This window comes from Panthera pardus, unplaced genomic scaffold (genome assembly GCF_024362965.1).
Source record: "Panthera pardus isolate Hobbes unplaced genomic scaffold, ASM2436296v1 HiC_scaffold_2, whole genome shotgun sequence".
Classification (NCBI taxonomy): Eukaryota; Metazoa; Chordata; class Mammalia; order Carnivora; family Felidae; genus Panthera; species Panthera pardus.
Window position 1 is genome coordinate 78198665 of NW_026526765.1, and position 288358 is coordinate 78487022.

The 288358-nt window shown below is 35.2% G+C and overlaps 1 non-coding gene across 1 annotated transcript; it reads left to right on the plus strand.

Annotated features, from left to right (window-relative positions):
* Positions 1 to 80664: 80664 nt before the first annotated feature.
* TRNAA-UGC (transfer RNA alanine (anticodon UGC)) lies at positions 80665 to 80736 on the plus strand. Its single transcript has one exon. It is a non-coding gene; the product is annotated as a tRNA-Ala (tRNA).
* Positions 80737 to 288358: the final 207622 nt, after the last annotated feature.

Sequence of the window (288358 nt, forward strand, 5' to 3'; positions counted from 1 at the left end):
ACAGCTCAGAGCCTGGAGCCTGCTTCAGATTCTGTGTCTCCCTCTCTCTGCCCCTCCCCTGCTTTCACTCTATCTCTCAAAAATAAACATCAAAAAAAATTTAATGATAATAAAAAAATTAAAAAAAACCTGTCTATATAAAAGTCATACATGTACATCTTTTTCTTAAAACTGGACATAGGGGCGCCTGGGTGGCGCAGTTGGTTAAGCGTCCGACTTCAGCCAGGTTACGATCTCGCGGTCCGTGAGTTCGAGCCCCGCGTCAGGCTCTGGGCTGATGGCTCGGAGCCTGGAGCCTGTTTCCGATTCTGTGTCTCCCTCTCTCTCTGCCCCTCCCCCGTTCATGCTCTGTCTCTCTCTGTCCCAAAAAAAATAAATAAAAAATGTTAAAAAAAAAAAAAAAAAAAAACTGGACATAAACTGGTTTTAAGCTACACATAATAAGAGAAGTGTAAGTAGGTGGGAGAAAAGAACATGTGTATCAAATGGAAAGTGTGGCTGCCAAGAAGAAAAGAGGTAATATAAAGTTAAGTCAGAGTGTCAGTGGGGAAAGGATAGCATTTTCAATAAATGGTGCTGGGATAGTTAGATATCTATAAAGAAAACAAATTGTATTTTGACTCCTGCTTGTGCAAGGTATAAAAATCAATTCCAGATAAACTAAAGATCTAAATGTATGACAGTCAAAACAACAAAGCTTTTGGAAGTAAATTAAGGTAAATGACCTTGAGCTAGGCAAGGTTTTCTTAAATGAGGCACAAAATACTAACCATAAAATAAATAAATTGGAATATATTATAATTATGAACTTTCATTCATCAAAAGATGACATTAATAGGTAACCAACAGTGTGAGAAAAGATATTTGCCATACATGTATCTGAGAAAGGATTCATTACCAGAATATATTTTTAAAACATAAGAATTGGCAAAAAAAAAAAAAAGTGGGACTCAACCAAAAAATAATATGCAACTTGTCAATAAAAATGTAAAAAATGAGCAACTTAGTCATCAGAGAGAAATATGCAGTAAAACCACAATTTGATATAACTAAATAATCTTCAGAATTGCTAAAATAAGAAAAGAAAAATGCACCACTGATGAGATATGGAGCAACAGAAATTTTATAAACTACCTTTGGGTCTGAAAATTGCTATAGTCACTTTAGAAAAGTGTTAAGTGTCTGTTAAAACTAAACACATACAGGGCCTCCTGGGTGGCTCAGTTGGTTAAGTGTCCAACTTTGGCTCAGGTCATGATCTCGCAGTCCTTGAGTTCGAGCCCCGTGTCGGGCTCTGTGCTGACAGCTCAGAGCCGGGAGCCTGCTTCAGATTCAGTGTCTCCCTCTCTCTGTTCCTTCCCTGCTTGCACTCTATCTCTGTCTCAAAATTAAATATTGAAAAAAAAACTTAAACATGATGCAGGATTGTTACAGGTACACATTTGACAAAAATATAAACAAGTATTGATCAAAAGACATGCACATGAAGGATAATGAATATTTCTATAGATACTACATTACGTGTGGCTCTCACAAGCTTTATATTGAGAGAAAGAAGTCAGACTTAAATAAAAAAGTTTGTACTATATGATTCTATATATAAAGTACCAAGACAAGTAAGGCTAACCTACACTGTAAGAGATGTGGGTACCAGTTACTATTACAGGGGTAGGGTGGTAATAGAAATAACAAAAAGGTAGCAAGGGAAGGAGGAGATCCAGGCTGCTGGTATTTTTCTGTTTCTTGATCTGGGTACTGTTTTGTTTTTTTTTTTTTTAATTTTTTTAACGTTTATTTATTTTTGAGACAGAGAGAGACAGAGCATAAATGGGGGAGGGACAGAGAGAGAGGAAGACACAGAATCTGAAACAGGCTCCAGGCTCTGAGCAGTCAGCACAGAGCCTGACGCGGGGCTTGAACTCACAGACCGTGAGATCATGACCTGAGCCGAAGTCGGACGCTTAACCGACTGAGCCACCCAGGCGCCCCTATCTGGGTACTGTTTAAATGAAGGTGCTCAGTTTGTGAAATTTTGTAGTTATTTAAAAATTCGAGCTAGAGTGTTTTAGTGTACCATCATGCTTACGTGTGCTGGAATTAAGTCATCACAAATAGTACTAAGGCTCGGTAACAGTGTATATGGAGAGAGTTTCAACATAAGTTCTTGGTTGTATTGATTTGAGGAAATATTCACCTTTTCTTACATTGCTGTTCAGCTATAAAAATATTCTGAATCCCAAGATCCTCAGATGAGTTTTCTGAAATCAGAGTATAAAATTCCAAACCACAAAATCAGAACTGAATTCATGAGGATTAGGTATGGGGGTTAAAAGACTCTTTCTATGCATACTTACATTATCTACAACAAAACAACAGATTCTCAAGAATCTTAATATTGAGGAGGATAAGTATCTTGAAAGACTATTAATGAAAATTAATTGGATTTGTTTTATTTTAATAAACAAAATATTTATACAAGGTTTTATAATTCATTTGTGACCTTAAGCATTTTAGCATACTTTTTTCATAAACCTTAATATTCTTCAGATGCAAATTACCTTACTGTGAAGGTTTTCAGGAATATAACTAAAATTTTATGGAGAGGAAATAGTGTGGACTTTCTTAGAGTCATGTCAGATTATTCAGTAAACAGTGATCAGTGGCTTTGTATAAGAATTATAAATAATAATAATCAACAGGATTATTAAGGAACTGGATTTTGGAAAAAAACACAGATATAATGGTATATATTTGACAAAAAGAAAGTGGAAGCATGAATTTTGCAAACATTTTTTGAAAGTCCACAATGAGTTACACACTATTCCTGCATTTGGAATAAGTCAGAGACTAAAACAAAGATTACTTGACCAAATGAAGCTTTCATTATTTAAACATGGTATATGGGTTAGGTTTGTAAATTCTTTTGCTGATCTCTCTGGTGTCAAATCCTACTTCTACTGCCTAATAGCCCTGTAACTCTGGGAAAATGACTTCATCTTTCTTTATCCAAGTTTAGTTATCCGGAAAGTAGGGATAGTAATAGTATCTACTTCACAGGTTGTGGGGAGGTTCAGAGAATTTACTCTCTGTGAAATATTTAGCATGTATGTGCCAGTTAGTGCACATCCTATGTATTTGCAATAATTATTGCTTCTTAGGTAGTTTTCACAACTGATAATTATCTTAAAACAGCTGCTTATAACATTTTGGAATCTGTCTCCTTTGGGATGAACTTCTTTACAGTGATATCAGAAAATAATATCTTAAGAAAATTGAATACATAAATTCAAGAATGTAAGGTTTCTTTCCCTGATGACTACTGTATATTCACGAATTCCTATATCAGGAGCTTTACAAATATATAAAATGAGTGGTCAAATGAACCCTTAGCATTGTTACTGTCATTTGGATGATTCCACTAGCTTATCAATGGAATCATAAGCAAAACTAACACAACTTTTACTTACTATTAATTACCTAACATTTCTATTAATGCTAGAGGTCCAGTTAGTTCCAAGGAAAGTTTAGTCTCACTTTTTTCTCCTTTTATGTTCATCATGAGAAACATTTATACTAGTAAAAACAACATGGACTTTCATTTGTTAAAAAAAATAAAACTCTATAATTCATTGCATCCTCCTGTACCTGTTCTTCTGGACAGCTCCCTTTATGAAAACAAATAGCTTATTTCAATTTTTTTAATATATAATTTTGTTATTTTAATATATAATTAGTTAACATATAATAATTATATATATTTAATATATAATTAGTACTTCAGTAAGTTTCTGAAATTTTAAAAATCTATCTTTATATACCTGTTAATATTCAAGTTGCCTCAACTCTTTTTAAGTAAGTTTTTATAATTTATATACATAGTGAAATCATATAGTAATAATCAAATAGACTAAAGAATATATATTTTAGAGTGATCCCAGATTAGAATGCTGGATGTCATTTAAAATGTTATTGGGCAGCAGTTCCTGGGTGGCTCAATCGGTTGAGCATGAGTTTGAGCCACACGTCAGGCTCTGTGCTGACAGCTCAGGGCCTGGAGCCTGCTTCAAATTCTGTCTCCCTCTCTCTCTGCTCCTCCCCTGCTCATGCTCTGTCTTTCTCTCAAAAATAAATAAAGATTAAAAATTTTTTTTTAATGTTATTGGGCAAATTGCCTAATTTCTCCGAATGTCAATTTTGTATCTGTAATATGGTCATGAAATCTTTCTTGTAAATTATATGTGAAAGGAAAATATGAGCCTATATTATGAAATATTTATTAATGAGATGCCAGATCCTTTGCTAGATTCTGCATTTTAAAAAAAAGGCTTGTTTCCAGATCCCAAGAAATTGAACATCCAAAGGATAATACATATACACAGTTACCTAGCATAAATCTAGTACATAAAAAGCGTTCCCTATACTAGCCTCCTTCTTTTCTCTTATTCTCTAGTCACAAGAATTAAGGCCTACAAGTTGAGATTCTTGCCAACAGGAAAACATCAGTCATCTGTTTCTTCAAATCACCAGAAATGGCACCTGCCTGAGATCAGAACAGGCTAGACCAGGGAAAACTAAGAACTGAGATAAACTTTCCATGTAGGGCAGCAAATCCATTATAGTATAGATCTTTATCCGACAAAAATCTGTCAGCTAATTCAAGGAACCAAACCAAACCAAGAGTAAAATAAAATAAAATAAAATAAAATAAAATAAAATAAAATAAAAATAATATCCAGGAGGTCTAATGTTATTCCAACTACAAGAAATGTTCAGAGATTGCACTCTAGTCTCCATGAAGTACATTAACTAAGTCTATAAACAAAAGAAAATCTTACTTTACAATCCCAGGAAAACACAAAAAACAAGATGAGAACCCATATGTGACATATTAAGACAGGGGTCCTAGTTTCTAGAACTGGGATAAAAGTCAAAGGTTGGCCACTGCAAAAAAGGAAGGCAGAATTCCTAACCCTTGAACATTTAATTATTACCTGTAAAAAGTCTTATTTTTATAGGGTTCACCGTGTTACCCAGTGATGTATATCTCAGCTTTGCCTAAGAAAAAGCTTCTATTCTCAGGAAAATAAACTTCACTAACTTCCAGGTTCATCAAAACTTCTTAGTGAATTGCCTATATGCTCATCTCATGATAAGTGGGCAACAAACTGGCTAAAAGTCTTCAGAAATGAAGTGGGTTTTCAAGAATTACAGAATATACAACTTGTAATCAAGGGACTTGCCAGAGTCCTATGGCAGCCTAGGCTAGGAGCAGCACATTACCCGGGAATTATGGAGAATTAGATCCACCCTTCAAAGATAGGTTATCCTGGGCATTTGCCTGATTTCTTTGTCCTTGATAGCATGGGTCCTGCTCAGAACACAGCAGCTAGAAAGTCTATGAGTCAAAAGACCTGGAGGTTTATGCCAAGAGATCTAGGGAGGAAAGTCGGTCGGTATTACAACTGAAAGTATAGTATCTCAACTTGTTCAGATGCCTTGGCTATAATATTCAGAGAATACGCACCCCCCCACACACACACCACATTTGACAATGGCATTATTTTTTAGGAAGATGATTGAGACATGTATTTGTCTAGGCCTTTCTTATTTTTACTTTCTGGTGTCCCTTTGGTAAAGAAGAAAAAAAGATGACATTCTTTCCATCTCAATAAGAGACATTCCAATTAGGGATATAGCCTCCCTTAAAATCATATTTATAAGCCTTTGCTTTGGAAGGACTGAGATTTCAAAAAAAGAGAGATGATGGAGATGCCACTTCTTGGTGATGAGGGTGGTGGCTTTGGAAAATATGTTCATTGATACAAGGAGTAGGTGAGTTTATAGTGTTACAGGAGTGGCAAAAGCTGGGAGAGTTTTCCACATCGTATTCCTGAGATGTCAGGACTTTGGTGGGAGTTTCTGTAGAAAATTGGGTACTAAGTTCCTGTGGCATCCAAGCAATGAAACTACTGGTAGGGCAACGTCCTTTGAAGGAAGCATGGGGACAAGACAAGTTCTTTTTAATGGAAGTTAGCCATAAAACTTATGCCCTCTGCCATGGGTGTACTCTGATTTTTCTGACTCAATGAGCCAGACTCATTGGGCAGCCAATCTTAACATGTTTCGTGGCTCCAGGATCCTGTTTCCTTCAGCCACCTATTGTAGCCCTCAGAGGCAATGAGTGCTCTGACAACAACAATGAATACTTTGACAACAATGCTTTGATTATGTCCTTAAATTGTGGAGTTTAGTACTTCTGAAGAGATTACATGTGTGAGGTTGAGGTTATTTGTACAAAATGGATACAAGGTTTGGGATCTGCTGAATTTTCAGGTTTACATAAAAATTTCTCTTGAAGGTAGATTTTACAGATTAAAATATATGAAACATTTTCTATACAAAACTAAAGTCAGTAAAACTATGTTTCTTTTTTTAATGTTTATTTATTTATCTGAGAGAGAGAGAGAGAGAGTGTGTGTGTGTGTGTGTGTGGGTGTGTGTGTGTGTGTGTGTGTGTGTGTGTGAGCAGGTGAGGGGCAGAGAGAGAGACGATCCCAAGCAGCCTCACACTGTCAGTACAGAGCATGATGTGAAGCTCTGTACTGTGAAATCATGACCAGAGCCAAAATCAAGAGTCAGATGCTCAACCAAATAAGCCACCCAGGTGCCCCCAACTATGTTTCTGTTTAACAATGAAAATTCAGTTCTCTATTTATTTATACTGTATATATTTCTAATTTGAATATTTTAATGAATTAAACATTGTAAGATTTGTTTTTGTATAAAAGGCAATAAAATACTATCAATAGAAAAGTCATAGACACCTAAGTACTACATAAAAATATGCAGACAGCAGATCAGTAAAACTCTAATTCTGCCTCACCCCATTAGCATAAATATATATATTTACTTTAGCACTTTTATTGTGGTTAGTTGCAGACACTTGGCAACCACAATATCAGCTGATATGAAGTTCAGGAAATGGACTTCTCTCCTTGTCTCCATGTTACAATTTTTCAGAAGCAAATCATTCTATAGAACCTGAGAAAATCTAATTAAAATAATTTTCCTGCTATTGCTGTCAAAGGAGCCCAGGGCACTAATAGCATAAAGGTTATTCACACAATTGCTCTCCTTCAAGTTTTTCAAATGTATTTTAATCGAAATCTGTTTTATTTTGTAGGATGACTACCAGACTTACAGTAAAAGGAATGCAGAAGGTAATATTTTTATAATAAAGAACATGAACTATATTAAAATTATACTAGGTTGAATTTTTACCAAAGCTACAAATCTCTAGCATTAATATTTCCTATAAATTAAATAAAATTTGGCCTTTTATGGGCTGCTTTTATAGCCCTATGACCTGCACTTTGCATGATGTCTCTTCCCATTAAGTGATAAACTCATGGATGCCTAGAGCCACCTCTTTTTTTATGGCTGCATTTCCAATACCTGATTGCTGACCTTAAAAACAAGGTGATATTAAATAAATATTAGATGGATGAATAAATGAAGGAATAAGTAAATGAATGAATATGTGGAATTAGAGGACACGCAACTTTGTTTAATCTACCTTAATTTTGAGACAGAAAGAAAGAGAGAGAGAGAGAGAGAGAGAGAGAGAGAGTGTGTGTGTGTGTGTGTGTGTGTGTGCATGAGCTGGGGGAGGAGCAAAGAGAGAGGAGAGAGAATCCCAAGCAAGTTTCCATGCCATCAGTGCAGAGGCTGATGTATGGCTCAATCGCATGAACCATGAGATCATGACCTGAGCCAAAATCAAGAGTTGGATGCTTAACCAACTGAGCCACCCAGGTGCCCCCCAGTTGTCCATTTTACAATCAGGGTATTTTAGAGAAGCCATGGAATGACTATCATACCATAGTACCTAAGGAGACACAATGATCAATAAAAATATTCCCAATAATAATTTTAAATGCAGAAAATGTAATTTTAGTAGAAAGATTAATTTGTGAAGGCTCAAAATTTTGTCTAAGGTTGTTGCCACTTGCTTGTCATACCACAGTGTGACAGTTGTCTAGGAAGACCACTCCATCCTTCAAGTTTAGGGTGTGAAGGACAAGTCTGGTCCAATTGCCAAGTAACAAGTCAATTAAACCTTTAATGACTGAGATCTGTACGAAAGATAAGTCTATTTTGCAAATTAATCAACAAATGGTAATGGACACGTAAGCTCTCCAAGATAAAAGCTCAGCCCTTGGAACAAAAGCTATCCTCTCTCACATAAACAGAGAGTAAACATGTTAATTCAAGTTCTGTATCTCCCCCATACCATTTGAATTATATAAGTCAATAACAGGGTCCAAATAATCAGTCAACAAGAAGGGCTGATGCTAATAAAAAATGTATATACTTTCTCTGAGGTAATCACCTTTCCATTTTTTTTTTTAATTAATGGGATCAGAAAAAAAGATAGTGATGCATTTATCTACCTATCTGCCTATCATACCATCATACTGCCTATCATACTAAGGTTATCCAAGTCTAAAGATACTTGATGGTATATTACTGGAGAATGCGGTGAAGAGGAAAGGAAGGTTTTATGTATTTCCCAGGAGTCATAAGCCACTGGATTTTCTATCCTCCTGAAGGAGAGCCCAAATATCTCAACAATGGTTTCCAGACAAGACCTCTATTGAAAATGTTTTTAAACCACTTATTATGTAACTTGGAGAAGAATTTTAATATTTAATTATAATAAATTTTCAAATTATTTTTATTGATTAGAACAAGGAGGTTGTCCAGTAAATGGAATTGTATGAGATGAAAAAGTTTTATATAAAACTTGTGTACATATGAAATTTCAGTGTGCCTCTTGGAATTCTTCAAATGGGCAACCTAATTGTTGCTTTATTTATTTTGAAGGAACCGAGTTTTTCCATATGTTGTGTACTATTAATTTATTAAAACCTGCTGTGCATGGATTAAACACAAGCAAGAGGGAATAAGTTGGCTTCTGGAATATACCTGTAACTTCAGTGGGGTCGGAAGGCACATCTTTGTTCTGACCAATATTTAACATTGAATGAATTAATTAAAATACCTTACTTTTAAAATACTTATTTTAAACATTTATTATATGCAATAGTTGGACTTAGGAAGAGTCAGTGATGTGGAATTATGCCTTCTGCTTTTACTGTTTCCAGTCAATTAAATGGTATTAGTTCCCCATATGTTGCCAAAAGGTGATTTAAGTGAAAACATAACTGAACTATAGCAGTGCTCGATATACCAATTAAAATGGTATCTGCTGTTTTGGTAAAAAACTAGAGTAGGATTTTAATTCTTCAGAAGCAAGAGAAAGGGTCCAGATGGAGTGGGAAGTTCCTAGCTACTTCAAAGTCATTTTAGGGACATGGGTATAAGGCTACCCAAACAGCTATAGATTGCTGCATACTGTTCTGGTCCAGTTCACTATCTGTTTCTGGGTTTGTTCTTTTTTGTTTTTATCATCACTTCCCCAAGTTTGTTAAATTTTCATTGTGTATATTTTTATTCTGCACTATTGGAGGGATTTTTACTGAAATACAATGTGCCTATAGAGAAGTTCACAAATCCTAAATCACAGCTTCATACATTTTTAGCAAGTCAGCATGTCCCAGTTACCACCTCACAGAACAGTCACTCATTCATTCAATAGCTATTTGAGTGTCATCTAGGTACCTGGCACTGTGCTGAGTGCTAAAGATAAAACTGACACGATAAATAAGACACCACAGTCTCTGGCTTTGTGTATTTTAAAGAGATGTACCAAAACAAACAAATTATTAATGATCTTAATAAATAAGAAATAGTCAGGGTACCATGATACAGATTAACAGGCAAAACTTAAGTACTTGCGGTCAGAGAAGACCAAATCTGCCCATGAAGGAGGATAGGATGGAAAGAGCAGGCACAGATGTTCTTCTCAATTCCTACCACTCCCCCCACTCTGACATCATTCTCTGCCAAACACACTGGCTCTTTGCTACTTTCTTAATCACAAACAACCCAAGCAAGCTTGTGCTGCATTTGCTTATGCCTCTGTTGAGAATACTCCATTCCCAGACACCTGCATTATTCAGCTCATTCATTTCCTTATGGTTTTTAATAAGTACTGCCTACATAATAATACTAGGATATTTTATCCTGATTTATTCTCTAAATTCCTATTGGTGAATTTTAGATTTTTGTGTTTTCTGTACAGTACTCTACTAAGACGGCTCCATTATTCCACAGCTATAAACATGGTCATGACTCAGTACAGTTCACTATTTCATGGCAAAAAGGCTATAAGGGGTGGAATATTATATTTAAACTCTAAAAATTTTGAATTTGTTTAATTTCTCAGAGATTCAAGTTCAAAATGTTTACATATTTTTAGTTCACAGAACATTTTTGTATAAGTCCTAATACCCATTAGGAAAAGTCTCAAATGTGTTCTCTCATTTTACACTAAATTGTACATTCTTAACTAAAATGAAAAAGTGTTGGAGAGATTCAATAAAAATCACTACTAATTAATGGTACATGCAGTCACTTTGGTGAATTACAGCATATATATTAAATGATTTCACCTTATTCTGAAATAGGGCCTTCATTATGCAACATATTGTCATTAGTGTGGGCTTGATTCTGGCTAACAATTCAGCTATATTTGGTGTTTGAAGAAAACATGCTGGAATTGGCTATTAATAGGAAAAGAGAATAAAAAGGGTGCCTCTCCATCTTTTATTGAATTCCTACCATGGGCCAAAAATTACACTAGGCAGTTTAAATATGCTACCCATTTAATCATGAAAAGAATAAACTCTCCTGTGTCTCCTCTCAATATTTCACTTCTGATCACCACATGTGTGGGTGATCTCTAACACCAGCTAGAGAATTGTAATTCAATTTAATTCGGACGCTATTTACCTGAGTACTCATTTCCATAAAACTGCTCCCGGCCGCCTCTACTTCAGATGCCAACCATCAGTGAAGGTTGTCACCAGTACTTCTGAATGACCAACTCTGAATCAGAGACTCCCTGTGAACCTTTCTTAGGTTTCGATAATTTGGGAGAGCAGCTCCCCAAACTCAGGAAAACAGTTGACTTTCTACATTACTGGGTTATTATGTATAAAATGACACAACTCAGGAATAGCTACGCAGGAGAGAGGCACAAGGCAAGGTATGTGGGAAGGGGAGTGGAGCTTCCACGCCGTCTCCAAGTGTGCCAGCCTCTCAGCACCTCTACCTGTTCGCCAACCCAGGTCTCCAAAGCTAGGAATTTTTATGGAAGCTTCATTAAATAGGCATGATTGATTAAAAACTGGCCATTTGGTGACTAAATTCAACCTCCAGCCCCTCTTCCCAGCATGGAGGTCTGGGGGTGGGGACAAAGTCCCAACCCTCTAATCAAAAGTCCTAAATCACAGCTTGATGCATTTTTAGCAAGTCAACATGTCCCAGTTAGCATCTCACAGGACTCATTCATTCAACAGTCATCTGAGTGCAGACTAGCTACCTGCATTGTGCTGAGAGCTCTAGATAACACTAGGTGGTAAATAAGACAACACAGTCTCTGACCTAGTGGCATTTGTATTCTAATTAAAGAGGCAGACCAAAATGAGTAAATGAATTATTACTGACACTAATCAACAAGCAGCAGTCAGGGTATTGTGGTAAAGATTAATGGGCAAGACTTAATTTAAATATTTGCGGTCAGAGAAGATAAAACCTGCCTAAAAAGGAATCTGACTGAAGTTTAGGCAAGGAGGGAATCCTTGTGAATTACTTTTTTCCTCCCATTATATTTCGTAAAATAAGGAAGTTCACTTGGAATCAGAATATCTGAAATGTGGGTTGGGTTTTCCTATTTACTAACTAAAATGATTAAGTTCATGTCACTAACTTCTATAAGCTTTACTTTCTTGATCTGCAAAACAGGTATGATAATATGCCAAAGGACTGAAATAATTTAATTATGTGAAAATGCTTAAAAGTGCTATAAAGTGCTGTAAAATGTAAAATGTTGCTCTCTGATAAATTCAACCTATTATACTAATGATTACTTAATGTCTCACCATTTCCAGAGAATATATGCATATGATAGGAGGTTTCAATGCCTTAACACAAAATACAGACAGACATTGGTCATTTTAGACCCTCTGAGACAGAATAAGATAGGAACAGTGTTTCATATACGGAGTGACTTTTTGACATTTCTGAAAGAGAAATGTACTTGTGATTTTCAAAACAACACAGAAGAAATGGTGAGATGAAATTCTAAAAAGTCTTAAAATCAAATTATTAAAGCAATGGTTTTTGAAAAACAATTAAAATAATAGTTTAAAGGAAATCTGCCATCGTAAAAACAAGTCCTGTACATTCACATTCATTGAAAATTATCTTCATTTCCATTTCCTTTTCCTTTCTTTTAAAGCAAGAACAAAATGAGTAAGGCTTGTTTTAATGTCATTTTAAATGATAGGATAATTTTAATTAATTAATTAATTAATTAATTTTGAGAGAGAGCAAGTGAGTGTAAGGGAGGGGCAGAGAGAGAGGCAGACAGAGAATCTCAACCAGGATCTGCGCTGTCAGCGCGGAGCCCGATGCAGGGCTCCAACTCATTACCTTGAGATCATGATGAGAACAGAAACCAAGAGTTGGACACTTAACTGACTGAGCCATTCAGGTGCTCCAATAGGATATTTATTTAACTGTAAAGTAATTAAAATCCAGCAATGTGTATATTATACATGTATGCATTTATGTATGAATCTATTCATAAGTTCAATAGTACAAAGTCCAGATCATATCTCTTTCTACTCTTTCCATAATTAACTCTGGTCTACCCAGAGTGGCTTTACTGCAAATTGGCCATGACTAGTATAGTCCTACTTCCTGGTCTTTGCATTGGTTGTTCCTTCTTTTTAGAATGGTCTTCCCTCATATACCCATGTGGCACCCTTCCTCACCTCTACCAAGTTTTTATTCAAGCATTTTTAAGGGAGATTCACAAGGGTCAGCCCACTTAAATTGCCACTCACTACCACCATATTCTCAGTCTCCCTAACACTGCTAATTTTCCCCCATCACACTTAATGCTTTCAAGTATTTTATGCAAGTTACTTTTTACTTTTAAACATTTATTTTATTTTGAGAGAGAATGAGAGAGAGAGAGAGAACGTGAATGGGGGACAGGGTCAGAGGAAGAGAGAAAAAAAGTCTGAAGCAGGCTCCATACTCAGCTAGGAGCCTGACGCAGGGCCCAATCCCATGACCTGTCTGATCATGACCTGAGCTGAAGTTAAGAGTCGGATGCTCAACCAACTGCACCACCTAGGTGGCCCATATACAACTTACTTTTTAACTTTTCTCCAACTAGAATGTAAATTCTATTACAAAAGTAATGTTTTGTATCTTTTGTTCATCAATTTATCTTCAGAAACTGCTTTGCCTGCAATGTTCTAAGTGCTCAATAAATATTTTTGAATGAATGAATGAATCATGGAGACTTGTGTATGTTATGATTTAAGATGATACTTCATGTTCATGGGGTGCCAGGGTGGCTAAGTCAGTTAAGCATACAACTTTGCCTCAGGTCATGTTCTCACAGTTTGTGAGGTTGAGCCCCGCATCTGGCTCTCTGCTGTCAGTGTGAGGCCCACTTTGGATCCTCTGTCTCCCCGCTCTCTCTGCCCCTCCCTCACTTGCATATATGTGCTCTCTCTCTCTCAAAAAAAAAAAAAAAAAGAATTGATGATACTTCATGTTCTTATTCTCTTATAGTTAACACTTCAACTACTGAAGACAGATTCTTTTTCTTGACTACAAAGTATCTGTTGGGTTATAATAAAAGTCTATGAGATATGAAATGTTTGCAGTTAGCAAAGGCACAAATGAATTCAATTATAGTTAACCTGGAGTCCTGATAGCCTTCTCCCTCTGACTGCTTTAGATTGCTATTATATATCAATAATTATGTAAAATATTCTACACACTATATGGATATTATTCCCTAATTAATTTCCAAATCCACTACTACCTACTTTTGCATCATTTAAGGAAAAATTAAAGTTTTTAAAGTGTTTATAAGGTATTATTTCCTATGACAAATCATACATAATAATGATACACTAATGGAAGAATGAAAGGCAGGAGTCATCTCTTTGAACACGAGGCAAAAATACTATTAGCTAAAATGGAGAATAACTGCATTAAATGATTTTTTAAAATAGTCTGATTATCTTAAAGGCCAAAGCAAAAACTCTGGTCAGTAAAGATAGTTTTTGCCAACCAGAAATACCTCCTATACTACTGTAGAGCTAGATAAAAAGTATTCATTAGAGTTGATGTAGTTTATTAAGGCAATTCTGTTGTCATCCATTTTTTTACTTGATACATAATTATTCTTTATTATAGAATTATGTTTCATATCACAGAAAATTTTAGAAATATATTTACTTTTACCTTTGTTTGGGAATAAGCTTTATCTTTTTTATCAACAGAGCAATCACTCCTGAGTAGATCTGAAACATTTATTGATGGTTGGTGTAAGTTATACATCTCTGTTAATGAAGGCAATTAATCTATTACCACAGATGGGTTCACACTATCTATCCTACACAGACAGCACCTTCTTCTTTCTTGCCACATTTAAATCTTCATGACCTCATTTTTCATCCAGGATGATAATTTGTTAGCTACTGACTGCTTTAAGAACCAATCTACCATCCACCCTCTCTATTAGGATTTATGCATAAGTCCCCTTGATGCGCAGAGGACTGGCATATGAACTGAAGACCTGTAGGGGCCACCCATCAAACGGGTGACAGCCTTGAATCTGTATCAACATTTAAGAGGAGCTGAATTAACAACCCAGTTCTTTACCCTTCTGAACATCATCAGGCTGAGGGAAAATCATTTTCCTTGCTTTGTTCATTGAACTTTCTAATTAAAGAAAGCTCTCTAATCCTTTTCCTCAAACTGACGGAGCTCGACTTTTCCAAGGAAAATTGCCCACTGATTTCTCAGGAGATGGCAACTTTATACATTCTCTTCTCTGCTTGGTTTTATCTGTCTCTGGCAATTGCAATTCTGATTTATCAGTTCCTATGCCCCAGCTATTAACTAACTGAGCCCAACCCTCAGTGAAGTATATGGGGCTAAGTGAAGTCACGGTTATTTCTTGAATGAAAAATAAAATGTGTTGAAATACACTGAATATGTCTGCTCCATGTGTACAACTTGCCAAAATCATTCCTAGTTAATACTTAAATATATGTGAGGTTTGCTGTTTCATTATCAAACCTAAAAATTCTGACTATTTCAATGAATGCTACCAATTAATAAGTGTTGAAAATAATTAAAATGAAAGTGTTCTTAAGAAAAATGTTGAGGTTTAATTTTAAAAATGAATGAAGATTTATTTATTCAAGTACATAGAACACATGTGTTCTTGATTACACAGGATAGAATTGAAATAGAGATTCACACTTAAGAGCATGGGCTCTCAACAGAGTATTTGGAATCAAATTCTGGCTTTGTGACTCACTAGTTATATGATAAGGAAAAAGTTAATTAATCATCCTGTGCCTTGTTTTTCTCAAATGTCAGATGGATGTGGTGGAAGACAACCGAAAACCATTCATGTTCAGAGGCAGACAAATTCCCTGGAAACCACATGATGGTCCACCCTACGCCATAGCATTAACACCCAGCACTTGTAGGGGCCATATGTTTAGGTGAATAGAAAAGAATGTTTAGTACATGTACTGTGTGAGGGTAGATAATAAAACTGAGTTGTAAATGAGAGGCTGTGAGTTTATGTTTAAATGCACAAATAGGCAGTAAGAGCCCACCAATTATTTGCATCCAGAAATGAGAGAAAGATATTTGACTGAATATATAGTGAAATTTAAAAAAATATATATTGTCACACCATAAAGCCTATTACCCAAATTACTAAGAGAATAAAGATGCCTACCTATCATCACTAAAGGCAAAGATAGATGGACCAGGTTTGTAAAAATTGAGTGTAAGTTTTGTTCTTAAGAAGCAAGATGCATCATTGATATTAAGTGCCATATCAGCTAACCACAAAATCAGCCAGAATCCTAACAGTTGACCCAGACAGGCCACACACTGAAAAAGTGGCTTCCCAGAATATGGATTATATTTCCTTTCTTTTATTTTCTACTGTCTGAGGCACTGTTAGTGCCGTGGGTGTGGCAACCCAGCTGTCTTATTTCTAAGGCTTATTTCTCCTAGTTTTTCTGTAATAACTTCTCTTCCAGCTATCTGAAAAGGAATGGGAGCTAATGCAGGTATAGCTTGTATAATGGATTTTGTTCCTAATGCAACGGGATTAATACTTGTACTTGACTCTAGCCGACATCATGTGAGTTTAAATGGGATCCTATGCACAACATGTTTAGCACAGTTAAGTAATAAACACAAGTTACCCATCATCATCGTCATTATCATCATGGTCATCGTTACTATGTTCCAGACACAGTTCATACACCAGGGGACACAGAATGAACAGGGTCAGTTTGAGCACTGCCCTCAGAGAGTTTACACTTTATTGGAGAGGACAAGATACAAATACGTTAAAGATAAATATACCCCCAAAACTCGGAAAGTGCTAAAAGCTGTAAAGAAAATGAACATGACCGTGAGCTACAGCAGAGCTGGAGATCACTAACTTAGAGAGAAGGTTTGGAAAGACTTCTGAGGCAGTGCTACTGAAGTAAAGCCTGGAGAGCAGATGTTAAAGAGCAAGCCAGACATTCAAAGAACTAGAGAAGGGCAACTCTGCAAATTTGAAACCACAAAGGGAAAATAATTGAGGCTGGGAAGAGCATGGCTTGAATGAAGATAAATAATCCTAGCATATACAGAGCACAGCAAATGAAGAAGCAGAAGGTCTAACAAGAGGGTGCACAATGAGGCAGAGTGAAGACAATATAAATTATCAGTAAGGAAAAGAATTAGCATGTCATCTTGGTACAAATGGAAAGCCACTGAACAGTTTTAAATAAAGATACATTATGCTTTGATTTATTTCTAAAATGATCAAGGCCACTCTGCCTGCTGGACCTCAAGGAGTCAAAGAGAAAACAATGGAGACCACTTGGAGGGCTGGCACCTGGATCACCTGCAATTTTGAAAATGAGTTACTGTTTGATAATGAAAGAGACAGTGCTGGAGCTGTGAGAATATGGGAGGCAGAAAGACCTATTAAGAGTTAGCTTCAGTAATCTAGGTAAGAGGTAAGAGCAACCTAAGCAAAAGCGATAAGGAGAAACGGGTGAGTTTGGGGGCTCTTAAAGTGGAGGAACAAGGGACATTTTACCATTAACTAGAACTCAGAGTTGAAAAAGCAAGGGTCAATGATTATCTTCAAGTTCTGGCTTAGGCAACCAACTAAAATTTCAAGGCCATCCATTGATAACTTGTACCACATAAACAATATGAGAAGCCGGTTTTATTAAAAGATTGTGTGTGTGTGTGTATGTAATATATTGAATAATCAAAGATATGTCCAGTAACAGTTGGATAAATGGAGCTAAACCTGCAGAAACATTTTGAGATTAAAAATATATATATATGGTGTGTGTATGTTTGTGCGTGTGTGTATGTGTGTGTGTGTGTGTACACACATATATATCCCACTACCCAATCAGAAAAGGTCCTGGTCATAAAATTGGAACAGGGTCCCAGAGACTCCCCACTGCATAAGAAAATAACCATCTAGAAAATACATAGTGAGAGTTCCATGAGGGTCCTTGAGATAGGGCAAGGTAGCAAACACAGTCATGGAGGTGGACAATGGGGTTAGGAGAGACACTTAGGGACTATTTAGCAACTAATACAAGACAATTTCAGTAATTTCCTAACTTGTTCATTCTTACTGGTGCACATCACCTGAACGTTATTCGTTAATTATGTTACAAATGTCAGCATAAAAATGGCAATCTAAGCCATAGATGTGGTTAAGATCTACCAGCATCAAACAAGAAATTGCATTTATGCTTAGCAACAATCTTCCATGGTATATGAACAATCTCTGTACCTTTTATCCTTCATTAGTAGCTGATGAGCAGAGATCATAGAAAGGCCCAGACCAACATGAAATAACCAGAATGAACAGCTTCTCTATACTAGAGCTTCAAAAGACACAATACAAGTGACAGAGATAAACTGATGTTGTGGGACTTTAATTTATCTTCATTACAGCAGCTATAATGTCCAAACCATCTCAGAAACAAACATTAATGCACACAGATAGAAAAAAAAAAAAAAAAAAAAAAAACGTCCTAAGAAAATTTTGGTCTATGTAACCAAAGAACCAGGAAACAGGCAGCCTGGAATGAAACTTGTAGATAATAACTGCTCTACTCTAGCCAAATACCACAGAGAAAAGTGTGAAGCTCCACCTCCATTTCCACCAGCAAAGATTGAGTGGAGAAGCTGAACTTCCACCCCTTCCCAGCTCTAACTAGGCACTCCAAGAACCTGGCTGGTGTGGCATAGGACAAGACCAGGAGGGAGTTTTTTTTCCCCTGCTAAGTTTCCTGCTTCCTCTACTCAGACCCACCCTGGTCAGGAGAAACCACAGGTTGAATCTAGATTTTCAACCTCACCCAGAGCCATACCACCCTTCACAGAAGTGGTCCCAGAGCACACCTAGCAGGACTTCCCACACCCCTCAGCAGTAATGAAGCCACGCCCTCACACACACAGCCACAAGGTCAGCACTGCCCCTCCCAGCCAGGACTGTATCAGCAGGCCTGGCAGGTATCCTGCTCTGTCACCCCTAGCCAGAATTAAGGAAAAGCTGTTCCCCCACCCTGTCAGAATCTGGACTTTTATCCCTACCTGGTAATACCAAAGCAACACCTTCTTTCCCACCAGAGTGGTGTCAGAGGAGGCCTGCTCCACACAATTTGAATAAGATTCGAAGTCTTATCATATGATTCCCCAAATGTTCCAGGTTTCAGCTGAAAATCACTCATCACACCAAGAACCATGAAAATCTCAAGTTAAATGAGAAATGACAATCGACAAATGCCTATAATGAGTTGACATGAATATTAAAATTATTTGACAAACACTTTAAATCAACCATCAAAAAAGTTAAAATGCTTCAATGAGCAACTGCAAATAGATTTTATTAAAACGAATGAATAAAAAGTACAACACTCAGTAAAAACTAGAAGATATAAAGAAGAACTAAATGGAATTTTTAGAATTGTAAAATTTAAACTTCAAATTAAAAATCTCAGCGCATGGACTTGAAAGCAAAATGGAGAACCAAGGGGGGAAAATCAGTAAACTTGAATAATAGTACAACAGAAACAGCCAATATGAACCATGAAGAAAAAGCAAACAAAAAATTAAGAGACTCAAAAAAGATTATACATTCATAGATATAAAAATGAGGGCGTAGCACAGAGATATTTTTGCAGTGACAGTATAATTTTGTATTTCAACTACACCTATGAATATAAATATGAATCTGTAATTATTCCAAAATGAAAGTTTTACAAAGAGAGAAAGATGTTTGCTAGCTCTTTTTAAAGGAAAAATTAAAGTGATTATCAATATATTTGGATTTGTTTCTAAAACTGTATTTTCATCTCTCCCTGGTCCTTTTGTTTCCCTCCCTCTTATCTTTCTTTTAGTTTTACTAAGTGTTATTTTTCCTTTATTTCTAAATTATAATATTTAAACTTATTCTAATAGTTATATTTTCTATTTTAGTATGGCTGTTGAACTGAACAAAGTAGTAAACTTATTAAGTTAGTATTAAATTAATAGAATTTCCCCCAAATATTAAAGGTTCTCTGAATAATTTCTTCCTGATGAATAGACTACTTTGTCCAATGGTTTAATTCTAGCTCTTTTAATTTCACAAATTAGATATTAATTTTTCCCACTCAATGTTGGTTTATACTACTTATTTATCAAAACTGTGGGGCACCTGGGTGGCTTATTCAGTCGAGTGCTGACTTAATTTTGGCTCAGATCATGATCTCATGGTTTGCAAAATCAAGCCTCAAATTGGGCTCCAAGCTGGGTGTGGAGCCTGCTTAAAACTCTCTCTCCTCACTGATTGTGTGGAACCTGCTTGGGATTTCTCTCTCTCTCTCTCTCTCTCTCTCTCTCTCTGCCCCTGCCATGCTCGCTTGGTCCTCCCTCCCTCCCTCCCTCTCGCTCTCTCTCAAAATAAAGATACTTAAAAAAAAAAATCACCTCACTCTTTCTTCCCTTAGAGGCATTCTATTTGATGTAATATTTTTTCTAGGTATACTGTTCTTTAGAATTTCTTTTAGTCTGTGTCTGTTGATAGTAAATTCTAAGTTTTTGTTTTCCTAAAGATATTTTTATTTCTCCTTCACAAATGAAAACATTCACTCTAAGTATTGAATTCTAGGCTGACACTTACATTATCTCAGCACATAGAAGAAATTCTTCCACTATCTTCTGTATCTTTTTACTGTTGTTGAATATAAATTAGTTATCAATTACTGTTCTTTCATAACTGATCTGTTTTTCTTCTTTGGCAGCTTTAAAAATACTTATCTGTTTATTTGGTATTCTACAGTTTAACTATGATATGTCTAGGTGGAGATTTATTTTTATGTATCTTATTTAGATTTCCCTGGGTTTCCAGAATAGCAGGGTTATTGTTGACCAAAAATTTTGGAAAATTCTAAGCAATTTTATTTTCTAATATTTTTTTTCCATCCGCTTCCTTCTACTCAACACTAAGATCAAAGAAGCCAAGTTTTCTCTCTTTTTTCATTCATTCCTCAGGGCCAAAATACATCTGATACCTTCCATGGTTCACTTGATTAGGAGTCATGGAAAATCATTATAGTTACGTGAGTTGGTAATATGCTTAGATATTTTTCTATATTTTAACTAATTTTTTTTAACGTTTATTTATTTTTGAGACAGAGAGAGACAGAGCATGAATGGGGGGAGGGTCAGAGAGAGAGGGAGACACAGAGTCAGAAGCAGGTTCCAGGCTCTGAGCTGTCAGCACAGAGCCCGACACGGGGCTCGAAGTCACGGACCACGAGATCACGACCTGAGCCAAAGTCGTATGCTTAACCGACTGAGCCACCCAGGTGCCCCTTAACTAATATTTTTTAATTCAGCCAAATATATTGAATTGTCATACTGCCAGAAATAAAATCTATTTTATGTTATTTTTCCATCTATTTTATGCAGTAAATTAAATACTATAACTAAGACACTGAACAAGCCCTAGTATAGTACTCATAGATAGCATGACAGTCTTCCACACATGGAAGATGGTATGTACTTAGTTTTTCAAAGTAAAATAAAAAAAAAAATGCTGAGCTGGAAAATATTGAAGGAAAATTATTTTCCTAAATTCCAGATAATTTCATCAAATAATTTGATTCAACAGTTAATTCAACTCTGACTTGAAGTATTTTTACTTAACTTTTTATCTATTTTATATAAAGGGAAATGTTGTAAATATTTTATTTGTCCCTCTTCATCCCTAGTTATAATTGTTCTTTAAAGCTTACATGAAGCTAATGATTCTATTAGCTATAAAGTAAAAGAGGGAATGGGATTTCACAAAGGCATGAATACTAGGTGGCAGGATCATGGGGTCACCTTCAAGTCTGCCACAATGAGAATTATACATTATTTAATATTATTTATATCTCTGAAATAAATAGAGGCTATGCCCTTATGTAAAAAATGCCTACCATTTTGAAACACAAGTCTCAGTTAAATCCATACAGGTCAAGCCAAAGCTGTGATTCCCAGAATAATACCATCTACCATATAGGAACTAATGATAAAATGATTGAATCCATCTGAATTCTCCTCTTTTTATTCCAAAGCTATGGCCTGATTAAAAGTTAGTTATGGGTAAGAATCATGAACAATTCTGTAATGGTTTATTTTTAATATAATAATAAATGTAAAAACTAAAATTCATTGGCAAATCAGTTTTTTATACTGTTAAACAGCTGGTATTAAAATATTTCTGCCTAATACTGTATTTAATCAAATCAAAACAATATTAATATGATAAAAAGGTGTTAAGAGAAGCTTTTCAGATGACTAAGTCATGACCATTATTGGGCTTAGACCTATTATAAAATATAATCTATTATAAGCTGCATTCTGACATAGCAGGGTACTATAATGAAAAAAAAATGTGTTTTACAATCAGTAATGTACAGTATTAGAAAACTCTTCCTACAGAAATGATTTTAATATATGATATTGATTTCACTGAAAAGAATAAATTATTTTGAAATGCTCTCTTTCTTTAGCTAGTAATATAGCTTTCTTTATCAAAAATGGTTACATCTAGGGGTGCCTGGGTGGCTCAGCCAGTTGGGTGTCTGACTTGAGCTCAGGTCACAATCTCATGACTTGTGTGTTTGAGCCCCAAGTTGGGCTCTGTGCCAATGGCTCAGAGCCTGAAGCCTGCTTTGGATTCTGTGTCTCCCTCTCTCTCTGCCCCTCTCCTGCTCACACTCTATCTCTCTCTCTCAAAAATAAATAAACATTAAAAAAATTTAATTAAAAAAATGGTTACATCTACTAGAATTTCACAAATATTACTAATACATTTATGTAAAGTATTAACACCTAATTTTTAAAATCTAATTTTACCCCTCATGGTCTGAAAAGTACACTGTGAGAAGAGAGATACTCTCTGAAAGAAGAGTTAATCTATGAAGTCAATCTATAACATTACACATTGTAATTCATCATGCCTAAACATGGGGTCCTTATTCTAGTAAAGTGATGAAGTGATACAATTAGTTCATAAACCAAAACCAAAGAAAAAAAGAAGTAAACAAAAGTAAAAATATCTTGAATAAGTAGTGGCAACAACAACAACATCCTCCAACATTTATGAAGTATTTCCTGCCAAACCAGGAGTAAGGTCGCCTATAAATAAAACATGTCAATTCTGGAAGGGACTTTATAGTCTTCTGTAATGCAATGATTGGAGAATTGGCTACTCTTAAGGAAACTATTTCTAGCATCATGAGTTCAAAGTACTCTCTATTAATTTGAGCAATGTGTGCTTTTAAGTGATTAATGCCCCAGGGCCTTATAAGTGGTATTCCTGTACACAACAAAGGTGTGCAATAACTCACCAGGACTTTCTTACTTTAAGTACATTGAAAAAGGAACAACAAGTGGAGTTAAGGAACACTATAGTGAGAAAATGTCCAATATATTAATGAAAACAAAGTGTCTTCTGACAACCTATTTAACTGAATAAAACCAAAATTTTTCACTCATGTAAAATGGGTGTTTAAAGATTATAATTAACTTATTAGACCAAATCACAAAATAAGAAGCACAAAAATTAGAAAATTTCTTTGAACGATTAACTAATTACTGATTTGACTTGGACTAATAGGCTGTACAAGTAACCATTCATTTTCTAATGGATATAAAACATAGAGATATGGTCAAGCCTACAAGTTATTTCATGTCATTTGTCTCTTTAAATGTCATAGTCACATTTTACTTAATTTTCCCTCCACATATTTTTATATTTGAAAAAATTTTTTAATGTTTATTTATTTATTTTGAGAGAGACAGTGTAAGCAGGGTAGGAGCAAAGAAAGAGGGAGACAGAGAATCCCAAGCAGCTCCATGCTCAGCATGGAGCCCAACGCGGGGCTCGATCTTACGACCATGAAATCATGACCTGAGCCAATATCAAGAGTTGGATGTTTAACCAACTGAGTCACCTAGGCTTCCCTAATAAAAATGTTAAACTTCAACAGGAAACTACACTCTCAGAAACATTACTTAACAATTCTCCCTTGATCCACACCCTCAACATGGGCTTGACTATGGGCTTTGTAAGACTTCTTAATTTTTGCCCATTATGAAACCTGAGATTATAATATTCAGTTACAGAAAACAATTATGTACAGAAAACAAGTCAAAACCACTAGTATATTTGAAACTATTGTTTATATTAGTAATGATTCAAAGATGGAATGGTTGATTAAAAGGTTTTATATGTTGTCAGACTCTCCCATACCCTTTACTGGAAAAAAGAAAGAAAGAAAGAAAGAAAGAAAGAAAGAAAGAAAGAAAGAAAGAAAGAAAGAAAGAAAGAAAGAAAGAAAGAAAGAAAGAAAGAAAAGTATGACTTAATGTGTCAAAATTAAAAAAAAATAGTATAAATAAAACATTCAATTAAGTTCAGGCTAATTAGCACAAGTGACAGAAAATAGATTGCCCAAATATGACGTGACATAGGACTGTACTGAAACAAGATTAATTAGAAATGACTTCAAATGAGTTAGCTCCGCATAAAAGGAAAACAGGACAAGCAAATATAGAAAAGAAGAACATGGAACATTAGTCTCATACTCCTCCAGTTCTTTTCCAACTTTCCTTACAGTTGTGCATTGTCAGTCTTTTTCACTGGTTCTTTTCCTATATCTATACTCGAAATGTGAATCTTCTTTGCAATTCTGTTTGTAGCACTATTATTTTCTTTCACAATCCACTGTACATTTGACCTTGGCCATTTTACTCTTGCCCATTGTTTCCTGTATATATTTACCTCAGGAATAACTTTCAATTGCGATTTATCTTCTCCCCCACTGCTATCAGCTAAATATAAACCCTCCTCATCACATGCATGGACTATGACTTCCTGACTCCAGGCTTTCTTTCCCTCACCTATCACCAGATCTGCTATTAAAGTCATTTTGCCACAATGTGAATGTTAAGACATCATCATCCTGCTTCAAACCAATTAGTGGTTTGCCATTAATTATGGGACAAAGCCTAACTTCCTTAGTAAGGCATAAACACCCTTTATAAACTGGTAACTTCCTGCATCTCCCACCACAGGTCTGATCATTTTTTCTTCCAAGTTTCCTAATCCAACCCTACTGAATGACTTTTAGTTGCCCACACTTATGTTGCCTCTGTGGGAATGTAGTGCAGGGGCAATATGCAGTGGTAGAAATGTTCTCCTTTTTTGTCTACCTGGCCAACTCCATTTTCTGAAACTTTGTTCACATGGTACCTCCTCTACAAAGTCTTCCACTTCTTCCTACAATTACAGAACGTAACAATTAATTAGTTCTTCTTTTTATTAGTTCTACAACTATACATCTCTCACTCTTATCATATATTAAACACTTAACTATAACTTTCTGTTTATACATGTGTTTTTCCTGTTATTATAGACTATTAAGAAATAAGACTACATATTTCATCTTTTTATCTTCAACCCATAGCAGAGTGCTTAAAACAGAATAATGCATAATGGCTAGTTTATATATGGAATAGAGGAACTGATGTATGCATTTCCAAAAATGGATTTGAAATGAACAGCAATTTTCCAATGTGAGAATCATTCTTGAGAACAGGTTCAGAGCCTATTTATTCCTTTAAATTCTGAAGCCTTGGGAAAAAATTACAAAGTCTGATGGAAAACATATATTAGTAGCTGAACCCTTTATTTTAAAAGAATGTCAAGTTTTCAGGGAGCATAAAAATACCCCTAAGAAAGACAAACCTCCTGTACTCTGGAATGTAGCAAGTTAGTTTCTTCCCACTAATCAGCATCAATACAGTAAAGGATATGTCAGCACTTTTGTAATGAGGCAGCTGTTCGTAAATAGCTACAACATGATTATATTAGCTTACATTGGAAAAATGTTCAAAACATCTATACTGTTAGAATCAGCTATTATTAACTTACAACACAGCATTAAATTAAGCATATGTGTGCACATTTAACACCTTCACACACAGTTTGGATATATATACCTGTGTTAATTTTTGCTTTTCTAGATATGAGATGTGGTTATATTAAAGCAGTCTTGCTGCAAATAAGGACTCTTAGATTTTTGCCACCCATAGGCTTGTGTGGTTAAACAGTGACAAAATAATAAGTATATTGACAGGAGAATAAGTGACTCCCAACCTCTCCCCGAACACACACCCAGATGAAGGCTTAGAGAATGGTCTGTATTTGGAATCGTTGCCATATTCCATAGTCTGACCCTCAGCTTTTATGGTCTGACGTTTCAAGTTGCTATCTACATCCATTTCTAGTAAGCTGTCAGGTACTGGATCAGGCTTATCAAGATCACCAGAGAACAGTGCATACCCAAGAATGTAAATTAACTACTGGCTCTATCTTTCTAGGGGTTTGAGTTCTCGTTTCTCCTCAAGACACAACCTTCCTGAGCCATGTACCTGGAAATCCTAAATTTACTTGGTAAAATCCTTTCCCACCCATATATCAAAGAGAAGGTTCCCAAACAAAACAAAACTCTTGAGCCATATTCTCCTAGCTCTAAAAATTAAACTGCATTCTATCTCTGGCCCTTTACTTCAAACTTCTACTCTCTTTTCATCCATTCATCTTTTCACCTCCATCCTGAATCCTCCCTCTCTGCCTGGCTCCTCCAACACAGTCATCCTGTGTCCTTCAAACACCAGGAGAGCTTCACACACAGTAGTTTGCCTGAAATTAACCCTCACCACCCCCTCTTCCCCACACCTGTGCCTGACATTAAATACTCTTCTGCTAGCAACTGTGAATCTGCTTTCCTTGTCTGGGAGTGGCTAACAGGATACAAAGTCTAAGTTAAGGGATGAGAATGGTATAAATACTTTCTGCCGCAAATATAATATAAATCTTTAATTATTAATATAAATTTGTCCTTGAGAGCCAATGTCTTTTTTCCTTCAAATGTTGTTAAATTTCCAATTCTAAGCCCTTTTGCTTGTTTATTTGAGATTCCACAGACTGTCTCCCTCTCTCAATAAGGCTTTTACTCTGCTAGGCTACAATACACTTTGGGGTTTTTCAGTGAGCAGAAACAACTGCTTCTGAGTCCTAGTTCCCCAAGGTTTAGATTCTAATCTCCTTATTTACATAGAGCATTTCCTATGTTTTTTCAACCTCACATTTAAAGTCATTTTTTTCCCATCACAGGGATTAATCTCATCCATGCTGCGTTCTTAGTTCCTGATAAATGTCTCCCTGTAAGACAAAGGGAAGACTGGGATGCTGGGCCCAGTCTGGGAGAGTGTTCCAGACAATTTGGCACAACCTGAATGTCTGTGAGCAGCCATTAATATAGAATAGAAGTGAAGGAGGCATCTGGTGAAAAAAGTGAAGTAATAAATCCAGCACATTGTCTAACAATAGAATCATTTCAAAGATTTAAGAAAAGAAGGTGAAAGCAGTTATGATTTGTTTTGGCTTAAATGATATCAAAGTTGATTTTCCAGCAGTTCATATTATCTGGCCAGAGAAATGTTTTGAAATATTGAACTCCCCTTCTAAAAAAGAGCTGATAATCCCCTGCAACATGCCAAAGTCTTATTAGGAGGTAAATACTTTTATTTTTTATTACTGTGTACTTCTCTGCATTCCATGAAGGGAAAGATGGAGACAAATACAACCAAGCCATAATTCAGAGCCAGATTACAGTAAGAAACATTATTCCATAAAGAATTATGTCCTGAACTATCATCATCTTTTACTTTGGGACCCAAAGTAGAGAGCTAATAAAGAAGGAATAAAACCAGATAATACCATTTCTGCTTTTTTTTTATTGCTGCAATTGAATAATTGAAGGTATTTTTTGTTTGTTTTTAAGAACACATTAATAAAGAATACTGAATTTACTCAAATATGTATGTGGATTAGGAATTACTGCAACAGACAATCTACAAATGAGAGCCAGAATTTATCCCCAAAACTTTCTGCAAATAGGCCTAGCATATTCTGGCTTAACCATTTACTAACTTTCATAAATACACTTACTCTGTTGTATTACTGGTGTTCAAACCATGCTACTTTCCTCATCTCCTAAATTTTCTCATTTTCTGGATAACTGAGTTAACTTATTCACTTTGTTTTGGTGGTTTCCATAACATAGAATGAGTGTATAAACAATATAAATATATTTTATAATGTGTTTATAACATATTTATATATGTTACACATAGCATGTTTTATGTTACATATGTTACAATATAAACATAAATGATATAAATATACATGCTGTCTGGCTTACACAAATTAAATTTTTATACTCACTTTTTGATTGCCATTGTGTTAGGTATCAGTTTTGAATGACATATACAAATCAACAGCGGTAAGTTTTTTAAATGATTAATTTTTCTATTATGTGGTTTGTTTTTCACATATAGGTACACAAAACATCTATAATATACATTTTAATATTCATAAAATAGATTCATAATTTAATCTTTTTAAGGTAAATCATAAAAAATGAGCATGAATTCTCCACTTAAAATCTTAGTCCAAAGAAATTGACTTAAGCACATTTTGTGGAAATTTGTAATATTTGAAAATATGTCTTGTATTCCTATGACTGTAGACCTTGTATTTTATTTGCACAAACACAAATAAAATATGCTCATCTTTGAAAAAAAATAAGTAAAATTCTTCCCAAATGAATATTATTGGAGCATGTTATAACACAACTCCCAGACAAGATGTATAATAGATAACATATGTAATACAAAAAGCAAAAGGTAAAGGCAGACTAAAAATAAACGAACAATAATAGCTGAACTTCAAGGACAAATACAAAACAAAAAACAAAACAAAAACAAAAGCAAAAAAAAAAAAAAAAAAAACCAAAGCACAAACAGGACAAGAAAAAGGCAGAATACCAAATAAAAAAATTAGGCAAAAGAGTTCAACAGATAATTCTAAGAGAGGATATTTAAGTGCACAACAGGTAAATAGAAATATGCACAGTTTCACTAGTTATCAGGGAAATACAAATTAAAACTTCCATGCAAGACCGCTACACATCCACCAGAATGGATCAATGAAAAGATGAAAAAATACTGAGAGTTATTGAGAATATGAATCAACCTATGCCCTGCTATTGGGTTCTAAGTGGGTATCCACTTTGGAAAATGGTTTAGCAAAATCTACTAAGTGTAGATATATGTGTGCACATAGTGGCCTCGATCACCCATTCTAGATTATAGTCAAGAAAAATGTGTACTTATGTTCATCAAAAGGTACCCACCAGAATACATGTTATAAATATGTTCATAGTGTGGTAGGGTCCTCTCCCTTAGAAAAAAACAAACAAAAACAAACAAACCAACCAACCTTAAGGCACACCTGGCTATACGCGTACAAGTACATGACATCCCTCATGACTTTGTAACATGAGACCACTTTATCAGACCGCATGTTTGTGTGTTACCATATATGGGAGACAAAGAAATAGAAAATGTATAAAAATCTATTCCACATGGCATTTGAGACTCAGTTCTTCAGGTAGGAACCAAACTGAGCTGTGCTGGCAGGAATAAAGTTGTTTCCTGGAAAGAAAAGCCTCCTGGGGCGCCTGGGTGGCTTGGTCGGTTAAGCGTCCGACTTCGGCTCAGGTCATGATCTCATGGTCCGTGAGTTCGAGCCCCGCGTCGGGCTCTGTGCTGACAGCTCAGAGCCTGAAGCCTGTTTCAGATTCTGTGTCTCCCTCTCTCTGACCCTCCCCTGTTCATGCTCTGTCTCTCTGTCTCAAAAATAAATAAAAACGTTAAAAAAAAAATTAAAAAAAAAAAAAGAAAAGCCTCCGTGTCATGACTTTCTGTGTGAGAATCGTGCTACAATAGTACCCCAAAACTGAATACAATAGAATGGAGAGCCTGTGTTATATTCACCCAATGATATAGTATATAGAGTTAAGAATGAACAATCTACAACTGCATGAAACAATATGTATGAACTCTAACAAACATAATGTTATATGACAACATATAGAGAAAGTACATTATGTTATTTGTACAAAAACAGGCAAAACTAAGTTATGTTATTCTTGAGTTTATCCTTGGCCAGACTTGGTGAGGCGAGAGCAATAGATCTGGAAGAGGATACAAGACAGGCATCTGGGAGGCTGGTCTTGATAAGGTATTTGGTCTGAATGTTTGGTTACATGATGGTGCTGAGTGTGTGAAAACTCATCAATTATTCACTTAGGATCAGTGACTTTTATAATAAGCATTAATTAACAAGATTTAAAACTGTGCATTAGTTTGCTAGGGCTTCTATAACAAAGTAATGCAAACTGGGTGGCTTAAACTTATTTTCTCACAATTTTGGAGCTAAAGGTCCATGATCATGGTATTAGGAAGGGTTGATTTGTTTTTTGTTTTTGTTTTTGTTTTTGTTTTTTCCCCTGATGCCCCTCTCTATGGCTTGTACGTAGCCATCTTCTTCTCCCTGTGTCCTCATATGGTCTTTCCTCTATGTTGGTCGGGATCCAAGTCTTTTTTTTTTCCCCTCAAGTCTTTTCTTATAAGAACATAAGTCAAAGTACTCTGGGCCTACTGTCATGACCTTATTTGACCTCCATCACGTCTTTAGAGAACCTATCTCTAAATATAGGCACATTTGAGGTACTGGGGGTTAACACTTAAAACTTGAATTTTGGGGTGGCGTCATCTAGCCCACAACCATATATAATAAGAAAAATTTAAGCAAGGAAATAAAAAAGATGAGAGAAATGTTTTAAATGCATTAGACAATAGAAATTATGTCTTTTTTAAAAAATATATAATTTATTGTCAAATTGGCTAACATACAGTGTGTAAAGTATGTTCTTGGTTTCAGGGGCAGATTCCACAAAAGGCTGCTAGAACTGATACATGAATTCAGCAAAGAAAGTATGTTTTAATGATTAAAAACAAAAGCTGATTCTTTTAGAAAACTTCACAACTAAAAGGAAACTTCTAGAAAAACTGGTAAAAGGAAACAGAGAAAATAAGAAAGATACAGAAGAGGAAAAGGGCACATAAATACAGATAGAATAGATTTTAAAAATAATATCAATTTGTTAATTTAGATGAGTAGACAGGTTTTTTTTGGAAAAAAACATAGGGAATATGTATTTCAATGGTAAAATATGTAGAATAAAACTAGTGTTACATGGGTATTCATTATATAATAATAATAGTAATATTATTATTAATTTATTATGATTAGTAATATTATTATTAATATTAGTAATATTATTATTAATTATTAATAATATTAATATTATTAATATAAGTAATATTATTACTTTTCTGCACGTTTAAGACTTCTTTAACTTTTAGAAAACCTCAGGTACTTCAAATTACAGCAATGTTTGCTATGGAAACAAAATTCCCAAGAATGGGTTGGTATTCCCACGTGCAGGACATCAATAGGTGAAAAGGAAAAAGAATCCTATGCTTTTTGTTTTCCATTGTAGTGAAGCAAAACATGACTCCACTAAAGTGATGGGAGCTTCAAGTCTCAGGCTAAAGTTGAAAAACAAAGGAAAGTTTAGGCTTTTTTTGCATCTTGGCTTTCTTCCAGTTAACAAATTTTTGCTTCCTCAGCGGGGCAGTGTTTATAAAGACTCAAGATTTGCTTCAAGAGATTCTCTAGGGTCCTTTAATTCTTAACTGGTAACATAGTTTCTTTTGGTATTTTGTTTATTTAAGCATATATTTATCAATTACTACACTTTAAGTCTGTTTAACTAGGCTCTACTTTTTCTTTTAAGTGAGCCCTAATTTTATGCTTTTATTTATTTATTATCTCTACATTTACTTAACACAGCTTTACTGAACCTTTGCCATGTGTCGTGCACAGTGCTGGATGCTGTGTAACGAGTAAGCTAAATTCACCTGCTGCTGATCCTTAAGTAACTGAATGATTCTCACACTTTAGCACTGGAATCTCCTGGAGTCATTTTAGAACATGAATTGCTGGCCTACATCTTCTCAGTTTCTTATGTGGTAGATCTGTGGTCCTGAAATTTGTATTTCTAACAAGTGGCCAGATGACTTATACTGTTTTTAAATTTAAATCTTGTTTTACAAAGGTTAGTTTTAATAGTTCTTTTCTTTTTTAAAATATTCTATTATTTAAATAAATTCTTTTCCTCCTCCTTAAACCCAGTGTTTATTTTGTTTTTAAATTTCTTCCATCATGTCATCTCCCATTTTAAAACATATTGTTTCTCTTTTTGTTGCTTTCATGTCCTTGAAATGATCTCTTCAATGTCATCCTAGTATTCTTTATGTTAATTTCTGTTTCTCTGTTTTTAAACTTGCCAAAAACTTAAAGCCTTTTTCCCATACATTTTTGTTAAGGTTTTTTTTTAACATTTACTTATTTATTTTGTGAGAGAGAGAGCGCATGTGCACAAGTGGGAAATGGGCAGAGAGGGAGAGAATCCCAAGTAGGCTTTGTGCTGTCACCACAGAGCCCAAGGTAGGACTGGATCTCACAAACCATGAGATCATGACCTGTGCTGCAATCAAGAACCGGATGCTCCACTGATGCTCCACTGACTGAGCCACCCAGGAGCCCCTTTCCCACACATTTTTAACTACCTGCTTTTATAAAAATATACAAGTGAGAGAGAGAGGTGTCACTCAAACTTTTAAGAGAGAAATATGGAGGCCTTCTCTGGACTGCCTACCCACCCCTCTCCACAATTACCCTTCCAGACCTCTTTGGCTTCCCATTACAGTTTCCACATTCCCATTATTGATGGCTCTCCAAAGAACAACAGGCTCAAAGAATCAGTCACAATTTGTAACATAAACCTTACCATGCCAAAGAACATTTTGATTTACTGAACCAATATTGCTTTCTATGTCATCCTGTTTTGACATCCTATGAAGCGGATGTCCTAATATCCGTTATCTTTAAATAAGGCAATCAAAGAACTAGAAACAAATACACAAATTACATGACAAGGATCAAAATATGCTGCTCGTGGAAGCTTAGATCCAGAGATTAGCATAATATCCTGATTTAACTCTCATGAGAAATACTTTGATGTAGAACTTCACTGAAGAAGATACCTAACAGAAGCCTGCTTCTCACCAACAAAAATACAACAGCACTTAAGTTAGCTAAATAAACAATAATTTAATATTTTATTAGATTATCACTTTGGTTTCTGACCTGTAAACTAAGCAGTGCTCACTTTTGGAGAAGCACACGATGCTGCCAGTAAGTTTGTGCCCACCATTGCAATACTCCTCTGGCCTGTGCCAACCACGGTGGCCATTCCTAGTGGATGTCAAGTAAACAGACCCACGTAGTGTTTACAAAGCACTTTAGGTAAATTGGTGTGCAATCACTTTAAATGAACATTCTAAGGTCTGTACTGTAAATAGTCCAACTCAAAGCAATTGTAACTATTTTTATGCTGGCTATTTCTTTTTATAGTTGGTTAATTAAAACCTTCTGCTGACGATGGCTTTGAACTACTCATGAAAATCCTTTTCTGGGCTCAAAACAGAAAGGAACATCTGAGCAAAAGCCCGGAATTACTCATTCTTCAAGGGCAATCTATACTTGCTTTTTATAAACCATTCTGCCATGTGTTTCTTTCTTTTTTTTTATTTGTCAATCCTATCAGTTAAGAATTTTGTTCTTTGTTTTTACAAACTGATTTGATTAAATTTTATAATATAATCCAATTTAATAAAACGGTAATGTACAAAATTTTAGTCTCAATTTTTTTTCTTCACTCATGACCTATTTTGGAAAATAACAAACAAAAAAATAAAAAAACCAAAAACCCATACAACAGCAACAAAAACAGACAAAAAAAACCCTTAGTTTAAATTTCCCTGTCCCTCCTTTCCTCTTTCTATTCTTCTCTACCTTCTTTCCTTTCTTCTGGAGTAAAGTCTGCAAGACTGTTACACAAACAAACAAACAAATAAATAAATAAATATTAAACATAAATTTCATTACAAAATTTATCAACTCAATAATTTTGTGTCTACTCTTGCTCTATGCACTTAGTAAAAAGCTTTTTCCCCTCTAATTGTGGAGAAAAACCCACACCACCTACATTTACTTTCTCAATATTTTAAAATGTTCAGTGATGTTAACTGTATCCACATTGTTTTATGAGATAACCAGAATTTTCTGTTCTTGCCAATCTGAAACTCTATATCCATTAATCAACAACACCCCATTTCTTCTTTCCCCAGCCCCTTGAAACAACTATTCCACTCTGTTTCTATGAATTTGGCTACTTTAGATACCTTAAAAAAGTGGAATCATACAGTGTTTGTCTTTTTGTAACTGGCTTATTTCACTTAGGATAATGTCTTCAAGGTTCATCTATGTTGTAGCAAGTGACAGGATCTTCTTTTTAAAGCCTTATGAATAATATTCCACTCAACGAATACACTACATTTTTTATCTATTCATCTGCAAGTGGACACTTAGGTTGCCTCCAATTTTTAGCTATTGTGACTAATACTACAGTAGTTACAGGTGTGCCTATAGGTGTGCAAGTACCTCTTCAAGATCCTGGTTCCAATTCTTTGAGATGAAATTGGTAAATCATGTAATAATTCTGTTTTTAATTGTTTGAGGAACTATCCAACTGCTTTTCATAGAGGCTACACCATTTTACATTCTCATCAATAGTGCATCCAGTTTTTCCACATCTTCACCAACACTTGTTAATTTCTGTTATTTTGATGACAGTCATTTTAATGGATGTGAGATGATTTCTGATTGTGGTTCTGATTTACATTTCTCTAGGGAATACTAATGTTGAGCATCCTCCCATATGTGTGTTGCTCATTTGTGTATCTCCTTTAGAGAAATGTCTGTTGAAGTCCTTTGTCTATTTTTTAATGGGGTTGTTCTGTTGTTGTTTTTGTTGAGTTGTAGAAGTTGTTTATATATTTTGGAAATTAACACTCTAACAGATATATAACTTGCAAATATTTTCTCCATGCCATATGGTGCATTGTCACTTGGTTGTTTCTTTTAATATACAGAAGTTTTACATAACCTCATTTGTCTTTTTGACTTTTGTTGCCTGTGCTCTTGGTGTCATATTCAAGAAATCATTGTCAAATCCAGTATCAGGAAGATTTTCCCATGTTTTCTTCTGAATGTTACATAGTTTTATGCCATACATATAGGTCCTTTAATCCATTTTGAGTTAATTTTTGTGTATTCTGTAAGAGTCCAATTTCATTCTTTTCAATGTGGAAATCCAGTTTTCCCAATACCATTTATTGAAGAAATGTTCTTTCCCCATTTTGTGATCTTGGGACCCTTTATAGGTATCATTTGACAATATGCACAAATGTTTATTTATGGACTCCCTATTCTATTCCCCTGGATTTTATGTCTATCTTTATGTCAGTACCACACTGTTTTAATTATTATAAATTTACAATGTGTTTTGAAACAAGGAAGCATAAGGCCTCCTTTTTTTTTTTCCTTTTTCCAGGTTGTTTTGGCTATTCAAGGCCTCAAGTCTTAATTCCTGCAAGTCTGTAGATGCTCCTGTGCTTACTTGGGTCCAAGGAGAAAAGACATCTAATCTTCTCTGATATCATCAACGGTTTATTCTAAGTCTACAACAGATGATAGAGAGTTCGTCACTACATGTAATGTCTAAAGCACAGTGTTTGGTATAAATTAGATAACTGCATCAGATACTATGGATGATTAAACTCTAGCCTCTTGGGTAGCAGTTCTCTAGGTTAAGATGGTTGCCTGGAAAAGGCTCCTGGAAGACCATTAAAGAGATTTGGAGTCAAAATTCCTTCATTTGTCTAGCTCTTTCTACATTGTAGCAAACTTTCCCAAAAGTGACAGTCTTGGGATAAGATCCAGTGCCTCACAAGATGGTTAATGAGGAGGAGCTGTGGACTGCAGTAGATAAGGCCGCCCTGTGCTTAAATTACACTGTTCTTGTGAGACAAGGCTGTGCTTGAGTGGCAGTGGCAGGTACACTATTTCTGATAGAAAACAAAGATGCTCTTTCAAGGAGTAGAAAGGCTGTGTCAAGACCTATTTCACTATTGACTGCCTCTTAGTCTTCAACCCAGTCTTTTCTCTTTCCTTCCATCCTGATTCAGGGCTAGGGATAGCCTCTTGGTCCCTTTTTATTTTTAATTGTAACTACATTTCAAAATTTTATTGCCTTTCTCTAACAGTGACCTTGATTAGAGCCTCCATAACCACTGTGATAGAATATTTAACTGTAGATCTCACCAGGAAACTATCAGGGATTGGAAGAGTAAATGGGTCATTAGTCCCGCACTCACAGAAGAGCTCTGAATCCCTAGATCTTTAATTCTCTCTTTCCAGAACTCAAGAGCAACTATTACCCTTAGTAACAACTATATAGTAAAACTTGTAAACAAATTTATTTTTAAAATATATACCCATTAGGTTCTATCTAATAAATATTCAAGCTTATTTTGAATGATATTAAATATTTGTTGGCATTTAATGCCATGGCATTAAAACTACATTTTTAAATCAGAATCTTCACCATATCAGAAGGGCACATGGGTCTCCCTTAATCTGAGTTTTTCTCACTAGCACCTTCAAAAACAGAAATACATTTCTTCATGCTAATTTATTCTACTTTGAATATAAAAGTAATAATTACATTGGGACTACAGTAACCAAATGAAATGTATCACTGATAAATAAATAATGTGCATGTGCACAGAATTTTTGTCTGCCTTTGAAACTAATTATCTTATTTATTTATTTCTCATAGCAAACTGGCTTAATTTTACTACAAACAGGAAGTCACCGTAACCATGACGTCAGTAACTATATAACTCATTAACTCAATAACTATAGCACAAAAATTCAAATTTGTAATAAGTATGATTGTCAAGTTTTATTAAATTATTTCTTGATAGCAGAAGAATAGGCCCCTACAAATAATCTACTCATCATAAGTAAATGTAAGAATGAACCATTATCGCCATCAAGTGGGTTTATCATGTTTGTGACTAGGCAAGACTGCTCTTAGAAAATCTTCAGGGAGTCAGCAGCTATACCCATATCATTTCTCATTTACCAGAATGTGTATGGCAGGTTTCACATGACAATTCACATGACACATTATAAATGTGTTTAGCCAAATGTTACTAAGCTTTCATCAAAGTGAAGGTCTATGCTCAAAGAGTAGCTTTTCAGCTGCTCACATATGGCATGAATTCATAGTCTCCACCAAATCCAAAATGGACCTTGAAGGAGACACAAGAGTAAATGTCAAAGATCTTTGGATTCATGCCACGCTTGGTTGCCCTCCTTGACCTTTGAAGATTGAAATCAGTCTGAATTCTAAGGGGAAATTTTTTTTTACAAGATTATCCTTTTCAACTTGGCTTACGTTGAGAAGGGGATTATTACTTCCTTGAAGACAAAAACTTGCCAGCTGCCAGCACTGGTTTTTTACAACCCCTGAGTAAAAAGTCAAAAAAGTTGCTAGAGAATTCAGGGGAAGGGATGCTATTTCCTGCTTAGCTTCTGAGAACAAAGGTATCCAGCCACACAGGGTAATGACAGATGTAATAAGAAAGGACAAAAGCTCTTTGTATATTTAAACAGATAATTTAAAATGTTTCAGAAAAAGGGAGAGTAGACAACGCTGTATTGACCCCTAAATTGTCCAGTCAATTAGACAACTCTTTCAGAGAGGCATCTTAGAGGACATGGGGAATACAACATCATGTCCCACGAAGTTTAATATATTCATATAATTTAAATATCATAACAACCACTAAAAATAGGTTTTTTAACTATACTCATTTTGGAGGTATCCAAACTAAGGCTTAAGGGGTGGGGTCAGGTGGAAGGCCCATCTGCTGTTCTATCAGGAATAAGCAGCTAGACCCACATTTGAACCCTGCTCTATATAGGTCTAAAAACATTCTCTTCTGACTCTACCAGAGATTCTAATTTGATACTCTAAGGGCCAGAAATGGTCCACAGACTGTTTTGTTTGGCCTGCATAATGATTTGGAACACTTTAAAATTATATGCTGAACGTAAAAAGAAAGAAAGAGAAAGAGAGAAAGAGAGAGAGAGAGAGAGAGGGAGAGACAGAGAGAGAAAGAGAGAAAGAAAGAAAGGAAAGAGAAAGAAAGAAAGAAAGAAAGAAAGAAAGAAAGAAAGAAAGAAAGAAAGAAAGAAAGAAAGAAAAAGGAAACTTTACATAAAAACTGAAAAAACTGGCATTTCTCCTTGTGAACAACTGACTGAAACTCAACAGTGGCTGTATTCCTTAGATGGGGCATGGCTTTACCACAGGTACCCCAATTCCTTTTACATCGCTGTCACTGGTGTTTAGACGTTTATGTTGCAGTGTTTTTTTACTTATTGTCATGGACTGAATTGTGTCCCTTCCCAAATTCCTATACTGAATCCTAATCTCCAAAGTAACTGTATTTGTAGACAGGGCCTTTAATAAGGTAATTACAGTTAAATGAGATCAGAGAGTGAGGCTCTAATCTGGTAAGACTAATGTCCTTATAAAAAGAGTAAACACCAGAGACATCTCTCTCTGCACTGTACAGAGAGGCCAGGTAAATACTAGCAAGAAGAAGTCTGCTGCAACTCAGAAAGAAAGATGTCACCAGAAACCACCTCTGTTTATACCTTGATCTTAAACCTCCAGCCCCCTCGACTGTAAGAAAATAAATGTTTGTTGCTTAAGCGACATCTTCTGTGGTATGTTGTTAAGACAGGGTGATCAAACTATTCACTCATACTCAACTATCTTCATTTATTTTATTTCTGTTACATGTCTGGTCCCTTTACCTGTGTTTGTTATATGACGGGTTTTTACCCTGCCATAGAGAAAATACCCTGAGTTATACTAATTTTAATATTCTCACTTGAAGCTGATATTCGTCATAGTATTCTAAAATTTTGGAGGGTCAACGTACAGATTTATTTGAAAATGATAATGTGTAAGATTTTGATGTGAAATATCCTGGGTAAGGACATCTTAAGCAATATGTTTAAAGACTTATTCCCAGAGGAGAAAAATTTTGACAAAATTTTTGACATATTTATGGAAAAGTGTCCTCAAGATATTTAGGAGAATGCTCATTATAGTGATTAAGCAGAAATAGTGGCTTAAACGTTTCTACAAATTATGAATTATTTACAAGGGGCATGTACCATTTTTACATGATTCATATGTTATTATATATGTATACACACATATATGTAGAAAGAATGGAGAGAATGGAAAATAGATCAAATATAGTTCCAGCTAGAATTTAATATTCACAAGACCACAAACTATTTATGACCTTTTTACCTCTGTAGCTCTAGGGCCTTCACAATGTATGTGCTCAACAAATACTTATGAAGAAAGTAAGTGGATATTCCACACCCGGCATAGCTCAAAGGAAGTAGACTAAATCCAAGAGATCTGGTTTCATTCCCAATTCCTTCAATAACTGCAATGTTACATAACTCCCTAAACTTAGCCAAGATTTATTTTTATTTTAAGTTAGTTAAATGAAAGGATTAAATTCCCATTTTGCCTATGGACACGAACACTCTTAATTAAGATCCCAGGACAGAAATTAATTTAAACACTTGTAAATGGGGTTATTCTAGTAAATAAGAAGCTTGTACTTCAAACCGTGGGTAGCAGTCCTCTGAGCCAAGAAAGTGATGTATTCTGTCACCTATCCTTTCAATACATGTAATGGCAACAGGATGAAAAGGAATTAATGTAATATGGGTTTGTATATAGGAAACATTTGTTCCAATCCATGAAAAATAATTTTTACTATGTGATAATTTAAGAAATCTTTTAGAAGTTTCACCCTTTGCTAAATGTCAAAGGAAAACTTACAAATAAATGAAGGTATTGTTACTAGGCTCTGATTTTGAAAAACATTTTAAGGGAATGATTAAGGGTCATTTTTTAATACTAGGTGAAAAGCGATGAATAACTACTGCAGTGCCTTCTACGTAATCTTAAAGAGTTAGCACAGTTGTAGAAGCATCCAATTTACTCTCTGAAAGCAGTTGTATAGTAGAGCAATTAAATTTGTTTAAATAGTTTACCAACACATTTTTGATAATATTATACCAAATTAATCACAGTAATGTATGTTTGCAGTAAGTTAATGTATTTGCCATGATTTCAAATTTTTTTGTAATTGCATAGAAATTACCCACCTTCCTTTATTCATACCCGACCCTTTTTTTTCCACATGCTGTCTTTCAACAGAAATAGTTTTTTTAAACAGTAATTATATTGAATAATTAATAACAGTAGTAACCATGTTTAGGAAGAGAAAATAAAATGAAAAGCCCATTCATTTCACTAACCTCTTGACATTAGAAGAATTCCATCATATCTGAAAGAAATGTTTGACAAGAGATGGGACTTCCAAAATTTAGAGGTCATAAGAAAATTCTGGGAATATTTTTTAAGAATAAAAAACACAGGAATCTCCAAACATGTAAATCTATACAAAACATTAAAATTACACTTCATGAATTTACACTACATCTGGCATATGGGCTCTAATGTTTCTGAAAATTAGTAACACCATATATTTCGATCATAATTATATGACAGTAGATTATTTTTAGCCTCCTCTCTACCAATGAACACCATACTCAGCCCACTTCCAAATTTTACTGAATAGCCAGAAGAGTGATATAACTCATAGCTAGACACTGAAAGAAGATGTGTTTGTGTGGGTTTATTTTTATGTGTAAATCTACAAACTAGTGGGTACTTGCTTGTATTATTACATTGCACTGAAAAGATGGAGTTTTGTTTTCATTGTTTGAACTGTCCATCAGTCTTCTTCTAGTATGAAACTCCACTTATTGTCATTAAAAGTCATACAATAAATATTCAACACATTTTTATTCATCACTTACTATGTGCCAGATTATTTTTGCTGCATGCTCAAGATTAATAAATAAAAAAGACATGACCTCGGCCCTGTGAAACTTGCCCTCTAGTGGGAAAGACAACAATGAGGTGTTATCAGTATGATGAGTATTAAAAGATAAATGAGCAAGAGAGTAGTGGGGTGCTATGGGAAAGTACAGTAAGTCAGTTTAACTTACTTTAGAGAGTCAGAGAGGACCTTAAGGAAGAATATGTTTAAGATGAGACTTGAACAATTAGTAACATTGAGGCGTGCCTGGGTGGCTCAGTCAGTTAAGCATCCAACTTAAGCTCAGGTCATGATCCCACTCACAGTTTGTGGATTCGAGCCCTGTGTCAGCTCTGTGCTGACAGCTCAGAGCCTTGAGCCTGCTTCAGATTTTGTGTCTCCCTTTCTCTCTGCCCCTCTCCCACTCATGCTCTGTCTTTCTGTGTCTCTCAAAAATGAATAAACATTTAAAAAACCCTTAAGTATTAGTAACATTGAACCAGACAAGGATGGGGGAGGAGCATTTTGGACAGAATGGAAAGCCCAGCTCCTCAAGAAGCCCTGGAGGGTAGAGATCCTTGAGCAAAAGGTGACAAAGAAAAATGAGGGGAGAGATAAGAGGAACTTTGCAGTGTGTAAAAGATAAGAGCAGCCCTTCCCAAAAGTAATCTATGATCTATTTATGAGAATGTATCACACATGCAAAGCATAAAAAACACATGTGTAAGTCAAGATGATAAGGAGTAAAATTAATAGAATTGCACACTATAGACTGTATAGAGTCTGACACAAATACTTAGAGGATTTTGGAAATATCTTCTATTTCAAAACCTTTGCAATAATAAAATTATCTGTAATAACTGGATTTATCTCCCTCATTTTAACTTCTATAGAAATAGAAAGTATGTTAGGTAAAAGGCTTTTGAAGGGTTTGAAAAACTAAGAGAAAATACAAGCTTGTGACAAAAAAACTAAAATAAAACATATACTATGAACAAGTGTAAATAGGAGTTAGCATCAAAAATAAAAGACTGAAGAGTTACTTGAGATTTCAATTTTTCAAATAATTATTTAAAAATCAGGATTCAAAGAACTATTTATGTTTACTGAAGACAGTTGAGGAAAGAGCCATTTTAGGTCATAAGTAGTTTCTTGAGAATGGATCATCTTATATTAATCTACAAATTTTTCGTTCTTAGAGGCTTAAGTCAAATTAATGTAATATTTTATTCATGCAACTTCCTGCGTGTAGAGTGTTAATGTATCTTCTTATTTTCCTGTCTGAGGTCCTCAACCCTAAGTTAACTGTAAGTCAAATACGTACACACACACACACACACACACACACACACACACACACACACATTACCCTCTTAATCATGTCAAATTGCATTGTAGTAAGATTCTACACCACAATGTGAGATTATTCTATGCTACTGTGATTTCTGAAGGGGGAGTAATTGGATAGTCTGAAATGTTTGAACAATTCAGTCTCTTTCTTCATCAGAGAGAAAACACGTAAGCCAAGTGGTCAGGTGGGAGTTTATCAGAAGACCAGTTTCTGGTGGATAGCTCACTTTAGTTCAATAATAATCAGACCTTTTCTTTTACATATTTCTACTGAACTACAGATGATAGAAGTTTGGATTTTTTCCCAGAAATGACTTTGAGAGCAAAAGCAGAAGAAGCAACCATGGTTTTGTTCTGCTTAAGCTTGACCCCATCTCAGCTTTTGTAAATACTGAAAGGATGAGCCAAATCAGAAAATTCTGTGCTATTTAAAGTTTGGCCAATGATTCACAAATGCCTGATGAGGGCTTTTTCTTACCAAACCTGGCCACTGTCCAGAACCCACAGGAAAATGTTGAGAGGCTGTGATTCCTTTCTGTGCCTAGCAACCAAAGTCAAAAAGGTGAGGAGAGCTTCAGAAATGTTTTGATGTGTTAAGAACCAAGCAACCTCTCAGGTGTACTGCATCTACAAAGATGATTTTCCCCTTGTTAGGTCCAAGTCTTCCCATCTTTTGGCTGTAGCAATAGCACTAAACAGATTTGAAAAAAAAAAAAAAAATAGAACATCTATTTGTTTACAAGTACTCCCAAATACTGCATAACCATTGACACTAAGGTTAGAAATAGTAACAGTGGACTGTACAGACCCTTTCTCTTGGCATTATTTCAATGCAGTCTTCTATATCTCATCAGTGAGTGCTGATCATTGCTTTAATATTGCAAAAGGGAGGTCTCAAAACACTTTCCATAATGGGAATCACACTAAAAGAGCAACCTTTCTACATACTAAGTACTTTTTCCCTGGAAAAGGAGGCTGAAACATGGTTTTGCAATGCAACATTCCAATAGATGGAAAGTACTCTGATAAGCCAGCTAAATTGATTTTAGGATGGGCATTTACTGGGGGAAAAAAAGGTTTAATTTGGTCTGATTTTAAAAGATTCCAAGTTTTTGTTTTCCATAGGAAACAAGGGAGGACTTAGATGCATAATCAAAATTTTATTGCGTAAATCTTATGAAGCAAATGCTATTGGTTCCCTGCTCATCTCTTCAGCCGCCTCCAAATGTCACACAGAGCCAATATCTTGTTATCTGGATTCAATAACATTATTTCTCACAAAATAGGCCACACATGCCAAAAAGTTATGCACTCAAACAACCCTCACAGAGTGAGGGAGGTAATCTTGAATATAAATTAATCATCCCTAATTGAGATAATTTTGAGATGTCTTCCACACATCTGTCAGAGGCTTCAGAGAAGATTGACGATGAGCTGCCCACTCAATAACACACTTTTCATTAGCTTTCCTGACACTCTTAACAATGCTTTCTGAGAGCTCCTTCCAGTAAGTGACTCACAACCAGACTGTTTCACTAGGGTCTGACTTTGGAGGAAACCAAACCAATACACCACCAGGATTGTTAAATATAGGCCATAATCTCATGGTATTTCCAAGTTAATATTCTGGAACAGTATTACTAACATTAAGAAATCTGTAGGAATTTTTTCTTTTTTAAATCTTAATTGCTCAGACAAAAACTTACCTAAGATACACTCTGTTGTCTTCATTGGGTTTGGCTAACTGAGGACAAGATTTACCTTAAAGCAAAACATTGTGTCCAAGGACAACAAACAGTCCATCACCTCCTGTTGTGAGGCCTAAATCTTGTTTTGTTTTCCTTTTTGTTCTAGTTGTTTCTCCAATTACACCTATGCAGACTGACATACAAGTACAGAAAAGAAATGTCAGGAATGAGTCTGAAAAGATAGGAAAAGTCCAATGATAACTGAAAATATGAGTATAAGATCACTAACAGTGAAGATGTGAGGTAGGTATTACAGAAAGAGTCTGTAAGCAACCTTCACCTATGTGAGATAATAGAAGTTCATTATAAGGAGTATTAGTTCAAATACAACAGAAACGGTAGGTGAAAAGAAAAAAGGCAACCTGAGAGTCATCAACACAAATGTCTTTAAATTTTGAGTCCATGTGATAAAAGTTTGTTTGGCCTTCAGGATTCAGTTCTGTAATTACACTATGTAACTTTAAAGTTTTACATTAGAAAGATTTTGCTAAGGTTTAAATTTTGAGTATAGGTCAGCAGTTAAAGGATACAGAAATGAGACCACATTCTAAAGGGATAGTTTATATTTTTGAAGCGGCTAGGAAAATTATTTCACATGATGTGAGACAACAGAGTTCTAAAAACTTGTTCTCATGACCTGCGTTGCCAACTACATTTACATATGTACATATGGACGTGTGTATGTATGTATGTTTGTATGTATGTATTTGCATTTCTAGAAAACTGGTTGTCAGAGAAGGAATAGGAAATGTAATCATGAAATGCAAAATCTGAAACATTTTAAAAACATATTTGTTTTTAACATATTTATTTAAAACCTAAGTGAAACATATTTCATAATTCCCCAAATAAATATCCAATGTTGCAAAATTCTACTTTCCTGATATAAGACACTGAACACACCCTCATCACTTTAATTAAGTTGCAAGGTACCTGCTAATACCATACGTGCCATAACATGCCCAGGAAGAAAATACTGAAAAGACTATCAGTGGTTTCTTTAATTTTTAACCATCTGTGCTGCCAAATAATGTAAAAATTCAGATCTGTTCACAACAGAGAAAGTTGCTTCATTTCAGGAAAAGCTGCTTATTAAGGGATATTCTTGCTTTTCAGTTCCTCCCATTGGAAATTCTTAAAAACCCTATCAATAAAAATACTGAAAGTTAAGAGTTATAGGGAATAGTGGAATGCAATACTTATTTCATATTTCCTCACATATCCAACATCCAATTACACAGTTGAGGATTGTGTCATTTCATAAAATGAGTTACAGTGGTTCACAGGGTATGTAAATCATCTGTGTGCAGCTGATTGGAAGAGTCGCCCGACACTGTGCATTCTCACAGGTACTTGTGCTTGTTATAGCTTCCCTACCCATTTCCACAAGCTGTCTTACAAAATCATTACGGTGGTTAAGGTTACAGCATGCAGACTTCCAATTTTCCCACATACCAGATTTCTGGGATTTCAGTGATCCTCCCCTCCCTGTGTAAAATCCTTCCTCAGTATCTTGCACACTGCCAGAAGTTCAAGAAATTGAAAAACCTGTCTTACTTCATTCAAGTCTGGAATAAGCTAAATTGCGTCAGTCCCAGAATAGGTCTAAATTTACAACGATGGAAGCCAGGTAACTCTGCTGATCTATCATTCTGATCTGGCATATATGATTATCTCATCTCCCAGATACAATTGCATTTGTTCATCATCTTCACCAGATAATGTTACAACTTTCTGACACGCCTCTTGCTGTGCTTCTTCCCTCTGTCACCATGGTACCAACTCTTCCTCATCCTCTAGTGTTCAGCATAAGTAATTCTTCCTACAAGTGTCTTAAATGATTAGATATTTAATCCAATTGCACCAAGGTGCAATGCTGATCTCAACTTAGGGTCCTCTATTCCTTCCCTGCCTTAATATCCAGACCCATTGTCCTTCTGACTCTAAATTTAAAATATATCTAAAACATACTCACCCATTCTTCTATCTCCATCCCCCAAGCTACCATCATTTCTCACCAGGACTATGTCCAATGTTCTCCATTTTCTCTTTTTGTGGTTCTACAGTCCACTCTCCACATAACAAACAATGAGTTTTAAATATATATGAATAATATTAGAAGATTTTGCTAAGTATCACCCCACAATGGCTCCCTCCTGAACTTAGGAAAAACAAAAACAAAAACAAGTCCCCTGCTGTAATCTACCATACTGTACATGAATGATCTCTCCCCTACCTTATAATTTCAAATGTCTCACATTTACTTTATTTTAATCATATGTTTCTATTTTAATCACCATATCACTATTTTCTAAGCATCCTAAAGTTGTTTTTCCAGTGATTACTTTGTCTAAATATTCCTCCAACTGAAATGTTATTTCCACAAATCTTTGGTTGTTTTCCTTATGTTATTCAGGTCTTAGTTTGAATGTTACCTCTCCAGAAAGGTATCGGATTTCACCATCAAATTCAGCCACTCAGTATTGCTCAATCACCTGACATACACTATTTACACTATTTTATAATGGCTGATACTATAAAAAATTATTTATTAAATAATTATCCATAGTGATGCTGCTGACAGTGTGAACAACCTTCAGGTCTACTCTTAGCACGTGGAGTAGTTTTGACCCATAAGAGCTTTCTGTAAATACTTGTTGAATGAATAAAGAGATGATTTGATGAATAAGTGGCATTTATTATAATACCATACATATATACACACAACTATATATGATATACATATATATAAAATAACTAACCATAATAGGTACTCAACAAATACACTGTGAATGAAAATATCTGCTTCAGTCTATTTAGTTTATTGCAAGGATTATAGTACATCTATTTCCCTTTCACCTATAGCAGATAATTAAATATGTCTCTTTTGAATGCCCATATATGAGGTGGAAATAAATGTCAAGAGGAGATGCCTTGCTGAGAATTTATGCTGACCAAGAATATGTCACTAGTAAAGGCATGCCTGTAAAAATATAAAAGTTTTGGGGTGCCAGGGTGGCTCAGTTGGTCAAGCCTCCACCTCAGTTTCAACTCAGATTATGATCTCACAGTTTCATGAGTTCGAGCCCTGCATCAGGCTCTGTGTTCAGGGTGCAAAGCCTACTTGGAATTCTCTCTCTCTCTCTCTCTCTCTCTCTCTCTCTCTCTCCCCTTCCCCGATTCACGCTGTCACTGTCTCTCTCAAATAAATATACTTAAAAAATCTTTTTAATATAAAAGTTTTGGGGCGCCTGGGTGGCTCGGTCGGTTAAGCGTCTGACTTCGGCTCAGGTCATGATCTCACGGTCCGTGAGTTCGAGCCCCGCGTCGGGCTCTGTGCTGACAGCTCAGAGCCTGGAGCCTGTTTCAGATTCTGTGTCTCCCTCTCTCTCTGCTCCTCCCCTGTTCATGCTCTGTCTCTCTCTGTCTCAAAAATAAATAAACGTAAAAAAAAAAAAAAAAGTTTTTACACAAATATTAAGCTAAAGGATATTGGCCTATGAATAAGAATTTAGAAGTATTCTCTATATTTAGGAATATTATTGAAATGAACAACTTTAAAGAAGGATTTAAATATGCAGTGGAATGGTTACCACTGAAAAGTAACTTGGCAAGATGGAAGACAGAGCCAAGGAAAAAAATCAGTAAAGATGCAATTTGGAGAACTAAAGGTTTACAGTATAATATGACTTCTATTTTAAAAACTTACAAGTAAATTATAGTAAATGCTAAGGTAAGCATAATTCTAGAAAATTATAGTAAATATAAAAGAAGCTGAGGGAAACAAAATGTCTGAGGTTCGCCTTTTAAATTTCCAAGAGTGGCTCCTTCTGGTAAAAGAAGTAAGGTTGGACAATGGTCAAGAAATAGGGTTTGGAGCATTTTACTGTTCCACATAAAAAATATATTCATACTACTTGTGAAATTGTAAAAATAAAATATTAAGAGGGATATGTGCACCGAGGCCTACAGATCTGGGAAGGGAATGTTTGTAAAATTGGTCAACAGGAACTGATGATGCAGTAACTATTATTTCTTTTTGTCAGTACAGGTGAGATTTCTAGATTATGACCCCTGCTTTTAATAAAAAAAAAGCCAAAGTCAATGCACCATATTAAGACTGGCCACACATTACTGGAGAAACTGAAAAAACAAACAAACAATTCTTCAGAAACCATTCTGAAACTCTTTCAATAGATCCACCTCTCTAATCCATTTACAAGATACTTCTAGTTTGTTTCATGTCTAATGAGACCCTGCCACTCTGAAGATTTAATAGCAGATTTAGATCATGGGGTAGTTGTGAGTAGATATTATTTTTGGCCACTATCCGTGCTCTGCAGAAAGTTTATGATACAGGGTTAGGGCAATTCCATCATTTGCTAAGTCAGACTGTTCTCATAGGTACATGGTCCATGGGAATGAACCCACTGTTTCTACTCCATTACCAAGCAAGTCAGTCCAAGAAACAAAAATCGGGGCTAGCAGTAGATAAGGATACCCAATTAAAGACTTCTTTACAAAGCCAGATTATAGAAAAAGGCTCAAAATGCTACTAGTTTAGTAGATCCAACTTCAAGTAGGTAGCAGCAGATATAAACGCCTCCTGAAGGAAAGCATCTTCAGTTTATGTACCCAGAATTCTCACAAATTAAGAAGAAAAAGCAAAGTAAATCAAAAACAAAATCAATATTCTTATATTACAGAAAAGATTAAAAATATAGACAAGCAAAAGATACATGAAATTTAACTGTTAAGCCCACTATTCAGAAATAATCCATACCTCCATTGGGAGTTACTTCCTTTACTATTTATTTTTCTATGATTATTTACATGTATATTTTTTTACTTCCAAATGTGGAAACATAATATGCTTACTAAGCTTTAATCCCCTTTTTATGTAATAAGTCATTAAGATATATTTTCTACACAATTATTTTAAGCTTAATCTTTTCAACAATGAGATGTTTCCAACCGTTATAGAACACAAAGCTTAAGTGTTTGATGAATTTTGACAATTACCCATGTCATGTGAAAGTAAGAAAAATAATATTTCCATCACTCCAGAAATTTACTTCATGACTTTCTCCGTTCAATCCCAACTTATCACAGGTAACCACTTTCTGATTTCTACTACTAGGTTAATTTTGCTCATAGTTGGACTTCAAATAAGTTAGATTATGCAATGTTTATTCTTTTGCCCAACATAGTACTTTTTAAGATTCATACATGTTTCTAGAGTGTTTTAGTTCATTCCTCTTTAATTTTGAAATTTCATGAATTGCTTGTACAAATATTCCTATACAAGTCATTTTGTGGACTTAAATTTTTATAACATTTTTCCATTATCTAGGAGTGGAATTCTGGGGCATAGGACAGATGAACAATTAACTTTCTACAAAACAAACAGTTTTTCAAATTGCTAGTGCCATTTTATATTCTCATTAGCCATGTATGAAAATGTTCACTTGCTCCAAAATATTGCCAATTAGTATGGCCAAGGAATGGAATCTGTGATATTTTCATTATTTTTTACTTATTCACTCTCCTGGATATAAAACTGTATATCATTATAGTTCTAATTTCTATTATCCTCATGACTAAGAATTTTCAGCACATATAACCCATTTATTGACTATTTTTATATTTTCTTCTGTGAGGTGTCCAATTTTTCTTCATCCACTTTGTAATGATCCAGTTGTCTTTTTATTTTAACTTGAACACCACTTTTTATTTTGACTTGAACATATATTTCCCTTGTGAAATATATGTATTGCAAAAACATTCCCTAGCCTGGCACTTGCCTATTTATTTTTTTTAAAGTTTTCTTTAATGGGAAGAATTTTAAGTTTAGATGAAATCCAATTTATCTATTCTTTATGGTTAGTGTATGTTTGTCCTCTCTATAAGATCTGTACTACAAGTTGCAAGAAGATTCTTCCATGCTATCTTCTAGAAGTGTTATTGTTCTAGCTTTTATGTTGAGGTCTAAAATTATCTTTAATTTTTGTTGACACTTTGTACTTATTTTGTTGCTGTTGTTGTTTTTATTTTTATGAATATGTAGTTGTTGTGACATGATTTATTAAAAAATTTTCCCACTGAATTTACTGGCATCTTTGTAAAATATTGTTTTATAATATTATATCTGTCAAGATTCTTTATTATATTTTATTGATGTATTAATCGATTTTAATATCAATTCCACATTGTTCTCATTATCCTAGATGTAGATCCCAAAGTTAGATTTGGGGTTGCTATGATAGAATTCCATTGACTGGGTGGCTAAAACAACCTTATTTATTACTCCCAGTTTTAGAGGCTCAAGGATTGATCAGGTCAAGGTGCCAGGACGGCCAAGTTCTTGGTAAAGTGTCTCTTCCTGGTTTACAGAGAGCAGCCTTTGCATTATGTCCTCACATGACAGAGAGATCTCACACCTTTTCCTCTTTTTATAAAGACATTTATATCATCATTAGGACTTGACTTAATAACCTCCCAAGGGTCCCACCTCCAAGTACCATCACACTAGGGAGTTCAGTTTCGTCATAAGAATTGGGGGTGAGGGGAGACACAAATACTCTACATAGTATTCAAATTTGTTTTGGCTCCAATCTTTTGAATTTGCATGCAAATTTCAGAATGGGCTTATCAATTTCTTCTAAAACTTTATTATTAATTATTTTCTTAGACTGATTAATTCATAGTTTTGACAAATCTATAGGTTAATTTAGTAAGAAGTGACCTCAAGAAAATACTGAGTTTTTCAATCAATTAAAATTGTTTATTTTTGTACTTATTTAGATCTTTAATTTCTTTCTGCATTGTTTTGTCATTTTCAATATAGATGTCTTGCACAATTTTCATTACATATATTATTATTCGATATATTGATATTCTGACGCTATCATAAAGGTATTTTTCTAGTTCAATGACCAATACCCCATTGCTAGTACAGAAAAATATAATTTATTTCTGCATAATGACATCCTATTCTACAACCTTGCTCAAGTCGCTTACTAATTCTAGCAGCAGTTTCTAGATACAGCAATTCCATTTACAGATAAGCAGTTTTACTTCTTCCTTCACAATCATTTGTATTTTATTCTTGTCTGTCTGGAGTTAATATCTCTTCCAGTAGTAGATGTTGAAAAGAAGTGATGAAATTGGATATTATCTTTTCATTAATCTTTAGGGGAAATAGTTCAAACTTTTAATGTAAAGTAAGATGCTATTTGTAGATTTTTGGTAGGTATCCTTTATCAGATTGAGAAAACTATTCTGTTTGCTGAGAGCTTTTGTAATGAATGGGTGTTGAATTTTGACAAATGAGTTTTCTACATCTATTGAGATAATTACAAGATTTGTAGGTTTTATTTTGTTGACACACTATACTGATTGCTTTTTAAAGTGTTAAAACAACCATGTATTCCTAGCATAAAAAGCATTCCTTACTTTGTAGGATATATTATTTTTTCATATTCCTTTTAGAATTTAATACATAAATGTTTTTGATAAGTATTTTGATGTTCATGTTTAAGAGAGTTGTTTTTCTATATTTTCAAAGTACTCTGTATAAGATTGGTTTTTATTTCTTTGCTAAATGATCAATAGAATTCCTTGTTAAATTGATGTGTGTGTGTGTGTGTGTGTGTGTGTGTGTGTGTGTGTGTGTGTATGTGTGTGTGGGTAAGAGACAACAAATATTCTTGCTACGAGGACTCAGGTAAGATGACTTCTTTTGGAGAAGTAGAAGACAATTGATGCCTCTGAGGAAGGTATAGGGAAACTACTTGTGTCCTAGACACAGGCAACAATGCTATCCGTGGGGTAAATGCAAAAACTCTCTGCCCTGGTGGAGGGTCAGAAAAGCTCCTGCACTGATTGTAAGTAGAAGTTTGCCATTGCTACCCCAGGACAAGAGTTAGTAAACTCTTTCCCATGCAAGACATAAGAAAGCAAGGCAGATTTCTGAGAAAACCTCTTCTAGATGTCCAAGAGCACAAGGTTTGTCAAATTTAGGTGGACAAAGACAACAGAGATCTGCCCCTGACTTTGTTATAAGCCTAGGAGAAAGAAACTAGCAGAAGTAATCTACCATTGAGGGAGCAAAAAGAGCAGAGAAAAGATTCTCTGTAGAACACATAAGGCAGAATAACAGAAAGCTTAGGGAAGAGGAAGAACACTGGAGAAAACCTTCTAGCTGTTCCAGTCCTATATATTAAACCAAAAGTATCCAGAGCCCTCTCATAGAGGAATATAAAGAATATGTTATCAAGCAGGCAATACCAGCAATAACAAAATCCAAATTCAGTTCAACTCCTAAATAGATTGAATCAGTCACCTACACTCAGGCCTGAGAGAGAAAGAAATAAAACAATTCCTTGAGGAAAGTAGCATTTATTCTATTCTCACCGTTATCCTACCCATGATAGCTGTAATTCAATCAAAACTTACAAGATACATTAAAGAAAAAAAAAACACACACACACAAGGGGAAACAACCCATTTTTAAGAATAAAGCAATAAATGGAACCAGACTCAGAAAAGGCCCAGATATTTTTAGCTATTAAATAGGAAATGAAAATGAACTATAGTATCTGAAAGATTCGAGTGGCAAAATTTAACATATGTTAACAGGGAATTTTAGTAGAAAGATATAATCTATAAGAAAGAATCAAATGGGAATGTTAGAAATAAAAAATAAAATATCATTGATACATTATGAGTTCGATGGACTCAATAGTCAGTAGAAATCCAAACTCAAGCATAAAGAGGAAAATGATTAAAAAGGAAAATAGAAGAAAAGCATACGGGAGCTGTGGAATTAATGAAATCGCCTAAATCATATATAATTAAAGTTCTAGAATGACAACAGGGAGAAAGCGGGGGAAGCAGAACAAATATTTGAAGAAGTAATAGCTAAAATTTTTCCAAAAATAAAGACAGACAATAAAATATGGATACCAATAGCACACAGAAAACCTAGCAGTATCAGTAACAATAGTAACAAAAGCACACATCATGATCAACAAAAATTTTAAACTAAAAAAGTAAAGAGAAAAACTTGTAGGCATCCAGAAAAAAAATAAAAATAAATAAGAACAAATGTAATTACAGTACACATCTTCAGAGAAACAATTCATAATTCTAGGCGGAAAAAATAAACCCAGAATTCTATGCCCAGTGAAATATATTTCAAACACAAAGCAAAATCACCACCACTTCAGAAAAAACAAAAGCTGAGAATTTATTGCTAGGAGACTTGCTCTATAAGAAAGACTCTAGGAAGTACTGTGATAGATATTTGTCATTAAATGGAAATTGTGGTAGAGAAAGGACACAGAGAACACAGAAATTGCATATATATATATATATATATATATATATATATATATATACATATATACACATCATTTTTGTCTTATTTCACATCATTTTATAAGATAACTTATTATCTAAGGAAAATATACTAACAACAAATGTTGAGATTTATGAGTTGTATTAAAATAAATGTATTTTTTAAATAGAACAAATGATGGAAAGGAAGATTTGAGAGCACACTGTTTTAAGTTTCATATACTTTATATGAGTAGTATAACTTGAAAGGAGACTATGAGAACTTAAAGATATATTTTACAAAATCTAGACTTATAATAAATAAAGGGAAATTAAGTTAAGTGACCAATATTAAAAAATGAAATAAATGAGTGATGGACATTGAGGAGAGCACTTGTTGGGACGAGCACTGGGTGTTGTATGTAAGCGATGAACCACGGGAATCTACCCCCAAAACCAAGAGCACATTGTACACACTGTATGTTAGCCAATTTGACAATAAATTATATTTTTAAAAATGAAATAAAAAATACTTAATCCAAATGAAGGCAAATATATATATAAAGGAAAGAAGGAAAAAGACTATATGGGACATGGAGAACCTATCTAATAAGATAAGAGTATTTAAATCACATCACTTCAATAATTCATTAAATACAAATTATCCAAATACTCCAATTTAAAGAGTAGATGGTCAAATTCTAAAAAAAAAAAAAAAAAAAAAAAAAAAAAAAAAAAAAAAAGTATGTCATGTGTATAAGACATCTCTAAATGAGAAGCTTTTAAATATAATTATACAGGTATGTTACATATAAGTAATTGGGGGAAAATATACCATGCAACATTAATCAAAGAAAGCTGGCGTGACTATAATACCAGAAAAAAATATATTGCCAAATAAGAAACATTGCCAAGAGTACAGGGAAACATCAAATAAATTTAAAGTAGTCAGTTCATCAAGAAAACATAATCATAAATATGTATCACCTACTAACAGCACTTTAAATTACACAAAACAAATATTGTTAAACTAAAAGAAAAAAAAAAACTACAAATATTCTTAGAGATATCTCACTTCTCCTTCAGTAATCGACATAAGAAAAGAGAAAGCAGCAAGGATTTAGAAGCCATGAACTTTCAACCAACTCAACCAATTTGAAATTTATAGTACATTCTGCTCAATGACAGCAGAACCCGTAGCAGAACCTGTCCATTGTTTTTCAAGCATACATTGTAGACTGACCAGACAAACCACATTCAGGGATATAAAGCAAACATCAACAAAAAATGAAAATCATACAAAGTCTACTTTCACTGTTAAAAAGCATATTAGATATAAACTTTGAAAGTATCTGAAATATTTAGATTTTAGCACCTTTCACAATGAGGATAGATAGACAAATTAAGTACATTGATTCTTAAAGATACATGTAAAATTCATCAATGAAAATGTTTCAAATTTTTTCTTTAACTCTAGCTTTAGAAAATAATACTGAGATCTCACAAGTGTTACTATAATCAATCCTATATTTGAGCTTAAAGTAGCCACCGTAATTATCTAATTCAGATAGCCCTATTTTCTAAGAAAACAAATAAATACAATTCTCCTTTTTTAGCTCTAATTCTTCTTTCTCAATTCTTTAAAAAATATAGGCAAGGGGTGAGAGTCTAATCATATAGTTTTCTCCTAAATGAAATAGTTCTTTCATTGGCAGCTGCTTGTTTGGTTCTGAAGTTTATGAATTCTCTTTGGACATATGTATTCTGGAAATGGATTCTGCCTTAAGCAATATGATTCATCAGGAGGTAGGAAAACTTCAAAATGAATGTTCCTTTCATCTCTGCTCATTTTTACTTGGATTTTAGTTCTTTTTCATCAATGATAATTAGAAAGTGATATCACATTCTACATCTGCACCATTTGATTGTTATATGTTGGAAGTTGTATATTATATGAAGCCTTAGTAAACTAAATTTTATGTGTTTATAAAATTTTGGAAATTGATGTTTAAATATAAAAGACCCAAATGCACTTTATTTCTTATGTCTGTTGATGCTGGTGGTAATTAACTTTGAATAATCATCACACATGAAATGCAGCCTTAAAAATACACCACACATGACTTGAATAAAGATTAAACAAATAAAAATAGCTTTAATATTTTTTTCTTTAATATTGAACAGAATCTAGGCATGGAATACAGGATTTATATATTTAAAACAGTAAAATTTTAAAGATTGCTTATTTCTAAATGATGTTCCAAAAATTCATCTATCTAGGGTTTGATTTAAGAAACCTCTTTCAACTATGTTAATCAAGAAAAGACTTTCTTTGCATTACTTCACATTCTTAGATGAATTATGTGATGTTAATTCCAGGGCAAGGCTGGAGGGTAAGAGAAGAGGATAGTCTGTCACTTTGAACAAATCTATTTTAAGCTGTTCCATTAATTCTTAGTTACCTCCACATAATACAGCTATTCAGTATCACTCAAAAGGGCTTTCTCATTCCATCTTTATTTCTGACTCTGACAATTATTTTCAACCATTAAATATACTAAAAACAAAACAAACCAAACAAAAAAAAAACACTAATAAAGGAAGAAACATAGATTTGGTAGTTAAGAGGAACTTAGTATCTAGTTCAGTTCCCACATATGATGCAGAAATCGAAGGCCATAAATAGCTCTTAACTTCTAAGTTAGTGCTTCAGATAAGACAGGATCCCATACTACCTGATTCCCAGTTTAACGTCCATTGTATTACATCCAAATGAGGGATCTGGCTCTTAAAACCTGCTCATGCAGGGATTTTACTTATTTGCACCTCATTTCCTTGGTAGTCCAAATGTGTGCTCCTAAGACAAATGTTGGGTTACTGCTATAGTCTGAATGTTTGCATTCCCCCAACATTTGTGTGCTAAAATCCTAATACCTAAGCTAATGGTATTAGGATATGGTACTTTTGGGAGCTAATCAGATAATGAGGAAAGAGTTCTTGTGATTGAGATGAATGTCCTCACAAAAGACGCTGCACAGACTCCTGAGCCCATTCCACCAAGAAGTTGTCAGTCTACGACCCAGGGGAGGGCCTTGGTCAGCTTCTGACCACAATGGCACCCTGACTGACAACTTCCAACCTCCAGAACTTTGAGAAATAAATTCCTGTTGTTTATAAGCGGCCCAGCCTGTGGTATTTTTTTACACCAGCCCAAAAGGACTAAGACAGAAGCTTTAACAAGAGGTGGCAAAGAAAACTCTTAAGAAAAAAATATGAGAGAGAAGGTGTAACTGAAAGAATTGTGCTTTTAATTGATGCCCAGGTATGGCAGAATCCTGCCTTTCTCTTATTTCCTGAGCAATTTTTAGGATTTATAACTGTGAGAAGAATAAACAGACTGTAAATTAAAACTTATTTAAGAAGCTGCCATTCTGACGGGGTAATACACCTGAGATCTAGAGAATTAACAAAGTTTATTGATTTAATGTAGTTTCTGAAATCAGTATAATCTTTTTGACCAAAATACTAAAAAAATCACCTGTTTCTGTGACATTAAGAAACATAATTGTCACCTCAGGTTGGGAAGATTTTTGTGAGATTTGAAATACCCAATATTGTTATTCACAATGTTGGTTTCTAGCAAGAACACATAGTTTCTTGATCTTACCTAAGTAAGAAGGCCTGTAAGATGCCCCCCCCATTTTAATAATATACAGCAACATCAAATATTTAACATGTACCGGTAGCCCAAGTAAAGACTTCACAAAAGGATCCTACTTAATCCTCACGACAACTCTATGATATGGCAGCATTATATAGAGAAAGAAACCAGTGTGTGTAGAAGTTAGTAACTATTACTGGGTAAGGACAGAACGTGAACCCAGGGATTTTGATTAAAGGGTCTGTGTGTTTAATTACCTCATTACCTTGCTCTGTGTATAAGGAAACCAAGTATGAAGCAATAAATGACTTGCTTCTGCTCATGTAGCAAATTAAAGATGACAGAAAATTGAAATGTAATCACAAACACTATCATTCTACCAGTCAAACAACACTGAAATCGAGGTATTGGCCAAAAGTAAGCTCCCCTCAGAAGCTCCAGGGGTGAAGAGTTTTCTTTCAGGTTTCCTCACATTATTTTCACACCTTATCTCCTTTGTCTATAGAATGGAGGTCTCCATTTTCTTGCTGGCTGTCATCTGGGGACTCTTAGCCCTTAGGGGCTTACCAATGTCTTATACTACCTAATGCTCTTCATATCCAGCAAAAAGCCCATGTTTTCAGTTACACAGAAGCAAGAAAATGAATTCTGTCAGTAACATGAATCAGCTTCAAAGGCATTCATTCCTTAGCGGATACTCTAGATAAGAACGCAGCCCAAGTTAAAAATTGATTGCACCTTTGTGAGTCCATGAGTAGACTACCCAGGTAAACTATCTCCCCATCCTTGCTGAGCTGACCCTTTGGCAGAGACTGCTGTGGGTAGGGCCATAGGGGGGTCATCAAAGGGCAAAACCTTGGCCCCCATGCCATGTAAATAGGAAATAGGAAAAGAAGCCAGCAGGCAGACCCAGAAGATCTAAGAGTGAGAGGTAGATGGATGATTAAGGTCTAGAATCTTGACCCACAGAAACTACGAGATAATAAAGATTTGTTGTTTTAAACTGCTAGGTTTGTGCTAAACTGTTATACAAAAATAGAAAATACAGATTTTGGTACAAGTGGGTGACAATGTCATAACTGACTAAAATGTGGGAATGTTTTGGAATCAGAAAGAGGGAAGAAACTGAAAAAAAATTTGATCAGCATAAAAGAACCAAAATAAATTTGATCAGACTATTAGTAGAAATATGGGTTTTGAAGATGCTGCCAGTTAGGGCTCAGAAAGAAGGGAGGAACATCGTATCAGAACATTAGGGAAGGATGATCCTAGCTATGAAGTAGGACAAAACTTAGTGAAATTGGCTCCGTCAGTTATATGTAAAGTATCTTACAAAACTTGGAAACAGATCTTTCTCCAGTGAAGCCTCTGATCAGACTACAGTCCCAGCCAACACCTACCCTGCAGCAGCTTGTACCCTAAAGCAGAGAAAATAGCTAAACCCTGCCCAGACTTCTTCCCTACAGAAACTGTGAGATAACATATATATGTTGTTTAAGTTACTAAGTTTGTATAATTTGGTATACAGTGTAGACACCTGACATGGTCATATAATAAAATTCAGCCATACCTTGGGAGTATGGATATTGAAAATTTTATGCCTTTGTGCTATAATCACAGTAATTATTAATGAGAACTATTTACAATGTCATGACTTGATTTATAAGGTAAAAATAAATTTGAAACATAGAAGGAAAGGTACTTTCAAACCTTGAAGAATTTAGTAAATAAACAAACAAAATAAACAAAATAAACTAGCTGACTATTGTGTTTCAAATTTTACATGCATTAAAAAAGTCTCTAGGAGCATATGGGTTGCTCAGTCGATTAAGTGTCTGACTCGTTATCTCAGCTCAGGTCTTAATCTCAGGGTTGTGAGTTTAACCCCTGCATTGGGCTTCACACTGAGTGTGGAGCCTACTTAAAAGGGAAAAAAGAAGTCTTTAAAAAACTTACCTAATATTCCCACAAAATGATTTGATAAAAAGGAGAGGTTCAGTGAACTCAAAACCATACTTGGTTTAATAGTAGAACAGGAGCTTCACCCATTTTGTGACTCCTGGTTCAACCAATATTTGACTATATTACACTAGTCTTTCATCATAATTATCCCTTGTCTAGTCATCTATTTACTTATTCGTTTTCTCAATAAATTTAATGTTAATTATGTGACTTTTAAATAATCTTCTAGATCTTGTGGGAAGTCTAATGACAATCAAACGTATAAGATCAACAACAATACACATAAGTGAATAGTACAAAATAGGATGTGAAGTGTTTCATAGGAGAGATACCATATAAGAACGAATTGCAATCTAAAGAAGACAAAGAAAGTTTACTTTCGAAAACAATAGTATTGAGAAAGGGCTTTAAGTATGATATACCATTGGGTTCCTGGATGGCTCAGTCAGTTAAGTATCTGACTCTTGATTTCAGCTCAGGTCATGATCTCACAGTTTATGATTTCGAGCCCTACATCTGGTTCTGCAGTGTCAGCACAGAGCCTGCTTGGATTCTCTCTCTCTCCCTCTCTCTCTGCCCCTTCCCCACTTGCTCTCTCTCTCTCTCTAAATAAATAAATAAACTTTATATATAGTATATATAAACTTTATATATATATACATATAAAGAAGAGAATGATATAGCATTCTGCCAGATTTTAAAGGACCAACAAAATTAGAATTGATGACATCAGGGTAAATGTTGGGATAAAAATATTCCTCTCTCAGGAGGGGAATTTTATATAAGATGGTCTGTTCTGCATCAAGTAGACTTAACACAGTTTTCTCGAACTTTGATAACACCTGAATTATCCATATACTTTTTAAAATACATTTTTCCTGGGAGGAGTGTTTACATATGTGCATGTGTGTATTTGTGTTGACAGTGTTGTGTTTGATTTTCCTCAAAATACCTGTGCAATGTGCCAATATCCCAAGCCATTCAAGAGCAATGAGCACACCAACTGTATTTTTTGAAGTTTCAGGGATGATTCTGATGAACATCATTGGTTAAGGGTGAAAGCATTACTTCATAAGGATGAGTGAAAAATTCCCTTGAACCTCCACTTGAGGACAGTGCCTCTCAATCCTTAATATACATGCAAATTCCAAGAACTATTGCTCAAATGCAGATTATATTTTAGCATGCTTGGAATGGGATCTGAGATTCTGCATTTCTGGAGCCAGACTCAATACCTCCGAAGCAGTCTTAATTTTAATGGTCTTCCTTAACATCACAACAGCAAAATTCCACTAATGAGATTCACCTACTCTTCTTTTTTAAGTTTATTTATTTATTCTGAGAGACAGAGAGAAAAATGGGGTAGGGGCAGAGAGAGGGAGAGACAGAATCCCAAGCAGGCTCTGTGCTAACAGCGCAGAGTTCAATGTGGGACTTAAACTCATGAACCACAAGATCATGACCTGAGCTGAAATCAAGAGTCAGATGCTTAACCGACTGAGCCACCCAGGTGTCCCAAGATTCACCTATTCTTTTGTTATTATTATTATTTTAAATATTTATTTTTGAGAATGAAAGAGATGTACAGAGCGAGGGAAGGACAGAGAGAGAGGGAGACACAGAACCTGAAGCAGGGTCCAGGGTCTGAGCTGTCAGCACAGAGCCCGATGCAGGGCTCAAACTAGAGATTCACCTACTCTCGATACTTCTCACCATAAAGGAAATTTGCCACCTCTCAACAAACCCTACTGCACATTAGGGTTCATTTGAATACAACTATCCTTGAGCAAAGTGTGGCACTAGAAGAGTTCTTGGTGTTTTCCTGTGATATTCCAGCACTTTTCAAAATAATATGTGCTGTTGATGTGACCCACATATTTAGTTTTATTACTATTACAGTTACACTTATATGAAAGTTTTCAATTATGTATATAACTCAGAGGAAAAAGTGAATTTCTATTAAAACAAACAATAGTGCTGGACTATGATACTGACAAAAAAAAATCATCTCACTAACCCCATCTGTATGAAACACCACTCTGATTTTTTTTAAAAAAAGGGTAGTAGAGAGTAGAAATTAACAACATTAGTTTTAAGGCCAGACAGGTATGCATTTTACTTCCTACTTGAAATTAACCACACAACCTTGTGGTAGTTGCTTATCCCTAAGAGCCTAGGTTTCCAGAACTGTAAACAATATGGATACAGATATTCCTAACCAACAAGATTGTGCTGAGTAATAATCAAGCTAAAATTGTCAGTATATAACAAGATCTACAGGACCGTTATTACTGTTCTTAAAGTGGAAGAAACCTAAAAGTTGTTCCAACTCCCCTTCCCTGGTTTAATAGTCATGTATAAACAAGGAAGGGCATTTGGAGTTACTTGCTAGAGAGGTATGGAAATGAAAACTCCAGAACCCTCTCCATACAAACTATGGAACCATTCATAACCTTTCCAAGCAGCAGAATCCCATCTTTTATTTCCTATTTCACTTAATATATCCTTGTAAAGTATTGCCATTTTATTTCAACCTAAACACTAAAAGCTAAGTTTCCTTTCTGAAATTGTAGCTAAAGGAAAATAAAAGTTAAATTCTCTTTTTTCCAAACTTTTCATCCGAATAGCCCTGTCTTATAGTTTCTATGTAAATAATATTCTTGCCACTATAAAACAATCCAAATCATAGGATAATTGTTACTTTAAGTAATGTATTGCTCTGGCAGTGTAATAGTTGTAAAGAGTGAAGAATGCATTAGAAAGCCATTGACTTTAATTGTATCCTTGGGAATGCTTTGTGTTGTGCTTGCAGCTGGTTTTTTGCGTGGAAAAAAAAAAGTCAAGGTCTCAGACGTAATTTTCAGTTGCTGCTGAAATTATGGAGTGATACTATGGCTAATCTTCAAATACTAAGTAATATTTAAAAATGAACAGGCTTTGAAATGTATTTTTCTAAAACACTGAGGATTGTACCCTGCAACAATGGTACAATGTTTAATTGTTTTTTGTTTTTGTTTTTCTTCCATCCCTCCCAATCCGAACCCTCCACATCACTTAGGGAGGATATCAGATGCTATTTCTGGGTAGGAGTCATTGATATGTTGACTTTTCTAAATAATTTTAAAATCAGAAATATAAAGAGACTATAAACAAACTGTTAAACTTAAGAGATGTTTATAAAAAATTTGTGTTGGGGGGGAGAAGATGTTACCCCAAAACATACTTCTTTGGCATAACAATTATTTCAGTCTGATTATTTTTAAGAAATAGCACACACAGGAAGTCTGAAAATTAAGTAAAACTTACTGTTTTTGTAAAACATTGACAAAAGAATCTCCATTTGTAAGGGTGTCTCCTCTGTACCAGGAAAAGAGAATGACTCTCCATTCCTAGAAATTCTTCTCAATGGAGAAGTAATGGACTTAAATCTGTGTAACAGTCTTAGCCTTGTTTACTGTGCTTTATCTGATAACATCCCATAACTGTCTCCTCACTCCCCAACATCTCCTTTTATCTTTAGCTGGAGATGGGATTTAATGTGGTAGCTAGGGTCACTGGGAGTTACACAGTTTTCCAAGGCATCTCCCATATAAACAGAAGGCACACGTGTTATCCAACTTTTGCTTGTTTTTCTCCTGTTCATCTGTCTTTTATTATAGGGAGGTCTCAACCAAGAGACAGTTACCTTACTTAAAGGTAAGTTACCTTACTTAAAAGGTAAAAGGAACATTTTTTCCTCTCCTAACAGGGTATAAATAGGTCAATACAGCCTAAAAAGAAATGTCTACAGATTTCCTTTGGTAATATGGCATTAAGGTGGCATCTTTCTCCTAAAAACCTGAGGCATTCTTTAATAACCAACTAATGTTCAGCATGCTACTTTGAGGAAAAGAGAAGAGATGGTTACAGCTAAGAGGAAAGGAAGGGAGGTTCTGAGCACTTAAATACTGTCCCAGGGGAGAGTAAACCAAAGAAAAAACTAGATGAAAGCAGATCAAAACCGAACATTCAGTCCACTAGAGTCTAAACCTTTGACCTGTGTACACTGTGCTTCAAATTGTATTCATGGGGGAAATAAGCCTTATGGACATCAGTTTTAAGTGTAGCAGAAAAATAATAATATCCTGAGTCATTTATTCAATTCCTTAGAGAAAGCAGGAAGAGCTTTTCTAATCAATCTGTTCATAAAACGGAAAAAGCAGTAATGAACAATTCTATTTGATGGATATCTAGTCAGTCATGTTTTCCTTTTGTCAGGTACTGTGCAAGGCATTTTACCAGGAATATATTAATGTCCCTATACTAGTGGAGTTTTGCAATGGACGACTGGCATGGCCTTGACCAAGATGGCCTTCCTGTTCCCCTCAGCTTCACTAAACATTGGACTGTTTTTGTTTTTTGTTTTTTTTCCCCCTGACTACAAGCCTCTGACCATTCTTTCCTTAGAGCATTTACTTTAGAAAGCTTGTAACTGCAATTTTTTTCTATCCCTTTGAAATGTAGATAAATCATCTCCCAGCCTCTCACCAGTTTTACAACCAAGAAATACCTTTTTCAAAGATCAGGGAGCCATCCCTTTGAAATACAATAATCTAATAAGATAGAGACCCTGTCTCCCAGTCTCCATGAGAGGATAGGTGCCTTAGATAATCAATAACTAGCAAATACAGAGAGCTTAACCACATTGACCAATGATGCCCCTAACCTCCTCTAGTACTTTCCATTGACTCATCCCAACTAATGGAATCTCTCCCACCTTTTGTCTGAGTGGAGCTGAGTTCAATCTTCCCAAAGCTATAGTCTTGAATAAATTCTTTCTTGCCGGTTTAACTCTGCCTAACACATTCTTTTCTTTAACAGCCTATGGGTTCAAAAGAAATTGGACAATAAAGAGATTTCCATATTTGTGAAAGATTGAGAAGTTAACAATTGTGAGAATGTGCATGAAATGATCAGTAAGGAATTAGTCTCAAGTTACAAACTGCATGTGAATCTCTACTTGATGGAATGTATAGTTACAGCCCTCAATTTCTATCCCCTGCATCACTTTAGGCTTGCAGGGTTTGTAAATAAAGTTGAATGTTACCCATTTCCTCTGGGTAATTGTGGAACAGATGGTGAAGAAGAGTCCAGAACAAAACTAATGTTCAGAGAATGCTAGTAAAGAATAAAGAACAATAGATTGTAAAGAGAAAGAAATGAAATTAGGTAAGGAAACAGCAACCAAATATACTTTAACTAGAGTGTAAAGTTCATTTTGGAGAAAATCTAGAGATAAAGGTGACTAATTACAGATATCTGTTACTGAAAAAGCTTAAACACATTGTCTTGCTTAAAGGGTTCTTTGGAATAAAGTAATTTTTAATAATAATTTCGAAGACTGAAATTTATATTCAGACAGTCCAAACAATTTGTGTTTTAAACTTGAGTTTTAGAGCAACTCTTTCTGCTTTCTTAACATTAAAAAATAATCGATCACCAAATAACTGAATCATTTTAAAATATTTTCACAGTACATTGCACACATTAAAATATTTTATAGGGTTATGTCATGCAATACTTTAAATATTTGAATCTTACTGTTATTGTTATTGTTATTCTTATTCAACTTATTGTTATTGTTTATCTCTTCATAAAGTTTTCCATAAATTTCTTTTTTTTAAGTTTTATTAAGTTAATTTGAGAGAAGGAGAGCTCATGCATGCATGTGTGCAGGGGAGGGACAGAAAAAGAGAGGGAGAGAGAGAATCCTAAACCGACTGCATGCTCAGCATGGAGCCTGACATGGGACTCGATCCCATGACTGTGAGATTATGACTTGAGCCAAAATCAAGAGTCGGTTGCTTAACCAACTGAGCCATCCAAGCACCCCAAGACTTCCATAAATTTAACACCTACAAAAAAACAGCATATGTTTTTATTTACCCCATGATTTCTTCTACAGCTATGATATTAAGCACTGTGCTCATTAATCAGCTCCACATTAATAAATTTAAGGACATTTTTTCAGGACATAATATTCTCTCATTTCTTTGCATTTAGAAAATCATGAACAATCATGAGTTTCGTTCTAACACTTTCTCCTTGTGCCTCTGAAAGTACATACATAATTAGCATTAATTTTCTTTCTAGGCTTTTTTCCTTTGGAAACCTCATCACTTTAATATTCATCTCTGCAACCTATTAAAGCAAGTGTGAGTTACATCTCTAACATTCCTAAGGTAAGTGTCTAGATAGGCTTATGATTGTTTGGTAGAGACCCAATGGCTGCTAATAGGAACATGTCAGAGTAAATTCCTGGGACATAGGAGTATGAACATGTTGACTAGCATGCCATTTATTTATTCAACAAGCATTCTATAAAAAGCTACAGTGTCCCAGACATTGTATTAGATCATGAATATGTACTAATAGATAAGACATGGGACTCACATTCTAATAAGAAGAAAGCAAGCAAAGCAAAGGAGTGAACTAATATTGTAGCAAACTTACCATTTGTCAAAAATTCTGCATGCTGTGAGATTTATAATCTCTTCCTATCATATGAAACAAAATGCAAAGAAATCAAAGAACCTGCAGATTGTCTCATCTCTCAACACACTGCAGAATCAGGATAAGAATGTAAGTGTAACCATCATGAAGTCCAAATTCTTTCTACATTCCCTTGTGCAAAATAAATTAATCAGAATGCTATAAGAAGAAGCAAAAAAATGAGGCCAGCAAAATAATGGAACAGGAGGTCTCAGCCCTCATCCCTTGCAAAAGCATTGAGTCAGCAGTCATTCCTGACAAAAGTGCAATTGTGGGAGCTTTGGGATCCAGCTAAGAGGATGAAATATCCTGGTGGAGCCCAAGACCAAGAACTGTGGTTTTAAGACAGCAGGCCTGCTTCCTGGTAGCAGGCAAGCTGAACACAGACCTGACTACAGCTGTGATATGGAAGCAGCCCTCTGACTCAGCTCGAACCCCACTCACTCATGTCCCAGAGACAGTCTTTTCCACTCAGGTACCGAGCTGGAGCCACACCATCCAACAAAATGAACAAAATGAAAAAGCAAATTACTGAATGGAAGAAAATGTTTGCAGTGCATACATCTCATATAGATTAATATCCGAAGTACATAAGAAACTCCTACAACTCAATAACTAAAGAATAACCCAATTGAAAATGGGCAAAGGACCTGAACAGGTATTTCTCCAGATAAGAAATACAAATGGCTAGTAGGTAGGTGAAAAGCTGCTTAGCATCACTATTCGTTAAGGGGTATGCACTCAAAACCACAATAAGATATCATCTTACACCTGTCAAGATAGGTATTAACAGAAAACAAAAGATAATAAATGCTGGTGAGGATGTAGAAAAAAAGAGAACCCTTTTATGTTATTGATGGGAACATAAGTTATTATAGTTATTATGAAAATGAGTATGAAACTAACTCAAAAAGTTAAAAATAATCCTACCATATGATCCAGCAATCCCACTTTCTGGGTATAAATCCAAAGAAATTGAAATTTGGATCTCAGAATGCACTTTTTTTAAACACTGACTTTAAAAAAAAAAGAAAGCCAAGTACTGCATGATCTCATATATGGAATCTAAGTCCAACTCATAGAAGCAAAGAGGAGAATGGTGGTTACCAGGGGCTGGGGGCAGGGGTAATGAGTAGGTGATAGTCAAAGGGTACAAAGTTCAGTTAGACAAAGTGAGTAAGTTCTGGACATCTATTGTGAAACTAAGTGTCTATGGTTAATAATAATGAATTGTATACTTTATTTATACTTAATGAATTTATACTGTATTTATTAAACAGATCTTATGCTAGGTTCTCTAATCACAAAGGAAAAAAAAAGCAAGGGGAGTGGGATAACATCTTGGGAGGTTATGGATAATTTTACAGAATTGATAGTGGTAATGATTTCACAGATGTAGACCAATATATTCCAAACACATCATGTTGTATACATCATGTAGTGACAGCTTTTTGTATATGTATCAATAAAGTGATTCTTATTTTATTTTTTACTTTTTCTATTTTTAGAGAGAGACAGCACAAGCAGGGGAAAGGGGCAGAGGAAGAGAGAGAGACTCTTAAAAAGGCTCCAAGATCAGCGCAGAGCCCAGTTGGGGGCTCGATGTCACAACCCTTGGGATCATGAGTTGAGCTGAAATCAAGAATCGATGCTCAACTGGCTGAGCCACCAAGGCACACCAATAAAGAGGTTTTTAAAAAAACATATAGGAATCAATCACTAGAGAATGTTTGCCAAAAGCAAAACAACAACAACAACAACAAAATACATACAACCCCACAGAAAGCGAAGAAGAATGAAATAAGTGTGTGTGTATATCATAGCAAGCCATTCTCTTACCTAACTGGATTTCTTCATATATTTTCTCTGTGCTTCAAAGTGATTAAGTCATCTAAGGAGGTGTTTTAAAACATAAGTGAACACTAACTGACCTGCAGGTTGAAGATAAATGATGTGGGGGAAAGAGGCAGTTTAGGTATTTTGATCAGACTCCATAATTTGAAGATGGATACATTTTTAAAAGTCAGTTTGGGATAAATGTGTACACTACATCTTCCTTTTTTCTGTACTAGTTTTCTACTAGTACTTGAATAAAAACAATGTTATTTTACCTTGACACTTTATGAATAAAAAAATTTTCAGTGGTAAGACTATAATCCTAGTTTTCATAAATGTGACAAATTTTAGGGGGGGAATCAGAATGGCAGCACTCCAATGTTACAGCTCTGCTGTTATATTTCAGTTCCTCCTCATTTTCCGAAAGTAATAAGAAAAATTGTGAGAGTACTTCCTTTTTTTCTAAGCAGTTTACAATAATATTATTTAGCATGGATAACACTATCATTTATTTAGCATCAATATTAATGATTTGGAATGGGAGTAAAATTACAGTAATGAAATTCATAGCTGGTACTAAGTCTTTAGCTGTTAGAACTGCCAAAGAGAGATAAATATATAAAATGACTTGGATTGCTTAAAACTCTGGTTTATAAATTGCAATGGGAGTTTTAACAGGCACTTCGACTTTGGGGAACAAGCACTAGATATTTCTAGAGAGGAATGAAACTTTGAATTGGAGAATAACATTTATAAACCAATATCCCAACTAAAGGAAGATTAGCTCATTTCCCTTGAATCATATATATATATATATATTTTTTTTTTCTTTTACACTGTAAATGAAAACTCTGATTTACCCTTTTAAATGTAAGTTACTCATAGGCCAGAGTCCTGTTCATGAAACTTCACCACCAAAACTAGCCCAGTCCCTTAAATGTATGAACTTTTAAAAATCATTCCTAATGAGTTGAAGTTTAACGATCTCTCTTACAAAGCAGTAATCTACCCTCTGCTGTATCTGATTCTACCATCAATAATGGCAGTGACACTGGTACCTAGGGGCTATCCTCATGAGGTTGTTAAATCAAGCTACGTAAGAGCCATGGCTGCATATATATATGGGATGCTCTTCACCTCAGTTTCAACCAGAGTAACCAGAGTAACATAAATTACCTTCCTGAGCTATTGAATCAAAATGTTGATCAGAGGTATTAACGCAAATAAACTACATCTTGGGTAATATGTGGTAGCAGAGAACATCAAAAACAAAGAAAGTTCCTTTAAAATATTTGAAGAAGACTTACTTTAAAGTTTTTATTTATTTATTTATTTATTTATTTATTTATTTATTTATTTTTAAGTAATCATAAATAAACTACATCTTGGGTAATATGTGGTAGCAGAAAACATCAAAACAAAGAAAGGTCCTTTAAAATAGTTGAAGAAGACTTATTTTAAAATTTTTATTTATTTATTTTTATTTTTAAGTAATCCCTACACTCAATGTGGGGCTTGAACTTATGACTTACAACCATCAAGGGTCACATACTCTACTGACTGAGCCAGCCAGAGGCCCCAAGGAAGATTTTTTTTAAACCCTCAAATTTATGGTGGAAACTATTTTTGGAGGTCAGCACTTAACTTAGAGAAGCTAACACTAAAAATCAAAAGGTATATATCATCATCACAACTCCACCATAATAGCAGTCACCATCCACTAAGATTGGCACTTACTAGCTATTCCAATCAGTACTTTGTATATGTTACATTATGTAATCTTACTTCCATGTATCATTTAAAGCAACTATGACTCAGAAGGGGTGAATAGGCTAAAGTAGAATAATCAGCAAGTTAACAGAGTCCACACACCGTCAATGCCAAGGGCACCTTGCCTCCAAACTTGGGGGATCTTTTATCCGGTATAATACCTACCTATAAAAGGTTAGAATTTAAACAAATGTAGAGAAAATGATATTGAGACCAAACCAGAGAAAAGAAAATTCTGAAGGATTAGTTGGACATAAATTTTTACCCCTGCATACTGAGGAATTTAAAATTTATATCAGAATTCCACCAAAATATTTATAGCACATTGTATATTATTGGCATATGTAAACTTTATTAAAATGTCTATAAAATTTTTGTTCATTCACTTTTTTTGTTTCAATGTGTTTTCTTTCTTAATCCATGGGTAAAAGAAGACTTCCAATGCTTTTAAGTTCTAGCAAGAGATATATGATCAGTATCTTCACAAGACCCTCTAAGTACTATACAGACCAGCTCTCATTCTCGACCTGTGACTTATCAAGGTATATGCGTTGTTGAGTAGTCTACATAATGCCAAAGTAGCTAAGATGGTGTTTGAGCAATGGTAACACTCTAAATAACATATAGTCATTCATACTATAGAGAGTTGTATGAGGAATTACAAGGATTTAGAACAGATAGAAATTAAATTTTTCTTCTGAAAACAAAATCTTGAACGCTCTTATGGGTATAAAGAAAATATTCAAAGTAGAAAATGTGTTTTAAGATCTCTTACATTCTGAAAAAAACAGTTGTTTAACTGACAATTCTCTGGCCACCAGAGGTGGACAAAGATAAGGAAATTGAAATACAACAGAGTGGGAATGGAGGGTAGTTTTGTAGCTAGGGAAGACATAGTGCCTCATAGGGAAATGGAGGAGAAAATTAGCTCCTTTGCTACCTCTGAAAGAAGAGGGAAGTATATGAGGAAGAAAACAAAATATTTCTATAAACAGTGTTCAAAATTTAAACGAAATTCCCCTCTGGTATTATCTACCTGCTGCAAGAACGTTTAATTTCCACATAGCTGGACACCTTTGTCCAATATCAAGAGGAACTAGTTGTTTCTGAAGTTTCTATTTGTTGCACAACACATTCTTGTCACAAGTGGCCCTGATAACTCTTTTGCAAAGACTGTTTTGAATCTTTAAAATGATACAATAGGACTAATAGCCAATTTCATTTCAAAATTGTAAAAAGGTCAAAATAAAGCACGGTATTATAGGAGACTAATGTCTCCCACAGAATGTATAAAGCACAAAATCTGAAAGTCTCCCGTGTTTGACATAAATTCCGATAAAAAGGTAAAATGATGCAATAGAATATACCATCCAATGGTAATGGTAAGAAATAGGGATAACAGTTCTAGTTTCAGTGAGTCTTTTATTGCAGGCAAATACTGTAATAAATCAAACTGCTGACAGGGGCTAATAAAAAAAAAATCAAATTATCAGAAAGCATAGTAACAAGTGCTCTTAATCTTCCAGAGCTGCCATTACAAAATACCATAGACATGGTGGCTTAAATAACAGACATTTATTTTCTCAGTTCTGGAGGCACGAAAGCCCAAGATCAAGCCCTTGCAGTTGGTTTTCTGGGATAGCTCTCTACCTGGCTTGTGGAGCACTGACTTCTTGCTGTGTCCTCACATGGCCTTTCCCGGGTGCATGCACATGGAGGGAGCAAGTTCTCATCTCTCCCCCTCTTCTAGGGGCCCTAATCCCATCACAGAGTCCCCACCTTCATGACCTCAGATAAACCTAATTATCTCCCAAAGGCTTCACCTCTAAATGCCATCATATTAAATATCAAAACCTCAAAATATGAATTTGGGGGGGGGTGGCACAAACATCCAGTCCCTAACAGAAAATAACTTATTAATATACAATTGTGTATTTCTGGGATCCACTGCAGAATAAATAAATTAAAATTGCTGCTGCTAGAGTCTGGGACCATGGAATTTTAATCAGTTCTCCTCTATTTTTCTTATGCATATTTAGAGGAGAGAAATAAAAAACTATCAAGTGGTATGGAAGGAACTTTATTATTTATGTATAAACTACTGGCATTAAATTAAAAAAAAATAAAGTGTCATTATACTAATTGCTGACCTCTTTCCCAGAGAGTTTGAAAGTCTGGTTATTATACTCTGTTCTAAGAATACCTACTAAATCAGAGAAGCAGTCAAAATTAAGAACTTAATTGGGTATACAGTGTGCTTTTTATTTTCAGAGAAATTTATTTCAACAGTCTCTAGCTGCAACAAGACCACATAGACATAGGGAACCATTTATAAACTACACAAACAATGGAAGTCCTACACTGAATGAACTAAATGAAATATACAATGCTCTATGTAACATAATTTGGGGTGAGTACTTTCCATTATTATAAGAGAGATGATATCACAATGAAAGGAAATCTCGTTATCTTGACTGATCAGGATGATTGTATGTTTTTACTAATTTGAATAGTCTGCAAAACTTAAGTGAAAACAATTGAACTTCAGAAACTATTTAAATTGCCTAGATAATGTTTTAGGAGGGCATGCCAAAATAAACTGTGCTTTTAAAAGGATGAAAATGTTGACAGTTTAAATGAGACACACCAAAGAAGGCAAGTTCTATGCAAGCAAAAGAGATTGGGAGAGGTGAGGATAGAAAAGGGAAAATCATTTGCTCTTACTGGTGAAAGGCTTTAGGAATGAGAATATTGCAGACTTGGTGTTCAATGCAATGGAAAATTGATGAAGGGCTTCGGGTAGGCAAAGATGGGTCAGTGTGACAGATGAAGAAGTCAGCTCTGACAGTAATAGCCAGACAGATGAAAAGTACTCAATCCTGGAAATGGGAAATCAAGTGAAAATGAGGTACTAGCAGCCAAGCTGAAGATAATCAAGTCTATTTTATAGTGAGAAAAAAATATAAAGAGGAAAGGACAAGAGTGGGCTGCAAACTAGAAAGCATTTGTAATGTTTCCTTGGAGAACTGACAAAAAGAAAGTGATCAAAAGATATTTCTTGAATGAACTAATTAATGATTTATTGAGTGATGACGTTTTTTAATTCAACGAACATGTATGTAGTACACACTATGCATCAAGTGAGTTTGTTGTTGGGGAAAACAGAAAAATGGTGTCAAAGCTTCCCTATTTGCCACATTAGAGAGATGATGATATTGCCAACTGTGAATAGAAATGTACATTTAATCTTCAAGCACTGAAATGTAGTTTTACTTTGACTTAATCCTAATGTCATCAACTGCTTGGAAAATATTTATTGTTGACTGCTAAAAAGAAGGCATTTTCAAGTGCAATTTCAAACCTTTCAGGCTTGCTAGCAAATTGAATGTTAAAGTCAATAGAATTTGCATTTATGAAGATTCATATGCATAGAAGTGAATTTTTCAGAATGTTTCCATCTATCTCAACCCCTGGAAAATGAGAAAAAATGAGACATTAAACTGACTCTTGCAGCTTACCTCCTCTGTCATTTATGACACCTGATTCTGTATCTTGCAAAATTAGAGTATAATGTCAGAAAGCATTTGGTTGATGGTTGAAGAAAATATTAAATGATGCTGTTATTCACATACAAATGTCAGCACCGAATAATACAGCAATGCTTTGCTTCTAGATTTTGTGTATTCACTACCCAACAGCTTTATGAACCAGGAAAAAAGAAGAAATGAAAGATTTGTTGCACTGAGTTTCAGGCATTGTTTAAGGCCTGTTTGCAGTAAGGATGTCTCCTCCCTCAAAATAGCATCAAGTATTTTCAGATCACAAATGAGTTATTCAAGAGAAAGTGAATCCCTTGGAAAATATTTGACTTATCTGCGTAAAAACAGCTATTTTAGTCCATAGGATTAGAAAAAAAAAATCACTCTCTCCAACACTGCATCTCCCACTTTCCTAGCTGAAATGACAGTCTCTTATAATGGTACCCCATATTAGATCCTGTCACAACTAACAGGTAACAGCTTTCGTGACAATGTGTAAATCCACATAATCCTGACCTAGGTCTGGGGCAACAGATGAGAATTTTTTTCAAACAACATTGCATCAATTCTATGATGCACTTTTTTTTTAGGCTCTGAAGTCTATGAAAGCTGAACTGGAAGGATTTTTACTTACTTGGTCATTCACAAAATACAGTTTGCCTTAGGTGTGATGAAATATACTAAGCCTAATTATAATAACCAGCAGTAAATCTCCAACATATCTTGGAATCTGTGACCCAAAGAAGAATTTAAAATAGAGTATGACAAAGGTAAGAACATTCCTACAAGACCCGCGAAGTTATCATTTAGGATGTGTTAGACTTATAATCAGTGGCACAATCTCTACTCAGTGAGCTTGTTGCTTGACCAGTAGCTTGCATAAAGTGTCTACTTTCACATTCACTCGGATGCAAACGTTAATTCCCAAGAGATGAGTATAGCTGCTCAAGCAATTAAACAGTTTAATTTAATGTTTGGAGGAAAAAAAATAAATGCCTGACAGCGTAAAGGTAGCAATTTTAACTACCATTTCTAGAGCCACTGCAAATCACTTGTGTGACCATTCTATCTTAATTATATAGCAGAGTGAAAATGGTCCCACTGCCCAAGACAGAATTCATGCTGTAAAACCTGCCAGAGGTGGAGATGAAATACTGACGTGAAAACAGCCTTAATGGATAAAACACAGGCTTGGGAATCCAGAAATGATTTCTGCTTTAATCTCTCCATCATTTCCTCACATGGTGAACACTCCCTTGGTTGTAAAATGGAAATGATTATGTTTTCAGTCTCTGTGAGATAATATGCAAATAAAAAAAAAAATCAAAATGTGTACCAGTTTTTGCTCCATGGAAAGAAAAGAGTATTTCAATACAAATAAAAGGAGAGGAAAAAGTATGATAAATAGATCAGAATTACTACTAATTAGGGTGAATAGAAATTTGATTGAATTCTTAAGCTGTAAGTTGTATCAAATGAATTTACGTTAAGCAAGAAATATTTGTGACTTTCAAGGCTTAATTTCCTACCAGTTTGGGGGAGGATTGTGGTTTTCATTATGTTTCTACTGAAAAATCCTGATTTTGCCACCAAGTGTATTTGGTGAGCTGATCACAGACCCATAGAGCAGGTGGCCACCAGATGCAGCACACCTCTAGGAAATAGAATCAGTGCTTGGCAAATTTGTTTAGGCAGGTGGTCTATGAATCCACGTGGTCTTCTAAGCAAGTTTCACTGTATTTTCAATCTCAGAAGATAGAGGCAGAAAAACCACAGGGAAAATATTCAATACAGCTGTATTTCAGGGGACAGAAAGTAGGATTCTTATTTTAAAAAAAAGAACTTACAAATTTACAACGAGAGATAGCTTAGCTATGTGTGAGGCTCATTGGAACAGGGATACAGAGACTTGGGTGTGGGTTCTGGCTCTATGGTCGCAGCCCCATCACACGCTCCCAAAGCATCTGTTCTCTATTGCCTCAGAATTGGAGAGAACTCCAGTAATTACTTAGTTCAACTTTCTCATTTTCAAGATGGAGAAACAGATTCAGAGGGAATGAGAGCCTTGCTACAGTTCCATAGCCTGACAGACACATAAAAAGGCAAAAATTCAGTCTAGAATTCTGCCACTAAACCACACTACCCCTCCTCACCTGAATAAGAAATTAACAAGCAGAATTACTAGGGACCACTAGGTGATCTCTAGCATCTCCTCCAACTCTAACATCGCCCATTTCACATTAAAACATAGTGAAGTCTTGAGAAGTTTTAAGCATTTACATAGGAAACAATTTTAAGCTAGCTAAACCAACAGACTTAAAGTGGAAAGCTGAATGCAAGCCAAAAATAGGAGAGAAAGGACCATGTGTTCTACCATCTCAAATCTCACTGTCAATCTTTAGCATTTCTTCTCAGGCATTTACATTCGAGATGACATTTTTCTTTATTTACTATCTCCACTTGCAAAAGATATTCGGTTTCAAACTTCCGGGAAACTGCAATAAAATCACATTAAGCTAAAGTAATAAAATGCCATTATTAGAGTGACAAGAATCTGCACTACCTGAAGTTATAATGCCTGCTCCCCTACCAACAGGGATGTTGTGAGGATTAATGAGATATTTAGAAAGCATTTTATGCATACGGAGAAAAGAGCCTCATAAATGCAAAAGAGAAATAACAGTAGTTTATCTCCCCCATCAACGGAAGAAAGCCTGTCTAAACAGATGGACCTGGAATGGTATCTTGAAATTGAGAAAACATTACCTGTGTTAAAGAAGCCTTCGGAGAAAAGGCTTCTTGAGAAAAAAATTACCTTTGAAACTAGAGAGGTTTTATTCTTTAATCATCTCTCTGGGGTGACCAACCGTCCTGGCTTGCCTGAGACTGAGGTGTTTGTGGGCGGCAGGAATTGCAGGGCATTAACTGGGACAGTTCCAGGGCCACCAAGGCACTTGCTCACCTTGTCAGTAGTTTTCTTTCAAATAGTTTTCATCTTTCCTAAGGCACTGACAACCTCAGTCTCTAACACTGCAAGTCAAATTTTGAATTACTTGATCAACCAGGACGAGGACATGTTTCAGGGAAATGTTCAGACAAAGAACTGAATGCAGAGAAATGAGCTTGATCCTCATTCACCCAGGTCACGGTAGCTTTGAAGACATTCATGGGGACAAGGGAAATGGTAGTGACACTTCAGTGCAAACCCCATCACCTATTTTAACTGCTAATACTTCAACCTGCTAGCCCCTTGTGTTCTATGTAGTAAGTCATGGCACAACCTCCCATGACATTGCTTTTGCACTTTGTGGCTGAGCCTCTGCTCCTCAAGGTCTGACAATGGAGGGGAATTTCCAAAGGTTTGCAACTCTTGAAGGTTTGTCATGGGTTGCCTGATCACAAAGGAGCTCCATTGTTTGAAAATATGCCCAGATAGAGCATTGTTCAAAATGCATCTTATTTGTTGAGCACTCCTCTCAATACTTTTTTGAAATGCCAAGGTGCTTTTTCTTCTATCATGGACCTCTCCTTAAACTCTTCCTTTCAATTTTCTCCTTTTCTTTTTCTTTCTAGAAAGGTTTCTATAAAACTTTAATGTGCAAACACTTAACAAAAATCTATGGCATGTAAGAAGGAAAGGAAGTATTTTGTTTCAAACCTTATTTAAAAATACTGAATTTACTGGCCATCACAAAGTGTATAATTCTGGGGATATTAGGGACAAGATTAGGGAGGATAAAGTACGGACTTTGCAAAAGTCAAAGTCAGACATCTTCAAATTATTGTTGCAGCCTCTGTTACCAATTTCTTTTTCTTTATTTCTTGTTTTCAGTATACCAGAATGTCAAAAAATGAAATTATCCCAGGCATTTTTACCCTCTGGCAGATGCTGCAACCATGATGAGAATAAACAATATAAACAATATGTATCTATCCTTTACACTGTAGCCAACATTCTTCTTACTATGACACTGTAAAGAAAATACACTTTCTTTTGTCTCTTTTATGCATCTTTACTTGTCGGATCAATTTGATAAATCACACATTATCAGACAAAGAAGGGGAAATGAACTTCAAAGCTATATTCCACAGTGACATTGTTCTGTACCAGTTGATCATAAACTGAGGAAAAAAACAAAGGCATTCACCCAGCTACCTGCTCTTCATTTTAGAGTACTAATTGTATAAATGGAGTCGTAGTTGCTACGGCTGCTTTCCTGCCTCTAGCCTCTCATGGATTAATGCCTATTTGCCTACACTGCTATTTTTAATTCTATAGTATAGCTTGAAAAACAAACACCATCTAAAATCATCAAATCAGGTCACATGTGAAAGGTATTCTCATATATATCCTGCACCTCTTCCCAAATTTACGTTGGATTTCTCAACCCCCTGTGCATAGGTAACTTTGTAGTCTTTCTGATTATACAATGATATGGAAACTGGCCATTATATGGAACCAGAGATTAAAATCATAGCTGGATACCTATAAACAGGAGCCCTCCTTGAAAACTGATGGAGTACTCCCATATTTTAATAATGAAAGTCACAGAAAAGCATGCAAGATACTTATTTTCAAACTGTGAATAAACATAAAAATACATTTCTGTAGTATAAGAATTTCTTAAGTAAATAATAACAATGCTTCCATTTGGACATCAAAGGCATCAAAGGCATCAAAGGCAATGTAAGTTTAGCTGTTATTGTTTGTAATTCTGTGTCCAGAAAAGTTTGATACTAATAACAAATACTTTTGAGTACCTACTGTTTTCAGGAGACAAAGGGATAAGGAAGATATGAGATAAGGGATAAGGAGACAAAGGGATAAGGAAGATAGCTGACAGCCTAAAGGAAACACAAAGGGGGAATATGAGCCACTAGAAGAGTCCTAATTCCTGCCAAAATAGAGTGGGTAAGGGAAATGGGACAAAGGTAGTATGGAGGGTTGAAAAGAGAACGGATTTCATCTGGGGAGAATGAAGAAAATCTTCCTGCAAGGAATATCATTTGACATGGAATTTGAAAGATGAGTAGAATTTTGTACACAGTATAGGGGCCGTTTCTTCCCCCTTTTCTTTATTATGAACACTAACAAGAAAAATGACATTTTACTATCCATCCTGAATGGTAACCATGATGAAGTAATGAACACGTCCTCTTGAATATTTTTATCTATCCAACATATGTTCATTAATTAGGTGACGTTGCTGGGTCAGATTCCCTGGGGTAAGATTCTGGTTCCTTCACTTATTAGACTTGCCGCCCTGGGCATGTTACTTCTGTGTTTTGGTTCTCAGTTCCTGCAGCTATAAAATGAGTACAACTTCAGTTTCTACTTCACAGGGTTACTATGAATATTATGTGAAATAAAACAAATAAAAACTTAGGGAAAGCTTGGCACATAATAACTAATTTGTATAGGTCAGTTATTCTGAACTGTAGCAGAAATAGCAAAAAGAACCAAAAACACAGAAGTGGGGAACTTAAATGTGTTTCAACATGTGGGTGAGTTTGAATACAGGATAGAAAAATCCTAAGAGAACTACTGAGGCTCACCAACCTGGACATATGGTGTGAGTCATACTGTGAAGGACCACACATGCCAGAGTGGGGAGTCCATTTTCAAGATTTGGAAGGGGCAAACCAGGAAGGTAAATTGTTTCATGGAATCAAGTGGGAAAGCCATGTGATAATTATAGGAGCCCAGCTTAAAAATCATGAGAACCCAGTTACAAGAGACCAGTCAGGCTCCAGTGGAGACTTGCATTTATATCACTTTGCAACTGACTACAAAGGGGGCCGAGGAGATGGAGGGTTCAAGGAGAAATTCAAATTTCATTAAGTCATATAGCTGAGAATCAAGGGGCCTAAGTGGTGACCAGAAAGCCGAAGACAGGAGATACCAGAGTTGGTAAGGGAAGGGGAGAAGAATCAGAGTTCCAAAACCACAATTCTCCTTCTACAATATGCCTGAGGCCTATTTATATATGCAAAATGTTCAAGGAAAGAGAACTTGATGTAACTTAATGGAGTCATCTGTACACAGTGATTGAAAAAAATATTGCCAAGCATAAAGAAAATATAGAATTAAAAATTCCATTTTAAAAAGCATAACAGACAATGCAATATATTTATGATAGTTTAACTTAACTTGATTATAGAAAGCTGTACAAATGCAACTAACCTTAATAAGCTCTTATAGACTTGGATTTCAATCACTGTCCTCATTCTTATCAATGTCAGAGAATTTCAAGAGAATCAGTTTAATGAGCATGCACACATGGCTCTCAATTCCTCGTAGAGAAGAACCTATAGAAACTAAATATTTCAGTTCATTTCAAATAGTGTACTTCAGATTTTCCTCCCTTGGTTGCTGGGGATTTGCTACTGAGGTTTTAATTCTCACAGCTAATGTGATGTTCTTTATACACTGATTTTCCTCTGTTCTTCTTTCCCTCTACCGTAGGCCTTTCACAATAGGTATGTCAATCAAGCTACACAAACAATTCTAATTTAAGAAGCAAATGTATCACGTTAAGGATAACAGAGAAGTCACAGAATTGAATAAATACCCAGTGAACAGGCCCAGGAAATAAGTGGGAACAAAGAAGAGTGGTGACTAGGCAGCAGCAAACACTCCAGTGCTTACCAAAGGAAGAGTCAGACTAGGATCCTGCCCCAGCATTACTGTTGTGGGAACTCTCCTCTGCTGCGAAACTCTTCCATGGCTCTGCATCAATCCACCAGGATCCAGGTCCTCAACAAGAATGGATACAAGGTCACAGGAGGGGCACCTGTCCAACCATACTTCCTAGCATCAAAAAAGAGGTTGGACTCCTATTTTGCCATCTGTTTCTCCTGGGCTAATCTCCATGTTAAAATGTTGGTTCTGAACCTTTCTTCAATGTCTAAGTAAGCATCCACTTCTTTCCTAGCTAAAAAAACAGCTTAGAGATTTGTGACTGACAGTACAGAGGAAGTTAGACACATACTGTGTACATATTAGTCTCTAAACTACAGGAAGGTAAGTTTGCTTTGCCTGTCTTAGTAGATATTTTATACAGGATATTATTTGTGTGTCTGTGTGTGTGTGTGTGTGTGTGTGTGTGTAGACAAAAATGTGTATACAGATATAAGTATTGATATATGACTTGGTCAACTACTTAGTCCAGTCATTTCAAGCAGAAAAGCTTAGCATGACAAAATTAAACATCAAAATCTTAGTTTTAGTATTTATAATGTAAGATGAATTAGGCATGGACAAAAGTAAGCAAAGTAATTCTTTTGATTAAGCAAGGAGGAATCACTCAAGTATTACCTAGCCCCAAATTAATTCTATTTTACAGTCAAGGTGCTTTACATAAATTCCCACCACTGCTGAAAAGATGGGGATGGCATTCACTCTTAGGCACATGCAGCAGGCATATTTCATAAAATGGACAACAGGGAAGAATCTCAACCCACTAGGTCATAGCTCTGCAAAGATCTTCAGAGTATTTATAAGAAAGGTATTAGTAGAGCCAAAGAAATTACGATACTTTCCAGTTATACAGAGTACTTATTTACACGACTATCTAAGGAGTTAAGGAAAATAATAATAAAGATATGATGGTCTAAAATGGGAAAACACTAGTGTAAACAGAATTAAGCTGATTTCTTCAGAGTATGACATTCTATAGCCTTTAACATGGTAAAGTGAATTATAGATATCCTAAGGTAAGATAAAATAGCTTATAGTTTCCAAACCTAACAGAGGGATCCTGATGTTCTATTGAACAAAGTTGCAAAGTGTTGGTCTATACTTTGAAGTAAAAAGTTTGGGAAATTGCACATGTTCAGAACTGTATGCAATTAGCATGTCAACTTTCATAAAAGAAATTTCATATTTCAGAATAAGCCCTCTCAGGATTAAATGAAGACATAATACAAGAAACACTGCAGGACCAAATGATAAAAGAAGAGTCTTCATACTATCCATACAGAATAAGGACATACACTAATATGAAGTTCTCTAGTAAATAAGAATTAAAAGACAAAAAACATACCAGGCAAAAATCTGTACATATGGCTTGATCTCAGTGTGTCTGTATGAATAAATATTTTCCTGTATTGTAAACAAAAAGTGGATGCATCTGTAATAGTGTATGTTTAGACATTTTTTTTTTAATTACATGGGGATGTAGCTCAACGGTAGAGCACATGCTTTGCATGTATGAGGTCCCAGATTCGATCCCTGGCATCTCCACTTTATAGAAGCTCCAATTCACTAGAGCACTGGGCAAATCAGTCAGTTAGGCATCTGATTCTTGATCTCAGCTCAAGACATGATTTCAAGGTTTGTGAGTTTAGTCCCACATCGTGCTCTGTGCTGACAGCATGGAGCCTGGTTAGGATTCTCTCTCTCCCCTTCCCTGACTTATGTGTACACTCTTGCTCTCTATCTCTATCTCAAAATAAATAAATAAACTAAAAAAATAAAACATAGTAAATAGAGATAGCTATTGCCTCACTTGATCACAACTAAGTGTATCAACAAAAATTAAAATGGCCATGAATTTCTGTATGAGAGATAAGGGCCACCAATCATGGGAGGATTTTAGATCAACCCTTTTGTATTTAGATAAAGCACATGTTAGGAATGTCTGGGTGGCTCAGTCGGTTGTGCATCCAACTTCGGCCCAGGTCATGACCTCATGGTTCGTGGGTTCGAGCCCCGCATCAGGCTCTGTGCTGACAGCTCAGAGCCTAGAGCCTGCTTTGTATTCTGTGTCTCCCTCTCTCTCTCTCTGCCCCTTCCCTACTCATACTCTGTCTCTCTCTGCCTCTCAAAAATAAACACCAAAAAAAAAAATTTAATCACATGTTACAGTAGTAACTAAAATGGAAAGAAAAACAATGACCCAAGTGAATTTTGAATAATCAAAATGAAAATCCAAAGGTTTTGGGCAAAAATTTTCATATTTTAACAAGAAGGATTTTTTTACACAATGTAAATATTGCTAATGCAACCTAAATTTATGAAATATGAAAATGGTGTTTTTCTCTTTCATTTTAATGTGAAACAAAAATGTCTTGATATGTGTTTGAACATATTTTATCTTTTACTGTGACAATAATTCCTCAACAACAAGAGTATGTTTGAATTCTTTTGTAGCATACAGAATATATTTTGACCAAGAAAGTTCAATTGATAGACATCTAAAGATTAAAAAATTAATTCACCATTAAAAATAAAGCCACCTTCTGGGGCACCTGGGTGACTCAGTCAGCTAAGCCTCCGACTTTGGCTCAGGTCATGATCTCATGGTTCCTGGGTTCAGGCCCTATGTCAGGCTCTGTGCTGACAGCTAGGATCCTCGAGCCTGCTTTGGATTCTGTATCTCCCCCTCTCTCTGCCCCTCCCCCACTCAAGCTCTGTCTCTCAAAAATAAATAAGTGTTAAAAAAATTTTTTTAAGGAAAATAAGGTCATCTTATTTTATATACATTTTTTTTACATAGTTCTTCAGCCATGATAATAAAAGGAAAAACCAGTACAGCAATGAAGAAAACAAATTTCAAATAGCAGCAATGTAAAAGGATTTGATAGAGAAAGTTAAGTCTCAGTAATATAAATAATTTGGCCATAATTGGATTAAGTAAATGGGAAAAATATGGTATATATAATTCTCTTAACAGTATTTATTTTAAAAGTTTAACCAATGACTGAACCCAAAGGACTTTTATCTGTGAAAAGACATGATTGCAAATACAGCCATTTATATAACCACAGAGGATGAAAGATATGAAAAGGAAATTAAATTTTCAATAAAGCAATTGCCAACCACTTTGCCATTTAAAATACAATGAACTAGCAGATGCACAATATATTTTTTATTTCATATTTGACCTTCAAGAGTCATACTATTTGTTGATAAGACACTACATATGAAACTAAACAACACTGGTAACAATTGCTATAAATCAAATTTTATGAATAAGCAATGTGGTCAGTCCTATTGGTTTTCTTGACCACATTATTATTATTTTTACTTGTATGTTACAATATATTACATTTTAAACAGATAATAAAAATATTAGTAATATACACATAGAAATCTGAGTTATAAAATCAACATATTTAGAAAGAAAATAACATTGAAATTCTAATTTTATTAGAATGCCTTGTTGTCTTGTCTCTCAATATTAGGAATCTGAGTATTATTCCAAGTTGAAGGAAATTACCACTACTTTAACAGAACATCTTTCATCATTAACTCTGTACAATATTTTATGGTAAAGCATTTTCTTAATTATTTAACGAGCACAGCTAGGTATCATTTTCTATGGGCCAGTGGTTTGATATTTGCCTCTTATTTGATATTTGTAACAACCTTCTAAGAAAGATATTTTATTCCTAATTTATACATGAAAAAAAAAAAAACTAGACACAAAAAGTTTATAAAAGTCACACAGCTAACAGGTGGCAATCCCAGAAACTGACCTGGGTAATCAAGTTCAAGACTAAATTTTTAAGTCTTATGCTTTGTTGCCTTTCAATTCTCCGAGTAAGTTCATAATCCATTCATGATTTTAGGGTTTGGAACTAAATATAATCTTATTTCTAAAGACAATTCACCTGTACAAAAGGTACCATCACTTTTAAATTAGGAGAAGTATATGTTAAATCTTAAAATGCATATCACAGTCAACATTTTAAGTCTTAACATATACAGAGTCTGTTTATTATGATGAAATATGTATGTGAATTAGAAATATGAACTCATGTTAACAGATTCCTAGTTCAGAGGGGGTAGAAAGACTCAACCATATATAAATATTGAGTGACCTTAATCAAGTTGTATATTACCATAAAACTCATTTCCTTATCTGTAAATGGATATTTTAAAATTATAAGCTATACAGATAAGATTATGCTACTGAGACAATAAGTATATGGTTGAATCATTTTTTGTTTTCAAATCATCTATATATCAGCTAATATCAATACCAAAGAGATTCTTCAGTTTTGAATCGTCCAAATCCAGTATCATTAACCTGGTGACTATAAAAACAGGTACTTTCATTTCATCAGCTTTTATTTTCCTTGAAACAATGATTGGCATCTAGAAGGAATACTTTTAAAAGACAGTACTTGTAAGTAAAAGACATTTCCTCTCCATCATTTCCATAACGTTCTTGTCCTGCCTTGTCCTCCAGAGGGTAATTGCAGAAGCATAGGCTGGCCTAAGAGAGTTAGGGCCAATCCATGGAGGAATAAGATCAAGCCCGAGAGATGAGAAAAGGTAGTGACTGACTGTTCATATCATACCTAAGGAGGATGGAGAATACCAGTTTTAAAGCAAAAAACAAAACCTTGGGGGAAGCCAAATCAAGTAGACAGAAGCCTAACAGAGCAGATAAAAAACAAGAAAGCTTGAAGACATTTTGTAGAAATGTGAAATACAGGAAGATTAGGTTAAATCTAACAATTTATCTTCACAGTGTTCCCTTTGAACATGTCTGCTAAATTCAAAGACTTTAAAAGAGAGCTGCTGACAAATCCACAATGGATCCTCTTAACTTTCATGGTAGAAGTAGAGTTCTTTAAGGCTTTCCTTGTGTCCATTTGCCTTTTTCTGAGACATGCTTAGGAACATGGAGGTGGGATAGTGTTACGTAGTGGGCACTGATGTTTCCAGGCTCTATTGGCCCATACTTTCAGATACTGTGAAATGCTGTAACTGGATTGGCAGCTTGTCAAATCAAAACAGACTTGAACGCTTGGCCTGGTTCTTTTCCCTAAGTAGTCCAAACAGGTTAGAAGTTGTAGGCACAGATTAAAGTCCTGCAAGTTATATTCAGGATAGACTAGTAGCACACATGGCTAATGATGTACACAGGTTTAAAGAAGAAGGAAAAAGAGGCAGAGAGACTAGGAAGAAAGCAGAGGAGTATTGTATGTTAGACTGTAATATGATATTTATATGGAAATTTATAAACCAGAAAATAACATTTTGGTGGACATAAGAGAACATAAATATGTATTTTATGGTAGTGTATATATTTCTAAGATATGAGTAATCTAAGATTTATGTCTTAAAAAGCATTTCTGGAACCATTAGAGTCCTAAGAACAATAGTTTTCTCTTTGCTGGAAATACGTGCCTTTAAATTTCCTGCCATTTGGGTCTTCTACCTCTACCTGTGCTTACGTCAAAATTGTCATCATTGCAACTCATGCAATCAAAGTCAGACATTCTACATGCCTATCCAAATATGTACCTTAAATTTCTTAATTTTATTCATTAAGGCACTTATTAAAGTTTTTAGGTGCTTACTTTAATGGGTATGATGATTGACACTGGGGATTCATCTTTCCATTCATATTTCCATTGTTATAATTCATTACCTCATCATTTTTCAACTAAATCTTAGTGGTAACAGCTGTGTTCTGCCTGATTCTTACCATGCCCTTTTCAATCGTGTCTCTTTATTATTCCTAGAATGAGTTTTATAATACACAAACCTGATTATGTCAAGTCCCTGACATAACTCAAACTTTTTAACATGACATAGAAAACCTATCATGATATATTCTCTGCTTACCTTTGCAGTCTCATCTCTTGCTACTCTTCAATTACATCCAACCTTCATTTCCTCATCTAATTGCATCCCAGAACATTTCTTAACATTGAACTAAATTTCACCCTGCATTGTCTCTTCCATATATTCCCATCCATCACACTTTATATTTTCAGACTCATTTCAAGTGACCCCTCCTCTGGGAAGGTACTCAAAGCTGTCTATAACCAATCACTCCCAGAAAGGCTGGTAGAGAAACTCTTTGAATAAGTCTTCATAAACACTAATACACACCTTTACCCTAAATTTTGTCACATAGTATAATTACTATCTGTTTATTACCTGTCTCCACCCACACATTAAGCTAAAAACTTTTGGTGGCAAGGTATGTATCTCAGTTATGTTTACCATATACAGTAAATCTTTCAAAAAACTTAATGGAGGAATACATAGAAGAGTATCTCATCTGGATAAATATAAAACATCTGAAAAAGTTGACAGGTTGAAAATTATATCTGACAAGGTAGAAAGAGAAAATAAGAAAGATCTCAAAAGTTCTCATCACAAAAAAGAAATGGTAATTATGTGAAGTAATAGAGGTGTTAGCTGACACTTCAGGAGTGATCATATTGCAATATATAAATATATCAAATCAACACTTTGTACACTTTAAACTCATACAATGTTATATGTCAATTATATCTCAATTTCAAAACAAAATACTAAATAAATTAAGCTACCTTTCTTGGCATAACATGAATATAAAGACAAGGTCCAATTGGGGGAGAAATATTACAAGAACCTTTTGTGAAAGACCACTTGGTGTCTTATAGTATATGACAGCAAAATGGCTAATATGGGCAAAGTCTGCATGTGAAAGTGAAAACATAGTTAGGAAATTCTCTGAAACAAAGTCTTGACTGGTAGTCATGACTAATCACACCTAATAAAGCATGACAAATGTGTCTAAAGAAATAGATGAGGCTGCACAAAACGCTCTGTGGAAATGTTATGTATAAAAAGAGATAACCTCAAAAAATAAGAGAAAAATAAGAGCATTGTGATATGCATAATTTTCTGTAAAACTCCTCAGCATAGACAGTGGATATGAGTGTTTGTGTGTGTCTGTTTCCAGAGCTTCAATACATATTCATGGGACATTTAGTAAACATAACTGGAAATATATACTCTAAAGGTATATATCACTTTAAAGATTAACAAGTGCTTTGACTAACTTTATGAGAATTTTTATTGATTAGCATAATGTATATTAGTAATGGGGTTTTATTGGTAAAATTAGTTTTTCAAGATTTATTGAGAAAAAGATTTGTTCTAGAAAAAAGAAATGGTGTAAAACTTCACTAGAGGTTTTCTTCACTAGATGATGTATAAAACAAAATCTGATAAGTATATACACATATATGTTTACATTGACATTAAAAGGTTTAATATGCATACATGCAGATATAGACATAGATATATATGGAAACACACACACACACACACACACTGTATTTAGATTTCATTAGTTTTTGCCTAATGTACTTTTTCTGTTCCAGGGTTCCACCCAAGATACCATATGACATTTAGTTGTCATGCATCCTTAAGCTTTTTTGTGCCATGACAATTTCCTACCTTTTTTTATCTGGTTTTGATGATTTTGACAGCTTTGATTCCTGGCTAAGTATTTTGTGGATGCCTTTCAGTTATGTTTGGATGATGTTTTCTCATGATTAGAGAGAAGTTATGGGTTTCAGGATAGAAGACCACATATATGAAATACCATTTTCAACACATATCAAGGACCTATGCTATCAGTATATTAATCACTAATGATGTTAATCTTGATCACCTGGCTAAATTAGTGTTTTCTAGATTTTCCACCATAAAGTTAATTTTTCCCCTTTCTATACTATACTGTTTGGAAGAAAGTCACTAAATATACTCACAAATAAGGAGTTGAAAGTTATGCGCCATCATCTTTGGAAAAGGAATACATCTACATAAATTATTTGGAATTTTTATGTATGAGAAAGATGTTTCTTCTTTCTCATCTGTTTACTTAATATAATCAGTTATTTATATCACTATGGACTCATGCATATTTATTATATAATTTGAATTATAATCTATTACTACCTTTTGTTGTTGTTACTCAAATTGTTCAAGTTTTAGCCATTGGGAGTTCTTCCTGTTGGCTCTCCTCCATCTCTTTAATATACCACATTGCTTTATTTGTTGAGTAGTTCCTTACTTTCTAACTGTAAAAGATGCTCCAAGCTTATTTTTTTTCTTTTTTTTGGGGGGGGGGGGAGTTGGATTAGCTTTTATTGTTGTTTGTTGGTTTAAAAAATTTTTTAATGTTTATTTATTTATTTATTTTTTATCTCCAAGCTTATTTTATGTATTTCCTGCCCAAGTCTTAGAACCAGCCATTATATCTACAGAGCATTGTTTTCTTTCATTGGAGAATGACACCAGAAACATAGATATAATCAAGTAGTCTCACTGCCACTGGAGGATCATTGCTTTTAGACCCCCTAAGTGGACAGAGCTAGGAAATATGTGTATAAATACCACCCTGTGGAATATGGACATGCATGTAATTTATATATCTACCAAGCAGTATTAATGTTAAGTTAAACATTCATTCATATTAGTATCTTCAATGCTAATTCAGCACCATATAAGTCATTTTACCCTCCTGCCTCGCTTATTTGAAACCTCCCTGACAGTGTGAGAAACATAGTTAACACCATTTACCATCCATTTAATTAATCCTCGTATTTTAAATACACCTATATCCTTACACTAATTCAGAGGGTCATTGTCCGAGTCTGTAAAGACAAATCCTGCTACTGAAATTATGTTAAATTTGTCTTAGGTCTATAGGCCAGATGCTATTTGAGTCCTAAAAGGATTGATCATCGGAAGTCATCCAGGTCACATAAGTCATTTAATTTTGTCTATTTGCTAGTTAACAGCAGAATGTGTGTCAGAGTTTAATCTGGGTTGAAGGGATGACAACAATAGCCTCTTCTATTTCTAACTATTGAAAGTTAGTCATATCTACCCCCAAAAGAATTTACTAACTGTGCCTGTCTAAACTGCCCATGTCAGTTTTCAATACAATGTATATTCAAGAAGAAACTTAAAAGTCAGCCTAGATTTTTAAGCATATCACTAGTATCAAGGATGATTTCTGAATAAATTAGAATTGTGATTAATAATTATGGCAATACAAAGAAAAATTTTAGTTTAATTAAGGCAAAAGAGGAGGACAGTACAGAACTACACTTCCTGACCTGATACTGCACAAGAGTGGATTTGTGCATGTATTCTTTTCCTTCCAGAGCACAGCCCATTTATGACTACCGCAATAATAATGGATGACACCGTTGTATTTTTCCTCTTGCTATATTGCTTTTACCTTTTCTTTCAGAGAGGATAACCTTTAGACATGAATGGACATGAAAGAGGAAACCAAAGATCAAGATGTTGAACAGGGGCTCCTGGGTGGCTCAGTTGGTTAAGCATCTGACTTCAGCTTAAGTCATGATCTCACAGCTTGTGAGTTTGAGCCCCACATAGGGCTCTGGGCTGACAGCTCAGACTCTGGAGTCTGCTTGGGATTCTGTATGTGTCTCTCTCTCTGCCCCTCCCTTGCTCATGCTCTGTCTATCTGTCTCTCTCTCTCTCTGTCTCAAAAATAAATAAACATTAAAAAAATATGTCGAATAACATAAGGAGTCTACCAATGCTTTGCCAATGAGATCAAGCCTCTTGGTCTAAATTAACTACATTCTGGAATACCAAATCTAACTTCAAAAAAGATTCCTCAAATATCAAAAGCCATCTTGGTGCAGCAGTGAAAATGTGCTTTACAAATGTTCAATAAAGAGTAAGTGTGTTGCGCTTTGTATGTATCCAAACAAAAGGTAGGGGTGTGGAGAAGTTGTAAAATTAAATATTTTATGTCAACATAAAGGAAAACTCTCTAATAATGTTGGATACCCAACAATGGAAGGAAATGTCTGAGAAGGTAATGAACTACTTATTCTTAGAAATGTTCAAAATGCTTACTAGAGATTATTGTGAAAGAGTTTCCATCAGATTAGGATAGATGGCCTCTCAACAGACTTATAGTTTTGAGTCACTGTGATAACTCTTTATGACATCTCATGAGTGTAGACAGTATAGAACTATGTTTTTTTAATTTCAGTGCCAATTATGTTCTCATTTGTACTTTTCATTTTAACTCTTCTGGCTATAGCACTGAACTAATTGAAAAATTCTTTATATAGTTATAAAAATGGCTCACAGTAGGTGTTAATTCATCTTGTTTGAAGTTAAATAGCTTTCTTAGAAAAGTTTTTTTCTTAGTGATTTTTTTAACTTCATTTATTTTGAGAGAGACAGAGAGCATGCATATGCACACTAGAAGAGGAGGGGCAGAAAGAGAGACAGAGAATCCCAAGCAGGCTCTGAGCTGTTAGGTCAGAGCCCAATGTGGGACTCGATCCCATTAACCTCGAGCTCATGACCTGAGACCAGATTAAGAGTTGGATACTTAAACCAACTGAGCCACCCAGGAACCCCAATTGAAGTTTGTTTTTTTTCTTAAGTTTATTTATTTTGAAAGAGGGAGAGAGAGAGAGAGAGAGAGGTAGGGGCAGAGAGGGAAGGAGAGAGAGAATCCCAAGGAAGCTCTGCACTGTCAGAGCAGAGTCCAATGTGGTGCTTGAACTCATCAACTGTGAGATCATGACCTGAGCCAAAACCAAGAGTTGGACTCGTAACCAACTGAGCCATCCAGGAACCCCCAAGTGAGGTTTTAATTCAGAGCTCAAGACATGAGTCAATGCTGATAAATTTTAACTTAAATGCAACAAATTTGAATTTTAATAAATAAATATTTTTTAAAATGTGAGAGACAAGGGATACAACAGATCTATAGCTACATATGGATCAGTTCTCTCTGAAAAAATATATAAAAACTAGATGAAGTACTTCCCCACAATGAAGGATAAAAGAACCTCATCTAGATGGGTGGAAGAGGTAGAGACAGGATCTTAGCACAAAATGCCATACCAAGTGTGGCAACATACAATAGGGAGGAATCGTACCAGTGTAGCACTTCTGGAGGAGTGAGGGGGTAATGGTCCACATCAAACACCCCAATCCTTGAGATCTACACCAGAGAGATGAGCTCCTCAAAACATCTGTCTTAGAAAACCAATGGGACTAACTTCTGAGAGACCTAGAGTGCTATAGGAAACTAAGACTCTCCTTTTACAAGACTCATATATATCTCAATCACCCTGGGATACAGTCCAAAAGCACCAATTTGAAAAACACCCATACTATATGTGAAAGGGTCTCATTTGCTGTTGTGGGGGCATGTGCTTGAGGGTCAGGGGAAAGTTTGGGATCTCTCTGGAGATGGAAGGCTAGCAGATGCCTTCTGTGCACTCTCCATCTATCCTGTTACTGCTAGTAGCCCTTCTGGGATGCTGTACCTTCCCACTGCCCCACTGGGTTGGGAGGAATGAGTGGTCACCGCATTATCTCACTGCTCTGCTGAGGCTGGAGAGTTCAGGCAGTCATACTACTCCTCCACTCTGGCTGGGGCAGGTAAGCACAGCCATGGCATCCCCTTGCTCCCAACCTGGGCCAATACATGTGCACAGATGCATGTGCACTCTTGCCAGCAGTATCCAGGTGGCCGGTGGGTGCATTCAGTCAAAGCATTTTTCCTCTGCCTTTCTGGAGCCATCGACTGTCTGCCTGTTCCACTACACTCTCCAGATTACCTGATAAAGCTGGCAGAGACATGCAAACCACACAGGGGATGTCCCTTGTTCACCTGGCCCTGGCGGGCAAGGAGGCTGGCATTCCTGAGTTCTAAGTCACTGTGAAAATTAGAATCACAGTTCTTGGCAGGCTAACATTCCTAGGGCACTACACAGATAAAAGACTGAAACATAACCCCAATCTTCCTGGGAAAATGTTTATTTATTAAACCTGCAGCTTCAGCCTGAAGGGCAGGATCCAGGTTTCCTCACATTTTGAGAATATGGAGTGGCTTGCAGAGAACATAAGCAGGGTGACATTATCCTTGTGCACCTCACTACAATTCAACAAGACCTCTCAGGAAAGAGTCAATACATTTAACTGGAACCTGCAGTTTGATCTGAGGGAACCTCCAGATCAAATGGTGTGGAGGTCAATAGAGAGTATGATTATGGCACCACAGGGCTGTATATATTTGCATACTTTAAAAGCTGCTGTGTTAAACGAGATCCCTTCCCTTGGGCAACTGACAGGTCTTGGCACACCTTCAACAACAGGGTCTTATCAACAATAAATCACACTGTTTAGACAACTACAAAGGTTAAAGAGACAACAAAGAACTATGGCAAGGTTGAGCAAGAAGTTTTATCACCTACAGAAGGACATTCCATCAAGACTGAATGAGGTAGCTATTTCACTTATTACACAGAAAAAAAACAACAACACAGAAAGCCAAACATAATGAGGACACAAAGAAATGTTCGGAACAAGAGAACAAGATGAAATCTCAGAAAAAGACCTTGTAGGTATGGAGATAAGTAATCTACCTGATAAAGAATTCAAAGTAATGGTCATAAAGGTACTCACCAAACTCATGAGTATGGTGAACACAGTGAGAACTTGAAAAAAGAGAGTATATAAGACAGTATCAAAGAAGTCACAGAATAACCGAACTGAAAAATACACTACAAGAGTTCCATATCAGATGAAACAGATCAGCAATTTGGAAGACAAAGCACTAGAAGTCACCCAGACAGAGTAGGAAAAAGAAATATAAACTTTAAAAAGTGAAGACCTAAGGGAAAACATCAAAGAGACTAACATTCACATTATGGGCATCCCAGAAAGAGAGGAGAGAAAGATGCAGAAAACTTATTTGAGGAAACAATGGCTAAAAAGTTGCTTAATCTGGGATAGGAAACAGAAATCCAGGTATAGGAAAGTCCAGAGAGTTCTAAACAAATTGAACTAAAACATATCTATGCCAAGACACATTATAAGTAAAATGTCAAAATTTTAAAAAAAGGAGATAATTTTAAAAGCAGCAACTCATTGCATACAAGGAAAACCCATTAGATTACTAGCAAATATTTGAGCAGAAACTTTGCAGCCCAGAGAAGGTTGTGGTATGACAGATTCACACATCTCAATAGAACAAACTTCTAACCAAGAGTACTCTTTACCCAGGAAGGTTGTCATTCAGAATTGAAGGGGAAATAAAAAGTTTTCCAGAAAAGTTAAAGCTAAAAGAGTTCATCACCACGAACCCAATTTTACAAGAAAAGTTCAAGGGAATTCTTTGAGCTAAAAAAGGAACAACATTAATTAACAAGAAAATATACAAAAGTAAAAATCTCACTGGATAGGTAAATACATAATACAGATAGTAGATAAATCACTTATAAAACTAGCACGAAGGTAAAAAAAAAAAAAGACATAAGTAGTTAAATTAGCTAAAACTACAATAATTATGAGATACATAAAATAAAATGAGGCAAAATGTGACATCATAAACTTAAGAGAAGTAAACATTTAGAGTTTAGAAATGTATTTAAGTGATCAACCTAGAAAAGACTGTTATACATGTATGATGTTATATATGAACACTTCACATGTAACCACAAAGCCAAAACTTATACACAAAACAAGTACACAAAAGAAAGTGAGAAATGAATCTAAATATAACACTAAAGAAAGACATCATATCACAAGGGAAAAGAGAAAGAGAAGAATGAAAAAACAGAGAACAAAAACAGCAAGAAAACAATCAACAAAATAACAATAAGTACATTCTTATGAATAATTAAATGTCAATGTATTACACTCTCCAATCAAAAGACATATAGTGGCTGAATGGATAATAAAACAAGACTTATCTATGTACTGCCTGCAAGAGAGTGACTTTTTCTTTTTTTCTTTTTTAGCCTAAGTAGTAATGGTTTGGGTACCTGAAAAGTCTAAGTCCAGCCCTCACACATAGATTAGTCAGGGTTCCAGCTCTAATTATCCATTTCTCTATGAATCCCTCTGCTTTGGCCCTATGGCTAGCTTCATTATCAGAATGACTCTCTTCGTTGTCAGTAGGAACCCAGGCTACATGCTTCTTCATTTACATTCAAAGCCAAAAAAAAAAAAAAAAAGAAAAAGAAAAAAAAAGAAAAAAAGTTACTTCCCACAGCCATTGGGGAAAAAAAAACCCACACATTAGAACTTCATCTAATTGGGCTTCCTCCTGTCAATCAGGTATATTGGAGATGGTTGGTTGCCTCCCTGACATCCACTCCCCATTCACCTTTCCTGACAGAACTTTAAGGTAGACATGCACACCATCTCTATTCAACCATATGCTTTTTTAAATATAATTTATTGACAAATTGGCTAATATACAGTGTATGTATACAGTGTGCTCTTGGTTTGGGGAGTAGATTCCTGTGATTCATCACATACAACACCCAGTGCTCATCCCAACAAGTGTTTTCTTCAATGCCCATCATGCATTTTCCCTTCTTCCCCGTGCCCCCCCCCCGCGAAACCCTCAGTTTGTTCTCTGTATTTAAGAGTCCCTTATGATTTGCCTCCCTTCCTCTCTGTTACTTTTCCCCCTTTCATTCCCCCATGGCCTTCTGTTAAGTTTCTCAAGTTCCACATATGAGTGAAAGACATATGATACCTGGCTTTCTCTGAGTGACTTATTTCACTTAGCATAATACCCTCCAGCTCCATCCACATTGTTTCAAATGGCTGGATTTCATTCTCTCTCATTGCCGAGTAGTATTCCATTGTATATATAAACCACATCTTCTTTATCCATTCGTCAGTTTATGGACATTTAGGCTCTTTCCATAATTTGGCTACTGTTGAAAGCACTGCTATAAACATTGAGGTACATGTGCCCCTATGCATCAGCACTCTTGTATCCTTTGGGTAAATTCCTAGAAGTGATATTCCTGGGTTATAGGGTAGTTCTATCTTTTTTTTTTTTTTTTTTTTTTTGAGTAACCTCCACACTGTTTTCCAGAACGGCTGCACCAGCTTGCATTCCCATCAACAGTGCAAGAGAGTTCCCATTTCTCCACATCCTTGCCAACATCTGTTGTTGCCTGAGTTGTTAATTTTAGCCACTCTGACTGGTGTGAGGTGGTATCTCAATGTGGTTATAATTTATAGTTCCCTGAGGAGTGACATTGAGCATCTTTTCATGTGTCTGTTGGCCATCTGGATGTCTTCTTTGGAAAAATGTCAATTCATGTCTTCTGCCCATTTCTTCACTGGATTATTTGTTTTTCAGGTGTTGAGTTTGGTAAGTTCTTTATAGATTTCGGATACTAACCCTTTATCCGACACGTCATTTGCAAATTCTTTTCCCATTCTGTCGGTTGCCTTTTAGTTTTGTTGATTGTTTCCTTTGCAGTGCAGAAGCTTTTTACCTTGATGAGATCCCAATAGTTCATTTTTGCTTTTATCTCCCTTGCCTTTGGAGACATGTCAGGCAAGAAATTGCTGCAGCCGAGGTCAAAGAAGTTGTTGCCTGTTTTGTCCTCTAGAGCTTCGGTGGTTTCCTGTCTAATATTTAGGTCTTCCATTCATTTTGAGTTTATTTTTGTGTATGGTGTAACCAGGTGGTCTAATTTCATTTTTCTGCATTTTGCTGTCCAGTTCTCCCAGCACCGTTTACTAAAGGGACTCTTTTTTCCATTGGATACTCTTTCCTGCTTTGTCAAAGATTAGCTGGCCATACATTTGTGGGTCCACTTCTGGGTTCTTCATTGTATTCCATTGGTCTATGTCTCGGTTTTTGTGCCAATACCATATTGTCTTGATGATTACAGCTTTGTAGTAGAGGCTAAAGTCTGAGATTGTGATGCTTCCCACTTTGGTTTTCTTTTTCAACAATGCTTTGGCTATTCAGAGTCTTTTGTGGTTCCATACAAATTTTAGGATTGTTCTAGCTCTGAGGAAAATGTTAGTGCAATTTTGATGGGGATTGCGTTGAATGTGTAGATTGCTTTGGGTAGTATTGACATTTTAACATCCTTTATTCTTGGATTTAAGAATACACAGAGACTGAAAGGGATGGGAAAATATTCTCAATATTCTATGAAAATGGGAGGAAAAAAGAAAGTTGGAGTAGCAATAATTATCTCAGACAAAATAGACTTTAAAAATAAGATTGTAACAAAAGACAAAGAAGGGCATTGCATACTGATAAAGAGACCAATCCAGCAAGAATATTCAACATTTATAAATATATATGCACCCAATATACAAGTACCAAAATATATAAAGAAAATATTAACATACCTAAAGGGGGATATTAACAGCACTACAATAATAGCAGGGATTTTAAAACACTACTTATATCAATGGATAGATCATCCAGACAGAAATTCAATAAGGAAACAATGGCTTTAAATAACATATTGGACCAGATGGACTTAACAGATATATTCAGAACATTACATCCAAAAGCAGGAGAATACATATTCTTTTCAAGGACACATGCAACATTCTCCAGAACGGTTCACATGTTAAGCCACAAAATAAGTCTCAATAAATTCAAGAAGGTTGAAATCATATCAACCATCATTTCTGTCCACAACAGTATGAAACTAGGAATCAATTACAAGACAACTGAAAGAAAAACATAAATATTTGGAGATTCAACATGTTATTCAACAACCACTGGATCTTCAAAGAAATTAGAGGAAACATTTGAAACAAAAGAAAAGAAAATGCCTAGAGACAAATGAAAGCAAACAAACAAAAAAAAAAGAAATACTAAGATCAGGATGTAGTAAAAATAGTGCTAAGAGCAATGTTCACAGTAATACAAGCCTACCTCAAGAAAAAAATAAATCTCACATAAAGAATCTGATTTTACACCTAAAGTAACTAGAGAAAGAACATACAAAGCCCAAAGTTAGAAGGAAGGAAATAATAAAGATCAGAATAGAAATAAATGAGACTAAAAACAAAACAGAAAAGAACAATGAAAATAAGAGCTGATTCTTCAAAAATGATAAACAAAATTGACAAAACTGTAGCTACACTAAACAAGAACAGAAAGGACTCAAATAAATAAAATCAGAAATTAAAAGGTTACAACCCACATTAGAGAAATACAAAGGTCCTTAAGACACTACTATGAATAATTATATTTCAACATGTTGAACAATCTACAAGATATGGATAAATTCCTACAAATGTATAATCTTCCAAGATTGAATAAGGAAGAAACAGAAAACCCGAAAAAAACAAAAACAAAAACAAAAAAAACTGATTGCTAGTAAGAAGACTGAGTCAGCAATCAAAACTTTTCATCAAACAAAAGTCCAGGGCCAGACAGCTTCACTGCCCTTAAAGAGCCTACAGCTGAGCCAGGAAAATAGATGTTAAACAATTACTTAACTATTCACTTTACAATTGAAAGAAAGAATACTTAACTATTCACTTCATAATAATATCCAGGATAATTTTGTGATTATATAGAGGAAACCTTTGGTCTAAAATCCGGAAATGATCACTGAGTCAAGTCTTAAAGCATAAAAAGAAATTGGTTATGCAAGAAGTGAACAGAAGATGGTTTCAAGAAGATGATAACATATATGAAAAGACCCTGAAATAGGAAGGATCATGTGTATTCAAGATACCTAAAATGGTTCATGCTCCTGGGGTGTACCAATAGGAGGGCAGGTGGAAAGGAATGTGTGATCACTGCAGGAATAAGCAGAGACGAGAGGAATCAGAGCTATATGAATATATCCTTCCATCCAAAGTTCATCCAATAAATACAATTACTCTTCCAAAATTACTGCAATGATTACATTTGGATAAAACACATGATTGTGATTTGTTTTTTTGGTCACATTTATAATCCATCTACATTACAGATGGCATAATACGCATCTTTTGAAATCTTAATAAGAGGTTTTGAAGTACTTTGAAAATGAGCTACAATAAATAAAAATATATATATATATATATATATGTATGTATACACATGTATATATACACACATATATATACATATATATATATACATGTATTTATACACGTACACACACACACACACACATACATATAGTCAGTGAATGTAAATAAATCTTTCTGGTATATTCATATCGTTTCTCAGTCCAATAAGTGATTTACAAACAAATGCAATAATCTATTCTTCTCCTAAAACAAAACCAAAAAGCTAAAAATGAGTATATATCCACCCCCAATGCAGTTTGAATGAATACTATTCAAATATCAATCATGTGATCCAGTTTGAAAGAGGGAAACAATGCATTGCATAGAATGAGACAAATAAATTTACTTCTCTATGTGATTATTTTTTCAACATCATAGAAATGTTCCAATATTAAAGTATTTTTTTCTAATACAGGTATTAGAAATGAATTTTACATTGTTTGTTTTAGAATGAAATAACCAGCTGAGGCCAGAAACAGAACAATTTTCATTCTATAATACGTTCATTTTTTCCAATTTAAAAATTATTCAATTTCATAGTCCTCTGTTCCCCCTGCTATTTACCTGTTGGGAATTAAATTGTTTATTTCTGCCACTGTAAAAGATTAAGTGGGGAAAAAAAAGCAAACACCTACAAATCCATGACATTTTTTGTTTGTTTGTTTTGATTCTCAAGCAAAGTATTGATTAAAGAGACCTGGAAAGAATAATGATAAATAAAAGAACTAATTTCCACTTGGAAGGATCCAGAGGTCATCTAATACAAATTTCCTCCTCTTATAAATAAGAAAACTGTGACCCACGGAGGTTAAATGATTTACCCAGGGTTCTCTAACTAGTTATGGAAGTTGATTGATTTCTGGTTTCCAGCTCTTCCCAATACACCCTGTTCATAATTTCACTTTGCCATGTTGTTGTTTTTCCATATGTTAAAGAAGTGGCTGCATATTGCTTTTCAAACTGCAATAATGTTAGAAATAAAATTCATCTAGGACTCTTGTTTATAAGGCATCAACTTCAAAAGATTCAATTAATGTTGCAAAGTAATGAGAATAGAAAAAAAAAAAAGCCAGCAGAGCAATAGACCAAGATGCAAAAGTAAAGGGCCATACTCCTGCTGTCATTTAATCTTTATGTACCCCTTCAAATGGATAACCTTGGTGTTAAAAGTAAAGGAATCAATTTTGTTACATTTTATGCCCAACAGTGACAGTAAATTTGTGAAGTGCTTACCAGAAACAGAGGGCTTGGTTGGCTGTCCAGCAACAAAGTAAATAAACATATTGTAACTTAACTGTTTTTTAGAGAGACCTCATTTTATTATTCACTCATTAAATCTCTCCACTAATTGGAAGAAAATAATACAAGGCATGGTAGAGAGTGACAACAGAAGAAGTAAGCTCCAAATGTTCTAAATTTACTTTCTAGTAATTTATGAGGATGCACTAATTTTTTTCCCTAATTCAAACAGACCTACAAGGAGATAGATTAAATACTGATGAGATAAAGGAAAACTATTCCAGAATCACTGATTTAAAAAAATGTCTTTGTATCCAGCACTCAGTAATTATGGAAACTTTTGCAGCTATGACTCCTCTTACTTCAAGGAGAAAAGTTTGCTACAATAAAGGGAACTTTGAATAGTTTGATAAAATTTATGAATTATATCTATTACAATCACTAATACCGGTAGGCAATTTTCAAGAGAATTTGCTTCAAAATGAGTGGAAGGAGAAAAAAGAAAAGATTCATTACAGTTTTCCTTGTGAACCATTTCTACTCTTTATACAGGCACATATCCCATCATACAAAACATAGTAAGAAGACAGATAGTTTATTTCTGGTCTTGAGCAACTCCCTGGCTCTTGTTCTTGTAAGTAAGCAAATAAGAGGCTTCTGTCTCATCCTTTCTATTGCCCATAAGCAGATTTTGTATAATCCTTGACTCTGAACTTCTTGCTTGGCCTTTGAATCGATGGCATGACCACTGACTTCTACATAGATGTTATTTCCTGACTCCTTACTGTACCCTGATTTGGAGTGCTACCTGGCTTCTGTGTCCGTTTTGGATTTGTATAGTTTCCTTACCTGATCCCTAGGCAATATTTTATTTTTTCTTCACCTATTCTGGTTTTGTCTTTTGCTTCTGCCTCTGACATCTATCTCCATTCACACCCTCTCCATGTGCAGAAGTTCCCTTGATATGTTGTATTATAGAATTTGATATAAAAGACAAAATTTAAACTTTTGGTTGGTCACAGTTCTTTTTAAATACTCAAAATCTGTACTTGTGTTGCTACTTAAATGTAATCAACTCTTCATGAGTCAAGACAAACCAAAAGTATGTCAATGCCCATGTGAAAAGCTACAATAATGTAGAGCCAATTAAAATGGATTTTAAATTCCAATAGTTCTGGAGATCATACTACATGTGTATATTCCAGATGTAGATATAAAAAGGAGAGACAATAATAAGAATTTATTTTATTATTATTGTTACTAGCATCATCTTTTGAGTACTCCATGAATCTAGCTAGGATGGTACCTGATTTCTTTTCACCAGAGCTAAAAAACATTATTCAATGAGTATTTTGTGGAGCATTCACTAACTGCAGATGAGGAAACCAACACATACATAATTTAATTATCTTACTCAAGATCACACACTAAATAGGTGAAGGAGCTCAATGAGAAACTGGGTGTCAGAAAACAAAGAAAACATTTTGTCAGAAAACAAAATGAAATAAAAGGCATCCAAATTGGCAAAGAAGAAGTCAAATTTTCACTTTTTGCAGATGACACGATACTCTACGTGGAAAACCCAAAAGACTCCACCACAAAACTGCTAGAACTGATACATGAATTCAACAAAGTTGCAGGGTACAAATTCAATGTACAGAGATCGGTTGCATTTCTACACACCAATAATGAGGCAACAGAAAGAGATATCAAGGAATTGATCCCAATTACAACTGCACCAAGAACCATAAAATACCTAGAAATAAACCTACCCAAAGAGGTAAAAGATCTGTATGCTGAAAAATATAGAAAACTTATGAAAGAAATTGAAGAAGATGCAAAGAAATGGAAAAACATTCCACGCTCGTAGATTGGAAGAACAAATGTTGTTAAAATGTCAATACTACCCAAAGCAATCTACGGATTCAACTGCAATCCAAATCAAAATTGCACTGACATTCTTCTCTGAGCTAGAACAAACAATCCATTTTATGTTTTTGTTTTTGTTTTTTTTTTTTTGGAACCACAAAAGACCTCGAATAGCCAAGTAATGTTGAAAAAGAAAACAAAAGCGGAAGGAATCTCAATCCCAGACTTTAGCCTCTACCACAAAGCTTTATCATCAAGACAATATGGTATTGGCACAAAAACAGACACACAGACAATGGAATAGTATAAAGAACCCAGAATTGGATCCACAAATGTATGGCCAACTAATCTTTGACAAAGCAGGAAAGGGTATCCAATGGAAAAAAGAGTCTCTTTAGTAAATGGTGCTAGGAGAACTGGACAGCAGCATGCAGAAGAATAAAACTGGAACACTTTCTTACATCATACACAAAAAATAAACTCAAAATGTATGAAAGACCTAAATGTGAGACAGGAAACCACCAAAGCCCTAGAGGAGAAAACTGGCAACAACCTCTTTGACCTCTTTGCTGCACCAACTTCTTACTCAACAAGTCTCTGAGGCAAGGGAAATAAAAGCAAAAATGAACTATCAGGACCTCATCAAGATAAAAATCTTCTGCACAGCAAAGGAAACAATCAACAAAACTAAAAGGCAACCGAGGGAATGGGAAAAGATATTTGTTAATGACATATCAGATAAAGGGTTAGTATTCAAAATCTAGAAAGAACTTACCAAACTCAACATTACCAAACTCAACACACCTGAAAAACAAATAATCCAGTAAATAAATGGGCAGAAGACATGAATAGACACTTTTCCAAAGAAGACATCCAGATGGTCACATCTGGCCACAGACACATAAAAAGATGCTCAACATCTCTCATCATCAGAGAAACATAAATCAAAACCACATTGAGATACCACCTCACACCAGTCAGAGTGGCTAAAATTAACAACTCAGGCAACAACAGATGTTGGCAAGGATGTGGAGAAATGGGAACCCTTTTACACTGCTGGTGGGAATGAAAACTGGTGCAGCCATTCTGGAAAACAGTATGGAGGTTCCTCAAAAAATTAAAAATAGAATTACCCTATGGCCCAGCAACAGCACTGCTAGGAATTTATCCAAAGGATAAAAGAGTGTTGATTCATAGGGACACATGTACTTCAACGTTTATAGCAGTGCTATCAACAATAGCCCAATTATGGATAGAGTCCAAATGTCCATCAACTGATGAATGGATGAAGAAGATGTGGTTTATATATATAATAGAATACTACTCAGCAATGAGAAAGAATGAAATCTTTCTATTTGCAGCAATGTGGATGGAACTGGAGGGTATTCTGCTAAGTGAAATAAGTCAGAGAAAGCCAGGTATCTTATGTTTTCACTCATATGTGGAATTTGAGAAACTTAACAGGAGACCATGGGGGAATGGAAGGGGAAAAAATAGTTTCAAACAGAAAGGGAGGCAAACTGTAAGAGACTCTTAATTACAGAGAACAAACTGAGGGTTGATGAGGGATGGAGGGAGGGGAAAATGGGTGATGAGCTTTGAGGAGGAAACTTGTTGGGATGAGCACTGGGTGTTGTATGTAAGCAATGAATCATGGGAATCTACTCCTGAAGCCAAGACAGCCCTGTATATGCTGTATGTTAGCTAACTTGACAATAAATTAAGCTTAAAAAAATAATAAAAAACAAAACATTAAAAAATATATTTTAAAAAAAGAAAAGAAACTGGGTTTTTAGGGCCACCTGGGTGGCTCAGTTGGTTAAGCATCTGACTCTTGGTTTCAGCTCAGGTCATGATCTCATGGGTTTAGTGAGTTAGAGCCCTGTATCGGGCTGCATGCTGACAGTGCAGAGCCTGCTTGGGATTCATTCTCTCTCTCTCTCTCTCTCTCTCTCTCTCTCTCTCTCTCTCTATCTCTCTCTCTCTGCCCCTCTCCCACTCATGCTGCTCTTCCCCTACTTTCCATGTCTCTCAAAATAAATAAACAAGCTTTAAAAAAAAGAAATTGGATTTTTATGATTTCAAAGCTGATGCTGTCAGCAATTTGCTAATTTTTTTCCTAAGAAGCATAGCCTTTGCTCCCCTGAAACTCTGTTAAAAAGAAAACAAATTCAGTGGATGACTCCAACTAAAAGCTTTAAAAAAAAAGTCTTTTTCTTTTTTTTTTTTTTTAACTTTAAAAGAGGTAGATCCAAAGGGAAGAAAAAGCAGTTATTCTCACACATTGCTGGTGTGGGTGTAAGTTGGCACAAACACAATGGGAAAGTATTTGGCAGTTTTTACTAAAGCTGAACATATTAGTATCCTATCACCAGCAATTCTACCGCAGAGTGTGGGTATATATTCAAATGAAGTAAGTGCATATGTCAACTAAAGGACATGCCTATGAATGTTCAATCAGATTTACTTATAATAGCCTAAAACTCAAAACAACCCAAAACTCCATAAAGAATAAAAAAAAATTAAATAGATTGTGATATATCCATACACTGAAGTACTGTGTAACAATGGAAAAAGAAACAACTATGTATATCAAAGACATAAAGTTGAGCTGAAAAACCCTGACACAAAATAGTATATTACATGGTTCCATCAAGTTCAAAAACAGGGAAAACTCAACTCTGGTGACTGTGTTGGGGCAAGTTATTTCCTTTAAGGGGGTTGTATTGACTGGAGAAGGTAGAGGGCTCCTCTACAGACATAAAAATATTCTACATTGACTTGGGTGTTGGGTTGCACTCGTATGTATTCGGGAACATTCACTGTACAATTAAAATGTGTGCATTTGTAACCTATGCTCCAATTTTATTTTATTCTTATTTTTTAATGTTTATTTATTTATTTTGAGAGAGAGGCAGAGAGAGAGAGAGAGAGAGAGAGAGAGACAGAAGACAGAGACAGAGACAGAGAGAGAGAACAGGGGAGGGGCAGAGACAGAGGGAGGCAGACAATCCCAAGCCGGTTCCTCACTGTCAACGCAGAGCCGGACATGGGGCTCAAACTCACAACCATGACATCTGACCTGAGCCGAAATCCACAGTTGGATGCTTAACCAACTGAGCCACCCAGGCACTCTATATGCTTAAATTTTAAAAAAGAAATGTTCTAGGATAAGATAAAAATGAATTCTCATCTATAAAAATGTTATAACAATCCCAGAAAATACACAATTTGAAACATTGTGTTTGCTTCTTTCCTTACAAGGTATGCTTATAAGTATGGTTTCCTTCCAAAATACAGGGTTCTTAAGAAGAACTAGTCAATAATTAGTACTGAGAAAATTGTACCACCTTTAGAGAGGAGAGGAAATACTAAATCATTTTCTCAAGGTATACTAAAAAATAAATTCAACATGGTTTTAAAATTTAAACCTAGTCAAGACACTGAAAAAGTCCTGGAACAAATATAGCAGATTGGTTTTTTTTATTATTCAGTTGAATTAAGTCCATGTGTAAAACTCTATTTGAAACCATGAAGGAAAATATTGAACTATTTTCTATTTTAAAATTTATCATCATTAAAAGTTCAAAAGCAGAATTAGAAAAGTGAACCATACCCTAGAAAAGATTTTTCAGTCTTTGACAGCAAATGGTTACTTATTATCTTTAGTACATAAAGAAAACTTTCTAAGCCTAACTCTGTCTGTCTATCTATCTATCTATCTATCTATCTATCTATCCACCTACCCACCTTCCTATTTACTTATTTCAAAGAAAAGTAGCAGAGTAAAATCAAGAGAATATAGATAATGTAAACAATAAGTAAAACACATTTGTGACCAAATGAAAAATATTCAACTTCATAAGTCAAATGGTATAAGTAAGAACTACAATTTAAAAATACTTAATGAGGGGCGTCTGTGTGGCTCAGTCGGTTGAGCAGCCGACTTCGGCTCAGGTCATGATCTCGCAGTCCGTGAGTTCGAGCCCCATGTCGGGCTCTGTACTGGCAGCTCAGAGCCTGGAGCCTGTTTCGGATTCCATGTCTCCCTCTCTCTGACCCTCCCCCGTTCATGCTCTGTCTCTCTCTGTCTCAAAAATAAATAAACGTTAAAAAAATTTTTTTAAATACTTAATCAGGGCACCTGGGTGGCTTCACCGGTTAATGTCCGACTTTGGTTCATGTCATGATTAAACCACTCACGAGTTCAAGCTTGCATTGGGTTCACTGCTTTCAGCATACAGCCCACTTCAGATCCTCTGTCCCCTCTCTCTGTCCCTTCCCTGCTGTTTCTCTCTCTCTGTTTCTCTCTCTCTCTCTCTCTCTCAAAATAAATAAACTTTAAAAATACTTTATCAAATTGATGAAAAGTAAAAATATAATAAAGGAATAAGAAATACAGTGAAACAAACTCAATTATGCATGCTTATTACATGTAAATTGTATGAAACTTTGTTTTTAAATTTTTTCTTTATTTGGGTAAAATTAACATGTTCAAACTTTCTTGAGTGGAATCTAGCTATACACAAGAGCTTTTAAATGCTTGTGGGAGTGCCTGGGTGGCTCAGTCAGTTAAGCGTCTGACTTCGGCTCAGGTCATTATCTCACAGTTTGTGGGTTCAAGCCCCATGATATTGCGGTGTGGAGCCTGCTGTTTGGGATTTCTCCCTCCCCTCTGCCACTGGCACCCACATGTGTTCTCTCTTTCTCTCTCTCAAAGTAAATAAATAAAAACTTTAAATGCTTTTGTTCTCTGAGACACCTGGGTAGCTCAGTCAGTTAAGCGTCTGACTCTTGGGGTTATCGCTGCATGTCCAATATTTACATGACTATGACACCATTTGCATATTACAGAAGCCAATGACCACTTTTTCTATGTATAGGAGAAATAATTTTGAAATGTGATGGTAGAGTGCACATGGGAATAAGTGTTTAAAATACGGAAACAACTGACAATTAAGACGGTAGCTTCAAAATGAGATTTAGTAGAATAAAAAAAGGAGAGAGAAAAAGAAAAGGAAATACCCTTCATATGTTTATGGAAAAAAATGAATAAAAGACAAATCATGCTGAACAATATTTACTTATTTGTTGGAAAATTAGAGGAAAAACCCATAAAACTGAAAACTGTGTCAGTTTCAGACATGTTGTAGAAAGAGCAGTTTGGATTTAAGTGAAAACTAATACTCTCATTTGTAGACCCTGATTTGAAATAATGAAGACAAGTCCATGATAACGTTGCTAACATAGATGATAAACAAAGAGTGTAGGAGCTGGGATTTTGGTTGAAAAATCCTTAAGATTTTCTTCGCCACTGGTGGTATATGTTATTGGGAAAAATGGTCTCTAATGCACCAAGATCGATAACATTACTTGGAATAATTACGTATTATATATGATACTTTATGGATTTGTCCAAGATAGCATAAATAGATGAAAACCATGTCACATATTTGACCAACAACCTCTCTCAATCTCGGGATGGGAACACAACATGCTGTGAGAGCAACTTGATTTCACTCAGCCAAGATACAATGTATCAGAAGAGTTCAGGGAAACAACAAAAGTTTTCAGATAAAGGGCAAAGAGGGGCCTCACACCAATTAAAATTAAGTTTTGAGTACATCTACATATATTTGATAAGAACTTTTGTCTGCTATTAATAATACTAGCAAGTCCTTTAAACAAATTAGGGGTGCCTGCATGGCTCCATTAGTTAAACATTCAACTCTTGATTTCAGCTCAGGTCATAATCTCAAGGTTGTGGGAATGAGTTCCATACTGAGCATACAGCCTGCTTAAGATTCTCTCTCTACTTTCACTCATGCGTGGAATTCGAGAAACTTAACAAATGAACATAAGGGAAGGGAAGGAAAAATAAGATAAAAACAGGGAAGCAAACCATAAGAGACTCTTACATACAGAGAACAAACCTAGGGTTGATGTGGCAGGGGTGGTGGGTTAAATGGGTGATGGGCATTAAGAAAGGCATTCTTGGGGATAAGCACTGGGTATCATATGTAAGAGATGAATCACTGGGCTCTACTCCTGAAGACAAGACTACACTGTATGTTAACTAACTTGAGAGAAAAAAAAAAAAGATTCTCTTTTTCTCTGCTCCTCCCCTCTCCTGCTCATGCTCTCTAAAAAAATGACTAAACAAATTAAGTTTGGCTGTTTCACCTTTTTAAATACTTTTTAAAATTTTTTATATTTTGGGCGCACCTGGGTGGCTCAGTCGGTTAAGTGGCCAACTTCAGCTCAGGTCATGATCTCACCGTTCGTGACTTTGAGCCCCACGTCAGCTTCTGTGCTCACAGCTCAGAATCTGCTTTGGATTCTGTGTGTGTGTGTCTCCCTCTCTGGCCACCCCCACCCCCCGCTGTCTCTAAAAAATAAACATTAATTTTTTTTAATTTTTATATTTTTTTGTATTAAAGGAAATTACATGTGAAATTTGCATAAAGGTAATAGTCTAATAAAATACAATACAGAAATGTTTCCTTGAAGAAAATGTTTACATACAAATATTATGAATTACTTGATACAAAGTCTATTTTCTAGTCTCTGTGGACCAATATATAAATATGACTAAACAGAAGGATGAACAAATTGGGAAACATGCTTTATTTTTTTTAATTTTTTTTTTACATTTATTTATTTTTGAGAGACAGAGACAGAGCACAAGTGGAGAGGGGCAGAGAGAATAGGAGACAGAATCCGAAGCAGGCTCCAGGCTCTGAGCTGTCAGCAGAGAGCCAGATGTGGGGCTCGAACTCACAAACCGTGAGATCATGACCTGAGCCGAAGCTGGACACTCAACCAACTGAGCCACCCAGGCACCCCGAAACATGCTTTATTTTTAAGTTTTTGTTTTTATAAACATTCCAGCATGAAAATACTGGAAAGAAGAAACCTTGTATGGCTCTACATATTTGCTGTAAAAGATTACAGATACTATTATAAAAATAATGATTTATATGATGTTAAAATATGTCAGGCTATTTTCTAATGATAATTTATTATATGGTAACCCATTATATATTTCAACATGATATATAAAAATGTATAGTTTTTTTTTCCCAGTTTAGGTATTGCTTTAAAAATTTATTTATAATTCCATTTGTTACTACCTTGGCAAAGATGATTATCTTCAAATTTTAATTCACATAACACTACTATGAACTATAAAGATTCCAGAGAAGCTACTCAGTTTGGAATACCAATTGTGCGAAAAATATTCATGACTAGTGACTTTGAAATGAAGGAAATAAATTTTGATAATTTAGTAATTTGTAAATGATATGTTTCATCCAACTATCTCCAACATATCAAAGAATACCAGACATGGGCAATATTAATTAGATTGAGTCATCTTTGATCTTGATATTTTTCCATCATTCAGTAATATAAAAATAATACTTTATAAAAGTTTTTATTTATGAAGGTATGTTTGTATAGGTAAACAAAACATGTTTTATACCTTATAAATATTTAGACATACTGTATGTGACTCCCAGTGGTATACCAATACTCTTGGTTGCACAGATGTTAGACAATAGGCAAGTAAGAGTTAACTCAGTAGAGGGGGTGATATATGGAGAAGGGAGAGGATTTAAGAAATTAAAAACAGCATGGGGGCGCCCGGGTGGCTCAGTCGGTTGAGCCTCTGACTTTGGCTCAGGTCATGATCTCACAGCTTGTGAGTTCGAGCCCTGTGTCGGGCTCTGTGCTGACAGCTCAGAGCCTGGAGCCTGCTTCGGAGTCTGTGTCTCCCTCTCTCTCTGCCCCTAACCCATTCACATTCTGTCTCTGTCTCTCTAAAAAATAAATAAACATTAAAAAAAAAAATCTTATAAAGGGGCTCCTGGGTTGTTCAGTCAGTTAAACATCTGACTTCAGCTCAGGTCACCATCTCATGGCTTGTGAGTTCCAGCCCCACGTTGGGCTCTGTGCTGACAGCTTGGAGCCTGGAGCCTGCTTCAGATTCCGTGTCTCCCTCTCTCTCTGCCCCTAATCCATTCGCATTCTGTCTCTGTCTCTCTAAAAAATAAATAAACATTAAAAAAAAAAAAAAGATGGCCACAATTGAAAACAAAAACAAAAACAGAAACAAAAACCAGCATGTATTATGGCCTGGAATTATTTCATTTTTTTAAAAAAAAATTGTTCCCATTAAAATAACTGAAAATATTTCAATATACTACAACATTAGCTATGTGATAAAATGCAGGGGTGGATTTAACAGTAGATGAATAAACACTTTATGTTGTATCCATACAATAAAATGCTACACAGGCACTAAAAATCAAATTTTTGAAGGCTGTTAAACTTAAAAGCATTTGCCTATGAATTTAAATACATAGTAAGATATAAAGTAAGATTTCCATCGTGATCTGGGTTATATCCCTGTTTTTGCTTTCTTTTTCATTCTGATGACTCTCTCAGGCCTCTGCCTCTTTTGTGATACTATCATTTTTATACATATAAAAAATAAGTAATAGTCTAAAATACAGGTGATTTAAAAATATTATTCTTTTATTCTTAGAGGCTTAAAATACCAACTCCTTCCACATATGTCAGTCGTAATGGGAATGTATAAAGTGTTCTATTAACTGAATTGTAATTTTGTATCAGTGAGGGATAATCTGTTATACATTTTATAACTCTCATTGTCTAGCTCAGTATTTAATACAATCATGCTTCAAATAATGTTATTTTAAGCATGAGTCCAATACTTATCCAGCATAAGAACTGAATGTCCTTATTAGAATGAAATTCAAACAAGCCCAATGAGTTAATGACAACAAAGGACAAATGGACTTCCTTGAAAACTGCAGTTACCTTGGCTATGAAAATGACAAATGACAAATGATATTGTGAAAGGAACTTCAGGTTAAATTTTTGTTGTTCAATTCTACTGATCAATGTGGGAAGAACACCATCAGTATTTACCGTGTTAGAGCAGATGGGAGGGTCAGTATGTATCTTAATATACATGCCTAATGACTCGCTATTTTCCTCACTGACGTATAGAAAAACAGGAAACATGGGGGATATGTATGAATAATTTGACAATCAGAAAGAATCACTTTCACTAGTCCCCAAATGATGATATAGGTGAAGGGGCTTAGTAAAGCAGAAGTTAATCATGATTATCATGCCCAGAGACATTGCAGACTTCTGTGTTCCCTGCTTAAAGAATGTTAACAGGAAATTGGATCTATATAGTATTTCCCAAGTAATTAGACAGAAGGGGCTCTTTGAATTAAGGTTTAGAGAGTTATATGGTTCCAGCCTTCCTTTGTTTTCTACTTTCTCTGCCTATATTGCCCTTGGCAATATTTCAACAAGGAAATCATAAACTTCTTCTGAAATTAGAAGTCTGTGGTGATTAGATGTAGCACTTAGATGGGCAGACAGTGCTGCTGCAGAAAAATATTTTAACAATTGTTAATTATTTGCTGCTACATAACTAACTGCCCCATATTTGTTGACCTAAAACAACCATTTCTTGGCCTGCAATTCTATGTGATGGACATTTGGTTCCGGGCTGGTAGATCAAACATGGTTTCCCATGTTTATAAACTCAGGTTGGACTTTTGACTGAGGTGCTTCTGCTCACTTCTGTGTAACTTTTCCTGAAGAATAGGCTAGTCTTCTTAATATGGAGGCAGTGCTTCAAGAGGGTAAACCCAATGTCCAAGCACTCACCAAGCCTCTGGTTCAATCATGCTTTTGATAGTCCTTTGGCCAAAACAAGTCACAATGGCAAGCACATAATTAATGTTCAAGGAGACTGCATCAGGGTGTAAGTACCATTATGGAACCAGTAGAAGACTCTACAGTGGGGTTTTCAGCAGCATGCTCAAATAGCCTCAAAGAAACATCATAAATGTTTTGGAGCTAGATAAAGGTGATGCCTGCACAAGACTGTGAATATACTGAATAGCAGTATATTTGCACAGCCTAAATCGTTTATTTTGTTATGTGAATTTCACCTCATTAAAACATTAAAAGAAAGAAATATCCTAAGATGTTCCTTCAATTGAGAGAACATATACCACATGTAATATACATATAAGAGCAAATAAATGTATGTATATATATATATGTATGTATATGTATATATATATGTATGTATATGTATATATATATATATATCAGAGATACTTATTCTTCATCAACAAATTATATGGTTATTTAACTATATATTAAAATGAACTATCTGTAGACCTAAAAGAAACTCTTATCTTTTCATGTCAGTTAGAGAAGACAAAGAGCAAATGATTTCACTCATATGTGAAATTTAAGAAACAAATGAGCAAAGGGAAACTAAAAAAAGGAGGCAAATCAAGGAATAGAATGTTTATTTTTTATTTTAGAGAGAGAGAGAGCTCATGAATGGGAGAAAGGGGTAGAAAGAGATAGAGAGAGCGAGAGTGAGAGCAAGAGAGAGAGAGAGAGGAAGAATGAATACTAAGCATACTCCATGCTCAGCACATAGCCTAACATGGGCCTCGATCTCACAACCTTGGAATCATGACCTGAGCCAAAATCAAGAGTCAGACCCTCAACTGACTGAACCACCCAGGCACCCCATGAAAGAAATTCTTAACCATAGAGAACTGATGGTTACCAGAAAGGAGGTGGTGGGGAAATGGGTAAAATAGGTGATAGAGATTAAAGAGTGCACTTACTGTAATGAGACCAGGAGATGTATCAAGTGTTGAATCACTGTATTATACACCTGAAACCAATATCACACTGTATGTTAACTAACTGGAATTAAAAAAAAAAAAAAAAAAAGGAATTCTTATCAGTGAAAATTATGTATTTTAACAGAAAAAGAACAAATCACATTAGATGGGCTTCTTTTATAAGAAGCTTATAGCTTCTTATAGATTGTTAAACTTTACCTCTTTCAAATTTATTGTTTAATTGAAAAATTCTTCAGAAGAGACAAAATTTTATGTCTCTTAACAGAAGAAACACAATACTCATTTATTTTGCTTCAAATAAATATCCCTACTTTACCATTTTCAAGGAAAAAGACCTCTAACATTCTCTCAAAGATGAGTTCCAAGCAAAAAGACAATCCAATTAAAAAATGGGCAGAAGACATGAAAATGCATTTTTCCAAAAACATACATACAGATAACCCACAAGTACATGAAAAGATGCTCAACGTCATTAATCATTTGGGAAATGCAAATCAAAGCCACTATGAGCTATGACCTCACACCTGTTTGAATGACTATTATCAAAAAGACAAATAATAAGTGTTGGTAAAAATAGAGACTAGGAAACCCTCATGTACTGTTGGGGGGAAGATAAATCGGGGTCGCCACTATGGAAAATAGTATGGAGGTGCCTCCAAAAATTAAAGAATGTAATTACTGTATGATCCAACAATCCAACCTCTGGTGATCTATCCAAAGAAAACAAAAAGACCAATCCAGAAAACTATCTGCACCCCTATGTTCAACAGTATTTGCAATAGTCAAGATATGGAAAGCAGAGTGTAAATGGGTGAATGGATAAAGAAGTCATGGTGTATATATATGTCCACAATGGAAAATTATCAGCCATAATAAAGAGTGGAAGCTTGCCATTTACAAAATGGATGGGCTATGTTGAGAATATTATGCTAAGTCAAATAGGGAAAGAAAAATGCCATATGATTTCAATGATATATGGAATCTAAAACAACAAAACACATGAACAACAAAACAAAACTTATAGATACAGAGAAAAGAGTGGTAGTTGCTGGGAGAAGTGAAGTTGGGGTCTGGCCAAAACTGGTGAGGGGGGTTGGAAGTACAGACTTCCGTTGTGAAATGTGAAGGTCATGGGGATGTTGTACAGCACAAAAGGACTGTACTCAGTGGTATTATAGAGCATATTTGAAGGTTGCCGGGAGAGTTGAGCTTCACAGTTCTCATCACAAGAAAAAAAAAATCTTTTCTTAAATTTTTTATGGTGACCACAGTCACTAGACTACCTGTGGTGATCATTTCATAGTATAAACAAGTGTTGAATCATTACGTTGTATACCTGAAATTAATACAATGTTGCATGTCAATATTATCTCAATATAGGAAAGAAACAAAAATTAAATCAATTCTTTGGTTCAAATGCCTGTCATTCTTGTTTTCTGTTCTATACATGTTGTGACATGTTTATAATACAATGAATGACTTTTTAATACAAAGAGACTGTTTCATTGTTTCATTAAATTAGAACCATTTTCCAATTTAAAGGGATAGTAATATTTTTAATATATTTTTTCTCCTTTAAAAGGCTATATTATTCTGCTTTCAGTTATTTCAAGTTAGGGTGAACTAGAATCTACTCACTTACATGATTGTTCTTCAAGCCTGAAACTTTTCTCCTACTTTCTTGAGGCTTTAGGTGTGCCTTTAGGACTACTTAGAACTCTGGAGGAATTGTTTTACCCTATTATCATAAATCAAGAGAATTTAATTCAAATAGAATACCAAATACAGCTAGTATTCGTGATCAGTTTATTTTCTAATAATCTATTCATCTAATAGAATATGTTAAAATACTCTTTGAAAGATACTTTTTCATCAATATGAATAACTTAACTAATTTTCCTATGTCTAAATTATTAGTGAAAATTGAATTTAAATATAACCACATGCATTCTCTAAAAATTCATGTAATTCCAAAGTCCTAATTACAGTTCCCCATTATTTGAGGCTGAGGCCTGACACAATAATAGAATGTTAAAAATTAAATGTAGCCTCAACTCAGATAGAGATGATTTTAATAAATCTTATTTCTATTTTATAGCTTAGCTAGAAGGAGTAATTTAAATAGATGTATAAATCAATGTTGATGTATATCTGCATTTATTTACATAAAATATGTCTATGGCATATTATTGAGTGAAAAAGCAGGTGCATGCATTCACTGAAAATACATGACATGAACTAGGTTTTTTGGTCAGGATCCAGTTAGGAAATCAGAAACCAATCTATGTAAAGCAGTGAGGGGTCCAAAGTAACAATTTATTATAAAGGTGATAGATGGGCTGAAAGAACTCAAGGAAGATGATGGTGTTGCCCAGAAATCAGGACTTCCCACTACCCAGACCAAATCCCCAAGTTCACTTTGATGCTTCTAGATGTATGTACTAAGCAGTAGCTTCTATGCTCCCATTACTGAAACTACTGATGCTGCTGCCTGGGTCACAAAGCCACTTATAGGTGATTCTGATGCTGGAGCCAGAGGCAGAATGGCTATCCCTCTCACCAGGTGTCTTACCTCTGTCCAGAGACAACTATTGGCAGAACCTATATAAAATCCAACTGCAAAAGAGGCTTAAAATGTAATTTTCAGGTTTCCAATTCTTTGCAATAGTTAACACAAAAGCATGGGAACAGGGGTGAGTACTAACAAACATTACCACCAATGGGGAGAAAAGGTTTTGAACCATGCCCTTATGGAAAGCTTAATCTTCTGAGGAAAGACAATTTATCTGAGAAAAACAAATAGTATTTTATCTGTTACAGCTGCTATGAAGGAGAGGTACCCAGTCTTTTAAGACTAGAAGGTATTAGAAATTTATCTAGAAAGGGAGGATAGAACGGTTTCTCTGAAAAAAAAAAAAAAAAAAAAAAAAAAAAAACTGACAATTTAGCTGCTATCTAAAGGTGTCACTTATGTTAACTTCAAGAAAAATTAAGGGGGAAATATCCCAGATAAAGGAATTTCCATACTATTGACATACAAGGTACCATTAGAAACCACTGTGAATAGATCAGAGGGCCAAAGGAGAGGGGAAAATGAGTGGAAATTGATAAGCAGATAGGTTTTAAAATAATACATAGAATAAAAATCCATTTATGTAAAATAGCATACCAGTATCTATATTGATTTATATACATAGAGATACACTTTCTGAGCTATTTGGTGTTTTTTTTGTTGTTGTTATTAATGAATATACATATGTTTTTATAACAATACTATTGAAGCACAAACAAAATCACTGAATGGATATTTCTAGAAAATCTGCAGTCAAAAAAAGATGACCTAATGTAAGCACTGCCATATATATGTGAAAAATCAGTGAGTTTATTTTGAATGACTATTTAGAAAGCTGTATCTTTCCAGACAGGACTAAATTCTTAAGTTCCTTTATTTCGTGGCTCAAATGCTGTTTAATGAGAGGTTTATTATCCAGAGACATAAGTTATATACTGTTGATAAATAATATATACAACTAAAATTCAAATATGAAACTACAGTCAGAGTAGACTCCTGAATTCCTAGACACTCATATCTGGAAAGTCATTCCTGTATAATCAATCTATGCTCCAAAAGTATAAAAGATATTATATCATGGGAAGCATCTTGAAGGGAATAAAAATTATTTACGGCAGCGCTGACCAAAAAAGTATTGCAAAGTTTCCACAGTTTCCTTAAGAAAAATTTGGTCAAAGAATAAAACTTTGTTTTTCTTTAAGATTTTTCTTTAAAATACTAACATAATAATGAGCATTTTAAATCTGTAAGAAGGAGAGGTAATACATAGCATTTCTAAACTCTGTTTGCCAATAGGTCCTGTTTTAAATTATCATCCTGCATTGCTGATATTCTATAAAACATATTGAAAATATTATTGGAGAGATGGAAGTTTAAAAATATTCCATGAATATTCATGTCATCCCTATATATGTACATGTATGTGAACTCTAAGAAATCTATAAACTTCAAAGTTTACACAAAGAGGAAACAACTTTAACCCGATTTGAATGACTTAGCCATTTAATTCATTCTTTTAGTCAATCAGTTTGCAACTATTTTTTGAGAGCTAACTCATCCCAAGCCCTATTCTGCATCGCAGAGACCTGATTTGTGTAACTCATCCTCAATTAAGAGAATCAAACTTTTAATTCAGTGATAAGGCTTGATAAGGCCTTATCATGATAAGTCATGACAAGGCTTGATATTTTATCTAAAAATATATACTTTTATCTCATTATAAAACTGGTACAAATCTATTATAGAAAAGTGTATCCAATACTGGAAAGTAGAAACAAGGGAAGAGTCACCCATAATTTTACCACACAAAAATGATCATCTTAATTTTTTCATTTATGTATGTATGTGTCTATTTATGTATAAAATATTTGTGATATTATATGCATATTTTTATACCTTTTTTCAATAAGAAACAGAATAATACAAGAGTACAGGATCTGCGATCAAAGTTTCTGGGATCAAAGTTCAAATTCCAACTCTCATGTTCTAATGATGTAAGCTCAAGCAGTTTACCTAACACCTTTCTCTCTTGGTGTTATCCACTATAAAACAGGAATGATAACAGTACTTGCTGTGTTTTGTTAATATGAGAATTAGAAAGTTACATAAATGTTTGGAATAGTGTTTTAAATATAATGAGCTTTCAATATACACTAGCTACTAATTAAATACTAAAATATACTCTTTCTACCACAATATTAACTTTTTGTGAATGTTTTAAGTTTTTTACTTATATTTTAATTCCAATGTAGTTACCTTACAGTGTTATAGTAGTTTCATGTGTACAATATAGGGATTCAACAATTCCATACATTTCTCAGGGCTCATTGTGTTAAGTGGACTCTTAAGCCCTTCACCTTTTTCACCCATTGCCCCTCACCACATATTACATTAAATTGATATTATATTAGTGGATAATTAGACTTCTTCCATGCTTTCCTTATTATTAAGAGCACTAGAATAAAAATCTTTCTGTATAAAGAATTTACTTTCTTTTTAATTACTCTTAAAGATACACTATCAGAACAGGAGCTATGGTTCAAAGTGGATGAAGACCTTTAAAGATTTTTTTAGGAAAGCAAAATGGCCTCCATTAAGGTTGTACCAACTTATGTTTCTTCAAAACTACATAAGCAGATTCTTTTCACAATGCTGAGTATTTTGATCTTCAAACAAAGAGTTACTTGGGTTACCTTGTGGAACAACAATTCTTTGTCAGGCATTAGGGCAGAGAGTGGTTAGAAAAGCAAACCAAATCCGTGGCATACTGGAGGCTCATCATCTTTTCTTTATTGATTTCTATCAACTCTTCATACTGCATTGTAGCATCTTGAGCCCTGTTTGAGCTATGTTGAATAGTTGCTGAGTGACAGATCACATAAAACTTTTTTTTATGATGTTTACTATGTATTTACCAATGTGTCCTTTTTTCTTTTGACTTAAAAAATTCTTCGAGTACTATTTAAACCCCTAAATTCAAAATTCATTATTTTATAACATTTACTTGATTCTTATCTGAATTTAAATTGTGGAAGACCTGAAGTTTAGAGAGAAAGTATATAAAGGTTATTAAAATTATCCATACATGTTATCCAGAAGTAACTGCAACTAGAAATTTGTGCATATATATATATATATATATGTATTTTACACACACATATATATATATACACACACACATAGTGTATACATATCAATATTAAAAATAAAGATAGTATAATTTAATGAGTGGTTCATGTCAATTAAAACATTAAAAGGAATATTGCTAAAAGTTGCCAAATACTGAAAAGACAGTTTTGTTCATGAGAATTTACTCCCAAAATTCTGGGTCTATTGTTGTCTTAGGTACTTAAAATCTTGCAAACTGTATTTATTATTATTTTGGATAGAAGATAAACACTTTCTGCTTATGGGATTTACCACCAAACACTAAATGAGCATGTTAATGTATGAAACAAATATTGAGTTGTCAGAGATAGAACAAATATACAGTTGTTATTTGTTTGTATGCTTATCAAGGACTGAAGTTTAGTGACTTTTAATTTTCTTTAATTCTACCTCATATTTGAGAAGTTGACTTTTTCCCCATTTGAATTGAGAAAGATTTTTTTACTAGTTAGAACAAAATATTAAACTTTATCTTAACTATTTATAAACATTTGAGATTCTAATACAACTGGAAAAGTTTTTAGATGATCTGCTGCATTAATATATTCATCAACAAAGCAAAATCAGAACATTTGTTGAAATGATGATTTTTCTGAAGACTGGTTCTCTTTTTTCTTTCACTCTTTCATGATGGTTTATTTTAAATATTTTTTTTTTTTTTTGCTTCCCGGACATACATATGTGAACAAACATCTCCACTGGAAAAAAAATAATGTATATCCATTTCAGCCAAAATTACAGTAGAATTTACCTCAGTAAAAAGCAGGTTTTCCACACACATTTGTTCTTGTTTGGTTCACTCATTTTCAAAAGAAGAAAATGGTAAAGGATAAGAATATTAGGGAATAAAATTGGATGTAATAATCTGTACAAGTAGCCTTTTTAAGTAGGTAAAATTTTATGAACACTGGAATGAGGTTTCTATAAATATTCATTCATATACATTTATTACAAATACATTTATATGACAAAACATTTTTATATATCCAAGAATCAATAGCTTAACAGCACATAATTTATAAGAAAAATTTACTATCATTGTCATTGTTATTCTACTAAGTACATGATCTTTTTTTTTTTTTTAATTTTTTTTAACGTTTATTTATTTTTGAGACAGAGAGAGACAGAGCATGAGCGAGGGAGGGTCAGAGAGAGAGGGAGACACAGAATCGGAAGCAGGGTCCAGGCTCTGAGCTGTCAGCACAGAGCCCGACTCGGGGCTCGAACTCAGGGACCGTGAGATCATGACCTGAGCCGAAGTCCGTCGCTTAACCGACCAAGCCACCCAGGCGACCCCATGATCTTTTTATACAACATGAAATTTTGTATATTCAACTTTGAATATTTTCACAAATCCTTTTCTTAGAAAGTTGATAGTTCTGTTATCACAAATAGAAATAAACTGAGGTTGGTGATACAATCACCTTTGTTCCGTATGCTGAATATTTAAGTCAGCACTCCGTAGAAGTTGTGATTTTTTTTAAGAAATATTTTAAGGAAATGTATGAAGGCTCTATGTGCCTAGGAAAATCTCAAGGAATATTAAAAATGAAATTTTATCTTCCTTTGTCTTTTTGTATCTTCTGGTAAAACTTCATTAAAATGTATCCAAATTTCAAAAGTAGATTTTATATTTGTATTCCAGACCATACATATTCTTCCTTTTCTGAAAGCTTCTCAAAACGAAGCTGAAATGTGCTAAATGGATTCTGACATATCCTCCTTTATAGATATATAAATTGACAGAAACTGTTAGAAAGATTGGGTTGTAGAATAAATTAATTTTGACAGTGAAAGGATAAAAAAAATGCACTCAAGAAATATAGTGATCGTGACACAAGATCTGAATGAGAACTACAACAAAATGTTTTCTTTTTAACTGGAAAAGAAAAAGAGATGTCTAAAATAACCTTATCAAAGTTCCCACAAAGGCTAAAAAGAAAAAACACATACCTGAGAATAATGTAGATGATTTTTTTTTTTTGTAAGTTTATTCTGAGAGAGAGAGAGAGAGAGAGAGAAACAGGGGAGGGGCAGAGAGAGGAAGAGAGAATCCCAAGCAGGCTCCATGCCATCAGCACAGAGCCCAATGCGGGGCTCCAACTCACTGTGAGATCATTACCTGAAGTGAAAACAATAGTCAGATGTTTAACTGCCTGAGCCACCCAGGCGCCCCATAGATGAATCTTAATTCATAGATACATAGATAGCTCTGCATACAAAATTAAAAGCCTAAAAATATGATATAGGTGGGAAGAGTATTCTTTTTAGAATCCATTACCAGTGCTTTCATTATATTTTTAAAGTTCAGAGACTTTTAGTTCAAGGCAGTCTTTAAACATAAGTGTAGTTCCCCTACCTCCCCAAATCCCATTTGGCATTGGGGGATCCCCAGCTTAAGCTATCTATCACTGCATCCAGAGAGCAAACCTACCTTGACATATACTTTCCATTGAACCAGAGACCATGATCAGCTCTTCTGTTCACAAGAGATGCTATTGTGGAAACTAACTGGCAAATCGCTAAGAACACCGTAGCCACCCACACTCCTCAGTCTAACTCTTACTTAAAAACATGAGTAAGAATTATCAAATATTTGGAGTAAAGATCTAACAACATAAAAGGGACTAAGATGGATTAAAACGAAACATAATGCAAATGATAAAAGAATTTTAAAATTCAAATCTGTATTCTCAGCAAGGCTATCTGCAAAAAGGAATAATTATATAACTAAATGAGGGCTATCGGATATTTTAAGATTGATTCCTAAAGGGAAAAAATCCAATAAAATGGCACAAGTGGAGAGGAAATTAATGTTCTGGAAGTTAAAGTACTAACACCAAGTGTTGAACAAATGAGACCTAATAATTACATGTTTTACCTACTTTTTTTTTTTTTTCTCAGAGTAATTTGAAAATGTGTAATTAATTATCTTTTCTCAAAATGAAGCTTAGGCACACATAGTTTTCCAGATTTAACTAAGCTCACCCAGTTAACTAAAATTTATTTATATTTTATTTTTACCATTTTAATAAAGAACAACCATAGAATTTAAAGCCATAGAATTTAAAAAGATTTTTTTCTTGGCCTTCCCCTAAGGCATGAATAAAATTTTCTGTAGTCTCTTTCACTCTCTCTATCTTATCTGAATGACCTACTAGAATTAGATTATATCAGGTCAAGGGTTGTATGGATTGATCTCCAATGGTAGGGTCAGTTTCTGGATTCACAAATATCTCCATGACTTTATTCTCATCTCTCTCCAGCCTATTATACCAGCAGACTCACACTGAGCAGGGATACTGTAACCTCCCTCTAGGGGATTACTGTGACACAAACATTTATCCCCCATGAAATCTGGGGTAATCTTTTAGGTTGTATAAAAAGTTAACTAAATTTTAAAATGAAGCAGTGAAACTTGATTAAGTTACTCTCTTTACTACTTCACTATTATGCCTTTTCTGAAAACAACAAGGATAGGTTCCAAAAAAATCTAAAATCTACACATCGGAAATTCCAGAAAGAATAGAATTAAATAATCAAAAATAAAATAAAATTTGTCATTTCTAAAAAAAAAAAAAAAAATCACAAACTTCCTCATGGAATGAGCCCTTCAAGAACCAACCAGGACTTTTTTTTTTTTTTTTTTTTTAATAGACACACCTAAATCTTTTAGATGAAAGTTCAAAATTTGAAGAAAGTGAGAGAATTTTAAATTCTACAGAGAAGTGAAAAACGTATCCTATATTACAGATAAAAATGTCTGGAAACACCAGAGACTGGTGGCGCTCGAATAAATTTAGCAGGGTTTACTATTCTGAAGATGACTGAGAAGCTGAAGAACTGACAAGAACTTTTGAAAATCTCATAGAGCTGGGAGACCTAAAATAGTCTGAAGGTTATCAGGGAAGAGGGGACCAGAGCAGGTGTTTATTTGTTTTTTTTTCTTTGAAATACAAGAGATCCTGAAAGGCCAAACTCTAAGAATAACAATGAATCAGATGCAGTACAGGTGTGGGGTGCCTGAGTGGCTCAGTAGGTTGAGTGGTTGAACATCACTCTTGATCTTGGTTCCCGGTCATGATCTCATGGTTCATGAGATTGAGCCCTGTGTGGGGCTTTATCACTGACAGTGTGGGCTTCCTCGGATTCTCTCTCTCCCTCTCTCCCTACCCCTGCCCTGCTTACTCTTGCACTCTTTCTCTCAAAATAAATAAATAAACATTAAAAAAAAAAAGAAAAAGAAAAAGAAACAATGCAGCTGTTACAAGGACTGAATGCTGCCATGGGTTCAATCCCTGATTGAATTAAAATTCATCTATCCCTAGCCTCACTACCTGACTAAAGCAAATGTAAATTATTTCCAATGAATAACATCATCCTGAGTCTCAAATTAATTCTTACAATTTTTCCATCTATAATGTCTATTATTCAGTAAAAGAAATGAGCAGTTATGAAAAAGGACAAGAATTACTCAAGCAGCAACACAAAAAAGATCAAACAGATTCACAGGTAAGCTGTACATTAGAGTTATCACACAGAGGCTTTAAACTTGCTATAATTAGGGAGACAAACCATAAGAGACTTAAATACAGAGAGCAAGCTGAGGGTTGCTGGTGGGGTGTTGGGTGGGGGGGGTGGGCTAAATGGGTGATGGGCATTAAGGAAGGCACTCTTTGGGATGAGCACTGGATGTCATATGTAAGTGATGAATCACTAAATTCTACTCTCGAAACCATTATTACACTATATGTTAACTAACTTGGATTTAAGTAAAAAAATAAAATAAAATAAACAATTAAAGACCAAGCCTCATTCATTTTTGTTAACACCAACACTTGTTACGGATTTGATAGACAGTATATAGTTAACAAATGCTTGTTGTCTAAATAAAAAATAAATAAATGCTAAAATTAATATATTCAGGAACACAAATAAGATGCAGAATTTAGACAGTCAACAAAAACTATATTTTTAAATTCTAAAAATCAAGTGGAAATGAAAATGTAATTAAGAACCTAGTACATGTGTGCTTAAGAGCAGATCAGATACAGCTAAATAGTTAATTATTAATCTTGAAAATTATTAATCTTGAATTATTAATTTTGAAAATAGTTCAGGAAAAAAAAATCCAGACTGAAGTTCCAAGATTCACAGTACTGGCATCCCAGAATGAGAAAAAAAGACAGAACGAGGCAATGGAATATTTAAAGAGACGAGAGCAGAGAATTTTCCAAAACTGAGGAAAGAAATCAAGCCACAGATCTAAGAAATTCCAGGTGACTGTACCTCCCTAGCAAGATGACATGTGAGTATATGTCATGTGATACTACTGAGAGCACAGCTCTCTCCCTCCCGCATTAATGAAGCATTCCTACATGAAGCCTTAGCTGGATAAATGTGTTGCAGACTTCTCACCTGGGCCAGTTCATCTCATTAATCTCAGAGGCAGACGTATAGTGCATTCTATGATGCTGGCAAACAGTAACCTCTACACAAAATACCTTTTAAAATTCCCAAAGAAACGAAAACTAAAACAATATCTCATATTTCACACCCAGCCTCCCCAGGCCAACTTGGCCTGATCGAAATACTTTCTTGAACTCAGTATTGGATAATGGGAACAGAGGTCTGTTTCTTTGACAATTCAGGATTCATCAGACCTTATCTTAACAGTTGCCTACAAGTGAATGAGAATCAGGCTGATTCATAGCTCTCATTTTTCCCATACATCTCTTTGTATCTGGACTTACATATCTCCTTTCTATGTTAACAACTGGTAAATGCTCATAAGTTAAATCCTTTTTCTGAAAAGTTCAACTTTAATCCTGTATTCTGTTTTCTATTCATGCTTTTTAAATTCTCCAATTTAGGGGGCGCCTGGGTGGCGCAGTCGGTTAAGCGTCCGACTTCAGCCAGGTCACGATCTCGCGGTCCGTGAGTTCGAGCCCCGCGTCAGGCTCTGGGCTGATGGCTCGGAGCCTGGTGCCTGTTTCCGATTCTGTGTCTCCCTCTCTCTCTGCCCCTCCCCCGTTCATGCTCTGTCTCTCTCTGTCCCAAAAATAAATAAAAAAAATAAAAATAAAAATAAAAAATAAATTCTCCAATTTAAAATATCTACTCCTCTTCTCTTTTTAATATCCCTTACACAGTTTTCTCTATCCTTTTCAAATTTCCTCTGTTAAGTTGTTTTTGCTGTATCACTTGCATATAATAGACAGATGCTTTTTCCATGCTTGTGAACCTTGTTATTTTCAGTGAGAATTTAATGCATTTGCATGTATAGTTTGGACTATTACCGATTATAACTAAATATAAACTAGATTTTATTGTTTCCATGATTGCTTTTGTTTGGTTGTTTACTTTTCTGTTGAGGTCACTTTCAAGGTTACTAAGCATTTTCTTTTTACTGTACATATTTTTTGGAAGAGTAAACTCTATCCTGACCTTAATTTGACTACTTTTGTTATAGACAGAACCACTTGGTTTTCTAATTTATCTGGAACCTATATAAAAATCTCTCTCAAAGCTATAGTCACAAGGTTCATTTTGTAGGTTTAGACAGATTTCCTGTTGAGCTTAGGCAAGGACTGTGAATTTGGTGTGAAATTTGTATTTTCCTTTATTTTAAGGAACGTGCCAGAGTGCACTCTGCCTAACAAGTACCCACCTTATTTTTATGTGGATGCCCTAGGGTTCTGCTTCGTTTCCCAATCAAGGGTGAGCTGTTGAGGCTTCATTTCAAATAGAAATAATCTATCCAAGGGACTTACTTTATAATTTTTTATCTTTCCTACAGCCAAAGGAAGGAGAAACAATAAGCAAAACTTACAGGTTTTGACCAATATTGTTATTATTCAAAATAAATAGAGAATATCATTTGAGATTGCCTCTTACCACCAATGTTTTTTTTTTTTTTTAAAGTTCTATCCCTGTTTATTTTTCTTTTTACATTTTGTTTTGAATGAGCATTATCTAGATTATCTTATGGATTCCTAGTAGTCAGATAAATATAAAATGGCAAATTCTTCCATTTTCCCCCCAAGTATCTGGTGATTAATGATTTATCTACAGTGGTAATAAAGGGCTTTTAATCTAGAGTTATAGTCTGTATCTTTTCTCCTCTCCCAATTAACTCCAAGTTCTCTCATTAATTTCTCCTTCAATCCCTCTAGTTACAACCTGTCTCTTTTGATAGTATTAACTTACTTGATCTTTAATCTCTTCTGAAGTAGCCTGTTCTTCTTCAGTTCATATTATCTCTTTTAACATGTACCTCTTTATCCTTCCTGCGGTCAAGTGCTTTTTTCTAGAAACCTGTCTATAGCTTTTCATAGACTTGGTATTCTTCTCTAAGAGGCTGGGAGTAAGCTGCAGAGAATTTAAAACTGTGATCAGAATCCCTTGTAGATAAATCCAGTCACATGTATAAAAAGAAATGAAGAGCTGACTTAGCTACATGAAGTGTCATCAAGGTGATGAGGGTGATGATAAATAGCAGACACGGTGGTGGCTCCACTGGCAGGATAGCTTAGATAAAAATAAGGCAGTAGCAACAGTGGTGGTGTTTTGATGATAGCTATACTGATAACTATGTTAAGAATACCAGCAAAAGTAAGTGGTAAGTTGCAATAATGAGGGCAGTTATAGTGCTATTTTGAGAGACAGTGATGGTGGTGATGGCAGAGGTGGTAGTCGTAGGGTGAGTGATGGATCTCGTCTCCTGAAAAATGTTTCCCTACCTCTCAGTCTACACCTATCCTGCCTGAGGCCCTTTCCCTAGTTATGCTATCACTAATGTCTGGGAGTAAGGAGACTCACCAGCCTTGTTCTACAAGGGATAAAAGGTTACTATCTAACCTCATTGTTACAGCTAAAGAAAGAAAGATGCACCCCCTAGATTTTATAGAGAAGCTGGAAGGCATTAGTCTATAACAAGAATTACATATGTAAATTTATAAAGTAATAAATCCATTTTCTTAGCTACAGTATCGGGATGTTAATAATACTTCCTCATCTAATTGTGAGGTTAAGGTGAGACAATACCATCTGTCAAACACATAATAGCTTTCTAATGGCTTTTGAAAACATTTTTTTTTCCTTTCTTTTCTGTTTCCTTAAAACTTATAGTCCAACCTGGCATGCAAACTGTTACTTCAGTTTGAAAAGCAGGCTCCCATATGAAAAAAAAAACAAAAAAACAAAAAAACAAAAACAGTTCCAGGTTTTAATGAAATTGGTTCACGAATTAATTTTCAAAACACACGATTCTTGAGAGGGAATTGGCAGGATCTAGTTTAAACAACTGGGTAGGAGATTTGTCCCAAATGTCAGGAATAAGTTTCCAAGACATGTCCCCTCAAAACCCTTATGTTATGGTTTATTTTATAAGAGCTCAAGTAGAAGAAAAAAAAAAGTGTATTGTATTTTGTTTGGGCCATGATAGGGAGCACAGAGCTTATGACAACAGACAACACAGATATAGGTAAGAATGCTCAGGTTAGAAGCCACAGCATCACAAAAACACAGAACATTTTCCTTTAATGAGTGCCTAGGATTACACATTTTGCAGAGAGTACTAAAGGAGAGACATCTTCAAAAACAATCCACAATAAACAATGTACTGAAGGCAAACTTTTACCAGTTGCAAATCCAAAAGCTATGATATTTCTTCTTCCAGAAAAAGACAAGTTTGGCCTCCACTTCCCTTCAATTCACCACCTTGAGGCTAGAGCCATCTTTTCAAAAGAAACATCTGATTATTCCATCTCTCTGCTTTTGAATCTTTTGATGGATACTCAATATTCTTAGAATAAAGGCAAGGTTCTTTGTCATGGTCCCAAGGTCCAGCATGGTTTTGTTCTAACGTATCAACAACCTCACTCTCACTTCACATCATGCTCTGCCTTGCTGATCCCACTTCAACTGCTTCGTCTTTGTTCACTGCCACACAGACAATTTATCCCCACAGCCTGGAATATTCACATCTTCCTAAGAATCTTTGTTCACACTAGAGTGCAATGGACCTTCACCTCAGGGAAGCCTCCCCCAAAATTCCTTACCTAAAGCCAAGTCATACTCTTTGTGACTCTCATGACTCTTTTCCATGTTATTTACTATAGTAATTCCCATTTGTTTAAAATATGATTTGAATAATATCTTTTGTTTCCAAATTAAATTTCAAACTCTGTGAGGGCAGGGATTGTGGCTGTTTTTTTCTTTTCACTCAGGTTCCTGATACCTTCCATACTAAGACACACAGTAAGTATGCATCTTCTATTCCAAATGACCTTCCCTATCATATTAGGTGGGGTGAAACCACGAGTCACATAGGAACTCATTAAAGCCCAAGGAAAGAGGAATTAAAACCTTCATTGTAAGGGGTAAATTTCCTCACCATTTTTTTGTTAAAAAAGAAATAAAGTACATGTATATTCATAATATAACATCTAGAATTGATAACCAAATATATTTATAATTATACTAAGAAAGATATTAGTATTTATATTTATTTATATTATATTATTATATATTTATTTATATATTTATATTATTTATTTTTATTTATATTAATTTTTATAGATTTATATTATTATATTTAAATTCTTTTTTCTGACATACAAGTTCTGTGAGTCTAAAAGAAATTTCATTGCTATATCCAACATATCTATGTGTTTCCATAAAAAATGTCTACCCATGACAGATCTGGCACTCTTTAAATTTTTTTTTAATATTTATTTTTGAGAGAGACAGAGCATGAGAGGGGGAGAGGCAGAGAGAGAGGGGGACATAGAATATGAAGCAGGTTCCAGGCTTTGAGCTGTCAGCCCACAGCCCGACTTGGGGCTCAAACCCATGAACTGTGAGATCATGACCTAAGCTGAAGTCGGACGCTTAACCAACTGAGCTACCCAGGCAACCCCAGATCTGGTATTCATAACAAAATATTACCATCAAGTTTTGGTTTCCCAAAAAAGATGAAAATGAGATAAATAATACTCCTTGCAGAATATTACTTCTCAAGCAGGAATTCTTTACAGATGGGCATAGTTTCTATGTTTGATTGACGACATGGCTTTTTTACATACAATATTATGACACAATTAATGTTGCTTATCTACACTCACAGTGTTTTTTTAGAACAGACTATGAATCCCATTCTCACTAACTCCTTGTCCTACCCATCTTACTCAATGTTATGGCTGAAGTTCTAAACATCAGACAAGAGACCACACATAGATGACTTCAAGGGTCATTGCTAGGGGAAGTGGAGATCCATGAACATGTCAAATCCAGGCAGAATATACATAAATAACAAGTAGTATATAGTTCCAATACTTATGTATCCCTCACTCATGCTAGAAGCTAGGGGTTAAGTGCATAAAGCCCTCAAAAATGGCACAAGTCATCAGTCTGGTAAATTTATGTTTCTAATTGCCACTATTAATGTAAACCCACCCACACATTCATATTTTATTCATTCCTCTCTACTATGTTCAAATCACTAAGAACTTATTTCTTCCTTGTATCTGAGAGACCTGCACTAATTTTCTGCAATGGAACCTGGATTATGTTATAAGGAAGGTTCAGAGCTCATCAGAGTTCAGGATCAAACCCACCACCTGGTCTACTATGTAGGGTTTTTGCCTGGAGGAATCAATGGTAATGGCAATCTAACTGCTAATTCAAGAATGCTCCTGAATATATTACTCTAATGGTTAAAATGATGAAGACCTAGACTTATGGGAGATGTAAAAACAGGTCCTTATCAGCTCCATCTTCAACCAAAGGTAAATGCACAGGTCCCTGCTAAAACCACCATACATAGGCTCCAATACATCAAGGTATCTGGCGAGTCTCTGCCTCCTATATCCCATTCTTAACCAGTTTTATGTTGATTATGCCTCCATTATCCATCCTCTTATCCTGAGATATACTGCAGGGCTCACAACATTCAGACAGATACTTCATTGTCACTATGCACTGTGCTTTCAATCTGAATTTAACCTCCAACATGGGCTTCTGGATTATTCTAGGCTCCCTGTCTTAAAACTCACCTGCCAGTCTCACAGCTCACATGACTTGCCTACTTGCCTTACTGAGTCCAGAGTCTTTAGCTTCACTTCTTTGGAAGGAGGTTTGGCAAAAAATACAATGGATGGATTTATAATTCTCTTGGGCCAACAAATGTTAGTGGAGAGAAAAACCAGTACGTCTCATAGGAGTTTATTTATCTCGACCAAAGAATGCCAAATTTAAGACTTCTGTTGTATAGCTGCTTTATTGCAGTTTCCTGTGCCAGCACTCCAGCTGATAGGAGGCAAGTCATGTCTAGACCAGTCAAGCTTGAGTGTATTAGCCTCAACAGCAGCTTATATGTAGCTACCTTCTCCCTCTAACTTCTTCCCAACATCCACCAGGTTGACATATAAAAAGATGTTTACCTTATTATTTACAAAAACAGGAAAGCATCTAAAAGCTAAAATAAACTGCACTAGAAAATGTGAAAAAGGAGAATGGTTAGGTCACAGTTTTTTTTTTCTTTTTTTTAATGTGTACTCAAAAGAAAGATTTGCTCTCCAAAATCAATTTCTGCCCACTCTGATTCTTGTGTGAGTGTTTTGAAAAAAGCTTTGAAGAAGCCTTAAGAGGTAGGAATCAATATTGAGATTACACTAACTGGCCTATAAACAATTCTTGCCTTTGCAGCCAAAATCTCAGGATAAAAGCCACAGAAAGAGGTCATATTTAACTTATTTTTATATGAGAAGCAATAGACAGAGTTGGGACACATGAAATCTGCTTTTTTTCTGCTAGATATTTGATTTCTAAATCCTCACTTATCATATATTGAGGAAAAAGCTGACAAGAGTTTTAGATTGTATCTGGAAAACTATAAAGTTTATACCTTGGAGATTTCCTTATTTAACACATATAAATAACTGTTGATAGCTAAATTTAGATATTTGGGTAAAAAAATCTCCCCATGACAGGCCACCTGTTTTAATATCCTTCCCATAAACATGTGAGGCAAGATGTCATAATGACTCTATAAACTGGGCACTAGCAACCCAGACAGCTAGTTAGTTAGTCCCAAAATGACTTAGAAGAGCCTTCAGCAAAGTTATATGTGAGCCTCTGCATCATAGACAACTACTCACCCTTTTCTAAGGCCTGGCCTTCCTCTCTATCAGCAGCCACCTCCTTTGGGTATCCAGACCTTCGTTAATTTTCCAATGGTAAGAACATTTAAAAACTAGAGGGACTGATGGGCTGTTTGTTTGAGAACAGACTAATTCATGGAATCACAGAAGAGGTGAAACACAAGGCCACAGGAACCAGGAACCAGAGCAAATACGGCGGCAGATATTTATAGACTGTCCCTTTAGATTGCTGCCTGTGAATGGCCAACTGGAACTACAAGCCAGCCCTCATCCTTTGAGGAGGGTGAGAGAGCAGTAGGTAATAGACTGAAAAACCACACTGGAGTAGGGCTCCTGGGTGGCTCAGTCGGTTAAGCATCCAACTCTTGGTTTCAGCTCAGGTCATGATCTCATGGTTTCATGAGTTTGAGCCCTGCATTGGGCTCTGTGGTGACAGCACAGAAACTGCTTGGGATTCTCTCTCTCCCTCTCTCTCTGCTTCTCCCCTGTTCACACCTTCTCTGTCTCTCTCAAAAATAAGTAAACTTTTAGAAAGAAAGAAAGAAAGAAAGAAAGAAAGAAAGAAAGAAAGAAAGAAAGAAAGAAAGAAAGAAAGAAAAGAAAGAAAGAAAGAAAAAGACCGACCACATTGGAGTACCAAAGAAAGAAGAGCTCCCAATGGAAGAGATGCTGGTAAGGCAAACAGAAACAATGTCAACACAGTGCTCCAGAATCCAAGGAGTGTTTTAAAAAGAGAAAACTGAACCAACATTTATCCCACTTGTGCTCAATTTTATACCTATAACTTCATTAGGTAAAAGTAAACTCCCTCCTCAAAAGCCGATTTCCAAGTAAGTCAAAATACCACTACCACCTGTAGCACTGTCATTTAAAAATGTTAATGCTAGGATTCTAGCAACATTATAGTATCACTTTTAAAAGCATAAGAAACTCCACAATATGCATTCAAATAACATGTTTTTTAATGAGATGAAGTGCATCCATTTTATTTCAAAAGATGAGTCATGTGAGAATGATTCAAGATAGCATCTATCACATGCAGACCCTATCAGGCATATAAAAAGGCATAAAAAGTCTTACTCTGGGCATTCTAGCAGATTTAGGTGAAGTGAAATAAAATTTCTAGGTTCCCCAACAAAGGCTTATTTACACTGAATTTCACCATAGTGGGCCCAGTCTCCTTCTAGAACAGCACCTGGTAATTTTAATAGGCTTTCCCTGATCACTCTGATCTCTCCTGTTTTTAAGCATCAAAAGCTTAAGCTATTATAATTTCAATTTATTTTTGTTAATTATTATTAATTTCATAAGATAGAGTAAAATGATAAGGTAGTATGAAAAGATAAAATTTAGCATAAAATGATATACCTGGACTATAAGAAACAAAAGATTAATGTTTTTATCATCTATTCAGGACATTAAATTTGAGGGAAAAAGTACTGATGGCCTTAAAGTTCTATTTCCCTATTCTTCTTAAATTGTACTTTCTTGGGGTGCCTAGGTGGCTCAGTTGGTTAAGTGTCCTACTTTTGATTTCATCTCAGATCATGATCTCATGGTTTGTGGGTTCAAGTCCCATATCAGGCTCTGTGCTGACAGCTCAGAACCTGGAGCCTGCTTCAGATTCTGTGTGTGTGTCTCTCTCTGCTCCTCCCCTGATGCTCTGTCTCACTCACTCTCAAAAATAAATAAACATTTAAAAAAAAATTTAAGTGTACTTTCTTTAGTTTCTTAATTTTTATTCACTCTTACAAAGTGAATTGAACACCCAATCAATGCTCAATCTTGATGAATAAGAAATGAGCTATATGGTGAGTGAAACTTTTTCATTGTTGTTGATCACTCCCAGAATTTAAAAAATTTTAAATAGAATTCTTTTTAGCCAGTTGCAAATGCCTGTGTTTCTTCAGTCACTGAACTGCAAAGAGATAAATCCGAAGAAAGTGGTATCCTACTTTTTTGCACCAAGCGTCACCTTTCAGTAGCCCCAACTCAAAACCAAATTTTCCCAAGAAATCTGAGCAACACTTCTCTTTAGAAGAAAAGGAAAATCTGGGGGCACCTGGGTGGCTCACGATTGAGCATCCTCCTCTTGATTTTGGTTCAGGTCATGATCCCAGGGTTGTGGGATTGAGCCCATGTCCGGCTCCAAGTTAGCATGCTTGAGATTTGTTTTCTTCCTTTCTTTCTTTCTCTCTCTCTCTCTCTCTCTCTCTCTCTCTCTCTCTCTCTCTCTCTGCTTCTGCTCCCCTCCTCTACTTGCTCTCTGTCTCTAGAATAATTTAAAAAAAAACTTTTAAATAAATAAAGAATAAAAGACAAATCTAATATTTATAACTAGAAAAAAAAGCAAACTTGTTTTGTTTTCAGTTAGCTAGACATAGAAAAAATCCTTGTTTCTTCTTAGATGCCTGACAGGTTGAAAACTAGTTCAGTAAAACAGACATATAAGAAAGAGCAAATGTCATTACTTTCTCATATCTTGACAAAACAATGGGATTTTCTCCACCAAAAATATGGCTTAAGTATGCTGAGCAAGGTGATTTTGTTGACAATGCTACCAGTTATCCTATTCAAAACATGCCTTACTTGCCTGAGTACTTTAACATAGTTTAAAATCTATGCACTTTTTGTTGTTGTTGTTGTTGTTGTTGTTGTTGTTGTTGTTACACAAAGGTTTTCTTTGCTTTCATGCACATCTGCCAGCAGTCTTTCTAACATATTTAAGAAACCCATAGCCATAATTCCAAAGACATTCTAGAAGCATATTTTCCATCTGCTTATTCTATCCAATATCAAAAAAGAGATACTAATGAAATATAAACTAATCACTTTAAGCAGCTCCTTTGTAAAACATAATAATCTTTCCAATAATCATATTAATTTCTACCCTAAAATCTGTATGTGTTAATTTTTAATAAATTTTTAAAGGAATACCTTCATGATAATGCTTTTTACTGGCATACCTAGTTTATCAAGCAACTTTTTTGCTAACCTGCTAAACAGTTGCAAAGAGTTTATTAATATTACCCCTTATCCTTGATCTGGTTTTTTTATTTCCATTCTATGAAACTATTATGTTCCAAGAAATACTAGAGTTTGAGCAATAATTCCGGTTAGAAGAAGTGAGGAAAAACAGGAAGATAAATTTTGTGGTCACGGCCTATATTTACACATCATTACAACATATTACAAGAAAATGTCAAAATGTTTATCGTTCTAGGGGCACCTGAGTGGCTCAGTCAGTTAAGCGTCACACTTTGGCTCAGGTCATGATCTCACCTTCTGTGAGTTCAAGGCCCCGCATCGGGCTCTGTGCTGACAGCTCAGCTCAGAGCCTGGAGCCTGCTTCAGATTCTGTGTCTCCCTCTCTCTGCTCCTCCCCTGCTTGTACTCTGTCTCTCTCTCTCAAAAAATAAACATTAAAAAAAAGTTTAAAAAATGTTCATCATTCTAGACAGCAATAAGGAACAAAACTTTTCTCAATAGCAAACTTACAGCAGGATTTCTACTGCCTTTAGGCCATACTGAAATAAAAAAAAATTATTCTTTAGCAATAACTCATAAATTGCCTAATAAGCCTGTTAATTTAATCATTATTAGCTGATTCAGCAAAGAAATCTTTATTGAGGGCATGTGATGTATCAACACTAGAATGAAACATCCTCAACATTACTGTCTTACCTGGGAGAAAGACAAATTATGACAATATGCATGATAAATAAAATAAGTGAAAAATCAATGAGGCACAAAATTAGGCCACAGAATGGAGAAATTACCTCTACCAACAACAAAGAAGTCTTCACAGAAGAGGAAATCACTCATCTCTTAATAATTAGGGTTTACAGGGCAGAAAAATAATAAACAATAAGTGCACTCAATGCAGAGAAAATACTATGTGCCATAACACATAACAGGAGATCACTATCACCTCCATGTAAGGTGAGTTGGGTGAAACTGCAGGAGATAATGGTGAAGAAGGTAAGGCTGTATCAAGAAGATCTTCACAACACAAAATTAATTCATTAATTTAATAGACCTGTTTTAGAGATAGGAGGACTTAAAGGAATTTCATAAGAGGAATGATGATATATCATAGCGAAATTTTAGCTTGGATATGATCACAGCACCAGCCCCCTCCCCATTCATACAGAACTTACGCATGACTCACCGTCCTCCTCTCCATCATTACTCTTTGGGAGCTTAAGCATCAGAATGACTCAAATAACGCCCTAAACTTTTGGACCTTTGAACTTGTCATCTCCAAAATTTTGCAACCTCAGCCACACAAGCCCAAAAACTACATTACCGATAACTGGGCTGCCTCTGATTTCTTAATTTCTCATTCCCTAAATAGCGCCACCAAGCACCCTGCTTTCCTCATCTAGTAGTATTTCTTCAGTCAATACTTTGACCACAAAACTCCAAATCTATGGACTTTCATAAGTTTTCACCATGTCACCATGTTCTTACCTTCACTTGTTTTCATGGCTAGTTTAAATTCCATGCTATGATGGCGAATATGATATGCCAATGACTGGGGCAGGAGGTGCTCCTATATTTGGATTACCATTATTTCTGGTTATGTCTGTGAGAATGTTTCCAGATGAGATTACTATTAGCATCAATAGATTACAAAAGCATATGACCCTCTCCAATATAAGTGAGCATCATTTAGTCCATTTAGGGTCTGAATACTGAAAAACAAAAAAAGTGGTAAAAGGAAGAATTTAGTCTCTTAGCCTGACTGCTGAGCTGGAACAATGGTCTTTTTCTGACAGGTGATCTTGGCTGTCAGGCCTTTTGACTCAGACTAGAACTGCATTATTCATTTTTCTGGTTGTTTAGCTCACATTCAGCCTCCATAATCATGTGAGCCAATCCTCCATACATACATCTCTCTCTCTCTCTCTATGTATGTATATTTATATATATATATATGTGTATATATATATATATATATATATATACATATATACATATATATATGTATGTATATGTATGTATATATATGTATATATATATACATACATATACATATATATATATATATGTATATATATATCTGTAGGAGGAGATAATGTATGTGTATGTGTATGTGTGTGTATATGCATAAAATTTCCTATGTTCTGTTTCTCTGCAGAACCTGACTAATCTAATGCATAAGGTTAATCATTATATCATTCTCTTTAAAACATCCCCCACTCTCCAATATTCCATCCATGCACAAACTAAACTTATGAGAGCCCAATTTTCTTACCTTTCCAAGTATGATTCTCAGCAGTTCAATGTTCTTTTATAAAATACAAATATACATTCATTATTTGCCTTTTAAACACAACTATCTATTTAGCTTATCATAAGCCAGACACTGTCCTAGACCTGAGAGATAGAGAAATAAGCAAGACCAAAGTCATGTTCTGTTGGCTTTTTCATTCCAACAAATGAAATCGATTTGATTTCGCAGATGAAAAGTAAATACATAAAGCAATTTTAGTTAGTAATAAACATATAAAAATTCAAAGCAAGATAAGTAGTTAGAGAATACGAGGTGAAGCAAGTTGATTTTGGTCATCAAGGGAGGTCTCTCTGAAGAGGAGAAATTAGAGCTAAGAATTAAATAAAGTAGGAACAGGGGATTCTGGGAAGATGGTGGCGTAGGAGGACACTGTGCTCATGCGCCACCTGCTGATCACTTAGATTCCACCTACACCTGCCTGAATAACCCAGAAAACCGCCAGAGGACTAGAAGAACGGAGTCTCCGGAGACAAGCGCAGACGAGAGGCCCATGGAAGAGGGTAGGAAGGGCGGAGAGGCAGTGCGCGCTCCACGGACTGGCTGGAGGGAGCCCGGCGGAGGGGCGGCCCGCCGGCCAAGCAGACCCCCCGAGTTTGGCTTGCAAAAGCGGAGGGGCCGGACGGAGTGTGTTCCGACAGCAAGAGGGACTTGACATCTGGAAGGTTATAAGCTAACAGCTCTGCTCGGAGAACAGGAGGGCTGGAGGACAACAGGAAGGAGACTTGTTGAGCCCTGGACCACAGAACTCAGCTTGGCAGGAAACAAAGGCGCTCGCCAGTGTCATCTCCCTCGCCCATCCCCCAGCCAAAATCCCAAAGGGAACCGGTTCCTGCCAGGGAATTTGCTTGCACCACGCAAACACCCAAAGCTGTGCTTCTGCGGATCCATCCCTCCGGTGGGTCTGACTCCCTCCTGGTGCTGCAGGGTCCCTCTCGAAGTGGATCTCCGAAGGAAAAGCGAGCTGAGCCTGCTCTCCTGCCCCTGTGCACCTTGCCCATCCACCCCAGCTAATACGCCAGATCCCCAGCACCACAAGCCTGGCAGTGTGCAAGTAGCCCAGACAGGCCATCCCCCCCACAGTGAATCCCGCTCCTAGCAGAGGGGAAGAGAAGGCACACACCAGTCTGACTATGGCCCCAGCGGTGGGCTGGGGGCAGACATCAGGGCTGACTGTGGCCCCTCCCACCAACGCAAGTTATTCAAGACAGCACAGGGGAAGTGCCCCAAAGTCCCGCACCACTCCAGGGACTATCCAAAATGACAAAATCAAAGAATTCTCCTCAGAAAAAGGTCCAGGAAATAACAACAGCAAACGAACTGATCAAAAATGATTTAAACAATATAACAGAAAGTGAATTTAGAATAATAGTCATAAAATTAATCGCTCGGCTTGAAAACAATATAAAGGACAGCAGAGAATCTCTTGCTACAGAGATCAAGGGACTAAGGAACAGCCAGGAGGAGCTAAAAAATGCTATCAACGAGCTGCAAAATAAAATGCTCGGATTGAAGAGGCAGAGGAGAGAATAGGTGAACTAGAAGATAAAATTACGGAAAAAGAAGCTGAGAAAAAGAGAGATAAAAAAATCCAGGAGTATGAGGGGAAAATTAGAGAACTAAGTGACACACTAAAGAGAAATAATCTACGCCTAATTGGTATTCCAGAGGAGGAAGAGAGAGGGAAAGGTGCTGAAGGTGTACTTGAAGAAATAATAGCTGAGAACTTCCCGGATCTGGGGAAGGAAAAAGGCATTGAAATCCAAGAGGCACAGAGAATTCCCTTCAGACATAACTTGAATCGATCTTCTGGCACGACATATCATAGTGAAACTGGCAAAATACAAGGATAAAGAGAAAATTCTGAAAGCAGCTAGAGATAAACGTGCTCTAACATATAAAGGGAGACCTATAAGACTCGTGACCGATCTCTCTACTGAAACTTGGCAGGCCAGAAAGGAATGGCAGGAGATCTTCAATGTGATGAACAGAAAAAATATGCGGCTGAGAATCCTTTATCCAGCAAATCTGTCATTTAGAATAGAAGGAGAGATAAAGGTCTTCCCAAACAAACAAAAACTGAAGGACTTTGTCACCACTAAACCAGCCCTACAAGAGATCCTATGGGGGATCCTGTGAGACAAAGTACCAGAGACATCGCTACAAGCATGAAACCTACGGACATCACAATGACTCTAAACCCATATCTTTCTATAATAACACTGAATGTAAATGGACTAAATGCGCCACCCAAAAGACATAGGATATCAGAATGGATAAAAAAAAAAAAACAAAACATCTATTTGCTGTCTACAAGAGACTCATTTTATTTTATTTTTTTATTATTTTTTTTAATGTTTATTTATTTTTGAGACAGAGAGAGACATAGCATGAATGGCGGAGGGGCAGAGAGAGAGGGAGACACAGAATTCGAAGCAGGCTCCAGGCTCTCAGCTGTCAGCCCAGAGCCTGACGCGGGGCTCGAACTAACGGACCGCGAGATCGTGACCTGAGCCGAAGTCGGACGCTCAACCGACTGAGCCACCCAGGCGCCCCAAGAGACTCATTTTAGACCTGAGGACACCTTCAGATTGAGAGTGAGGGGATGGAGAACTATTTATCATGCCACTGGAAGTCAAAAGAAAGCTGGAGTAGCCATACTTATATCAGACAAACTAGACTTTCAATTAAAGGCTGTAACAAGAGATGAAGAAGGGCATTATATAATAATCACAGGGTCTATCCATCAGAAAGAGCTAACAATCATAAATGTCTATGTGCCGAATACAGGAGCCCCCAAATATATAAAACAATTACTCACAAACATAAACAACCTTATTGATAAGAATGTGGTAATTGCAGGGGACTGTAACACTCCACTCACAGAAATGGATAGATCATCTAGACACATGGTCAATAAAGAAACAAGGGCCCTGAATGATACATTGGATCAGATGGACTTGACAGATATATTTAGAACTCTGCATCCCAAAGCTACAGAATATACTTTCTTCTCGAGTGCACATGGAACATTCTCCAAGATAGATTACATACTGGGTCACAAAACAGCCCTTCATAAGTATACAAGAATTGAAATCATACCATGCATACTTTCAGACCACAATGCTATGAAGCTTGAAATCAACCACAGGAAAAAGTCTGGAAAACCTCCAAAAGCATGGAGGTTAAAGAAGACCCTACTAAAGAATGAGTGGGTCAACCAGGCAATTAGAGAAGAAATTAAAAAATATATGAAAACAAATGAAAATGAAAATACAACAATCCAAATGCTTTGGGATGCAGCGAAGGCAGTCCTGAGAGGAAAATACATTGCAATCCAGGCCTATCTCAAGAAACAAGAAAAATCCCAAATACAAAATCTAACAGCACACCTAAAGGAAATAGAAGCACAGCAGCAAAGACAGCCGAAATCCAGCAGAAGAGAAATAATACAGATCAGAGTAGAAATAAACAATATAGAATCTAAAAAAACTGTAGAGCAGATCAACGAAACCAAGAGTTGGTTTTTTGAAAAAATAAACAAAATTGATAAACCTCTAGCCAGGCTTCTCAAAAAGAAAAGGGAGATGACCCAAATAGATAAAATCATGAATGAAAATGAAATTATTACAACCAATCCCTCAGAAATACAAGCAATTATCAGGGAATACTATGAAAAACTATATGCCAACAAACTGGACAACCTGGAAGCAATGGACGAATTCCTAAACACCCACATGCTTCCAAAACTCAATCAGGAGGAATAGAAAGCTTGAACAGACCCATAACCAGCGAAGAAATTGAATCAGTCATCAAAAATCTCCCAACAAATAAGAGTCCAGGACCAGATGGCTTCCCAGGGGAGTTCTACCAGACGTTTCAAGCAGAGATAATACCTATCCTTCTCAAGCTATTCCAAGAAATAGAAAGGGAAGGAAAACTTCCAGACTCATTCTATGAAGCCAGTATTACTTTGATTCCTAAACTAGACAGAGACCCAGTAAAAAAAGAGAACTACAGGCCAATATCCCTGATGAATATGGATGCAAAAATTCTCAATAAGATACTAGCAAATCGAATTCAATGGCATATAAAAAGAATCATTCACCATGATCAAGTGGGATTCATTCCTGGGATGCAGGGCTGGTTCAACATTCGCAAATCAATCAACGTGATACATTACATTAATAAAAGAAAAGATAAGAACCATATGATCCTGTCAATCGATGCAGAAAAGGCCTTTGACAAAATTCAGCAACATTTCTTAATAAAAACCTTCGAGAAAGTCGGGACAGAAGGAACATACTTAAAGATCATAAAAGCCATTTATGAAAAGCCCACAGCTAACATCATCCTCAATGGGGAAAAACTGAGAGCTTTTTCCCTGAGATCAGGAACACGACAGGGATGCCCACTCTCACTGCTGTTGTTTAACATAGTGTTGAAAGTGCTAGCATCAGCAATCAGACAACAAAAGGAAATCAAAGGCATCAAAATTGGCAAAGATGAAGTCAAGCTTTCGCTTTTTGCAGATGACATGATATTATACGTGGAAAATCCGACAGACTCCACCAGAAGTCTGCTAGAACTGATACCTGAATTCAGCAAAGTTGCAGGATACAAAATCAATGTGCAGAAATCAGTTGCATTCTTATACACTAACAATGAAGCAACAGAAAGACAAATGAAGAAACTTATCCCATTCACAATTGCACCAAGAAGCATAAAATACCTAGGAATAAATCTAACCAAAGATGTAAAAGATCTGTATGCTGAAAACTATAGAAAGCTTATGCAGGTAATTGAAGAAGATATAAAGAAATGGAAAGACATTCCCTGCTCATGGATTGGAAGAATAAATATTGTCAAAATGTCAATACTACCCAAAGCTATCTACACATTCAATGCAATCCCAATCAAAATTGCACCAGCATTCTTCTCGAAACTAGAACAAGCCATCCTAAAATTCATATGGAACCACAAAAGTCCCCGAATAGCCAAAGTAATTTTGAAGAAGAAGACCAAAGCAGGAGGCATCACAATCCCAGACTTTAGCCTCTACTACAAAGCTGTCATCATCAAGACAGCATGGTATTGGCATAAAAACAGACACATAGACCAATGGAATAGAATAGAAACCCCAGAACTAGACCCACAAACGTATGGCCAACTCATCTTTGACAAAGCAGGAAAGAACATCCAATGGAAAAAAGACAGTCTCTTTAACAAATGGTGCTGGGAGAACTGGACAGCAACATGCAGAAGGTTTAAACTAGAACACTTTCTCACACCATTCACAAAAATAAACTCAAAATGGATAAAGGACCTGAATGTGAGCCAGGAAACCATCAAAACCCTAGAGGAGAAAGTAGGAAAAGACCTCTCTGACCTCAGCCGTAGCAATTTCTTACTTGACACATCCCCAAGGCAAGGGAATTAAAAGCAAAAATGAACTACTGGGACCTTATGAAGATAAAAAGCTTCTTCACAGCAAAGGAAACAACCAACAAAACTAAAAGACAACAGACGGAATGGGAAAAGATATTTGCAAATGACATATTGGACAAAGGGCTAGTATCAAAATCTATAAAGAGCTCACCAAACTCCACACCTGAAAAACAAATAACCCAGTGAAGAAATGGGCAGAAAACATGAATAGACACTTCTCTAAAGAAGACATCCGGATGGCCCACAGGCACATGAAAAGATGTTCAACGTCGCTCCTTATCAGGGAAATACAAATCAAAACCACACTCAGATATCACCTGACGCCAGTCAGAGTGGCCAAAACGAACAAATCAGGAGACTATAGATGCTGGAGAGGATGTGGAGGAATGGGATCCCTCTCGCACTGTTAGTGGGAATGAAAATTGGTACAACCACTCTGGAAAACAGTGTGGAGGTTCCTCAAAAAATTAAAAATAGACCTACCCTATGACCCAGCAATAGCACTGCTAGGAATTTACCCAAGGGATACAGGAGTACTGATGCATAGGGGCACTTGTACCCCAATGTTTATAGCAGCACTCTCAACAATAGCCAAATTATGGAAAGAGCCTAAATGTCCATCAACTGATGAATGGATAAAAAAATTGTGGTTTATATACAAAATGGAGTACTACTTGGCAATGAGAAAGAATGAAATATGGCCCTTTGTAGCAACATGGATGGAACTGGAGAGTGTTATGCTAAGTGAAATAAGCCATACAGAGAAGGACAGATATCATATGGTTTCACTCCTATGTGGATCCTGAGAAACTTAACAGAAACCCATGGGGGAGGGGAAGGAAAAAAAAAAAGAGGTTAGAGTGGAAGAGAGCCAAAGCATAAGAGACTCAAAAACTGATAACAAACTGAGGGTTGATGGGGGTGGGAGGGAGGGGAGGGTGGGTGATGGGTATTGAAGAGGGCACCTTTTGAGATGAGCACTGGGTGTTGTATGGAAACCAATTTGACAATAAACTTCATATATTGGAAAAATAAAAATAAATAAATAAATAAATAAATAAATAAATAAATAAATAAAGTACAGAACAAACACTATGAAGAGCAGAGTTAGCCCTGAAATATGTCCTGCCTTACTCTGTGTGTAAGACATGGTTCTCCAATGGCCTAAACCAGTGAAGGTCCCTGTGACTTCTCTGATCCAGTTTTCTTTTGCTTTCTTCTTGGATTACTCTGGTGTAGCCACACAAGCCTACTTGACCAGCACTGGATGGGCATGCTGCCATGTTGGAGACTGCATAGTAGCTGTTTCCTACATTTAGAACACCTTTCCCCAGACATTTGTGTGGCTAACTCCCTCAAAGAAGCCTACTTAAAACAATCCCTTGCACATAATAAGTGCTATATGAGCATTAGGTATGGCTAGTTTAATAGGGAAGTTTAGCCTTGACTTTTTAAGGAGCTCCCAACCCTCTTCTTGGCAATGGAGGCAAGAAGAAAAGTATCCTTTTGACCACATACTTCTGCATTAAAAACTAAAATAAACAAGTGTTTTACTAACAAAACACATCTGTGGTATGCTTTTAATCTGAAGAGCATAATTTTGAAACCTCTTGTCTAAGGGCTTTGCCTTTGGGAAACCATGATCATTCATACAATTTCTGCTTTGTACCACACCATATCGCTCCTGTAAGGCAAGTGAACATAGTGTCTATTTGCTGTTTGAAGGGGAGTTATGGGAAAGGAGAAACTACAGGAATAAAACAGTGAAAAAGTAGAAATAGTTTACTATCTCAAAATACTATTCTGCCATCATAGACTTTATAAATTCTTTCATGTACCAAAGGATTATCCCAGAAGTTCTTTGAAACTTTGGTGTATCAGTAATAGACAGGTAAAAGGTTTGTGGATTCATCAGGAATTTTAACTTTGTGCTCCACACTGTTATTTAATAATGGTGCAGTTACAATGGTGCTTCTTAAATTTAATGTACAATGACTCACCTGGAGATCTTGTTAAAAAGCTGATATTGATTAAGTACTTTGGGGGTGGTGCCCAGTGTTCTGCATTTCTAACACATCCTCAGGATGCTAATGTTGGTCCTGGGAACTTAATACAAGCTTAGTTTGGATATGTCTTCCTTTTTTTTTTTTAAGTTTATTTATTTTGAGAGGGAGAGAGAGAGCATGAGCATGGGAGGGGCAGAGAGAGAGGGAAACAGAGAATCCCAAGCAGGTTCCACACTGTCAGCACAGAGCCCAATGCAGGACTCAAACTCACAAACTGTGAGATCATGACCTGAGCCAAAATCAAGAGTTGGACGCTTAACCGACTGAGCCACCCAGGTGCCCCATTATTTTTTAAGTTTGTTTATTTATTTTCAGAGAGAGAGGGAGAGAAAGGGAGAGAATCCCAAGCAGGCTCCAAACTGTCAGCACAGAGCCCAATGTGGGGCTTAAACTCACAAACCATGAGATTATGACTCGAGCGGACACCAAGAGTGAGATGCTTAACTGAGTGACCCAGACACTCCTTGATATGTCTTTCTTAATGGAATATATACGTAATTGCTCTATATAACATACCTTGATGTATGCAAGCCAAAACTTATTTCAAAGAATTAGAAAATTAAAAGTTGAATAATTTGCACCGGGTTTACTCAGAATCAGCAGTACAACACATCTATAATTTTAGATAGTCCTCAATATTGCACACTACATGATTCAATCCAAAGTTTTCAACACACAGAACTGGAATTTGGGTTGTATACTTTTTATTTGTTTTACCTTTTTTTTTACTTTTTAAAGAAAATGTTTAGTTGAATATTTTTAAGAAAAGGGGTTTTAATCTTTTCTTATGTAAAAGTACATTAGTGAGAGAAAATACGTCCTCTCTCTCACATACACATACAACAATGGATACAATTAACATAGTCTTGTTAACAAACAAGACTTATTGAATTACAGCCTTAGTAAAATTTTAACTAGACGGCATAACCTGGTGTTAGAAAGAAACAAACATAGGAAAGGACTTACCACTTTACACAGCAACTATTATTGCTGAACCTATCACCTCAGTGTGGAATACAGGATAACATTTTTTTTTTCATTAAAAACAAGGATTATATAAATTCCATTGTGGAAACTCTAAGTTAAAGAAAGCAAATAGTTTCTTTTGTGAAGTATATGATCAAATACAGAAACCATGCCCTCTGCCAACATGCCTTTTACTGCCATGGCCAAAGAGAAAGTGCATTCACTAAATATTTTCTTGGAATACAGCTCCCACCCAGGGTGACAAGTATTATAATTTTTATTTACATAAAAAAAGAAATAATTGTAGCAGTTTGTGTCTATCTTACTGCAATTCCTCATAAGCAGAAGAAATAAACAGCTTCATACCAGCTAAAAATTAGACCTGGTTAAAAGTTTGAGAGAAGTTGATTTCTTTGCTGTTTACTTAAATCTTGCTAAAAATAGAAATATTGTAAATTATACATTTATAAAGTTATACCTGTCCAACAGATTTCTTCTGGCCATTTCAAAATTTCTCACCATTCTCCAAGCTCCATGCAGTTTTAGGATTAGTAGAATTTGACATTTTTTTTGTAAGGAATGTCTGGGATACCCCAATTCTTTGTCCACCTGTTTTATTCCTCTTAGTATTCTAGACTCAAGTTAAGAACCATCCTTCCAGTTAAGTTTTCTGTATTGCTTGTTTATACTTCAGCTGATATTTTCTTCTTCCTGTGGTCACATTGGCATTTTATATGTATTTCATACAGCACCTGTATCACTGTATTAAAATAGCTTGTTTACACCTTGTCTCTAGTAACCACCCAGCTTCGCTAAGGCATTCACTGAGACAGCCCAGATATCTCTCATACCTACAAAACTACCAGACTACAATACAGACCTACCAAGGTGGTTGATGGTTTGGGTAAAGGACTAGATGAATGAACAATACATTTCCTCCTCAATGTATGGACTTTAAAAGCACTTAAAATATGACCACATCTAAGTTAAAAATATCATCTATATTATACCATATAATCCTCATCACATTTTTAAGAAAAATGAGTAATTATTAACTCCACCCACGTAATATGGAAACTGAGACTCAAAAGGTTAATTAAAGTGTCCAAAGTCACATAAATAGTAAACTATGACACTAAAATTTGAAATCAGACCTCTTGGATTGTATACACTATGATAGTAAGGGGTGGAAAATTTAAATAGGATATTTGCAGAGGGAAAATTCTGACTCACACTGAGATGTATCAGACAACTCTGAGCCTGTGAGATTCCTAAAAACCACTATCTACAAGAATGCTTCAGACCCTGTCACTTATCCTATATATTTTAACTCTGAGCTGACCTTGGAACTTTGTTTTCACATGGATTAGCATTTCTAACTTTGGCCACACTGTATTACTTCATACTCTAAAAACAAGGTTGCAGTTTTTTTCTGTAGGTTCTAGAAAATTCACAAACCACCAATTTGCCTCCACTTTTGAATTCATAATACACAATGAGGCCAAGGAGGAGCAAGAAATGGAGGAAAAATATAATAACAATATAATTTCACTGCATTTCATGCTTTCTTGTTATACTTTTATGTTAGAAATGTCTTTGTAACTTGGTGAAATTCAGCTAGCAGGTGATCAGCACATTCACTTAATAAAAAGAGACTGAATAAAATTAGTTATTAAAAAAAGTACCACAAACAAACTACATATTACTATTCATACCATTTCATTACATAACATGCCAACAAAGAAAATTGAATAAAAGGAGAAAATATACCATGGACTTGCTATTTTTATTTGTTTTGTATGGGTTATAGCCTATTAGAAGTTTTGAATAACTAACAATAATCCTATTTATACAAACTGGATTTTCAGTCAACAAAAAATGATAGAACACAATTCAGCTTAACATGACTTTAAGCAAGACTGAAGTGTATGAAAAGAGTACAGAAATCAGTTATGTATGGCTTCAGGTTCCACACTATTAACGAAAGAGCTATTGATTATCCAGAATAAAGGACACAACAGCCAGTCAATAGCACTTTCGGTTACTTTTCCAGAAGTGGCAATGGGTTTTATTAAGCCTTTCAAACTCATCCATATGGTTCTTTAATAAAAATATAAGCAACAATGACAATTCCATGTCTTTTTCACATGTACCATGACTGCTTCTTCTCTTCTCTCTAGAGAAGATGGGTCACTAGTTTCATCTTATACCACAACTTACAGGAAGACAAACATTTACAAACCAAGTTTAAAAATATGGTTCTGCTTCCCCTTAGCCATGATTCATAAAACTGATCAAATTTCTTATGATTAACAGCACATATTACAGAGCTCTATATATCATGGGCCCAGAAAGAACCCAGAAGAGACAAAATGTATCATATCTAACTTTGAAAAATATGACCACAGTAAAATTGAGTGAATGGACACAAACTCCATGATTAGGCAAAATCAACCAGGAAGAGCTCAGTGGCTAGACTTGCACACAGTATAGGTGTACCTCCTTGAATCCACCCATTGACTTCATTGTTTCTTGTGCCTCTGCTCTGTATTTGCAAAAGTCAGTGAGGATCAAGCACATACTCTCAGCATTGAGCTTTTCTGTGAGCTTGGTCATGATCTTTGTCTTATTAATGAAGTATTCTAAACAATTGAAAATGAATGTTTGGAATTGTTCAGGTAATTAGAAAAATGTCTTCATTCCAAAAACAAGTGCAGGAAGAAAGAGGAGCCTTCAAACTCATGTTTTCTGGAAACTCCACATTTTTAAATAGAATTTTACACAGAAAATAAAAAACACAATAACCTGGCATATTTACAGTATTTTGTAAGAATTTAATGGTGGTGGGCTTTAGTAAGGACTCCCATTCAGGCTTTATTACTTTAATAAAACAACTTTAGTACATTTACTATTCTACAGCAGTACTTTATTATGAGTTACCGAAAGTAAACTGCCCTTGTCAAAATAAATAAAGTACATCTCAGGATTCCACATTCCTGATTTTATAATGTTGCCTTTTAATGTTCATTGCTACTCATTTGCACAATTTAGTTATCTCTTGGGAATTTTCAAGTCATTAGTATGAATTAGTACAGTATTAAGTATAAAATGACAGATACTTCTAAGAATTTTAAAAGAAATGCACTCAGAAGCACAGATTAATGGAAGTAATGTATCTCCTACATTTACAGCTCCCACAATGAAAGCAGATGGACCACAAATACACTTTTTCTAAGTAGTCATTTTTAGTGGCAAAACTGCCAACACAGCAATATTCTAAGTCCATTTCTCCAACACAAACTCACAGAAAAACTCAACATGGTATAGCATAGAGAATCCTGAAGAGACATTGGATAGAAGTCTTGGTCGTGCCCTGACATTGTCTAAATGACTCCATGCATGATGTGGTTCCTTCATCTGTTCCCAAATGGTGCCTTCCACAATGTGCATACTCAGGAGTCCAGAATATCTGGCAATGTCTAGGGAGTTGATAAAGTACTTTGTAGTTTACATAGCTCTTTCCTATATGTATTATTTTATTTTTGCAGAATGGCATCATCCCATGCAACAAGAAGGGGAAACTACAGCACTTCCAAGAAGTTTATTAGCCATGTTTCTAGCAAGTGCCAGAATCAGTACCAGAACCTACATATTCTAAGTCCTCATGGATCTGAGGAGGAAGCAACCTTAGCCCATTATGCCGCAGAGATTTCATGTATTAAAAAGACTGGGGTCAGAGTTGACCAAGGTTCCTTAAGACTTTACTAATGCACACCCCTTCTGAAGTAATACATCCTCCACACCAATCCAATAAATTTCTTGCCTAATCTTTAAGTACACTGGTTGTTTTTTTATGAGAAACAACTGAGCTAGTTTGTTTGTTGTTGTTGTTGTTGTTGTTGTTGTTGTTGTTGTTTATCTGTTTTAATGCTCTTGCTAACTCTTAGAAAGCATCACTGATAAGGTCTCTTTGGAGAGGCTATAATCCCCAAATTAAATCCATGGTAAATACTAAAATAAATACTAAGTTTTTAATATAAAACTTATATAAAAATACTAAGTTTTTAATATAGTCATTATTTACCTTAGCTTAAACTAAAGAACTTGGAATTATGTAACAGCCAAGAAGTTGTTGAAGCTATATTTATGTGGCATCCAGTACATGATGAGTGCTGTAAGCCTAAAATAAGAGAGTAGATATAAAATGGGAAGTTTTAAATTAAATTTGACTACAAACATTAAATATGAAAGTAATTACTATCTTATTTTTGTTATTATTCTTTAACCAGAGTATCTATACTGTTCCCTCCTTTAGGATTCCTTACTCCATTATCAACCCATGCTCCACTTTTTTGCCTAAGAACTGCTCATATGGCTTAAGCCCCAGCTAATATATCAGCCATCCAGTGTGGCTTTCCTGGACAATTAAAACAAATTTTGTTAACTCCTCTTCTGTGATAACCCACTTTAATCATATTTCTGTTTCAAAATTTCCTAGTTTTATTATAATTACTTTGCATGTTTGTCCCAGCCTTCACTCTGAGTTTCTTATGTCAAGAACCTGTTTAGTGGTCATTATGTATTTGTCTAGGTATATAGGTATGTATTGACTTTTTGACTGATTTATGGGTAGGGTATACCTAGCACCTGCAACAGAGCCTCTGTAAGAGTCTGGAATGAAGGAATACATGAGGGGAGATGATAGAAAATATTTGAAATCTGATGACTACAAAAGTCAGTAAGTCCATGCAATGAAACTGAGCACTTTATAGTCCATATAGAACTTGCTATAGTGGCAGGTGTAAAAACAGAATTTTAAAGAGGACAATAGGCAAAAGCATTTGTATCTTTCCATGGCAATATAAAATGAATAGAGATAAATTAATGATTATCATAGTCCATCAAAAGGTACTGCTTTTCCCCTTCAAATTATCTCTTATCTCCTCTTGACATAGTCGAATGAATTCACTAATTAATACTAATGAACAGAAATCCTTAGGTAAATCATTCACTTCCCTTTGAAAGGAGGCTAAATTAACATTAAGATGGGTCAAAGTCAGGCCCAGAATCTTCAAAAGTGACTGTTTAATTGAGTGGATTTAACTTATCTTCCCATGATAATTGATAGCAAAAGCATTCATTTAATTGGAAATCCCCATGAAATAAAGCAAGACATACTGAAACTCTGTTCCATATTTTTTTTTCAGGAATCACTTATCTTTTAAGAAAAATGAAGTTACTGATATATTTAGCAATTAATTTTCAGCTGTCATATAATTTAAATCTTTGACAAGAAAAATTGGATAACTTTGATGTTTGACTTCTAAAATTAACAAACGATGCTGGATTTATGCTAGAGTTAAACTGCTCACTGTAAATATACAGACTATTTACCCTGAATAATTAGTAACACAGAAGGTTACAAGATGAGATTCCAAAACAGCATCTTTAGATTTTAAGGTCATTATCCCAATGTAGAGCTGAAAAATGTTTGTAAGTATCTCATCAGGTCAGAAGGTCAATAAACTCTACTAAAAAGGTATAGAGAGAATGAAAAAAATTCCTAAGAGACATGATAAAATAAGAAACACAAATTTACCTTTGATTTTGACTCTTTATTTAAAAGGAAAGAACATGAAAACTGGAGGATAAAATCTACTCTGAGAGTATTATGGGGCTCATATTACAGAACAGTGATGGCTGACATGGGTATTCGGACAGGCTGCAGCCACAGGACATGAAGGGATAGAGGAGGCAGCATTGCTGGAAGTGAGCATAGGAAGGCCTGATAAGCAAAAGAACAAGTGATTTGTATATACTCAAAGATAGACTTCTGGACTCATTTTCTTCTTTCACTTACTAGTTCAAGTTATATGACTCACAAAACCTGTTTTCTTAACTGAAGAATATGAATATCAACCAAACTTAAAGAATTTATTTTTACTGGTCAGGGATTCCCGGAACAAGAGAAACCACTTCATGTGTTCTAAGCATGAAAGATTTGATACAAAGAATGAGAGAACTACCCACAAATTCGAAGAGTTGGGGAGTGAAGGTCAGAGAAGCCACCCTGATTATCTCAGCCTGGAGCACTGATATGCATTAGCTGCTCCAACTCCTGCAAATATATGGAAGCTCCCATTGACTTTTTCTTTCTGCAGCAGTGAGAGGGTGGTCCCCAGGAACTGGCCAGGAAGCCCATATCAATCAGTGTCTCATCTGCACAGCATCTGTCTGACACTGCTTTCTGAGAATAATGGCCTCGCCTTCCTTCTGCTTTCCTAGTGAAATAAAAATGGCATAGGCCAACCAGGAACATACAGGGAGAGGGATTCTAAAAATGGAGGCTTTGGCTTTTCTGTATGTCATAGGAAATTTTAGAAAGAAATGGTGATGATTTGGAGCACCTGCGTGGCTCAGTGGGTTAAGCGTCAGACTTTGGCTCGGGTCATGATCTTGTGGTTTGTGAGCTGGAGCCCTGTGTTGGGCTCTGTGCTGACACTCAGAGCCTGGAGCCTGCTTCAAATTCTGCTTCCCCCTCTCTCTGCCCCACCCTGCTCATGCTCTGTGTCTTTCTGTCTCTCGATAATAAATAAACGTTAAAAAAAAATTTTTAAAAGTGGTGATGGTTCAACTACTCAACATAGATGGAAATAAGATTAAATTAATTTATGTATAATAAGAGTACAATAAGTAGTGGTACCATCATCATCATCATCATCATCATCTTTATAGGCCAGAAAAAAACTATTGGACAACACTGACTGTCAAAGAGAGACTATGTCTTAGTATTGGGCTCCAGGCACCAAGAGTCTTTTCCAAAAAACAGAGTTTGGTGGTCTTTCAAGGAAAAAAAAAATTAATGAGGAGGTTTTTCTCCATACTTTTTATTATTTCTCAAAATGTTTTTTGGTGGACCCATATAACTTAGACAAGGAGAAGTTAACATTATTTTAGGGAGAAAAAGGAAAGTGGAGAATGAAGGGAGGGAAGGAGGAAGAGAGTAAAGTGTGAAAGAAACTTGGATTTTAGCTGTTATGTTCCTGGGACTCAGTTCAAGCCCAAAGCTTTTCCTCCTTGTTTTAGGTTACTCATAACTGATGTGGAAAAGCACCCATTGGGAACATGACAATGAGAAGGAAAGTTTTAGCAGCTAGGAAACAGAATCAAGCACAAGGAAATAAATAATCTAATTGGTAAAAGTAATCACGGACAATTCAGCAAATTCAGCAGTTTGACACTACACATGTCTAAAGTGCAGCCAATTATAATACAGAGAAAATATAATGTATTTACACAGCAATATAAAAGCTCATCATGAAAAAAAAAAAACCTGAAATATTATTGAGCCTCTCTGTTATACACAACTCTGCTGAAGAAGTTACGACAATGAGAGCCAGGGGCAGGAGATGGAGCCAGTGATAGATAACAGTACAAATAAGCTCATGTCACGTGCCTCCTGACTGGCACAGGCAAAAGTCAAGACCAGGATGCAGTATCTGAAATCAGGACTCAAGAGTGGTTCTCTCTGAGACAAAGTCAAATAAAGTAAGAGAGTAAGTACAAGCTTCTTTGAAAGAGAGCTAGAAACAAGGGGAAACAAAAAGAAAGTGACTGGAAATGTTCCTAGAGTTCCATGAGCCATAAAGCTGTACATACATACACTCTGTGGAGTTAGTCACTGGGAGGGTGGTCATCAATCAGTATGGTCACACTGGAAGACTCCCTCAGGGCAAGTTAAGAGGAAAAATAAAGACCTAAATAGTGCCATATATCAAGCCCATGAATCTGGGAACAGGATGGGAAAAGATGCATTTATGGTACGAATTAATCCAAACGATCAAGAGGGCAAATGTTTTCCACATGAACGCTATGTGTCATAAAGTACCCTGTGACCATGCATAAAATAGTGGCACATTTTGCCAGAAAGGTCATCTTGTTTACTCTTACTCCAGCCTTTTTCCTTTATCTGTTTAAAATATATCCATATAGGTTTGCAGCATGCCAATATATTCAAGACTATATTCAATACAAAGACATTTTGTTCACTTCTGTTCTCAGGCCCTTTGAGGAACATTAAAGTGCTTTTTTCCTAACACATCCTGATACATTCTCACAATGGACTAAACTGGCATTAAGAACGTCAATGTGTTGTAACATCTAAGAGATTAGAAAAAACTTCTGAACATTCATTGAACAATGATTCAAGAGGTACCTTTAATGTTCTAGTTCCACTCTTGGTTACTGGCTATGCAGTGGATTTAAGCTACTCTCCTAAACAAACAATGCCAACTTCCCATTGCTTTCAGAGTATAAATACCACACTGTGGCTTTCAAATTCTTCTACACCATGTCCCCAATTTATCTTTCAGACACATATTCAAATATAAACCTCAAATAGCACATTCTTCATGAACATTTTCATATTTCTCCTAAACTGAATGTGGTCCTTCCTTACATAAAATATCTTTCCTTCTCTTTTATATAACATCATGTCTTGTTTCCAGTTAAATGCCTTTTTGTAAGAAGCTCACATCAAACCTTAGTGGATAACAACAGTAACTTATTATTTTTCCTGTTTCTGAACCATGTCTAGGAGATTCCTTTGCTGAATTTGCCTGTTCTCATTTATATAACTGTGCTCACGTGGAAGGTGAGCTCAGCAGGAAGGTCCCAAATGGCCTCACTTATGTCTGGTAGTTTGTACTGCTACCAAAAGGTAAACCATTTTTTTTCCTTCAAGACATCCCTCCATCTTTCTGCAGGCTAGACTGACTTAGTAATATTATGGCCTCAGAGCAGCATTCCAAGGTGACAAAAAGGACACTGCAAGATATCTTGAGGCCTAGGCTCTGGAGATCACACATTTTTATCACATTTTATCAGCCACATTTTTTTAGAAACAGCAAGTCACAAAGCCACCTGTGATTCAATGAATGGTAAAAGAGACTATTTCTTGGTTGGAGAAACTAAAAAGGACTTATAGCCTGACTAAATCTATCACAATCCATCCTCTGGTTGTATAATTACTTATAATCCTCCCCCATATAAAATACTTTAATTTGTTCTCAAGACCCCTATAAGTATTACCTGTAGCTTACTGACCTCAAAGTCCATTCCTGAATTATCTGCATTTTTCCCCGAGATCTGTAAGCTAAGATGAAGGCTATGTACCACTACTGCCTCCCCCAAACATCCATCCATTCATCTAGCAAACATTGGTAAAATGGAGACAGAATAACCTCAATAAAAATACTGCGAACACATAACCTCAATGTGAATGGGAACACATGGAATTTACTGATGCAGCATAATTCTGAAATCCAGCCTGTCACTTACTGCTATTTGCTGTAACTCTGAAAATTAGGGAATATTATTTGATCATGGCCCCTATGAATTCCCTAAGACTGGTTCTTTAATCCACTTTTCTCCAAAGTTCTTGGTGCCTTCTCTGCATTCCTGGTTCTTCTAAGATGCTTTTCTTTTCTACAGCCTATGTAATTAAGTAGTTATTATGGCCTGCTTGCTGCTTTCCAAAGACCTCTTTTCTTTTTTAAATGACTTAACTCCTAAAGGGTAAATCCAAGTTGGTAGTCTTCTTACCAATTCAACACCAATGTTCTTGAATAGCAATCCTAGAATCTTCTATTTTTAAAAAAATTGGCTTTCAAATAAAACAGTTTCTTCTGTAGTTCATCTATAATTTCCCATACCAAATCCTAAATAGCTATGAAAATATAATTGGCACCTTCAGGATCTGTCTAGAGATCCCCTTAGTCAAAACTCAAAAGGTATTTAGTACAACAGCTATCTTTTGAATTATAAGTGATAGTTTTGACAACTGTTCAGCCACTTGTGACATAGATCATTCTTTCTCCAGCTTCCAACTGTTCCTTTATTTCCTTTCTAGCCTCTCCTGGGAGTCTCCTTGCCTCTATCCATCACCTAGTCCCAAATATTAAACCTATTTAGGGTTCTGTTGCAGCCTTACTTATATCCAGCTCATGTCTGGCAGTTTGTGCTTTCCATCCACTGGGGCACCTTGGTTCTTTGTCTTGTGGCATCTCATCCTCTAATAGGTAATGCCAGCTTCCTTACATGATAACCTCAGGGCAGCATTCTAAGAGCAGAAAGGTGGAACCCACGCAATATCACTTCCATGTCATTCTATTTATCACAGAAAATCACAGGGCAAATGTCCATTCAAAAATTGAAGAAATCTAAATTTTGTTGAGGATTTTTGCACCTATGTTCATTAGAGATATTGGCCTATAGCTTTCTCTATTATGTAGTGTCTTTATCCGGTTTTTGTTGTCAGGATAATGCTGGCCTCACAGAATGAATTTTAAATCTTTCCCTTCTTTTCTATTATTTGGAAAGGTTTGAGAAGAATAGGTATTAACTCATCTTTAGGTGCTTGATAGAATTCACCTGTAAGGCCATCTGGTCTGGACTCTTGTTTGTTGGGAGTTTTTTGATTACTGATTTAATTTCATTGCTAGCAATCAATCTGTTTGAATTTTACATTTCTTCTTGATTCAGTTATGAAAGGTTTGATGTTTCTAGGAATTTGTCTATTTCTTCTAGGATGTCTAATTTGTTTGCTTATACTTTTTCATAATACTCTCTTATAATCCTTTGTATTTCTATGGTTTGGTTATTATTTTTTCTCCATCTTTTATTTTGAAACATCTTTTTGTTTTGTTTTGTTTTGTTTTGTTTTGTTTTGTTTTGTTTTGTTAGTCTGGCTAAAGTTTTATCAATTAGCAAAACAAATCCAACACTACATTTAAAAAATCATTCACCATGACCAAATGGGATTAATTCCTATTGTGCAAGAGTAGTTCAACACTCACAGATTAATCACTGTGATTCATCACATTAATAAGACAAAGGAAAAAAAAACATATGATCATCTCAATAGATGCAGAAAAAGCATTTGACAATGTACAACATTAATTCAAGATAAAAACCCTCAAGTAAGTAGGTTTAGAGAGAACATACTTCAACATAATAAAGGCTACATATGAAAAACCCACAACTAGCATCATATTCAGTGGTGAAAAACAGATCTTTCCCCCTAAAGTCAGGAACAAGACAAGGATGTTTACTCTCACTACTTTTATTTGACATAGTACTGGAAGTCCTAGCCACAGTATTCAGACAAAATAAAGAAAAGGTATCTAAATTGTTAAGAAAGAAGACTTTCATTATTTTCAGAAAACATGATACTATATATATAGAAAATCCTAAACACTACACATGCACACACACACACACAACTACTAGCACTGATAAATGAACTGAATACAATTGCAAGATATAAAGTCAAATACAGAAATATGCTGCATTTCTGTACACTAATAATGAAGCAGCAGAAAGAGAAATTAAGAAAACTATCCCATTTACAATTGTACTAAAAAGAATAAAATACCTAGAAGTATTTAACCAAGGAAGTGAAAGATCTGTACTTTGCAAACTATACAACAGTGATGAAAGTTCAAGATGACAGAAACAAATGGAAAGATACTCCATGTTCATGGATTGGAGAACCTATATTGTTAAAGTGTTCATACTTCTAAATGCAATCTAAAGATTTAATACAATCCCTTCAAAATACCAAAAGCATTTTACACAGAAATATAACACACAATCCTAAAGTTTGTATGGAACCACAAAAGACCTCAAATAGCCAAAACAATCTTGAAAAAGAAGAACAAAGTGGGAGGTATTACAATCACAGATTACAAGATATACTACAAAGCTGGAGTCATCAAAACAGTATGGTACTGGCAAAAAAAAAAAAAAAAAGACACATATATTAAGAGAACAGAATAGAGTCCAGAAATAAACCCACATTTTTATGGCCAATTAATCTATGACAAAGGAGACAAGAAGATGCAATGGGGGAAAGACAGTCTCCTCAAGACATGGTGCTGGGAAAACTGAACAGTTACATGCAAAAGAATGAAACTGGACCACTTTCTGAAGACACCACATGCAAAAATAAACTCAAAATGGATTACAGACCTAAATGTTAGATCTGAAACCATAAAATTCCTAGAAGAAAATATAGGTAGTAATTTCTTTTATATCCACCCTACAAACATTTTTCTGGATGTGTCTCCTTTGGTGAGGGAAACAAAAGCAAAATTAAATTATTGGGAATACACCAAAATAAAAGCTTTTGAATAGCAAAAAAAAAAAAAAAAAAGGCAACTTACTGAATGGTAGAAGATATTTGTACATGATATATTCAATAGAGGTTTGATATCCAAAATATATAAAGAACTTATACAACTCAACACCCAAAAAACACATAGCCTATTAAAAAGTTGGCAGAGGGCCTGAAGAGACATTTTATCAAAGAAGACATACAGATGGCCAGGAGATACATGAAAAGATACTCAACATCACTAATTGTCAGGGAAATGCAAATTAGAACCATACCAAGCTATCGCTTTACACTTATCATATGGCTAAAATCAAAAACACAAGAAACAACAAGTGTTGGCGAAGATGTGGAGAAAATGGAACCCTCGTGCTCTGCAAACTGGTGCAGCTCCTGTGCAAAACAATATGAAGATACCTCAAAAAATTAAAAATAGAATTACTATGTAATTCAGCAATTCCACTACCGGGTATTTGCCCAAAGAAAACAAAAACACTAATTTGAAAAATATATGCACCCTTATGTTTATTGCAGCACTATTTAAAATAGTCAAGATATGGAAACAATCCAAGTATCCATCAACAGATGGGTGGAAGAAGATGTGGTATGTATGTATACACACACACACACACACACACACACACACACACACAATAAGATATTACTCAGCCATATAAAAAAAAAAGGACATCTTACTCTTTGCAACAGGTATGGACCTAAAGGGTATAACACTAAGTGAAACAAGTCAGTCAGAAAAAGACAAATACCATATGATTTAACTCATGTGTGGAATTTAAGAAACAAAACAAAGAAACAAAGAAAGAAAACAGGCAAAGAAAAAAGCAGACTCTTAAATACAAACTGGTGGCTGCCAGAGGGGAGATAGGTTAGGAGATGGATGAAATTGATAAAGGGGATTAAGTGTACATTTCTCTTAATGAGCACTGAGAAGTGTATAGAATTGTTAAATCAGTATATTGGACACCTGAAACTAATGTAACACCATATGTTAATTATACCAAAAAAAAAAAAATTTGAAGAAATCCACCCCAATACAAAGAATGCAAAACCACATTTCTACCACACATGTGGTAGATAATTACACTCTTTCTTACTAGTCCTATAGCTCAGGGACTCTATTGCCACAATGTCTTCCACATTGTTTCACACATTATTTGTTACACATTTTGTACTTATTACATATTTATTCTACAAAAGGTAAGGCTAACCATAGTATTATCTCTAAATTAAAGGATAATAAATACATGTCTATGCAAATGTTTAAGAGAGCACCATATTCTTAAAAATTAGAGATGCATCTATAGGCGATTAAGCACTTATTGAAAATTAAAAGCCATTCTAATAAGCTCAGTCTGCTTTCTGCTAATAGAAATGTGGATTATGTGTCTTTGAGAAAAAACATACAGGTAAATATCTTTAAAGCAATCTATGATTTAGACTTTTTTATCTTTTCTATTTTGAATTTTGTACACTAAATGGAATTTCACTACATGGAAGCCTATATTAAAAATCACCTTCAGACAGGGTACATAATTCAAATTCAGAATAAACTTTCAAAAATGTGAGAAACTGACTTATAACTAATGACATAAACATTTTCTCAATCATACTGTTCTTTTCTAAGCATTCCTTAAAAAGAAATTTCATGATGAGAATAAATAATTTAACACACTTTTTCCTGTGGCTGTAATTACTTATTCCAAAAAACAAAAAATACTTAGGTACTGTTTTACTTCCACTTAAGCATATTTAAAAATACAGCTAAATATTCATCTGGTTTTATCCAAGTAAACTTTGATACAAAAGGGGGGAAATATATTTCAAAGTCAGTTTTTAAACCATTTTTCTTAAATAATAACTATGTGGCACTGAGGAAATAACTTAATCTCTTTGGATCTCTAGTTCTTCACCTAAGATCTAAAATAGGAATTTCTTTCAGGTCTGAAGCACTTCGTTTTCTATATGCCTCTTTGCTGTCTAACACACTAATGCAAAATTGAAGGACTCATTAAGTTGTTATTCACTATCCATCAGTTTCATTAACAAGAGCTTTACTACTTAGAAGGGAGAATATGGTAGTAGATGATTAATGAGCCAGATCTTCAGTCCAAATATACGTTCTCACATTGCTTAGCATACTGATTAACCAGCTAAGAAAAAAAATCATAGGTTGAGACCGTCTAATTTCCTTATGGTGGCAATTTTATTTTTCAGTTAATGAAGTTAACACCTAGGAGACTGGAAGAGAAAAATGGACAAAATGCATAAGTGTCTACAAAATGAGGACAAATGCCAAATCAAAATACAAGAAAACAAGCAATGTTAGAATAAAATATTAAAGCTAACTTGCAAATGATATTTTTTTAAGTTCAAGTCTCGGGTTAACTTTTTTCCTACAGTATTCACACAAACTACTGACCTTTGATCATGGCATTCCTTTTTCTGTTTTTCTTTTCACTTCTAACAAGAGGTTAAGATGGCAAGAAGCCTACTGATTATGTCATTTATAATTATACTTTCCATACTGAAAGGGACCAAGGCTTCTTAGACAACTGATTTTAGCTGGATCTGGTAATATGTAAGAGATATCTGAGATGCCCTGTTTTGACAAAAAACAAATTGCTATGTCAAAAGCACACAGAAGTTAACTTGAAAACAGGCTTTCACTCTCCAGAAGTGGAACTGTTTCAGCATCAAAATAATAATGTGAGAATAATGTCATATAAATGAAATTTCATTAAGTTCATAACGGTATTTTAAAACTTACAGGTTATCTTTAGAGATTACTAGAGTACCCATTCATTGTTCTGAAAATTGGTAAAGGGAATAAATAAGCATTTATCCTGCTTCTAATTCATGAAGTATGCTTAGGGCAGGCAAACAGTACAAGGTAGGACAATGCTATACCAATGCTTATGCCAATGCTATTGCAATCAATAAAACAGAAATAGTATATAAAGATCTAAGTGCAGGAATTTTGAGATCCCTTAAGCAAAATTTTCTTACAATCAAGAATTTTCTTAAATTGCGCTTGAGTGCTGGTGTGTTCTTCCCTCTGCTCCTTCCACGGTATAAGAGCTCAGACCTCAGCTCTGAGCTCCTGTAACTTCTCTCCTCCTTCCTTCATGTGGGCACAGAAACCATATAACTTCATTGTTCCTCCAGGAGAAACACAAAGAGCTTCACTTTGGAGCATCCTTACACAGGGGTATTTTTCCCACTCTGTAAAGGCAATCTTGAATTTGATCCCAAATATCATTTGTACTAGTTTTTCAACCCAAAACAAATTTGTATGTTTTAGCTTAATAAATCTTCTTAAATTTTCAAAGCATTTCCACATGAATTATCTCATTTGATCATGTATGTTATTCTGAACAGTATTACTTAATTGAAATGTTACCAGGAAGAGGTTTTTCCAGTGGACATTGTGCATATAGGGTGGAAAGACACTTTACTGGAAAGAGGGAAGAAAAAAAGGAATAGATTTGAATGGGGATATAAATATAACAGCTTGATGGAAGTGAAAGAAAAATTTGAGGAGGTTCAACAAAAAAATGAGAGAAAAGATGTGTTTGTTTCTATGTGTGTGTGTGCGTGTGTGTGTGTGTGTGTGTGTGTGTGTGTGTGTGTGTGTAAAAAGAAAAAAATGAAGATCAAGGAAGAGGGCATAGGATGGAAAAAAAAACTGATAGATTCAACAGGTTCTGAAGTGTGTTAATCAAGCTATATTGCTTATACCTAATTGTGCTGTCCATTTGATCTATGGCTATTAAAATAAGTTACAATCCATAATTTATTATCTCTGTCCTTTGAGAGACTAATTGGCTTTTTTACAATTAAACACTATTCAGAACTCTTCAGCTGTTCTTATCAAACCTTCAACTGACTATAAATGTATGACCAAAGCAGTCCCTTGGGAGAGATGATTCAATTGCTAAATCGTCATCAGAAGAAAACACTTTCAGAGCGTTTTTCTCAAAGTGTGAGCTAACTTTCTAGGATCAGTCACCTAGTATCCTTACTAAATCAGATTCTTGGGTGCTGCCAGGACACACCAGATCAAAAATTTCTGAAGGTGGGACCCAGGAAATTGCATTTTTAACAAGAATCTTAGGTGTTTCTTATATACACTAAAGTGTCTTCTGCTAGGAGAAATAGAGACAAGAGGAATATCAGGTTAATCATCTCAAGTACGTTTTCCAGCTATTGGATCAGTATCTTTCAGAAGAAAAAAGAATGAAACAAGTTCAAGAAACAAGAAATAAGTTATCTGGTAGTCCTCCTCAACTGTAGGGCAAGGGCAAGGCAACATCATTCTGCACAGAATCACACCGTTTTAACTTCCTTCTGTAACTGGCTAAAGTAAAATACCGGTATCTTGAAATTTCAAAGAAAACTAAACAATAAAATTGAAAAGTAGACAACTTGGCTGTAATTATGTGGCATTTGTTTCTTTCCCAGGTATTCATTCTTTATCATATTTAATTTCTGTCACCCAAAATGGGAGAATGGGAAGATTAAAATAAGAGTATGGGTTTATTGAAAAGTCTTAGAGAAATGTTGCATTAGAACCACAAAGACCAGGGAAGCAGGCAATCTTATGTAAATAAAAGCCCTGTTGCAACTCATTTTCAAGGCAGATGTATGGCAGGATCCTGCAGGAGCTTACATCTGTTACATATGTGCCAGCCTTCCTCTGTAGGAACTCTGAGCTGTGTAATCAAGCACATTCTCACTCACTAGGGGAGGCTAAAATCCATATGGCTCACTTACTGCTTATTCTTGGACTGAATCCTGATGGGAACCATGTGACAGACCAAATAGGTATAGATTTTAGGGATGATAGTTGAATAAGATCTGACTATTTGGAAACCATTTTTGTCACACTATCAAGTATCTTTGGACAAATATACCAGAAAATACCTTTCTTGTGGAGTTCAATTTGTTGGACAAAGTCCAGGATGATTTCTGTTTCACCATGTCTTGAAAAGTCTCAGAGGTTCCATGTAAGACCCAAATAATGTAGTATTCAAGAGATATAAATGGATCTAGAAATTCTGAATGCTACTGAAGTTACCCAATTCCTCATCAGGTCTAGAATCCCACTGAACTATAAATGAGAAATGAGCAAAATGTCCTCTACAAGGTCATTATAGGCTTATTCATCCATTTACCCTGATAGTAAATAAGACTGTTCTATTTGTTCTATTATCTCTCATGTGGTTGTGAGAATTATTTAAGATAACATATATGAAAATTGTGTAAAGGGATGAAGTATAATAGAGGATTGGATCATGTTGATGACATTCCAGGATAGTTGCCTCAAGATAATGTGTCTATGTTAAAATTCCAGATAACAACATTAATTAAAAAAAAATAAATTTTTGCACATATGTTTGGTAAATATCACTTATAAATGTGATTATGCACAAGAATCTTGTTATTGTTCATTTAATATCTGCTTATCATTTCCTCTTATCCTTCACAAATCTCATTTACATGCAGGGTATCCTCAGCCTTCACTGATATCCTACTGACTCCTGTAATTTACTGTCTCTTATTACTCACGTAAGGTGGCCAAATACAGCAAAATGGAGTCTGTTAAGTTGTGCATGTGCAAATTTTTGCTGTGCTAACTACTGTGCAAACAATATATGGACAGCATAAATATTCCTCTCATTTTCTGCTTTTATTCTTCAATGTCTTTAGATATGGGAACTTCTTCTTTTTTTGCATCAAGTATAAATTCAAGAGGTACCTAACAAGATGAGTTGAAAAATGTTTGACAGCTCATATAAGATTTTCTCATGTAGATTCTATTCAGAGAACTGTGCTAGGAATTTAAGAATGTAATAACTAGCATTTATTTTTATTATATATAATAATATATACTACATATGTTTGTATATATAAATGTTTACATATATAAATGTTTATATATATATATATACATATATATATGAATTTTATTATTTCTTAAACCCCATGAAGTAGGCAACTATAATTATTTTCATATTACATATACCTAAACTGCAGAACACAGAGGTTAAGTAACCAACAGACAGTAAATGGCCAATCCAGGTTTGAGCCAACTTTCTGATTCCATAGATGACTGAGTTCAAGAGCTCCAAGAAGCAGACACCAAACAGGGTTAAAAATACAAAGAGTTTACTTGGGGAAATACCTATGGAGAAACAGAGAAAAACCCAGGAAAGGCCAGGAGAGCTGTCAGACCACTACGCAAGTCTCTATAGAAGTGAAAGAGGGAAAAAATGGATTGGGCAGAAGGGACTTAGATGCAGGGAGTCTAAGGTTTGGCAAGGCTGTTGGAGTCTGAAGGTCAGTTACCATCAGAGGATCACTCTGTCTCCCAAGACTGAAGCTCCCATCATCTCCCTGCTGTGCTCAGGTATTGAAGAGAAACAGCCAGTACGAAGTGTGCCTCACTGCAAGCACAGCTACAGGTTTGAAAACACATATGGGACCTATGGTCAGTTATGCTCCTTATGCTCTCTATACCTATAGGTCTGCATAGCACATTCTCAGGACCAAGAACACAGTCTTAAACTCTACACTATCCTGTCCACTAGTCTCAAGCAGAAGGGGGTGGGGCAGGGGGAAAGTTGAAGAAAAATCAGGAAAAGCAGTTCTGTGGCTACGTTTTAAGAGAGAAGTGAGTTTAATAAAACGGAAAGTGTGCAGTAGTAAACCCAATAGAACACAGATTCTTATAAATCCTTGCATTCTTCCAAGTGAGAATTGAGCTAAAAGATTTATATTTAGAAAGTCATATAATTTGTGGACTAAAGGTTATATAGAGTTGCTTGGATTGTTCTCATATCTGAAATATGGTCTCCCAAGGGTTTGACACACCCAAGGAACTCATCCTGGGAGCCTGACCGTTAGGCACTCAGAACTGCGCTGGGGATGCCCACAGTTTTTTATTCCTAGTAAGTGTTTTGGCACATACCTGGAGACTCCAAAGGCTTTGGGAAGGGTAAAAAGGGCCTAAAAATTCCTGAAGGGAATGGAAAACCAATGTTGAGCTATCTTCACCCCATCAGGTGTATTATCTGTACCAGATGGCCTTTTAAGGCTTTAAAAACCAGTAAGAGCTGTTCCTCTGACAGAGATACATGTGAAATGCAAATTTTAGATTGAGGATAATCTAAATATAGTGAATCTAAATATAGTAAATTATTTCTTTGTATATATATACAATAATACCCTTTAAATGAATCTATTAACATTTTCTTGCCAACTCTTTTTACCACGTAACACCCAAAGCAACTGAATTCTTATATTAACCAGCTTAACTTAGATAAGAAAATTCACAAGTTACACAAGAAAGGTCCATGTAGTTACATATTTCAGAAATCATCATTTTCTTCTACACGGCTCACTATAACAATTTATTAGATGTTCCTACCCCAGCCTCAATGCCACTACAATCTCTCCCACACACTGTTGTCAGATGAATCTTCTAGAGCTGCAGCATATAATGAAAACTACAGACACGTGTTTGAATTCCAAGCTTTTCTGATCATTTGTGTGACTCAGAAAGTCACAAAAATCTCTCTGACACTCTATTTCCTAATCTATAAAAAATAAACAAGATGGGTTTTTAGTTTCAAATTTGCATTTCATTGTCTACTACTGGACACTGTTAATTGTTTCTCCTTTTCTAGAGGACATGATGATAAGCTTTACCAGTAGAGGGTGCTGGAGAGACACCGGAGGTGGTAGGGGTTTCCCTGCCTGGTTAGGGTGAGCCTCTCTCCCAGGTTCCTGAAGCACATAGAATTTGGGGGTACCCAGCTCCTATATCACATGGCAGCCAATAGCACCTGTGGGCAAGCAATATGCAGCACTTTTCTACGAGCAACTTCCTTGGCATGCACTTAAGTAGCTATGCAAAAGGTATGACCATCTATGGTCACAGGTATGACCTGTGATGACCATAGATGGTCATACCTGTGAATAGCTTTCCCTCTTGGCTTCTCAGGGCACTGTGAGGCTCAGAACTTTTCCAGAGACAGCTTCATGACCATCCCAGAGAATGATTCTCAATGAGCCTTTTTTGAAAAACCTCAGCCACTTTTACCATACAGTGAGCCATGGCTGCAACCTTTCCAAAAAAGTTTGCATCTCAGTCCCATAGGAGGAAATTATCCAGATTTGCTTCATTGTTGGGTGCTGGGTATCGTCCTTACCTAGGAGTAGAGGCTTCTGCCTATATTTGTTATGGCAAATTCTTTAGCTTTCTTTCCCCCTTATTAGTCAATCCAATATTATATTAATTCTTTGTATTTTACTTTCCATGTTTAAATTACTGTGTGATTTCTGTCTCCTAATTGGAAGCTAATACAGCAGTAATACCTATTGCCATAGGATTGTTAATTGAAATGAAGGATATAAATTGCAAAGCACAGTAATATGCTAATGGAAAAAGTACTTAGTAAGTTGTAACTGCTAATATTATTATTGGAATTTAACACTGACAATGATAATTCCTAATCAGCCAAATTGGAGAACTCACCATTTTGCAAACACACTGGTTTCTTATCTCTATGTCTTTGCTTATGCTAATACCTCTGGTTAGACTGTCTTTGAACTAGTTTGTCAAGATTCAGAACCTCTGGAAAAATACCAGAATTCTCACCTAGGGTTATTCAGCCCTAGCCCAAGGGAAACTTGATTTGAAAGCAAATGCTCTTGATAGTGGTAAATTCATTTCAATCTAATAAACATTTGCTATATGCCAAACACTATGCTATTCACAGCAGATACCAAAGAAAAATAAGGTAGCTTTCTGCCCTCAAGTCAGTTACACCCCGTTGAATATACAGAATTGATGACAAAGAACTATAATGTGATTCTAATGGGGTTACAAGTTTATTTACACTGCACTTAAATGTGTTCCCAAAATTTATCTTCTTTTATCTATTACTGATTTTACTTTCTAAGTAGTTGATCACCATTAATATTAAACATACCCAACATAGTAAAAATGTTTATAACAATTTGTTTTAATTTTCAGTTTCTTGACAATCTAAGTCGTACTCCATTCTCCATTCACCCTCCTCCAAGAAGACATCTTTCATTGTTAAAGAAGGCATCTAGGTTTGACTTTACAGCATTAGCAGAAATGAAATATTCTTGCCTTAAGCTGGCTCTTGTGTCTGTGTTGGTTAGCATTTCTGTGGCATTGGTGCATGTGTTTCCATCTTTGGGCAGTATAAGGGCTCCTGCTGCTCAACTTTTGCCTCGCATAACTTGTGGTTTTTGTCCCTATCAACTCCTTAGTGAGACCTTATGTCTGACTAAACCCCACTGTGGTACTCACACTGGTACGGGAGACATCTTCTGATTCTCTTTCCTGTTAATCACCACAGACCCCTAGACTTAGTCTAACCAACACCCTGTGCTGTGGGGTCATCTTGGATCTGATCCACTGCATGCCCATAGACTCCCAATTACTTTCACTATTCCTGGGACCAGGAGGCAACTCTGGTAAAATATAACCAAAGAGAGCCAAGATTACTTCCCGACTGTTAAATAGGTCCTTTCTACCTAACTAACTCTGTTCTCTGCAGAACTGCCCTGGATCAATTCTAGACCACAGCATATCACCCACCGGTTGTCTATGCTAGAGTCCGAACAGGAAGAGGAGACACAATGTCCCCACCTTCAACTTCTCCCTCTGACAACTGCAAGGATTTCATTTCAGTGGGACTCACACATCTCGACCAGATGTCTCCTGTACCTCTGAGGGAGGTGTACCTCTGTTGTCCCCATAATTCTCTGGAGCCAGGAGAAGGAGATTTTCCTTTTACTTCTTTTCTGAAAGAGATTTCATCTACATGATATTTTTTTTTTCTCAGCTCATTCCACTCAGAAAAGCCTTATGGTAGGCATAGAATCTGAGTTACTACTGAAGACATAAAAATGTTTTACCTATTACATCATTTTCATTTTTCAACATGGTTTAATTAGGAAATTCCCTTCACAGTGTTTCCTAAAGTATAAAGATTCTTAGTGTTTCCTAAAGTATAAAGATTCTTGGTGTTTCTTGTTCTCTTTAGAGGAGGAGGTCTCCTAAGTTGCATCCAAAATCCTCTCCTGCCTCATTGGCTCAACCATATTCCAGCATCTGGCTCACTCATGAAACTGTCCTGATTTTGTGTGTGTGTGTGTGTGTGTGTGTGTGTGTGTGTGTGTGTGTGTGTGAAAAATATTTAACCTGACTTTTTGAGCTTGAAACTGATTTAGCAACCTATGTTCCCCTCTTCATGTTCTGCTAGCAGTAGCATCTTCATTTTTCTGCTTGGATGCTGGACTACATGTACAGACAGAATAATTTGGACACAATCTAAAAGAAATGTGTTTCCACTAGTTAAAAATGCGTATCAAAGATACACACAAAAAAGTACTTAATGACTCCAACGCAATCCCCAGAATTCTATCCACACTGCAGAAGGACCTTGAAAGGACTTTAAAAGATCAAGAGGAGGTATTGAGTTAACTTGACAGAGAAGATATCCTTAACTCAGAGGTCATTTCTTACTTACCTCTGTATTCTTCCAAGCACCTCACATAGCTCATCTCATATTGTAGCAATACCAACTATTTGTTGAACTGAACTTATTGGAATTGGTATGTCACACTCCATCTTCTACTGAATAAGTAAAAATTAGAGTCACTCACTTTTCCCCTGATAAAATAAAAGCATATTCCTTGACAAAATCTTCTCATGAAATCTCAGGCAGAACCTGAGATGTGTTTTGGAAAGCTGGGCTTATTTTTATTTCTACTAAAAATGAATCCACTTGAATCTAAAAGCTAAGTGGCTGCACTATGTTTGGTTTCTACGCACCACTTCATCAACATTTTCATGATCTATTGCTTTTGTTTGCTTTCCGGTGAAGGGAGTCTGGGATATTTCTCTGATTGAAAAAAGAGGAGAGAAGTCATTGGTGCATAGACGGTTCCAAAACTTCTTTCCCTGACTGATTCTGTAGTCACAACAAGCGTATCGCTGCAGGTGGTTTGAGTCTGAAATTCAGCTTGAGGGAGAGTCAATCAATGATTCACTTTAAGGAAAAATGGCTAGCTTTAGGCAAAAAATTAAAATTCAGGACAATAAATGAAAGTGTATGCCATGTTCAGAAATTGTATTAGTGACTCAACAAAGAGCTGAGAAATTCAACATTGTTTTAGTCTTGCCCTTATTTGTTTTAAAGTGTCCTGCATTTTTTTTATAATGTCATCTAAGCTTTCTTTGTCTAAAGCAGGGCTTTAAACTTAGAAGAAAAATGAAATACCCTTGAAAAGCAGTTTAGTCAAAACTCTATCACAATGATCAGAACAGACCGTCTACACAGGAACCCAATAGGCAGGATTTCACTGTATCAGTTACACACCACAGAAATGGACTGAGCTGATTACATATATGCTAGAAATGGTCTTTGGAATAATTTAATTAATGTATTCACGTATAGTTTTGAAATACATAAAAAGAAGTCAGTAGAATCACATTTACTTTAGCATAGATTGCAATAATGTCTCAGAATAGATGGAGAGACATGCACTTGAAAGCAGCATAAAGAAGTAGTAGAATTAATAAATGGATAAGCACATGCTTTTTGCAGCATTAAGAAGTAGAATTACTTTTATATTACAAATTATATAAATTAGGCATCAGAAAAACAATATACATTAGTAGAAAAAGTATTGGCTCTTCATTTGAACTAACTTGAGTACATTAGTGCTGAAATTGGCAAAAATCCAAATTAGATTTTTTTCTGATGAGTCTGAAGACAAAGGGGTACCCATGCACTGCTGGAAAGAATGCAAAATGGTGCAACCATTATGGAAGGGAATTTGGCAATGTTCAGCAAAATCAAAATGCTCTATAGAATCTTCGATATAGCAATGCCTTCTCCTAGAAAATTATCCTAAAGATATCACAGAAAAAAATTGGAAAGATATATGCAACCATCTGTCATTTAGATGTTACAATTTATAATAACAAAAGAATGAAAATTACCCTTCATAGAAACTTGAATATATGATTTCATATCCATACAATGAAATATACAGATTTGTAAAAGTAATAATTGCTAACTAGTGTGTTTTGCCATGGAGTAATCCCTGGTATATATTTCAAAGTGAGTTAGCAATGTAGGGAAAATTTGTATAGTAGGCTACCTTTCATCTAAAACAAGAATTGTCACTTTCCCAAAGAAAACATCCAGATGACTAACAGACACATGAAAAGATGCTCAATATCACTCATGATCAGGGAAATACGTATCAAAACCACAATGAGTTACCACCTCACACCTGTCAGAATGGCTAACATTAACAACTCAGGTAATAATAGTGTTGGTGAGGATACAGAGAAAGAGGAAATCTTTTGCACCGCTGGTGGAAGTGCAAACTGGTGCAGCCACTATGGAAAACAGTATGAAGAGTTTTCAAAAAATTAAAAAGAGAACTATCCTACGACCCAGCAGTTGCACTACTAGATATTTATCCAAAGGATACAGAAGTGTTGACTTGAAGGGGCACATACACCCTAATGTTTATAGCAGCACTATTGACAACAGCCAAAGTATAGAAAGAGCCCAAATGTCCATCAACTGATGAATAAAGAAAATGTGATATATATACACAATGGAATATTACTTGGCAACCAAAAAAATGAAGTCTTGCCATCTGCAACAACATAGATGGAACTAGAGTGTATTATGCTAAGCAAAGTAAGTCAGTCACGGAAAGACAAGTATCATATGATTTCACTCATATGTGGAGTTTAACAAACAAAATAGATGAACAGAGGGGAAGGGAAACAAAAGAAAAAGGTAAAAACAGAGAGGGAGACAAACCATAAGAGACTCTTAAAGAGTTTGTTATCAAACAAACTGAGGGTTGCTGGTGGGATGTTGGGTGGAGGGATGGGCAAAATGGGCATTAAGGAGGGCACATGTTGGGATGAGCACTGGGCGTTATATGTAATTAATGAATCACTAATTCTATTCCTGAAATCATTATTACTATATGTTAACTAACTTGGATTTCAATTTCAAAAAAATAAATAAAATACAATAAAAAATAAAGTATTAAAAATAAAAATAGTAAATAAACATTAAAAAATAAAGCTAGTTTAGTTATAATTATATCAGTACTGCTATTTATTTACTTATTTATTTTAAAGTTATTTATTTATTTTGAGAAAGAGCACAAGCAGAGAGAGGGGGAGAGAGAGAATCCCAAACTGACAGTGCAGTGCCTGATGCGGGACTTGAACCCATAAACTCTGAGATCATGACACGAGACAAAACCAAGAGTCGGATGCTCAACCAGCTTAGCCACCCAGGTGCCCCAATACTGCCATATTTTTTAAATGGAGGACAGGAGTGCCTGGGTAGTTCAGAGAGTTGAGTGAGTGACTCTTGGTTTCACCTCAGGTCATGATCTCACAGTTTGAAGGTTTGAACCCTGCATTGGGCTTAGACTATGTCAGCGCAGAGTCTGATTGAAATTCTCTCTCCCTCTCTCTCTGTCCCTACCCTACTTGTGCTTTATCTCTCACTAGCTCTTTCTCTGAAAATAAATAAATAAATAAATAAATAAACAAACAAACAAAATGGAAGACTAACTCATCAATATTTTTAAATCCTTAAGAATGCATTTTTAAAAACATGATTGATACCTTATATAAGATGCCATATAATTAATGTATTATTTTATAAAACTGGATAAACGAAAAATATCAAGCCTTAATTTGTTTTTTTATGCACTGTAACTAAAAGTAACAAAATAATTAATGAAACAAATTTTCTCCTCATAAAGGTATTGCAGCTAATAAACAAAAAGATTAGAATTAGAATATCATAATTTTGCAATCTTTGATGAAATAATAATTAATGGCTGCAAAAATAAAAAAAGAGAAAAAGAAAATCACACAATGAGTCCTTCTTGATGTAAGTATTCAATATCATCTGTGAAGGGACCTTCAAAAATATAAAACCTCTACCTAATCAAGCCTGTAAATTGAGCAGCCATTTTATAAAACATGAAGGGACAGCATAACATCTTAAACAACACAACAGGGATGCAAAAAGATTGTAAGAAATTCTACCAAACAATGCTGTTATTCCAATAACTGAACTCCAAAAAAATGAGTCAATAAAGAGGTGGAAGGAAGCTTTAGGTTAATACAGAACAGTTGCATGAACCAATTGCAATGCATAGTCCTTATTTCAATCATAATTCAAAGAAAGTTAAAAAAAAGAGACACAAATTTGAGATTCTTATATTTAATAATATTAAGAACCTACCAGTATTTAAGTGTGATGATGGTATTATTGGTAATTTCTTTAATATTTTTCAACTTTTAGATATAAGTAATCTAAATATTTCCTTCAAAATAAAACAGGAGAGGGATGCTAAAGGGAGAGAGAGATGAAATAAGATTGGTCAAGAGTTAATAATTGCTTAAATTTGGGTACAATGGGCACCTAAGAGTTCATTATACTATTATTTCTAGTTTTGTATATATTTGAAAATTTTAATAGAATAAAAATTAAATTTGGTGTAGATTATTAACTCTCTAATTGAGCGACTTATCTACCATCCCTTAATAGCACCTGCAAAAGGAGATACTGTTTTCAGAGGGTGGTTATTTGGTGGGCAATCAGTTAATGTTAATGTTGTGCCTCCCTCATTATACATTAACCAAAGTCCACTCAATACAGATCTTTGTCATCTGACATCAAACTTAATATAACTCTACATGTTTAGGTAAAATGTCAACACTACTTATTACATCAATAGAAAAACAGAAGCATAGAAGCTTAACCCCATGTTATGATCACTTATGACAAGATGAATATTGAGCCTCAAGAATTGAAGTATTAGTTTATGAAATTTTTGAAAATTGCAAATTTACTTTAAAATTACTCAAACATTATTTTTTAAATTATGCTTAGTTAACATATAATGTAATATTGGCTTCAGGAGTAGAATTTAGTGATTCCTTACTTATAACATCCAGTGCTCATCACAAGTGCTCTCCTAATACCCATCCCCCATCTAGCCCATTCACCCAACCACCTACCCTACAGCAACTCTTAGTTTGTTCACTGTAGTTAAGAGTCTCTTATGATGTGCCTCCCTCTCTTTTTTTTTTCCCTTTCCCTGTGTGTATCTGTTGTGTTTCTTAAATTCCACCTATGAGTGAAATCGAGTGGTATTTGTCTTTCTCTGATGGACTTATTTCGCTTAGCATAATACACTCTAGCTTCAATCAAAATTACTCAGACTTTAGAGTTGCTTTCGACTCTATGTGAAACATAACAAATGACTTGAATCAAGAAAAGAAATAAGCACCATGAGTAACAACAGATTTACTTGTTATATTTAAGCTACATTATTTCACAAAGTATATTTATATCTCCGAGAATTACCTGAGAGTTATTACAAATACAAAATCCGTGTGTGAGGCACAAACATTTGTTGTAAGCTTTATTCCTGTAGAAGAGAAGGTATTGAATGCATCTCAAATACAGCATGCATTTTAAAGCTAACTCATTATACCAACTCTAGAGAAGTATAACTCTGGAGCCTGTTAAGAACTGTCAGAAAATTTTTATGGACACGGAGACAACAGCAAGGCAGATTGTGGTTCACCTTGTGACATTTTCACAACAGCTCATCATAATTATAGATATAAAAGGTGCTTGGTCAGTCAATTCCATAAATTATTGGCAGAAATGCCAAGGAATGTCCTCCTGTCCCTCCCTCAAGTGACCTGAAGCAGCATGCTATTCTATATTTTCCATCTATCATTTTGATAGACCATCACAGTTTTGTTTTAAACTAAAATCTCTATAATTTCCTGTGACCTCAAGCCACACACACGTGTGCAGCACACACACACACACAAACACTATTCCACCCTTTAAGAACAAAAAGAATGACTTCTCCAAGATTATTTTCTTTTTTTTAATTTTTTTTAACGTTTTATTTATTTTTGAGACAGGGAGAGACAGAGCATGAATGGGGGAGGGTCAGAGAGAGGGAGACACAGAATCTGAAACAGGCTCCAGGCTCTCAGATGTCAGCACAGAGCCTGACGCCGGGCTCGAACTCACAGACTACGAGATGACCTGAGCCGAAGTCGGCTGCTTAACCAACTGAGCCACCCAGGCGCCCCTCCAAGATTATTTTCTTTAAAGATAATAAAAATAATAATAGCTAAAAAAAAAATGGTAGTGCTGAAACCACTTGAGAAATGGACCATGTGGGAGTAATGGCATTTTTGGGTTTGCTATTTTTAGGAGAATCTGACTTTTTAATAATTCTATACTGTTCACATAGGTTTTCACTGTAGCAACAAGCTGCTGTTGAGTTTCCTACTTTAAGAGAGAAATGGGATAGGCTATGTTTAAGAGCATGTGCAGCCCTCTGGAAGGATCAGAACTAAGAGGTAGACAGATCTGTGCTGGACCAAAAGGTTCTGGGTAGGGTAAGGCAAGAGACAAATTAAAAGCAGGGTGTGCCCAACTATGCCCAAAATTAGTTGGTTCTCATTTCCAGACAAGCAAAAAGCAACATCTTGTTGAAGACTATCTGAGGCTAGAGCAAAAAGTAGGTAAATATAATGGGTGTAGAGGCATCTATAAGTGACATACCTAGTGACCTTTTTGCCTAATAAAGGCCGGGAATGAGAAAGGAATGTTACAATTATGCTGAAGGCAAGCCGTCATAGATTTTTTTTTTTTAGTTTTTCTCTTTCCCAATCTCAAATTGAAAATGTAGTTTTTACTATAAAGGAAAGAAGGGAGGAAGGAAAAAAGACCAAAATTTGTTTTAAAAAAAAGAAAGAAAGAATAAATAAATATCGGCAAAGGAGAAATATGAAATATGAAAACAAAGGCAAAAGAGAAATATAATTTTACATAGACCTTATAAAATTTATAGATACTGTGCTTACACTATTAACAGATTCTGTGATATATGTTTAATATACATTATATATTTAATCTTTAATTGTAAAATACATTATATCTTTAATCTCAGTGCATTTATGATATTGTCATATTTTTGGATGAAATTATTTAGGCTTAGAGAAGTTAAATTATTTACCTAAGATCATTCAACAAGTTCATAATGATTCTAGAATTTAAAACAAAGCTGTCTGATCCTAAAGGTAACCTCTTTATCACTCTTCTTTACAGAATTCAATGAAGATAGCCATCCATATGTGATGTTTAAGATATTTAATAGGATGGCAAAAGTTTATGTAACAAATACTAAGCATAAAAATACCAAATCAACTGTGAAATTACATATAAAAAGGTGATAAATTTGGAGGTTGCTGGGTGGCTCAGTCAGTTGAGCGGTTGAGCATCTGACTTCAGTTCAGGTCATGAACTCATGGTTCTTGGTTTCAAGCCCCATATTTGGCTCATTGCTGTCAACAGGGAGTCTGCCAGGGATCCTCTCTCCCTGTCTCTCATTGTCCCTCCCCCACTCTCTCTCTCAAAAGTAAATGAAACATTAAAAAAAGGTAACAAATTTGTTAAAATGTTAATAGTTGTTACTGTATATGGTGATTTTAAGGCTGTTTTATTTTCTTGTTTATGTTTTTTCTAATTCTTAAATATTTACTACAGTGACTTATCTTACTTTTATAATCATGAGAAAAATGTGTAGTAATTTGTCCATGCCTCTAAATTATATTTACTGAGGGGCACCTGGGTGGCTCAGTCGGTTGAGCATCTGACTTTGGCTCAGGTCATGATCTCGCAGTTGACGAGTTCTAGCCCTGATTCTGGCTCTGTGCTGACAGCTCAGAGCCTGGAGCCTGCTTCGGATTCTGTGTCTCCCCCTCTCTCTGCCCCTCCCCTGCTCATGCTCTGTCTCTCTCTCTCTCAAAAAAAAAGTAAAAATTATAAATAAATAAATAAATAAATAATATATACTGAGATCAGTTTCAATTGATGCAATGCTACCACTTCTCAATTTTATTTTCTTATTTAATTTATTCATTAAAGTTCACTACTTATTTTATCCAAAGTCCAGCCAGTTTCTCTTTTCTAAAGGCTTTTGATTTAAATATTATAAAAATAAATTCACAAATTTATATGGTCCCTAAATCTCTTATTCTTTTCCCAAATTCAGCATACCTAAAACCAAAATCAACATTTTTAAACCAATGTTACCAGCTATGTTAATTTCTCTATCATTATTCATTTTCCTAATGCTTTAGGCAAAAGCACTGGGACAGCTTAAAGGAAAAATTTTATCCCTTAACATTCCACCAGTCTAATTCTAATGGAAGCTTCCTTTGAATTAACTGCCACGTGTATCCCTTTCTTTTTATTCAAGATGGCACCACTCTGTTTCATGTCCTTGCCAGGATGGTGTCTCATATGCATTAGACACATTTAATATATAGCTCTCAAAAATTATATTAAAGCATGCACTGCCTTTGCCACATCATTCCCACGGTCATAAATGGTCAAATACTTTCAAGTGTCTATCAATTCTTTATCCAGGTATTTAAGTTTCACCTCCTGCCCCAACATATTCCAACCAACTTTTTTGGTCTCAAATGCCACTACTTGGTTCCCTCATTGGAACCAATCTCCACTTTCCCATTCTCCATGTATTTTAACCTCTCTGGTCTGTGAAGTCCTATCTGCTCCTGGCAGCCCAAATCGAGCCTGAGCTTCTGTAAGGTCTCATTAAGCATGAAACCTTAGGCAATATAAACAATAATGTGTCTTCCATAGAAGTCTAGGCAACCAAGGAGGGTAATGTTAACACTGTCAAGATTCAGGAAGAGGATCTTGTTACCCTTTTTAACAGATGGAGACACTGAAGCACATTAAATGACTCAGGGAAGCTACATACAAAGCCAGGGTATACTTAGTAATAAAGAAATATATTGAAAAGTACTAACATGGTGTAAGTGGCCTTTTTGTAACTGAGAATCAGATCCATCTTATGAACTATTTCAAGACAACTACTTCAAATAAATATGCTTTTCTCAGTAAGGAAAAGTGTTGAAACTCAAATGTTTCATCAAGGATGAATGAAAACAAAGTATTATTCCAAACTCCTTTCTCCACATGTTTAAAGAGACCATAAAAGACAATGAATATTCTGTTTCAGAAACGCTTACCTCTAACACCTGCTCATATCCAACTCAATGCAAACAATATAAGAGAGCTGTAATATATTGGGGACAAATAATTCATATGGTGGCTTTGGGAAACATAGCTTGCGTCAGAGGTAAACAGAAAACTAAATACAGAAGTTTCTTGTCTCTTTGTCTCTCTGTTGTCATGATCTTAGAAGGTCAAAATAGATATATTTTTATTTTCAATCTTATTGATAAAATTAAAAAGTTGAACCTTTAATTCATCTTTCATCTTCTATGGGAAAACGCTCACTTTTTTGTTTCCAGTCAAGTTCTTTGTTATTCTTTGCCTCAGAGAGTCCAGCAATGAATTTCCATTTATATGGCTGATGGGTGTTGGTTAAGGCTCTAGGAACACTCAAATCATCAGATACCTTTTAGAAAGTAATAGATTTTGAGACACTTTAGTAAATTACATTTTAAAAGTATAGCACTATGCCATATATTTCCTGCTTTTGGTTTAATAACCTCATGTGTTTTGTAGTTCTATTTTCTATTAGAAAAATGAATGTAGACATTTAACAAGTCAAGAATATGAGTTCAATATAGAATTATGAAAGCTCATGAAACTTAAAATTATATGCTTTTTATCTCAGCAAGTTTCCATTTTACTTCCAAAGAAATATTTAACACTTTTTAAAATGTACAATTTTTCAGACTATGAAATCCTGAAACAATTAAAGAAGTTATATTGCTTTAACCGCAGCTATCAAACCAAATGGACATACTTCCAGAAGAAAAGAAAATTATAGAAAGACCATTCTATCAGTAACACTCTTTTTTTTTCATATTCTTAATATGAAAAAACACAAAGTACACATTACATAAAATCAAAAGATATTTATGGTACAAAAAAATTGGGCATATTTTTAATTTGTTTTTGAGCAATGACCTTAACTGTAAATGAAATCTAAAACATGGAAACTATACTCTCATACCTCTAGTCTTCATAAAATCCTTCCATAAGTTTGTTCAACCTTACCTCATTCATTAAGAATAACTAAAATCAATTATTCTGTTATTTAATCAAATAATTTTAAATGGTCACATGTAAGTCTCATGAAATAGTATACGACAGGTTATAATAACCTTTAGTTTCTCTCCCACCACAAACATACCTTCTCAGAAATTTCACTATCTGTAGGAGTAGAGAGAACAAGCATCTGGGAAACCTGAGGTCTCATTACATTAAATTCCTGGATGGCCCTAATCAACAGAATATTTGAAGCTCACAGTGTAGAAAGAGTAGCCACAGAGAACAGAAGCATCTGGGAGCCAGGTAGCATGCAATGACAGCAGATGTGCAGGGGGAAAGCTTTGGCAGAGAAAAGTGTATCCCCTGTGGCCTTGCAACATGAATGCTTAAATTATTAGGCACACCTCCTATTTGAGGCTGTGATCATTTGCCCTAGGGGCCTCTTCTTCCTTGTTTTCCTCATTCGATTCCTTTTCTGTCACTTTTCATGTTGGAATGTTTATAGGTGTTTCTTGTGAAAGGTATTTGAAAAGTGTAAGAATTATGTGTAGAATGCTTTCGGCTCTTCAGGGGAAAAGTGCCATAAAATCTAATACATAAATAATAAATCAACTCAACAGATGTTGACTTTTTCTTGTCAGACAGCGACTTTAAACTCCTGATTCAGAATCTCTGACAGAATAAATAAACTAAAAGTAAAATTCAATTTGTCTACCTTACCCAGGGACAAAAGATAAAAAACTTAGATTAAACAGAATTATCTATATTCTATCAAACAAGATGGGACAAGAATCATCATTCATATCTTCAAAGCAGATCTTATAATAAAAAGTAACATGCAGAACAGGATTTTTTTTCAAGTTGAATATCCTGTGCATTAAATGTAAATTAAAAAAAACAAAAACATATGTGCTAAGGTTCTGAAAATAACATCTTTTTTTTTTCTTAAACATGGAGAGCACTAAAACAGTCTATTTATTTTTAATTTTTGAGAGAAGAAAAGCAAGCATGAGCAGGGGAGGTGCAAAGAGAGAAAGGGGGACAGAGGATCTGAAGCAGGCTCCACAGTGACAGCAGAAAGCCCAATGCGGGGCTTGAGCTCATGAACAGGGAGATCATGACCTGAGCCAAAGTTGGATGCTTAACTAATTGAGCCACCCAGGTGCCCCAACATATCTTTTTTTTTTTTAAAGAAACAAACACTGAAAATAGTCAAAAAATACTAAAATATAAGCACTAATTGAGAATCACCTTTCAATTTATTTTCTAAAAAAGCACTATTTCCTGGCATTGCCAGCATAACATTAGCCAAAAAGGAGACACAATCTTTATACCAGGAAACAGAATATACTCCTCTAAAATTTAAGTTCACTATCTATAGTTGTTCAAAATTTATCTTCATTGCCTATGTTTCTACTTTTAGCATTATAGTGCAGATACTTCTCATTTAAACTTACATATCCCTGAAAATTCCACAACTTAAGCTATTACAGATTTTAAATATTGTAGCTGGGGAAAACTTTGACTCTGCTACTCAAAGTGCAATGCAAGGACAAGCAGCATAGTCATTATGCTGAACCTGTTAAAAATGACAAAATCACCCCAGATCTACTGATTCAGAACTTGAATTTTAACCAAAATCCCTGAACAATTTGTATGTTATTATAGTACTAATAGTACTAAAAGTACTAATTTGGCTACTTCCTAGTATGTAATTAGCTTTCTATCTACATGAATAACTTTTTGGTGATTCCTTTTAATTGTTTGTAAGCTTTATCTAATCCACCCAATATACTCTCTTAAAAGAATTACATGACTCCACTGATTGAATGAGAGAGAAGAATTGATTCTACAGGTTAATTTTCCTGGTAGAAAGAAAAAGAATATGCATTGAATGGAAAAAATTCTTAGAAAAACCTTGAAATAGATGTTTTGTCTTTTGTGATCTGACCCCACCTTCACAATGGCCACAACTTTCATGCAAATGTCAATTTCCTTTTCAACCACATTCTCCTCCTTTTATTAATTCTTTTAGATTGTTTTTCCTTTTCTTTGAGAGGAATAGTTTAGCCAAAATTCTATCTACCCTCAAAGTCTTTTTAAGATGCCTAATATTTCAAACAAGATTTTATTTGTAGTTTTTTGGAGTTTGTTTTTGTTATACATAAAAATTCCACACACTGAAAAATTCACAACAAATGTGAAGTGCTTAAAAATAATAAAAACCATAAGCAGAAGCAAGAGCCTAGAAATAAAACTATGCATAAACTGCTAAATAATATATAACAAGACAACCAAGAATATTCAATAGAAAAAATACATTTTTTCATATAAATAGTGCTGGGAATATTGCATATTCACATGTAAAAGAATCAAACTAGGCCTATCTTCTGTCACTCACAAAAATTAACTTTAAATGGGTTCAAGACTTATATATGAATCCAGAAACCTTTAAACTCCTAGAGGAAAGTATAGGAAACAAGCTCCTTGACATTACTTTTGGCAATGACTTTTGGATATGACACCTAAAGTGCAAGTAACAAAATAAAAAATAAATGAGGAGGACTACATCAGACTGAAATGCTTCTGCCTAGCAAAAGAAACAATCAACAAAATGACAAGACAACCTTCAAAGTGGGAAAATATATTTGCAAACCATGTCTCTGATAAGGGCTCATATCAAAAATGTATTTTAAAAAGCCATAGAACTCAATAGCCAACAAATAAATACTCCAATTTAAAAATGAGGCAACAACCTGAATAGACATTCTTCCAAAGAAGATACACCAATGACCAGTAGGGGCATGAAGAAATACTCAATATCACTAATAATTAGGGAAATTCAAGTTAAAACCTAATGAGATATTACCTCACACCTATTAGAATGGTTATTCAAGAAAAAAAGTGTTCACAAGAATATGGAGAAAAGGGAATCCTCATTCACTGTTGGTGGGATTATAAACTGGCACAGCCATTATAGAAAACAGTGTGAAGTTTTCTCAAAAAATTAAAAATAAAACTGCCATAAGATACAATAATTTCACTTTTGGAATTGCATCCAAAGGAAATGAAAACACTATGCCAAAGACATCTGTACTCCCCTGTTCATAGCAGCATATAATATTATGACATGGAAAGAACCTTAAATGTCCATAGATAGATGAATGGATAAAGAAACTGCTGTATTTGTACACAATGGAGTATTATGTATCCATAAAGAAGGAGATCCTGTCATTTGCGACAACATGGACAGACCTTGAGGGCATTACGCTAAGTGAAATAAGTCAGACAGAGAACACAAATATTGTATGACCTCACTTATTATATATGGCACCCCCAAAAAACAAGCAAAACAAACAAATGAACAAAAATTCATAGAAAAATAAATCAGATTTGTAGTCATAAGATATGGGGATTTGGGAGTGAGAAAACTGGATGAAGATGATCAAGATGTACAAATTCAGAGAAAAATAAAACATAAGGACACCTATCACCCATTTTACAATAACAAATTCTTCTGACTAGGAAACCACATTTTTTAATTTATCATTTTGTTGATTTTGTTTTTAATTTTACAAAGATAACTCTAAAGAACTAAATGATATTGGGGCGCCTAGGTGGTTCAGTTGGTTAGGCGTCTGACTTTGGCTCAGGTCATGACCTCACTTTTTTGAGTTTGAGCCCCACGTTGGGCTCTGTGCTGACAGCTCAGAGCCTGGAGCCTGCTTCAGATTCTGTGTCTCCCTCTTTCTCTGCCCCTCCCCTGCTGTCACTCTGTCTCTGTGTCTCTCTCTGTCTCTCTCTCAAAAATAAGTAAAGATTAAAAAAAAATTTTTAAAGACTCTAAACAACAGTTAGTCTTGTACAGTGTTATATAAGGGTAGTCATTCCACATTACTTGAGTTTTTTATTCAACATGTTCTTGAAAGTCATTTCTCTATTTACATGAACTGTAATAGACTGATTTTCATGACCATAAAATATTCTAATCTTTTCTCCGTTGTCTTTGGGCTACTTCCAGCCTTTTGTTACCATTAATAACATTATCATGAACATCCTTATACATTGTGACCTGGTGCACATGCAGTACTTCTAGGACATAAGCCTAAGAGGGAAATTACATCACATTGCTAGATAATTGTTCTTTAAATTGGTTATTCAGATTTCTATCCATCTAAAAACTACACCAGGGTAATCAGAGAAGAAGAAGCCTCTTACCACTCAGGTAAGGAAGGAAAGAGACAGAAGTTAGAAAATATTAAAAAGGCTCATTGAGACAAGTAACATTTATCTAAATAGATAACATTTGTTGAAAAGAAAGCATTGCAATTGTCCAGAAAAATATTTAGTATCCATAAAAGTGGTCACATTTTAGATGTAAAAAGTAGCTATGTCCAGAGTAGGATAACATTAACTGTCTCTTTATAGTTTAAATATTCAACTTTTACACTGTATAACATGAATTACAGTGGGTGATGAAATAGTAGCTTTCATCACACACTCAAACCTATATATTCATTATGCTATAGACATGCCTTCTCAATGATTCAAAGAAACCCTTGAAGGAGATAGACAGGGAGGAGAGGCCTTCTGGATGGGCATATGTTAATGTTATACTATCTTTTACATGTAATTTAAAGTATATGGTTTAAATTGTGTAGCACTTCACAAATGTATTTGGAAATGTGTACCTTAAAAAGCATGCACAAATAGCACTTAACATCCTGAAGGAGAACATCCAGAAGGAGAACAAGTATATTCCCATTAAGATATTTTAATACTAAATTAAGTTGGAATTTTGGAGGTACATAAAGCCTCAAAACTCTGGATGTTGTCCTTTATGGGACCTGGACTTTTTCCTGCATTATAAGCATCACAAAGAGGACCGTTCACAGAATGAGAAACTGCTATAGCATAAAATGGATTGTAAAGTAGGCATTTTTTATTCTATCATCTCCCTTTTACTTATGCATGAAACTAGATAATTCCTGGTTTAGGCCAGGAAAATAGGATTCAGGAGACACAAAAATCCTGTCCAGATGAGGTTAGAGACTGTGAATACACTGAGAAAGGAATTTATTGATGGTGGGAAGATTTTTTCCTTGTTGATGTTAGCCTGTTGTAGGTCAAACAGTTATAGACCAGGGAATGGAATAGACATGTCAATGGTAATGGTTAATGGTCTGCATATGAGGTATATTTAGCTAGATTACTTCAAGTATTACCTTTCCAAGTATTTATATTGTGTGATTTAACAAACACCAACTTTGTGAATATAATTCTTTTTTTACGTTTATTTATTTTGAGAGAGAGAGAGAGAGGGAGAGAGAGAGAGAGAGAGAGAGAGAGAGAGAGAACACAAGTAAGGGAAAGGCAGAGAGAGAGAGGAAGAGAAAGAATCCCAAACAGGTTTCGTGCTGTCAGCACAAAGTCCAACATGAGGCTCCATCTCCTGAACAGTGAGATCATGACCTGAGCTGAAACCAAGAGTCAGACACTCAACTGGCTGAGCCACTCAGTTACCCCAATATAAAATATTTCTTATAAATTTAATATACTAAACTTATAAATACCATGAATTTAAAGTTTTCTTAGATGTTTTAATACTGGAAACAGTTTATTAAGATTTTGCCTCAAAAATCAAAGCCTAAATGGATGATTCACATCATTACCAGGATCTTCAGAAATCTAACTACAATTCTTTTTGACTAGATTCAATCTCATTTTATAATATATTCTTAAGCACACAGAATTCCTTTGAATTAAATTTTTTAATGTTTATTTTATTCTTGAAAGAGAGAGAGAGAGAGAGAGAGAGAGAGAGAGAGAGAGAGAGAGAGAGAGAAGCACGAGCGGGAGAGGGGCAAAGAAAGGGAGACACAGAATTCAAAGCAGGCTTCAGGCTCCAAGCTGTCAGCACAGAGCCAGATGTGGGGCTCGAACTCACAAACCATGAGATCATGACCTGAGCCAAAGTTGGGCATCCAACCGACTGAGCCAACCAGGCACCTCATGCCCACATAATTCTAAGGTACTTAATATTTTATCCAAGCGAATTTTTGACACTTCACTTGGTATTGTCTGCCTCCAGGTCACACATGTCTGTTTTAACTGATATTTCCCATGATTGAAAAAATACCATTTATGCTAACAATTATAGTTTATTTTTTCACTGATGCAATAAAATGAATAGACAGGATGATTAAATGGCTTAACTTTATAATACTTAATGATTCATGGGTTTTTAGATTTAATTTGTTCCAATGGACCATAGTTATTTCTCCCCTTTTGATGCTCTAATTCTCACAACTTTGGCCTAAGAGAGCCCCATTAACATTGGCTTCTATGACCCTTGGACATGATTCCACTAATATTTAAAAGCCTCCTTGCTTTCAGACACAACATGATTTTCCAGTCTCATTTATACCTTCCTGCTTCTAACCTCTCCAAGGAACTCAGGTTCATGTTAGTGGAAAAGTACCATTAACAATGAGAATCTGAGCACTAAGGTGAAATATTTCGATGGACAAAGCCAGAAAAGACTTGTCTTTTTTTCTTAGAAAAACATGCATCCATACTGATACTTCCAATTAAATTTTAGTAGTACATAGTCCCCATTTAACTTGTTAATCCTGTATTGTATTTGTACTTCCTTTCCTTTAATACTAAAAACTTATTATTTTTATTGAATTTGCTTTGACAATCCAAGAAAATAGACCCAAAATTAAACAGCATTAAAGCAAACAATGAAGTAACACAGTTCAGCCGTTTTTATACAGTTTCCTTTGTTATTAGGAATGTTGCTCCTAATGATATTTTATCCTATTACTTTGTTCTAGAGTTGCTCCTCATCTTTCATTCTGTCTGGTTATTTAAGTACTATTTGATGATGGGGCACCTAGTTGGCTCAGTTGGTTAAGTTTCTGACTCTTGGATTCTGCTCAGGTCATGATCTCAAGGTATTTGAGCTCAAGCCCCACACTGGGCTCAGGGCTGACGGGCGTGGAACCTGCTTGGGATTCTCGCTCCCTCTCTCTGCCCATCCCCTATTCTCTCTCTTTCAAAATAAATAAATAAACTTAAAAAAAAAATAAGTACTATTTGATGATCAATTTGGTTCCATTTTTTTTCAGTTCACTTCTAATTTCAAAGTGGTGCCATTCTTCTAAAGGAAGGAGATTTCCATTTACTAGTCTTTTCTTGGAAGTAGAATATCTCCTAGAGAAAAGAATCTTCTTCATTACTATGGTTAATAGTCAGCAACTCAGTCTCCACATTTTGTTTAATGGTTAATTTCAGTACCATCACCTGGTCTAATGACCTCCTACATATTTATAGGTACAAGATTAATATGTATGGTATCTACCTGGATAAGCCATCTCTAACTCCCATGGCTTAATTTTCAGTATTATTAAAATACATATATTTCCACACAGTTAACTTTTAACTCTACTGAATGCCATTGTATCTTAAAGCTTCTCAATTTATCTGGCTTCTTTTTCTGAGGTTCAAGTTCTTCATTTTATAATGAGTATTTTTTTTTAACTAACATAATATATTATGTAGTTTTAAAATAAGATTTACCTTATATAAATGCAAATATTCTTTCAATAATAGCCATAGACTTTGATATTACTTCAGAGTAATAAGAATGTATGAATCCTATTTGATTGCCAGTAATTACAGGGCTTTGTGAAGTATTCTTTTGACTCATGATTAGAATGAGGCTTTACTTCATATATATTATCAATACACCATACTTGCTAACAAACTGATAGCAAAACTCCCGATTTTAAGACAACTTTCCTTGCGTACAGACATCTATTACCTTATACTATATAAATTAAAATTCCCAAATGCCAATTAGGGAGGTTAGGAAATACAAAAATGTTTATCAAATAAATTATAATTATTTAACAAGAAGAAATAAAATTGTCAAGAATTATATTTTAAACATTGTCCAGAAAATTCAGGTGGAAAAATTATAATTCATATATCTTCAAGATTATATGAACCAATCCTATACAATTTATGGATATAATATTCTAGTTTTTTAATCACAGCACATTTAAATTGCATTATGTTTCAATTTCATCCCATTTTTTAGAGAAAATAAATTATTTCATCTACAAAACAGATATTAACTCTCAAGTTAAAATAGAACTACTTACAGGTATACATATTTAAATGTAAGCATTTTTTCAGTGTCTTTATTTAAAATATAGTTAATTCCCATTTTCTATTCTAGATTCTAGAATTTGTTCTAGACTTGAATACAGTACCCACATGTTCTCGGTTACTACTTAAAAGGCTAAGAGACCTTAATGATAAAACCTTGATGGTCAACAACTTGTCTAGACATTTAGATAAATACTTTGCAGTATCTTCAGAGAAAAGAAATCAGAAAGCCTGTGGACCTTTGGGACAAGAACCAAAAAGGTCCAGGTATACTAATATGGGTTGTTGATGTATAATCTTGCATTTTTTAATGATTATTTTTTAAATATATACAGTTATTACATTTCCCACAATGTAGCAGATGAAATAAATAAAATTCAACCTCTCTTATGTAAGTAGAATTTTGAATTTTCTTTTATTATTTTTTTGTAAATATCATTGTCGTACAAATTTTTGAATACATATGGAATAGATTGAATTTTCCTAGGCTTTCCCTTAGATATATGTCATAATTATAGCATTTAAAGAAATAATCTAGTTTTGGTGGTCATATTTTGACATCTTCTAGAGGTAAACTAGAAGCATCCTTCCTTTGAAACAAACTAGAAAAATCATTCCTTTGAAGCAAGGATTTAATTGCAAATAGTTTCTTTGTGAGGTCATTCCAGCAAATAGCAGTAAGAGAATGGAAAAGAGAGACAAGGACAAGAAGGACCTCAGTAAAGTATGTTATCAAACCTAACAACTGTGGGCCATTAGAACTCAACACTACTGGAGAACCCTAGGAGAGAGTGAAGAACACTCCTCAGAAATACCTAAATAGGGAGCAAGGAAACTGGAGTATTAATCTCTCAAAATCCTGTTGGCAATTGGCTGATGGCATCAATGACAACCATATTGAAAAAATGCTATCGTTGATTGACACATAGATCCCACCTGGGAGCTCAAACAAGGGTTAGTCATATAAAGGATACAGAAGTAAGTAAGCACAGTCACTAAATACAATAGTAATTAATAACTTTTATCTAAAACCAGTACAAAGTATAAACCTAGGGCTCTATAAAAATGGCTATTCTTATATTCACATGGTTGTAGATCATTTGCTGATTAAGTGAAGGTCTCATTAGACCATGTAGAAGCTTAGCTATACCCCTCCAAATCAGTTTACACACACAGGGATAGAATAGTTCTGCACACAGTCTGGTCTGGATTCATATCTCATGAATGCTTGAGTTATCCTATCCGTAGGACACGTAAACATGATAAAGGTTAAATTGAGTTCTCACTATCACACATAGGCTTCCCAGGATAACACATCCTGGTCCAGGGGAAAGCCCTTTATCCCTCTATTCTCTTACTCCTATTTCAAAAATAGGCATGGTCCTTAGAGATCCAACAGTCATTTTGTTGTCATGAAGGCAAAAGATAGAAGAATTGGGTTATCAATGTCATCATTGCTCCTGTGAACATTCTAACCCTAAAATGCTTAAGTTTTTGTAATGACAAAATATAATGCCACTCTTAATTGAATGTCCTGGTACTTAAAATCAAACAAAATCTTAGCTCATTCACCTCAAATCTTGCTGAAGCATCCTCTTTTCTATGAAGCTTACTTGGATCCTAATATTTTTCTTCTTTAACAGGGTGAACATCTCTTCACTCATAAATATCTCATGTTATTTCAATATATTTTATTTACTAATTTGTCAAGTGTACTGTAATTTTCTTATTTTTAAATAACTAGAGTATAAGTTCTTCATGTGCAAGAAATATAATGGCATTCATATGCTTGAACCTACACTGAACTTAACTCAACCTGTTCTAACACCTGTTCAAGAAATCATTATTACAGAACATTGTATCAGTTAGGATGTGTTCAGCTTCAAGTAACAGGAAACTCTGATACCAAGTAGTTTAAACACTAAAGGATTTTATAATAACAAAAACCAAGAATTCCATATGTAGGCCAAGTCCTTTGGACTCATCTTGTTTTCAATCCCCTTGGTTCTTATCTCTGTGTGTTAGTATCATTCTCATGCTGGTAGGATATGGCTACAGCAGTTCTAGTCCTCATATCCAGATGAAACCTTCCATCAGGCTTTCTCATATCCCATTGGGAAGAATTCCATCACATGCTCATAGTTAAGCTCAATCATTGGCAAGGAAAATAGAAGTATCATGATTTGGCTTACAATAATCAAGACCCATAACCTGGGGCTTGAGTTATGACCAGTATCTCCTGAAGCATACGTATTCAGAGGAAAATGTACACACAGATAAAGTTAAGGTTATGTTAGGAGAAATATAAATGTCCATAAGACAAAAAACATTGTTACTTAAAACCTGCAAATAAAACCACACAGAGTGATTTTGTTGGCATTTGATAGTGTTGAAAATGTATTTTACAGAGCCCTTAAATTCCAGTAGACTTTCATTTTTATTTTATAAAACAGTATTATCATAGCATTATAAAGCTTACCTATACCAAATATTATAAAATTTGAACAGAAAATTTTAATTAGGCAAAAAGTCATCAAGTCGAATTCCAATTTAAAATATCATGTCATAAAGCTCTTCTTCTCTTATTATTTTATCAGTAATAAACAGATTTAAAAATCAGTATTTATACTATTGAATAATGTATTACAAACTAAAGAAGAAAATGTTTATTAAGGATGTTAATAATTATTAGGAAATATTTGTCATTCATCTATAAAAGGAAAAAGTCAATTATTAAAAATTCACAGTGTTTACTATTACTAAAATTCATGTTGCAATGTCATCTTTCCCTCACAGTGAATGGTAATATATTGAGGCACACTTTTTTTTTTACCTCCCCCCCCCCCTTTTTATATTTATTTTGCTTCAAGTTATATTAGAGGATCCAAGGACTTATTAAATATTACAATGCATAAGGGTGATAACAGTAGGAAGTCACTACAAATATTAGTGAAGAGCCTATATAAACAATACATAGCTGGAAAGATAATTTTTGCCCTAATATTTAGAACATGAGATCTCAAAGTAAGGGAATAAGTTTTTATTTGGTGGACACTAATATAAAAAATTACTCTGATTGTGTAACTGTGACATGATAAAGAACAGTCATTTAAATCTAAGACACTTACTGGGGTGCCAGGGTGGCCTAATCAGTTAAGGAGCCAACTCCTGATTTCAGCTCAGGCCATGATCTCACAGCCTGATCTCATGAACTCACTCATGTGAGTTTGAGCCCCACATAGTGCTTTGTGCTGACAGTGTGGAGCCTGCTTGGCATTCTCTGTCTCCCTCTCTCTCTGCCCCGCCCCTATTCACTCTCTATTTCTGTCTTTCAAAAATAAATAAATAAACATTAAAAAAATAAAGAACACTTATTTAAATATATGTCCTTGTTTTATAAGCCTACATTTCAAAAAGGTACAATTATACCAAAATTTGTGGGTTACAGCAAAACCCAGGATAAGAGAGAAGTTCATAGAAATAAGTGCATCAATAAACAAGGAAAATATCAAATAACCACCTTTATATCCCCCCCCCAAAAAAAAAACTCGAAAAAGAACTACAAATGAAGCCCCATGTTAGAAAGAAGGGAAAATGAAAAAGATTGGAGCAGAAATAAGTGACATAGAGACTGAAAAGACAATAGAGAAGATTAAAAAAACTAAGAGCTGGTTCTTTGAAAAGATAAAATTGACAAGCCTTTAGCTAAACTCACCAAGAAAAAAGAGAGGACTCAAATATAATCAGATATTAAAGTGGAAACATTATAACTGATAACACAGAAGTACGAAGAATTGTAAGAGACTACTTTGAACAATTATATGTCAACAAGTTGGAGAACCTTAAGGAAATGAATAAATTTCTAGAAACATACAACCTACCAAGACTGAATCATGGTACTATAGAAAAACTAGGTGTGCTCAGTTGATTAAACAGCTGATTTCTGCTCAGGTCATGATCTCACAGTTTGTGAGTTAAAACACCACCTCAGGCTCTGTGCTGACAGCTCAGAGCACCTTTCCAATAGTGCTATGACTCTGTGTCTCCCTCTCTCTCTGTACCCCCTCCCCTTGCACACATTCTCTCTCTCTCTCAAAAATAAATAAACATTTTAAAAAATAAAAAAAAGAAAATCTAAATGGACAAAAAAAGAAAAAAATAATAAAATCTAAGTGGACCAATTACTAAGAAGATTGAAACAGAAATCAAAAACCTCCAAACAAATAAAAGTCCAGGACCAGAGGGCTTCACTGGGAAATTCTACCAAACTTTCAAAGAATACCAATTCTTCTCAAACTCTTCCAAAAAAATACAGAGGAGGAAAATCTTCCAAACTAATTTTATAGGCCAGTATTACCCTGATACAAAACCAGACAGGGATACCACAAGAAAATCACAGGCCAATATTTCTGATGAACATAGATGCCAAATTTCTCAATAAGATATTAGTAAACTGAATTCAACAATACATTCCGTTCCATGATCAAGTGGGATTTATCCCAGAACGGCTCAACATCCAGGAAACATGCTATGTGTTACACCACATTAACAAAATAAAGAATAAAAATCATAAATGATCATTTCAATAAATGCAGGAAAAGCATTTAACGAAATTCAACATCCATTAATGATAAAAACTCTCAACACATTGGAGATCAAGGGGACATACCTCAATATAACAAAGAACAGATATGACTAACCAATAGCTAACATCGTACTCAATAATGAAAACCTGAAAACCTTTCCTCTAAGATCAGGAACAAGACAAAGCACCTAAACTTGCCACTTTTATTCAACATACTAAAGTCCTTGCTAGAGCAATTAGACAAGAAAAAGAAGTAAAAGGCATTCAAATTGGAAAAGAAGAAATAAAACTGTCACTATTTGCAGATGGCATGGCACTGTATATTGAAAACCCTAAAAATTCCATCAAAAAATTGTCAGAACTAATAAATTCAGTAAAGTTGCAGGATACAAAATCAATACACAGAAATTTGTTGTGTTTTTATACACTAACAAACTATCAGAAACAGAAATAAAAAAAAAACAATCTTATGTACAATTATATCAAACATAATAAAATACCTCCAAATAAACTTAAACAAAGGCATTTACTCTGAAAACTATAAGACATTAATGAAGGAAATTGAAGACACAAACAAATGGAGACATATTTCAAGCTCATGGATTGGAAGAATTAATATTGTTAAAACACCCATACCATACTACTCAAAGCAATCTACAGATTTAATGCAGTCCCTATCAAAATACCAGTAATTTTTTTTTCTTTTAGCAAGTGCTTTTGGGTTCCAACTTTAATCTTTCTTTTTTTATGAGAAAAGAGAGGACGTAAGTGAGCAAGGGGCAGAGAGAGAGAGAAACCGGGGTCACCCCAAGCCAGGAGTCGAGCTTACACAAGTGGGGCTCGAACTCAACTGATGTGGGATTTGAATTCACAAACCATGAGATCATGACCTAAGCCAAAGTCAGATGCATAATGACTGAGCCACCCAGGCACCCCCAACTTTAGTTTCTATTCATACCTTCTTTGCCTTTGCCCACTTTTGGATTTTCTGCCTTGTAAAAGTTGACTCAATCATGTTTTATTTACAATATACTGTCTTTCCTTAAAAAACAATTTTTTGAAAAAATTTTAATGTTTATTTATTTTTGACAGAGAGAGAGACAGAGCATGAGTGGGGAGGGGCAGAAAGAGAGGGAGACACAGAATCCGAAGCAGGCTCCAGGCTCCCAACTGTCAGCACAGAGCCCAACGTGGGGCTTGAATTCACAGACTGCAAGATCATGACCTGAGCCGAAGTCAGATGCTCAACTGACTGAGCCACTCAGGTACCCCAAAAAATAAATTTTAAAAGGCAAAAAATATTATTTTTTCCATTTCATTACAGTATAAGACGTTGCCTTTGTAATGAAAATTAACTAGAAAATTAAGTTAGAAAATTCAGAACACAAGAGAGAATCATTTATCTATGTACCATGATCACCCATTTTGTCATTTGGCAACTTCACCTTTCCAATACAATTATCTGTATTTTCATCTAAGCAAAGAAACCAGGCTGACATGATTATTCACAATACCTAGGGGGAAAGATTCGATTTACTTTCAGTCTCTAGAAACCTAATTGACAAATACTGTCCTTCATGTACAAATCCCAAGATGAAAGAAGCTATTATGTAGTTATGTTTATTCATTCAGTAATTTAATAAATGCAAGGCAGTATACTCAGTACCACTGAAATAAAGATTAAAACAAAATCACAGCCCTCAAAGAATTCTAAGCCAAGTGGAAGAGACAGACAAGTGGATAGAGCATACAAAGCTGTATTGTACATTTGATAACTGTGGTGTAAAAAAATTCAGCCCAAAAAGAAATAGCCAATGAAGTGGAGAGTAGGCAGGGAATTAGGGGAAGCTGCACAGAGTAAGTGATGCTTAAGCTGATTCTTGAAGGATGAATAGTAGAGGGCTGAGAGGAGAAATAAAGAAAGGAGTTCCAAGCCAATGAGTTTTTGTTGTTGTTGTTGTTATTAAAAGTAGTCTAGCGGGGGCACCTGGGTGGCTCCATCAGTTTAAGCATCTGACTCTTGATCTCTGCTCAGGTCATGATCCCAAGGTTCATAGGTTCAAGCCCCGCATCAGCTCTGTGCTGACAGCATGGAGCCCACTTGGGATTTTCTGCCTTCCTCCCTCTCTCTGCCCCTCCACTGCTTGTGCAAGCACATGTACATGCATGGTGACTGTCTTAAAAATAAATAAATAAACATTAAAAAAAGTAGTCTAGTAAAGATAAAATCCAGTGTAAGTATGACAGAATGGCAAAAGAGGAGTCTGATATGTAGGCCATATTATGAAAGTTATTAAATATTAAGTCAAAGAGGTTTGTAGGAGATACAGCATCACTGCAGGATTCAAACAAGCTAAGGATTTCGGATTTTGATAGAACTCTCTGGCAGCTCTGTGGAAGGAGAATTTCAAAGGAACAAGATTGGAGGCAGGGACAGGAATTATGATTTATTACAACAGTGTTAGGTATCAGTGTTTAATCCAAAGAAAATTGAAAAAACAGAGAGAATGGCATAGATGTGGAGAAGAGAAGGTGAAATAGAATTTGGGTACAATTTGGATTTGAGCCCTCAAAAGTACACAGAGGAACATTTTGGTTTCTGAGGTTGATTTCAATTTACTGAAAAATTATAGAACAAAGAGATGCATGTTTTTGTGGGGTTTTTTTTGGTTGTTCTTATTATTTTTGTTCTGAGAGTGAGAGAAGAGGAAAATGTTAAGTTCAGTGATGTCCAGTAGTCACTCAGAAATGTGTATATTTGGTGATGATTTTCAAAATATTGAATAGTCAGTTCAACAAGCAGCATCTGGGTGTCTCAGTCAGTTAAGCACCTGACTCTTGATTTTGTCTCAGGTCATCATCTCAAAGTTCATGAGATGGAGACCCAAGTCGTCCTCTGCACTGACACTACAGAACTTGCTTGGGATTCTCTCTCTCCTTTTGCTACACCCCTCCCCCACTTTTGTCAACAATAAATAAATAAATAAATAAATAAATATTTTTAAAAAATAGCTCAACAAGCTCATCAATGAAGGCCACCTGGCACACAGAGTCCTAGAGCTAGTGCAGAGTCAGGTGTCAGGTCTTTACTTACTAAGCTGTGGGAAGATTCTGGCAGGACACTGTGGGGGACGAAGTTGGAGGTAAGGCTCACACAGTGACTATTAACTAACTAGTATGGAAATACTTTATAATTTTAGCAATTTTATGTCCATAGGGTATATACTACCTAAACATTATCCCTAATTGAAGTGAGGAAATAGATGACACAATTTAAAACTCTGTAGTTCTTGTCACTGTTTAATGTAGAGAGGCAGAATATGTCTTTGGTGGAGAATGTTCTTTTGAATGAGAACATTTTCATGGGTATTTTATTTAAACAAAGGTAAGTCTCAGGCTCAGGGCCTATTCTGTAAAGTAAAAGTTGAGGAAAAGACAACTAAAATGCTTTGAATAATAAAGCAAAAGACATTCTCATATATTAGGGAGAAGACATTTTGTCCCAAACAGGTATTTTGATTGTAGAAGATTTTTAACCTTTTCTAAGGATCTCTCAAGCAAGAACTTAAAAAAGATAAGTGGGTCCCAGCAACATGGTAGCTGATCAGTCCTGAACAGAGGAACAGCCAGTAGGGTGGCATCGATGAAAATCAGGATAAATGTCAGGTATAGAGTGAAGGGCTTCAACACAGCTATGAAATACAGAAAGGCAGTGATTTGATGGCCAGAATTAACAAAACACAAGTTTAAAACAGTAAATAATGAGCACCAATTTAAGTTCCCTCTGAGGATTTTTAGAACAAATGGGAAAGTATGGGCTTCCTGAAATCAGACAGAATAAATGTGCAGCCTAGACTTAAATGGATATAAAATAGGATGAAAGGAAACCTGGTAAATTCAGGAAAACTTGAGCAACATACAGATATAGTATTTAAGAAAGCTGAGGGATTTATAGGTTTAATATCCTTTAGCTAAGAGTTTATTTCATTATTTCGGATGGTTCAATGACTGGAAGTTTGTAAAATTAAGTAAACTTAGGACAAAATTCTGTAAGATGGTAACATTTATATAACAAATGGAGCAATCAGCACCTTTAAAGAAAACGAGGTATGAAATGTAGAAGACTGAACTGTTGAATAAACTAAAGAAAGATTTTTAAAGTGTATGTGGTCAAGGTAAGTAAGACAAAACTGAAAAGAATCAATGGTATTGGTAATAAGAAAGCCATTCATACTCTATGTGGGAGGACTCTCAGTAAAGTAGGGCTGACATAAGCCTATTTGTAATGATTTGGGAGAAGAAAACGTGGAAAGGAAAATACAAAGCAAATTTAGACCACATTCTATACAAATAAACGTATCAAGAATGATGTAACTCAAGAGCGAAAGCAATGACTGGGTTAAGAAAAGTTATTTCTTTTAGATGGGACTAAATATCTAAGAGGAGGAATGGGGATAAAGAGAGAGGTGGGGAACAGAGAGTGACAGAAGGTCTCAGAAGAGATAGGGAGTTATAGTAATTCAAACACTAAGGAGATCGCATGAACCAGAAAAAAGTAACCCTCTTCCTTTTCTGCAATCCTCATCGCTGTCTCCTGTTTTAGAGCTAGAAAACTCAGAGTACTAAAATAAATGATAGCTTAGTGAGAGATACAAGAGTATACCTCATCTTCACAGAGTTGTATAATAAGAACTGAACTCTTGCACAATTTGAAAAACAGCTTTCAGTATTAAGGCAATACATCATATGGAACAAATATTACTCTGGGATGCTGTTCAGATAGTGATCTTGTACTAAAATTAGTAAGTCATTCCGCATACAATACCATCATCAGAATGATTATAGAAGGTAATTTCATTTGAAAAAGGGAAACTACTGAAGTCTCCCATAAAGCAAAACAGTTTATTTTAAAAGAAGAGGTCTCATTGATCTCCATAAGGATGGGGCTTTTTTAAAGCTTAGCAATTATATGGTTCTCACAGAAAAAAAAAATAGGCAAATGGATGAACTATGTACATGTGGGTTTGTAAATGAGTGAATCACATCATTGTGAACCAGCTCATCACAGGAGTTTAAGAGTAGATTCTGAAACTGGACTGGCTACTATTGAACGCCTTTTCTTGACCAGTTATCTTAACCTAGTCTAAGTCCCTTCATCTGGAGAAATAGGGGGAATAATAGTAATAGTAATAAAGTAGTAAAGTAATAAATAAAGTAAAAAAGTAATAAAGTAATAAAGTAAAAAAAAAAGTAATAAAAATAGAATAGTAATAATAATAGAAGAAGAGAAGTGGAGGAGAGGAGGTGGAGAAGGAGGAAGAGGAAAAGGAGAGAAGGAAGGAGGAGGAGAAAGACAAGAACAAAAAGAACAAGAGAAAAAGGAGGAAGAGGGATAGCATTACTCATTTAAAAATAATAAGAGGTTTCATGTACACACACAGGTATATGTTTATGAAAATGCATTTGTGGTGGCTAAAAATTTATTTCTCCCAAGACATGGTGAGTTTCCTCACTTGAGTATGGAATAATCAGCTAGAAGACAAAATTACCAAACTGGATGTTTGCTAGAAATCACTGAAAGTAGGATGTTGAGATTTTTATAATCTTCAAGTTAAAGATAGAAAAATATGCAACAATATTTATTCGACCCAAGGCAAGTATTAAGTAAATAAATCCAAAGCCTCTAGACCACTTACTTGATCAAGATCAGTTTAACTTGGAAAATAAACTTAGATTTATTGTTTGTGTGTGTGTGTAATGTCTATGTGTGTGTTATGACAAATAATACAGAAAGGAATTTAAAAAGTAGGTGTCTGTTATTAAAGTCAGTCCCTGACAGTTTGTAATGCACCTGGTTGGGGTCATTGGAGGTAAACAATCACTGGAAATATGGAAATCCAGTTATGAATCTCCACGGAGCTCTAGCAGACCCACAGATGGATCCAGAGTAGAGATGCATATTCCAAGTAGCTGACATTTTGATAATATTTTTTTTTCAAAGTAACATCAAAAAAGGGAGACCTTTACTAGCCCTGTCTTGGAATGTCAGTGTGGTGCTTCAGGGATTCACTGAATTCCTTTATCCTGTTCAACTTTTAACCTTCATTGATCTAAAATTCTTGTACTAAAACAAACAAAAAAAAAGTTCCCTTTATCTCATCAATTCCTCAAGGAGAAAAAGAGACATGCAGTCATAAATTATTGATTCTCTGCCTTTTTAAAAATGGAAAAAGTGGCACTTTGTACAATATCTGCAACCTGATTATTTATTAATCTTTTCTCCACACAATATCTCAGAATTATCATACTACAATAAGAGTTTGAATTCATACTCAAAAAACTATGGGTATATAGGGACAGTAGAGAAGAGCTGACCTACCTGAGGAAATAATTCACTTTTTTAACATATGTCAAAGCTATAGTTTAATGACAGCTTTTAAGTGTAAGGTGACCCAAAAGTTCTTAATTATCTTTAATATAAATGGGCAACTGAGTTGAAATATGGTCTTATAAATAAATCAATTGGTTTGAACCAAGGACCAATGAACTGCAATTTTCATCTTAAGATGGGGCATTTAATGTCTTTTCATGTTTATAAAATAAATCCCTAACCCTACAGAACACCTGAGGTTCTGAATAAATGTATGCAATCACATCTATCCAATCTATGTCTATATCTAAAAACAGTTTAAAGAATGTACTTTCCAAATAAAAACTTTCTCTAACCTATTTTTTCATGTTTGTTCTCATTAAAATGGGTAAGCATGTTTTCTCTAGCAAAAGACAAATAACCTAGAAAAAAATCACAAATCACATATCAGATAAGTTTCCAGCATCCACAATATACAAAAACAAACAAAAATCTCTTAAAAGTCAACAAAAAGACAAATAACCCAATTAAAGAACAGCAAAAGGCTTGAACATTTACCCAAAATGATACACATACAGCCAGTAAAATATGAAAAGATGCTCAGTAACATTAGTAATTAAGGAAATGAAAATATAAACCACAATGAAATATCACCTCACACCCACTAGGATGGATATAAAAAATGAAAAATAGCAGGGTTCCAGGTCAAAATTATGAGATATGAAGTCTCTGAACTCATCTCCTCCATGGAACACATAAAATTACACCTATTAATAGAACAATCCCTCCTCAAAAAGAACTGAGGGTGGATTGAACAACAATTGAACAACCAAAGGTAGACAGATTGGTGTGGCACCTGAGTGGCTCAGTCAGTTGCACAGCTGACTCTTGATTGTGGCTTGGGTCATGATACCAGGGTCCTGGGATGGAGCTATGTGTTGGGCTTTGCGCTGAGTGTAGAGTCTGTTTAAAATTCTCTTTCCCCCTCTGCCACTCTTCACTACTCATGTTCTCTATCAGAGACAGAGAGAGAGAGAGAGAGAGAGAGAGAGAGAGAGAGAGAGAGAGATGGGGAGAGACAGCAAGAGAGACGGAGATATGGTAACAAAGGGAATCCCAACTCCCAATGCTGTCAACAGCAGTGGGGAGGGATAGTACTGACGGAGTGGGAACAGATCTCTCTGTCCTTGGGCACAAAATACAAGCCACAGTTTAAAAGAGCAACTAGCATTTAAAAGAGATAACACTAGAACTCTGCCAACTAACAATCTAATTAAAAAATGGGCAGAGAACCTGAATAGATATTTCTCCAAAGATGACATCCAGATGGTCAACAGACACATGAAACAATGCTCAACATCACTCATCATCAGGGAAATACAAGTCAAAACCACAATGAGATATAACTTCACACCTGTTAGAATGGCTAAAATCAAGAAGAAAAGAAACAAGTGTTGGCAAGGATATGGAGAAAAAGGAACCCTCTTGCACAGATGGTGGGAATGTAAATTGTTACAGCTACTGTGGAAAACAGTATAGGGGTTCCCCAAAAATTAAAAATAGAAATACCACATGATCCAATAATTTCACTATTGTGTGTTTACCCAGGAAAAACAATAGTAATTTGAAAAATATATGCACCCTACATCTATTGCAACATTATTTACAATAGCCAAAACACAGAAGCAACTTAAGTGTCCATCAATAGACAAATGGATAAGAAAAAGTGGTTTGTGTATGTGTATGTATGTATGTATATACATACATAATGGAAAGTTACCCAGCCATAAAAAAAAAAAATATGAGGTCATGCCATTTGAGACAACATTTGTGGACCTAGAAAGTATTATTCTAAGTGAAAGAAGTCAGACTAGAAAGGATAAATACCTTATGATTCAACTCATAAATGTAATCTAAAAAAAAATGAATAAAGAGAAAGAATCAGAATAATAAATACAGAAAAATTGAGGGGAAGGGAGTGGGGACTGGGTAAAATGGGTGAAGGGGAGAGAAAGATAAGACCTTTAGTTATGGAATTAACCATGGGAATAAAAAGCCTAAGGAAAACAGTCAATGATATTTTAATAGCAAAGTAATGGGACAGATGGTAGCTATACTTGGGGTGAGCATAACATAATGTATAAAGTTTTCCAATCACTAAGTTGTACACCTGGAACTAATGTAACATTGCGTGTCAACTATACTCAAATAAAAATGAAAAATAGTATATGTTGGTGAGTATGTGGGGAAATTTGAACTCTCATACATTGCTACTTAAAATATGAAATGGTTCAGTGGCTGTGCATGAGAATTGCATTAGGCAGTTCCTTTAAAAGATTAAACATAGAATATGTGACATCACAATTCCATTTCTAGGTATATGTCCCAAAGAATTAAAAACGGATATTCAAACAAATGCATATATATATATATATATATATTCATAGAAGCACTAGTCACAATACCAAAAGGTGGAAACAACCCAACTATTCATCAACGGATGAATGCGTAAACAAAAATCAGACACTAAAGGTTACATACTTTATGGTTACACACACACACACATACACATTTTAAAGCTAGATAGAAGTGTTTCCAGATATGTTTTGAAAGTAGATAAAGGTGGTCACACAACACTGTGAAGGTAGTAAACACTTCTGAAGGATTCACTCTAAAATAGCTAAATTTTAAGTTATGTGAATTCACTTCAATTAAAAAAATGTTAATGGGATGCCTGGGTGGCTCAGTAGGTTAAGCCTCTGACTTCGGCTCAGGTCATGATCTCACGGTCCGTGAGTTCGAGCCCCGCGTCAGGCTCTGTGCTGACATCTCAGAGCCTGGAGCCTGCTTCAGATTCTGTGTCTCCCTCTCTCTCTGACCCTCCCCCGTTCATGCTCTGTCTCTCTCTGTCTCAAAAATAAATAAAACATTAAAAAAATTAAATAAATAAATAAAAATAAATAAAAAAATAAAAAAAAAACCTCCATCTTCCTTTTTTTTTTTCAACATTTAACTGCATCTTCAACCTCTCCTCCCATTTTTAAGTCTTATTGAGATATACTTACATATCATAAAATTCACCCACTTGAAAGATGCAATATAATGGTTTTTAGTATATTTTGCAGAGTTCAGCAACCATCAGCACAATCTGATTTTAGAATATTTTCCTAGCCCATTAGCAATCACTTCCCATTTTCTCCTTTCTGTATTCATTCCTCTGGCCAAGGTAAGCAGTAATTTACTTTTTGTGTCTATTAATTTGCCTACCCTGAACATTTCATATAAATGAAATCATATAATATATGGCTTTTTGTTTCTGGCTTCTTTCCCTTAATATCATGCTTTCAAGATTCATCCACACTTAGTAAGTATCGATACTTCATTCACTTTATAGCTGAATGACATTCCACTGTATGAATACCTTATTTTGTTTATTCATCTATTGATAGACATTTGAGTGCTTTCCACTTTTTTGGCTACTATTAGTAATGCTGCTATAAACATTTGTGTACAAATTTCTACATGGATCTGATTTTATTTCTCTTGAGGATATATCTAGGGATGGAAGTGCTGAATCATAATACAACTCTATATTTAATAATTTGAGGAACTGTCAAACTGTTTTCTACAATAGCTACACACCATTCTACATTTCTCAGCTTAATATAATTCACCTTCTCTCTCTGTAACCTAAGTTTTGCATCTAAAATCTATCAGTGGAAGACTTTCTTTACCCTTCCTTTTTATGGCGGGGGCCAGATGCTAGGGTACAGGACCATGGGACTGGAGGAAAGTGATGGTACAGAAAAGTAAAATAGTGATTAGGCTATAAAAACATAAAGGCACACATCTTGGCTAAGTGAATTTATAGACAGAAAACTAAACTTTTTACATGCAAATATGAGTAGATTATTATGTACATTCAGGTACAACAATTGGTAATTTAAAAGCCTTGGAAGTTATATATTAGGAAATGACTATTATATTATAATGGTTAGAGAAAACCTTCTTGGGACTGGAAGATTAACTACTGAAATGATAGAAGGCAGAAGGTTTGGCAGAAAGGTAAGTGGAAGAACCATGAACATTTGGATCAAAGTATTTAAAATAAAATGTTGGTACAAATTTTCAGGAAATTTGGAAAGTCATTGTATAGTGCAAAGAAGGCAGGTAATCAAGAAGGACTGAAGCCTGTGAGTGAAAAGATTTTAAACCAAGACAGGTGGAAGATGCTGGCTCTGAAGTTTGGCGGCTGACATGCTTGGTTAAGAGAATGATTGATAAAAGTCCACATGTTGCTAAAAAGTTGATTGGAAAATGTTTACAGAAGAATAAAAAATAGATACTTGTGAAAACTGGTCTTTGGTTCTCTTTTGTGTCCATCCTTTATACAGATTGATGAGCAAAGAAAAGAAAATCAATTTAGATGATTAAAAAAAAAAACAACTCTGTCCTTCCAGCCATCCAGACTGGACTGCTGTCTCCAAATACACTTGGTGATAGGAATTACCTGGCAGCAACAAGAAATATCTTTCACTAAACAGAAGGTTTTTCAAAGACCATTCAGTCAAGTAAATGGCTACCTCATTAACCAAACTGGGAAAGATTCCAAATGTTTACAAAATAACTGTATTCAACAGCTACAGGCACATTCTATACTTTTTTCATGGGCTTTCTCTCTTTTTTAGCTGCATTAAAGCAGCCTACCATTTTCTTAGGTAGCATGCTAGCACACTTTTGTTTTTTATTTTAAACAAAGCATGACTGACAATAATAAAGAAAATTATACATCAATTTCCCCTCACCAAAAACAAATTAAAAAAAAACATATTCAGATACTCCGTGCTTGAGATTGGAGTATGAATTCCAAGCCAATCATTTAAATGAGTTCACCTCATCCTTTGTTTAGTTATGTATGCACGCTGAACTAGTCAGATTGCAGAAAATGTATAATTACCATGTCTATTCTAGTTCTAAAAATCCCTTTAAATCCTTTCTGCAAATATAATTATTTCAAAAGCAACATTCTGTTTTTAGTCTAAGGTCGTCTACCTTTAAAAAAATACATTACCTACACCTTGATTAGAAAAACAATTGAGTTACTTGGTATTTTTTGCAGCAATTTAGAGTATTAAAACAAGACTAGCCTTAAGAAAAAGGGTTTGCCTGGACCCCTCATCTCCACTTAAAACCGACCTTCTATTTTCTGTACACATCTACCCTATGTTCATAGTGACCTCCAATTTCCCCTTATGTTTTGAAGTTAATAGATCAGAATACAATCCATGACCTTAGGCTTCAGATCCTTCAATTCACCCCACCTTCAAAATGCACCTATTGTCAGCTTTCATTCTACAGATCTTTGTTCTATGAAAGGCACCTTAGTTAACATATTTATTTATGATTTGCTGTTTAGCTTGTCACCACTCCAAAAAAAAAAGTGTATTTAAGTCAGAATAGTGACTTTCTATTGAGGGTGTCTTAGATCAAAGAAAATAATCCTGACTGTGGGCATATCAAGCATTATGGCAGACCACTCTAGAGATATTCTGAGAAAAACTTAGGTAACTGCCTATTCCAATTTTGTATCAGACTGATTGCCTCAGTCTAGAAAATAAATACACATGGTAGCAAATCCTAACAGCAAACCCAAAGAGGCTAAGTCACAGGAGCCGTTCATCACAGTGTTAGGTAATTCTTGAGATTTAGGATGATTGATGTGTTTAATTTAAACTGGCCTGGGTATACAGGATGTGTCCCTGAAATGGTAATAGGGTGAGTGGGTGACATGGAGGAGGAGACTTTAATGAAAAGCATTTTTGTTTTAAAACTTTCTTGCACATATGTCTTTCAACAATAACAACACAAAAAATGTTTTAATTGCTTCCATATTATACATTTCTATCCTGTTCTCTGAGCTTCTTCTAAAATGCCAATGAGGTAAAACCTGTCTTAAGTCTCAATGCGTAAGACATTCTTTTTTTTTTTTTTTTAAGTAAAAAAGCCTTTCATACAAAACTCATTTCAGTTTGTTAGGATAGGGGAATCCAAAGCCACATGGATCAGTTAAAGTCCTAATCATGATATGTTAAAATACATTAGTTGGAGTAATGGTATTCATACTGGTGGGCTCAATTTTAGTCTTTTATTTAAGGAAAAATACAGAGCAGTTACTGAATTGGAGATACGTGGTACAAAAACAAAGCTTACTGTAATGTAGGACTGTTTGGTTTTCACTATTGATAAAAAAAAAACTTTATTATATTTGTAATTTAGTATTCTCTCTATTGCATAGTAGAATATGACTGTTGTAGAAGTACTAAACTCTAGTATTAAAATTTGTGCATATGCAAAATATAGGTAGTTTTGGTAAAGGGAATACCAAAGGGAATGGTCTGATTCATATGATCATTTTCATGTACTGAGTATTTAACCTCTTCTGTGGGACAAACACTATGCTAGGTTCTGTAAATGACAGTGAGCTCCTTTGAACTTTACAATTTAGATAAGCAAATAAGTATTACTAACAAAAAAGTATCATGAATCAAAATATAATTATGATGTCTATTTAGTGCCAGAAGGGAAAATTACAAGGTGCGTTGAGAGCATATGAGATCCTAATGCTAGTCTGGGAAATCAGGAAAGATCTCCCTGAGGAAGCGTTATCTGAGCAAGTTCTGAAAGTTGGCAGGCAGCTACATGATGGGTTAAAAATTGGAAGAAGAGCACTATAGGAAGAGGATCCAAATGGGCAAAATGTGATATATTCAAGACAATGAAAGATAGTGATGATGCCTGGAGAATAATGGACTATAAGGAGAATGTGGAACATGAAGATTAAAGTGTAGGCAGAAAGCAAATCAAAGAGAACCTATTACACCTCACCAGAGATGTTGTTTTCCATCCTAACATCAGTGAAAAAAATGATTAAAACGTTTTCATCGGGACCTAGCATGGACACGTATTCACATTAACATCCTCCTGGCTTGGTCACAGATAATGAATGGAAACTTATCCAGAGTCAAAGTGGCAAATTAGTTTAAAAGCTATTGTATTAACTCAAAGGAAAGGATGGTATCTTCAGCTTTAATGGCGATGGCCAACTGGGAGAATATGAAAAGACTTAAGAAATATTCAAGAGATAGGGGTGCCTGGGTGGCTCAGTCGGTTGGGCGTCCGACTTCAACTCAGGTCAAGATCTCACAGTTCATGAGTTTGAGCCCCTGTCAGGCTCTGTGCTGACACAGCTTAGAGCCTGGAGCCTGCTTCGGATTCTGTGTATCCCTCTCTCTCTCTGCCCATTCCCCACTCACACTCTGTCTCTCTCTGTCCCAAAAACAAATAAATGTTAAAAAGAAATTTTTAAAAAGAAACATTCAAGAGATAATGTAGACAGAATTAAGTGAAGGGTAAATGAAAAAGGTGCAAGTTTCAGAGAAAAATGTAGGTTTTTGTCTTGTACAACTGGATGAAAGTTGTGTCATTTGCTGAAATAAAAAAAAATATCTGGGGGAAATATGGTTTTGTAAGACAGTGAGCTCAATTTTGGTCATATTTATATTAAATTTCCTTTGAGACATCCAAGAGGAAATGTATTTTAATATATAAAGTTTAGAAAGTAAATCTGGGCAAGAGATACAAACTGAGATCATTGGCATATACATGGCAAAACATGAATATGGAGAGAAGTTCTAGGATGGAATATTTAGGAACTAAATATTGAGAAGCTATATGAAAAGATAAGCTAGCAGGAAAGATTGATTGTGAGATTTTACAGAATACTGTTAGGACTCCTAAAGAACTTTCTGGATGTAGTAAAAGCTGCAAATATACACAATCAGTGAAGATGAAACAAAAATGTGTTGTACTATTAAGATAGGATGGAAAATTTAAGATAATTGATCTTTGTTCAACTCCATAAGCATACATATGAAAACTGGTAAACCAAAAACAAATGGAAATTAAGCTTTCCTTCTTACAGTGAATTTGAGAAGTGAATCCATAAAGATTGAAAATTTCTCTGTTAGTTGTGACTTTCAGAGTGTCCAAAGTCAGTATTGTAAGATTGAAACAAATACACCAAAGATGTTGCTTGGGCTTAAAGAAACCAACAAAAATAGGGCATTCCATGATGTTCTGTGTCAGTTGAAAATGTATGTGTTTCCATCTTTTTTCCATTTGCTTAATCTTCTATATTTTTAGAACTAATTCTTCTCCAAGATTTCTGGCAGGAGTGTGAATCTTGTACACATTCATGCAAAGTCATCAAGCGAGCTAAATTTTCTCTTGGGGATAACCATTCTGGAGTCCACTGTCCTCCACCTTTAAAATGCACTGGATGATTTTTATACTGTATCAACAGGGTAACAGTTATACTGTAACTGTTTTTGCAGAAATTATATTTATCAGTATCCTGGCAATTTTGGCTGTTTTCTGAGTCCCATGTTTTCTCATTTCTTTTTGTTCCAGTTTTATTGAGTTATAACTGACATAGAATATTGTTTATGTGTAGAATATAATGACTTGATATATGTATATATTGCAAAATTATCACCATAGTAAGTTTATTTAACACCTATCACATCACATAGTTAGAATTTTTTTTCTCCCTGTTCTGTTTGGGCATCACCAGCTCTCAGTCACCCTTTTTCTTTAAATAATCTACTTCCCCAGAGATAAAATCTGCCCAGGAGCTACAAAACTGATTGGTATAGCATTGGGAACAGTGCAAGAAGGCAAAAGTGCTTCTCTCTGTTTTGAATGAGGAATTAATTCCTATATTCCATATGGCACCCCTGACCTCCATTATGCTTGTTGCTCAAGAGTCAGAGTCCCTCTGGCTCAGTCTTCCCAGAGTAGCCTTCCTTTCTTCTTTTGGATTGAGGAAAAGCAGTTACCAGACTACAAGTGGTGGCAGAAAAAACTGATGAGTCTTCTTATACAAAATTTTTACCAGTTCTGTCTTCAAAACACCCTATACTTTTGCTTTCATTGTTATTTGGTGCTTCTAATTTCTGAGTCTAATGTGTATTCTGAAATATAAACTATCTCCAGCTGCCTTAATTTTGTTACTTTGGTTGACATTTTTAATCTTCTTTCCAGTGTCCAAAATGTTATTGACATTTTATTGCTCCTCTAGATTAATCTTCTCTTTTATTACTTTTTTAATGAACAGCACTTACTTTTAACCACCATTGCTTTAAGCACTTCACAAATATTAAATTATTTTGTATCTGAAACATTCCTATGGGATAGACATCATAATTTTCCCCATTTTACAGATGAGGAAACTGATGCTAAGAAAAGATTAAGTAAATTGCCCAAGGTCACAATTGCTGCCGAGGGTCATAAAGGCAGCAAATGCAAACTCAGGATTAAAACCCAAGTCAGTTGCCTCTGAAATCTATGTTCTTAACCATTGCTCTAACAGACTCCTAATGTAGATGATTTGGTAATTCTAGGATTCCTAATAAGCATCTTGTTTCCATATTTCTAAATACCAAAAGAGGGCAAACTATTCCTGTAAGTTACTTTTAACTTTGTAAGTTTTGTTTATTTATTCTTTTAGTGTCCATTCTATCATGTTTGATCAGAAATCTTGCTAGTTCTTCAAATAAGATAAGAATATTCTAAATATAGGCTCTATTCATATTTAAAATCTTGTGGTGTTGAGGCACCTAGGTGGCTCAGTCAGTTAAGCATCCAACTCCTGGTTTCCGTTCAGGTCATGATCTCAAGGTTTGTGACTTCAAGACCCACATCAGGCTCTGTGCTGACTGCGTAGAGCCTGCTTGGGATTCTCTCTCTCTCTCTCTCTCTCTCTCTCTCTCTCTCTCTCTCTCTGCTCCTTCCCCACTTATGCTGTCTCTGTCTCTTAAAATAAATAATTAAACTTTAAAAAACTTATAAAATCTTGTGGTGCTGCATACAGGTAATACTCAACATGTCAAATTGCATCAGAAGTAATGAAAAATATTGACTTCAAACTAATTCTTTCATTTCACCCTAGGAATTTCTTTCAAACTCCACATTAACCCAAAGCATTAATTCCCTATTAAATGAGGTACTACATTACCATACCTAAAATAGAAAAGGGATATAAAAATACTGTATTAGCCAGACTCATCTGTTTTCAGATTTTACAGGTGCTAAAATAATAAAAGGTGACCAGGACTGAAAAAAAAATACTGAAAACACGTCAAAAGTTGAAATTTGGGGTGTTCTAGTTCTAGGGGCAAAGTCATGGTGGTTGAGGGAGCAGACCTGGCTGGTGAAAGTCCACTAAAGCTCAGAGAAAGGTAAAGTATTCCTGGGCACCTTCTCCTTTGTCACCAGTCAATACTTGAGGGATCTGTTTCCCCATAGTGAGGCCCAGGCAAGCACTTCGCTCAGAGCCTCAAAAGGTAGGGACTTTGATGAACAAATGATATCCTCAGGCCAAGGTCACCTGGAAAAGGATCACAGAAGATATGTCTATTCTTATAACTGATCTTGGTATGAAACATGACCCAAATATATTTGGCACCTTGCAAAATGAACGGTTTTGAAAAAGAAGTCTTGCCAATGATCGTAACATAAATTATATAATCCAATGCCTTATTTGACACCAAAATGTAAAGATATTTTATTGGTCATCATGCAAAAAGATGAAACTTACAAAGTTCCAAAAATAATCATTAGGGATTTTGTTTGAAATTGCATTAAAATAACTGGAAGAACAAATAGATTTGAAAACTACAAGATGCATGACTTGGTCACTGCATATTCTTTTTCTGAAAAACTATTTCTTCAACCAAAGCATAAAGTACAATGGAATGACTTAAGCAGTCTAAGAGGAAGTGAATTTGGACAGATAGTGAAAAAATGGATTTATTGAAGGGAAATGATCCTTTTTCATTTGGCAAATAGAAGAGCCAAAATCATTTAGGTTAGTAAACAGCCATAAATCTCAATTTTTTTAGATTATTTTCAGGTTTTTTTGTCTGAAGAACTTGAGTATTATTTCCAAGAACCAGATAGGAGGTATCTTGATTTAAGTTGAAATAAAATAATATTTATAAAATTTGATGTTCCTAGAAATGTGAGTTTCCTTCATGAGAAACTTTTCATTAATGCCTGTAATTTAGACTATAAAATTTTTAATGTTTGTTTTATTTATTTTGAGAGAGAGAACATGTGTGGGAAAGGAGCAGAGAGAAGGAGAGGAAGAATCCCAAGCAGACTCTGCACCATCACCACAGAGCCTGATGTAGGGCTCAAACTCATGAACCCTGAAATCTTAACCTGAGCCAAAGTCAAGATTCAAACGTTGAACTGAATACGCCACCAGAGTGCCCCCAGATTAAAAACATTTTTTTAAGCTAATACAGCAAACTCCCACTAAAACTAAGCTCCCAGCTTCATAGTATTTTGCAATATTGGCATAAACTTTTTAGAATTATAACATTATAAACAGAAATTAAGTAAACTACATAATACTCCCTAATATGCTTTCTCTCTTTTTTTATCTCCCTATCACTTCCCCCTCCAAGAATTAACCATTAATATAACTCAGTACTTATTATTCCCATGCATAATTTATATTTTATCTACATTTGTGTTGCATATTTTCAAACTTTATAGAAAATATATCCTATATATTCTTCCATGTATTATTATTCACCAAAATAAGTATTGTTCAAATTGATACATTAACTCTACTTTAATCTTTTTCATTATTGTCCGGTTTCATTGGTTGAATGTAACAAAATCTATTTATGCATGCACAAATTTAGACATTTAGATCATTTTAATTTATTCACTATTATAATTAATGCTATAATGAACATTCTTATGTATGCCTCCTTGTGTACAAGAATTTAAAATTCTCCATGGTAGGGTTTCTCAAACTTATTATTATTAACATTTTGTGCTGGAAAATTCTTTGTTGTTGGAGTTGGGAGTGAGGGAACTGCCCTGAGCATCATAGAATGTTTCAAAGCATTCATGATCTCTACCCACTAGTATTCCCAATATTATGATGAACAAAAATGTCTCCAGACATTGCCAAATGTCCTCTGGGGGGAAAAAATGGTTCTGGTGAAAACCACTACTCTAAAATACACACATTTAAGCCTAATTGCTGTTTTGTAGACTATACATATATGTATTTTACTAAATATTGCCAAATTGCTCTACAAAATAGTTGTAGAAATTTCCTTTGCAAGCACATGTTCCATTTCTAGATTTCACTGTAAAATATTTCTAACGTTCAAAATAATAGGTATAATACAGATGTAAGACATCAGTAACAATAATAAATGAACACCATGTATTCTCAAACTGGTTTAAGAAATACAGCATTGTGGGGCACCTGGGTGGCTTAGTCAGTTAAGCATCCAACTCTCGGTTTTGGCTCAAGCCATTATCTCATAGTTTCTACAGTTTGAGCCCCATATCTCTCTGCCCCTCCCCTGCTTGCACTCTCTCCGTCTCTCAAAATAAATAAACTTGAAAGAAAAAAAGAAAGAAAGAAAGAAAGAAAGAAAGAAAGAAAGAAAGAAAGAAAGAAAGAAAGAAAGAAAGAAAGAAAAGAAAAGAAAAGAAAGAAAAAAGAGAAAGAAAAGAGAAAAGAAAAGAAAAGGAAAGAAAGAAAGAAAGAAAGAAAGAAAGAAAGAAAGAAAGAAGAAGAAGAAAGAAAGAAAATGAAAGAAAGAAAGACAGCATCATACTATCTTGGAAGTTATTAATCCCTTTATGGTGCTACCCTTCTTCCTCACTCCTCTTTTCCCCAGAGGCACCACAATCTCAATTTTTCTATACATCATTTCTTTTCTTTTCATTCCACAGACAACCATGTATCTAAATGTGATGTTTTTCATATTTTCCATATACTTTTCAGTTTTACATACATGAATTCATACTTTTATAACTTGCTTTTTGTTCAACCTCATGATTTTTGCTCATCATTATCATTTTGAATTTTATCAATATTCATGTAGATAGCTATAATTCATTCATAAACAAAATATGTGATTATAGACCCTTTGCATTAGAGTCTCCAGAATACTAATAAAAAGTTCAGGGGCACCTCAGTGGCTCAGTTGGTTGAGCATCTGAAGTTTAACTATAATTATTATGTAATTTATAAATACATCTAAAATCTCTAAACCAAAGCTCAAATAAAAACAAAAGACTACAAACAGTGGAGCAAAATGGTCTTCAGTGATCCTTTACTCAAATCCTGACATTTTACACATAAATCATTGAAACCCAAAGCAATTAAATGACCAGGTTTTATAAACATACCAGTTTCTAAAATGTTTAGAATTTCCCAATTCCCAATCATGTTTCTTTCCAATCATCAACTCGCCTCTGCTGCAATCACTTCAGGGTAAAAACTGTTTTCTACACCTTTTCCTGCCCTTCTATTTGACCTAGTAGGCAGTATCATGCTTTACACATAGCAGAGTGAAAAGCAAATGTTTCAACATATTTGGAGTTTTGTCTCATTTAACTATGGCTAATTTTAGCTGACAGAACATCTTAATCTTAGTTGATTATCCAAAGAACATCAAAGGGAAATAGCTTTTACATCAGGGATGCACTTGAATTCATCTTCTGTGGAAATGTATGACCTAAATATATGCCTCCTCCTTGAATGTCTCGAGTATGTTCATCACTTAGCAGTGACTTTATGGATGATAGAGACAAGAGTCCCACGAGGCAGATGGCTTTTTCAGGATAGCAGTTATAAAGATATGTTACCTTTAAAAAACAAAGTACAAAGAAGGAAAAGAAATTGATATATTTATGAGCTCTCAGAGGTGGAAGAAAATAACTTGGTAATGATAGTATAATAAGGTATTAGTCTGTGCACTTTGCCCACTCAGTTCTAACCAACTAAGGAACAGCTACAAAAATGATAATTATATGCATAAATGGTATGGAATGTTATTAAACCTGGCATTTTAAAAGTGTTCTTTCATTCCTCTGAAAAGCACAGGTAAATGAAAAGGGATGTGAGACTTCTCACAGAGCTAAATAAAGTCAGACAAGAGTTAGATGACTCATTTAACATATTGAGGAAAATGACATGACAGAATGCATTTCTAATCTGTGTGACATAAAGGGAAACAGAATTATTTTGGGTGATGTTCAGTGGTTTCCACATACATGGCAGAAGGAAATTCTGTAATTAATTCACAACCCAGAATTAACTTTTCAGTCAAGCTATGACCAGGAACAGAAAGCATGGTGTCCCTTCCATGGTGCTCCATCTGCTACCACTCATGAGCTCTCAAAGGAAAAAAGTTGTCCTTTGCTTAAGGATAACATAGACTTCAGGACTTATTACGTGAGAGGTGCATGGGTGGCTCAGTCAGTTAAGTGTCTGACTGTGGCTCGGGTCATGATCTCGCTGCTCTTGAGTTTGATCTCAGGTGATGATCTCTCTGCTCCTGAGTTTGAACTCCGCATCTGGCTCTGTGCTGACAGCTCAGAGTCTGGAGCCTCCTTCGGATTCTGTGTCTCTCCCCCCTCCCCTGTCTTTCTCTCTCTTTCTGCCCCTCCCCTAAATGAGCTTTGTCTCTGTCTTTCCCTCCCTCCCTCCCTCTCTCTGTCTCAAAAATAAACAATTTAAAAAAATTTAAAAAAGGGTTATTATATGGAGATAAACTACAATTAAGCACACTGCTATCTCAACATCTTCATAATATTTTACAAGGAATCAGATAATCACTTACACGCCTCTTCTCCACCTCCCTCCCCCCTTTTAATTGAACATAATTTTTACATCACCCAATGAACTTACTTCCTTCTATGTGCCAGACACTGTGCTAGACTTCACTAGGCATCAGGGATATGTCATAAACAAAGCAGATATATTCCCATCATTAAATAGACATTAAATGAATACTGAATAGTTTCATTTGCCCATGAGGAGAAAAAGGCATGTATTTTTGGAAAGGAATAAATCTAGAAAAAGTAAGAGGTAACCAAACTGGTACTGTATTTGTTTTTCACTTCAGGTTGTATCTTATTCTCCTGCAGGATCAAGAGAAATAAATAAGTTCAGTATCAGTTTCCATAGCACAGAGTAATTTAATTTGAAGGTAAGGACAGAGACTTTATTTTGTTTATCACTATACCCCCTTTGCATAGCAAAGAACTTGGTACACAGTAGATGTTCAAAAGTCTATGTTAAAAAGAGCATTTTCAGAATGATAGCATAAGGACTTCCAGAAATCTGTTCCTTTATAAAAGCAATGATAAAACTGACAAAAAAAATCGGTGAATATTGAATTTTTCTGAGCTATGGAAATTAACTAAAGGCTTACAACAATCCCAGGAGTGCTTACTCTAGAAAAATGACTAAATCTCACTAAGAACACATTTTGTTGAGTTTTAAATCACACTGTTCTCATTTCTCTCTCAACAACTCCACAGAACGTTGAAAAGCAGTAGCCTTGGAATCATAGTAGGTGTGAAAAACAGCATTCTAGAAACAAATGGAGGGGTCAGAATGTACTGAAGCCTCTCCCCTAAAAAATCCTACCCAAAGAGAATTACTTGATCTGTCTGGAAAATTATTGGAAAAGTCCCATTTGTAGGGCTTATCTTTGTTTGACCTGACACAATATTGTGAGGAAAATTTAGTCCTCCAGGCATTGTGGAAAACAACCAATGGCAATTTTTTCCCATTACAGCCGTCTGAGGCAGCAGTAAGAGTTGAGGCCGGCAAGAGGCTGTCAAAAAAAAAAAAAAAAAAAAAAAAAAAAAAAAAAAAAAAACTTCAAAGGAGTATCTGAAAAATGAGATGTTCAAGTTTTGAAAAGTTTCAACATTTTTGTGCAAATATAGAAGATCATGTATATGTGCAGGGTAGGGCAGATGCCTGAGAAAGGCTTGAAAAGGCTATAATCCCTGACCACTGGCTGACAGTGAGACTCTTTGCAAACAAGTTATGGAAGCTAAGGCAGAGTTGACCAGTATACCTGGTTTCAGAGTTTCCTGATTTTTATAGATTTGATGATGGTACCAGCTCACACGTTAGCTTGCTCCTTTGAAGCAGCTTTCTTTTGACTCCAGCAAGAAATTCAAGTTGGAATTTCCTATCAACCCAGCACTCAAGTGTCCACAGCAGTTGTAGAACCTGACTACACCATCTTAACCAACCACACCACCCTAGAGCACTTAACTGTTTATTCATGGTAGACAATGGGACCACGTATGATATCTGCTGTTGTAACCTGGATATTGAACACCCTACCTACACCAACCTCAAATGCCCACTAGCCAGATGGTGTCCTCTACCACTGTCATCCTTCATTTTGATGGTTTCCTCAATGTGGATCCTACAGAGTTCCAAAGCAATCTGGCATGCTATTCCTACATCCACTTTCCCATGGTGACCTATTCACTCATTGTCTCAGCTGAAAAGGTCTACCATAAGCAGCTCTCAGAAGCATTAAAGCATTCACTAGCACACACAGAGACTTTCAGCAAAAGGTGAAAGACTTAATCATTCAATCCTTTTAAGAAAACCTCTCTCCAATCATTACGGAACATGAAGTTAACTTAGAGACTGGGGGTCCACACATAACAAAGAACACAACCTTTAGGAAGTTAGTCCACTCACTAATTAATTATAAACTCACTAAGGAAACAAAGAACAACAATAACAATAATTAGCAGCGATGAGAAAACTCTAGAACTCTGTTGTTTTAAATGTTCAGTGTTCAAATACAGCATAATTATGAGACATGAAAAAGAAAAAAAGGAAAATGTGGCCTATATTATAGGGGGAAAAAAAGCAGTCAATAGAAACTGTCCATGAGAAAGCCCAGATGTGTACTTGACAAAGACTTTAAATCAGCTATTATAAATACATTCAAAACTAAATATATTCCAAATATTTTTAAAACTAAAGAAACATCAATATAATAAAAAGTTCATAAGAGAAACTTGAGCAAAAGAAAAAACATCCTATGAACTGAAAAATAGGTCAGTTGAGGTTATCCAGTCTAAAAAACAAAAAAGAAAAAGAATGAAGAAAAATTATCAGAGCCCAAAAAATCAGTGATATACCATCAAGCATAGTAACATATGCATGGAGAGAATTTCAGAATAAAAGAAAAGGGGGAAAGGGACGGCAAGATTATTGAAGATAGAGTGGCCCAAACTTCCCAAGTTTGGTGCAAATTAAGCTACCCATTCAAGAAGTTCTATGAACTCCAATTAGTATAAACTTAGATACAAACCTAAGCACATGATAGTTAAAATAGCAAAAGACAAGGACAGAAAGAGAATCCTGAAAGCAGTAAAAGACATCTAACTCCACACATGAACGGGATACTCAGTAATATTAGTACCTGTTCAAAGACAAAAATACATTGAAAGCTAAAGGATGAAAAAAGATATTCCCTGTTAATAGTAACAGAAAGAGAGCTAGGTACCAGTATCATGCAAAACAGACTTGAAAACAAAAAGTTTTCCTAACAATAAAAAAACCCACATTTTATAATGGTATAAGTTACAATCTATCAGGAACACAACAATTATAAAAACGTGTTTTTATCTTTTTACAAAATATAGTGCCCTTTCAATAATAGAATCCCAAAATACATGGAATAAAAACTGAAAAATTTGAAGGGAGAAATAGAAAAGTAAAAAGTAATAGTTGGAGGTTTCGAAACTCTCCTCTTCATAATGAAAGGAACTAGGCAGAATAAACATGGAAATAGAACACTTTAATACATTAAGAACCAATTGGACCTCACACATATCTGTATCACAGTTCACCTAAACACACACACACACTATACACATTTTTCTCTAGTACATGTGCAATGTCCTCCAGATAAGTCATGAAACAAACCTAAATTAAAAAGATTTAAATCACGAATAGTATATTCTCCAAAGCACATAGTAATCAAAATAAATGTAATAATAGAAGGAATTTGGGAAATTTCATGAGTGCATGTAAATTAAAAATGCATTCCTAAAACACAAATGTGTCAAAGAATCATAAGAAACATTAGAAAATACTTTGAGATGAATTAAAATGAAAATACAACATATCAGCACCTAGTGGTTGCCTCTAAACCAACGCTTTCATTTATAGCTATAAATATCCACATGAAAAAAGAAGTCAGGACGAGGGGATGGGCAAAGTGGATGATGCAGAGTGGAAGATGCAGGCTTCCAGTTATGAAGTCACAGTGATAAAAAGTACAACGCAGGAAATATACTCAAGGATATCATTATAGCATTGTATGTCAACTGATGGTAGCCACACTTTTGGTGAACATAACATAAGGTGTAGACTTGTCAAATCACTATGTTGTATCCTTGAAACTAATACAGCACTGTGTGTCAACTATATTTTAATTTTAAATAAAAGCCAAATCAGGGCAACTGGGTGGCCCAGTCGGTTAAGCCTCTGACTCTTGGTTCAGCTCAGGTCATGACCTCACGGTTCCTGTGTTTGAGCCCCACATTGGGCTCTGCACTGTCAGCATGGAGCCTGGTGGGGGTTTTCTCTCCCTCCCTCTCTCTCTGCCCTCCCCAACTGGTCCTCTCTCTCTCACACACAAAATAAATAAATGAACTTAGATATATAGATAGAGAGATAGATAGATTAAGCCAAAGCACTAACCTAACCTTCCAGGTTAAAAAAGAAGAGAAAAAAACCAAAGCAAGTAGAAAGAAGGAAAAAATTAACATTAGAGCAAAAACAACTGAAACAAAAAACAGAAAAGTCAGTGGAGATAATAAATGAAATCAAAAGTTAATTATCATACATGATGTCAAAACTCACTACAAAGTTATAGTAGTAGTGACACTATAGTCAAGACACTATAATATTAGTGTATGGGTAGACATAACATACAGACCAATGCGGTAGAATTCAGAGTCCAGAATCCCTACAGTTATGCTAAAATGATTCTCAACAAGTTTGCCAAGTCAACTAAATTGAAAAAAGAATGGTCTTGTCAACAAATGGTGTTGGGATAAGGGGATAGTCACATGTAAAAAAAGAAGCAGGATTTTTACCTATGTCATGCCATATATCAAAATGAACTCAAAATGGTTTCTCAACCTAAATATAGGAGCTAAAACTATAGAAAAATTATTAAAAACTTTGGGGTAAGTTTTTTGTCTGGGGGTGATATTCAGAGACATACTTATTTTCATCTTGTTAAATTTGCATCTACTTACTCAAGAAATCAAGCTCATTAGTGATAGAATTAAAAGTAAAAACTCCAAAGCTTAAGATCCTTCAATGAGACCCCACTGCCCTCAAAGAAAACAAACAAAAAAGGCAAGTTACCTATTTTTATTAGAGTAAAACATATCTAATATAAATCATCATTGTTTATATGCAAAGTACTTCATATAGTTTGATTTTTTTAAGAGAAAAATAAATTCTGTCACTGTTTATAGTTACCTTTAATATTTTAATTTGAAAACTGATGTCTCATCTATATTATTCCTTTCCTCTACACACTATCTCCTACTATGTTAAATTTCTGACCATTCTTTCTTCATGCTACATATGTTAAGAGTTTTCATGTGTGATTCTGCCTAGAATCATTCTTCTGTCTTCAACTGCAGAATTACTATTTATACTTTTTGATGTAACTTATGGGCTACCTCTATAGGATTTCCTGTTCTTTAGACAGCTGGTCACACCCTACTGTCTACTTCCAGAGCACTTTCTGTAGCACTGATTGTCCACTGTATTAGAATTGCTTATTTATTTCTCTCCTCTACCAAACAATAAGTATTGGGAGAGCATGGCTTGTGAATAACACTTTTTACCTGTCAGTGCCTAGTATATAGTAGGTATACAATAACCTTTTGTGGGAAAAAAAGCATATTTACTCAATTTAATAAGAAAATTGCAGCATTTAAAAAAGCTATTTCCTAAAATATGGGTATCTCAGATTGTATGCATTAGAGTTTGAGGAGAATACAAGGACAGAGTTTGTTTTGTATAGAGCTACATAAATAGAACACCGTTTACTAAATCATAAGAATACGTATATGTAATTACCTTAAATTGAATAATGACGAGATAGGGTTCAGAGGCAAAGCCTTTACTAATAAAATATTATCAGGGTTTTTTTCCATTAGTTATTATTGGAATGTCCATGAACATTTAAGTTTCAAAGATTAGAATATAAGAATATCTTTCTCAGCCATAAAAAGGAATGAAGTTTAGATATATGCTACAAGATGGATGGATCTTGAGACTGTTATCCTAAGTGAAATAAGCCCAACATAGAAGGTCAAATATTGTATTATTGCAGTTACATGAAGTACATAGAAAAGGCAAATTCATGGAGGTAGAAAGTAGAAGAGAGGTTACCAGGAGCTGGGGCAAAGTGGAAAGAGAGAGCTATTGTTTAATAAGCACAGATTTTTTGCCAGGTGATGAAAATGGTTTGGATACAAATAATAGTAGTGGTTATACAACGCTGTAAATGTATTTAATGCCAATTAATTCTACACTTGTGAGTAGTAAAATGATATTAATATATCATTTATTTATATATTTATATCATGTATTAATATATATATTTTTACCACAATAATAAAAGATGATGTTAAAATGAAACAATTTAGGTAAAAACAGAAATTAAAATATCATTTATAATCCCTTCATGAAAAACTAACTACAGCAACATTTTGATATAAAATCTTTCTTTCTGCACATTTATAGTTTTAATACAAATGAAAATATACGCTGCATATGAATTTTTATTAAACAATAAACATATTCCCATGTCATTAAAAAATTAAGGCTAAATAGTGATGCCAGATAAGACGAGAGGGCTTTGTATTAGCAGACCTGCACGATAGGAAATATTCAAGGAAGTTCTTCATATAGAAGGAAAATATTTACTAAAAACTTGGATCTACACAAAGGAATCAAGAGTGCTAGAAAACATAAATATGTGGTTAATAGGAAAGACTTTTCCTCTCATTTTTAATTTCCTTTAAATTGAATAATTCATTTTGAATATGTAAAATGAAAAATATAGAAATGTATATTACCCAATTCAAAAAACATTATTTTATATAGATTTTTGATACTTAACCTTTCATGTTATTACATGTCAGGCATGTTATGAGAAACTTACTGGAAAGTTGGAAAGTCTTACAGAAAAGTTGCTCTTTCTGAATCAGGATGGATTTTAAGAAGAAAGTGAAAAATGTTTCAAATCCACTCAATGAGAAGCAAAATTCGCTTAAACATTTTGCACATACATTTTGTGACATTATTATATCGGAAAAATCTCCAGACCTGCAAAATAAAACTTCCATTTCTTAAAAAAATGATGCACCCAAGTTTCTTTTATAGACACATAACATGTGCATGTGCATATTTGCGCACACACGCGCACACACACACACACACACATACTCAGCTTAAATTACAAGAAGACATGTGCGCTTCAGGGTAAAAAGAAGGACAAAGGAATTTCAATGCATCAGGGCCCAGAAAGATCTCTGCCTGACAACAAAGAATAAGCCTATTTTAAATAGTAGGTAATTTTCACCCTCCTCATGGTAGCGACCAGATGGCTATATGAGGTATAATGTATTAAAGTAACACACATGGGAGAAGTTGCCAAATACATCCAACTAGAACTAAATGGGATATGGTTGCACTGTACAACAGAATTCAACATGCCTCCTCACGGTTTTAGCCAAAAAAAAAATCCCTGTTAATTTACTTCTGTAACAAAGACTGGCAACCCTCCCTGGTAGTGATTTAGAATGTTACCCGTAAATTTCTTTGCTTTTAATGGTACCTGACAGGTCTGGGACTTTTATACTTTGATTTCAGTGGTGATTCATGTTATCAATCACATGTTATTTGATTGAAAAATGAAGACCTTGTAACTTTATTCCTTTGTTTTACTGTGAAGAGGGTGGGAAGGTTTACATAGGCTGTAATTTGGAAAAGAATCAACTTCATGGGCTAGCATTCAGCCACAAAGAAAACATGATTAGCATTATCCAAAGTCAGCAAAATCCTTATGCTAAAGCTTAACCACACCAGAAATGTTCACAGCCACTGTGAGATAAGGTTTTCAAAATATTGAGCCCCAAAATAAATCCCTTGAGTTCCTACTTACTTACATTATTCTAGTATGCTCCTCCAACTAAACCTAAATCCCCACACGAAATTCCCCCACACAAAAAGAATGTAATACTAATTATCTTTCCCTTCAAAGACTGGGACCTGGATAATACTTTAGAATCTCCTGAGAAGTCATCAAGCAATTGAGGCCTCTGGCCTTTGTCATCTAAATCAAGAAGGAATCATGCATCAAATACCTTTAAAAAATACATTTCATTCTATAAATATTTGAAGGTTGAAGATTCAACATGTTAAAAATTCAACTATGTGACCAAAAGTAAGGAAATCCTATATGGATATTCCTCTAGGCTTCCATCAGTAGCAAAATTAAATAGGAGATCTTAAATACCCGTGTCTCACTTTTTCAAGATAATCAGGAAACAAAAGCTGGTCCTAGTTAACTCTAAAAAGTTACTTTCCTGACCAAAAGAAAAAACATTAGAATTGGGTGGGTGGCAGAGGGGATTTTTCTATGGAATATGTAATTTTTTATGGAATACGTATGGAATTTAATTAAATGACTAAGATTAGGTTAGTATCCCTATTTGTAAATATCTAAGTCATGGGATCTCAGATGTAATGAAACAGACAAATGGCTAGAAAGACAATGAAGAAATAAGAAAACTAAAGTCTTGATCAGAATGGCAAAAGAGCAGGTAAAGAACACCTCTGGAAGGACAAGTGAAAGAATAGCATGTCTTATACTATACATTTACCTAGACAGTATTATGTGTCACCCCCAGTCAGATACTCTAAGATTCTATATTCTTACTGTTGCTGGATCATCTTTTCAGGATAATGATTTAATCTATTACCTAAACCTATACTTTGTCATACAAAATTAGTGTATCTTGCCTTTCCCCAAACTCAATTTAAGAAATAAACTCCCATAGACTTCTCTCCAATTCTCTTCCTTTGTCACATAAAATTTTGTCACCAATTATATCTGTCACTGAAAAAGATTACTGACATTTTTCCATAACACTCATTAAGCCTTCTGTGAGTTTTCTGAAGTTTTACTTAGAGAATTTAAAAACTTACCAATAGTGATTTTACTTCTAGTTATAGAACTATTTTTCTCTGCATAACTATTTAGTGTAATTGAACCCATAGAGAGAGAAATGGAAGACTGGCACTTCAAAAGAAAATGTCAAATCAATTACCTTTTGGAGACATGTTATTTAAATAATTATGCAATACTACATTACAGTTTTATTTCCTGTTCTGATCGAGATTTTCTTTGATTTATCATTGTTCCTTTTTATTGGCTGATAATTTCACTAGAATGCTAAGATTATGTATCTTCTTAATCATACCATCTATTATGTAGAATATTCTTTCTTCATGGAAATGTCCTTCATTCATCACTCCAGCTTTGTTTCAACCTGGATCTTGTTGTTATGTGTCTATGCCCTAGGATATTTCATATTAATATTTTCAGTGGTATTTAGGAAATAAGATGTTTTCTTATGAAATGTATGCCAGGTTCTGAAGGAGACCTATTTCTCTCATGTGGGAGAGAACTTCCAAATGGTTTCATCTCATCCCCTCACAGCTTCTGCCTTTTCATACAAGAATACCCTTCCTAGCCAATAGTTTTCTTGAGTAATGTTCAAGGTAGCTCAAATTCCATTCCCTACTATCCTGTGCTCTTCTTGCACAGAAGACTCATGTATTATTATGTTCCTGTGCGTGTTGTGTATAAATTAGGATTCTAAATCCCACTTCCAGCAAGGACACCTTATCAGTACCTACACACGAGACCTGCCAAGTTCTTAATGAGGTCCACTGCATTAAATCAGTGTTGACATATTAGATGTGTACAATTTGCATGTATATGAAACCTTAGCCAAAAGGGTGTGGATACAGAAAGAGTAGGCATACTAATAATGTCCATGAATCTCTGGCTAGAAGCCCTGAATCCTGCTCTTTTGGGAGCTCTTATACTGGATTCAATCTACAGTGAAGGCCTAGGCATCTGCTAGGGAGAAAAAGCAACTCATGGACCTTCACAGACATCCCTTATGGCCTTTATTCTGTATTCTTTCTTTTTGGGAGAAATGGAGTGGTGGAGGCATGCAGAGTAAGTCTTGTTTTGTTAAATGACTAATCTATGTTATTGCCAAGCCACTATGTACAGACAAGAGAGGGGTGATTTATTTCTTGGGTCTCTTCTGCCTTGCAGAGTTTTGCTGATTTCCTCCTCCTTGGACTGGAGCTGCTCTTCTGTGCCTGCATGCTTTCTTGGTTTGAGATCCATGGGCCTCAGTCTGGTCAGCCAGGAGCTTCTTGTGGGCCTTTTCTGCCTTCAGCTTGTGGGTGTGTTCATGATAATCTGCTGGTTTCTGAACACATTTCCTCCTTATCTTCAGATACAAACTGTGCTGCAGGTAGTGATCCAGCTTACATTCACATTACAGGCATATGTCCTTTCATTGTGCTTTGCTTTTTTGGTTTCAAAGATACAGCGCTTTTTTAGATTGAAGGTCTGTGGCCACCCTGCACCTGAGCAAGTCTATTGGAGCCATTTTTCCAGCAGCATTTTCTTACTTTGAGTCTCTGTGTCACATTTTGTTGATTCTCACAGTATTTCAGACTTTTTCATTATTACATTTGTTATGGAAATCTGTGATTAGTGATTACAACTTGCTGAAAACTCTAATTATGGTTAGCATCTTTTAGCCATGAAATATTTAATTAAAATATGCACTTTTTGAGAGACATAATGCTAATGCATACATAACAGACTGCAGTATAGTGTATGTCTTCAAAGCAGCAAAATTCTATCCTTTACACCCAGATTACCTTTGCAGGCATTCTAGCACTGGCATAAACATTTGCTTACCTATGACCATATATGCCTGCCTTTCTAGTGGGCCAAGGTATTTTTTCTTCATTGAGACTGAAATGGATAGTCACAAACTTGCAGATGATCAGCCCATCTTCTGTCATCATCTGAATCTGCTGCTGGAGTTGGCATTGGCAATTTTATTGGTCTTACTTGGATTACCCATTAATAAACTAAACGTACCACGATTCACTTAGACATCCCTTGTGTTGGTTAATTTTATGTGTCAATTTGGCTGGACAACAATGACTAGATATTTTGTCAAACATTAGTCTATATATGGGGTGCCTGGGTGGCTCAGTCGGTTAAGCGTCCGACTTCAGCTCAGGTCACGATCTCGCTGTCCGTGAGTTCGAGCCCTGCGTCGGGCTCTGGGCTGATGGCTCAGAGCCTGGAGCCTGCTTCCAATTCCGTGTCTCCCTCTCTCTCTGCCCCTCCCCCATTCATGCTCTGTCTCTCTCTGTCTCAAAAATAAACGTTTAAAAAAAAACAATTAAAAAAAAAAACACTAGTCTGTATATTTTTGTTAAATTTCCTTGGATGAGATTAACATTTAAATCTGCAAATTTGGGGTACCTGGGTGGCTCAGTTGGTTGAGCATCTGACTCCTGATTTTGGCTCAGTTCGTGATCCCAGGATCATGGGATCAAGCCCCATGTCAGGCTCCACACTGAGCGTGGAGCCTAAGATTCTCTCACTCTCCCTCTGCCCCTCCCCCACTCATGCTCACTCTCAAAAAAAAAAAAAAAAAACTGCCAATTTTGAGTAGAGGAGATTATCCTCTATAATGTGGGTGTGCCTCACCTAATCAGCTGAAGGCCTTACTAGAATAAAGACTGACCTCCTTGAAGCAAGAGAAATTCAGCTAAAAGACTGTCTTTGTTCTTTAATTGAAAGCCCGATGGACTACCCCATCAGATGTTGTCCTCATGTATCCTAAACAACTATATAAATCATTTCTTTAATCAATCCCTCTCCCTCTCTCTTGCTGTCTCTGTCATTCTCTCTCTCTCTCTCTATATATATATATACACATACATGATTTCTATATTATAAATATGTATGTGTATGTATATAATATGCAAAATATATGTATTATAGTCTAGACATATTTTACATATGTACATAATATATAATTATATAAATATATACATGTAACATATTATATATTACATAAATATATTACAATATATTAACATATTAACATATAATTATATATTGTATATAATAATACATTCTGTTATCTACATATATGTATGCATATGTATCCATCCTGTTTGTTATGTTTCTCTGGAGTACCTTGACTAATACAACCTTCTTCAAGAACCACCAGGCCTCTCTCTGCCTCAAATGTTTTGCTCTCCTTTGCATACAAAACTAAAGCAACATAGTTCTACCTCATTTATTAACACTAATGAGAACTGCTAGCTATCTGAGTGGTTTTACTCAAGGGCCCAGTTGTAGTCATGACCAGACATTACAAGACGGCTAGCCAAGGTCAGAGGCACATTTTTTTCCATGGACTAGGGTTCTCTATTCAAAGCTAAATGACCCCTGCCATCATTTACCACATAATGCAACCATTTAAGCTAACTATCCATCCTATGAAACCTAGGTCTTCTGCATCTCACTGAGCCTCAGAAGGTAATGATCACACGAATCTTTTCTAGAGTGGTTTTTGTGGAAGTAGCTGAAATGAACTGACTTACAAAATTGTACCACATATACCTCATGAAATCAGATCCCTCCACCTCCCAACTACCAGGCAGAAGCACATCCATTATCTATAATATGTATGCTTCAATGCTTAAACAAAGATAAAGTAATATAATAGCCTATCTTCCTCTAGCTTCAGACTAAAGATTTTATCTCCCTCAATAACGTGTTCTAATTAAATGAATTTTATCTCTCTGCTTTAAGAAGATCTTTTTGCTTAAATCTTTGATCATGTATTTTTGTGTTCTTTTTTGAAGCTCATCTCAATGACACTATTCTTTAATCTTCAAATCCCTTGCTTTAAAATGCTCCACCTTACTGATTAGATTCCAAAGTTTCTTTCACACCATCAGTGAAATGTATCCCAGTAGGTAGCAGTCAAATAGACAAGATCATTCAAGCATTTCTCAATTAGTTAAGGAACTTTTGATGCATCTCATTTATCGTTCTCAGTGAACAAAACATCTTCAAAATATTTTCTTCGGGTCAAAGGGCACATTTAGCATAATAGCTAGCCAAATTTTTATATAATTAGATCATATGGGGATTTAGGCCTTCTATTACTTTAGTTGTATATGATATGAGTAGTGCTTGCTAAATCATGACCCACTGAGAAAGGAAAATAATTGAGAAAGTGACCTTGGCACATTAGAAAAGGAAGCATGGAGACTTTTGACAGTATAAAATAATACAATTACTAGTGGGCTAAAGTTCAGTTGAAAGCAGCTATAGCCTTATTTAATAAAAAGAAGGGGGATAGCAGATTGCCTTTTTACATTATTGGAGAAAGTATTTACGTTCCATTATGTGGCACATTCTATTTTGAATGACTTTTGTAAACATAAAAAAATAATTATGTGACATTCTTTGTGTTTTGAACTATGTATTTGGAAGCTATGTTTTCCATGATTATCAACATGTATTTTTTAGAAAACATATAAAGTCATCACGTAAACCACAATACCAGTCATGGGTGTGAGACAAAATAAAATAGAAACATTTTGGAAGGTTACATTTGATGTAACTTCCGATCACACAGTAAATTTAGTACAAATATGTATGAGTGGAGTTAGATACATCTAAGTTAAAATTTCTGTTCCTTTATTTACCAACTGGATGATCTTGACCAAAATATTTACTTCTCTGTGCTAGTCTTCTAATATACAAAATGGGGCCAATAGTCTTGGACTTTTATAAAGATTGAATGGGAACAGTTTAGTGCCTGGCATGCAGTAAGTACTAGTAAATTTAAAGACACTGTATTAGTAATTTCTGAGAATACGAATTAGACTGGAATTAATTGGAATTAGACTGGATTTGTAGGAGTCCTTTAGGTCAAACAACCCTGGAAGAATGTTCTGAAGTATGTGGTGAAACCCAGGAAAAGAAACCAGGAGGGTTCTTGTTCTTTCCTGTGACTCGTTTCATCTTCCCATCCCCATCTTCAAAGATAACTTCTGATTTTTTTTATTTTTTAATTTTTTTAATATGAAATTTATTGTCAAATTGGTTTCCATACAACACCCAGTGCTCATCCCAACAGGTGCCCTCCTCGATGCCCATTATCCACCCTCCCTTCCCTCCCAACCCCCATCAAAATTCCTCTTTTTGAGAAAATCAAATTTTGCATAATCATCTGTTTCAAACATTTCATTGTGATTTTTGTGAGAGTGCATATAAAAGCGTGTTCATATTGCAAAAATTCTTACGAAGGCTCAGCAGTTCAGTTTTGTTCTCCTTACGCAGTTAGAGATTCACTAGTGCCTATAGATACAGTATTTGAAAGATGGTTCTGCAGACAACTGACGCTAACAACTGTCACCAGAGTAGCTCTTGCCCTACACGCTAGCCAGCTCTGCACAGAGACTGGGCAAGAAGCAATCCTAGAAGATTATTTCCTTTTTCATCATCACATATTCATTCTTTACTATCTTTTGTCTAGTCATTTCCATAGAAGAATATGCCATTTGAAACAAATGTTCTGATTAAATTTGCATTGGGAAAATTTGATTAAACCATGAGACAAAGACTATGGTGACTTGTTTCTATATTTTCCTTCTTTCATTTATCAAAAACTCACACAGATACACAGATCCAGAAAGAACATGATATTTCTCTACTACACAGTCACTAAGAAAATTTAAAGCTTTTTAAATCATTACACAGAATAAACTTCAATATATATTATACATAATATATATATATATATATATATATATATATATGGAATTAGAAATCTCTACTGTGAACTAGTATTTATATTTAAGACCACTTTGTTGGGCAAATGTGAAATACTACACAATTACAAGCCTCCTATAAAAAAATAAATACTCCTAGATTACCCAGCAAGTAGAAAAACAAAGTGTTTATTTTATATGAGTAGACAAAAAGATAAAAATAATGGCATATTATTAATTATATTCTATATTTTTAAATTTGGGACATTTTTAATTATTGAAGCATTACTTGTGCTTCATTTCATTTTATTAACAGATAACATTTCTGATGAGTTGGAGCATGAGCTATTATTATGAAGCTATTTACCCCCAAAAGGATTATTAAACACCAACAAAGCAAAGACAAAGAGCTATTCTAAGATTCCAGTTTGAATCTAAAAACTAAGGCTTTCAGGGACAAAGTGAGACTTTGGTTCAAAATTCCATCATGTCATCAATTCTTTAGTGACACCTGTTTACAAAACAGATACTAAATGAAACAGCCTGAAGGACCGTAAGTCAGTTGAGAGTCAAACACACTCAACTTATATCCAAAGCCAATGCTCAGGGTATGACACATGTCCTTGGGTACTGAGCATTTATCTGTTACCTGAAATTCTGTTTGCTGAAGTTAACTGGTTGAAACATGCTAAGCTCTTTCATTTCTAGCAGGAAACATCATTTTAGTAAATCCTGTGTCTGCATTGCACATTGATTTTAGCTAGCTAAAAATCCATTTGGAATTCTATATCCTAAGCAGAGTAATCTCAGTTTGCATAACAGGGAAAAAAAATGCTCTGAAGACATTTGAATACTGCAAAATAACTCCCCTTTCCATCTAACCTAATCCAAAGCGTCCACGATTCCCAGAATGGATTTAACGACGCCTGGATTGCATTGTACCATCTCTGTCGTCACTGCTGGATGCGTCCGGTCCCAACTGAGATTTGTAGAAATGAAACCAAAGCATGGTGTATGGTATGAAAATCATAAAAAAGCTCAGAACCTATAACATAACCAATGAAGTGAGAGCCTATAACTGTTAATCATACCTTCTGCCAGGAATCTGTTCCTTTGCTTTGTTCTGATTTTTGCTCTCTCGGCTCACTTTCTGTTACTGTCTTTTACTTTTACCCTTTCCTTTTTTTTTCTTTTCTTGAAACTTTTTAAGTCACTACCACTCTTTCCCTTTGCAGGTATGTAGTTTCTACCTTTTAGTTTCTGATTCCTTTTACCTTTAACGCCTCCTCCATCTCTTTTTTTCTTTTTTCTATGAGTAACTTTATACAATGATTCCCCAATTCAATTCCAGGCTTCTGTCCATTTCTTTGTCTGACCCTCATTAGCTAATAAGCCATATATTTTTTTTCAATTTCCAACATATGAATCTGACATCATGGTGAAGCAAGTATTAGAGGGATTAGAGAAACTAAGAGACCTGCAGCCTAGTTTAGGCTATGACTTTCTGGATGAAAATGGAGAAATTACTTAGCCATATCAGAAAACTGAGATTAGAAATAGCTTTCCTTCTTACTATATTAACATGAAAAATAATTAAAGTTACCATTTCTATTTACAATAGAAAGTTATTTCTGCTTTTCAGGAAACCCCATTCTACTTCTAACGACTCTCCTGTAGATTGAAAGTGGGTGTGTTCTATCTCTATTTGTGTCTATGCAAAAGAGAACAAGTGAGTGGCCATGAACATTGCCATTTCACACAACAGGGATCTGGATTGCACATGCAAACATACCTACTTCCTTCTGTCTTATAACAGACAAGCTACCTGTATGAGTAGTAAAATTTACAAACATTTAGAATTTATAATTATATATAATTATAATTTTAAAATATAAAATTTATAATTACTACTACTGTTACTAAGAATACTATATTGGAGCTGGAGTGGCTCACTCAGTTAAGCATCTGACTCCTGATTAGGGCTCAGATCATGATCTCTGGGTTCATGGGGTCAAGCCCCACGTCAGACTCTGCACTGACAGTGCAGAGCCTGCTTGGGACTCTCTCTCTCCCTCTCTCTCTACCCCTCCCATATTTGTGTACTCTCTCCCTATCTCTCAAAATAAATAAACAAACATAAAAAAAAAGAATACTATATTGGACTTGAGACACAATCACCAAAATTTTGCTTGCATTATTTCTCTTAACTTAGATAACAACCTTAGAGGGGGCATCTAGCTTCATTCTCCAATTTATACATGATAAAACTGAGGCTTCAAGATTCTGAATAATTTTTCTAATCTACCTGGAAAACTACGTCTGACTCTAAATTTGAAGATATTAGCTATTAGGATTTTCTCTCTCTTCAGAAAATTGCTATACACACACACACACACACACACACACACACACACACACACTATAGTATATCTAAAATATTACAAATAAATCTCAACAATTTCAAAAGAAATTTTCTTCTGCCTGAGCTCATGGATAGAAAAATGAGGTTTCTAGACAGTTAAATGAGGTAAGTGTTCTACATGTTATGTTTAAGTGAACAATTTCCTAGGAATCTGATATTGGATCAGTAAATGAAAGCTTTTTGGATTGTATCAGTAAACAGGCCCATGCATTTGCAACATCATGTCTTCTTTTCCATTTATCACTAAAATAACATATAAAATGTACATGGCAGTATTCTCATTCCAAGTTGGTAAAGTGATCTCAAGTGCAGCAAGTTTATCTCCTCATGAGCTTGCAATTATCCCTTTGAATTTTTATTGATGGACTATAAAACTTTTAATTTAAATAACATTAGCTTGAAAAAAATAATAAGTAACATTCACTTGTACAGTTTATAATTTTATATCTATATATGTGTATCACAGCTTTCGAATGTTTTATCAAAGCTTTAGTTGAACTGATTCTAGCCTTTAAAAATGATAAAATCAGATGCAGAACAATTAAATGACCTGTGTGCAACTACTCTAATGATCTTGATATTTGACAAAAACTGTTGCAACTAAACGCTGCATGCAGAAATGCTTTTTACTTTCTGACTTCCGTAAGGACGATTTTTTGTAAAAACTAAATTGATTACCGGGCACCTGGGTGGTTCAGAGGATTGGGCATCCAGCTTCAGCTCAGGTCATGATCTCACAATTTGTGAGTTCGAGCCCCGTATCAGGCTCTGTGCTAACAGCTCTGAGCCTGGAGCCTGTTTGGGATTCTGTGTCTTCCTCTCTCTGCCCATCCCCCATTTACTCACTCTCTCTCTCTCTCTCTCTCTCTCTCTCTTTCTTAAAAATAAACATTAAAAAATAAAAAAGAACTAAATTGATTCCAGAATAACTTATTAAAGTTTTGAAGGGTTTTTTTTTTTTTCTAATTCCAAATTGAACTTATGCATGCAGCCTGTAGTCACTGTTGACCTGACTTTCATAGCAAAGAAACTATAAGGAGAATATGAGTAAAAGATAAACAATGACTTGCATGTGGTGTTTTGTTTTTTTTGGTTTTTTGACAATTATGTATTAAGTCTCTTTTGTGGTTATTCTTTGCTTTTATTCTATTTTTAATTTTAACTACCTGGCTATTAAAATCATCTTCCTACTAGAAATCTAATCTCTATCAGAGGTGATATCTGATACTGTTTTCTAAGAATTCCCAGTATTTTCTTTCAAATAGTTTTAATCATTATTTTGCATTTTCTTGATTAAAATTCAAAAAAAGCATTATCTGACTTAGAAAATATTTGAATAGATTTAGTTTAAAAAATATATGAAGCCTGATTTTTTATAAATATTGATAAGATGGAGACTGCCTTAGGACTCAGGTAAAACTGGTAATTTGGGTGTTTTTATAATTTTTTTAAGTTTTTATTTGAGAGAGAGATAAAGAGCAAGCAGGGCAGGGACAGAGAGAGAGGGAGACAGAATCCCAAGTATGCCCTGTACTGCCAGCACAGAGCCTGATGTGGGGCTCGAACTCATGAACTGTGAGATCATGACCCCAGCTGAAGTCAAGAGTCAGACGCTTAACTGACTGAGCCACCCACGTGCCCCAAAACTGGTAATTTTGTTTGTCATGCTTTTTAAAGTACTTCTTCACAGCACAATGAAATATTTTTTTTTTTAATAAAATAAGAAAACTGCAAAGGGGGTAAAATTGTCACTGTTTTCAGAGAAATTATCTTATACATAGCAAACCTGAAAGAATCAACTAAGAGACTGGAAGAGTTTGGTATGAGGACTTCACACAAAAAACAGCTATTAGAAAACATATGACAGGGGTGCCAGAATGACTCAGTAGGTTAAAAGTTGGGCTTCAGTTCAGGTCATGATCTCACAGTTCGTGGGTTCAAGCCCACATCGGGTTCTGTGCTGACAGCTGGGGGCCTGGAACCTGCTTTGGATTCTGTGTCTCCCTCTCTCTCTGCCCCCACCCTGCTCAAACATGCATGTGCTTGCTCCTTCTCTCTCAAAAATAAATAAACATAAGTTTTTTTAAAAAAGAAAAGATATGACAAATTTCATATACAAAAGTAATATTAAATACCTGTTAGTGAAATTCAGAAATGTCTACTTTAAAGAAAAATTTTGAAGACTTGAATAAATGCAAGAATTTCTGGTGTAGAAAGACTCAATGTTGTCTATGACAACTGAATTTCCCAAAAATTAACCCACAAATTATAAGTTTTTAAGTCAAAATGTTTTCATCAAAACATAACAGACAATTTGATATTTAATCTGAAAGATGTCAGCAAATTAGCCAATAAAGTCCTGAGAAAAGTATACCATTTAAGAGGAATTAGCCTTAATTAGTAATAAAAAAGATGACCGAGTTAAAGTAAGGAGAATAATGTGGCGTAACACCCAGAATTGATAGAACAGTGGACTAAAATAGAAAACTCTAACACACACAGGACATCTAGAATTTCATGTAGATAAAGATGTTGATTAACTCAGAAAAAGAAAGTAGATCTCAAAAAGCTTGTAGAGAGAATTGTGAAGGGAAGTAAAGTTGGATCTCCACTCCAATTCTTATTTAAAAATATTTTTAAGAAAGCATTGTTGTGAAGTAATGTCAAAATACTAGCAGAAAAAAAAACTGTAGCTGTAAAAAATAATTTTGGAGTCAAGAATTACCATCTACAAGACACAGATCTCAAAGTGACAAAAGAAAGTTCTAATACTTTTACTTCAGCAAAGTTCCATGTTATATGGGGTTTATGTCCTAGAGACTGCCCTTCATTCAGCCAGTCAGTCACTGGATAAATATTATGGGGCACAGAATGTGTTCCAAGTACATTTCTAAGCATATGAAATATGGCAATGAACAGATTAGACAAAATCTTCTGTTAATGCTGTTTCTCAAGGAGTAGAAATAAAAAAGTAAGTGGACAGATCATGTCAGATGGTAATAAATGCTATGAAAGAAAATTAAGCAGGAAAAGAATGGTAGTAAAAACTTTTGAATAAATGAAGGAGAATGCAAGTATACAGTATTATCAAAAGTGTGAAGAAAAACATATTTCCATGTATCACCCATGAGATTATTCACTGGTACAATCTTATAAAAAAAATTTTCAATGTTTATTTATTTTTGGCAGAGAGAGAGAGAGAGAGAGAGAGAGAGAGAGAGAGCATGAGTTGGGGAGGGGCAGAGAGAGTGGAAGACACAGAATCCGAAGCAGTCTCTAGGCTCTGAGCTGTCAGCACAGAGCCTGACATAGGGTCAAACCCACAAACTGAGAGATCATGCCCTTAGCCAAAGTCCAACACTCAACGAGCTGAGCCACCCAGGCGCCCTGGTACAATCTTTTTAAAGAGGAATTTAACCATATGCAAAACATGCAAACTCTTGAATCATTAATTTTAATTTGAAGAATTTACTTAACAAATGTATATGGACATAACTCATATATGTATACAAGTTTACTTTAACAGCATTGATTGTGTAGGGGGGGGGGCAGACCTATAAAGAACTTTATTGTTTCTCAGTAGTCAGTTAGTTAAATAATGAGCCACCCACAGAAAGCACTCCTATATACATCCGCTAAAGAGAATAAAGTAGATTTGTCGTGATAATCTGGAAAACTCCTTTAAAATATAAAGCAAACAGCAAAACAGTTTGTATTTATTATCCTACTGGTATAAAACAAGATGTGTCTATGTGTTTGCGTATATGTCTGAAAAAATTCTGAAAAAGATATACAACATTAATTCTGGGGAGGAGGATGGATGTTGTAAGAATGAGATAGACTCATTTTTCTTTGTTCTGCTTAAAATTTGTACTATGTGCCTTGTTATTTTCATAGGAATAAAAAATTTAAGCAGTGAGGCAAATATTGTTTATTTTGTGCACAAAAGTTGAAATGCCCTCATGACAATATTGCATTAGATTAGTGATCAAAATAAACATTCATTTTGTCCTATGAGAATGGCTGGTACAAATAAATTATGCCAACAAATTCTCTACGGGTTCTAAATTATATTGGCTGGATGACTACAGCAATCACATTAAAAGCATAATTAGCAAATTGCTAACTCAAACTGCTTTAAAAAAAAAAAAGACAATGACAGACTACATCACAAACAGTCTTAGTCTGTTTTGGCTGCTGTAACAAACTATTATACACTGGGTGGCATATAAAAAACAGAAATTTGTGTCTGCCAGTTCTAGAGTCTGGGAAATTTAATATCAAGGCATCAGCAGATTTAGTGTTTGGTGAAGTGCCCTCATTTGCGAGGTCTCCAACCTCATGACCTAATCATCTCACCTCCAAATAGCATCATACAAGACTTTAGGATTTCAAAGAAATCTGAGGGAGAGGAGAACACAAACTTTCAGTCTATAACACACACTGGTACCATCTTTAATTTATATAACAGTTTTAGGACAGTTATACAACTTACAGAACAGCTATAGGACACTGATGCCTAACATGGTTGCATGTCCAGGAAATAACTTTATCTAGTATTTGTTTATGAATCTATCACATTATTATTTTCTTTAGAGATTGTTATTCACTCATGACTCACCAATCAGGAGCTACTATGTTTCTCATGTGCTCCAAATTTTGTAGGTCTACTGTTGGGTAGATTTTCACCATCAAACTCTATTCCTACAGCTATTATGAAATCTTACTCTGGTAGTAGCTGTTGTGGTGCTGGAAAAGCAAATCTCCTAAAATGACAGTGGTTCACTATATATTGTAATGTACACGGACACAGAAAACACATGTTCTAAAATTGTCTTGACAAAATGTATTATTTTTCCAGGGCTGTACAAGCTGATGAATAATGAGGAACTTAAGTGACTTAGAATTCAACAGAACTGACACTCTTCTCCCCTAGTAATGTGACACTGCAATAGCTTATTTTACTGGAGGTGGCAATAAAGGCTGCATGACATACATACATACATAAATAAATAGATTCTATGACAAAGCAACAACTATTTTTTTAACACAGAGTCTAACCAGTTTCTGTTAAAGCAACATAAATTCTGTGTGTTCTCCTTATTTATTCACGAGACCTCATGAGAAGCAATTACTTAAATTTGGAGGAATGTTATAGAAAGAAGCTTATCTAATAATTTGAAGATGCCCATAAAAATTCCTAGGTTAAAAAAAGTAAAAAGTATGTATGGGATTTTAACATCTTATGAATGAGTCTTATTTCAAGTTAATTTTTTTGATATGAAATTTTTACCCAGACTGATCCATCATTTCTACAGAATTGCTCAACAAGCATATGAAGAATGATCATTGCCATGAACTGAAACATTCCTTCTTGATAAAAAACAAAACAGCAATATGTGAATTCACTATAAAAAAAATTCCAAATAATTAAAACAGAGGTACAAACAATAGCCTCGCATATGTCAGGAAATCTGCCCACAAAGTAAATTATGCTTGATGTAAAAATGGAACTATCTTTTGCATAATTTTTTATACTTGTGTAGAATATAAAAAGTAATTTTGATAAATTCTAGTAGTTATGTATAGACTTGCCTTCGATGACATTTGTCAGGTGCTACTTCTTTCCCAGAACTATCCCCTTTTCTCAGATTTGTAAATGTATCCTGTGCTTCTTCATCTATGTGTATCTCTGTTGCTTATATACTGAAATTTTCTTAATAATAATTTTCTTACTGAAAATCATTTAGATTCCATGATACAATGAGATATACAGGGTGCTGTACCCACACCTTTTAACATGATGCATGCTGGAGCCAAGAATCCTAGAAAAGAGCAAAATCTGCATCTGCAAAAGCCTTTTCCACAAACAGCTTGTAGGGTAGTTACCTGGGAAACCCCAGAGACAATGCAAGAATGTGATCATCTCAAGCAAGGTCTAAGCAGATGTTCTAAGAGGTTGGGTTCATAGGGAATACAATCTGACTAAAAGAGCAGAATTAGGGTTGCCTATGTGACTCAGTCAGTTATGTGTCCAACCCTTGGTTTCAGCTCAGGTCATGATCTTCCAGTTTTTCAGATGAGCCCCGTGTCAGGTCGTCTCTGCATTGACAGTCCAGAGCCTGCTTGGGATTCTCCCTCTGCCCTACTCTGCTCATGCTCTTTCTCTCCCTTTCTCTCTAAAAATAACTAAATAAATTTTTTTTTAAACTTAAAAAAAGGAATAGAATTAGGTAAACAGGCAGTCTCCAATATCTAGTAATCTTGGCCTTTATACAGTAGGTCATCAGCCTGTCATCAGAGGTACAAGATGTAGTAACCCACTCCTCCCAAGAAAGAAACTTACCGGCATTCAGGAGAGTCTAAGTTTATCAAAAAAGTACAATGCAATCCAGCAAAAACAGTCAGGGCTGATTGGAAAGTGAGGTATTTATCTAGCTAACTGAAAAGACTCCATATAAGTTTTGAGGCTATGTACCACCTGTAACTTTTCAGCTCAGCAGAACCAACACGGAAAGAGAAGAATTGCTATAACTGAGGCTATGACAGGCCCGAGAGCACACAAACCTTATCAGGCACCAGATCTGGTTAGAAGCACAACGGGCTCCCCAGTCCTATCACAGGGTGGAGCAGTCAGTGCAGATCTACCTTCTGCTCTGAGAAGGTTGCAGTCTGGATCCAGGTTAGGCCCACTCACTGACACTGCCTTGGGAAGCTGGGAAAGAAGCTGGAAAAGGCAAGGCTTCAGGAGGTGAAGAAATTGCTTAAAGAGTCAAGTCCAAGCTCTTCCATCTAGCATTCATGGTCTGACAAAATGTGGCTTCAACTCATCGTTTTAAAATTATCTTATGAGAATCAATTTTCCCACCTTATAATCTGACTAAATACAGTTTGTGGCATACATTAGGCCTTAGTGTCTTCAGTGTTTTCTGGTATGTTTCCGTGTCTAGAATGTCTTCCCACATCTCCCATCCTCTAAGCCATGTATTTAGATAAATCTATTATGGAAGGCCTTGCTCAAAATTACCCACCCTTGTCACAGAACTTGAACTGCACACCACTTTGGAGAAAAATCTCTTTAGTCTCTATGACACATCACCTCCTGCCTTGTGTAATACAAAAAAAAAATCTACATTTCTTGTCCCCTTTTCAAGTCTATTGCATTTTGAGGCAAACATTTTTAATTATCATTAAATTATTTGTATATTCCCCATGGTGCTTCACAAAAAGAATTTTAATAAATGGTTATTGTTATTATTTTTCAACCTTATACTATCAAGAAGCCAGTCATATTTAAACCAGTCTGATACAGATAACACAGGCAATTCATTTCTGAGCTTAATTCTGGAATGCAGTATTCTTTTAATAATATATAACATGAATACCAAAAGGAAGAACATACTAACTCCTGTGTCTTGAAAAGACTCAATAACCCTGCTAAGATTTTCAATTTTACTTGAATGCTGAGTTGGAATATTAACCATGTACTAACTACACAACATTTTATTTTATTTCATATTTTATTTTAGTAGGCTTCAAGCCCAGCATGGGGCCCAATGAGGAGCTTGAACTGATGACCCTAGGCTGAAGACCTGAGCTGAGGTCAAGAGTCAGACACTTAACCGTCTGACCCACTCAGACACCCCCACTATACAACATTTTACTTCAGGATCATCTCAGCCCTTTTCGGTTGCCATTGCATTAATGTTTCCATTGGCAAATACCAAGAGTCGCTGGTGGTTAAGTAATTGAGGAATAGATTTAATACGGCAGTTGAATTTAAGAGCCATGTCTGAGCAAATCAATATTCACAGAAAATAGAGAGACAGGTGCACTTATCTGGAGTCATTGCACAGAAAACAAAATCCTCCTTCTGTTTTAGGGAATTCCATCAAAACAAAGAATACTCCTTCAAGATGCAGAAAATGTTACCAGTCCTCAGAGATTAGTTGAAGAGACATCATAAAAGGTGGTAAATTCCATATTTCTTTTTACTGCTTATTTTTCTACATCTATTTGCCATGTTTCTGTGAATTTTGATTTTCTTTTAAGTGCTTATTTTTCTCAGTGGAGAACAGATCTTCCTGGGCCTTTAAAAATGATTTAATTCTTAATACCAAAAGATCAGCAGTCTTGAGCAGTTCTGCAACACAAACCATAGCATATGGGTCAAGATTGAAAGTACTGCAGTGAGAAATCAAAATTCTAGAGAGACAGTATTTGGCATGGAGGAATGCTATAAAATGAAGATCACTGTAAATGATGAGTTCTCAACTGTCCATTTCACTCTCTCAGGTATGGGTTGTTCCTTTTAGAAATAAAAGGATGTTTTGGCAAGCAAACAATAAGAAATCTGTGACTTTACAGTGGTAATAAATTGAAACTTATATTGTTAATATCCAGATTTAACAGCTCGGACAGTAATGGGAATTTCCTCCTCACCTTGGAATACACTTTAAATGAAAATGTATAAGGTCATTTGGGATATATAAATTCTAAGAGGTCACGCATATTGACTAAAGAACATCAGTCTGAACCACAGGCAGACTGCCTTGGTCATGTGAGAATTGAAGCCACCTGAACATCTTTAAAACAGCAGACCAATTCCCAGTCTTAAATAACTTCCAAGGCAATTCCTGGTCAACACAACATAAAAAAGAACAGGATGTGGATGTACCATGGATGTATTATTCAGCAGCACTGTGGATAAGAGAGTGTTATTTAAGAATCAATGCATGCATCACTACAGGGTGGAAAAGGGTCTGCCTTTTTCAGAAATAATTCCAGCTGGTAATTTTATAACTTTTTAAGAAGGAAGAAAATTAAAAAAAAACTTTCAAAAAAGGAAATTGTTATTACATTGTGAAACACAAATACTGAATTTATTAGTGGGCACAATTGATTACTACCCAAAGAATATTTTGTCACTGTAAACTGAAAATGTTCCAGTTTAGGAACTAAATTTACTATTGTACAGAAGCCATACACATGTAAAGATTATATACCTCTGGTCTCTTGGTGATTTTGTATGAAATTCTTTACTCTGCCCATATCCATCTGCTTTCTCTATGTTGTATGAAGAAATGAAACATAGTCTCTCCTATTAAGAATATCATTAAAACAAACAAGCAATATAATATCATAGAAGGTCTAGGTAGGAAAGAATTGGAATAAAAAATAGAAACCCATCTTTTCAAGTTATGTTCAAGAAGATTAATACAGGAATGAGGCAGAGGCTATAACGTGTTGTGAAATCATTTTTTTTTTTTGAAACATTACAAAATGATCTGAATGATCCAATCAAGAAAGAAATTCAATGCAGAAAAAAATAAAGGAGACTTTTTGGAACAGTATCTTTAATTATCCAAGATTGCTTGGGCTCTGGAGCACAGTGGGGAGGGTAGCCTTAGATTAGATATGGAAAGACAAACCATGCACAGTAACAGGAAGAAGAAAAAATAATGGCACAACATAAAGACAGGTAGATAATAGATACTGTTATCTCTAGATAACAGACCTGTGAAGGTCTTTTATGGCCATCCCTAATTTTTCAAAAAAAAAATAGAAATACAGGTCATCAGATTAAAGTGTGAATGGGAAAAAAGAAGTTCTAATTTGATGAGAAAAGGCAAGGTGTGGGAGATAATCTCTAAATTATCTGTCAGAGATCTCTGCTTCCTGGTATACAGGGGCTTGTGTAAACCCCTTCCCTTAAATGTGAGTGGGACTTAGTAACACAGTTCTAACAACTAGAAAGAACATGGCATAAGTAAGGGACTGTCCTTTATAAGTTTAAGTTATAAAAAGACTGATTTTAAACTCTTTCAGCCCTTACTCTGGGAGAAACAAGTTGCCATGTTATAAGCTACCTTTGGAGGGGTCAACATGGCATAGCACTGATGTCTCTCATCAATGGCCACTAAGGACCTAAAGACCACTAACAATCATGTGACTGAGTTTAGAAATAGATCCTTCTCTAATGAAACCTTAAAAGGCTGCAACCCTGGCCAACATCTTGTTTGCAGCTTTATGAGAGAATTCCAGCCAGAAATATACATATAAAACACACCCGGATTTTTGACCATCAGAGCTTGTGTTACCATTTAGGTTTGCTGTTTTAAGCAGTTGAAAATGTGATTATTTAGAGGTTGCACTGGTTACCATTTAGGTTTGCTGTTTTAAGCAGTTGAAAATGTGATTATTTAGAGGTTGCACTGGTAACAGAATAGCCTATATTATGACCATAGAGGTTAGTGTCTGAGGTATGGTGAAAGACAAGATCATTTAAGGAAAGGACAGGTAGAGACTGAAAGACCAGCACAGAAAAGGAGAATATTAATATCAGTAAGACAACAGAAATAGATATAGAAAGAACGACTCAAGAATTATAATCAAGAAACTAGAGAGTGCCCCAGTGCTGGCAGATAATTCCAACAGTAATGGGTTGGGGGTGATTTGATCTGATGACATAAGAATAAAAAGTTTATTTTTCAAGAATTGCATGATATTCACCATCCCAAAAGTGTTAAAGGATTTTACTGAATATATTAACAATTACTCAAAAATATTGTCACTGGGTCCTTTGTAACAAAAAATATTGAAGAGTTTTGGACCTGCCCCATTTTCTCCAAGAAACCCTCCTTTAATGTTTCAGGTGGAGATATTTACTGTCAATTCACACCTTATACTTCCCCCATTAAAAGACTGACCACACTATGAGGTGATTATTGTGCTGTTTGTGCCCTTTCAATTGACCCTAAATGTTCTTACTGCCAAGACCATGAGTGTTATATTCCAGCTGTATTCCTAATACTACTCTGTACTTGCTTATAACATACTAGGTGTCTCATTAATGTTGTTGAATGAGGAGAGAGACATGTTTTTGTTGTTGTTTGGTGGGTTTTTCTTTGTTTTTTTGCAAACCATATTCAAGGTTCAATACATCACTGAGAATTGCATCAGGCACTATTCTAAGACAGCTGTACCTATAATTCATTTAATCTTCACAATCCCCCTTTGAGATTAGTATCACTACTGTTCCCATTATTCTACATTAAGAACAAAAAGGTAGAAATGTTTGTCCAACATCACCAGTAAGGAACAGGTAGAGACAAGGTTCAAACCCGGGAAACCAACCACTTGCTAAGGTAAAAACACTTGACAGTGATAAAGACTTGTATGACATGGTCCAACACACACCATTTTGAGCCCATTAGAAAACAAAGCTATTATTAATAGTAAGAGAATGGAAAAGAGATCTTAGAAACACTTCATTGATTTCAAAGTGTTTCAACTACCAGTGATGAGGATTTATATAATTCAAACAACCTCAGCCATGCATGAAGAGGTGAAAAAGTGAATAAAAATATCAGCATTTCTAGTATCATCAGTCACAAAGTGATTCAGCAAGCTTGAAAAAATCTTTTGACAATATTTCTAAAATTGATCATTTAAACAAGATAAGGAACATAAATGAGCTGGACATGCCTAATGATATTTGATAATCCTTGAACAAAATATTGAGGGAAATAAGGTTAACATGAAATAAAAGCTGGTTTAATTCATAATTAAATCAAGAAGCTAACAACATAAAATGTTATATAAAATTATTTCAGCAAAATGAATTAATATTTTTAATATTATGTTAACATTTCACATTTTATTCACTCTTCGAAACTGCCATATGTGGCTTTAAATAGAAAATCTGCAACTCATCACAAAGACGTAATATAAATTCAAATTCTTTTTATATCCTATAAATAGTGCATAATTGTCTTTTTATCTCATACTCACACTATCATTCAAGATTTTATGTAGACTGCAATTGTTTAATGATAGGAAAATGGGATGGATTGGATTATTCAAATTTCTCTGCCTGTTGTTTTGAGACTCCAAGAATAGGAAACACAAAGTTATTAGTGATTGCGGTACCATTAAGATATCTGATAAAACTGCACTATAGCCTACTACTCTACAAGACCTGCATTTAAGATATTAGAAGGAAATTATTTAAGAGGAGGTCGTTTGAAAAGACTTAACATCACTGTAGGCCTAAGACATATGCAGGAAGAAGGTGAACAGAGCAGACTAATCTTCAGAATCCTGGGTGCTTTGTATGGAAAATATCAGTTATGCCATTATTAAACTGATTTACTATAGCACTCAAATGACCAATTTATGTATTTAAATTTATGCATAAAGGGCCAAGCTACTGACCATAAATTATAGAAATAAAGTAGTATGCTTATGGAATACTATTAGAATTCTAGGTTATTTGGGTAAAGTGTGGTGCCTTACTCAAAGAACACATCAGTAATAGAGCAAACATTAAAAAGCAGTGATGAAAGAAGAGTTTATAATATATTCCTAAGAAATGGCCATATTAAGTATGGTATTTAGGAAGTATTTTAATAAAGATGGCAATATTTCAATTTAGGTTCATACTACTCAAGCCTAGACACAGATAACATTTTCAGTTTTGAATGTATTATTGAAAGGTTGTATTTCCCCCGTTTGTCCCTTAAAATACCTTGGTATACCTTTCAGCATCTTCAGTATAACAAATAAGAATTTTCCTTTGTCATTTTTGTCTGAGAGCAAAGGATAAATAATAACATGAATGACAGAAACAAGATTTCTTGTGTAAGTGTATGCATGTATTTATACGTGTATGTATTGTACATATATGTTTATATATGTATATATATACACATACTTGTTATAAAAGCTCTATTCATATATTCATATGGCTGTAAATAAATACGTAATTTAATGAAGTAGAAGGAATAAGAAATGAAAAAACTGAAGGATATATATAGGACGCAAGAACAGGTTTGAAGATGCGTTACCCACATAAAAAGATGTTAAGCTTTACAATTGTATCTGGTCTGAAAGTGAGAGAATTGTGGGATTATAACTATAATACAATTTTGGAATCATTTCCTCTAATGGTTCATAATTAAAAACAGATTGTAGTGGGTGCCTGGGTGGCTCAGTCAGTTGAGCACCTGACTCTTGATTTTGGCTCAGGTCATGATCCCAGGGTTGTGAAATCAAGCCCATCATGCAGCTCCATGCTGGGCATAGAGCGTGCTTAGGATTCTCTCTGCCTCTATCCCTCCCCCACTCATGCACTTGTGCTCTCTCTCTAAAATAACTTAAAAAAAAAAAAAAAACAGATCTTCGTGAAATTTTTTTTCTGTTCACAACAGACCTGGCCCTACTCTAAACCTACCAAATCAGGATTCCCAGGGTAGGACTCAGAAAGGGGTGAGGTGTGCATTTTTGATTAAGAGTCTGTGATGGAATAAATTTTATCATTTTATTTTACCTAAGAAAGCAAATTCTAATTCCTAAGTATTACAAGAAACACTTAGTAATGAAAGTAAAAAATATATTTCTTCATTGTCTGAAAGAATATTATAATTTAATGTTATTATCCCATCAAGTCATAATTCTGCATATTAATTATTTTCTAATCATTTGGAAAAACTCACAAATAACAAAAAATGTCAAGGTTATATATAATATCTTCATTGTTATACAAACTATTTAAAGGATTGTAAGTGAGAAATAGGAAATTAAGTAAGAATTAATTTTTGCTTTGGCTTAGTTTCTTTTTTTTTTATCACTACTGCAGTCTGGATGCAGGCTTTATTCTACAACTTTTCCAATTTTTAAAACACTGTGAACCTGTATGTTCCTCCAAAATTAAATTCTGGTGTCCTTGGCAAAATAACTTAATTACTCTATTGCTCCTTTTTGTGTGTGTTTTATTGCTGTCACTCCAATGCACAGTGGTTAAAGCTAATGGCCCTGGAATCAGACAAATCAGCCATCATCTGCAAATTCATCAACTCGTGTGAACACCTTGACCCTTGTCTGTGTTCTCTGCATGGGAACGTAGCCATGTTCTCACAACTCACTCCTCCACAATCATATTAAATAGCCATTCATTCTGTCAGGGACTACAGGATAACCATACACCTAAATTTCATTCTTTGTTTCCAGAATGAATCATCAGCAAGAGATGTATTGTGAATGACCTCTATTCTCTTCTGCATGGCTTCTGGAAGCCATATAGTCCCATTTGGCACCCAGCACTGTATACTTTAACAATTATCTTTTAGCTCACCATATAACCCCTACCTTTGATGCATACTCTAGAAGGGAAGATGAAAGCAAAGACTTGTAGTATCCTTTTATCTTTGGTTGAATCCAAATTGGCCTTTAAAGAGTGTTCACGAAATGCATTATTTTTATCACATCATTTTCTGTATTTTTTTTTAACAATGAGGAAATAATGAAAGTTTGTGAGAGAAGGTCACCAAGGCTCATGCTGTCTGTTTTTTAGGTTGGTGGGCTAGAAATACATTCCCAAAAGTAAACTACAGTCCTCATCCAGGTGACTACATTCTATAAGGAAAAGAGGGGAAAAATTATACTTTGGAAACCTAATTTTTATAGCAATACACTTTCCTACTAAGTATAGAGTCAAACTCCTTTAATGCTAATCCCAATAGTAATCTTTTCCTGAAAAGGGCAATTAGCAGAGTCAGAAGACAGGAACAAAATCACATTCTGAAAATTACCAGTCATATGCATCTTATATGTGAAATATCTAACTAGGAGGAGATGTGGTAATTACATAAATACATGATCTCTTATTAACTACAGCTCATTCTGCTTTCTCTCTGAACAAAATGTTTGTTATTTTGTCTGTAACTATATTTACCATCCTCTTGAAAATACCGTAACTTGTAACTGTGTTTATACAAAGAGTGAAACTTTGAGGGACAGTGTACGTCTGAAACAGAAAAGCAATATTTTGCACTTGTTCTAGAAGTTAAGTTAATGGTCTTAACCAAAACTGACTGTGCTTTCTATGATGCAAAATTTTAGTGGCTTATAAGACCTTATTCTTTTGACATTTTATACAGTCAGTGTTCTCAGGACTTGTGACAAGTAGACTACAAGCTAACAAAATATCCAAGAATGTATCATTTTATTAACCACTTGATATTTACCTTTTTGTCTTTTTTTTGTTTTTTGGACAAATAACATACCAGAAACTTCACAATGCATTTGAATCCCCTCACAAAAACTCACATCTGTATTTGTAATGGACTCTGTTCATTAATTTCACTTACTCTAAGTTTTAGTATTTAGAATACCACTGTCATCAGTTCTTTTGTGGTTCAATAATTCCTTTTGAGCAATTTTGACATTTTTGTTAATCACAGCTACAGTGTTAGTACAACAGTACAACAAACAATAAGATATAGTAATGAAAACCATTATGGTACTGGCATACAAGCAGGCATGTAGACCAACAGAACAAAAGAGGGAGCCCAGAAATCAGCCCACACATATACTGTCAACTGATCTTAGACAAAGGTGCCAAAAATACTCCAAGAGGAAAGGACGGTCTTTTTAACAAGTGGTAACAAGGTAATGGGACAAGTAGATAATCCACATGCAGAAGAGTGAAATTGGACCCTTATAATGCACACAAGAATCAACTCAAAATGAATTAAAGATTTCAACATAAAACCTGAAAGGCACCTGGGTGGCACAGTCGGTCAAGTGCCCAACTCTTGATTTCAGGTCAAGTCATGATCTCATGGTGGTGGGATCGAGCTGCACATTGGGCTCTGCACAGATAGCACAGATCCTGCTTGGGATTGTCTCTCTCCCTCTCTCTCTGCCCCTCCCCTGTTTGTTCTCTCCCTCTCCCTCTCCCTCTCCCTCTCCCTCTCCCTCTCCCTCTCCCTCTCCCTCTCCCTCTCCCTCTCCCTCTCCGGTGAGTAAAAATAAACTTAAAAAAAAAAAAAGAAAACACCTGGAACTGTAAAAATCTTAGAAGAAAATAGAGGAAAACTTCATGACATTGGGTTTGTTGATAATTTCTTTTGTATTATGACACCAATGGCACAGGAAACAAAAGCAAAAAATAGACAAGTGGGGCTCTATCAAAGTAAAACCTTCTCAAAGCAAGGGAAACAATGAACAGAGTGAAGGACAATCTTCAGAACAGAAGAAAAATTTCTAAACCATACATCTTATGAGACACACACTTACGAGTGATGACTATCTAAAATATTTAAGGAACGCCTACAACTGAACAGGAATCATCAAATAGCCCCATTAAAAACTGGACAAAGGACCTGAATAGACATTTCTCCAAGAACGACACACAAATGGCCAACACATATATTAAAAGATGTAGCACATAACTAATAATCAAGGAAATGCAAATGAAAATCACAAGGAGATATTACTTCACATCTGTTAATATGGTTATTTAAAGAAAAAAAGATAGGGGCACCTGGGTGGCTCAGTCAGTTAAGCAACTGACTCTTGACTGCAGCGCAATTCATGATCTCACTGTTCATGAGTTTGAGCCCCCATCAGTTCTGTGCACTGATCACAGAGCCTGCTTGGGATTCTGTCTCTCCCTCTTCCTCTGCCCCTCCCCTGCTCGCTCTCTCTCTCTCTCTCTCTCTCTCAAAGAATAAATAAACTAAAAAAAAAAAAAAAGAAAAGAAAAGAAAAAAGAAAAAAAAACATAAAAGTGTGGCTAGGATGCAGAGAAACTATAACACTTGTAGAACTGCTGACGGGAATGTAAATTGGTGAAGCCACTATGGAAAAGAGTAATTCCTAAAAAAAATTAAAAATAGAATTACCATATGATCCAATAATTCCACTTGTACATATATTTTTTTAAAAACTGAGACATGATGTCAAGGAAATATATCCACTACCATGTTCATTGCACCATTATTTACCATAGCTAAGATATGGAAACAATCTAAATGTTCATCAATGGACGATGGATAAAGAAAATGTAGTGTGTATACACAAACACACACACACACACACACACACACACTATTATCTAGCCTTAAAAAGGAAAGAAATTCTGCTATATCCAACAACATGGATGAACCTTGAGGACATTCTGCTAAATAAAATAAGACACAGAGAGATAAATAATGTATAATTCTACTTACATGAGGTATCTAAAATAGTCAAATTTATACAATCAAATTTTGAATGGTGGTTGCCAGAGGCTGGGGTGAGGGGAAAAGAGGGAGCTACTATTTTATGCTTATGAAGTTTCAGTTTCATGAACTGAGTCCTGGTGATCTACTATAGAATATTGTGACTAGAGTTAACAGTACTGTACTGTGTTCTTAAATATGTGTTAAGAGGGTATATCTCATGTTAAAAGTTCTTTCTACAATAAGAAAAAGAAAAAATGTAGAGCAAGCAAAGTTGTAGGTATTACATAAAGCTTGAAGCCTATACCGCCTCTTTAAAAAAAATCTACGTATTCTAGAATATCGAGTCATCTGTTGAAAATTATCTATAAGATTTATAAGGGATTTCACTGAACCTAAAGTCACATTTTAATTGGGAGATAGTATAAGAAAGATTAAAGGATAGTCTTTAAAAAACAAAACAAAAATTTAGCCAGCATTTGCATTAATACACAAATGATATAAAATTATATTAGCCAACTATTTATTACCTTGTTAACATAATGTTATCTCATATGAAAGATTAATGCATAGTCACTTTTTTAGGAGTAATTTAAAAAGTTCAGTAATTTCTGTAAAAATCAAATTCTAAATGCATGTTTAAACTGTTTAATTACCTTTCTTCTGGAACTAGTATATTGACAAAAGTTTTCTCAAATATTTTCAAGGACAGTAATTGTCCAGAATACTCAAAGAAACTACTCTAACATATGCTTATAATCCTTTTAGCAATTTGCCGTGCTGAAATTGATTCTTCTGATGTCATGTTTTTTCCACTATTAACTTGGGAAGTGAGAAATTATATCTTTGTTTATTTCATAGATTTTTCTTTAAATATTTGCACTAAAATCCATATCAACAAAATTTATTTATTTTGATGTTTTATGAACATCACACACTGTGCAGTGATTGTAAATTATAATTTTATAAAACATAAATATAAAAATGATAAAATATAAAAATTATAAAAGTATTGTACTGCTTACTCTGGGATTACTAATTAGGTTACTCCAAGTGTTTGGAACACTTTATGGATATTTTATATCCTAAATGTAAAATAGTAAACTAAAATCCAAGTTCCTCTAAAGCCATCACCCAAGGAATGTTTTGGTATTTGAACAGACATACCATTTCACATTAGGTTTTTTGATGATTTGATTATATATTATCAACCATTGAGTAGTATTTCAAAACCTCAAAAGATACCTCAAAAGATGCATATTAAGACACTTGGCCCTTTTTCAATTCTAAAAAATAATTAGTTTTCTCAGATTCACATGTATTTATTTTGTCTCTGGATGATGAGGAATCTTTGAGCCTTCATCCTGAGGTAAATGTTACTTTTGCTCAAAATCCTTTCCTCGAGAGCTGGATGATCAAACAAGCAGAAGACAAAACAAAAACACAAGAGCAAACCAAAGGTATTAAAAATATGAAAAAAAGACTTAAAATAATTTGACACTTTTTTATCTTGAATAAATCTGAACTCAGGCTTTTTTTGCATACATTTTATAGTTCAGTACTACTTTGCATGAATTAGATGTGAGACACTATCCTTTCTTCATAAACTACTGAGAGCCTCAGGAGCTCCACCCAGCCCTATATCCTCCTCAGCATCATTACTCCCCAGATATTCTCGCATGAGGCCCTATAGGGAAGACATGAAGGAACTAAAATAGTAGGTTAAAAGATCTTTTATCTATTTTTTCTTCAGAGACTGTGGATGTATGTTTTTTTGTTGTTGTTTGCTGTTTTGTTTTGTTTTGTTTTTTAGAGACATTACCTTTACTCAAATTTGGCATTCCAGTAGTGAACAGAAAAGCCCTGGAATCAAGCCTCTCTTTAGTGCCGGAAAACTACATTTGTAACCTTTGTGAAACTTTAGTAATGCGACTTCCAAAACCTGATACCCTGTGTCAGTGGGGGATTCTTCAAATGGTAACTTTGTACACTGTCTACAAGGCCATGATCAAAATACATTTGAAATTATTTTAAGTTTCCAATGCCTTCACTCGTTCTAAAAGTAAAAGTAGTATTTTTAAATAGCCAAACCGTGGGGTGTCTGGGTGGCTCAGTCCACGGAGTATCCAACTTTGGCTCAAGTCATCATCTCAGGGTTCATGAGTTTCAGTCCCTCATCAGGCTCTACAAAGACAGTGTGGAGCCTGCTTTGGATCCTTTGTCTCCTTCTCTTGCTCTGTCCCTCCCCCAAGCAATCTCTCTCAATCTCTCTCTCTCTCTCTCCCTCTTTCTAAAAAATAAATAAATATTTTTTTTAAAAAACATAGCTAAACCATTTGGAAACAAAGCTCAACACTAAGCATGACATTAATTATCTGGGGTAAAAACCAAGATATGCCTATGACATACTAAAAAATAGTTTTCTTGTATTGCACATGTTCTGGCTCAAAACACAATGTTTAAACTACAGTAATACATGATGATGATAGATTATAGTTTCTGAACACTACTAGCAACTAGGTATATTGGCTCCATGGATAAAATTATTCTGGTTGTTTCAATTCCAGCATGTTTACTTTTTATAAACCAGCCTTTTTACTGTATCATCAGATTCACCATTCACTTTCAGACTTCAGTACATCTGAGGTTTCACCAAATGAATACACACATAAGAAAGGGGAATCTAGTTTCTCAGAAATTTCTAAGATTTTTACTTCTGAAACAAAATGGCCTGTCACTCACCTACAAAGTTTTCTTTATTTCTAGCATTAAACTACGGGCTTAATAATACACAGTTTACTAAGAAATAATAATACGGTGTCTTCTCATCTAATTTTTACTTTCAGGACATTTCATCAAAAATTTTTACTTATAAATAAACACAAGAGCACAGAAAAGCATCACCAATTTCCAAAGCATTAGTGAAATGATGGCAGGTGCTACTGCTTAGTAGTTCCAATAATTAAAGTAATAACTGTAAAAACTGACAAAGCAGAGAATAGTAAAAACTTCATGGTCGCTATTTCCTACATATCCTTTAAGCAACCTAAATAGTTGGGCTAGGTGTTCTATGGCTTAGGGATTTAAAATAATATTAATTGACCTAGAAATGCGTTTAAATGGTGAATTAGCGTGTCCTCCAGCAAAAGGCACACTGTGTAATTGCTACGAGTAAAGTAAGTAAGTGTAAAGTAAAATGTGACAACCTTAGAAAATAAAACAGTAAGGGAAAATGAATTCTAATAACAAGTAATTTATTTTTCAACCCAAGTGACTTCATTTAAAAGAGTTTATGCCCGAGAGAATTCAATCCATGTACAGTGATAATAAAAGTCTGCGATGTTAGTGAGGCATTTTAAAATACAGAAGGTAGAAATACCAAGGTACAGGTCAGGAGGTAAGGAATGACTAGAAGAGGTCTGTTCTAAACACAGGCCCATACCGCAGTAAGGCAAAAATTAAATCTTTGAAATTTATGTATGTGAATTTGGGCATCTTCACCTTTCTCAACCCCAACTGAAGGAAGAAAAATGTTATGGGCAGAATTAGTTGAGATGAATCATTCATAAGTAAGCGTGGTCTTCCCAGACATCTATGCTGGCAGCTGTCTCCCCCACCTTTTCTGAGCACTTCTGAAGGAAATCTCTCTGGCATGCCTGTTCGGTATTCAGAACAGAACAGCCTTTGAAGAACTTTATGTATTCCCCAAAGGCTGTTTTTCATCCTCAATCCCAAGGACCTAAACTTTCTGGCAGACATTTACTTCTGTCTTCTCAGTCTACCATAATTCCCACAAGTGTACAGGGCAGTAGAAAAAGTGGTGTTTTGCTTGTTTCTCCTGTGTTTATTCAATTACATTTCAACTTTCTGCCTAAAGAAGCATTCCTTTTTCATCTGGCTGAAACATTCTCTCCCCCTTTCTTCCCCACCCTCAATCCATGGCTGGCAGAGTTTTCACCCTTTAATGAACAGCGCTTACAAACCTAAAAATAACCCTGCTGATAGCAGAAGGGACAAGACTGTCACAGACGCTGAGAAGAACAAGAAGACTTCTATTTTTTCTACCAATTAAAAGAGCAACAGGAGACCAACTTCCTACCAATAAGCACCCCAATTTCTTTCCTTAGAGAAGAAATCAAATTAAGCACATTTGTTTGTTCAGCTTTTGGTGGATATACGGGTGTCTCATAGAGTATTAAGGTGAAGCAATCACAAGCTTTAATCAGTCACAGCATTCAACAATCTTGCCAGGGGTGCTTTTTACTCCCAAGTATCAACAAAAGTTGCAATTTATTCTGTATATAAAATAACATTGCTTTTGAATAGTCCTGTTCTACACTGAGGGAATTAATCTGCCCTGAGAATTGTGTGCATCGGAGCCATAAACAAGGATGAAGCCAGCAACTACGAGGCTCAAACAGAAATGAGAGTCCTATCTTGTTCAAGGAAAGGAGAGGGAAAAACAAGCATGTCAAGAAAGGCTCATTAGTAAAGACAAACCATGCAGGATCCCTGGGTGCGACACACTTGTTTACAATTCAAGTCTCTTAATGAGAATTTAATTTACTTTCTAATTTTGTCACATATTCAGTTACAGTTTTATTCCCCTTGAAGAATATCCAAAATGTCTTTTTATAACATGAATTAAGCTACAAAGAGAATACAGAGGGTATGCGGTGTGTGTGTTGAGCAGAAAGGCAGAAGTCACAAAGGAGGCATGTCTTACAGGCCAACCTCCTGTGGTTGGGTAAAAGCAGCCTGCTTACAACACAATCCTTATACATGTATGAGAAACATGAGCCTTTTCCAGTCCAGGAAATTCTGGTTTTCTTTCCAAACAGTGATGGTGACCAGTAGGCCCAACACGATAATGGACATGCATTTATCTAACTTATACATATACTTACTCAATATGATCATGTTGATGACAATGGCTTGAGTACAGTCAGGAGAACAAGTGGGCAAGTAAATCTTAATCCCTCAAAGGTAGAAGTTCGAATTGCCCCTTTTATTCACATTCCTTTACTTGCAATTATCCTTTTTCTGTGACCCAAAACTTTATGAATTCCACCCTAGATTGCCCCACATGTTCACAAAACTGTAATTTTCGAGATGACTGATGACCTAATTTTTACTACATTTTCCTTCTTTTGAACATGATTTTATTAATGATAACACCATTATAATCCAGTAAGGTTCCTTTTGACAAGATGAGTGTCTCGTAAACTATGGAGAGGGGAACTTTGGCTTTAACTGTTTTCATACATACTATTTTAGGTTCTCCTTTGTCTTCCCTCTCTGACTGAAAAAAACATGTTAGGTTATACTACTCTTTTTCCTGATTTCTCTTCTCTAATTCTCTCACCCCTCAACACACCTCTCCCCTCCTCTTCTGACCCCCTAACTCCACTGTTGTATGTCTGTCTTTTACTATCAGTCTTTCTGTAAGGTCTCCCTGTTGCTTCTCCAATCACAGCTGACCTTCACCGTTATTTCTCCATTTAGTAACCTAATTTCTCATGAGTTTTTTTTTCCCTGAATACTTTTATTAGTATTTCCTTCTGACCAGCTGTTTTCAATTAAAATTAGCCCAAATATCCCACCACTCACAATACTGTATAATTATCATCACTGTCCTGATAAAACTAAAATATGTTTAGAATGAAGAATCAGCACTGCAAAGGAAGAGAGTGGCTTAGGACACACAGATTGAGGAAAGGACATTTGTTGAGTACCTCTCGCCCAACATGAGTACAGTTCCCCCAATGTGTGATCGATGACCTGGGCTCAGGGAAGAACACAGGAGTCCTGCATTACAAACTGCAGCAGCTCCCTCCTCCCTGCCCCTAGGAACCAGGACAGGTCAGCTGAGATTCCTGTCAATCTACAATTCACCTGTAACATCAAAAATGCTTCATTAACAAAAAAAAAAAAAAAAAAAAAAAAGCATTGTGTTTATGAATACTTAACTTTTGTAGAAAACAGGCTTGTATATATGAAATAGAATAATAGGGAGGCTAAAAATTTTAGTGGTTAAGATCACAGGCTTCAGTGTAAGGAGACCTTGGATTCAACTATAACTCTGATATTTATTCAACAAGTAACCTTGGGCAAATGACTTCAACTTCTGAGTCTTAGTTTTGCCATCTGTAAAATAGGGATAATAATCTACCTACCTCACAGGACTGTCGTTAAGGTAAGGAAGATAACAAAGTAAAGCAAGTGGTTCATCACCTCACATCATCTTTGTAATGCTCAAAAAAAAAAAAAAACCACTGAAAGAATATTTCTTTGAATCTCAACTAATTTTTATGTTATTATCTAATGAACCTGAATTCGTGTTAGCTTTGGTTATGCCTGGTTTTGTGTTAACTTTTGGAACTACAGAATAAAGTTTAAGCAGCATCTCCACTTAATCACAGAATACAGCCCCTGGAGCCCTGGCAATTTAAGGTCCTGAACAGAACACAGTAAATAATTAATTTGCACTCTCCAAGCTCTGGAGTAGTAAGGGAAGTAAGTTTCAACTAAGTAAACTCTTCTGCAGATTCTAAGAACAAAAAGAAGTCTATCTTACTTGGTACACCTGGATCTTTAGAATTGTAATATGGCTGATCAAAATAAGGTCACAAGACACACTTTTCATTCTCTAACTCAAATCCCAATTGTCCAAACATATTTTTCTTTTCACCACATTTTCTCTTTTCTGTGATATGAAGCATCGTAACTGCTGTTCATAAACCCTGTACTTAATATGTGCACTAAAACCTTGGATTTCAAGTAACTTGTTCTGTGAGTGTTCCACAAGATGAGCAAACATTTCTAATAAATTTTAACTTGATAAATGAGCGATGTCTTGTAATACAAGACATATGTGATTCAAGTCATATGTAATACAAGTCACATGTGAAATGTCACATGATCACAACTGATCCAATGGGTCTTCTCTCTCTCTTTCTCACTGCAAGATTGTGGATGAGCATCAATGCAATGTCAAATTTCCATGAAATCCTCAAAAGGAGTTAGAAGAAAGTGCCATAGGATAGGTTCCTTGTTAAAGTTGCATGAGAAGAAAAAGATTCCATTGAGCCAATAGCAGTGATTCATTAGTGATAGTGAAAGTCGTCCTACACAACAACCCTCCTCTCTCGTCTCCCTCACACCAGCTATGAAGGCAAAGGTAAGGGCAGTTTCATTTGTTTATTTTTCTTTATATTTTGTATTTGATTGATTATTTTGTATTATATTACAGTATTGTAATCACTTTTATATGAATATTTTTTGGGGTGTGGAACAAATCATCTGAGCTTCCATTATTTCTTATGGGGAAATTTGCTTTGATATGTAAGTGCTTTGGATTACAAGCATGTTTCCAGAATGAATTATGCTCACAAACCAAGGTTTTACTGTATTTAGAAAAGTGCCCCCACTGTCATACCTGTATGACATACCCCATGACATACCCCAATGTCATACCTAATCATCATCCACTAAATGTGTGATACGGACATGACTCTTTGTAGAGTGGGTCCTAATGCAAAGCCTTTCATTCACTCATTTCTTTAATCAATTATTACTCATCCTTTTGTCTTCCTGGAAACAAAACTATGAAAGACTAAATTGTAATCATTCTCTTAATGTTTTTAGTTTTCTAAATATTCTCTTGCTTAAACATTTGTTGATATATTGATAAATTGACCACTTATGGAGAAATTATGAGTATGTGAACTTCAAAACTTGGGCTTCTTTTTGCTAAATTATCAAAGTTGTCTATTATCAGCACTTGAAATGTATTAGAGATATCCTCCACAAATAGAATCTTTATTTACCTGAGTATTAGTAGAAGGCATGGTACCTGATCAAAAAATGTTGGGAATCTAATTCTCAAAAGCTCAATGAAAATATCACTACCAAGAAGGTCAAAAGTTTCATGGGTTGACTTTGAATGCAAAGAAAGTAACAAGTTCTATAAGATAAGCATCAAACAAAATTGGAAATGGCTCTCCTACATTGATGCCAATCAGTTTCCATAATAACATTTTACCTTTTGATCTTGGTACCTTCTTCTCCATTTACAGCTAACTCATACACTTTCAAGTGGTTCTCAATAATTCTTTATATTTTATTGTTCCCAGTTTGCACCACAGTAACTTTGGCTTCTTACTACCTTTTCTACTGGTGCTAGAGACTGTTCTTAACTTGATTTTCATAGAATTCCCAGGCTTACCTTGTGTACTGAATGAAAACAGTATTCTAAAATTCTCTCCCAATTTTTTGTGACTGCAACAGATTATGTGCTTTAGAAGGGCAAAATATATCTAATCCAGTGTTTGGAAGATGAAATAGAAGACATTTAACACTTTTTTTTGTTTTGTTTTTCGGTTTGTTTTTGTTTGAGAAAAAGAGAGAGCACAAGTGGGGGAGAGGGGCAGATGGAAAGAGGGAGAGAATCTTAAGCAGGCTCCACACTCAGCATGGAGCCCAACATGGGACTCCATCCCACCACCCTGGGATCACAACCTGAGCCCAAATCAAGAGTCTGATCCTCAACAAAGTGAGCCACTCAGGTGCTCTCACATTTAACACTTTGAAACAAAAAAATATTTACATATATAATAAAATATTTGTATAACAGTTAAACTAATTTTATTAAGAAAATATTAAAAGTATTCCCTGCCTATCCCTGATACACAGGGTTTTTCATTTAATACTTTTCTGAGGACATGAGTATTATTTGCAGTAAAAGAGGTCAATAAATATTTCAAGTAAAAATTTTATTGTTAAATGTGCTACAATAATATAATGTAATAATGTAACAGCAACCTAAATATTCTTTGTGTGCAGCTGACCAAGGTCATTGACTTGCTACCAGTGAAAGGCACCAGAGAATAGAAAAAATAAATAAATAATAGAAAATGACAAGGTAAAACAATGAAGTTCCAAAACTCCTAATTTTTCTCAGTACAGGAAAAGCTTTATTCTTTGTCCTCATCTATGCCATGAATAAACCAACCAACTAAATCTAATTTTAGTAGATTCTTTTCATAAAGTAAGAGTCTATTATAGACTAAATTTCTTACCTTATATAGAAAGAGAGGTTTAAAATACAAGAACATTCTTCTAGCTAAGTTTTAATAATCTATACAAAATTCTTTTGATTTATAATATACTTTGAGCCAATATTGATTCAATACCTCAATACTAGCTAATATTTGTATCAATAGTAGAGTACCCTTTTTCAAATGACTCTCAGGTTTAAAAGCCAATTAAAGGTAAAACTCCTATGATGTCATGCAACAATGTTTGGAAGATAGAACTACCAACACTTACACTGTGATAGATATAAGTAAGTCACAGGGAAAGCAGAAGTAAGCACAAAGACATCAGAGACTTTGACGTGGAAAACTAGACTATTACCCATCATTCCGAATGATGAGGACTCCTATTTCTACAGCTCCCTTGGCATTGTGGAGAAAGGGAATCAAAGTCGTACAAAAAACCACCAGGATTAGGTTTCCCATAATACACTACATCCTGAGAGAGAGCAAACATCTGCACAGACATGTTTCACAATGAGGTTAGGATAGGGAATTAACAACTGAGTCACTAAGAACATTTATAACTTTTCCACTTTGTTCATAAATCCACTGATGTCCATCTTTCATTTTTAAATGCCCAGCACTAGGGCAGCTGGGTGGCTCAGGTGGTTAAGTGTCTGACTTTGTCTCAGGTCTTGATCTCACAGGTCGTGGGTTCAAGCCCCACATCGGGCTCTGTGCTGACATTTGAGAGGCTGGAGCCTGTTTGGTATTCTGTGTCTCCCTCTCTCTCTGCCTCCCCCCCCCCACCACCACTCATGCTCTCTCTCTGTCTCTGCCTCTCTCTCTCTCTCAAAAATGAATAAACATTAAAAAAAATGTAAATGCCCAGAGCTAAAGTGTCAAATTCAGTAGAAGCACATGGTTAGGGTACAGATTAATTAAGTACGCTACAAATACAGAAGATATTGGTCAAATGTCATATAGAGAGGAAAGAAACTTTTGCAATAACAATTAAAAGCTTTTTTTCATATACAAAACAAAAAGGATTAATATCCATAATAAGCACTTCATAAATAATTCAGAAAAAAAATGAACCAGATGGACAAAAATATATGAACAATTCATATAGAAATGCAAATGATTTAAACATGAAAATATGGCCAAAATATGATAATTGTTAGATAACTAAAACGGATGATAATCACTGATAGCATATGGAGAAAAAGGCAGTTTCATACAAATATTTGGGGAAGGGTAAATTGGTGTGACCTTTCTAGGAAGAACATTTGGTGAAATCTAGCAAAAAATAAAATAAAATATACAGTTTGCCTTTTTTTCCAATTACTGTATTTCTCAATAATTACTGTTTAATTGCTTTTTTCTATTTATTTCTCACTCAGTATTTACTGTAAACTCAAGTTCCATATGTAATGAGGTCTTATCTATACTGTGCCTTCACACATACATTTTTTGCAAACTCAATGAACACAACCTATCTATGGTTGTATAGCCAATGGCTATACTAGAGGAAGATTTCCAGGACATGTGGACAGTGATGATCACTGAGTCATGGAAATGTGGAAATGATATATCCGTTACAGGAAAATGTGGAAATGATATATCCATTAATTAAGAAATCTTAAACTGAATTATACTTTAACTACAACTGTACTACAGTAAAAAGAAAGGTATACCTATGTACTTGCTGATATGAAAAGATGTTCAATATATGAAGTTAGTAAACTCATTTGTATTCTCTCAATTTTATTTTTTCATAAAAAATTTATTTTTAGGTATTTTTTATTAATAACCATTCATTGTATTATATATGTGTATATAGATAGATATAGATATAGATATAGATATAGATATAGATATAGATATAGATATAGATATAGATATATACACACACACATACACACACACACACACACACACTGGAGTATAAAATCACATGGAACCAACAAAAAATATATGTATAATGTAAAAAAATATTTGCTGCTTACCCTGATTACCTAAAATGTTCCTTTCTATTAAAACTGTTGATGTGGGGGCACCTGGCTGGCCCAGTTGGTAGAGCATCTAGCTCTTGATTTCAGGGTTGTGAGTTCAAGCCCCACACTGGGTGTAGAGATACTTAAAAATAAAATTGTAAAAAAATGAAAATAAAAATGTTCAGTGTGTAGCCTTGTTAAAACTTTATCTAAGACACAGACTGGGGATTGACATACTCATAACAACTTGCATTCACAGGTTGCTGAAATGAATTTTATATATATGATTTTTGAAAAGTGCCAATACTGATAAAATCAAGCTGAAAAATGTTTGCCCTCAAATATATCAGTTTTGGGGCACCTGGGTGGCTCAGTCAGTTTGGCCAACTCAATATTGGTTTAGGTCTTGACCTCATGGTGGTGAGACTGAGTCCCACATCACTCCACACTAAGCATAGAGCCTGCTTCGGCTTCTCTTCCTCTCTCTGCCCCTCCTCTACTCATTCTCTCTCTCTCTCTCTCTCTCTCTCTCTCTCTCTCTCTCTCTCTCTCTCATATTTTTTCATAATCAGTTTAATTTATAAACTTTTAAAAAATTCTGAATTTCTTACAACTGCAGTACATTTAAGAAAATATTAGTGACTAATCACAGATCCAGGAGGGAATTTCAGAGGCTGCCTTGTTCAACTTCCAGCCTGGACATACAATGCATGATAATCTGGCCTGGGACTGCCAGACATGGTTTTTTCAAACCTTTCTCAGGTGATTGATACTTTCAGTGTTCATTCCACACTTCCCTCAAAAAGGTCATCCTTTGTCTCACCTAAATCTATGCAAATAGTTTATTTTTTTCTTCTCTGTGGGAAAATGGAAATTATTTAAAAAAAAACAAAAACAAAACAAAACAAAACCTCAACCTGAATTCAAACATAGAAGTGCTTTTCGTTTTTTTGAGAGAGAGTGAGAGAGAATGCGAATGGGGGAGAGGGACGGAGGGAGAGAGAAGGAATTTTAAGCAAACTCCATGCCCAGTGCAGAGCCCCACAAGGGGCTCAATCTTACCACCATGAGATCATGACCAGAGCCAAAATCAAGAGTTGGAAGCTTATCCAACTAAGACACCCAGGAGCCCCAGAAGTTCTTAACTAAGGAAATAAATTAAATCAATTCAAAGCACAAGACAAAATGCTGACTACAGAGTTCAGCATTCTATATGGTTGCATATAAAAGTGATTACTTATTTTTGAATTTTGTATTTAAACAAAAGCATAATATGGCATCCCTCAATAAGGTTTTAAACGCTTTATTTCAGTTTCTTCCCCTTACTTTCAGAATCATAAATATTCTCCTGCTAATCACAACCACACTCATTTCTCCCTCATCTCTCTTAATTCCTCAATTCTGTCTTAATGTGTCTATTATCATCCTTTTAATTTCCTTAGCTTCTTGCTATGCAATCTCCTTCTCTGTCTTGCTGTATATAGCTTAAGAAATTACCACTAATGGCTACTGTAACCAAGTGACATACATACAGTTTTAGGGCCTATCATTTAGATTTTCTTTGCTTGCCATTTCTCATAATCTAAAATCTGTCATAATGACTCTGACCTCTACACCTTCCCATCCAGACTATGAAAGTCATTACTATTCGGAAGATACAGAAATATTATTTTGGCTGACAAACAAAATATTTTGCGTTTATACATTCACATTCTGTCAGAGAATGTCCCCATATCTCAAAGAGGCTTTTTTTTTAACACTAAGAAACCAACTTCTTATTCTTTGACATTTTCCAAGGTATCTTTCCACTTCAGGAAGGCATTTTCTCCAACACAGACAAAATGAGAGAAACAGACTATTATATCCAAGAATATTATTAGGGGCCATTATAATAGAAAACAATTTGTTAAGCATGGATTGTCAGGCACAGAATTCAAATTAAATTTCTCTATGTGACTATGGCTGTTTGAGAGCATGTTGGTGCTACTATAATTGGGAGGTAAAAAGTGAGAAATAATACAGAATGATGGATATGAGAAACCGTGATGGATTATGAGAACTTGATCATGAACAATACAAAGTAAGTTGTTTAGGGGTTTAAGTTTTGCATTTGGAGGTCTAGCCCTATTGGATTCACCATATATAAAGTGAATTTCCTTTTTGGTGTCCAGGTGGGAGAAAGCTCTCTCTGCCTTACTCTAAGGAGTTTTATCACTGCTGTATTCCCAACACCTAGGAAGGTATATAGAATATTCACTGACTTGGTGACTCTCTTTTTTTTTTTTTTTTTTAATGTTTATTTATTTATTTTGAAAGAGAGAGCAAGAGAGTCAGGGAGTGGCAGAGAGAGAGAGAGAGAATCCTAGTCAGGCTCTGTGCGGTCAGTGCCAAGCCCAACACAGGGCTCAATCCCATCACCATGAGATCATGACCTGAGCCAAAATCAAAAGCCAGACGCTCAACCAACTGAGCCACCCAGGCGCCCCTGACTTGGTGATTCTAATTCTATCTAATAACTTGGGAAACGTTGTAGCACTAGATGTCTATCATCATCTATGCTCATTTCAAAAAAAAAAATTTTAAAGGAAGCATTTGTTTGAGATATCATAGGATAGCAATAAAATCTCATGTCTTGCTATGAATTAAAATGAGTTTATGGGGGGTGCCTGTGTGGCTCAGTTGGTTAAGCATCTAACTTCAGCTTAGGTCAATATCTCATGGTTTGTGAATTCGAGCCCCACATCGGGCTCTGTGCTGACAGCTCAGAGCCTGGAGCTTGCTTCATATTCTATGTTTCCCTCTCTCTCTCTGCCCTCCCCCACTGACACTCTGTCTCTGTCTCTGAAAAATAAATAAATGTTAAAAACATTTTTAAAAAATGAATTTATGAACAAAAATTCTTAAAACTGTTATCCAAAAATAAAATTTGGAATTACGTACAGCACCAGACAAGTGTCTTATTTAAAGGTGACAAGAGCAGGGATGCCTGGGTGGCATAGTCAGTTAAGCATCCAACTTCAGCTCAGGTCATGATCTCATGATTTGTGGGTTCGAGCCCCGCATTGGGCTCTTTGCTGACAGCTCAGAGCCTGGAGTCTGCTTCAGATTCTGTGTCTCCCTCTCTCTCTGCCCCTCTCCACTTGCACTCTGTCCCTCTCTGTCTCTCAAAAATAAAGAAATGTTTAAAAAAATGTTTAAAACAATAATAAAGGTGACAGGAGTGGTTCCATAATGCGTTTTTTCTTATATAACATACCATAGGGTTTTCAGTATCTATTCATAAGATTATCTTACCTAATTTGTCAGGATTCAAACTGACCATCCCAAGGGCAATCAAACTACATAAATCAAACTCTGTTGTAGTGAACATTTTCTTTTTGGGGTATAAATAAAGCAATCAGTTTAACAACTCTCATTTTGAGGACAAAGATAAAGAAAAGGAATAAAGAAATAATGAATACTACTACCAAAATGAGTAAGATTAAATAAGCAAAACTTATATGTAAGCATTGCTATAGCCCAAAGTAATTAATGCAATATGATATATAAATATGAGATTTGCTTTAATTAGAAATTTACTTCTAATAAGTACGTAACATGATTATATAGTTAACATTTTGAATTGAAACATATCTCACTACTCACATAAAATAATGTTTCTGTTCTGTGCCTCAAAAGTATTTCTACATTGCTTATATCATCCATATTTGTCAAAGATTCCTACTTTCATATCAACATATTATCTTATTCCTAAGAATTACTTTAACCATATTCATGGCAAAGACAAATTATTTAGCCACAGCATTCTAAACAAATCTCTTTGTTTTATTTTGTGACAGAGAATGCCTCTTACCTTCTGGGTGTTTTCATTCCAGTCAAAGATGCCTCAGCCTAATACATTTTAAATGCAATCTTACATTTCTTCACTATCTAGTACCAACATATGAGAAAATGTTTTTCTAAATAGAATTTTTGGACAATTTCAAGAATGGAAACTCTTGAACCAGCTAGTCATTTCAGATACTCCTAGCAAATATTTTTAGCAAAATAGGCAATTTAAATATGCATCATTCTACTGGGTCATTTGCTAAGAATATAGCTTCAAGCCAGATATCATTGATGAACTTGAGGCACAAAGTACCTAAGAAACTTGATAAGGTAAAAGAGCAGGAGAATTAGTAAAAGATCTCTGGAAAAAATACAAAAGATACCTACATACTGTGAAAATACAATATATCACTATATAAAAAGTTTTAAACCCTTCTTTGAAATTGTAGCAGCCTTACTTTTCCTTCAGGGACACAAAAAGCTTTATCGACAGTGACAGCCTTTCTCAAAAAAAGCACAACACAGCAACAGTGTAGCCCACGTGTTGGAGATCTGGGCCCAAGAGAAGAGAGTCTGAGTGCCTATATCACTGCTTTGGATAGAACTACCCTCCCCCCATTAGAAACAGCTCTTTTGTACTTCCCTGGCATGAAAACTAAACCCCCACATTTGACCTACCTACCCCTTCTCTTTCTGGTGGTACAGCAGCTTATGTGACCTTCATCCACTCTACTTAACAAAAAGCTATCTTCCCCAACTCTGAGCATGACAGAAAGATTAAGTTTCAAATTTGAAATAATTTGACCTTTAATGTAACTGTAGAGGGCTGTAAAGCTTTTCATCGTTCATACCTTTGAGTTGCTTTTGATCTTCTATATGCTTTGAGTTGCTTTTGATCTTCCATATGATTTTGACGAAACACGTTAAGAAACTAGGTGGTTGGTTTGAGAGTATGGCTATTTTTTAATACTCGTTTATCTCTTTCAAGGGTTTCAAAGTTTTGAAATTTTTCTCATGCTGGATTATCAAAATTCTATTAATGCAAAAATACTGTGGAGTTTTAGTCAGGACTGAATTGTGGCACAGCATTCATTGTCTGTCAGACCATGTTAATATTAGGTATTAAGTTCTAAGCTGGCAACTGTGTTGCCAACCTGTGTAACTATTCCACCATTTAAAATACAATATATTATGGGGTGCCTGGGTGGCTCAGTCAGCTGAGTGTCTGACTTCAGCTCAGGTCATGATCTCAAGATTTGGGGGTTTGAGCCCCACTTCAAACTCTGTGCTGACAGCTTCTGTGCTTCGGATTCTGTGTCTCCCTTTCTCTCTGCCTCTCTCTCTCTCTCTCTCTCTCCCTCAAAATATTAAGTAATAAAAAAGTAAATAAAATTAAGTTAAAAAATAAAATAAAATAAAATAAAATAAAATAAAATAAAATAAAATAAAATAAAATAAAATAAAATAAATCAGGGCATCTGGATGGCTCAGCAGGTTAAGCATCTGACTTTGGTTCAGGTCATGATCTCACAGTTCACGAGTTTGAGTCCCACATTTAGTTAGTTCTAACCCAAATTGGGTGCGCTCATGCCTTGATTTGGTGAGCCCAACTTCTCTTTCTCTCTTGCTCTTTGCCCCTTGTGGGATTCTTTCTCTCTCCCTCTCTCTCTGCCCCTCACACGCTTGTGCCCCCCCATAAATAAACAAAATATATCATAAAGTGGATCTCTACAGTATACTAACAATGAAGGTGAAAAACAAGTTGCTAAAATAATATTGACCTCAGTGGTGCAAGAGAAAAGGAAAAATTAAAATGAATTAATAGTAATGGAAAAAACTATCGTATCATAAATTATTAATGGACTAATTTGGTGCCTATTAATAATAATAAAGTGGTGGACTAACTGCTATGCTAGCCACAAACAACCCGTTCATGTACCAAGTGCTTTAATGTAATATATCACTTTTTCATAATTCTATAATATAAATATGATTATTATTATTTAAATCTTGTAGATAAAAATAAAGGACTAGTGAGGCTAAGCTGCTGGCTCAGTCACATGGCAATTAAACTCTAGTGCCTCAACCCAATACTTTGTCTCTAAACCCATATGCTTAACCATTACACTCAAAAACCTCAGTGTAGCCAGATATTATAAATTATTAGTCAATGTGTCCTTCATCCTTTTGTCATATTATCCTTTATCCTATAATTCTATTTTTTTTTTTTGCCCATTTGAGATAAGATCACCATTATGACAAATACTAAGAGAACCAAGAACAAAACTGTTCAATTCTTGATGTGAAATGAAATCCAAGTAAATATGAACACCCAAAACTATACATAATCTTTACTTATGTGCCTGCCTCTTAGCTGTCCTGCGGAGAATTCCTTGTCTTCTACAGCAAGGCAAGCAATCAAGCAAAGGGTGGGTGGATAAGATGTGAAAGCAGGTGGGAGTGCGTCGGGCTCCATCAGCGCACCAGGTAGGTACACACTCAGCTTGAGAAGCAGCCACATACCTTCTTATGTTGCCAAGAATCATGCCTAACACTGAAAAGCAGAGGGCTTGGAAGAGTATCATAATCACACTAAAACATGACACTCAGCATAAGCTGTGTCCTGAGACAAGAATATAGTAACTTCAGCAGAAGCAACCAGAGAGGTCTCAACCAAAGAAAGATAAGCTGCCTCCCTAAACCCAACGGTACGATTGCCTGTAGCCCTTTGGGTTCTTAGGTCAGTCCCTAAGAGATGGCAGGAGAAGGGAACACTCTGTTAGCTGAATTTAACATGGATCTAAGTTGGAGAACCCACAACTGATTGACATTAAATTTTTGCAATCAGGCAGAATTCGGACTTGCAATACAGATTAAGTTGAGATAGAAAATCATAGTTACAGCATTTGTACATGAAACCCCATGACTTTATATACCCCCATATAAATAATGTATTGTTACTCTTTTATGGTAAGAATCTGTAAGATTTATTTTCTTAGTGAATTTGAAGTATATAACATACTATTATCAACTATAATCCGAGAGTAAGAAGCTGTATGGTTATTGCCATACCCACCTAGATATAACCACTCTTTTATCAGGAGAAAATCACAGGTACACAAACTGCTTTGGAAGACACCAGTTCTAAAAAATGACTAGATAGTGCGTGGCCCAGCAGATGTGACAGAGTACTATCCCCCAGGAAGGTCTTAAGCCATCTACTTAGAGCAATGTTGGGTCAATAAGTAATAAGCGCTAATGGCAGAAGAAAATAGCTTTGTTTTGTGCTAATGAAATTAAGAAGTTGAAACTAAGCTACTGTATAAACTTGAAGAAGTGTCTTTTAATAAGTGGATTAACTGCATTAATCCTTTTTTAGCTGCATTAATCTCCCATATTTAAACCAAGTCAGTTTGAACAAATGAAAACATGACTAGGTCTAGGTCAACTTTCATCTGAGGGAAAATTTTTTTTATATCCTAAAAAGAAAGACATTTATTTGTTACATTGCAGGGCTAAGAAGCAAATGCTTTTCTATAAAATCCCCAGTGAGTATAATACTGATTACCTCAGTTTTGAGAATATTTGGAACCTCAAACATATTGGTAGGGAAGCAAATTGCTGATGACTCAAGCATCTTGAGGGGTGAGTTTCTATAACCCAGTGCTTTACACAAATAGAATGTTACATATTTCTTTTTATTTTGAGGATAATCATTGATTGATCTGTGTGTTCGATTTAATATATCCTCCGAATTATCATATGATTTAAAATAAGAGAAAATATGCAAATATTTCACATTTTTAAACTTAATAAATACAGTTTAGTATTAAAATAAATAGTTACCATAGTTTCAGAATAGACATCTGGTCAACTTCAATTTTTTTTTTTTTAAGTTTATTTATTTATTTTGAGAGAGAGAGAACTCAAGCATGATCAGGGAAGGGGCAGAAAGAGAGGGAGAGAGAGAGAATTCCAAGCAGGCTCCACACTCTCAGCCCTACACAGGGGTTGCACCCATGAACCATGAGACCATGACCTGAGCCAAAATCAAGAGTCAGATGCTTAACCAACTGAGCCCCCCTAAATGCTTCTGGTCAACTTCAATATTATAAAAGTGATTCATAGAGCACAGCAAATAGAAGCCTACTTCATCAATGTATTAAAATTTTACTTCCAATATAATTTTCAGAAATTCACCCTTAAACATAAGACATTGGTAGCATTTTCTTTTAAGTCATGGATAAGACAAGATGCTAAGTATTATTATTTCTTTCGACATTGTATATGTCCTATCAAATTTAAAACAAATAATTCAACACGTGACAATTGGGGGGAAAAGTACTTTTTTGTAGATATGCTTAATAGTAAGTCTTGATGGAACACTTACGGAAATTTACAGACAGATTATTAAAATTCAAAGGAATTCTTTTTGGCAAGATTATAGATTCAAACTCAGGTACTGGCTGACTGTTGGCTAGAGGTCTCTCTTGATTTCATGCTACATGGTCTTCATCAGGATTCCGATAATAGAGAACCAGCATGCAGGCAAAGACAAAACAGATAGCATATTTTAAGAGGGCAATAAACATCTATTCTTTATTTTTAAAACCTTCCTAATACATTAGGAAAAAAAAAATGTAATCGACATGATAAAATAATCTTCAGAAACAACACCCAGCATCTTTTTCTCTTGTGTCACAGTCTTTTGTAACTTATCTTGTAAGTGACATGCTGTCACTTCTGCCATAACCCATTTTTCGAGGCAAATCCCTAGGTTCAGCCCTCAACAAGAGGAAGAGGATTTCAGAAAGTCATGCATACCAGGGAAGAAACCACTGAGGGTCATTTTAGAAGCAGCTCACTACAGGTATACAGAGAAAGAAGGCAGTCCTTTAATTTTACCTAGAACATAATAGTGAGTTAGAGCTAAACATGAAATCCTCTTCATTTTGCCAAGCTTTGACAGTGACTATGTATCCATGTTTATCTAGAAAAAGCTCAGTTTATACCCGTTATCCCAATATTCCATCTAGTTAGTGCCACCTTTTGTTCCCAAAGGGTCGCAATTTACACAATAATTTAAATAACCACCCTATAGCTCAGTTGGTTAAGAGTCCAGCTTAGGCTCAGGTCATGATCTTGTGGTTTGTGGGTTCAAGCCCCACATCGGGCTCTGTGTTGACAGCTCAGAGCCTGGAGTCCGCGTCGGATTCTCTGTCTCCCTCTCTGCCCCTCCCCCACTTGCAGTCTGTCTCTCTCAAAAATAAACAAACATTAAAATAAATTTTAAAAAGGAAAATAACATAAATGTCCACCCTAGATCTTAGACCTTAAGTAGGTCCTTTACCCAACTTAATTCTTTAAATCTTAAAAGTATAGGTGACTCCCATAATAGATGAAGAATATATTCCAAAAGACAGAACCAGGATCTCCACAAAGGGGCATGGAATTTGCATATGTAATCAATGCCTCCTCAGTGCAAATAGGCAACTATAATACAAGGGGCAGAGTGACCTTTGGCTACCTTAACCATTGATCATTCAGCTATTCATGTCTGTAGTTCTTTTAAGAACCAAAACAAAACAAAACAAACAAACAAAAAAACAACCTATTATACTAACAAGTTATAGGAGGCTTAAATTACCATGAGCAAGTTTTCTGAAATTTTCCCATAATATCTATACCTCAATCAATTATCTCACACAAGTAATGAACATCTACAAGTCATCCAGACCTTCAACTCTTCTTTGCTAGTACCAAGAAAAATAGGAAATATTTGACATTATTTGCAGGTTCAATATATTTATGGTAACTTTTGTGAAGACAGGACTCAGAAAAGTTAACCAATAATGACATAAATTAAATGATCCACAAGCAATCAACTTTTAGAGAAAAATTAATTTAAGACAAAAAAAGTTAAAAAGAACAGTAATAATTGGACTACTTAAAGATGGTTTTACAGAAGTGTTATTTTATTTGACTCTGAGAGAATAGTTCAGAATATAGGGTCAGAATACAAGGGGAAGAAGGCTGCAGGTAAGGTAATGGGTATATGAACAACACTGAGATGGGAAAGCCAAGAAAATGAACCATATAACACAAAGTAGTGTGATCACCTAGTTAGTATTAGGCTGAACAGGCAGATGAGAGCTAAAATGTAAACGGTTTCAAATACAGTACGGTATGAGGGAGTCACTGGATCAAAGTGGCAATCTTTAAGGTTAATCTGACTTAACTATGTAGGATGAATTAGGTGGGAAAAGACCAGGCGAAGAGAGACTAGTCAACCAGTTCAGGTATGTTTCAAAAAAATAACGTGCTGACGGTGAAATTAGAAAAGAGACAAATGCAAGTAATAGGAAAAGTACCTGCAGAATGTGGGAACTAGTGGATCTTGGGATTAAAAAGAACTAAAGGCAATTTCAGGATCAAAGCTGGGTGGCCAAAAGCTAATAGTGACCTGCTAAGTAATTCAAGCAGTCAAACTGAGTCATGTGTAGGGAAATGAGTATGTAATTCCCCATTGTTTTTGGAATATACTGCCTTCTCAGTGTATTTCCCTAACTTTAACAGAGATACAAACCTGAGGCAGATTTTGCTGTCACAAGAAAACTTTTACGTTAGTATAAGAAAAGAAATTACTCCACCTTATGAGAAAAAACTAAGCACTTATGCTGCTAATTTCCACCACAATTCAGAGGAAGATTATTGTAAGGACCTGTGGCAAAATGTAAAGCACAGGCCCTACCTTAAGGGAATAGATTATTTTCACTTCAAGCCAGCTATTACCCAGGAGGGATTCATGGCAAATACATCAACATCTTCTGATCTTAAGGTAAAGCAGCAATATAAATTTTGTGTTATCTATCCCAGACTTCTTTCTTCCCCAAATCTACCTGAAAGTCAGGTATTTCATTTATTCAGCTTCCATTTCTTTCTTGTCCAGAAATACTTGTTATTTTTGTTCTTTATTAGACTTGCTCAAGAATAGCAAAATGAAACCCAGAGAGAAAAAGACAGTGGCAGACGAGTTTAGGAAGATATGATGTTTTGTGCAGCAAAGTAATTAACGTCTGACCTCTAAGTATACACCAAGTTTTTGTACATCTAATTCATAGGGAAATAACCATCTCCAGATAAATATTTCTTTTTGAAGTATAATCTCTAAGGCTATAACTAGTGAGATTACATCAAGTATGTAAAGCTTCATAGGGATGACTAATGGTTATGATGCACTTTAAGTATACATAATACTAAACCTATATCTAAAACTAAGCTTTTCCTCTTAAAATAGTAACCAAGGGGCGCCTGGGTGGCTCAGTTGGTTGGGCGGTCGACTTCGGCTCAGGTCATGATCTTGCGGTCCGTGAGTTCAAGCCCCGCGTCGGGCTCTGTGCTGACAGCTCAGAGCCCAGAGCCTGTTTGAGATTCTGTGTCTCCCTCTCTCTGACCCTCCCCCGTTCATGCTCTGTCTCTCTCTGTCTCAAAAATAAATAAATAAAGGTTAAAAAAAAAAATAGTAACCAAAAGCGATACTTATAAGTGAACCAAAAAAGTCCTGGAAGATAAATACGTGCACAATTCAACTTCCACATGCAACATGCACCACTGTGAGTTAAAAAAGAAAATAGTGATTTTCGGGGTGCTTGGGTGGTTCAGTTGGTTAAGCATCTGATTCTTGATTTTGGTTCAGGTCATGATCTCATGGTTAGTGACATGGAGTCCCATTTCAGGCTCTGCACTGACAGCACTCAGAGCCTGCTTGGAATTCTCTCTCTCTCCCTCTCTCTCTGCTCTTCCCGTTTGTGCACAGGTGCCCTCGCTATCTCAAAATGAAGAAATATTTTTTTTTAAGTAGTGAGTTTAAGCATATAATTATCATTTCTTTTTTTTTTTTTTTTTTTTTTTTTTTTTTGGTGAAACATTTAAGATCTAGCCCTTTACCAACTTTGAAGTACATAAAATGGTGATGTTGGCTGTAAACACAATGCTGGGCATTAGATCCCAAGAACTTACTCATCCTCTCTCTCTGCAAATTTGTACCCTTTAACCAACATCTCTCCATTTCCCCCACCATCCAGCTCCTTAGCCACCACTCTCCTCTCTTTCTCAGAGTTCAGCTTTTTTAGATTCCACACATAAAAGACATCATACAACATTTTCTCTCATTTATCTCACTTAACATAATTCTCTCAAGATCCATATATGTTGATGCAAAAGGCAAGGTTTCCTTCTTTCTCATGGCTGAGCAATATTCCATCATATATATATATATATATATATCTTCTTTTATCCATTCATCCCTTGACAGACTCTTAGAGAAACAAACTGTCTTGGCTATTATGACTAATACTGCAATAAACATGAGTGCTAGTATCTTTTCAATATTCTGTTTTCATTTCCTTTGGATATATACGCAAAAGTGGGTTTACCAGATAATATGGTGGTTTTGTTTTTGTTTTCCCTTTTTTTTTTTTTTTTTTTTTTTTTTTTTTAGCAAAGCCCATACTGCTTTCCATAGTTCCTGTACTGCTGTACCAATTTACATTTCTAGCAACAGTGCACAAAAGTTTCCTTTTCCCCACATCCTTGCTGACTCTCATTTCCTCTTATCTTATCTGTGCTAACAGATGCCAGATGAGATTTCCTTGTGGTTTTGATTTGCATTTCCCTGATGATTAGTGATACTGAGCACCTTTTCAGGTCCCTTTTGGCCATTTTTATGTTGTTTTTGGAAAAATGTCCACTTAGTTCCTCTGCCCATTTTTTAGTCTTATTATTTATTGTATGAGTTCTTTCTGTAAGTTAGGTATTAACCCCTTATCAGATATATGCTTATGTGACATGACAGAGGCGTTACCTAACACTATGGTAACAACCGCATTGCAATACATATGTATTAAACCAACATGTACACCTTAAATTTACAGTGTTATATATTAACTATATCTCAAAAATAAATGAATAAAAATATATAAATAAAAACATTGAATCAATCCTACCAGAAAAAAAAAATAGTGACCTAGGGTGATCTATGTATTGATAGTTGGGTAAGGGACACTAATATTTAGTTATATTTTACCTTTTATTTGCATAACTAGATGAGCCCTAAGAAACTTTCCTATATATCTCTTTGTCTATACATATGTGCAATGTTGTCCACTTATTTGTTTCTCCTTCTCAGCTCAAGTGAGCCAATAAGCTGATAGTAGCTTCAGACGGAGGTTTTCTACTGTCCTATTGCCAGAAAAGGAATTTGGGAAGTTAAATAATCAAAGACCTCTCTTTCAGAACCATTATGAAAAGAAATTTGTTTGTTAGGTTTGTGATGATATAGGAAACAACTAGCTTACAAAGTGGTATTTACTCAATCAAGCAACGTATCCTATTGTCATCTACGGACATAGATTGAGCCTTTAAACACATTAATATATAACATGATCCCTATCTTTTTTTTTTTTTTTAATTTTTTTTTTAATGTTTTATTTATTTTTGAGACAGAGAGAGACAGAGCATGAACGGGGGAGGGGCAGAGAGAGAGGGAGACACAGAATCGGAAGCAGGCTCCAGGCTCTGAGCCATCAGCCCAGAGCCCGACGCGGGGCTCGAACTCACGGACCGCGAGATCGTGACCTGAGCCGAAGTCGTCCGCTTAACCGACTGAGCCACCCAGGCGCCCCAACATGATCCCTATCTTTAAGGAGCCCCCAGTCTGACAGGAAAAAAAATGAGATATACAAAAAAATAAAATTAAATTTTATATTATATAAAACATTCACTTGAACAATATTGGAGTTGCTAATAAAAGTGTTAATAAATGTTAGAGAATGTGTTAGCAAAGTCTCCAGGAGTATGCATGGATATTAGCATCTGTGGCTTACAAATAAATTATCAGTTCTACTCTTACTCCCTTCATTAACTCATACAAATTACTTAAACATTCACTCTTTTCATTTGTAAGTTAACTATATGACACATGGCTCATAGTGTTACTGTGCAGATTAAATGACATATTTGTGAAAACACCGATCATAGGTTCCTGGCACATTATAAGAGTTAAATAAAATTTTAGAAAAAGGAGGGAGAAAATAGGACTTAAACAGTTTTTGAAGAAGACATAGACTTTCACTTTTACAACTAGTTATTTACAAGTCACAGGTCATGGTTAAAGTCTAAAAATATCAGAAAAACTGTCACGATAAGATGTCTACTGTGGATAAAATGAACAGACTCTCCCAGTGGAGAATATGGAAAAGCATGGTGCTAGGTTTTAAGCAGCTCTCTTCATACGACCACAGTTTTGCACAACTAAAAGGTGAATTCTTCCCAGTTTTCCCACAAGAGCTTTTACCTAACACAGATCAATGCCCCTAAAGATCAATGCCAGGACTCTATTTATACCACTTCAAACTGACCATAAATCCACAAATAACTTCTGGGAAGAATTTACCTGCATTTAATAAATTATGCTTTGTTCTAAGCCAATATAAGTGGTATTTATCTCTGGTTTAAGTAAATATAAACTTTAATAAGTACTCAGATCTTTTTCTATGAATTCTGTGGTCTTAAATGTAGATTTTTATGTATCATTTGTATGCTTTGTTTTCCTGACTCTTGGATAGTTGGAATTGATTCACCAGTGATCTTCATATTTTAATGGCTTGATCTTTCAGGATATGTGATTTGCTCTTGTTTACTGCTTTTTTTTTCAAGTACCTTGAAGGATTCCCAATACATAGATGTTAAATAAATATGTGTACAGTAAATGGACAAATGAGTATTACCTTTCAGGCCTGACATAGGCCAAGAACCCCTTCTCTTTTTCCTACTTAGTTTTAGCAATATTTTGTTTCATTAATTTGTCTTCTGAAATTCTTTCTCTCCTTTATAACATTTTTGATATGGAATAAGGGTTAGTATTTACTCCTATATCTCAAACTGCATAAGGCTAGGACTCCTAACAAAATAAGTTCAAAATAGTCTAAGACTTTTTAGCTTTTATACAATAGAAATAATATATATCGTTTATGTAAATATTCAGTGTTCTGCATGATCCTTGTTTGTTTGTATCAATTTGCTTAACATAAGAAAATCCCCCCAAACCAGTAGCAATTCATAACTGCAAAATCTCTTATGTAAATAAAAGGCTGTCTCCCAAACAGTATGTTCTCTGTTCTCAAAAACACATCAAAAATCAAGTATGTAATTTTCTATCAGATTTTCTAATATGAAAGTTTCTAAATAGAAAAACTAAATATTATTTTCATCATTTTCTATTTTATGACAAATATCCAGATTTGTGCTTTGAAAAAATTGTTTGTTGTCTGTTTTTATTTAGATAGAAGAGACACAAATTTGATTGAGGCTAAAGATTTCCTCAGAATTTGACATTACTAATGATGTATATCTATACCTCAGTTATATCAGCTTACAAAACTTGGGCTTCTTATGTTCATAATCATTCACCTTACTTAACATATATATGAAGTAAAAATTTAGCATAAAAGCTAAGTAAGTAGAGAAGTGGTATGTTAGTGGTATGTTATTTATATGAAATATAAATAGCAATTTGTGAGGAATTGCTTGAGTTTTCTTTATTGTTTGGTCTTTTTTTTTTTTCCTGAAGCATTTGCCATGGTACAAATGCCTTTACAATAATGATTTATACAAAAGTTTATTTCAGTAATTCCCAATGTTATTTTTATAGTGAAAATTAAATAATTCGGGAGATGTTATGAAAATCTTCTCTTATCATAGTTACAACATTCCCAAGGAGTTAAAACATCATAACTTATTTGTTATATTGAAAAACAATATTCATTCTTTATTGAAAGCTTACAATTTTAACTTTTTAAATATTTCCTTATTTTATTTCTAGAGCTTAATATCCAGTACCTATTTGTGACCACGGCCAGAGACTTTTTAAACCATTTCCCACCAATTAAAATATTATTTTTATTTAAACGGAAAGAAAGTTCTGTCACTGAGATCCCACTAATTTTGGAGTTGTGATAACATGAGACAAAGACTACCTACTGCAAATGATAAGTATTTGCAAAACAAATTAACACAGCAAACCACACACGATCTCATTAGTAAAATAGTGTAAGTATTTAATACCACAAGTTCTTGGTCATTCCTAAATGTGTAATCATCTATAAAGCTCTGTGGTTTTCATTGTTGTTGGATGCTGAAGGCCCAAACAAAGCAGACCATTATTATGTTATCACACATCCTAGTCATAGTAGTGAAAGCAGTCAAGAGCACCACTTAGCTCTTTGAGATTGGACAGTTTCAGAAGGAGCAGTTATGTTTATGTCCTCCCTCCCAAAGGAAAAATCTAAAACTTATTCACTTCTAGCTACCTATTTTTTGCTAGTGTTTTATATGTATTATTGAACTGTTACCTCACAGCAATCCTACAAGGTAGTCATTACTATTCCTGATTTACGCATGAGTTAACTAAAGTTCACCAAGTATGTAAAACTTGTCTTTGCTTATTTAGCTCTTAAGTAATAGAGCTAAGCTGCCATGTTCCACATGTATTTTTATTTCTAGACTTAGTTACATTTTCAGATTCCCTTCAAGATTAATTTCTAAAAGAACTTCCAGTGTAGATTTGTGGAATTTTTCTTTGTTGGATATTTATGTTTTTATTCAGATAGGAATTTATTGAATAAACCTGAAACCAATTTCTATACTGGGTTCTAGAAAAAGAATAATAATGCATAGCTTCTGTATTTGCAGAGCCTGGAGTCTACCACAAGGAGAAGGGTAGTGTGCATGCTTGCATATGTGTGTGTGTAAAATGTTACAGGGCTGAGATAGAATTACTTTCAGGGAAGACTCTGGGAGAAGAGGGACTAAACATCAATTCTTACTGTGAGGTCAGACTTTAGCAAGGAAATGACTTTTGTGTGGAGTCTGAAAAATATGAGTTGGTAGACAAAATGAAAGAAGTGGCAAGATCAAAGACATGAGAGAATTTATGAAATGTGCATTAGGGAACTGCAGTAGTTTGGAAGCTTTTGTATATGGGCTAGGGGTGGTTTCCAAAAATAAGTATGGACTAGGCCATGAAAGGTTGTTTACACTATGTGTAGTAATTGGGCCTCCCATCGGTGGTCTTTGAAATGTAGCAAGCAAAGGAGTAACACGGTAAGATTTGTGTTTTACATGATCATTTTGTGGCAATGTGAAGAATTGACATGTATGGATTCTTGAAGGGAGAGGAGCACATTAGGAAATAAGGTCAGTGGTTCAGGAGCAAATGAAAACCATCAAAATTAAGCCACTACCAGTAGAGTTTAAATGAAGAAGACAGGAGACAGTGATGAGGTACAATTGTCAGCTCCTGATCACCAAGCAGATTTTAGGACTGAGAGAAAATGAAGTAGGAGGATGACTCCAGGCTTCTAGTTTAGGATGTATTTTAGTAGTATTTAGTAGCATTTTATGTGTATAGAGAATGTAGGGGAGAGGTCAAGTTTAAGGGAAAAGTTACACATTTAGGTAAGTTCATTTCAGGAATTCTATCAGATACCCCACTGGTGATGTCTAGTAGGCAGCAGGAATCTGAGTCTAAAGCTCAGAAGGAAGATCTAATACTCTAACTGCTTGCTCAGACTGTACTTGATCTGTTGAAAAACGTGGTTATGGTTTTTTTAATCTTAGCCTCATGAACTGCTTGTTTAAAAACAATCTTCTCAATTTTTCAGGAATTTGATAAGCTCACCTTCCTTTCAGTGGTGACAGGTTTCGTCTAGTTAATTTGTTGATAGTGTGTTCAGTAACCACACCTAAAATAGAATTTATCTCAGCTCTGCCATTAATTTTCACTGTGACCTTAGGCTGCTTATTTAACCTTCCTCTGTTTTAGTGTCCCAGCTGCAAAATGCAAATACTGTAATACAAGCTAACACACCAAGCTAAGAGAAGGAAAACTAATATAAACTTTACTAAAGTGCTTAGTAAATACAAAATCTTATATAAATGCTAATCCAAATATATCCCCCATTTTCTCACTGTTGCTGCTAATAGCTTAGAAAAGAAAGGTGATGGACACAAAATACTACTCCCCAATTGGTTGCAAACCCAAAGAAAAAAATGGGATAAAATGCACACACACCTTCTGATGCATTACCTATATATTACCTGGTACTTTTGACTTGTGGCAAAATAACTCCTATGAATTTCTATGAGCTAACATGATTGAACTGTGGAATCATCAGCCTCTATCCTAAAGAAAGTCAGTACTGCCTTTGATACTCTGGCTCTTACTGCATATGAGAACCCAGCTCACCTCATCTCTAAATATGCTCAAAAAGGTAGTAATCAGGTTGTTTCTGGGAAGATAGGTAGTCAATCCATCTTGGAAATATTTTATGTACACACTCCTGAATAACTCTGTCCTCAAGGCCAAAACCTAATGAGATGATGAACTGTTTTAAAAAGTAACCTGTTTCTTGATATGCTTCTCCATTCTCCATTTCTCTTTAATACTCTTCTTTGCTGCCTCCTCCCCTACTTTCCTTGGTGGGGATTAGGGATGTGGAAGTGTAGAACAGCCGCAGACCCACCCTGCAGCAGAAGTCACTTCTGGGAGAGGGTCTCAGTGCCAAATGAGCTGCTACTAGATAGAGCTGCCATAGACCATAGAGTGTTTCTAGAAGACCATCATGCCTTCCTGTTCCAGAAATCTTTGAAGCATTCAGCTGTTCCCCAAAGATGTTTGTAAGTCATTTATTTATTTTTAAAAATATTTATTAAATATTATGTAAATAACTTACAAAGAGGATTAAGAGTTTTTAAAAGAGTTCATAAAAGGGTGCCCATTATAATAAGAGTAATAAAATTTACTGAGAATTTTTACATGCCAGGAACTATCCTGTCATATACTGTTTAATGCTTGTATAAATTCAGTGGTATAGGACTACTATAACAAATTACCGCAAACTTGGTGACTTACAACAAGAGGTATGTATTCTCTCACAGTTCTGGAGCCACAAGTCAGAAATTCAAGTATTGGCGAAAATGGTTCCTTTCAAAGGCCCTGAGGAAGATTCAGCTCCACACCTTTCTATTTGCTTTTGGTGACTGGCTGACATTCCTTGGCTTGTCAGTGCATCATTCCAGTGTCTTCCTCCATTTTCACCTTCTTTTTTTTGTCTATGTCTCAATGTGTCTTCTCCCCACCCCACGCTGGTATCATAGAAGAAACTCTCATTGGATTTAGGACCCACCCTAATCCAAAGAATTGCACTTCAATCCTTTCCTTATTTATTTCTGTAAACAATACCTCCAAATAATGTCACACTGTTTCTGGATAGATACAAATCTAATAACACATCAAATAACAATAGGGTGTAAGATCATTATAGCTGAAGAAATTGAAGATTATCAAGAAATAATTGTCTAGTGTCAGTTTTTGCTGCATAACAAAGGGTTAAATCTAAGTGGCTTAAAACAGCAAACAGATTATTTCTCACATATTTTGATCATCTGGCTGGGTTCTTTGTTATGCCCTTTACCATGCTTCCATACAAACCAATCTCACACTGAATTTGTTTTAATTTAAAAAAGGAAAAAAATAAACTGTTCAATATCCTATTATACCTAATTGTATCAAAAGGTTGAAAAGCATTTTTATCTCTTGTTCCCACCCAAAATCCTTCTTCAGAGGAATAGAGAAGGATATCATTATCTTTGACTCTCAGATCTGATGCTTCTTTGGAATGGACAATTTTCATAGAGATGACACAATAAGGAAGACAGGCCACCATAAACATTTCACATGCATCTTTTGCAGCCAAAGTATGCTCAAAAATACTACTTTTGTTCCAGATCTCTGCCAATATGCAAAGCTAAAATATTGTCTTTGTTATATTGGCCATTTTTAATGCTTTTGAGAAGATTTTTATTCAGGTTATATATCTGAATAAGTCTTCACAACTGAGATTCTATTCTATTCTGCAGAACACCAGATGGCCAAAACACAGAAATGACACCTGCAGAAGGAATTAAATAAAGCAAGGAATATTCACTAAGCTGTGCCTTCTTGTGGCTGCCAGCTGTGTGCATAGTAACATGAGAAACAAGTATAATCTACAATACTGGCTTCCTTAAAGAGACCATAGGATGTTGTTAGCACAGTGCTCTGAGACTCATCAAATATTAAATCAGAAAGAATATAGTGGAAAACTTTGTTTGGTCTTTACTTGCGGCACTGGCAGTGCAAGGGAATTAGACTAAGACTCTGCCATCTGTGGACTTGTTTGAAGTACAAATGCTGCCATTGACCTATAATGATTTAACATTCCCCTTGGGAATATGGAGAGTGCAGACACATATGGGGTATATTTGTACAGAAAAATAAAGGAACAAATAAAATATGGAGCTTGCTACTTAAGCACTTTTAAGGTCAAGTGCTATGACTCTAGATGGCCTTATTAAATGAACAGATTCAAGGGGGTAATAAATGTTTCCTTGGCTCATGGCTCTAAGCTGTAGATCATCAGGCTTCATGTAGGTCTCTCATTGATATGATTATTTGTGGGTTATTTATTTTATATACTTCACATTCAACTCCACTGTCATATTTCTTGGAGATTTATGTGTGATGGTTTGTCATCATCTGTCATCATGTGAACTTACTAACAGAGCCAACTAGCATCTGAATTGCTTTTCACCTAATTTCACACACCTCACAGGACAAAGTATACAACCATAGCCTCATTTTTATGAAGTCCTAAAGGAGCAAACCTCAACTACTTAAAAGCTTCACAAAAATAGAGTTAAATGCATTTAGTTATGGGAACCTCTTTTTTCTTCTTAATTAGGCTAAGGTTATGCTGTAAAATTCTCCAAATATATTAAAAACCCTTGAGCTCTATTCTCTCATTTGGTTCACTTCATGGTAAGAGAAGTTTATCTCAATAAAGCTGCTTAGAAAACAATTCCATCCAATTTTGACTATAGCACCATCAGTTCTCCATTTAGAGCTCCCTAACCTCTCTCTTCCTCTTCCTTTCAAGGCTCTTTTCTATTCCCTGACAACCCATTCAAAACTATCTTGGTAGCCCCAACTTTTACAATCATGTAGATGTTAAAACAAAAAATTTCAGTATTTCAATGAAGGCTTTTCTTCTCTGAATAGTCTAGCTCAGTTTCTCATTGTTTAACAAACACATTTGCACGACATCATTTTTTTCTTTTATCCTGCCCAAGTAATTAATATATGTGTGCTTTAAGAAGGGTCTTTTGTAAGCCCAATAAATAGAATTTGGGGCTGGAATGCTAATGAAGGACAGAAGAACTGAGGACCCTCATTCTACAGGAAAGACCTTGCATTCACATATATCCTAGACAGGCACCTATTCTGTTTCCCCCTCCTCCTCCTCTTCCTTTTCTTATAATTACTTTACTACTATGCCTACTGGCACTCAAGTGTGTTTCTCTCAGTTGAACACATTCAGTTCTATCTTCTCTACGAAAGAAAGTAGAACGCAGTTAAAGACTGACTGACATTCAAACACATGAAACTCCTTTACCAAGTTTTCACTCTATTATTTTTATAAATGGACTCTTGATAGGCACCTTCTCAATGGCAAGTTTCACTATGAAAAAATAAGTACCAACAGTGGTGCCTAGACCACCATTCCATCATTCCTCTGTATTTACCAAATGTTACATATTGACAGTTTTCATGTTTCTTAAACCTCCATTTGTCATCTCTCTTCTCAGTTTCTTGACCCAGAAAGACTTTTAGCTAGAGAGGCTCACAAGGAATCCCTCTTTCAGAGTCATTTAATGCTTAAGGCATGAGTAGAAAGAAATGATCTCTTCTAAATAGGAGTTAATGATCCATTGGCTCTTTTTCTTTAGTATAGGTATTTTACAAGTTCTGTATTTAAAAAATAAGAACATAGAAAACCATGTCTATATAGAAAAATAGGAAAATGCAAAAATAAAATGCAAAAAATAAAAGTAAATAAAAATTACTGCCATTCTTACCATTCATAAAAAGTAACCATTATCTGGGGCACCTGGGTGGTTCAGTCAGTTAAGTGGCTGATTCTTGATTTTGTTTCAGGTCGTGATCTGAAATAGAGATCATGAGATGGTAAGATAGAACACCACATTGGGCTCCGTGCCCAGTGCATGAAGCCTGCTTCAGATCCTTCTGTCTTCTTCTTTCTGGCCCTCTCCCACTTGTGCTCTCTCTCAAAAACAAATAAACGTTAAATTTTTTTTTAAAGAACCATTATATTTTTGTGTGTAGATACCACACACATACATGTGTGTATGTATGTACATATATACACCTTACTTTGCATCTTAATTGTTCCACTTCATATTACTTCTTACATTCCCATCTAGTAAATTTGCCTTTAGTAACTATCATGTGTTAGGTTCCATATTGTGCTCTTGAAATAAGTAAGAATGATATGGTTGGCCTTGATAGCTTTTTCTTGTGGATGACAGAGCCAAACAATATTAAAACAGAAAAACTAACAATGCATTATTGAAAGTGTTATTAAAAATCATCAAAAGGCTGAGGTGCAGAATAAGACATAGGGGTACTACTCTTTTTAGTTTGGTAATCCTCATGAAAGAGCATTTAAACTGAAATTCAAGAATGGGAAGCAACTAATCTTGGAAAGACTGATATATAGGTAGCATTTCCAGATAGAGGGACTATCAATTTCAAAGCTCATGTAATGGTCAGTGTGATGTGTCAATGTGGCCAGGTATTCAATCAAACATAGTCAGCATTCATTTTCATTTACTTTAAGTAAAGGATATTATCCTTTATAATCCTGGCAACCCTGATTCAATTATTTTAAAGTTCTTAAGAGCAGAAGTTTTCTGGAAGAAGAAATGATACCTATGAACTGCAGATTTAGCTGCATGAGAGTGCCTGCCTTTGTGACTACTTGCTTCACAGATTTCATACTCATTGGGACAGCCCCACAATCATGTAAGTCAATTCCTTCCAATAAATCTCTTAATATATCTCCTCCTAGTTCTGTTTTAGTTAGGTTTAATGCAGGCTGATGGAGACTGCAAGAGAAAATAATAATAATAAACACAATAAGCAGAGAATTATTTCCTGACCATTCATGTATACCAGGCACTGTTCTGAGCACTATCCATCTACATTATTTTCACTTTGTAAATGAGGAAACTAAGACACATACAAGTAATGCCCAAGGTCACACAGCTAATAATTGTTGGAGTTATGGCCAAATCTAGGCATTCCAGGTATGGTTGCAGGACTGTGAAGGTATGGCTGGATTCCAGTGAGCAAGAGGAAGAGTGGCACAAGATGAATTAAAAGATAATCAGAAGGCAAATCATGTTAGATCTAGTCTGATGCAGAATAATAGTTGAATACTATTAGATGAGTAAATAAAAGTACTGCCTTACTTTCATCAGTGAGAGACACTATCTGATTTAACATTAAGGATGTTACACTACTTGCCAAAGAAGAGAATAAAGTAGGAAGGGACAAGTATATAAAGAGGGAGACAAGTTAGAAGGCTGTTGTACCAGTCTCGGAGAGAGATCATGGCTGCTAAGTTGGCAAGAGTGGATGTGCAGAGAAGGAGATCAATTTATCTCTGAGGTAAAATTGACAGGACTTAGATATCATGGGCAAGGAAAAGATAGCCTTGAAGATGGTCTGTAAATATCTTGCTTGAAGGAGTGGGAAGATACTGGTACTGTTTACTGAGATGGGAAATATGTTCAGTTTTTGACATATTAAATTTAAGATGTCTCTGGGATATCTAAGTTGAGATATCCAAATCCAAGCTTAGAGATTTACAGGCTCATACTTGGAATTTTGAATTCATGACCATATAGGTGTCATCTAAATCCGTGTAAGTAAATGAGATCACTGAAAAAGCAAGCTCCGAAAAAGGAAGAAAATGAAGCACTATCAGAACCAAAAGGTGCTCTAAGTCTTAGAGATCAAACAGAGCATGAAGATTTTTAAAAATATACTTAGAAGGAGTTGCTAGTGATGGAAAGGAAAACAGAAGATTGAAATATCATTTGGACAAAATTAGAGTACTTCAAGGAAGAATGCCAGTTGTGTCAAATGTTGTTGAAAATTTAAACACAATGAAGATAGTAAATATCCTCATGAGAGGTAAAACACAGCTGCCAAGAGAACATTGATGACCTTCACAGGAGTAAAACTGTGGGTACTTAAGAGCAGAACCCAAATTGTAATGAGCAAATACATGAGTAAGACTTTAGAAGGTGAGCACAGAATATAAGCCATGATTTTGTGAAATGGTTGCAAAGAAAGCAGAGTCATATGCAGTGGGGGGTTTGGGGAATGTGAAAGGAAGATTTTTTTTTTTTATGTATATATAATGAGAGATACAACATGACCTGAAGTGGGAACGGTTGATGATTCAGTAGCAAGGGGATATAAGCAAAAAAAGAGATTGATCCTTCAGAAAAAGTTGGAGAAATTGAACTTTGACAGAAAGAGAGGACACATCCCCCACTCTAATAGGAAGAAGTAAAAAGTATGGATGGAAATGTAGGTTGTTTGTTGGGGGAAGAAAATGAGAAATTTTACATCTCATGACCCTTGTTAAGGATAAATCAAACTTATCATCTCAAAGTATGCTGAGTAAGGACCAAGACATATTTGAGGCAAAAGAACACAAGGAAATGTTGCATCTGAGATTGAGATTTCTCTAGTAAGAGAAATATGTTAATATGAGTGTCCCTCTAGATTTTGTGGTCTGCAATTTCCAGCTGTTAGAGAGCTGCAGAAATAGATGAAGAAGCCTTCAAATCCTCCCAAACCACCACAAAAAATAGGCAAAGCAACTAGAAGGGAAAAGCCAAAACACAGTAACAAAACACAGAAAACATCGACAGTAAAACTAGTTAATTTTTTTTTTCCCTTGGGAGGGACCAAGATGGCGGAACAGCATGGAAGTTGTTTTTTTTTTTTTTTTTTTTTTTACTTCTCATCGCTGAAATGCAGCTAGATCAACACTAAGCCATCCTGCACACCTAGAAAATGGACTTGAGGATTAACACAAAAATCTGCACAACCTGAACCACAGAACTCAGCAGGTATGTGGCACAGAAAGATGAACTGGGGTAGAAAGAAGCAGCAGAGGGCAAGAAGCGGTTTTTGCTTGTGGAGAGACTATGGGAAAAGCATGCCCCCCTACCAAAAAGCAACTGGAGAGAAAGTGGACAAGTGGAAACAGCTGCAGGGACTGAACTAAAAAGGGAGAAAAGAGAAGGGAGAGGGTTTAAATTGCATTAAGACTCTATAAACGGGAAGGGAAGAGTCTGAAACTCCGCAGCTTGATACCTGATGGTGCTCTGGTGGGAGGGGCGAATCCTCAGGAGCAGACTGCGAAGTCCAAGGGCCTCGCGGGGAGAGGCGGTTCCCCTACGGGGAGGATACTTGGTAGAGGCTGTGTAGCTACCCCACAGGCAGATTCCAGCAGACCCTGGTGAACAACCACATTTGCTGTTGTTGGAACAAGGGCATAAGGGGGAAGCCTGGTGTCAGATATTTGCTGTTTTTCCATAAACCCTGAAACGCTGCTGCTACAAGATCGCGTGAACTTTTTCTGGGGCGAGCTGGCATCCAGCTGCAGTCTCTGGGCATCGGCAGCATGGCGGCCTCATGAACAGTCCTGGGTGCGTCTGGCACCTGGCCATGGCTCAGAGAAACCCTCCCTCAGAAGGTCTGAGCAGGTCAAAGCTGCAGTCCCTCAGAAGTGAGGGGTTGGCAGACACAGCCCCATTTGAGATAAAACTCAAGAGGGAGGTATCACCTGGCAGCCTGACAGCTTGGTCATAGACAGTGTAGAAGCAGGGAGTGGACGGAAGTCGGAGACAAAGGACAAAAGTGTGGACAAAGGAGGGGTGCTTGATTGCCAGTTGCCAGAGCACAGAATTCTAATACTAGAGACTGGGCAATTGGCTGATGCCATTTTCACCCCTCCTGGGCATGCGCATACACGGCTACATGTGCCACCGCAATCCACCCCAGTAGGCTAAGCAGCACCCTCTAATGGAAAACAGAGCCTTTAAACTAAACACTGCCCAACAGGGACAACAGCACTCTTGACAAACACAAGTCTCTGCACCTGTTTAGTTTATGGACTATAAAAAAACTGTTTCATAGCTTGACTTCTACAGGAAACCAGATGGAATTTCAGTCGTACTTCATTCTGTTCGCTGTTCCTTTTATTGAATTATTTTTCCTTTCTCTTTTTTTATTCTTGAATACAGAAAGAGAAAAAAATCTATTTTTATTTTCTATTTTCATTAAAAAGATTTTTCGTTAATTTTTCTACTATATTTTTTACTTTTTGTACATTTTTAAAATATTTTACTTTCATCATTTCATTTTATTTTATTTTACTGTATTCATTTTTCTAAATTTTCAAATGTTTTCCTTTTTTTCCTCTTTTTCCTTTTTTTTTAATTTTTTTATCTTTCTCTTTTTTTCTCTAATCTATCAAGGTTCTTTCAACAACCAGACAAAACACACCTAGGATATAACATCCTTTATTTGATTTCTTTGTGTTGTTTTCATTTTTTAACTTTCTTTTTTTACCTTATTAATTCCTTTTCTTCCTTCAAAATGGCAAAACTAAGGAATCCACCCCAAAAGAAATAACAGGAAGAAATGACAGCCAGGGACTTAATCAACACAGATACAAGCAAGATGTCAGAACCAGAATTTAGAATCACAATAATAAGAATATTAGCTGGGGTCGAAAATAGATTAGAATCCCTTTCTGCGGAGATAAAAGCAAAATCTACTCAGGATGAAATAAAAATTTTTATAACTGAGCTGCAATCTCCAGTGGATGCCACAGAGGCAAAGATGGGTGAGGAAGAACAGCAAATCAGTGATATAGAGGACAAACTTATGGAAAATAATGAAGCAGAAACAAAGAGGGAAACTAAGGCAAAGGAGCACAAAATAAAAATTAGAGAACTCAGTGACTCATTAAAAAGGAATAACATCAGAATCATAGGGGTCCTAGAAGATGAAGAAAGAGAAAAAGGGGTGAAAATTTATGTGAGCAAATCCTAGAGGAAAACTTTCCTAACCTGGGGAAAGACACAGATATTGAAATCTAGGAAGCACAGAGGATTCCCATTAGATTCAACAAAAACCAACCTTCAACAAGGCATAGCATAGTCAAATTCACAAAATACTCAGGCAAAGAAAGAATCATGAAAGCAGCAAGGGAAAAAAAAAAAAGTCCTTAACCTATAAGGGAAGACAGATCAGGTTTGCAGCAGACCTATCCACAGAAACTTGGCAGGTCAGAAAGGAGTGACAGGTTCAATGTACTGAACTGGAAAAATATGTAGCCAAGAATTCTTTATCCAGCAAGGATTCCACTCAAAATAGAAGGAAAGATAAAGAGTTTCCCAAACAAAATTAAAGGAGTTCATGACCACTAACCCATCCAGGGAAGAAATTTTAAGGGGTAATTTCTGAGGGGAGAAAAGACAGAAAAGAATAAAAAAAGGAACAAAAATAGAAAGGACCAGAGAACACTACTAGAAACTCCAACTCTACAGGTGACATGATGGCAATAAATTCATATATTTCAGTACTCACTCTAAATGTCAATGGTCTAAACATTCCAATAAAAAGACATAGGGTAACAGAATGGATAAGAAAACAAGATCCATCTATATTCTGTTTACAAGAGACCCATTTTAGGCCTAAAGACACCTTCAGGTTGAAAATAAAGGGATGGAGAACCATCTATCATGCTAATGGTCACCAAAAGAAAGCCAGAGTAACCATACTTCTATCAGACAACCTAGATTTTAAAGTAAAGATGGGAAGAGATGAAGAAGGGCATTATATCACAATTGAGGGGTCTATCCACCAAGAAGACCTGAGAATTGTGAACATTTATGCTTCAAGTGTGAGAGCACCCAAATATATAAAGCAATTCATCACAAATGTAAACAAACTCATTGATAATACCATAATAATAGGGGACTTCAACATCCCACTTACAGCAACAGACAGATCATCTAAACAGAAAATCACCAAGGAAACAATGGCTATGAATGACACACTGGGCCAGATGGACTTAACAGATATATTCAGAACATTTCATCCTAAAGCAGCAGAATACACATACTTCTGAAGTGCACATGAAACAGTCTCCAGAATAGATCACATACTGGGACACAAATCAGCCCTCAACAAGTACAAAAAGATCGAGATCATACTGTGTACATTTTCAGACCACAACAAGATGAAACTCAAAATCAACTATAAGAAAAAATTTGGAAATATAAATACTTGGAGACTAAAGAACACCCTACTAAATAATGAATGGGCTAACCAATAAGTTAAAGATCAAATTAAAAAGTACGTGGAAGCCAATGAAAATCATAACACCACAGCTCAAAACCTCTAGGACACAGCCAAGATAGTCATAAGAGGGAAGTATATAGCAATCCAGGCCTTCCAAAAGAAGAAAGAAAGGTCTCATACACAATATAACCTTACACCTCAAAGAGCTGGAAAAGAACAGCAAATAAAACCCAAAACCAGCAGAAGACAGGAAGTAATAAAGATTAGAGCAGAAATCAATGCTATCGAAACAAAAAAAACAGTAGAACAGATCAATGAAATCACAAGCTGTTTCTTTGAAACAATTAACAAAATTGGTAAACCCCTAGCTAGTTTGATCAAAAAGAAAAAGGAAAGCACCCAAATAAGCAAAATCAAGGATGAAAGAGGAGAGATCACAACCAACATGGGAGAAATGCAAACAATAATAAGAGAATATTAGGAGCAATTATACGCCAATAAAATGGGCAATCTGGAAGAAATGGACAAATTTCCTAGAAACATATAAACTACTAAAACTGAAACAGGAAGATATAGAAAATTTGAACAGACCCATAACCAGTAAAGAAATTGAAAGAGTAATAAAAAATCTCCCCCAAAAAAAGAGTCCAGGGCTGAATGGTTTTCCAGGAGAATCGTACCAAACATTTAAAGAAGAGTTAATACATATTCTCTTGAAGCTATTCCAAAATATACAAATGGAAGGAAAACTTCCAAACTCTTTGTATAAAGCCAACATTACCTTGTTTCCAAACAGAAAAAGACCCCAATAAAAAGGAAAACTATAAACCTATTTCCCTGATGAACATGGATGCAAAAACCCTCAACAAGATATTAGCCGACCAGCTCCAACAATACATTAAAAAAATTATTCACCACGACCAAGTGGTTTTTATACCTGGGATGCAGGACTGGTTCAATATCCACAAAACAATCAATGTGATTGATCACATCAATAAAAGAAATGACAAGAACCACATGATCCTCTCAATAGATGCAGAGAAAGCATTTGACAACAATAGCATCCATTCTTGGTAAAAACCCTCCGGAAAGTGGAGATAGAAGTATCATACCTCAAGATCGTAAGTCATATATGAAAGACCCACTGCTAATATCACCCTCAATGGGAAAAAAACTGAGAGGAGGAACAAGACAGGGATGTCCACTCTCACCACTGTTATTCAACATAGTATTGGAAGTCTTAGCCTCACCAATCAGACAACACAGAAAAATAAAGGCATCCAAATCAGCCAGGAGGAGTCAAACTTTCACTCTTCGCAGATGACATGATTCTCTATCATGGGAAAGCCCCCCCCCCCAAAAAAAAATGCTAGAACTGTTCCATGAATTCAGCAAAGTGGCAGGATATAAAATCAATGCACAGAAATCGGAAGTGGCAGCATATAAAATCAATGCACATTCCTATACACTAATAATGAAGCAACAGAAAGAGAAATCAAGGAATCGATCCCATTTACAATTGTACCAAAACCATAAAATACCTAGGAATAAATCTAACCAAAGAGGTGAAAAATCTATACACTGATAACTATAGAAAGCTTATGAAAGAAACTAAGAAGACACAAAAAAATGGAAAAAGATTTCATGCTCCTGGATTGGAAGAACAAATTGTTAACATGTCAATACTACCCAAAGCAATCTACATATTCAATGCAATACTTAACAAAACAACACCAGCATTTTTCTCAGAGCTAGAACAAACAATCCTAAAGTTTGTATGGAACCAGAAAAGACCCAGAACAATCGAAGCAATCTTGAAAAAGAAAACCAAAGCTAGAGGCATCACAATCCTGGACTTCAAGCTGTATTACAAAGCTGTAATCATCAAGACAGTATGGTACTGGCATAAAAACAGACACTCAAATCAATGGAACAAAATAGAGAACCCAGAAATGGACCCACAAACGTATGGCCAAACTAATCTTTGACAAAGCAGGAAAGAATATCCAATGGAATAAAGACAGTCTCTTCAGCAAATGGTGCTGAGAAAACTGGACAGTGACATGCAGAAAAATGAACCTGGACCACTTTCTTATACCATACACAAAAATAAACTCAAAATGGGGGCATCTGGATGGTCATTCTGTTAAGCATCTGACCTCGGCTCAGGTCATGATCTCACAGTTTGTGAGTTTGAGTCCCATGTCAGGTTCTGTGCTGACATCTCAGAGCCTGGAGCCTGCTTCAATTTCTGTGTCTCACTCTCTCTCTGCCCCTTCCCCACTTGTTCTCTCTCTCTCTCTCTCTCTCTCTCTCTCTCAAAAATAAGTAAGTGTAAAAATTTTTTTTAAATAATAAATAAACAAGCAAACAAACTCAAAATGTATGAAAGACCTAAATGTAAGACAGGAAGCCATCCAAATCCTCGAGGAGAAAGCAGGCAAAAACCTCTTTGACCTTGGCCACAGCAACTTCTTACTCAATACATCTCCGGGGGCGAGGGAAACAAAAGCAAAAATGAACTATTGGGACCTCATCAAAATAGGAAGCTTCTAAACAGTGAAGGAAACAATCAGCAAAACTAAAAGGCAACTGACAATGGGAGATGATATTTGCAAATGACATATCAGATAAAGGGTTAGTATCCAAAATCTAAAGAACTCAACACCCAAAAAACCAATAAGCCAGTGAAGAAATGGGCAAAAGACATGAATAGACATTTCTCTGAAGAAGACACCCAGATGGCCAACTGACACATGAAAAATGCTCAACTTCACTCATCATCAATGAAATACACATCAAAACCACTATGAGATACCACCTTACGCCTGCGACAGTGGCTAACGTCAACAACTCAGGCAACAACAGATGTTGGCAAGGATGCGGAGAAAGATCTCTTTTGCATTGCTGGTGGGAATGCAAACTGGTGCAGCCACTCTGGAAAACAGTATGGAGGGTCCTCAAAAACTAAAAATAAAACTACCCTATGACCCAGCAATTGCATCCCTTTATCCAAGGGATATAGGTGTGCCGTTTTGAAGGGGCACATGCACCCAAATGTTTATAGCAATGCTATCGACAATAGCCAAAGTATGGGAAGAGCCCAAATGTCCACTGATGGATGAATGGATAAAGGAGAGGTGGTATATCTATACAATGGAGTATAATTCAGCAATCAAAAAGAATGAAATCTTGCCATTTGCAACTACATGGATGGAGCTGGAGGGTATTATGCTAAGTGAAATTAGTCAGTCAGAGAAAGACAAAAATCATATGACTTCACTCATATGAGGACTTTAAGATACAAAACAGATGAACATAAGGGAAGTGAAGCAAAAATAGTAAAAAAAACATGAAGGGGGACAAAACATAAGAGATTCTCAAATATGGAGGAAAAACAGAGGTGGAGAGGTTGGGGAGGGGGTATGGGCTAAATGGGTAAGGGGCATTAAGGAATCTACTCCTGAAATCCTTGTTGTACCATAGGCTAACTAAGTTGGATATAAATTAAACAATAATAAATTTAAAAATTTTATTCCTTAAACCTCCAAAACTCAGTGGACACAAAGCACCAATAGCAATGTGACTTTGTGGCAAGAACACTTGTGTCAGAAAAGGTAGGACAGAGGTGAAGCCAGGAGAGGCATGGCAAAGCCATGAGAGGCCAAGCTTACAGTAGGAACAAGGATATTGTGAGCTATTTAGAGAAGCATCAAGCATGCAAGAGAATAGAAGACATAGAAGAAGAGAGAGAGTGAGCAAGAGCTTGTGTGGGAGCTGTGGGGAAGAGGGGGGAGAGAAAGACAGAGAGAGGCTGGCTAGCTTTGCAGGCACATGAATATATCACATAAACATTTTTCATGTCTATGTATTCAGACCCACATTTCAATGATTGCTTAGAATTCAATTTGGGATGTATGGTGAATTCTTTACTCCTCTATCACTGTATAAATGGTTCTTATGATGGGGGGGAGTCACAAAAGCAACAAAGTAGCTACATGAAACTATCACTTGCAGTCTTCTTGACAAATTCACTTGTTTTCTGAGAATAAGTTCTTTTTTTTTTTAAGATTTATTTACTTTTGAGACAGAGAGAGACAGAACGCAAGCAGGGAAGGGGCAGAGAGACAGGGTGACACAGAATCTGAAGCAGGCTCCAGGCTCTGAGCTGTCAGCACAGAGCCCAATGCGGGGCTCAAACTCACGAACTGTGAGATCCTGACCTGAGCTGAAGGCAGACGCTTAACGCTTAACCGCCTGAGCCACCCAGGCGCCCCTGAGAATAAATTCTTAAAGTGCAATTCCTGTTTTAAGTATCTGTATACTTATGTATGGGTTTTGATATTTATTTCTAAATTGGTTCTACAAACAAACACCCCCACTATCAGAGCCTTAAAATAGCAAATACTAAATACATTAATCTTGCGTTTCTCATTTTTTTATTATTTAATTTATATTATTTTTCAATTTTAATAGTTACTTGCTCCAAAAATTGAGTTCATCTTTAAGGGGTTCAAAGACACTGTCTGACACAGGTGGCCTATATGCTTGTGTCCTCTGCAATTGTAATTTTTATCTAATTTTTGATATTGAACCTGTTAATATCGAACAGGTATGCCTTATATTTTAATTAGTTTGAAATTAAATGGAAAGTCTACAGGTATTAAAAAACTATTTGGCATAATACTGAAATTTGAAAGACAGTGATTTATCTGTTTAAGTTTTCTTTTTCTCTAAAATTGTTTTTCTGTTTATTCATAGACTCTAGTGTTGTGTTTTCTGCTTCATTAATTTCTGTTTTTCTCTGTTTTACTCCCCTATTCCTATTTTATTAGGCCTTTTTGTTTTAACATAATGAGTTTTCACAATCATTCTTTCTAAGTTGTTTATAATTGGAGCTATGCTTCTGTCTTTAACAAATTAATTTTAAAAAGGAAGCATTGCTTTGTTATTCCTTTACTAGTAATTTCTAGTTTTACATCTTTTCAATCAAGGACTTTCATTTTGTGGCTATTTTTATGATTCATGTGGTATAATACATAATCAATATTTGTAAATATGCTATAAACATTAAGTCTATTGTGAGGATAAATACTTAAAGTTGAACTAAGAAATACATATAATTACATTATTTAATTCCTTTATTTCTATATTTTATTTCAGACCATTTAATAAAAACAGAAATAAAGATAGAAGAAGGAAAATATAGTAAGAATTAACATGTGGTTAAACTGGGTGAAAGATTTCTAGGAATTCTCTGTGCCATGCGTGCAACTTTTGTATCCATTTGAAATTAGGAAAAAAAAATTAATAAGTTCAAAAAAGTATTCTATTGTATTGATGTAAGTTCAAAAGTAAATACACCTTTGAGTCAAGAGATGATTTCAGACACATATTATCCCTTTTCTTAACAACCAAGCACACATTAAGATGTTTTTACCAAGAGAAACGGAGAGTCTACAGGTATTAAAAAAAAAACTATTTGGCATAATACTGAAATTGAGCCAACTATGGTTAAAAAAGCATCACAGAGTTTTCAGAAAAGACATGAAATTTTAGAAAAGAAATAGACTTCATCTTGATGAAGCAAGAAGCCAAAGATCACTGATAAATTTACTGTGAAAAATGCTCCATGCCACCACTGGTCATTCTGAGGCTTCATGCACACTGACTCATAACCAGACTATTTTGACATCTATCATATTAAGCTCAGTGCAGTTCAAAGGGCCAATGATAAAAAAGATTGTCGATTATTGTTACAGGATAATTTTCTAGGTAATTTTTTCTTTCTCCAGTTTGAGCTTTGGTCAACACATTTTTCAAGAGCCTCAACTAGTCTAATCCCTGGGGGAAAATACTCCATCAGGAATATGTTTTGTCAGTAATTTTTAAAATACTAGTGGTTTTATATATCTAATAATTATATACAAATGTATACATTCTTTTTGCTAATTTTTACCTATCAATTTTGATACTCCTATAATATGGAGTTTTCAGAAATAGCAATTTATTACATTAGCCAAAGGATATGGCTTATGGCTTCCTGATGTATGACTATCATCTAAGAAACAAGTAGGTATTCATCATACATCAACTGAATGTAGCAAATATGAATTTCAGGCCAAAAAAAAAATGCAAGTGTGTGAGAAATGTAACATACTTTAATCTTTCAAGCCCCATTTCCACTAAATATCAAACTTTCTATTAGTAAAAATACAATTGCCTCTTTTTTCACTAGTGTGCTAGCAAATTTTTAACAACTATCTCTGGGAGAGTGGAAAGCAAGCCCTGATTCATAGCATCCCCCACTTTTAATGGCATAAATACCCTGGCCAGTTACAACTGGCTAATTTGACATTCACTTAACAAAAAGATGTGAAGAGTTGCTAACAATACACACCAAATTAGCTCCCAAACACACTACTGCTTCCTTTCTAAGAGTTGTATCAGTGTATCAGTTAGCAAAGCTTTTGGGCAGGAGTCCAGCTATTCATGCCTATACATACCGTGATAGATATCGTCCTGTTAATACACAAAGAACACTATTCTGTTTTCATTTGTACTCTAACTCAAGAACTCTCTGAGTCTGTTTTTTAGCTAGCAGGAGTCCATTTGGACCCATGGGAATTTGCATTCACTCCCATAACTCAAGGAATAAAGGAGGCTCTAGGCACCTGTTGCAGACCCATTCACCTAGAAAAATCTTGCATC